At 52.1% G+C, this 241,187-nt stretch overlaps 14 protein-coding genes across 18 annotated transcripts; 10 read left to right on the top strand and 4 right to left on the bottom strand.

Moving 5' to 3' along the window:
* Nucleotides 1-1,844: 1,844 nt before the first annotated feature.
* On the top strand, nt 1,845-12,498 carry LOC119946069 (cytochrome P450 2B4-like). The gene is made up of 9 exons (XM_038767454.1): nt 1,845-2,033; nt 4,967-5,129; nt 5,812-5,961; nt 6,414-6,574; nt 6,850-7,026; nt 8,175-8,316; nt 10,129-10,316; nt 10,444-10,585; nt 11,824-12,498. The coding sequence occupies exons 1-9, from the start codon at nt 1,857-1,859 to the stop codon at nt 12,003-12,005; spliced, it is 1,482 nt and encodes a 493-aa protein (XP_038623382.1). The 5' UTR covers nt 1,845-1,856; the 3' UTR covers nt 12,006-12,498.
* An 11,547-nt stretch (nt 12,499-24,045) lies between these two features.
* Nucleotides 24,046-32,105, top strand: LOC119946070 (cytochrome P450 2G1-like). The gene is made up of 9 exons (XM_038767456.1): nt 24,046-24,222; nt 24,635-24,797; nt 25,123-25,272; nt 25,613-25,773; nt 26,652-26,828; nt 27,450-27,591; nt 29,537-29,724; nt 30,948-31,089; nt 31,820-32,105. The coding sequence occupies exons 1-9, from the start codon at nt 24,046-24,048 to the stop codon at nt 31,999-32,001; spliced, it is 1,482 nt and encodes a 493-aa protein (XP_038623384.1). The 3' UTR covers nt 32,002-32,105.
* A 9,756-nt stretch (nt 32,106-41,861) lies between these two features.
* Nucleotides 41,862-60,079, top strand: LOC119945683 (cytochrome P450 2A13-like). Its single transcript, XM_038766803.1, has 9 exons — nt 41,862-42,041; nt 42,619-42,781; nt 43,294-43,443; nt 43,814-43,974; nt 44,785-44,961; nt 48,403-48,544; nt 51,639-51,826; nt 53,367-53,508; nt 59,873-60,079. The coding sequence occupies exons 1-9, from the start codon at nt 41,862-41,864 to the stop codon at nt 60,052-60,054; spliced, it is 1,485 nt and encodes a 494-aa protein (XP_038622731.1). The 3' UTR covers nt 60,055-60,079.
* Nucleotides 60,080-68,423: 8,344 nt separating this feature from the next.
* LOC119945682 (cytochrome P450 2C27-like) lies at nt 68,424-76,929 on the top strand. Its single transcript, XM_038766801.1, has 9 exons — nt 68,424-68,615; nt 69,310-69,472; nt 70,659-70,808; nt 71,633-71,793; nt 73,081-73,257; nt 73,616-73,757; nt 75,108-75,295; nt 76,359-76,500; nt 76,617-76,929. Exons 1-9 carry the CDS (start codon nt 68,436-68,438, stop codon nt 76,796-76,798), a joined length of 1,485 nt encoding a protein of 494 aa, XP_038622729.1. The 5' UTR covers nt 68,424-68,435; the 3' UTR covers nt 76,799-76,929.
* Nucleotides 76,930-80,734: 3,805 nt separating this feature from the next.
* On the top strand, nt 80,735-89,588 carry LOC119945684 (cytochrome P450 2C27-like). Of its 2 annotated transcripts, none has more exons than XM_038766805.1 (9): nt 80,735-80,941; nt 81,657-81,696; nt 83,052-83,201; nt 84,302-84,462; nt 85,791-85,967; nt 86,326-86,467; nt 87,773-87,960; nt 89,042-89,183; nt 89,298-89,588. In XM_038766805.1, exons 1-9 carry the CDS (start codon nt 80,762-80,764, stop codon nt 89,477-89,479), a joined length of 1,362 nt encoding a protein of 453 aa, XP_038622733.1. In that variant the 5' UTR covers nt 80,735-80,761; the 3' UTR covers nt 89,480-89,588. The 2 variants fall into 2 exon arrangements, with proteins under 2 accessions (XP_038622733.1, XP_038622732.1); XM_038766804.1 differs by having other exon boundaries at nt 81,657-81,819.
* Nucleotides 89,589-92,392: 2,804 nt separating this feature from the next.
* On the top strand, nt 92,393-101,689 carry LOC119945680 (cytochrome P450 2C27-like). Its single transcript, XM_038766799.1, has 9 exons — nt 92,393-92,588; nt 93,041-93,203; nt 94,318-94,467; nt 95,346-95,506; nt 96,829-97,005; nt 97,350-97,491; nt 99,102-99,289; nt 101,133-101,274; nt 101,389-101,689. Exons 1-9 carry the CDS (start codon nt 92,409-92,411, stop codon nt 101,568-101,570), a joined length of 1,485 nt encoding a protein of 494 aa, XP_038622727.1. The 5' UTR covers nt 92,393-92,408; the 3' UTR covers nt 101,571-101,689.
* A 4,430-nt stretch (nt 101,690-106,119) lies between these two features.
* On the top strand, nt 106,120-115,411 carry LOC119945681 (cytochrome P450 2F5-like). Its single transcript, XM_038766800.1, has 9 exons — nt 106,120-106,318; nt 107,280-107,442; nt 108,537-108,686; nt 109,648-109,808; nt 111,128-111,304; nt 111,645-111,786; nt 113,409-113,596; nt 114,851-114,992; nt 115,107-115,411. The coding sequence occupies exons 1-9, from the start codon at nt 106,139-106,141 to the stop codon at nt 115,286-115,288; spliced, it is 1,485 nt and encodes a 494-aa protein (XP_038622728.1). The 5' UTR covers nt 106,120-106,138; the 3' UTR covers nt 115,289-115,411.
* Nucleotides 115,412-116,747: 1,336 nt separating this feature from the next.
* On the top strand, nt 116,748-126,552 carry LOC119945969 (cytochrome P450 2F3-like). Its single transcript, XM_038767296.1, has 9 exons — nt 116,748-116,952; nt 118,100-118,262; nt 119,251-119,400; nt 119,693-119,853; nt 122,196-122,372; nt 123,257-123,398; nt 123,529-123,716; nt 123,813-123,954; nt 125,791-126,552. Exons 1-9 carry the CDS (start codon nt 116,776-116,778, stop codon nt 125,970-125,972), a joined length of 1,482 nt encoding a protein of 493 aa, XP_038623224.1. The 5' UTR covers nt 116,748-116,775; the 3' UTR covers nt 125,973-126,552.
* Nucleotides 126,553-141,141: 14,589 nt separating this feature from the next.
* Nucleotides 141,142-159,035, top strand: LOC119946053 (cytochrome P450 2F2-like). Of its 3 annotated transcripts, none has more exons than XM_038767431.1 (9): nt 141,142-141,354; nt 142,955-143,117; nt 145,279-145,428; nt 145,786-145,946; nt 149,909-150,085; nt 152,159-152,300; nt 154,191-154,246; nt 156,816-156,957; nt 158,689-159,035. In XM_038767431.1, exons 1-9 carry the CDS (start codon nt 141,175-141,177, stop codon nt 158,868-158,870), a joined length of 1,353 nt encoding a protein of 450 aa, XP_038623359.1. In that variant the 5' UTR covers nt 141,142-141,174; the 3' UTR covers nt 158,871-159,035. The 3 variants fall into 3 exon arrangements, with proteins under 3 accessions (XP_038623359.1, XP_038623357.1, XP_038623356.1); XM_038767429.1 differs by having other exon boundaries at nt 154,059-154,246; nt 158,750-159,035; XM_038767428.1 differs by having other exon boundaries at nt 154,059-154,246.
* Nucleotides 159,036-159,109: 74 nt separating this feature from the next.
* Nucleotides 159,110-183,848, bottom strand: EGLN2 (egl-9 family hypoxia inducible factor 2). 2 transcript variants are annotated; one of them, XM_038767432.1, is made up of 6 exons: nt 183,770-183,848; nt 181,620-182,580; nt 162,987-163,106; nt 161,052-161,188; nt 159,846-159,913; nt 159,110-159,719 (listed from the first exon to the last, which is right to left on the bottom strand). In XM_038767432.1, exons 2-6 carry the CDS (start codon nt 182,379-182,381, stop codon nt 159,664-159,666), a joined length of 1,143 nt encoding a protein of 380 aa, XP_038623360.1. In that variant the 5' UTR covers nt 182,382-182,580; nt 183,770-183,848; the 3' UTR covers nt 159,110-159,663. The 2 variants fall into 2 exon arrangements, with proteins under 2 accessions (XP_038623360.1, XP_038623361.1); XM_038767433.1 differs by having other exon boundaries at nt 161,052-161,114.
* Nucleotides 183,849-188,873: 5,025 nt separating this feature from the next.
* RAB4B (RAB4B, member RAS oncogene family) lies at nt 188,874-201,770 on the bottom strand. The gene is made up of 8 exons (XM_038767212.1): nt 201,697-201,770; nt 196,979-197,059; nt 195,039-195,153; nt 194,211-194,273; nt 193,830-193,984; nt 191,167-191,262; nt 190,665-190,791; nt 188,874-189,754 (listed from the first exon to the last, which is right to left on the bottom strand). The coding sequence occupies exons 1-7, from the start codon at nt 201,710-201,712 to the stop codon at nt 190,676-190,678; spliced, it is 642 nt and encodes a 213-aa protein (XP_038623140.1). The 5' UTR covers nt 201,713-201,770; the 3' UTR covers nt 188,874-189,754; nt 190,665-190,675.
* Nucleotides 201,771-204,084: 2,314 nt separating this feature from the next.
* On the bottom strand, nt 204,085-205,906 carry MIA (MIA SH3 domain containing). The gene is made up of 4 exons (XM_038767468.1): nt 205,626-205,906; nt 205,301-205,434; nt 204,764-204,874; nt 204,085-204,290 (listed from the first exon to the last, which is right to left on the bottom strand). Exons 1-4 carry the CDS (start codon nt 205,747-205,749, stop codon nt 204,270-204,272), a joined length of 390 nt encoding a protein of 129 aa, XP_038623396.1. The 5' UTR covers nt 205,750-205,906; the 3' UTR covers nt 204,085-204,269.
* Nucleotides 205,907-213,199: 7,293 nt separating this feature from the next.
* Nucleotides 213,200-221,894, bottom strand: SNRPA (small nuclear ribonucleoprotein polypeptide A). Its single transcript, XM_038767306.1, has 7 exons — nt 221,838-221,894; nt 219,468-219,558; nt 215,592-215,764; nt 214,480-214,656; nt 214,001-214,174; nt 213,803-213,891; nt 213,200-213,661 (listed from the first exon to the last, which is right to left on the bottom strand). Exons 2-7 carry the CDS (start codon nt 219,538-219,540, stop codon nt 213,502-213,504), a joined length of 846 nt encoding a protein of 281 aa, XP_038623234.1. The 5' UTR covers nt 219,541-219,558; nt 221,838-221,894; the 3' UTR covers nt 213,200-213,501.
* A 257-nt stretch (nt 221,895-222,151) lies between these two features.
* C26H19orf54 (chromosome 26 C19orf54 homolog) lies at nt 222,152-229,628 on the top strand. Its single transcript, XM_038767487.1, has 6 exons — nt 222,152-222,638; nt 227,394-227,462; nt 228,313-228,437; nt 228,538-228,667; nt 228,751-228,821; nt 229,067-229,628. Exons 1-6 carry the CDS (start codon nt 222,370-222,372, stop codon nt 229,387-229,389), a joined length of 987 nt encoding a protein of 328 aa, XP_038623415.1. The 5' UTR covers nt 222,152-222,369; the 3' UTR covers nt 229,390-229,628.
* Nucleotides 229,629-241,187: the final 11,559 nt, after the last annotated feature.

Raw genomic sequence — 241,187 nt, 5'->3', positions numbered from 1 at the left:
GGCCAGCCTCCTCGGATACCCCGGCTGACCACTTCCTCCGGGTGGTGGGCAAAGGCCGGCCCAGGCTCTGCCTGCGTTCATCGACGATGGGTGACCGCAGGACATGGTGGACTTTGCTGACCTGGGAGTAGTTTGTGTAGGTCATCCCGGTGCTCTCTGACCCGGGGGACCCACCCACATGAACCTTGACAACATCTCCCTGGGGGGGCGGGGAGGGGAGGGGCAGGGGGCTTTTCCTGACAGTGACCCTGTTTCCCCTTTCCACCATCCCCCTGCACCCTCGATGACCCTGACTGTCTGCCCCTTAGGCACTTTGATTGTCACCCCAGCCCACAGCACTTATGGCCATACCCTTATTCTCACCTATTTCCCCTACCCTTAGTCTTCTTTAATGTCGGTCTCCCCCATGGACTGCAACTTCTACCAATTCTGTTGTATTATACTTTCCCAAGTGCCTCAATAAATACCATCGATTGATTGATTGGGTGATTTGGGGGGTGTGGGGGAAGGGGGAGAATGCTTTCGCAGGGGTTGGGGAGGAAGAGGAAGAGGAGGAGACTGGAGAATGAAGAGGAGAAATAGGAAGAGAGGAGAGGGGAAGGAGCCGGCTTTGTGAGCCCACTGTTGGGTAGGGACCGTCTCTATATGTTGCCAGCTTGTACTTCCCAAGCGCTTAGTACAGTGCTGTGCACACAGTAAGCACTCAATAAATACGATTGAATGAATGAATGAATGAATGAATGACTTCCCCTGCACCAGTGAGTGGCAGCTCCTTGAACCTGGTCCCATGGCCCGGCGGCTCTTGGCCCGATCAGGGTGGCCCGAGTCTTCCCCTCTTCCTGCTGTCCCCACCCCTCCCAGCCAGGAGTCATTAAGAAGCCATCTCATCTATCCCCTTGTCCCCCCCACCCAGTGATCAGAACTTTCTGATGACCGTGTCTTTCTGCTCTCACCTTTGCCCCCATGATCCCCCTGACTCCGACATCAGGGGGTTGTAATCTCTGTCCAGCCTTGATCCCTCCCACTATGGTGTTGATCCGTTTCTCCTTATCCTGGGCTCGGGAATGAGTCAGCAAATCCCCCCCTGCCCCCTGACTCCTGGTGTCCCCATTACCCTTCCCCTCAGCCCCCGGGATCCTTCTTGAGGAGAATGCACCGAACCCCTGGATTTCTCAGTGGCTTCATCCAGGACCAGAGGCACGCAGGGATGAGAAAATAGCGCTTGGTACGGTGCTCTGCACACAGTAAGCGCTCAATAAATACGATTGATTGAGTAATTGTGGACTTCGTTAAGTATTTACTATGTGGAGGCCCTGAGATAAAAGTTCAGGTAGATTCAAGATCATCAGGTTGGACAGAGCCCCTGACTCCCATGGAGCCCATAGTGTAAAGGGGAAGAAGAACGGGTGTCTTAAATCCATTTTACAGTGGACATCCCGGGAGAGCGGATGCTGGGGAGATTTGGGGGGCCAGTCAGGAGTAGCCAGGTCTGGGGGTCTGCAGGAGGGAGGGGGAGTGGGGCTGCGCTGCCTGTCATTTTAAAGGGACTTCCCAATACTCACATCAGGCCCCCTCAAAGCCCAACACCTGGCTATGATTACCTCCACCTTCTCCCTCCCTCCAGTCCCTCTCCAAAGGAGCCAAAGGGGTGGGGACAAGAGAAGAATCTGGATGGGTCAGACCTGGGCTGGACCTGAGAGCCTGGGGTGGAGACAGCAAGGTTATGTAACGGGAATGGGAAGGGGAGGGGAGGAGAGGAGGAGAACAGGGGGAGGAGCAGACTCTGACCCCCAAAGTATAAAAACCCGGGGGGTTCCAAGCCGCCCTGCACCTTCTCCAGGGTACCGGGAGCCAGGATGGAGCTCAGCGGCTTGGGGCTGCTCCTGCTCGTGGTCCTCTCAGGCCTCCTGCTCCTCTTCGCCCGGAGCCGATCAGCCCCCCGTGGCCGCCTGCCCCCGGGCCCCCGGCCCCTGCCCATCCTGGGCAACATGCTGCAGATGGACCGGCGGGGCCTGCTGAAGTCCTTCCTGGCAGTGAGCGAGGGGGGCCAGGGGTTGAGGGTCAGGGGTTGGGGTCTGGGGACCCGGGGGCGTTGAGGCGGCAGGTTGGGGGCAGGCCACCTGGCTCCACCCCTGACTAGGCAACCTTAATCCTGGGAACTGGTTTATGCATCCAAACCGGCTGACGTGGTCCCTCCCTATTGTCGGCAAACAGTGCCCAGGAAACGGGTCTGCCTGGTGCCCGAGCCAGTGCCAGCTAGTCACAGGAACACCTGTTTACTCAGATTGCAGCCCAAGGACCGAGACCTTGGTGTCCAGAGGTTGGAGGGAAGGTGGACGGAGAAGGATGGGGGCAGCGAATTGACCTCCCAAGGCCGGAGCATCACGGTCCACGCCGCCTGAGAAGCAGCGTGGACTAATGGCTAGAACCCTGGCCTGGGTTCTAATCCCAGCTCTGCCACCTGCCTGCCGGTTGACCTTGGGCAAGTTATTTCGCTTCTCTGGGTCTCAGTTATCTCATCTACAAAATGGGATTTAAGATTTTGAGCCTCTGGTGGGACATGGACTGTGTCCAACCTGATTTGCTCGTATCTACTCCAATGCTTAGTACAGGGCCTGACACATAGGGAGTACTTAACATATGTCATTTTAAAAAAGATGGAGATGGGCTTTTAATAAGGCTTTGAAGGTGGGGAGAGAGAGCTTCTGTTGGATGTGAAGAGAGAAGGCATTTCAGGTCAGAGGTAGGATGTGGGTGAGAGGTGGGCATTGAGATAGAAGAGTTCAGAGTATGGTGAGAAGGTTGGAGTCAGAGGAGCAAAGTGTACATGAATAGTAGGAAAGCAGAGAGATAAGGCAGGAAGGGTCAAGGTGATTGAATGCCTTCAGCGCTTAGAACAGTGCTCAGCACTTAGAGCAGTGCTCTGCACATAATAAGTGCTTAATAAATGCCATTATTTTTATTATTATTAGAGCTGATGATAAGGATTTTCGGTGTGATGCTGAGGTGGATGGGCAACCACTGGAGGGTCTTTGGATGTGCGGAAACATGGGATGAACATTTCTGTAGAAAATGATCTGGGCAGCAGAGTGAAGTATGGGCTGAAGTGGGGAGAGACAGGAGGCAGGGAGGTCAACAAGGAGGCTAATGCAGTAATCAAGGCAGGATAGGATGAGTGATTGGATTAATGTGGTTGCTTTTCGGATGGAGAGGGAAGGGTGGATTTTACCGGTGATGCAAATTTTAAACAGAAACAAATTGAATATGTGGGATGAATGAGAGAGATGAATCTAGGCTTGTGAGACAGGGAGCATGGTGGTGCTGTCTACAGCGATGGGAAAGTCACGGGGAGGAAAGAGTTTTGGAGGGAAGATAATGAGTTCTGTTTTGGACATGTTAAGTTTGAGATGTCAGAGAAACAACCACGTAGGGATGTCCTGAAGGCAGGAGGAAATGTGACATTGCAGGGGAAGGAGGGAGATCAGGGCTGGAGATGGAGAGTTGAGAATCATCCGCATAGAGATGGTAGTTGAAGCCGTGGGAGCAAACGAGTTCTCCAAGGGAGTCGGTGAAGATGGAAAATAGAAGAGGACCCAGAACTGAGCCTTGAGGGACCCTCACAGTTAGAGGGTGGGAGGCAGAGGAGGAGCCTGTGAAAGAGATTGAGACTGGGCAGCCAGAGAGATAGGATTAGAACCAGGTGTCAGAGAGCCAAGGTCGGGTAATGCTTCCAGGAGAAGGGGGTGGTCGACAGTGTGGGAGGCAGCTGAGAGGTTGAGGAGGGTCAGGATGGAGTAGAGGCCATTGGATTCCCAGAGGCAGAATCCAGGCAGGTCATCTGTCTCAGCACATGGGATTGAGTCTAGACATTCGGAATTGTGGTACGTGTTGAGCACTTACTAATATGTTGAGCATTCTACTAAGCACTGAGATAGGTACAAGATAATCAGGTTAGACTTAGACTCCGTCCTATATGAGGCTCATGGGCTAGGCAGGAGGGAGAACAGGTATTTAATCTGCACTTTATGGATTAGAAAAGTGAGGCATAGGGAAGTGAAGTGACTTGCCCGAGGTCACACGGCAGGCAGGAGGGCCGAGAAAGGCTTCCTGGTGGTTAGAGCTTGGGAGAGGAGAGCCCTCACTCCTCCAGCCCCCTCCCATCCAATCTCTTTGTCTGAGAAAGGCCAGTGGCCACCGGACGGCACTTCCAGCCAGTTCGTATTTATTGAGCGCTTAGTCTGTGCTGAGCACTGTGCTAAGCACTTGGGAGAGTACAATAGAACAATAAACAGGCACATTCCCTGCCCTCGACGAGCTTGCAGTCTGGAGAGGGAGACAGACATTAATCATCATCATCATCATAATGATGATGATATTTTTGAAGCACTTACTATGTGTCAAGCACTGTTCTAAGCGCTGGGGTAGCTACAGGGTGACCACACTGTCCCACGTGAAGCTCACAGTCTTAATCCCCATTTTAAAGAGGAGACAACTGAGGCACAGAGAAGTGAAGTGACTTGCCCAAGATCACAGAGCAGACAAGTGGCGGAGCCGGAATTAGAACCCACGACCTCTGACTCCCAAGCCCGGGCTCTTTCCGCCGAGCCACGCTGCTTCACTTCAAGCAGCAGCATTTCGGCTTGGTGACCAGGGGAGAGACACGCTGCTTCTCGTTACGTTAATGTAGATAAAGAAATTGTAGATCTCATCACAAGTGCTGTGGGACTGGAGGCCTGGATGCCTCTATTCCAGCTCCATCCAATGATCCCTCCCACCCCAGGGCAGCCAGAAGCAGGTGGGCAGCTCGATGCCAGCATTTCCCGCCCCCTCACATGCTCCCAGTCCCACTCCAAGTGACCTGAATGCTGTCCCACGAAGCCCGGGACCCTTCCTCCCACCCCCAGGGCCCTGGGGAAGCCTTCCTCAGGGGCTAGGGAAGTGGTGACAGCAGAGGTTTGTTTCAAAGCTGCGAGACAAGTACGGGCCCGTCTACACCGTGTACCTGGGGTCCCGGCCAGTGGTGGTGCTCTGCGGCCTCGACGCGGTCAAGGAGGCGTTGGTGGATAAGGCAGAGGAGTTCAGCGGGCGTGGCAAGATCTCCATCATCGACAAAGTCTTCCAGGGATACGGTGAGGGGAAGCGGGAGGGGGAGGAGGAGGGGGCCGGGACAGAGAAGGAGAGAGGGAGGGGGTGGGAGGTGGTAAGCCATTTGTGAACAAGAGGATCGGGGAGACAACGACACTTAGGCTTGGTGACCAGAGGAGAGATGGATATTGGGGGAAATGGCAGAAGGGAGTCAGGGAGAGGGACATTAAGAGAGACAGGGAAGAGGAGAGAGACATTAGCAGAAACAGGGAAGGGGAGAGAGACACTAGCAGAGGCAGAGAGGAGAGAGGTGTTAGGAGAAGCAGGGAAAGAGATGCTAGAGGAGATGGAGGAAGGGAGAGAGACATTAGAAGAGGAAGAGAGGCATTAGGAGAGACAGAAGGGAGAGAGATTGGAAGAGACAGAAGAAGGGAGGGAAAGATAGTAGGGGAGAAAGGGAGGAGTTACAGTGTGAGGGGGGCAAGGAGACACACTAGGGAGATAGAAACTCAGCCAGGGGACCCTCAGAAGAGAGGGGAGGGGTCTGTGGGTGGGGCCGAGGCACATCATTATCATCATCATCATCATCGATGGTATTTATCGAACACTGTGTGCAGAGCACTGTACTAAGCACTTGGGGGAGTACAGAATAACAGAATAGGTAGGCCCGTTCCCCGGCCGCCCAGAGCTCACCCTGGGGTCCCCCCCTCGGGGTCCGCTTCACAGGGGTTGTGTTCGCCAATGGGGAGCGCTGGAGAACTCTGCGCCGCTTCTCGCTGACGACGCTGCGTGACTTTGGCATGGGCAAGCGCAGCATCGAGGAGCGCATCCAGGAGGAGGCCCAGTGCCTGGTGGGAGAAATCCACAAATCCAAGGGTGAGCGGCTCCGGGGCCCGGGACAGGGCCCGGTGGAGACCAGAAGGCTGACCCAGGTGGCCCAGGGCTCAGGCTCTGACTCCAGGATGAGCGGCAGAGCCGCCAGAATTGACACCTGGAGCCCGACCTGTAGCCGTTCCGAAGCCTGAGCCCCCATCCGTGCACACCCACCAGCCTCACGGCTGGTGGCTCAGCCATTTCCTTGCAGGGGGTGGTGGGCAGGCGACTGAGGCCAGGGGGTGGGGGTAGAAGATGGGGGGCAAGGGGAGGGTGCCCTCAGTCACCTGACCAAGCAGTTCCTTCCAACAAGCCTCTGCGCGAGGCCCAGGAGGGGACTGAGAGAGCCATGGGGAAAATAGCGGCATTCGCTCACTATCACCTGCGTCCGGACTGATGTGCCGCCTCCTGGGACGCCCTTCCCTTTCCCTCTGACCTCCTCGTTCCCTCTTCAGGGGAGCTCATCGATCCCACCTTCTTCTTCAACTCCATCACGGCCAACATCATCTGCTCCATCGTCTTCGGGAACCGCTTCGACTACCAGGACAAGATATTCCTCAGCTTACTGCACATGTTCAATGAGACCTTCGCCCTCATGAGCTCACCCTGGGGGCAGGTGGCATTCAGCTGGGCGTGCCCCGGGGGGGCGGGAGGGGAGGGGCAGTGGGGAGCGGGGCCCTCGGCCCTCTGCCCTGCTCTGGGGGTCCCTCCTCACCGTCTGGAAAGTCAGGGAGGGGGCTGCCCTAGGCCTGATTGCCCGCCCCCCGTCTGGTGCTTTCAAGAGCACTGCCTCCCCCCTGTCTGCCCTTGATCCCTTTTGGGCACGGGGTGGGTCTCGGCTGGGCACCCGGGTTAATGGGGCTGACATGGGCTGGGCCCGGTTCCCGCCAGCTGTTTGAGCTGTTCTCTGGCGTGATGAAGTACCTCCCCGGAGTCCACCATCGTGTCCACAGCAACCTGGAGTACGTGAACTCCTTCATCGCCCAGCGCATCGAGAGCAACAAGAAGTCCTTGGACCCCAACTCCCCTCGGGACTTCATCGACTGCTTCCTCACCCGCATGGACAAGGTACCGCGCGACCCTGTGAACCGTCTTGTATTCTGGGGAACCCAGATTCCCAGAGACCTGGAGAGAATAATGATAATAATAACAGTAATAATAATGGTATTTGTTAAGTGCTTACTATGCACCAGGCACTGTTCTAAGCCAGGGATAGAAATAAGCATATTGGGTTCATTCATTCATTCATTCATTCATTCATTCAACTGTATTTATTGAGTGCTTACTGTGTGCACAGCACTGTACTAAGCGCTTGAGAAGTACAAGTTGGGAACATATAGAGACGGTCCCTACCCAACAGCGGGCTCACAGTCTAGAAGGGGGAGACAGACAATAAAACAAAACATGTGGACAGGTGTGAAGTCATCAGAATAAATAAAATTAAAGCTAAATGCACATCATTAACAAAATAAATAGAATAGTAAATATGTACAAGTAAAATAAATAGAGTAATAAATCTGTAGAAACATATTTACAGGTGCTGTGGGGAGGGGAAGGAGGTAGGGTGGGGGGGGATGGGGAGGAGGAGAGGGGAAAGTGGGCTCAGTCTGGGAAAAGGGGGCTCAGGGTTGGACACATTCCCTGTCCTACATGGGGCTCACAATCTTAATCCCCATTTTATAGGTGAAGTAGCTGAGACACAGTGAAGCTAAGTGACTTGCCCAAGGTCACACAGCAGGCAAGTGGCAGAGCCGGGATTAGACCCCAGATTCTTCTGAATCCAAGGCCTGTGCTCTATCCACTAGGCACTCTCAGGCCATGCTGCACAGAAAGCAATATTGTCTAGCGGATAGAGTGTGGGCCTGGGATTCTTATCCTGGATCTGCCACTTATCTGCTGTGTGATCTCAGGCAAAGCGACTTAACTTCTCTGGGCCTCCATTACCTCATCTGGAAAATGGGGACAAAGACTGTGAGCCCCACATGGGACAGGGACTTGGTCCAACCTGATTGGCTTGTATCTATCAAAGCGCTTAGTACAGTGTCTGGCACAAAGTAAGCACTTAACAGACACCACTGGGGAAAAAAAAGAGAAATGGGGACATGTCCAGAGATGGGGAGGGGAGGTGGGATATGGGGAAGTCAAATGGGAAGCTGCCACGGCACGTGGCCCAGGACAGGGTGCCCGGCTGACCTGGTCCCCTCTGGTCCCTGCAGGAGAAGGAAATCATGGGCACTGAGTTTCACCGGCGCAACCTGGTGCTGACCACCCTGTCCCTCTTCTTCGCGGGCACCGAGACCTCCAGCACCACCTTACGCTACGGCTTCCTGCTGCTGCTCAAGTACCCTCAGGTGTTAGGTGCGAGGGCACTGGGCCGAGAAGGAGGCCGGGGAGCGGTGATGGGGGGCACCCCAGGAAGGAGGAGGGGATACCAAGGTGGCTTCTTTCCCTGAGACCAGGGCGGTTAGGATGGCCCTCCAATCAGGAGCAAGTTTTTCAGATTCCTGCCCGTCCTACTCATCCATCTTGAAAAGCAATGCGGCTTAGTGGAAAGGGCCCGGGCCTGGGAATCAGAGGACCTGGGTTCTAATTTCAGTTCTGCCACTTCTCTGCTATGTGACCTTAGTCAAGTCATTTAACTTCTCTGGGTCTCAGTTTCCTCAACCGCGGATAATAATAATAATGTTGGTATTTGTTAAGCGCTTACTATGTGCAAAGCCCTGTTCTAAGCCCTGGGGGGGATACAAGGTGATCAGGTTGTCTAATGTGGGGCTCACAGTCTTAATCCCCATTTTACAGATGAGGTAACTGAGGCCCAGAGAAGTGAAGTGACTTTCCCAAGGTCACACAGCAGACAAGTGGCAGAGTGGGATTAGAACCCATGAGCCCCACATAAGAATAATAATAATAATGATGGCATTTATTAAGCACTTACTATGTGCAAAGAACAGTTCTAAGCGCTGGGGAGGTAACAAGGTGATCCGGTTGTCCCACGTGAGGCTCACAGTCTTCATCCCCATTTTACAGATGAGGTAGCTGAGGCTCAGAGAAGTGAAGTGACTTGTCCAAAGTCACACAGCTGACAATTAGCAGAGGCGGGATTTGAACCCATGAACTCTGACTCCAAAGCCCGGGCTTTTTCCACGAGGCCCCGATGCTTTCATTCATTCATTCATTCAATCGTATTTATTGAGCACTTACAGTGTGCAGAGCACTGTACTAAGCACTTGGGAAGCCACTGAGCCATGCTGTGAGCCCCATGTGGGACAGGGACTGTGTTCAATTGACTGTGTTTGTCTACCCCAGTGCTTACACAATCGACACATAGTAAGAGCTTAAGAAAAAATATTTAAAAAAAAAATTCTTTTGAATTGGTGAAATCCAGGGAACTTTCTCCTGATTGGTGGCAGCCAGGAGATCTCATTCTCATCCTGCTGCTGGGTCAAAGACCAAGACCGTTTTTCTGAGCAAGGAAGAGAGAGAAGCAGCATAGACTAGTGGAAAGAGCATGGGCCCAGGAGTCAGAAGGTCCTGGGTTCTAATCCCAACCCTGCCACACGTCTGCTGTGTGTCCTTGTGCAAATCACTTCTCTTCTTGGCACCTCAGTTCTCTCATCAGCAAAATGGGGTTCAATACCTGTCCTCTCTCCTACTTAGATGGTTAGAGTCATGCGGGACCTGATGATCTTGTATCTACTCCAGCACTTAGTACGGTGCCTGGGATGTAGTAAGCACTTAAGGAAAACCACAGTTTATTATTATTCCGAGCGGTGGTTGGTGCAGATATCTATTCCAAGTTCCCTTGGATCTATCAAAGATGGGTTCATGAGTGATTGGAGAGAGTTTCCCGCAGGCCACTCCTGACTTGGGGGAAACCACGCAATCTTCTGATTGGGCAGGACGGGGAAGTGGGGGGATCTGGTCCCCCCGAGGGAGAGGTAGATGGCAAGGCGCCCCTCCCCTCTTCTGTCTGGAGGCACAGTGGCTCTTCTTCTTAATCAATCAACTGATTGTATTGATTGAGTGCCGGTCAGTCAATCGAATTTATTGAGCGCTTACTATGTGCAGAGCAGTGCACTAAATGCTTAGGAGAGAACAATACAACAGAGTTGGGAGACGCATCCTCCTCCTCCCCCCTCTCCTCCTTCTCCTCCTCCACTGGGCCCCCAGAGAAAGTCCTGAAGGAAATTGACGAGGTGATCGGGCAGAACCGCCCCCCAGGGCTGGAGGACCGGGCCCAGATGCCGTACACGGACGCCGTGATCCACGAGATCCAGAGGTTCAGCGACCTGATCCCGCTGGGCGTACCCCACATCGTCACACAGGACACCCACTTCCGCGGCTACCTCCTCCCCAAGGTGAGCCGGGACCGGCCGGGACTCGGGGCCACTGTCCTGTCGGTCCACCTTGCACGGGATGTCCGACCACTCTGCACCCCTGGGCCCGACCCTAACAGCCTCCACATGAGCCCTGCTCTTCTCCCAGGGCACAGACGTGTACCCCCTCCTGAGCTCCGTGCTGCACGACCCCCAACACTTTAAGAAACCGGACACCTTCGACCCCGGCCACTTCCTGGATGCCCAGGGCAACTTCAAGAAGAGCGAGGCATTTCTGCCCTTCTCCATAGGTACCTTTGCCCATGCTACTCTGCCCGGTCCGGGGCATGGGATGGACCCCCGAGAAGGTGGGGTCTGATAGCCTGGGAGGTCAGGCTCAGGGGCAGGAGCTACCAGGCCTAAGCGGGTCACTGCCTCGATGGGTCCAGCCAGCCCACACTTTCCTCCTGGAAAGGTCTGGCTGTTGGTCCGGGGGAGGGTGGGGATGCTGAAGGGTCGCCCAGATAGGTGGGCGGACAAGCGGACGGACAAAAAGACAGACAGACAGCGGGGGTGGAGCTGCGGGGAGGGGGTTTAGAGACAAAGATCAACTCTCAGTAGAGTCAGGGAAGTCCGTCAGCGCTGGGCCAGTGTGTGGGGGTAGGGTGAGGAGCTGGTCCATCCAGGACTGGGGGCATCAGGGAGGGCATGTTTGGGAGGGAAGCCAACGCTCACGGTCTCCCCCAGTGCCTGGTGCCACTGCCAAGAGACAGAGTCCAGGGCTGGTGGAGCTGTGAGGCTGACCCCACTAGCCAGTCCGCTAGTTGATGAGGCCCCACAAACCTCATCCAAGACTCCCCCTCGGTTACGTGACTGGGCAAGGGTGCCCGGGATGCAAATGAGAAGCAGCTCAGTGGAAAGAGCCCGGGCTTTGGAGTCAGAGGTCATGGATTCAAATCCCGACTCCGTCAATTGTCAGCTGTGTGACTTTGGGCAAGTCACTTAACTTCTCTGTGCCTCTGTTCCCTCATCTGTAAAATGGGGATTAAGACTGTGAGCCCCACATGAGACAACCTGATCACCTTGTATTCCCCCAGCGCTTAGAACAGTGCCTTGCACATAGTATACATTTAACAAACACCATCATTATTATTATTAAATGAGAAGCAGTGAGGCCTACTGGAAAGATCCCGGGCCTGGGAATCAGAGGACCTGGGTTCTAATCCCAGTTCTGCCAATTGCTTGCTGGGTGACCCTGGGCAAGTCACTTCACTTCTCTGGGTCTCAGTTTCCTCAACTGTAAAATGAGGATTCAATACCTGTTCTTCCTCTTCCCAAGGGGGAACAGGACCGTGTCCATTCTGATTAACTCATGTCAACCCCAGGGCTTACAACTGTGCTTGACACAGGCTAAGCACTTAACAAATACCACAATAAGGATAATATACTTTTCATGCAAACAAATACCCCTCTGCACCCTGGAGCCCGGGCAAATGCGGCCTGGGCTGACCACAGGTGCTAGCCCGGTCACCCCCTGTGCCCTGTGCAGGGAAGCGGATCTGCCTGGGCGAGGGCATTGCCCGCATGGAGCTGTTCCTCTTCTTCACCACGGTGCTGCAGAACTTCTCCCTGGCCTCGCCCGTGGCCCCCGAGGACATCGACCTCACCCCCCGGGAGAGTGGCATCGGCACCGTGCCCCCCCCGTACCAGCTGCGCTTCCTCCCCCGATAATGGCTGGGGGGATGGCGGGGCCTCAGGGCTCTGAGACTCCACTCACTCCCTCCCTGGCCCATTCCCCCCTGCATCCTTTTCTCCGACACTGTGTTTCCTTCCATCCTAGGCCGGATTCCTCTCTTGACCCTCTCGGTGCCCCTGGGAGGGAGGCGGACTGGCTCTCGGTCAGACCCAGAGGCCTCCCGCCGGCCTCTCTGCCTCGGGTTCAGCTACCCACTGGGCCCCCTTGGGTCATGGGAGCGGAGGAGAGAAGGTCTCGGGCATTAACAGTGCGAACAGGGCTAAGATCTCCATGTTCTTTGCTAGCCAGGCACCCAGGGAACCCCAAAACTACGCTGCCTCCTCGTAGAGATCTGGGGAGCAGAGATGGGCGGCATCGGGGTAGAGCAGCCCCCAGCGGGAGCAGTATCTGTGCCTGCTTTTTGTTATATTGTACTCTTCCAAGCGCTTAGTACAGTGTTCCGCACACAGTAAACGCTCAAAAAATATAGGTGACTGACTGACTATGGAAGCCCCTCCCAACGGTCTGGTGCCGCGGCTGGGGGAACATCTGTGCTGGGGGGGGGGCCGACCCTGGGCTCACCCATCTTTGTACTTGGAAAGAAAGATCAGCTTTCATCCTCCAATCTCCTCATCCAACTCTGGGTTCCCGATGGCCGGCAGGGAAACCCGTGTCGGTGTGGAGATGCGTGCGCAGGCGTGAATCTTTGTGGACGGTGCACATGTTTGTGTCTGGGTGGAGGGTTGTGTGTCCGTGTGTGTTGCAGGGGGGTGACTGTGGTGAGTTTGTGCATCACACAGATACAACCACTGTGAGAGGCTTTATGGGCTGGCAATCCAGAGACCTAACTTGTTGTGAACAGAGAACGTATCTACCAACTCTGTTGTATCGTAGATTCTCAGGCACTTATTACAGTGCTCTGCACAAGGTAAGCGCTCAGTGAATACTACTGACTGATTATAATCCCTGCCCACACCCTGCTGTGTTTCCACTGACAAGTTCCTTAACCTCTCTGGGCCTCATCTTCCACATGCACCTCAGTGAGGTTAGTACAAAGCTTCTCCCGACCTGCCCCGGGAGATGTGAGAACAGACAGAAGAATGATAGGAAAGCACTGGCTGCCCACTCTGGATATTATTGAGTGCGTGTCTTTAGGGGAAGGGCCGTGGGTGGGTGGGGTTACTGTGAGGGTAGGGAAAGTGGCGGTAATAGTATCTATTAAATGTTTACTGTATGCAGAGCGCTGTACTACGCCCTGGGAAACAGTATGCAAGCAGGAATTATACACGGTCCCTGACTCTCAGAGGCTCACCTGAATATTAGCATCACACTGTTTCTTCCATGTGGGCATGGTCCCTTTGAACGGTCTGCTCCCCGGGCACACAGGCCTTCTCAGATGTGGAACGGTGCCCGCATGTGCCCACTGGACAGTCCGCTTCCAGGCACCGATCCCCTCTCGGGTACAGAGCGACCCCCAAGATGAGTGCTGGGACCCGCCCTCTGAAGCGTCGCAGAAATTCCCGCCTTCCTCTTCCCCACCACCACCCTCTGACGGAAGATCGGGAGACCTAGTCATTTAAACTGGGAAGAGGTGGGTCAGGAGTCGTTGTAAACCACTCTGTTATCAGATCATCCAACCCGATTTGCTTGTTTCTATCCCTGTGCTTAGAACACTGCCTGGTACATAGTAAGCACATAACAAATACCATTATTATCATCTCCGATTAAGGTGTCATAGTGAAAAATGCATCAATCCATCGTGGAACCCCCAAACTTTGACTTGAACAGAACTCCTTATCTCACCCCCCAAAACCAGTCCTCCCCCTGACTTTCCGATCTCAGAATCTTCCCTGTCTCACGAGCCTCTAACTTTGGCATTATCCTCAAATACTCCTCTCTCATTCAAAACCCCACATCCAATCCATCACTAAATCCTGTCTATTCGACCTTCACATCATATCTTAAATCCACCCTTTCCTCTCCATCCAAACTGCTACTCCACTGATAATTCCAGGGCTACTTGGAAGGCTCCGGGCCGTGCCGGACCTAAACCGGCCGGAGGCTGGGGGTCCTCGTTTGGCCTCCTCTGACTAGTGTCCACCTCCAACTCCCCCCATCAGCCCTGCCCTGTCCTCCCCCGTCCAGCACCTGCCTGCCACATGTGGAGGAGAAAGACATCGATGAAATCGCGGGGCTCAGCAGGGTAGAGCGAGGCCTTGTGCTCCATGACGATCTGGGCCCATCCACCTCCGCATTAAGCAGAAATGCCTCGCCATCAGCTTTAAGGAACCCCATCAGCTTGCCCCCTCTTACCTTTCATTCATTTATTCAATTGTATTTATTGAGCTCTTACCGTGTATAGAGCACTGTACTAAGCACTTGGGAGAGTGCAGTACGACAATAAACATACGCATTCCCTGCCCACAATGAGCTTACAGTCTGGAAGGGGGGAGACAGACTTCAGTACAAATAAATAAATTACGGATATGGACATAAGTGTCGTGGGGCTGGGGAGGGGGGGGAAAGAGCAAAGGAAGCAAATCAGGGTGATGCAGAAGGAAGGGGGAGAAGAGGAAGGGGGGGCTTAGTCTGGGAAGGCCTCTTGAAGGAGATGGGCCTTCAATAAGGGTTTGAAGTGGGAGAGAGTAATTGTCATTCAGATTTAAGGAGGGAGGGTGGTCCAGGCCAGAGGCAGGAGATGGGTAAGGGGGTCTCACCTAACTGCTCTCCCAACCCAGCCCGCATGCTTTGCTCCTCTAAAGCCAACTTATTCACTCGACTTCATCTATCTCTCTGCCGACCTCATGCCCACCTCTGGCCTGGAGTGCCCTCCTTCCTCTTATCTGACAAACTATCACTCTCCCCACTTTCAAAGTCTGATTAAAGGCACATCTCCAAGAAGCCTTCCCTGACTGGGCCCTAGTTTCCTCTTGTCCTTCTCCCTTCTGCGTCATCCTTGCTCTTGTATTTGCATCCTTTTTCCTACCCTTCCCTCAGCCCCACAGCATTTACGTACCTATCCATAAATTCATTTATTTATATTAGTGTCTGTCTTCCCTTCTAGCTCACTGTGGGCCAGGAACATGTCTATCATCTCTGTTATATTGTGCAAGATCCTTCTGGGCAGGGATTGTGTCTACTAACTCTGTTGTATTTTCCCAAGCACTTGATAAATGCAATTTCTTGATTGATTGATCAGGAGGGAGGAGGGAGGGGGAGGGTGTTTTCTGGGAGGGGAGGAGGAAGAGGAGAATGGAGGAAAAGGAGGAGAAATAGGAGGAGGGCTTCTCCTACTGGGGGACCCCTCGTGGCCCCCCAACTCTGAGGTCAGGGGACTGTACTCTCCATCCAGCCTTGATCCCTCCCGCTACATTTTCTTCTTGTCTGGGGCTCAGAACTGAGTCAGAAATTCCCCCCGCCTTCTGGTGTCCACAGCCCCACCCAGTTATTTTCCCCCTAAACCCCTGGGACCCTCCTAGGGGAGAACCCACCGGGCCCCTGAATTTCTCAGCAGCTTCACCGAGGTCCAGGGGAGTCCAGGAATAGAAGAGTATGAATAACTGTGGACTTTGTAAAGTGCTTACTATGTGCAGGTCCTGTGCTAAATGCTGAGGTAGATGACAACAATAATCGTGATATTTGTTAAGCGCTTACTATGTGTCTAGCACTATACTAAACGCTGGGGTAGATACAAGTTAATCAGGTTCCACATGGGGCTCACAGTCTAACTGAGAAGACCAGATATCAAATCCCCACTTAGCAGGTGAGGGAACTGAGCTCCAAAAGAGTTAAGGGACTTGCCCAAGGTCACACAGGAGATTCAAGATCATCAGGTTGGACGCCAGAACCTGACCCCCATGTGGCCCGAGTGAAAAGGGGAAGGAGAACAGTTCCTTAAACCCATTTCACAGATGAGGACTCCATCCGGTGGGCATCCCTGGAGAGAGGATGCTGGGGAGATATGGGGGGCTGGTCAGGAATAGCCAGGCCTAGAAGACTGTGGGAGGGAAGGAGGAGGAATGGGGCTGGGCTGTCTGTCACTTTAAAGGAGCCCCCCAACCCCTATGTCAGGCCCCCTCAAAACCTGACACTTGGCTATGATTACCTCCGCTTTCTCCCTCCCTCCGGTCCGGTCCGTTCCGGTGCAGTTTCAAAGAAGCCAAAGGGGCAGGGAAAAGAGTAGAAACTGGATATGTCAGAATTGGACTGGATCTGAGAGCCTAGGGTGGGGATTTAGCAAAGTTTTGTAACGTTAACGCACAGGGGTGGAGAGGAGAGGAATGGGAGGGGACAAGAGGAAGGGGAGGGGAGGAGAGAAAGCGAAGGAGAGGAGAAGCTATAAGAATCAAGCAAAAACTCCTCACTCTCAGCTTCAAGGCTGTCCATCCCCTCGCCTCCTCCTACCTCAACTCCCTTCTCTCCTTCTCCAGCCCAGCCCGCACCCTCCGCTCCTCTGCCACTAACCTCCTCACTGGGCCTCGTTCTCATCTGTCCCGCCGTCGACCCCCGGCCCACGTCCTCCCCCTGGCCTGGAATGCCCTCCCTCCGCACATCCGCCACGCTAGCTCTCTTCCTCCCTTCAAAGCCCTACTGAGAGCTTACCTCCTCCAGGAGGCCTTCCCAGACTGAGCCCCCTTTTCCCTCTCCTCCTCCCCATCCCCCCCCGCCCTACCTCTTTCCCCTCCCCACAGCACTTGTATATATTTGTACGGATTTATTACTCTATTTATTTTACTTGTACATATTTACTATTCTATTTATTTTGCTAATGATGTGCATATAGCTATAATTCTATTTGTTCTGACGATTTTGACACCTGTCTACATGTTTGGTTTTGTTGTCTGTCTCCCCCTTCTAGACTGTGAGCCCGTTGCTGGGTAAGGACCATCTCTATATGTCGCCGACTTGTACTTCCCAAGCGCTCAGTACAGTGCTCTGCACACAGTAAGTGCTCAATAAATACGATTGAATGAATGAACGAATAAGAAGCCAGGAGGCTCCAAGCAGCCCTGCACCTTACCCAGGGTACCTCAGGGTACAAGGAGCCAGGATGGAGCTCAGTGGCTTGGGGCTGCTGCTGCTCGGGGTCATCTCAGGCCTCCTGCTCCTCTTCGCCCGGAGCCAGGCAGTCCCCTTGGCCACCTGCCCCCGGGCCCCCAGCCCCTGCCTGTACTGGGCAACGTGCTGCAGATGGACTGGCATGGCCTGCTGAAGTCCTTCCTGGTAGTGAGCAAGGGGGGGCAGGGGTTGGGGGTCAGGGGTTGGGGACCCGGGAGCATTGAGGGAGCAGGCCACCTGGCTCCACCCCTGACTAGGCAACCTCAACCCTGGGAACTGGTTTATGCATCCACACTGGCCGACGTGGGTCCCTCCCTATTGTCGGCAAACAGTGCCCAGGAAACGGGTCTGCCCGGTGCCCGAGCCAGTGTCAGCTAGTCACAGGGACACCTGTCCCCACCACAAAGCCTGGGAACCTCCCACCCACCCCCAGAGCAAGGTTACCTCTAGGCTGAGGGAGGAGAGCTTTATAACAAAGCTGCGGGACAAGTACGGGTCCGTCTACACCGTGTACCTGGAGCCCCGGTCAGTGGTGGTGTTCTGAGGCCTCGATGGGGTCTAGGAGATGCTGGTGGACCAGGCCAAGGAGTTCAGTGGGCGCGGCAAGATCCAACTTGTCGACATAGTCAACGCAGCTAGCTTTGTGCTAGATGTGCAGCTAGATTTAGTCTATTTATTCTGATGACTTAACACCTGTCCACATGCTTTGTTTTGTTGCCTGTCTCCCCCTTCTAGACTGTGAGCCCGTTGTTGGGTAGGGACCATCTCTATACGTTGCCAACCTGTACTTCCCAAGCGCTTAGTACAGTGCTTTGCACACAGTAAGCGCTCAATGAATACGATTGAATGAATGAATGAATAGTCTTCCAGGGATATGGTGAGGGGGAGGAGGATGGAGAGAAGGAGGAGGGGGCCAAGAGAGGTAAGGGGGTTGGGGAAGCAAAACGCCAACTGTGAACAAGGAGATGGGGGAACAGCAAGATTGAGGCTCGGTGACCAGAGGAGAGACAGATATCGGGGGAGATGGCAGAAGGGAGGAGGAGAGAGAGACATAAAGAGAGATGGGGGGAGGAGAGACATCAGCAGACATGGGGAAGGGGAGAGAGACACTAGCTGAGATAGAAGCAGCGTGGCTTAGTGGAAAGAGCACTGGCTTGGGAGTCAGAGGTCATGGGTTCTAATCCCAGCTCTGCCACTCATCAGCCGTGTGACTTTGGGCAAGTCACTTCACTTCTCTGTGCCTCAGTTCCCTCATCCATGAAATGGGGATTAAGACTGTGAGCGAGCCCCACGTTAGGAAACATTAGGAGACAAGGAAGGGGAGAGAGAGAGACATTAGGGGAAGCAGTGGAAGGGAGAAGCAGAGAGATGTTAGAGGAGACCGAGGAAGGGACATAAGAGAGACATCAGGAAAGACAGAGGAAGGGAAGGAGACATGAGACAGAGGAAAGGAGGGAGAATCATTAGGGGAGACAGGGAAGGGTCAGAAAGGGGCAGGGAGGCATGTTAGGGGATATGGAGTGGAAAAGGAAAAAGTCAGTCAGGATCAGGTCACCTATGGACAATGGGCTTGGGAGAGTGCCCCATCCAGGAAGGAAAGTGAGGTCATTGGGCAGAGATGGGTACATCATTATCATCATCAATGGCATTTATTCATTCATTCATTCAATCGTATTTATTGAGCACTTACTGTGTGCAGAGCACTGTACTAAGTGCTTGGGAAGTACAAGTTGGCAACATTGAGTGCTCACTATATACAGAGCACTATAGTAAGCTCTTGGGTGAGTATGGCATAACAGAGTAGGTAGGCCCATTCCCCAGCCGTTCAGAGCTCACCCTGAGGTCCCCCCTCAGGCTCCGCACTGCAGGGGTCATGTTCGCCAATGGGGAGCACTGGAAAACCCTGCACCGCTTCTCGCTGATGACGTTGCGTGACCAGTCTTGGCTACGGGAGGGAGAGTCAAGCAGAGGCCTACTCTGCACTCAGTAAGCGCTCAATAAATACAATTGAATGAATACCAATTCCGTTCCTAGGTTGGCCAGTGGCTAGCGAGTGGCAGGCAATCGGCTACAAAGTCAAAACTCACCCACGCTGGGCAGCAGCGGCGTGGGAGAGAATCAAGGTCAGAGACTCAAGTTTACTGTGCAGAAGGAGGCAATGGTAAACCATTTCTGGATTTTTACCAAGAAAACTCTATGGCTACACTACCAGAACGATCGCAGTTGAAGAGCGGGGCGTTCTGGGAGCGATGTGTCCATGGAGTCGCTATGTGTTGGAAACGACTTGATGGCATGACAAGAATGGCCCTCTGCAGCACGTCAACTATGCACTCAGATTTGTCCCTCTTAAGCACTTAATAATAATCATAATCACTGTGGTATTTGTTATGCACTGACTATGGGCCAGGAACCTGTACTAAGTGCAGGTGGTAGATACAGGCTAATCAGGTTGTGCGAAGTCCCCATCATTCATTCATTCATTCAATCGTATTTATTGCGCGCTTCCTGTGTGCAGAGCACTGTACTAAGCGCTTGGGAAGTGCAAGTTGGCAACATATAGAGACGGTCCCTACCCAACAGCGGGCTCCATCACACATGGGGCTCACAGTCTTAATCTCCATTTTACAGATGAGGGAACTGAGGACCAGAGAAGTGAAGTGACCTGCCCAATGTCCCACAGCAGACAAGTGGCAGAGCTGGGATTAGAACCCATGACCTTCTGACTCCTAAGCCTAAGATCTACCCATTAACTGCACTGCGGAAAAGAGCCCGGCCCTGCGATCATGAGAAGCCCTCTCCCCCGCCCTTCCTCTTCCCCAGCTGGTCCCCAGGATGTCCTCCCTATCCCCTCTCCTCAGTCACTTCTGTTGCTCGGGAAACCCACTAATAATAATTATTATTATTATAATGGCATTTATTAAGCGCTTACTATGTGCAAAGCACTTTCTAAGCACTGGGGAGGTTCCAAGGTGATCAGGTTGTCCCACCGGGGGCTCACAGTCTTCATCCCCATTTTCCAGATGAGGTCACTGAGGCACGGAGAAGTGAAGTGACTTGCCCAAGGTCACGCCGCTGACGATTGGCAGAGCCGGGATTTGATCCCATGACCTCTGACTCCAAAGCCCATGCTCTTGCCACTGAGCCACGCTGCAGAGATGGTCCCTACCCAGCATGGGCCTGGGAGTTGGAAAGTCATGGGTTCCAATGCCTGTTCAGCCACCTCTCTGCTGTGGGGCCTTGGGCAACTCACTTCACTTCTCTAGGCCTCAGTTCTCTCATCTGTAAAATGGGGATTGAGACTGGGAGCCCCATGTGGGATAGGGACTGTGTCCAACCCAATTTGCTTGGTACAGTGTGTGGTACATAGTAAGTGTTTAATAAATACCATAATTAATAAATGCCATAATTAGGGTAGGGGCAGGTTGGGGGACAGGGGCAGGTTGGGAGGTGAGGGAAGAGTTGCAGAGGTTGGGAGCAGAGAAGCAACATGGAGGGCAGGGGCGGGGGGACTGCTTGGGTGGCGGCAGGCTGGGAGAGGAGGGGGGAAGGTGGAGGCGGGCAGGGGGGATGGACCCAGACTGTTTTCCAAGGACACCATGTCCTGCTGCTCTCTTTCAATCTGTTTGTCCGCGCCCAGATGTCCCGCTGGCAGCACAGACATAGGGCTGGACCCGTCCCACCCTCCCTTCCTCCCAGTAGGGCAGAAGTTTTGGGTTTCTAGCATGCCCAGGCCCGGGGTTCTGGGGAGAGGAAGGGTGGCAAGACGCTCCACTGGCCGGTGTCTCTGGACAAGAGGCCCCCCTTCTGCGGCCCACTCTCCCTAACCTTAACCCTGCCCTCACCTTCGGCCTCCACTGAGTCCCCAAATGTCAGGGCCCTGCCACCCCTGAGAGCCCAGAACGCACCTTCTCCCCGGCCCATTTTGGGGGTGACTTGCCGGGAGCGTGGCGCTGGTCCAGAGCTAGGTGCGCTGCCCAGTCCAGGGGTGCCCATCTTGGGAGCTGGGGTCACGGATCGGCCGGGACCCCTCAAGTAGGCCAACCTGAACCTGTGGGTGTTCGGTTTCCGGGGAGAGGCAGCAGGCCCCAGCCCTCCTAACAGCTCCCCCTTCCCCTCTCTCTCCATCTTCAGCCCCCCATCCCGGCCCTGCTAACAGGGGGTACAGCCCCAGAGGCAGGGGGGCAACAGGCAGTCTCCCAATTCTGCTCTCCACGTTGCGGCTGAGATTGGAGCTGGGAGCTGCCATAAGAGACAGGCAGACAGCACGAGGGTCAGATGGAGCAGGCAGTGCTTGCCCATCCAAGCGATATAATAATGATGGCATTTATTAAGCATTTACTATGTGCAAAGCACTGTGAAGAGCCGGTTCGGTGGGCACCTCCCACCCAGGAGCCTTCCCACACCCCCTCCTTCCCTTCCCTCACCCCGTATCCTTCCCAAACCGGCAATCCATCCATCTCCACCTCTCCCGCCCCTCCGGCCCCACCTCGGGAGTCGGGTTTCCGTTATATAACAGTCTCCCCGCCCCCCTCAGCCTCCCCACACCCTCACCCTTACCCCCATTCTCCTAGACAAAGCAGCAGGAGGAAGTTGGGGGTGGAGAGTGGTTTCGGGCACCCGGCCCTTCCCTGGGAGTTTTCCCCTCTTCCAACCCGTGACCATAGGGAGGAATGGAGCCAGCCTCCCCTGCTCCCTGACTTTATGACCTCAGTGCTGGAAAGTTGGTTTGTGAGTCTAACCCCAATCCCTCTCACTTTGACAGCAGCCTCTACTCTCCTGCCTCAGGCTCAAGTCCTTCTCTGATGCTCCCCTCCTGTCCCCTCCCCAGGCCATCTCTTGGGGGGGGGGGGGGTCCCAATTGAGGACCCCTGCCACCCCCAAGCCCTCTCCCCGGGCCCATGGGGAGAGGCCCAAGATCCCATCACCCAGGCAAGAGCAGAGCCAATGTTGGGGGCACAAGGGGCAGGGGGCTGGGGTGAGAGGGACTGAGCCCTTGGGGGGGACTTCTGATTGACTCCTGGGAGAGGCTGGCACCTTTTTTTTTAATGGTATCTGTTCATTAATTCAATCATATTTATTGAGCGCTTACTGTGTGCAGAGCACACAGTACTCAGCAATAGAGACAATCCCTGCCTACAACAGGCTTACAGTCTAGAGGGGGGAGATGGACATCAAAACAAGTAAACAGGCATCCCAATAAATAGAATTATAGATATAAACAGATATACATCGCTTAGTATAGTTCTTGGCACCCAGTATGCCCTGAAGAAATACCAAAACGAAGAAGAAAAACTCTGCTATGGAAGTCTCTGCTAAGTGCTTATTAATAATTATGGTACTTCTTAATAATTACAGTAATAATAATTATGGTGCTTTTAAAGTGCTTAGAGCGCGGGCTTGGGAGTCCGAGGTCATGGGTTCAAATCCCGACTCAGCCACCTGTCAGCTGTGTGACCTTGGGCAAGCCACTTAACTTCTCTGTGCCTCAGTAGCCTCATCTGTAAAATGGGGATTAAGACTGTGAGCCCCACATGGGCCAACCTGATCAACTTGTATCCTCCCCAGTGCTTAGAACAGTGCTTTGCACATAGTAAGCGCTTAACAAATGCCATTATTATTATTATTATTATGTGCCAGTGTACTAAGCACTAAGGAAGGTACAGGTTAATCAGGCTGGACACCGTCCGTGTCCCACTTGGGATTTACAATCTTCATCCCCATTTTACAGGTTAGGTAACTGAGGTATAGAGAAATGAAGCGATTCACCCAAAGTCACACAGCAGACAAGTGGCAGAAACAGAATTAGAACCCAGGTCCTTCCGACTCCCGGGCCTGTGCTCTATCCAGTAGACCACACTGTTTCCTTTCCCTGCCCAGTTTGCCCAGTCAGATGCTGCTGCTGCTGCCGCCGGCAGCCGGCCACCTCATCGGGAACGCTGCTCTGAGGCACTGCCAGTTGGCTGGGAGGTTGGGTCAGAGGGCAGCGTAGGACAAAAGGGAACCAGAGGGAACTGGATAATTGATAAGCTGAATCATTGATAAGCTGACTGGGCCACAACAAACTCAAGGCCCCGTGGGGGTTTTGGGAGGAGGAAAGGAGCAGGGGCACCCCCCTGGCCCTCTAGACTGGAAGCTCATTTTCCAGTTGAAGAGGCAAGGCCGGAGCTTGGCGATCCCTCTCCGAAGGTCTCGGCCCGGAGGAGGGGTAAAAGCCCCTACCTTCCCACCTCACCATCCCCTCACTCCTCTACACGCTGTCCATTTCCGTCAAGGGCAGCAGGAGGGATTGGGCTGAAACTGGTGAGAAACAACGTGGCCTAGGGGCTAGAGCACGGGTTTGGGAGTCTGAAGGACCTGGGTTCTAGTTCTGGCTCCACCACTGGTCTGCTGGGTGACCTTGGGAAAGTCACTTCACTTTTCTGGGCCTCAGTTCCCTCATCTGTCAAATGGGGACTAAGACTGTGAGCCCCATGTGGGATATGGATTCTGTCCAACCTGGTCAGCTTGTATCTATGGTCAGCTTGTATCTACCTCAGTGCTTAGTACAGTACCTGGCACATAATACATGCTTAATAAGTACAAAAAAAAACTGCAGCAGGAGGGATAGGGAGCAGTTAGTCAAGGACTGAGAGGGCAAGGGTCACTGGGACCATCCAGGACTTTTCCCTCCCCCCAGGAAAGCTCTCTCTGTTGGGAATGGAGGCAGGGGATGGGACGGGTTGGCTTTGGGCAAACAAGAGGCATGGTATTCCTCGCTCACCTCACCCCAAGGAGATAATCTGGGAAGGGGAAAGAGTCCACCAGAACAATAAACCGGTTATATAAGACCCAGGTGCTAAGCTCACCTTGTCCCCTACTCACGCTGACCTGACCCGTGCAGGGAGATAGCCGGGGGTAGATTAGAGCTGGCCGCTGATTGGACGGAGCCCCGGTCCCTATATAGGTGGGGAAGTGCCCACTACCTGCCCACCTGGAGTCATGGAGTCCGGGGTGGCCACCACAGTCGGCCTGGCCCTGTGCCTCTCCTGTCTCGCTCTCCTGGTCTGGAAGCGGGTGCGTCGGGAAGGGAAGCTGCCCCCTGGTCCCTTCCCTCTGCCCTTCCTCGGGAACCTGTTCCACATCCGCACCGATGCCACTTTCCAGTCCTTCATGGAGGTGAGCCCCCCCGGCACGTCTGCCCATCCGCCATCCCACCTCCGCCTGATGGAGGCCCAGAGACTGGGGACAACTGGCACCCAGCAATTCCCGGAGTCCGTCCTGGGGCGGACTCCAGGACTTTAGAGGGCTTGGGATGCCCCTCTGGTGTCGGCCCCACCCCTGCTGCCTTGGGTAGGAGCCGGGAGGGGTGGGGGTCACCCTCTCTGGTCCCCAGAGGCTAAGATTCCCTGCAGGTCTCAGGGGGCAAAAGCCAATCACTGGTCCCTGCTGGGAAGGCCCATCCTGGCTTACCTAAACTGCCTGAGCTGTGAGAGGTATTCAAGTCGCTTCCGTCCCCATCCCCATCGTCCCGGACCCCGCTGGCCTTGTCTCAAGCTCCCCACTCTCTCTCCCACCCCATTCCCCGCAGCTGAAGAAGAAATACGGGCCGGTGTTCACCGTGTACCTGGGGCCGCGGCCAGTTGTGGTGCTGTGCGGCCATGAGGCGGTCAAAGAGGCGCTGGTGGACAAGGCCGAGGAGTTCAGTGGGCGCGGGGAGCTGGCCTCCATCGACCGGAACTTCCAAGGCCACGGTGAGGCCCGGAATGTCCCTCGTGTCCCATCTCCGGTCTGGGAAAAGCCAAAACGTCCTGCCCATCACGCCCCCCTGCTCCTTCCCCTGGACCTCAGCCCAGGGAGAGGCCTAAGGTGCACAGGGTCGGGGATGGGGGAGATTGTGAGCTCGCTGTGGGCAGGGTAGGTGTCTGTGGTTGCAGTGTACTCGCCCAAGTGCTTAGTACAGTGCTCTGCACGCAGCAAGCCCTCAATAAATACAACTGAATGAATGAATGAAAGTGCCCTGCGCCAGGTGGGCTCTGAATGGCAATGGTGGTGGGATCGGGGGGTGGGCTCCCGCAGGTGTGGTTTTTGCCAACGGAGAACGCTGGCGCGTGCTCAGACGCTTCTCGCTGATGACGCTGCGCAACTTCGGCATGGGCAAGCGCAGCATCGAGGAGCGCATCCAAGAGGAGGCCCAGTGGCTGCTGGGAGAGTTCCACAAAACCCAAGGTGAGCGTGGGCCAGACAGCTGTCAGCATCTGCTGCCGGAGGGTCCCTGAGGGCTGGGGATCGGGGGTTCCTCCCCTGCCTCCGGGAAGAGCCCCCAAAACCCAGCTCCAGAAGAAGGCCAGGGGTGGGTTTCTCTCATGTTCTGAGGACGTAGGGGGAGGAAGACGATGGAACCCGCCTAGGCTCACACACACACCAGTCCCCCAGGGCCTCGTCCATATGTACACACACGTGAACCTGCTCAAAGTGAGCACCGTCCCTCGTCCGGTGCACACAAGGGTGTGCATCGGGGTGGGGCCTGCCTCAATAACCACCCTCCGTCGGCCGGGCTCCCCCGCAGCTGCCCCCTTCGACCCTACGTTCTTCCTGAGCCGCACCGTGTCCAACGTCATCAGCTCTGTGGTGTTCGGCCACCGCTTCGACTACGAGGACAAGCAGTTCCTCTCGCTGCTGCAAATGATCAATGAGAGTTTCATCCAGATGAGCACCCCTTGGGCCCAGGTCTTCATCCCCACCTCAGAATCCCGCCCCGCTCCCCTGGCATGCAGCCCCAGCCTCTCTCCCCACAGCACCCCGGTTTCCTTCCCCTCTCCTCTTGTCCTCGGCTCCTGTCCTCTGCTCCCACATTGCTCCTAGCCTCTGCTTCTCTCCCCTGGTATTTGGCCCCTAACCTCTGACCTCCCACAGTCCTTCTGGCCCCTGCCCCCCTCCTCCAGCTCTGTAATCCCTCTCTCTCCCCCGCAGTGCCCCCAGATCCCGGCATTCAGCCCCTATCTTCTTTACCCATAGTGACCTTGGTCCTGCCCCTCTCCCCTGGCCCTCGGCCCCTGCCCTCTCTACCTATAATGCCCCGGCCCCCACTCCTCTTCCCTGGCTTTCAGCTCTTATCCTCTTTCCTCACAGTGGTCCTAGCACTCAGCCCCTAACCCCTCTACCCTGATGGCCCAGCTCCCACCCGTCTCCCCAGTTCCTCTCCCCTCTCCCCATTCCTCCCTCAGAGTGGTCCCAGCTCCCGTCCTTCTCCCCTGGCCCTTGGCCCCTATCCTCTTTACCCTTAGTGCCTTGGTCCCTGCCGCTCTCCCCCAGCCCTGTAATCCCTATCTCTCCCATGCAGTGCCCCCAGACCCTGGGATGTGGCCCCTATCCTCTCTACCAACAATGCCCCAGCCCTGCCCCTCTCCCCAGGCACTCAGCCCCTATCCTCTCTTCCTAGAATGCTCTTGGTCCCTATCCATCTCTGCTGGCCCACACTCCCTGTCCTTCCCCTGCAGAGCCCCCTGCCTCATCCTCTGTTGCCCCCAGGGGATCCGCACAACCCCCCTGCCCCCCGACTGAGCCCTCTCTGGCCCTTCCCCTTCCCCCAATCCCGCTATCCCTAGCTCTATGACATGTACTCAAGCATCATGCAGTATCTGCCCGGGCCCCACAATCGGATCTACAACCTGATCGAGGAGCTGAAGGACTTCATCGCTGAGCAGGTCAAGGGGAACCGGGAGAGCCTGGACACCAACAACCCCCGCGACTTCATTGACTGCTTCCTCATCAAGATGGAGCAGGTGCGGGGGGCCGAGGGCGGGGGCAGTTAGGGAAGAGGGCGGCAGGGGCCGGCCCCCTCCCACGTCCCCCCAGGAACTCCTCCCGGGATTCCCACCCCAGCAACGACTAGCAGTCTGTACGGACAGCCTGACTCCGTGACAGAGGGCTCAGAGGGGAGGGCCCTCACGAGAGAAGCAGGGTGGTCTAGTGGATAGAGCCCAAGCCTGGGAGTCGGAGGACCTGTGTTCTAATCCTGACTCTACCACTTGTCTGCTGGGTGACTTTGGCCGAGTCACTTCGCTTCTCTGGGCCTCAGTTCCCTCAACTGCAAAATGGAGATTGACTGTGGCCCATGTGGGGCAGGGACCAGGTCCAACCCAACGCTTACTACAGTGCCTGGCACTTAGTAAGTGCTTAACGAATACCATTAAAAAACTGAAAAAGGGAGACCTCACTGGGGGATTGAACAATGAGTAAGCCCCCTCTCTGGGCCAACGGTGGTCCCCAGACTGGGCAGGAACCCCTGTGCCCCCGTCTCCCTCCGGACCTCTGGGTTCAGGTGCCTCTGCGCTGGCCCTCTGGGGCCCCGCAGGAGTCCGAGCGGTGAAGGATGGCGAGGCCCGCCGCTCTCGTCTCCCCAGGAGAAGAATGACCCTCTGTCTGAGTTCAACCTGAAGAACCTGGTCCTGACGGCCCTGAACCTCTTCTTCGCCGGCACGGAGACGGTCAGCACCACCCTGCGCTACGGTTTCCTGCTGCTCATGAAGCATCCGGAAGTAGAAGGTGATGGGGCCGGTCTCCGCCGCGGCCAGGAAATCGACTCCCTCCCGGCCCACGTTGGGGATGGGAGACGGGAGAGGCTGAGGCCGGGGACAATTGGGAAGAGAGGCAGGGGGACACCAGGACACCCTGCACACACAAAGCAGTGTGGCCTAGTGGAAAGAGCATGGAAGAGACAGGAAGCACCTTGTGGGCAGGGAATGTGTCTGTTTATTATTAATAATAATAATAATGGCATTTATTAAGCGCTTACTATGTGCAAAGCACTGTTCTAAGCACTGGGAAGGTTGCAAGGTGAACAGGTTGTCCCACGGGGGGCTCACAGTCTTAATCCCTATTTTGCAGATGAGGTAACTGAGGCACAGAGAAGTTAAGTGACTTGCCCAAAGTCACACGGCTGACAAGTGGCGGAGCCGGGCTCGAACCCATGACCTCTGACTCCAAAGCCCGTGCTCCTTCCACTGAGCCAAGCTGTTTATTGTTATATTGTACTCTCCCAAGCGCTTAGTACAGTTCTCTGCACACAGTACTCAGTAAATACTTCTTCTAGACTGTGAGCCCACTGTTGGGTAGGGACTGCCTCTATGCGTTGCCGACTTGTACTTCCCAAGAGCTTAGTACAGTGCTCTGCACACAGTAAGCGCTCAATAAATACGATTGATTGATTGATTGATTGATAAATACGATTGAATGAATGAGAACGGGCCCGGGAGGACCTGGGTTCTCATCCCAACGCCGCCACTTATCTGCTGCTGTGTGGGCAAGTCACTTCCTCACTTCCATTTCTCTGGGCCTCAGTTACCCTATCTGTGAAATGGGGTTTAAGACTGTGAGCCCTATGTGGGACAGGGACTGTGTCCAACCAGATTAACTCGTATGCACTCTAGCGCTTAGAACAGTGTTTGGCTAGTAAGCGCTTAACAAGTACCGTAATTATAATTCACTCAATCATATTTATTGAGCACTTACTGTGTGCAGAGCACTGTACTAAGCACTTAACACTGTACTAATAATTATCATCATTATTATTCAAAGATTCCACAGGACTGAATTCCCGCCTTTTCATCCGCTCCCCTGCTGTAGCAGTATCCCACCCTGCCCTGGGAGAGATTCAATTCCCTTTCCTCTGAATCAAGGCCACAGGGACCCCCTCCACCCTGGAATCCTAGGAAGGCAGCGTGGCTTAGTGGAAAGAGCATGGGCTTGGGAGTCAGAGGTAGTGGGTTCTAATCCTGCCTCTGCCACTTGTCAGCTGTGTGACTTTGGGCAAGTCACTTAGCTTCTCAGTGCCTCAGTTACCTCATCTATAAAATGGGGATTAAGACTGGGAGTCCCAGGTGGGACAGCCTGATAACCTTGTATGTACCCCAGCGCTTACAACAGTGCTTGGCACATGGTAAGTGCCTAACAAATACCATCAACATTATTATTATTATTATTGATTCCCTCTAGATTGCGAGCTCACTGTGGGCAGGGAAAGTGTCTGTTTGTTCATCATCAATCGTATTTATTGAGCGCTTACTATGTGCAGAGCACTGTACTAAGCGCTTGGGAAGTACAAATTATTTGTTGCTTGTTGTTGTATTGGACTCTCCCAAGTGCTTAGTACACTGCTTTGCACACAGTAACCCTCATTAAATACAACTGAATGAATGACTGAATGAATGTGAGACAGGAACTGTGTCCAATCTGATTAGCTAGTATCTATTCCAGAGCTCAGTACAGTTCCTGGCATATGATATGTACTTAATAAATACCATTTAAAAAAAACCCAATCCAAACAATCCAAACACTCCTCACCCCATCAATCTCCTCTTCCTCAGCCCAGGATGTACTGGCTGCCCTCATTGTCTCACTGCCTAACTCTGCGGCAGTGTGGGACACTCTGCCCCCTGATTCCGGCCCATCCCCCCAGCCTCTGAACCCTATCCCTCTTCCCCACCTTCAGCCAAGGTCCACGAGGAGATCGACCGGGTGATCGGGCGGGAACGGACCCCGAGCATCGAGGATCGGATGGGAATGCCGTACACGGACGCCGTGATCCACGAGATCCAGAGAGTCACAGACATCGTGCCCATGGGCTTGCCCCATGCCGTCACCCGAGACACTCACTTCCGTGGCTACATCCTCCCGAAGGTGCCCTCCCCCCTGCCACAAGTTTGGGATGTTGAGAAGCAACATGGCCTAAGGGCCTGGGGCCTGGGAATCAGAAGGTTATGGGTTCTAGTCCCGGCTCCGCCACTTGTCTGCTGTGTGGCCTCGGGCGAGTCACTTCACTTCTCTGTGCCTCAGTTCCCTCACCTGTAAAATGGGGATTAAGACTATGAGCCTTGGGTGGGGCAACATTGTCCAATATTGTATCTTGTATCATTATTATTATTCTAATACCGACTCCACCACCCTCCTGCTCTGTGACTATGGACAAGTCATTTTGCTTCTCTGGGCCTCAGTTCCCTCATCTGCAAAATGGATACTCAATCTTTGTTCTCCCTCCTGCTTAGACTGTGAGCCCCATGTGGGACCTGATTATCTTATATCTACCCCAGCACTCAGCACAGTGCTTGACACATTGTGTCTGTTTTTTCTTTACGGTTTTTGCTATGTACTCTATTAAGCCCTGGGGTAGATGCCAGCTAATTGGGTTGGACAAAGTCCCTGTCCCACCTACGGTTCACGGTCTTAATCCCCATTTTACAGATGAGAGAGCTGAGGCACAAAGAAGTGAAGCGACCTGCCCAAGGTCATACAGCAGACACATGGCAGAGGCAGGATTAGAACACAGGTCTTTCTGCCTCCAAAGCTAGCCAATAGGCCATGCTGCTTCCCTTAACAAATGCCACAATTATCATTATCATTATTATTATTCTCCCCTGATCCGGCATGAGAAGCAGCGTGAGAAGCAGCTTGAGAAGCAGCTTGAGAAGCAGCTTGAGAAGCAGCATGGCTCAGTGGAAAGAGCCCGGGCTTTGGAGTCAGAGGTCACGGGTTCAAATCCCAGCTCTGTCAACTGTCAGCTGTGTGACTTTGGGCAAGTCACTTAAGTTCTCTGGGCCTCGATTGCCTCATCTGTAAAATGGGGATTAAGACTGTGAGCCCCCCGTGGGACAATCTGAACACCTTATAACCTCCCCAGTGCTTAGAACAGTGCTTTGCACATAGTAAGCACTTAATAAATGCCATTATTATTATTATTATTATTATTATTATTATTATAATTATTATTATTACCCAGGCCCCTAGTCTCTGTCGGTGCTCTGGCTCTGCCCCTCTTCCCTCCCACGTTGATGCCCCTGCCTCTCTTTCCCCGCACAAGTCCGTGCACGATGGACCTGCATCCTTTCTTTCCCTCCTCTCCCCAGGGCACAGATGTTTTCCCTTTGCTGGGCTCCGCCCTCCGGGACCCCAAATACTTCAGCTGCCCCGATGGCTTCAACCCCGGCCACTTCCTGGACGACAAGGGGTGCTTCAAGAAGAATGAGGCCTTTGTGCCCTTTGCTTCAGGTATCTGCCTCACCCTGGCCTCGGGCTGCCCGTTCTGGTGGGCATCAGAAGGGGCCAGCCTCTATCTTAATGCCAACCTTCTGCCCACATCCTGCCTCTGGCCTGAAACGCCCACCTCCTCGGATCCACCAGACCGCCACTCTCTCCCCACTTCAAAGCCTTATTGCAAGCACATCTCCAAGAGGCCTTCCCGGACTAAACCCTCCTTTCCTCTTCTCCCACTTCCTTCGGCATCGTGCCCAATTGCTCCCTTTATTCATCCCCCCTCCCAGCCCCACACAGCTAACACCCTTATCCGTCATTTATTTATTTATATTAACGTCTGCTCATTGTGGGGAGGGAATGCGTCTGTTTACTGTTCATTCATTCGATCGCATTTAGCGAGCAGTTACTGTGTGCAAAGCACTGTACTAAGCCCTTGAGAGAGTACAATAGAACAATAATAGACATATTATTGACATTATTATATATAATAATATACATTATTATAGACATATTCCCTGGCCACAGTGAGCTCCCAGGAACTTAGGAAAGTGCCTGCGCACTGTAAGGACTCAATAAATACGATGGAATGACTGACAGACTGAATTCCGCCCCGGCCCCCTCCTCGTTCTGGACTTGGGTGGGGAGGCAGGGGGTGGGGAAGGGGAGGATGGGGTTAGCCTAACTCCAGGCTGGCTGCCCACCTGGCCCCAGGTAAACCCCTGCTCATCTTTCCCTGGGTCTGCAGGGAAGCGCGTTTGCCTGGGAGAGGCCATGGCCCGAATGGAGCTGTTCCTCTACTTCACCAATGTCCTCCAGAAATTCTCCCTGCGCTCTCTCATTCCGCCCAAGGACATCGACATCTCGCCGCAGGTCAGCGGTTTCGGCAACGTCCCCCCGGCCTACAAGTTCTGTGTCATCCCCCGCTGAGCCCCCACATGCCGCCGCCCAGTCCCCCGGGGAAGGAATGGGCTGGGAAGGATCTGGGGGCTCCCTTCCCTCCAGTCCTCAATAAACGGATCAGTTCTGCCATTCCCCATTTCTGGCCACGCTGTAGCGGGAGGGACCGGAGAAAGGGCTTCCTCCTCCCTGCCGGTCAAGATAGAAGAAAGCGCACCCGGTTCCTTTCCAGGGCCTCGGTGGGAATGAGGGAAGCAGGGACGGATTTCTCCGCAGTTCCTCTGGGGTGATGGGGCCCAGAGAGGTTGAGGACTCACCTGGGATCACCCAGCATGTTGGAGGCCAAGCCAGGGAAGGGCCCCAGAGAACGAAGCCCTGGCTGTGGTGTCTCGATGTTGCCAACTTGTACTTCCCAAGCTCTTAGTACAGTGCTCTGCACAAAGTAAGCGCTCAATAAATACGATTGATTGATTGAGACAAGGGGCTGTGGGAAGTTGGCAGGTGGTGGGAGAGAGGAGAATGATGATAATAATAATAATAATAATGGCATTTATTAAGTACTTACTATGTGCAAAGCACTGTTCTAAGTGCTAGAGAGGTTACAAGGTGATCAGGTTGTCCCACGGGGGGCTCACAGTCTTAATCCCATTTCACAGATGAGGTAACTGAGGCCCAGAGAAGTGAAGTGACTTGCCCAAAGTCACACGGCTGACAATTGGCGGAGCCGGGATTTGAGGCCTAATGGGGTTGGGGAGGGGGGTCGGCCCACCTCCTCAATACCTTCTACTGGTGACGGATTCTCCTGTGTCACGGTGGGGTCCATCTGCGGTTTGTGCATCCACTCACCCACCTCCTCCCCGGCCCCCCTGGCCGCCTGGCTCGCACGGGGACTCTTTGATGACAGGATCAAAGGCCTCAAGATTGACTTCTGGACTTCATGCTGGACCGCATAGGTCAGCATAGGTCAGATTCTGTAGACACTCATCTTGGCCTCCCCTGCTCCCCCCTCCACCCCTGGATTCTGAAGTCCTTGCCAGCTCCCTCCCTAGCCCTGGACCAATCCAATCCTCTCCCAGCCCTGCAGGCTCTGGAGAGGGATCTCTTAAGAGTACATGCAATCTTTTCTACTTCCCCTTCTCCCTGGCCTTCCCTTCCTCACTGGTCTCTCTATTTTCCCTGGTCTCCCCCTTCTCACTAGCCTTCCACTTTCACCATCAGGAAATCCATCCTTAAATCAATCAATCAATTAATCATATTTATGGAGCGCTTCCTGTGTGCAGAGCACTTTACTAAACACCTGAGAGAATATGATAGAATCAGTAGGCACAGTCCCTGCCCAGAAGGAGCTTAGGGGCCAGAGGGGGAGACAGACATTTAAAAAATCACCAACAGGGATGATGGTGGAATGTAAGGATATCAACTGATCGATCAATCAATCAGTTGAATATGCTGAGCGCTTACCGTGTGCAGAGAGTTGGCGGACATGTTCCCTGCCCACAACAAACTTAGTATAGGGAGGGAGAACATATGGACATAAGTGGACATAACATATGGACATAAAGATATAGGCATAAGTGCTGTGGAGCTGAAGGTGGAGTGAATAATAATAATAATAATGGTATTTGTTAAGCACTTACTATGTGCAAAGCACTGTTCTAAGCCCTGGGAAGGTTACAAGGTGATCAGATTGTCCCACGGGGGGCTCACAGTTTTAATCCCTATTTTTACAGATGAGGGAACTGAGGTCCAGAGAAGTTAAGTGACTTGCCCAAGGTCATCCAGCTGACAGTTGACGGAGTCGGGATTTGAACCCATGACCTCTGACTCCAAAGCCCGGGCTTTTTCCACTGAGCCATGCTGCTTCTACCAAACAGTTAAGGGGCAAATGACCGAGTGTATAGGAAACACAGAGGAGAGGGTGGGAGGGGAAATGAGAGCTTAGTCAGGGAAGGCTTCTGGGAGGAGATGTGATTTTAGAGTGGCTTTGAAGGTGGGGAGAGCAATGGCCTGTTGAACAGAGAAGCATGTGGTCTAATAATAATGATAATGATGGCATTTATTAAGCGCTTAGTATGTGCAAAGCACTGTTGCTGTGCAGGCGATGCTGTGCAGGTGAGACCAGCAGTCTTTGGTGACTAATTTGATATCTGGGGTGGAGTCAGGGATGATACCAAGGTTGGGGGCTTGTGAGGTGGGAAGGATGGTAGTGCTGCCCACAGTGATGGGAAAGTCAGGGAGAGAACAGGATTTGGGAGGGAAGATAAGGAGCTTTGTCTTGGACATGCTGAGTTTTAGGTGGTTGGAGGACATCCAGGTGGAGATATCCTGAAGGCAGGAGAAGATGCGAGCCTGGACGGAGGGAGAGAGAACAGGGGAGGAGATATAGATTGGGGTATCATCCATGTAGAGATGGGAGTTGAAGCCGTGGGAGCGAATGAGTTCACCGAGAGAATGAGTGTAGATGGAGAATAGAAGGGGACCAAGAACTGATCCTTTAGGTAGCCCTACAGTTAGGGGACGGGAGGGGGAGAAGAAGCCCTCGAAGGAGACTGAGAATGAATGGCCAGAGAGATAAGAGCTCATTGTGGGTAAGGAATATGTCTGTTACATTGTTCTATTGTACTCTCCCAAGCTCTTAGTCCAGCGCTCTGCACACAATAAGCATTTGATAAATATGACTGATTGGTTAACTGACTGAGATCGGACACAGTCTCTCTCCTGCGTGGGGCTCACGGTCTAAGTAGGAGGGCAAGTGATTATTTTCCTTTTAAAGCTGAGGAAACTGAAGCCCAGAGAAGTGAAGTGACTTGCCCAAAGTCACATAGCTGGCAATTGGGGAGCTGGGATTTGAACCCATGACCTCTGACTCCTCTTTCCATTGAGACACGCTGCTTCTCAGCACAACCCACCCCTTCGAGAATGACCCATCCCCCCCCCCCACACACACACACAAACATGCAAACAACCGCCTCCACTGTCTTGAGGCCTGACTCATAAACCTTTTCTCAGATCTAGCCTCAATCCCTCCTACTTCAATTACTGAAGCTCACCATCTCCCTTACCAGCCTGGGGCAGGGTGAAAGAAGTCTTTCCTGCCATTTCATTTTTAACCCTTCTTCCTTCCCTTCCTCCTTCCCTCCTTCCCTCCCTCCCTCTTTCCCTTGCTCCTCCCTCCTCCCTTCCCTTTCTGTCCTTCCTTCCTCCCTCTTTCCCTTGCCTGTCTTCCCTCCCCAGGCAAGCGGTACTGCTTTGGGGAGAGGCTGGCCCCCACGGAGCTCTTCCTCTTCCTCACCACCATCCTGCAGAATTTCCATTTCAAGTCTCCCCTGCGGACAGAGGACATCGACATCTCTCCCGAACTGGTCGTCTTCGCCTCCATCCCCCACAACTACGAGATCAGCTTCCTGCCCTGCTGAGCGGGTGGGGGTAGGCTGCGGGGACATGGGGGCATGGGGTGGGGGGACAGTCAGTCTAAGGTGTGAGGGGGACAGGACCCCAAATCCAACGTCACACTCAATCAATAAACACCAATGGCTCACTGGGAGTCCCCCAAATAACTCAGCTTCCTTGAACTGGAGTTTCTTCTGAATCTACAGGGGTCACACCACCAGACGGGGATGCCGCCAGAGTGGGGTGAAAACAACACCGTGGGTCTGGTCCTGAAACCAACCGAGCTATGATCTCAGTCACTCAGTCAGTCAATCACAAACAGACACATAATAGACAAATAATAAGCATAATAAACAGACACAGTTCCTGATGATGGCGATGATGATGACAATGATGGCATTTGTTAAGTGCTTACTATGTGCGAAGCACTGTTCTAAGCACTGGCGGGGATACAAGGTAATCAGGTTGTTCCACATGGGGCTCACAGTCTCCATCCCCGTTTTACAGCTGAGGGAACTGAGGCCCAGAGAAGTGAAGTGACTTGCCCAAAGTCACACAGCTGACAAGTGGTAGGGCCAGGATTAGAACCCATGACCTCTGACTCCCAAGCCCGTGCTCTTTCCATTGAGCCACGCTGCTTCTCTACAGCTTACAGTCTACAGGGGGAGAAAGGCATCAATATAAATAAATTTCAGATCTGTACATAAGTTCTGTGGGACTGGGAGAGGGGGATGAAGCAGCTTGAAGCAGCTTTGCTCAGTGGAAAGAGCCCGGGCTTTGGAGTCAGAGGTCATGGGTTCAAATCCCGGCTCCGCCACTTGTTAGCTGTGTGACTTTGGGCAAGTCACTTCACTTCTCTGTGCCTCAGTTCCCTCATCTGTAAAATGGGGATTAAGACTGTGAGCCCCACGTGGGACAACCTGATCACCCTGTATCCTCCCCAGCGCTTAGAACAGTGCTTTGCACATAGTAAGCGCTTAACAAATGCCAATTATTATTATTATTATTATGAATAAGGGGAGCAAATCAGGTCAATACAGAAGGGAGTGAGAGAAGAGGAAAGAGGGACTTAGTCAAGGAAGACCTCTTGGAGGAGATGTGCCTTCAGTAAGGGTTTGAAGTGGTGGGGGAGAGTCATTGTCTGTCGGATATGAGGGGGGAGGGCTTTCCAGGCCAGAGGCAGGATGTGGGCGAGGGGTCGGGGGTGAGACGGAGGAGATCAAGGAACAGTGAGAAGGTTAGCGTTAAGAGGAGTGAAGTGTGTGAGCTGGGTGATGGTAGGAGTGTAGCTAGGTGAGGTAGAAGGGGGCAAAGTGATTGAGTGCTCTGAAGCCAGTGGTGAGGAGTTTAAGTTTGATGAGGAGGTGGATGGGCAACCACTGGAGTTGGACGCATTCCCTTCCCACAGGGAGCTCATGGTCCACAGCAAGAGACAGACATTAAAATAAACAATGAATATAATAATAATAATGGCATTTATTAAGCGCTTACTATGTGCAAAGCACTGTTCTAAGCTCTGGGGAGCTTACAAGGGGATCAGGTTGTCCCCCGGGGGGCTCACAGTCTTAATCCCCATTTTACAGATGAGGGAACTGAGGCACAGAGAAGTTAAGTGACTTGCCCAAAGTCACACAGCTGACAACTGGCGGAGCGGGGATTTGAACCTCTGACCTCTGACTCCAAAGCTTGTGCTCTTTCCACTGAGCTACACTGATTCTCTAATATGGCTATAAAGGTTATGGGGCTGAGGGTGGGGTGAAGATATATATATATATATATATCTTTGCACAGATTTATTAGTCTATTTATTTTACTTGTAAATATTTACTATTTATTTTGTTAATGATGTGCATATAGCCTAAATTCTATTTGTTCTGACAATTTTGACACCTGTCTTTCTCGACTGTGAGCCCGTTGTTGGGTAGGGACCGTCTCTATATGTTGCCGACTTGTACTTCCCAAGCACTTAGTACCGTGCTCTGCACACATTAAGCGCTCAATAAATACGATTGAATGAATGAATGAATAAATGAATGAAGAAAGTGGTCAATCCTCAGCTTCTCAGCCCTCTCCTTCAGGCAGCTGAGTTCAGGGGACCCCTTGTCATCCCCATCCCTTCCGCTCCGTGGCCCACAATCCCGAGTCTGGAATGAGAAGTTCTGATGTGTTGAAAAAGCCCAGCCCAGAGGAGTTGAGCTAGGAAACAGGACACCAGTAGGAGCCAGGTGTGGGAGCCCAGGAAAATTGTTTCCTCCTGATTAGGGGATAAATCTTGTTTCCTTTCTCAGACAACCTCCCTCACCCTTCTCAAGATCAACACTAAACCTCCCTGTTTTGTTCACCCTGGGAGAAGCAGCATAGCTCAGTGGAAAGAGCCCGGGCTTTGGAGTCAGAGGTCATGGGTTCAAATCCCAGCTCCACCAACTGTCAGCTGTGTGACTTTGGGCATGTCACTTAACTTCTCTTGGCCTCAGTTACCTCGTCTGTAAAATGGGGATTAAGACCGTGAGCCCCCCATGGAACAACCTGATCACCTTGTAACCTCCCCAGCACTTAGAACAGTACTTTGCACATAATAACTGCTGAACAAATATTATTATTATTATTATTATTATTATTATTATTATTATTATTATTATTATTATTATTATTACCCTGCCTGGCCCAGGGGCTCATTTCACCCTGGTCTACCTGTAGGAAGCTTTGCAGCCTAGTGGAAAGACCACAGGCCTGGCAGTCAGAGGTCGTGGGTTTTTAATTCCGCCTCTGCCCTGTACTTACTGCGTGACCTCGGGCAAGTCATTTCACGTCTCTGTGCCTCGGTTCCCTCATCTGCACAATGGGGATTCGATACCTGTTCTCCCTCTTACTTAGACTGTGAGCTCGTGCTCTGGCTACTAGGTCAAACTGCCTCTATCTTTCCTTCTACAGAGTGGGGAGACACGATCCTTTCCCACAAGGAACTCAAAGTCTACAGGGGGAGACAGACATTAAAATAAATTCAGAGAGGTGAATAGTAGAGAGCCAGGATATTTACATATGTGCAGTGGGGCTAGGGTGAGTATTCAAACACTTTTGGGGTCCACAGGTAAGTGCATAATCACTGCAGAGGGGTGGCCAGATAGGAGAAATGAGGCTTTAGTCTGGGGAGGTTTCTTGGAGGAGATGGGATTTTAGGAAGGTTTTGAAGTGGGGGAGGGTGCTGGTCTATCCTAAAAAAACCCTCCCTTAACCGCTCCAGTTATTGTCCCATCTCCCACTTACCATTCTTTGCCAAACTCCTTGAGCAATATGTTTACCCATGTTGTCTCCAATTCCTCTCCTCCGATTCTCTCCTTGACCCCCTCCAATCTGGATTTTGCCCGCTTCACTCCAGAGAAACTGCCCTCTCAAAGCTCACAAATGATCTTCTTGCCAAATCAAACAGCCTCTACCCACTCCTAATCCTCCTCAACCTCTCAGCTGCTTTCAACATCGTGGACCATCCCCTTCTCCTGGAAACATATCCAACCTCAGCTTCCGTGAAACTGTTTCTGCTGGTTCTTCTCTTACTTCTCTGGCTGCTCATTCTCAGTCTCTTTTGCAGGCTTTTCCTCTGCCTCCCACCTCCTAACTCTGAGTGTCCCTCAAAATTCAGTTCTGGGTCCCCTTCTCCCTCTACACCCACTCCCTTTGCTCCCATGGTTTCAATTATGATCTCAACACAGATGATTCACAAATCTCCAGCGCTGATCTCTCTCCTTCTCTGCAGTCTCGTGTTTCCTCCTGTCTTCAGAATGTCTCTTCTTGCCTGTCCCACCGACACCTCAAAATTCACATGCCCAAAACAGAACTCTCTATCTTCCTACCCCAATCCTGGACTCCCTGTGACTTTCCCATCACTGTAGTTGGCACCATCATCTTTCCTGTCTCACAAGCTGTAACTCCGACCTTATACTCGACTCATCTCTTTCATTCAACCCACTTATTCAATCGGTCACTAAATCCTGTCAGGTCAACCGCTTCAGCATCGCTAAAATCCACCTGTTCATTTCCATCCAAGCTACTACCACATTAATCCAAGGATTTATCCTACCCATCGTGATTATTGCATCAATCTCCTTGCTGACCTCTCTGCCTCCTGTCTCTCCCCACTACGGTCCATACTTCACTCTGTTGCCTGGATCATTTTTCAACAAAATCATTCAGTCCACGTTTCCCAGCTCTTTCTTGAGAACCTCCAGTGATTGCCCATCCACTTCCGCATCAAACAGAAATTCCTTACCATCGGCTTTAAAGCACTCAATCTCCTTGTCTCCTCCTACCTCACCTCGCTACTCTCCTACTAAAACCCAGCTTTCACTCCTCTAATAATAATAATAATAATAATAATGGCATTTATTAAGCACTTACTAGCACTGTTCTAAGTGCTGGGGATGTTACAAGGTGATCGGGTTGTCCCACACGGAGCTCATATTCTTAATCCCCATTTTGCAGAGGAGGTAACTGAGGCCCAGAGAAGTTAAGTGTCTTGCCCAAAGTCACACAGCTGACAATTGATGGAGCTGGAATTTGAACCCATGACCTCTGACTCCAAAGCTTGGGCTCTTTCCACTGAGCCACACTGCTTCTCTGATGCCAACCTACTCATTGTACCTCAATCTCATCTGTCTTGCCACCGACCTCTCACCCACAACCCACCTCTGGCCTGAAAAGCCCTCCCCCTTCATAGCTGACAGACCATCACTCTCCCCACCTTCATCATCATCATCATCATCATCAATCGTATTTATTGAGCACTTACTGTGTGCAGAGCACTGTACTAAGCGCTTGGGAAGTACAAGTTGGCAACATATAGAGACAGTCCCTACCCAACAGTGGGCTCAAAGCTTTATTGAAGGCACATCGCCTCCAGGAGGCCTTCCCTGACTAGACCTTAATCTCCTCTTCTCCTGCTCCCGACTGTGAGCCCCACGTGGGACAACCTGATCACCTGGTAACCTCCCCAGCGCTTAGAACAGTGCTTTGCACATAGTAAGCACTTAATAAATGCCATTATTATTATTATTATTATTATTATTATTGCCCTTGTACTTTAATCGGCACCTTTTATTCACCCCTCCTTCAACCCCACAGTATTTATGAACATATCTGTGATTTATTTATTTATATCCACATCTGTCTCCCCCTCCAGATTGTAAGCTCATTGTAAACAGGGAACATGTCTACCATTTCTGTTGGATCATCATTCCAAGTAAAGAAGATGTTCCATTCCATTCCAAGTAATGAAGTAAAAAAAGTGTTAAGTATTCCAAGTAATGGGTCAGGTTGGGTCAGCCGTCTATTCATTTTGTTGCAATAAAAGGTCAGTGGCTGTTTGGTAGCCAAAAGACCAAGAACTGAGGATGAGCCCATTCTTATATTTCCCGCGGGTCCCGCTTCCCTAAGTGATGTACCACCAAGTCCCTCAAGTCCTATTTGTTCGTACGCTGGACTGGCACATCATGTGCCACTCCGTCCCTGTTTGTTGTCTTCATTAGCCTCTCATTATACACCAAGCTCCTTCATTATCAGCTTTGGGTCATCGGGCGGACACTCTGTGGCTGAAGAAGTCTTCAGCAAACGTAGGTCTTGGGTTTCAAGACTATGGGCTGTGGCCAGTAATTTATTGCTGCTAGGGTTTGCTGATAATTTGGGGCCCCAGAACTACTGGTGGTGGTTGGCGATTGTTTAGATCAGTGCTTTGCACATAGTAAGCAATTAATAAATGCTATTATTATTATTATTATTAGTTGTTGTTGTTGTTGTTGCTAAGGGTGCTAATAAGGTAGATCACAGTCTTGCCAGTCACTGATTTCCTCGGTGGAACTCAGCACAGTTAATAAGTATACGTATTCAGTGACAGTAATGCATATACAAGAGCTAATCAGTATACGTATTCAGTGACAGTAATGTTAATAATAATAATAATAATGGTGGTATTTGCTAAGAACTTTATATACATGAGCAGGGTTAAGTCTTGACCACAATCCATACAACCGATTGAATACTTACTGGGCACAGAGCACTGTACTAAATGCCTGGGAGAGTACATCCAATGGAGTTGGTAGATTCGTTCCCTGCCTTTAACGAGCTGACCGTCCAGAGGATTATACTCTACTGTACTCTTCCAAGCACCTAGTACAGTGCTCTGCACTCAGTAGGCTCCTCGCAAATGCCATCAATTGAGTTTAGATTGGGAGCCCCCAGGAGGGCTGTACCTGGTGCCCAGATGGACACCCTGGAATCCCTTCTGCGGAGTGCCACATTCAAGGGCCTTAATAAATGGCAGTGATCGGTCCATTTCCAGAGTGCAGAGCTCCAAGGCAGGGTTGGCTCAACTCCACAGGGAGTCACAGAAGGGCAGACAGCTCCGATAACATATTGTGTAACTCAGGGCACATTCCCAACCTCCGTCCCCGGGAGGGGTATAAAGGAGCAGTCCGGCCAGCCACGGGTAATACTCTTCTGAGAGGGCCAAGATGTTGGCCTCTGTCTTCATGGCCGCACTTCTGCTGGTCTGCATCTCTGTCCTGGTCCTGCTGTCCGTCCGGCGGCAGTGGAAGGACCGGAGCAAGATGCCCCCCGGCCCCACGCCCCTCCCTTTCATCGGAAACTTCCTGCGTCTGGACACCAATCAGATAACCAACTCACTCCTGAAGGTAGCCTCCCTGGCAGAGGAGGAAGGCAGGGAGACACTGAGGGTGGGTTTTAGGTGGGGGGGTCCCTGGGAACCCAGGATAGGCCCCCAGCCCAGAGTCCAACTGGGTGTTTAGTAAGGTAGAAGGCAGGGTTGGGGGGCTCGTATTGCCACACTGTTGGTCTCTTAGCCAGAGGGACAAAGATGCAGCTCAGAGCCAAGTCCCTTCCTCTGTCTCCTAGACCCCCAGAGACCCACTGTCAGAGGCGGTGGGAGTCCAGCCTCTTTCCCTTCGCTCTGCCCCCGGGCGGAAAGGCAGGACAGACAGTCTCCCCTCGGGCAGGGGGAAATCCCCGGGGACACGGGACAGACCCCCTACCAGCAGCCCAAGTCCAACCCTGCCACCTGGCCAGGTGCAGAGAAGGGGAGGGAGAAGCTCCTGAATTCTCACATGGGGATGTGTGGGTGGGCAGTGGACAGACATGGTAAGGGATGGGTGGTGATCAGGATATGGCCCCCATTCATGGGGACTGGGCTAGGCATAGGAAAGTTGTGGACGGAAGTGACCCCGGCCGAGGCCGGCCGTCTTTCTCCCCCAGATGAGACAGAAATACGGGCCGGTGTTCACCGTGTACCTGGGGCCGCGGCCGGTGGTGGTCCTGTGTGGCTACCAGGCGGTCAAGGAGGCTCTGCTGGACCAGGCTGAGGAGTTCAGCGGGCGCGGGGAGCAGGCCACATTCGACTGGATCTTCGAGGGTTTTGGTAAGCTTCCCTACCCGGTCTGCCAGGGCCCCGTCCTGGGACCAAGATGGGGTGGTTGGGGTGGGGGGTTCAGACACCCTCAGGGGCACTGGGGATTAGGGAGGTGGCCCTAGGCCTGAGGTAAGCTCTCTGCACAGTCCGCCTGCCCATGGGGAGACTGTCTGTCCTGTCCTAGAGCTTACAGTCCAGACAGGGAGAAAGACATTGATACCAATAAATAAATTACAGATATGTAAGTAACTGCTGTGGGGCTGGGAAGAGGGGAATGAATGAAGGGAGTGAGTCAGGATGACACAGAAGGAGAAGGGAGAAGAGGAATGGAGGGATTAGTCTGGAAAGGCCTCTTGGAGGAGATGGGCCTTCAATAAGGCTTTGAAGGGGAGAGAGTAATTGTCTGTTGGATTTGAAGAGGGAGGACATTCCAGGTCAGAAGAAGGAAGTGGACGAGAGGTTGCCGTGACTTAGAAGAGATCAAGGTACAGTGACCTCGCTGTCCATGGCTTGTGGGTCAGGTGTGTCCTTCAGCCAAGGCGAGCGAGCCAAGCAGCTGAGGCGTTTCTCCATCACGACTCTGAGGGACTTCGGCATGGGCAAGCGGGGCATCGAGGAGCGCATCCAGGAGGAGGCCCAGTACCTCGTCGAGTCCTTTCGGGACACTAAAGGTGGGCAGAGGGACACCGGGGCACAGGCTCCCAAGCTCTGACTCACCTCCTCCGGCCCAGGCCACGAAGCTCGCGTCCCAGAGGGCGAATCCGGGATGAAGCGGGGCTGGGAGCCACGTCAGTCGGCCAGTCAATCGATCAGTTGTATTTACTGAGCGCTTACTGTATGCAGAGCACTGTACTAAGCACTAGGTAAAGTGCAATAGAACTATAAGCAGACACATTCCCTGCCCACAAAGAGTTCACAGCCTAGAGACGGGGAGGATTCAGATCTTAATATGGTTATTAATTGCGGAGGAGGACGGGGGAGGGGAGGTCCAATCGGGCCGATCTGGATTTCCCTCCCCTTCTCTCTCCCCGGGACCTCCAGGCACCCCCATCAGCCCCATCTTCTTCCTGAGCCGGGCGGTCTCCAACGTCATCAGCTCCATCGTGTTTGGGGATCGATTTGACTACAAGGACAAAGAGTTCCTGTCTCTGCTGCAAATGATAAACTCAAGCTTCCAGTTCACGTCCTCGTCCACTGGACAGGTACCAGGCCCCGGGTCTCCTGGAGGGAGTCTCCAGCCAAACATGACCAGAGCTCGTTGTGGGCAGGGATTGTCTCTCCATATTGCTGTATTGTACTTTCCCAAGTGTTTAGTACAGTGCTCTGCACACAATAAGCGCTCAGTAAATATGACTGAGTGAATGGATGACCACTGGGAGCCGGGGCCGGACCCCCAGTTTTACCCCTGGGCTGGTTCCATCTGCCCCCCCCGGCAGATGGGGGGGGCAGGGCGGGGGACGGATGAAGCAGAGTGGGGTAGCGGATGGAGCACAGGCCTGATAGTAAGAAAGTCATGGGTTCTAATCCCTGCTCCGCCACTTCACTGCTGTGTGACCTCAGGAAAGTCACTTCATTCTCTGGGCCTCCGTTACCTCATCTGGAAAATGGGGTTAGGAGTGTGAACCCCAGGCGGGACAGGGACTGTGCCCAACCTGATTACCTTGTATCTCCCCCAATGCTTAGAATGGTGCCTGGCACATAGCACTTAACAAATACCACAGTTATCATTATAACAGAGAAGCGGCTTGGCTTAGTGGAAAGAGCGTGGCCTTTGGAGTCAGAGGTCATGGGTTCAAATCCCAGCTCCACCGATTGTCAGCTGTGTGACTTTGGGCAAGTCACTTAACTTCTCTGGGCCTCAGTGACCTCATCTGTAAAATGTGGAAGAAGACTGTGATCTCCCCGTGGGACAACCTGATCACCTTGTAAACTCCCCAGCGCTTAGAACACTGCTTTGCACATAGTAAGCGCTTACTAAATGCTATTATTATTATTATTATCATAATTCTCAGATCTTCGACATGTTCCACTGTGTGATGAAATACCTTCCGGGACCCCAGCAGCAGGCTTACAAGGAGCTGCAGGGTCTGGAGAAGTTCATAGTCAAGAAGGTGCAGGAGAACCAACAGACCCTGGACCCCAACTCCCCCCGCAACTTCATCGACTCCTTCCTCATCAAGATGCAGGAGGTACATGTCCGGGGGCCCCGGGCTGGGGGTGGGGTTGTGGGGGCACAGCCCCCAGAACTGTGGAGTTGGTAAACCGGTTACTATATGATAAGCGCTGAACTAGTCACTGGAGTAGATACAAGTCCCAACCTAAATAGATGGGAGTGCAGGTATTCATTCATTCATTCATTTGATCGTATTTCTTGAGCTCTTACTGTGTGCACAGCACTGCACTAAGCGCTTGGGAAGTACAAGTCGTCAACATCTAGAGACGGTCCCTACCCAACAATGGGCTCACAGTCTAGAAGGTATGGAATCCCAGTTTGGTGAATGAAGGAACTGAGGTACAGAGAAGTGAAGTGACTTGTCCAAGGTCACCCAGCAGATGAGTAAAAGAGCTGGGATTAGAAGCCGGGACCTCTGACTCCCCAGGCCTGGGTTCTTTCCATGAGGCAATGTTGCTTCCCTCTTTGGTGGCTTTGCCAGAAAGCAGCAGGGGCATCTCGCGCTGAGAAGAAATCACGCCGATACTCCCACCTCTTAACTGTGGAGGTCCATCAAGGTTCAGTTTGGGGCCCCCTTCTACTCTCCATCTTCACCCACTCCCTTGGAGAACCCATTCGCTCCCATGGCTTCAACTATCACCTCTATGCCGATGAGACCCAAATGTACACATCCAGCCCTGTTCTCTCTCCCTTCTCTGCAGTCTCACATTTCCTCCTGCCTTTAAGACGTCTCTATTTGGATGTCCTCCCATCACCTCAAACTGAATATGTCTAAAACAGAATTTATCTTCCCATGTGAACTCTATCCTCTCCCTCACTTTCCCATCACTGTAGATGGCCCCACCATCCTTCCTGTCTCACAAGCTCTCGTAACCGATATACTTGACTCTTCCCTTCCATTCAACCCACCTATTCAACCCATTACTAAATCCTGTTGGTTCCACCTTCACAGCATCGCTAAAATCCACCCTCTCCTCGCCATCCAAACTGCTACCGTGCTAATCCAGGCACTCAATCTATCCCGCCTGGATCACTGTATCAGACTCCTTGCTGACCTCCCGGCCTCCTGTCTCTCCCCACTCCAGTCCAACTTTCATTATGCTGCCCAGATCATTCTTCTACAAAAGCATTCAGGATGTCGGCTTAATGACAGGAGGTCTCTTGGAAGAGATATGCTTTTAGGAAGGCTTTGAATTGGGGAAGAGTGGTGGTCTGTCACATATTAAGAGGATAGGGAGTCCCAGGCCAGAGGCTGCATGTGGGTGAGAGACTGGCGCCTTGAACCTTCGGCCCCTTAGTCTGTTAGCCCCACGGCAGACAGGGACCCTATCCGACCACTCCTCAAGAACCTCCAGTAGTTGCCATCGACCTCCACATCAAACAGAAACTCCTCACCACTGGCTCTAAAGCAATCACCTTGCACCTTCCTACCTAACTTCACAACACTCATACTACAACCCAGCCACTGCACTTAAATCGTCTAACGCCAACCTTCTCACTGTACCGCGATCTCGTCCATCTTGCCATCAACCTCTTCCCCCACATCCCGCCTCTGGCCTGGAATGTCCTCCCTCCTCTTATCCACCAGACAATTACTTTCTGCCCCCTTCAAAGTCTTACCGAAGGCACCTCTCCTTCAGGAGGCCTTCTCTAACTATGCCCCCAATCAACCAATCAGTCAGTAATATTTACTGAGCACTTACTGTATGCTGAGCACTGTACAAAATGCTGGGGAGAGTATAGCAGGGCTGGTAGATGGGTTCCCCGCTGATGTGGAGTTCACAGTCTAGAGGGGGAGACGAGCGTTCAAATAAATTACGGGCCTCAGAGTCAGGGGGACCTGGGTTCTAATTCTGGCTCTGCCACTTTGCTGTGTGACCTTAAGCAAGTCACTCCACTTCTCTGGGCCTCAGTTACCTCATCTGTATAATGAGGATGAAGACTGTGAGCCCCTTATGGGACAGAGACTGTACCCAATCTGAATAACTTGGATCTACCCCAGTGCTTAGTACAGTGCTTGACACAAAGTAAGCACTTAATGAATGCCATAAGAATACATGGTTCAAGCTTATTTTTGGATCAGAGTATTGATTTATATACCAAATCTGGTCAAGCCTCATCAATAAATCAATCAATTGTATTTATTGGGCCCTTGCTGTGTGGTGGGCACTGTACTAGCCACTTGGGAAGTAGTGTGGCTCAGTGGAAAGAGCCCGGGCTTTGGAGTCAGAGGTCAGGGGTTCAAATCCCGGCCCCGCCACTCGTCAGCTGTGTGACTTTGGACAAGTCACTTAACTTCTCTGTGCCTCAATAACCTCATCTGTAAAATGGGGATTAATACTGTGAGCCCCTCGTGGGACAACATGATTACCTTGTAACCTCCCCAGTGCTAAGAACAGTGCTTTGCACATAATAAGCACTTAATAAATGCCATCATCATCATTATTATTATTATTGGGAGAGTCCAGTATAACAGAGTTGGTAGACACATTCCCTGCTCACAGAGAGCTTCAATCTAAACGAGGAAACGGACATGAATAGAAACAAATAAATTACAGATAAGCGCTGGGGGTCTCTGAAGGTGGAGTGAATCAAGGGTACAAATCCCAGGGGAAGGGCAACATAGAAGGGAGAAGGAGTAGGGGAAATGAGGGCTTAATGAGAGGAGGTCTCTTGGAAGAGATGTGCCTTTAAGAAGGCTTTGAAGGGGGGAAGAGTGGTGGTCTGTCACATATTAAGAGGATAGGGAGTCCCAGGCGAGAGGCCGCATGTGGGTGAGAGACTGGCGCCTTGAACCTTCGGCCCCTTAGTCTGTTAGCCCCACAGCAGACAGGGACCCTACCCAACCTAATTAAACTGTATCTATCCCACAACAGTGGCAGCATGGCTCAGTGGGAAAGAGTACGGGCTTTGGAGTCAGAGGTCATGGGTTCAAATCCTGCCTCCGCCAACTGTCGGCTGTGTGACTTTGGGCAAGTCACTTCACTTCTCTGGGCCTCAGTTCCCTCATCTGTAAAATGGGGATGAAGACTGTGAGCCCCCGGTGGGACAACCTGCTCACCTTGTAACCTCCCCAGCACTTAGAACAGTGCTTTGCACATAGTGAGCACTTAATAAGTGCCATCGTCATCACCTGTATATATGTACATATGTTTGTACGTATTTATTACTCTATCTTTTAGACTGTGAGCCCACTGTTGGGTAGGGACTGTATATGTTGCCAACTTGTACTTCCCAAGCACTCTGCACACAGTAAGCGCTCAATAAATACGATTGATGATGATGATGAACAGTGCTTAACACACAGTACCACAATACCACAGTGATAAAGTCAGGGTTTCCCGGAGCCACAGGCCTGTGCTGGGGCTGAATGGGAATTCTGGGCCAGGCTGGGTATGACGGCACCCAGGGTCCGTGCTGACCCGCACCCCCCCCTGCCCCCGAACTCCGACGACAGGAAAAGGACAACCCCAACACGGAGTTCTTCCAGAAGAACATGGTCTTGACAACCCTGGCCCTCTTCTTCGCCGGCACCGAGACGGTCAGCACCACCCTGCGCTACGGCTTCCTGCTGCTCATGAAGTACCCAGAAGTGGAAGGTGACCGGGCAAAGAGGGGGACCCCTGCCCCCACGGAATCCACCCCACTGAGTGGGGAGCCATTGGGTGGCTGTATGGGCAAGGCGGAGGGCTGGTTTCCTCGTCCCTGATCCGGGTGACGGGGGGCCGGGAGCTGGGAGCGGAGACAAGATGGCAGCTCCGTTTTCATTCATTTATTCATTCATTCAGTCGCATTTATCGGGCGCTTACTATGTGCAGAGCACTGTACTAAGTGCTTGGGAAGTACAAGTTGGCAACAACTTCTCCATCGGCTCCTCAGCCATCAGGCTGAGGCCTCCTTAGGGGGCTCTACTTGCCCCTGCTGAGCAACGGGGCCAGTCCAGGGGCTCCTCTCACCAAAGGGTTCCCCCACCCGGGCCTGCGGCAGGGCTCCTCCCGCGCACGGTCCGGCCCCAGGACCCTGGCGGTGGCTCTGAAGGTGAGGTAGGGGCTCCATGTTTTTCTTTTAATGGTATTTGTTAAGCGCTTACTATGTGTAAAACACTGTACTAAGCACTAGGCTAGACACAAGATAATCAATCAATCAATTAATCGTATTAATTGAGCGCTTACTGTGTGCAGAGCACCGTACTAAGAGCTTGGGAAGTACAAGTTGGCAACATATAGAGACAGTCCCTACCCAACAGTGGGCTCACAGTCTAGAAGGGGGAGACAGAGAACAAAACCAAACATACTAACAAAATAAAATAAATAGAATAGATAGGTACAAGTAAAATAAATAAATAAATAAATAGAGTAATAAATATGTACAAACATATATACAGGGGCTGTGGGGAAGGGAAGGAGGTAAGATGGGGGGGATGGAGAGGGGGACGAGGGAGAGAGGAAGGAAGGGGCTCAGTCTGGGAAGGCCTCCTGGAGGAGGTGAGCTCTCAGTAGGGCCTTGAAGGGAGGAAGAGAGCTAGCTTGGCGGATGGGCAGAGGGAGGGCATTAGAGAAGCAGTTGTGGCTCCGTGGAAAGAGCCCGGGCTTTGGAGTCAGAGGTCATGGGTTCAAATCCCGGTTCCACCACTTGTCAGCTGTGTGACTTTGGGCAAGTTACTTGACTTCTCTGTGCCTCAGTTCTCTCATCTGTAAAATGGGGATTAAGTCTGTGAGCCCCACGTGGGACAACCTAATCACTTTGTATCCTCCCCAGCGCTTAGAACAGTGCTTTGCACATAGGAAGTGCTTAATAAATGCCATTATTATTATTCCAGGCCCGGGGGATGACGTGGGCCGGGGGCCGATGGCCAAGCTGGAACACAGTCCACGTCCCACATGAGACTCACGGACTTGAGAAGAATAATAACAATAATAATGCTGCTGCTGCTGATGCTATCTGTTAAGCGCTTACTATGTGTCAAGCACTGTTCTAAACGCTGGGGTAGATACAAGATAATCGGGATGGACACAGTCCACATCCCACATGAGGCTCAGAGGCTTAACCCCCCCTTTTACAGATGCCTAGAGAAGTGAAGTGACTTGCCCAAGGTCGTACAGCAGACAGGGGACGAGGCAGGATTAGAACCTAGGTCCTCTGACTCTGACTCTGACGATTGAATGAATGAATGAATGAATGAATGAATGAATGAATGACTCCCAGGCTCGAGCTCTTTCCACTAGGTGGCGCTGCTTCTGCACCCACCAGGTTCGGCTTCATTCATTCAATCGTATTTATTGAGCACTTACTGTGTGCAGAGCACTGTACTTATCATCATCATCAATCACATTTATTGAGCTCTTACTGTGTGCAGAGCACTGTACTAAGCGCTTGGGAAGTACAAATTGGCAACATATAGAGACAGTCCCTACCCAACAGTGGGCTCACAGTCTAGAAGGGGGAGACAGAGAACAAAACCAAACATACTAACAAAATAAAATAAATAGAATAGATATGTACAAGTAAAAGAAATAAATAAATAAATAGAGTAATAAATATGTACAAACATATATATATATATATATTACTGTACTTACTATGTACAGAGCGCTTGGGAAGTACAAGTCGACAACATATAGAGACGGTCCCTACGCAACAACGGGCTCACAGTCGAGAGCAGCTGCCCCTGGGGACCTGGGCAGAGGAGGCTCTTCCCCCTTGAAGACCTGTTTCAAAAAGCAGCGGGGCCTAGTGGAGACAGCCCCGGCCTGAGAGTCAGAAGGACCTAAATTCTAATCCTGCCTCTGCCAGGTGCTTGCTTTGGGACTTTGGGCAAGTCACTTCACTTCTCTGGGCCTCAGTTTCCTCAACTTTATAAAGGGAATACTGTTCTCCCTCCTACTTAGGCTGTGAGCCCCATGTGGGACGGGGACTGTATCCGACCTCAGTCACTCGGTCAATCATATCTGTTGAGCATTTACTGCGTGCAGAGCACTATACTAAGCGTTTGAGAGAGGACAACATAACAACATAACAGACACATACCCTGCCCACAGCCAGCTTGCCGTACTAAGCACTTGGGAGAGTACACTATAACAACAAAACACATTCCCTGCCTACATTGTGCTTATCCTACTAAGTGTTTGGGAGAGTCCAATATAACAATAAACAGACATATTCCCTGCCCACAATAACCTTATAGTCCAGAGAAGCAGCTTGGCTCAGTGGCAAGAGCCCGGGCTTGGGAGTCAGAGGTCAAGGGTTCAAACCCTGCCTCCACCACTTGTCAGCTGTGTGACTTTGGGCGAGTCACTTCACTTCTCTGTGCCTCAGTTCCCTCATCTGTAAAATGGAGATTAAGACTGTGAGACCCTCGTGGGACAACTTTGATTACCTTGTATCCCCCCCCAGCGCTTAGAACAGTGCTTGACACATAGTAAGCGCTTAACAAATACCAACATTATTATTATTATTATTTTTATTACTAGAGATGAGTTTACCGTCTTAGATGACACATTGTAAGTGCTTAACAAATACCGTTAAAATAAAAAATTTCCCTGTGGAAATGGGCACCGGCCCATGCCCCCTCCCTGCACCCCGGTCCCCCCAGCCCCTGCTCCCAAAGCCCTTTTCCCTTTTTCCCTCTGGGCCCAGGCCCACCCTCCAACTGCCCACCCCAGGGCTCCTGACTTCCACCTCCCCCTCCTCCAGCCAAGGTGCACAAGGAGATAGAGCAGGTCATCGGCCACAACCGTCCCCCAAGATTCGAGGACCGTGTGCAGATGCCCTACACCGAGGCCGTGATCCACGAGATCCAGAGATTCGGCGACATGATTCCCATGGGTGTCGCCCGCCGCGTGGTGAAGGACACCAAGTTCCGGGGATACCTGATCCCCAAGGTAGCCCTCTTCCTTGCCCTTCCCCAGGGTCTCTTTCATCAAGGCTGCGGAGTCAATCAATCAGTCGGTCAGTCAATTGTATTTATTGAGCGCTTACCGTGGGCAGAGCACTGTACTAAACACTTGGGAGAGGGCAATATAACAAGCTAACGGACACATTCCCTGCCCAAATGAGTGTACAGTCTAGAAGGGGAGACAGATTTCAATCTAAATAAGTAAATGGCAGATAGGGACATAAGCGCTGTGGGACTGGGAGGGGCGATGAATCGAGGGAGCAAGTCAAGGTGACGCAGAACCGGGAGGGAGAAGAGGAAAGGAGGGTTAAGTCAGGGAAGGCCTCTTGGAGGAGATGGGCCTTCAGGGAGGCTTTGAAGGGTGAGGGGAGAATCAGTGTCTCCTGGGGGTCCGTGGGAGGGAGGGAGGGGGCAGATTGGACTTGGAGGAGCTGAAATACAGAGGGAAGATGGTGAAGAAGAGGTGTGGCTTATTGGAGAGAGCCCGGGGCCTGGGAGACAGAAGGAGCCAGGTTCTAATCCTGACTCTGACACTTGTCTGCTTTGTGACCTTGGGCAAATCACTTTGCTTCTCTGGGCCTCAGTTACATCACCTGGGGAGGAAGACTGTATGGGACGTGGACTGTGTCCAACATGATTAGCTTGTATCTATCCAAGGGCTTAATGTAGTTCCTGGCACATAAGTTCTTAACGAATAACATTTAAAAAAGAAAAAAATTAACTGTCCCCCCACCCCATGCAGGCCCAGGGAAAAAAAAAATAATAATAATAATAATGATTTTGGCATTTGTTAAGCACTTACTATGTGCCAGATCCCATTCTAAGCACTGGAGTAGATACAAGCAAATCGGGTTGGACACAGCCCCTGTCCCATAAGGGTCTCAAAGGCATAATCCCCATTTTACAGATGAGGGAACTGAGGTACAGAGAAGTGAAGTGACTTACCCAAGTTCATTCATTCAGTCATTCATTCAATCGTATTTATTGAGCGCTTATTGTATGACTGTACTAAGCACTTGGGAAAGTACAATACAGCAATAGAGACAATCCTTGCCCACAACGAGCTCACAGTCTAGAGGCGAGGAGACTGCCGTCAGTACAACTCAGGTCCTTCTGCTGCCCAGGCCTGTGTTCTACCCACTGTGCCATGCTGCTTCTCTAAAATCCCATTGATGGATATTCATTCATTCATTCATTCAATCGTATTTATTGAGCGCTTACTGTGTGCACAGCACTGTGCTAAGCGCTTGGGAAGTACAAGTTGGCAACATATAGAGATGGTCCCTACCCAACAGCGGGCTCACAGTCTAGAATATCAATGTTATTGTCTGGGTACAGGCTGGGGGAAATGAGTGAGGTGGGAGGAGTTGGGTCAACAAGGAATGTTTCACCTTAGAAGGGACGCTAGTCACCTGGATAAAAGAGACTCCATGAGGAGATGGAGGGAGGGAAGCGTGGGGAATCCCTCTGCCGAGATCCTGTTGTCTCATCCCCCAAGCCACCCCTGCCCCTTTCCTCTCTCCCAGGGTACGGAGGTGTTCCCTATGCTTGGCTCCGTGCTTAGAGATCCCCAGTTCTTCTCTGCCCCTGAGGTCTTCGACCCCGGCCACTTTTTGGACGTGAAGGGCCAGTTCAAGAAGAGTGATGCCTTTATGCCCTTCTCGGTTGGTAAGTGAACAGGCCAGGAGTTCCTGCTCCATGCTATGGGATCCTGTAGGGTGCTGGGAGAAGGTCAGGGGCAATTCCAGCTCCAGGCTACGGGATCCTGCGGGGCGATGGCTGGGGGGCTTGCTCCAGGCTATGTGTTCCTGTGGGGTGTTGGGGGGGCCGTGCTCCCATCCCCTGTGCCCACGGACCCTGGCCCAGTATAGACCCACAAAAAAGACAACCTTTTGGCCTAAAGGCTGGAACCTTGACTGCAATCAATCAATCAATTAATCATATTTATTGAGCACACCAATTGTGGAGAGCACTATGGTAAGCATCAGGAGAGTACACTTCAACAGAGCTAGCCTCTGTGTTCCCTGCCCACAACAAGCACCTGGTCTAGAGGGTGATACAGACATTTATAAAATACACAAATTACAATCAATCAATCAGTTGTATTTATTGCGTGCTTACTGTGTGCACAGCACTGTTCTAAGTGCTTCTGAGAGTACAATGTAACAGAGGTGGTAGATACAATCCCTGCCCACAGTGACCTTAAAGTTTAGAGGGGAAGACAGACATTCATTCATTCATTCATTCAATCGTATTTATTTATAACTTACTGTGTGCAGAGCATTGTACTAAGCACTTGGGAAGTCCAAGTCAGCAACATATAGAGACGGTACCTACCCAACAACGGGCTCACAGTCTAGAAGGGGGAGACAGACAACAAAGCAAAACATGTAGACAGGTGTCAAAATTGTCAGAACAAATAGAATTAAAACTATATGGACATCATTAACAAAATAAATAGTAAATATGTACAAGTAAAATAAATAGAATAATTAATCTGTACAAATATATATACAGTTGCTGAGGGGAAGGGAAGAAGGTAGGGTGGGGGGATGGGGGAGGAAGAGAAGAAAAAGGGGGCTCAGTCTGGGAAGGCCTCCTGGAGGAGGTGAGCTCTCAGTAGAGCTTTGAAGGGAGGAAGAGAGCATGAATATACATAATTAAAGGACGGATATGGAAATAAGTGTTCTGGGGCAGAATGGGGGTGGATAAAAGGTACAAAACCTAATGCAAGGGAGACGCAGAAGGGACTGGGAGAAGAGGTAAGGAGGGCTTAGTCAAGGAAGGCCTCTGGGAGGAGATGGGCCTTCAATAAGTCTTTGAAGGTGGGGAGAGTGATCATCTGTCGGATATGAAGAGGGAGGGTGTTCAAATCATTCATTCACTCAAGCCTATTTATTGAGCGCTTACTGTCTGCAGAGCACTGTACTAACCGCTTGGAAAGTACAATTAGGCAACAGAGACAATCCCTACCCAACAACGGGCTTACAGTCCAGAAGCGGGGAGATGGGCAACAAAGCAAAAGAAGTAAACAGGCATCAATAGCATCAAAATAAAGAAATAGAATTATAGATATATACCCATCATTAATAAAATAAATAGAATAATAAATACGTACAAATATACACAAGGGCTGTGGGGTGGGGAGGCGAGTAGAGCAGAGGAAAAAGGAGGCTCAATCTGGAAAGACTCCTGGAGGAGATGAGCTTTCAGTAGGGCTTTGAAGGGGGGAAGAGAGCTAGTTTGAGGGTTGTAAGGAAGGAGGGCATTCCAGGCCAGAGGTGGGGTCGACAGCAGGACAGGTGAGAACGAAGCAAGAATGAGTGAGAAGGTTAGTGGCAGAGAAGTGGAGTGTGTGGGCTGGGCTGTAGAAGGAGAGATAGAGGTGAAGAAGGAAGGGGCAAGGTGATGGAGAGCTTTGACGCCAATAGTGAGGAGGTTTTGCTTCATATGAAGCTTGATAACCACTGGAGATTTTCGAGAAGGGAGTTGACAAGTCCAGAGCTTTTCTGTAGAAAGATAATCCAGGCAGCAGAGTGAGGTATAGACTGAAGTGGGGAGAGACAGAAGGTGGGGAGACCAGAAAGGGTGCTGATACAGTAATCCAGTCGTGATATGATGAGTGATTGTACCAGCAACGTAGCTAAGGTGAGACTGGCAGGTTTTGGTGATGGATTGGATATCTGGGGTGAATAAGAGTGGAGTCAAGGATGACACCAAGGTTCTGGGCTTGTGAGAAAGGAATGATGGTAGTGTCATCCACAGTGATGGGAACGTCAGGAAGGGGACCGGGTTTGGGAGGGACGATAAGGAGCTCAGTCTTAGACATGTTGAGTTTTAGGTGGCTGGCAGACATCCAGGTGGAGATGTCCTGAAGGCAGGAGGAGATACTAACCTTAGGGGAGGGAGAGAGAGCAGGGGCAGAGATGTAGATTTGGGTGTCATCTGTGTAGAGATGATAGTTGAAGCCGTGGGAGCAAATGAGTTCACCAAGTGAGTGAGTATAAATGGAGAACAGAAGGGGATCAAGAACTGACCCATGAGGAACCTCTATAGTTAGGGAATGGGAGGAGGAGCCCGTGAAGGAGACAGAGAATGAATGGCCAGAGAGATAAGAGGAGAACCAGGAGAGGATGGAGTCCATGAAGCCAAGGTTGGATAACGTGTTGAGGAGAAGGGGATGGTCGACAGTGTCACAGGCAGCTGAAAGGTCGAGGAGGATGAGGATGGAGCGGGAGCCAATGGATTTGGCAAGAAGGAGGTGATTGAGAAGGCAGTTCCTGTGGAGTGGAGGGAACGGAAGCCAGATTGGAGGGGGTCCAGGAGAGAGTTGGAGTTGAGGAATTCGAGGCAGCGAGTGTAGACGACTCATTCAAGGAGTTTGGAAAGGAAGGATAGAAGGGAGATGGGGTGATAACTGGAGGGGGCAGTGGGGTCAAGGAAGGGGTTTTTTTTTAGGATGAAGGAGATGTGGGCACGTTTGAAGGCAGAGGGGAAGAAGCCATTGGAAAGTGAGCAGCTGAAGATGGAAGTTAAGGAGGGAAGGAAGGAAGGAATGAGAGTCTTTATAAAGTGAGAGGAAATGGGGTCAGAAGCACAGGTGGAGGGGGTGGCACTTGAGAGGAGGGGGGAGATCTCCTCTGAAGATACTGCTGGGAAGGATGGGAAAGTAGAGGAGGGGGTCGAGGCGGGGGAGGAGAAGAGGGAGGGGTGACTTTGGGGACCTGCTGGTGGTAATTTTCCCAATGAAGTAGGAAAATCAATCAATCAATCATATTTATTGAGCGCTTACTGTGTGCAGAGCACTGTACTAAGCGCTTGGGAAGTACAAGTTGGCAACATATAGAGACAGTCCCTACCCAACAGTAGGCTCACAGTCTAGAAGGGGGAAACAGAGAAGAAAACCAAGCATATTAACAAAATAAAATAAATAGAATAGATATGTACAAGTAAAATAAATAAATAAATAAATAGAGGAATAAATATGTACAAACATATATACATATATACAGGTGCTGTGGGGAAGGGAAGGAGGTAAGACGAGGAGGATGGAGAGGGGGACGAGGGGGAGAGGAAGAAGGGGGCTCAGTCTGGGAAGGCCTCCTGGAGGAGGTGAGCTCTCAGTAGGGCCTTGAAGGGAGGAAGAGAGCGAGCTTGGCGGATGGGCAGAGGGAGGGCATTCCGGGCCAGGGGGATGACGTGGGCCGGGGGTCGATGGCGGGACAGGCGAGAACGAGGCCTGGTGAGGAGATTAGTGGCGGCAGAGGAGCGGAGGGTGCAGGCTGGGCTGGAGAAGGAGAGAAGGGAGGTGAGGTAGGAGGGGGCAAGGTGATGGACAGCCTTGAAGCTGAGGGTGAGGAGTTTCTGCCTGATGCGCAGATTGATCGGTAGCCACTGGAGATTTTTGAGGAGGGGAGTAACATGCCCAGAGCGTTTCTGGACAAAGACAATCCGGGCGGCAGCATGAAGTATGGATTGAAGTGGGGAGAGACACGAGGATGGGAGATCAGAGAGAAGGCTGATGCAGTAGTCCAGACGGGATAGGATGAGAGCTTGAACAAGCAGGGTAGCAGTTTGGATGGAGAGGAAAGGGCGGATCTTGACAATGTTGCAGAGCTGAGACCGGCAGCTTTTGGTGACGGCTTGGATGTGAGGGGTGAACGAGAGAGCAGAGTCGAGGATGACACCAAGTTTGCGGGCTTGTGAGACGGGAAGGATGGTAGTGCCGTCAACAGAGATGGGAAAGTCAGGGAGAGGGCAGGGTTTGGGAGGGAAGACAAGGAGTTCAGTCTTGGACATGTTGAGTTTTAGGTGGCGGGCAGACATCCAGATGGAGATGTCCTGAACGCAGGAGGAGATGCGAGCCTGGAGGGAGGGGGAGAGAGCAGGGGCAGAGATGGAGATCTGAGTGTCATCAGCGTAGAGATGATAGTTGAAGCCGTGGGAGTGAATGAGGTCACCAAGGGAGTGAGTGTAGATCAAGAACAGAAGGGGACCAAGAACTGAACCTTGGGGAACCCCCACAGTAAGGGGAGGGGAGGGGGAGGAGGAGACTGCAAAAGAGACTGAGAATAAATGACCGGAGAGATAAGAGGAGAACCAGGAGAGGACGGAGTCTGTGAAGCCAAGGTTGTATAGGAAAATGAAGTTGGGGGTGAGGGACGGGGGAGGAGGAGGAACAGGAAGCCTGAGGAGGGAGTTAAATGTCCGGAACAGCAGACGGGGGTGTTGGGCATATGTGTCAATAAGGGAATAGAAATAGTTTTGCCTGGCAGAGGAGAGGGCAGAGTTAAGGCAAGAAAGGATACACTTCAGGTGAACAAGGTTGGTCTGGTGTTCAGACTTCCGCCAGCAGCGTTCAGCAGCTCGAGCATAAGAGTGAAGGAGGCAGACAGTGGCAGTGATCCAGGGCTGTGGGTTTGTGGTGTGAGAGCGACAAAGGGATAGGGGAGCGAGTGAGTTGAGTAGAGAGGGTGGAGTTGAAAGCATATGTTTGGTCATCAAGAGTGGGTAGAGTGGATAGTGGTGGGATGAATATGCACTGAGAGAGATGGATGGGGTCGAGAGAGAGCGGAGGTCTCTGTAGGAGTAATACAGATTTACGGGGAGGGGGACTGTGAGAGAAGGGGCAGGTGAGAAGTTTATGGTCAGAGAGAGGGATTTCAGAGTCGGTGAGGGTGGAGATAGTGCAGCGGTTAGAGATGATGAGATCGAGGGTGTGACCAAGTGGAGCAGGGGGTTGGAGGAGTCAAGGAGAGATGGAAGGTGGGTGGCAGATGAGTCGCCGGGTACATCCATGTGGATGTTGAAGTCTCTGAGGATCAGAGTGGGCCTGGAAAAAGAAAGAAGGAAGGTGGTAAAGGGGTCAGAATGGTTAAAGAAGTTGGAGGTGGGGCCAGGGGGGCGGTAGATGATGGCTACAAAAATCTGCAGGGGGTGGTAGAGGCGGATGAGGAGGGGAAGGAGGGGAAGGAAAGGGAAGGGAAAGGAGAGATGGTTTGAAAGTGGCTTTGGGGTGCAAGAAGGAAGCCTACACCTCCTCCTTTCCCAGTGAGTCCTCCTTTCCCAACCTCGCTCAGAATCAGGCTTCTTTAATCCCATTCCCTCCCGGGAGAGTTTAATATACAACCAAGGCTGATGGCACTGAGCGGTTCCGGTTACTATGTTCGGGCGTCTTTCACGAGGTGGTTTCTAACACATCACTGCATTTGAATGAGCCCACTCCAAACTGTCAAATGCAGATGACCTTGTCTCTCACGAAGGTGCACCCAAAAGGGTAAACCCTTATTAGTCCCCGCTCTATCCATAGGGTTCCTTCTGGGAGTTGAAGTGTGATGGTCATTCTAGACAGGGTTCACCTCTTCATAGTGAACTACCAGAAGCAGCATGGCTCAGTGGAAAGAGCCTGGGCTTTGGAGTCAGAGGTCATGCGTTCAAATCCTGGCTCCACCAATAGTCAGCTTTGTGACTTTGGCAAGTCACTTAACTTCTCTGTGCCTAAGTTATCTCATCTGTAAAATGGGGATTAAGACTGTTACCCTCCCCATGGGACAACCTGATCACCTTGTAACCTCCCCAGTGCTTACAACAGTGCTTTGCACATAGTAAGCACTTAATAAATGCTATTATTACTATTATTAATTATTGTTATTACCACTCCCATCATGGTCCATGGCAGGGCCCTTCACCATGTCTGGACCTGTCGTGAGGGAGACTGAGCCCCCTTTTTCCCAGACTGAGCCCCCTTTTTCCTCTCCTCCTCCCCATCCCCCCCGCCCTACGTCCTTCCCCTCCCCACAGCACCTGTACATATGTTTGTACAGACATATTAATAATAATAATTAATCCTTTCTCAGATCAGGCCTCAATCCCTCCTACTTCAACTGAAACTCACCACCTCCCCAGCCAGCCTGGGGCAGGGTGGAAGAAGTTTTTCCTGCCAACTGATTTTTGACCCTCTTCCCTCCCTCCCTTCCTCTCTTCCTCTCACCTCCCTCCCTCCCTCTTTCCCTTCCCTGTCTTCCCTCCCTAGGCAAGCGGTACTGCTTTGGGGAGAGGCTGGCCCGCACGGAGCTCTTCCTCTTCCTCACCACCATCCTGCAGAATTTCCGTCTCAAGTCTCCCCTGAGGACCGAGGACATCGACATCTCTCCCAAACTGGTCGGCTTCGCCACCATCCCCCGCGACTACGAGATCAGCTTCCTGCCCTGCTGAGCTGGTGGGGGTGGGCTGCGGGGAAATGGGGGCATGGGGGCATGGGGTGAGAGGTGGGGGCGGGCATGCAGTTTAAAGTGTGAGGGGGACAAGCCCCTAAAACCACAGCCACACAAGCCAAATAAACGACGACGGCTCATTGGGAGCCCCCCAGGTAACCCAGCTTCCTTGGCCAGAGTTTTTTCACCACCAGATTGGGGCATCACCGGCGGGGCGGTGAATATAGACCATAGCACCACCCCTCTGGTTCTGCTGTGTGACCTCGGGCAAGTCACTTAACTTCTCTGAGCCTCAGTTACCTCATCTGTAAAATGGGGATTAAGATTGTGAGCCCCACGTGGTGTCCCACCTGATCACCTTGTATCTCCCCCAGCGCTTAGAACAGTGCTTTGTACATTGTAAGCACTTAACAAATGCCATTATACAAAAAAAAAACTGAGCTATGGTCTGTCAGTCAGTCAATTGTATTTATTGAGCACCTACTGTGTGCAGAGCACTGGACTAAGCACTTGGGAGAGGAGACTATAACAATGAACAGACACATTCCCTGCCCACAACAAGCTTATAGTCTAGAGAGGGAGAGAGACATTAATATAAATGAATAAAGATGTGTACATAAGTGGTGCGGGGCTGAAAGGGGGGATGAATAAAGGGAGATAGTCAGGGTTACGCAGAAGGGAGTGGGAGAAAAGGAAAGGAGGGCTTAGTCAGGGAAGGCCTCTTGGAGACGATGTGCCTTCAATAGGTTTTGAACCAGAGGAGAGTGATTGTCATCCATGTCATTATCACTGATGGTATTTGCTGTGTGCAGGGTACTGTGCTAAGCGCTTGGGAGAGTACCCCGATGCAACCACCGCCTTTGGCTTGGAGCTCAGGGTCAGCGGCTGGACCTTGGGCCAGGGGACTGGGGAGAGATCCAGGGACCAGAAACGGGAACTCTGCTGGCTGTGGAGAAGGCAGCCCCGATATAGACCTTGGGCTGTGTCTGGGTGACCTTGGGCAAGTCACTTCACTTCTCTGGGCCTCAGTTCCCTCACTTGTAAAAGGGGATTAAGATGGTGAGCACCATGCAGGGCCCGATTTGCTTGTATCCCCCCCACCTCTTAGTACAGTGCCCTTTCATTCATTCATTCATTTAATCATATTTATTATGTCTTTGGGCAAGTCACTTAACTTCTCTGTGCCTCAGTTACCTCATCTGTAAAATGGGGATGAAGACTGTGAGCCCCCCGTGGGACAACCTGATAACCTTGTAACCTCCCCAGCGCTTAGAACAGTGCACTGCACATAGTAAGTGCTTAATAAATGTCATTATTATTATTATTTATTGTGTTTACTGTGTGCAGAGCACAGTACTAAGCACTTGGGAAAGTACAGTACAGCTTATAAAGAGTGACAATCCCTACCCACAGTGAGATCACCGTCTAGAGGGAGGGAGAGAGACATCAATACAAATAAACAGACAGCAATATAAATCAATAAAATTACAGATATATACATAAGTACTGCGGGGCAAGGAGAGGGGGAAGAGCAAAGGGACTGATTCAGAGCCATGCAGAAGGGATTGGGAGATGAGAAAAAATAGGGTTTAGTCTGGGAAGGCTTCTTGGAGGAGATGCGCCTTCAGTAAGGCTTATTTTGTGTCCTGCACCTAATAAGGGTTTAACAAATATTATTATTATTATTATTATTATCAGTCTCTTGATAATGATAATCAAAAATCTCCAGTGGCTACCAATCAACCTACGCATCAGGCAGAAACTCCTCACCCTCGGCTTCAAGGCTGTCCATCACCTCGCCCCCTCTTACCTCACCTCCCTTCTTTCCTTCTACAGCCCAGCCTGCACCCTCCGCTCCTCCGCCGCTAATCTCCTCACCGTGCCTCGTTCTCGCCTGTCCCGCCATCGACCCCCGGCCCACATCATCCCCCTGGCCTGGAATGCCCTCCCTCCCCACATCCGCCAAGCTAGCTCTCTTCCTCCCTTCAAAGCCCTACTGAGAGCTCACCTCCTCCAGGAGGCCTTCCCAGACTGAGCCCCCTCCTTCCTTTCCCCCTCCTCCCCACTCCATGCCCCCCGCCTTACCTCCTTCCCCTTCCCACAGCACCTGTATATACGTATATATGTTTGTACGTATTTATTACTCTATTTATTTTACTTGTACATATTTATTCTATTTATTTTATTTTGTTAATATGTTTCGTTTTGTTCTCTGTCTCCCCCTTCTAGACTGTGAGCCCACTGTTGGGTAGGGACCGTCTCTATATGTTGCCAACTTGTACTTCCCAAGCGCTTAGTACAGTGCTCTGCACACAGTAAGTGCTCAATAAATACGATCGAATGAATGAATGGATGATAATGGGACAGGGACTGTGTCCAACCTGATTATCTTGTATCTACCCCAGTGCTTAGAACAGTGCCTGGCACATAGTAAGCGCTTAAAAGATACCACAGTTATTATTATTATTTATTATCATTATTCTTCCTGGTTGTAGGGGAGGGGTAAATCCTGGAATGGAGCAGTGGGGTGGGGGGCGACTTGGGGACCACTCATTATCATCGGGGACCCCTGCCCCTCCTAGTTGGCAACCGGTGATGTCACCCGTGCTCGAGCCTGTGAGTGGCTGTTCTTCCCCCATAAGTGGAAACAGAGAACAGCCGGCAAGGTACAGGAGTTACACTGGAGAGCCCCTTTCTCTGGACCCCTTGAGGTTTCGGGCTTCGGCCGAGCTACGGAGCCGGGCCCGTACCGGCCTAAGTCCCGTTCCTCCAGCCCATGCGGCACAAACTCCTTTACTCTGGTCCCCAGAAACAGGAGGATGGCCAGAATGACCCCACAAACATCTGTCCCACTCAAGGGGTCATAATGCGGTATGACTAGGAACATGACAATAATAATAATGATAATAATTGTATTGGTTCAAAACAAACTTTGTGCCAAGCTCTGTACAAGCTCTGGGGTTGATATAGGATACTCAAGTTGGATACAGTCCCTGTCCCTCATGGGGCTCACAGTCTAAGTTAGAGGGATTGAATCCCCATTTTACAGATGAGGAAACTGAGGCACAAAGAAGCTAAGTGACTTACCCAAGGTCACCCAGCAGGAGAGTGGCAGAGCCAGGATGCCTGTCTAGTGCTATAGATGCCTGTCTCTTTGTTCTGTTTGGTTGTCTGTCTCCCCCCTTCTAGACTGTGAGCCCCTTGTTGGGTAGGGATTGTCTCTATCTGTTGCCGAATTGTACTTTCCAAGCACTTAGTACAGTGCTCTGCACACAGTAAGCGCTCAATACATACGATTGAATGAATTGAATGAATGCTGTTCACATCGTGAGTGCTCAATAAACATGACTGAGTGAATGAATGATGAGCACACCCGTCTCCGACTTCCAGGCCCCGGGTTCTCACCACTAATTCAATTCAATTCAATCATATTTATTGAGCACTTACGGTGTGCAGAGCACTATACTAAGTGCTTGGGAGCATGCAATACACCAATGAACAGCCACATTCCCTGCCCACAGCGAGATTACAGTCTAGAGGACTAATAATGATGGTATCTGTTAAGCACTGACTATGAGCCAGGCACTGCACTAAGCGCTGGGATTGATATAAGCAAATCGAATTGGACACAGTCCCCATGCCAGGTGGAGCTCGCAGTCTCAATCCCCCTTTTCCTGATGAGGTAAATGAGGCACATAGAAGCAAAATGACTTACCCAACAGCACATAAAATGCTCTTCTACCATCTTGGATCCTGGTGAGGCCTCCTGGGAGAAGGATTTCAAGACAGTAAAATGTCTGGAAGACTATGGTCCAAGGTCATTTTTGCAGGCTACAAACGTGGTCTCCGAAACCAGGGGGAGCACACTGCTTTTCTGAAAATTGAAGGTGTCTGTGCTCGAGATGAAACTGAATTCTATTTAGGCAAGAGATGTGCCTATGTCTACAAAGCAAAGAACCCAGCCCGCACCCTCCGCTCCTCTGCCGTCGCTAACCTCCTCACTGAGCCCAGTTCTTGCCTGTCCCGCCTTCGACCCCCAGCCCATGTCCTCCCCCTGGCCCAGAATGCCCTCCCTCCGCACATCCGCCAAGCTAGCTCTCTTTCTCCCTTCAAAGCCTTACTGAGAGCTCACCTCCTCCAGGAGGTCTTCCCAGACTGAGCCCCCTTTTTCCTCTCCACCTCCCCATCCCTCCTGCCCTACCTCCTTCACCTCCCCACAGCACCTGTATATATGTATATATGTTTGTCCATATTTATTACTCTATTTTTTTTATTTTACTTGTACATGTTTATTCTACTTATTTTATTTTGTTAATATGTTTTGTTTTGTTGCCTGTCTCCACCTTCTAGACTGTGAGCCCACTGTTGGGAAGGGAATCCTCTATATGTTGCCAACTTGTATTTCCCAAGCGCTTAGTGTGCTCTGCACACAGTAAGTGCTCAATAAACAATATTGAATGAATGAATGAATAAGTGGCTGAGCAGGGATTAGAACCAATGACCCTCTAACTCCCAGGCCCCAGCTCTAGTCACTCCTCTGTGCTGTTTCCCCTAGATTAATTAATTCATTCATTCATTCAATCATATTTATTGAGCGCTTACTGTGTGCAGAGCACTGTACTAAGCACTTGGGAAGTACAAGTTGACAATCAATCAATCAATCATATTTCTTGAGCGCTTACTGTGTGCAGAGCACTGTACTAAGCGCTTGGGAAGTACAAGTTGACAACATATAGAGACAGTCCCTACCCAACAGTGGGCTCACAGTCTAAAAGGGGGAGACAGAGAACAAAACCAAACATACTAACAAAATAAAATAAATAGAATAGATAGGTACAAGTAAAATAAATAAATAGAGTAAAAATATGTACAAACATATATACATATATACAGGTGCTGTGGGGAAGGGAAGGAGGTAAGGCGGGGGGGGATGGGGAGGGGGAGGAAGGGGAGAGGAAGCAGGGGGCTCAGTCTGGGAAAACTTCCTGGAGGAGGTGAGCTCTCAGTAGGGCTTTGAAGGGAGGAAGAGAGCTAGCTTGGCGGATGGGCAGAGGGAGGGCATTCCAGGCCAGGGGGATGATGTGGGCTGGGGGTCGACGGCGGGACAGGCGAGAACGAGGCCTAACGGTGAGGAAATTAGTGGCAGAGGAGCGGAGGGTGCGGGCTGGGCTGGAGAAGGACAGAAGGGAGGTGAGGGAGGAGGGGGCGAGGTGATGGACAGCCTTGAAGCCAAGGGTGAGGAGTTTTGGCCTGATGCATCGGTTGACTGGTAGCCACTGGAGATTTTTGAGGAGGGGAGTAACATGCCCAGAGCGTTTCTGCACAAAGACGATCTGGGCAGCGCCGTGAAGTATGGATTGAAGTGGGGAGAGACAGGAGGATGGGAGATCGGAGAGGAGGCTGATGCAGCAACCCAGTCGGGATAGGATGAGAGATTGAACGAGCAGGGTAGCGGTTTGGATGGAGAGGAAAGGGCGGATCTTGGCAATGTTGTGGAGGTGAGACCAGCAGGTTTTGGTGACAGATTGGATGAGGGGAGTAATGAGAGAGCAGAGTCGAGGATGACACCAAGGTTGCGGGCTTGTGAGATGGGAAGGATGGTAATGCCATCAACAGTGATGGGAAAGTCAGGGAGAGGGCAGGGCTTGGGAGGGAAGATAAGGAGTTCAGTCTTGGACATATTGAGTTTTAGATGGCAGGCAGACATCCAGATGGAGATGTCCTGAAGGCAGGAGGAGATGCGAGCCTGGAGGAAAGAAGAGAGAGCAGGGGCAGAGATGTAGATTTGGGTGTCATCAGTGTAGAGATGATAGTTGAAGCCGTAGGAGCAAATGAGTTCACCAAGGGAGTGTAGATCGAGAACAGAAGGGGACCAAGAACTGACCCTTGAGGAGCCCCTACAGTAAGGGGATGGGAGGGGGAGGAGGAGCCCACAAAAGAGACTGAGAATGAACGGCCAGAGAGATAAGAGGAGAACCAGGAGAGGACAGAGTCTGTGAAGCCAAGGTTGGTAAGCGTGTTGAGGAGAAGAGGTGGTCCATAGTGTCGAAGGCAGCTGAGAGGTCGAGGAGGATTGAGATAGAGTATGAGCCATTGGATTTGGCAAGCAGGAGGTCATTGGTGACCTTTGAGAGGGCAGTTTCCATGGAATGTAGGGGACAGAAGCCAGATTGGAGGGGGTCGAGGAGAGAGTTGGCATTGAGGAATTCGAGGCAGCGCATGTAGACGACTCATTCAAGGAGTTTGGAAAGGAATGGTAGGAGGGAGATAAGGTGATAACTAGAAGGTGAGGTGGGGTCAAGAGAAGGTTTTTTTAGGATGGGAGAGACATGGGCATGTTTGAAGGCAGAGGGGAAGGAACCAGTGGAGAGTGAGCGGTTGAAGATGGAAGTTAAGGAAGGGAGAAGAGACCGAGCAAGAGATTTCATAGGATGAGAGGGAATGGGTCAGAAGCACAGGTGGCCAGAGTAGCACTTGAGAGGAGGGAGGAGATCTCCTCTGAGGATACTGCCGGGAAGGATGGGAGAGTAGCAGAGAGCGTTGAGAGCCGGGGAGTTGGAGAAGCGGGGGTGTGACTTTGGGGAGCTCAGACCTGATGGATTTAATTTTATCAATGAAGTAGGAGCCCAGATCGTTGGGGGTGAGGGAAGGAGGAGGGGGAAGAACCGGGGGGCCTGAGAAGGGAGTTAAATGTACAGAAGAGCTGACGGGAATGATGGGCATGGGTGTCAATAAGGGAGGACACCCCCATGCCAGCCCTTGGTATGTATTGGACCAATGGTCCCTGTGGAGAGGGAGGCAATTGGATGCGAACCCTTTGGGCTTTTGATCATTCATCCTACCCTCTGTGCCTAAACTAATTAGCTCCTATCTACCCCAGCACTTAGAACAGTGCCCGACACATACTTTCCACCCCGTCATCCAAAGCCTTACTGAAGGCACATCTCCTCCAGGAAGCTTTCTCTGACTAAGGCCTCCTTTCCTCTTCTCCCACTCCCTTCTGCTCACCCTGACTTGTTCCCTTTATTCATCCCTCTCCCGGCCCCACAGCACTTATATTATATACATATCTGTAATTGATTTATTTATATTAGTGTCTTTCTCCCCCTCTAGACTCTAAGCTCCTCGTGGGGAAGAAATGTGTCCGTTCGATTGTTATACTGTCCTCTCCCATCCCAGTTAGTAGATTTGGTCCCCACCCACAGAGTGGCCCAGTGGATAGATCACGGGGCTGGGAGTCAGAAGGACCTGGGTCCTAGCCCTGGCTCCACCACTTGTCAGCTGTGTGACCTTGGGCAAGTCATCTCATTTCTCCGTGCCTCTGTTACCTCATCTGTAAAATGGAGATTAAGACCGTGAGCCCCATGTGGGGCAGGGACTGTGTACAACCTGATTACTTTGTATCCACCTCAGCGCTTTGAACAGAGCCTGGCACATGGTAAGCACTTAACGAATACCACAATTATTATTAGTAGTAGCAGTAAGCACTCAATAAATACAAATGATCAATTACCTCAGTTACCTCATCTCTCAAATGGGGATTAAGACTGTGAGCTCCATGTGGGACATGAACTCTGTCCAACCTGATTAGCTTGTACCCAGCCTCAGTGCTCAGTACAGTGCCTGGCACATAGAAAGCACATAACAAATGCAATTATTTGTTATAATAACAATAAATACCATTGCAAAAAGTTTCTCTACCAGGCAGTCTACCTCCCCATCTTCCTCCCCGAGAGAGTTCTCTGTGGCTGGGTGGGGTCTGGCAATGAGGTGGGCCTTTGGGTAAGGGGTCGCATGGCAGGGGAATACCCCCAAAGGGGTGCGGGGCAGCCCCCAATTGTGCTGGCTCATCGGGAGGCTAGATCCCGCAGCCTTCCAAGCTTTATCCAAGGCCCATCTCCCCCAAGAGGCCTTCCCTGACTAAGCCCTCCTTTCCTGTTCTCCCGTTCCTCTCTGCGTCATCCTGACTTGCTCCCTTTATTCATCCCCCCTCCCAGCCCCACACCACTTATGTCCACTTCTGTCATTTATTTCCTGCCCCTCTGGACTTTAAGCCCCTTGTGGGCAGGGAATGTGTCTGTTCTATTGTACTCTCTCAAGCGTTCAGTCCCATGCTCGGCACATAGTAAGTGTTCAAGAGCTCAATAAATACGATTGATTGATTGATTGATTGTTCAATAAATATGACTGACTGAAACATACCAAATCTGTTTTCTCCAGTTAGCTCATCATGATCCTCTTGCCAGAGGGGTCATGTGATGGTCCCTGGTGCTTATCTCTCCATTGGGTGACCATTGATTGGTTCTGGGAAGCCCATCCCAGATCCGAAGGTGGGGTTGGGGACCTGTGCCCGGGCACAGGGCAGATCCAAGCAGAGGCAGCATGGCAGCAGTGGGCACCGTGGGGCTGCTGCTGGCGGCCTGCATCTGCATCTTGTTTTTTCTCCTGATCCGCGGGAGGAGGCAGGGGGCCGGGAAGCTGCCCCCTGGACCCTTCCCTCTCCCTGTCCTAGGCAACCTCCTCCAGATGGATACCAAGGACCTGGCCAATTCCATCCAGGCGGTGAGAAGGGTCAAGTGAGGGAGAGAGGAACGTTGGGGCCGGAGGGAGGGAGAAAAGGGGAGAATGGGAGATGATGGGGAGGAAAGAGAAAGATGGGGAGAGAGGGGCTGAAGGAGGGGGAGAATGAAAGAAGACAAAGGAGGGACTTGTTGGTTCTCCAAAGACCTCTTATTGGGTGTGGAGTGGGTGCGTTGTGACATTAAGCCAGAAGGATACCAAGGATCTGGCCAATTCCATCCAGGTGATGAGAAGGGTCAAGGGAGGGAGAGAGGAACGTTGGAGCTGAAGGGAGGGAAAAAAGAGGTGAATGGGAGACAAAGGGGAGGAAAGAGAAAGATAGGGAGAGAGGAGCTGAGGGAGGGGGAGAATGAAAGAAGAGAAAAGAGGGACTTGTGGGGGGGAGTTTCTCCAAAGACCTCTTATTGGGTGTGGAGTGGGTGGGTTGTGACATTAGCCACACTAATCAATCAGAAGGGGCTGCCCAGGGGAGGAGGCCTGGCCGGTGGAAAGTCCAAGGACCTTGCCCCTGTGGCCGACTGGACTGGCAAATGGGGAGTGGCAGGGGGGTGACCAACTACACTGCACTGGTGGGTGGGCGGCCCACCCTGTGCCCCTCGATTCCCCGCCGGCCCCTGGATCCTGGCGGGCGGCCCGAAGGAGGCGGCTTCAGGACGGCAGGGTTATGTGTTGGCAGCTTCGGGCCCGCTATGGGCCGGTGTTCTCGGTGCACTTCGGCAAGGAGCGGGCCGTCGTGGTCCTGGGCTACGAGGCAGTGCGGGAGATGCTGTTGGAGCGCGGAGACGAGTTCCTGGCCCGGGGCAGCTTCCCCTCTGCGGACCGCACCAACCGGGGCCTAGGTGCGGGAGAGGCAGGGGACGGAAGGGGACACCCAACACGGGAGGGGAATCCAAGCCCCCTTGACACCAGAGAAACCATCCGCCAATCAGTAGCATTTATGGAGCACGCACCATGTGCAGAACACTACACTAGGCTCTTGGGAGAGTACAACTTGTCCGCTGTGTGACCTTCGGCAAGTCACTTCACTTCTCTGTGCCTCAGTTCCCTCATCTGTAAAATGGGGATTGAGACTGGGAGCCCCACCAGGGACAGGGACTGTGGCCGACCTGATTTGCTTGTATCCACCCCAGTGCTTAGTATGGTGCCTGGCACATAGTAAGCGCTTAACAGATACCATAATTTTTATTATTATTACAACAGAGTTGGCAATCAATCAATGATATTCAATGAACGCTTACTATGTGCAGAGCACTGCACTAAGCGCTTCGGAGGGTATAATACAACAGAGATGGAGATTAATCAGTGGTATTTATTGAGTGCTTATTGTGTGCAGAGCACCGTACAAAGCTCTTGGGAGAGTTCAGTATAACAGAGTTGGCATCAATCAATGGTATTTACAAAGCACTCACTATGTGCAGAGCACTGTACTAAGTGCTAATACAACAGAATTAGTAGACCCATTCCCTGGCCCTAACGTGCTTACAATCTAGAGGGGAAGACAGACATTAACATGAATAAGCAATTCGTAACATATGATTTAAAGAAATGTCCCTAGAAGTGCTGTGGGATTGGGGGGGCGGGACAAATATTCAATGTCCAGAGGTCACAGATTCATTCATTCTTTCATTCACTCAGTCGTATTTATCGAGCACTTTCTGTGTGCAGAACACTGTACTAAGCGCTTGGGAAAGTACAATACAACAATAAACAGTGCCGTTCCCTGCCCACAATGAGCTCACAGTCCAGAGAAAGGAAGACAGACAACAATACAAATAAATAAAATGACAGATGTGGACATAAGTGCTTTGGGGCTGGGAGAGGGGAAGAGCAAAGGGATAAATAAAATTACCCAGATCCAAGTGCGTGGACGATGCGGGATGGAGAGGAAGCAGGAGGAAAGGGGACTTCTGCGGGGAAGCCGGAGAAACTCTGGGGGGCCTCGCTTGGGTCCCCTCTCCTCCCGCCAGTCCTCCCCCTGTGTCCCCCTTCCTCCCTAACAAGGACGGTCTGCCCTTCTATCCCCAGGGATCATCATGAGTAAAGGGGAGCGGTGGAGGGATTTACGCCGCTTCTCCCTCAGCGCCCTGCGTGACTGGGGGATGGGCAAGCGCGGCCTAGAGGAGCGTGTCCAGGACGAAGCCCAGTACCTGCTGGAAGAATTCCGCAAAACCCAGGGTGAGCGGCCCCACCCCCTATCGCCTGTCCAGCCTCAGTTTACCCCCGGGCCACAGGCCGGGAGTCAGAGGACCTGGGTTCTAATTCCAGCTCCACCACTTGTCTGCTGGGTGATAAGAATAATAACTGTGGCACTTGTTAAGCGCTCACTCTGTGCCAGGCACTGTACTAACCGCTGGAGCGGGTACAAGTAAATCGGGTCCATGTCCTGCATAGGGCTCACAGCCTTAATCCCCATTTTACAGATGAGGGAACTGAGGCCCAGAGAAGTGAGGTGACTTAGCCAAGGCCACACAACAGACAAGCGGCAGAGCCGGGATATGAACCCATGATCTTCTGACTCCCAGGACCGCGGTCTACCCACTATGCCATGCTGCTTCACTTCACGTCTCTGGGCCTCAGTTCCCTCATCTGCAAAATGGGGATTCGATCCCTGTTCTCCCTCCGACTTAGAATGTTGTATTATACTCTTACAATACTTAATACTTGCAATACAATACTCTTACTGTTACTTACACTTAACAGATTGCTCCACACGAAGTAAGTCAGACTTGGATTGAGAGCCCCATGTGGGACTCAATTATCTTGTACCTACCCCTGCACTTAGTACAGGGCTTGGCACACGGTTAGCACTTAACAAATACTATTATTATTATTGTTATTATTATCCTCATCAGTGTATTTATTGAGCACTTTCAATGTGCAGAGCACTCCATTAAGCGCTTGGGAGAATCGGGAAGGATCCCAACGTTACACATTTAGCAGGGATGGGGGACGGAGACGGTAATGTTGCCAACTTTCGTGTCGCCACACCACCTGCCCAGGCCAGCCCTTCGACCCCACGTTCCTCCTGGCCAGAGCGACCGCCAACGTCATCTGCCAGGTGGTGTTCGGACAGCGGTTCTCCTACACCGACGACGACTTCCTCACCCTCGTGCGGCTACTTAACGAGAGCACCCAGCTGGAGAGCTCCATGTCCGGGCAGGTGCGTGCCAACAGGGTCCCGGGGGGAATGGGTGGAGAGCGGGGCTGGGGGCACTGTGGGGATGGCAGCCTCAGTCTGACCTGAGACAACTGGGTCCTGGGCAGGCGGGAGGGACAGAGGGTGGAAGGGGACCCGTCTCTATCCTCGAGGGGCTGCTAGTCTGCTGGGACACACACAAACTCTACAGGGGGAGGGACAGACAGAGGAAGGGCATAGGGTCCCTATCAATCAATCAATCAATCATATTGAGCGATTACTGTGTGCAGAGCAAGCAGCGTCACTTAGTGGATAGAGCACGGTTCTGGGAGTCAGGAGGACCTGGGCTCTAATCCTGGCTCTGCCACTTGTCTGCTGTGTGACCCTGGAACTCCTCGGGGCCTCAGTTACCTCATCTGTAAAATGGGTGTAGGCGTGTGAGCCCCATGGGGGACAGGGACCGTGTCCAACTGGATTAAATTGTAGCCAGTGCTTAGAACAGTGCTGGGCACATAGCGCTTAACAAGCACCGTACTTATTATTAGTATTACTAAGCACTTGAGAGGGTCTGATAGAACAATGTAGCGGGATACATTCCTTGCCCCCAGTGAGCTTACAGTCCAGAGGGGTAGACTGACATGAATGTAAATAAATAAAATGAAAGATAGGGACCTAAGCGAAGTGGGGCTGGGAATGGGGGATGAATAAAGGGAGGAAATCAGGGTGACCCTGAAGGGTGTGGGAAGAGGCAGGGACTATATGCCTCCTCATCTCTCTGTTTCTTCCTGTGTGTGTATGTGTGAGTGTATCCTGTCTCCTCCACCCCCACACCCCCACCCCCCGGCCATCACACTGGCAGCTCTTAGACTGTAAGCTTGTTGTGGTCAGGGAACGTATCTACCACCTCTGGGAGAGTACGATAGAATAAAGATGGTAGACACGTTCCCTGCCCACAGTGAGCTTACAGTCTGTGGGGGGAAGATGGACATAGATGCAAATAAATATTGTACTCTCCCAAGCGCTTAGCACAGTGCTCCGCACACAGTAAGCGCTCAATAAATATGACTGACTGACACGAGGGAGACAGAACTCCCACACAAAGAGGATATCCACCACATCACTGATGGAAGTGGAGCCCGGGACAGCCAAACCCGTGGCCACAGAAATCCACAGAAGGGCCGAGTGTATGAGGGAGGCCCCGGGAGCGGCGGAGAAGAACTTGGTTGGGGGGAGGAGGGGTGCCCCGTTTCCTGCCCCCTCACCCGCCGAGGTCTGAAAGCCCTCCCTCCCTCTCTCACCACTCCCCCACAGATCTACAACATCATCCCGTCCATCATGGACTATCTGCCGGGCCCTCACCAGCTGTTCTTCTCCAACATCCGCCGGATCCAGAACTTCGGGGCCTCGTGGGTGGACAAGCACCGAGAGACCCTGGAGCCCAGCGCCCCCCGAGACTACATCGACAGCTTCCTCCTCAAGATGCAGCGGGTAGCCCCGGCCCCAGCCCCACCTGCCCTTCCCCACAGCAGTCCAGCAACCAGCCATGTTGCCAGAACGCCGGTCCTGTTGGATACAGTCCCTGTCTCACGTGGGGCTCATGGTCCTAATCCCCATTTTACAGACTAGGGAACTGAGGCCCAGAGAAACGAGGTGACTTGCCCAAGGTCACATAGCCAACAAGAGGCAGGGCAGGGATTAGAACCCATGACATTGTGACTCCCAGGCTGCTCTATCTACCATGCCCTGCTGCTTCTCTGGGTGACCCGGAGAGGCGGGGCTTCTAGTTTGGTGGGGGATCAGGGTGGGCGCAGCTTCCCACATCCCCCTCCTGTCCCACTGTCCCCAGGAGCAGCAGCAGCCAAACAGCGAGTTCACGCTGGAGAACCTGAAGATGTGTGTCCACGATCTCATCGTGGCTGGCACCGAGACAAGCAGCATCACCCTACGCTACGCCTTCCTCATCCTGCTCAAGTACCCGGCCGTGGCAGGTGATGTGGCAGAAGCCACCACCACTAACAATAATAAGAATAATTGCAGTACTACTACTTCTAGTAATAATAATTGTGATATTCGTTCTTGCTGAGTTTGTTTAATGATTTCTGTTAAGCGCTTACTAGGTGCCAGGCACTGTATTAAGTGCTGGGATAGATACAAGTTAATCAGGTTGGACACAGTCCCTGTCCCACATGGAGCTCACAGTCTTAACCCCCATTTTACGGATGAGGGAACTGAGGCCCAGAGAAGTGAAGTGACTTGCCCAAGGTCACACAGCAGACAAGTGGCGGAGTTGGGAGTGGAACTCCGGTCCTTCTGATTCCCAGGCCCATGCTTTATATACAGGCAACACTATTTCTCTATTTGTTAAGTAAGCATTTACTAGAAGTCAAGAAATACACTGAAGATTAATTCATGTTAGGGAAATTTACCTACGAAGAGCATGGCAAAAATCATGAAATGCGCTGATATAACAATTGCCACAAAAATACAAACCGCCAATTCTTTGGTGCTTCCAGTGACAGAGTATGGATCTGAAAGCTGGACAGTGAAGAAACGGGATAGAAAGAGCATCGACTCTTTTGAAATGTGATGTTGGAAAAGGCTTTGGCGAATACCACAGACTGCCCGAAAAAAATAAGGGGTTTTGGAGCCAATTAAACCAAGGTTGTCTTTGCAAGGCCAAATGACTCGACTTGGATTAGCATATTTTGGACACATCATCAGAAGGATTGATTCTCTGGCAAAGACACTAATTCTAGGAAAAGTCCAGGGAAAAACGTGGAAGAGGAAGACCAACAGTTAGATGAGTAGAAATTATAACGATCAGGGAAGAATCATTAACAAGATTACAGATCATGGCAGAAGATAGGACATTCTGGAAAATAGATCCATAGAGTCACCGTGAATCAGAAAACTACTCCACGGCACTTGATAATTGATAACAATAAAGGTGTCGAGCACAGTACTAAGCTTTGGAGTGATAATTTAGTTATAACTATGGTACTTCTTAGGTGCTTACTGTGTGCCAAGCACTGATCTAAGCACAGGGGTTGATTTATGATAATCAGGTCAGGCGCAGTCCCTGTTCCAAATGGAACTCAAACTCTTGATCTTCATTTTACGACAAGGGAACTGAGGCGCAGAGAAGTGAAGTGACTGGCCCAAAATCACTGAGCAAGCAGAGCGGGTTAGAACCCATATCCTCTGATCCGCAGGACCGTGCTCTTTGCACTGGGGCCATGTGCAGGAGCAGGGAGGGTTTGGGGGGGGTCAAATGGCACTTGGGGGGCTAGGGAATCTGACATGTCGCTATCCCCCGATGTTTTCCCCCCTACCCCTAGACAAGATCTATGAGGAAATCCACCAGGTGATCGGGCAGGAGCGGGCTCCGGCTGTCAAGGACAGGGTCCTGATGCCCTACACGGATGCCACCATCCACGAGATCCAGCGCCACCTCAATCTTCTCCCCCTCAGCCTGCCCCGTGCCACCGTCCGAGACATCCTTTTCCGTGGCTTCTTCATCCCCAAGGTACCCTGAGCCCCGTGCTCCCCTCCCTGCCCTCCCCCACCCGGGGTCCTCTAACCTCCCCTAACCCAGCCAGGGTCATAGGGGTCAGACCGTGGCCTGGAAAGGATTAAGGAAGTCGTACACCAGGTCCCTCACCCACCAGCCTAGGACCAGAAGAAACACATGTGGCCTGGCAGGTTCATGCATTCATTCAATCGTGTTTACTGACCGTTTACTGTGTGCAGAGCACTGTACCAAGGGCTTGGGAGAGTACAGTGTGCTTGGGCAGCAGGGAAGCAGCATGGCAAAGTGGATAGAGCACAGGAGTCAGGTCATGGGTTCTCATCCTGGCTCCACCTCTTGTCTGCTGTGTCACCTCATTTCTCTGTGCCTCAGTTACCTCATCTGAAAAATGGGGATTGAGACTGTGAACCCCACGTGGGACAGGGACTGTGTGTAACCCAATTTGCCTGTATCCACCCCAGTGCTTGGCAAATAGTAAACACTTAACAATACCACTATCATTATTATTAAGACAATGAATTATTATTATTATTATAACACAATAAAAAGACACTTTCCCTGCCCACAACGAGCTTACAGTTTAGAGGGCTCTCTGAAAGCTGGTGCAGATGGCGGGTGGAGTGGGAAAAGGAGTTGAAAGTCCGGGCCCTGGTTTCCCACTCCCCGTGTCCGACTCAGGATTTACGGTCCTGCCCCCTGCCCCACATGCACACACTCTTCCGAATCCTCTGCCCCTCCCCTCTCGGGATCCCCTTTCTCCTCAGAAACGTCCAGTGGTTACCCAGACCTCTCAATTTCATCCAAGAACCCCTCAACATGAGTTTTGAGGCCTTCAGTCAGCTCTCTTCCCACTTTTCACCCACTCTCTTCTCCCACTGCACCCCAGCGTGCACTCTTCACTCCTCTCCAGCTGACCTGCCCAGTACATCAGTCTTGGCTATCCTGCTGCTGATTTCTTGCTCGTGTCCCCCTGGAAACCAGGCAGGACCAGACCAGGTGCCAGCCCTCCTAACCCCCCCTCCCCGCCACCATCCCGACTCCAACTCCCGAACTCTTCCAGGGCACGACGGTCTACCCAGGCCTGGGCTCCGTCCTCAATGACCCACAGCAGTTCCCAGAGCCTGAACGCTTTGCCCCAGAACACTTCCTGGATGAGAAGGGAGCCTTTAAGAAGAGCGGAGCCTTCGTGGTCTTCTCTGCAGGTGCTGGGCATGGGGTTTGGCGGGGCGGAGGAGGGCAGCGGGCACCCGGCTTCGGGCCGAGACGTGGGGCAGGGAGGAGTGCAGGTGGGAGTCGTGCCCCTCTTCTGCCCACCCAGGAAAGCGGAACTGTGCCGGTGAGGGCATCGCCCGCATGGAGCTCTTCATCTTCCTCACCACGCTGCTGCAGAGCCTCCGGCTGAGCCCACCCCCGGGGGTCCAGGCTGTGGATGTGCAACCCGGGATCTGCGGTGTGGCCAACCTGCCACGCCCCTTCCAGATCTGCGTCACCCCGCACTGACCTACATGGGACCAGTCCTCATAGGGGCCTCCTCCATTGACGATTGGAGGAAATAATAATAACAATAATAATAATAATAATGATCATGCTGTAGTAAACACTAGATACAATAAATCAGGTTAGACACAGTCCCTGGCCCACGTGGGGCTCACAGTCATGACTCCTATTTCACACATAAGGTAACTGAGGCTGAGAGAAGTGAAGTGACTTGCCCAAGATCACACGGCAATCAAGTGGAGGAGCCGGGATAAGAACCCAGGTCCTCGCGACTCTCAGGCCCTCTGACTGGGAGGCTGTGATGTCACCGGGACACCCCTTTTCTCCCTAAGAGTGAGGGACCCAGGTTTCTGAGTGGGCTGTGTCTGTTATGTTGTTGTGCTGTACTCTCCCAAACACTCAGTAAATAGCACCGATGATGACTTCGATGATGATTTGTAGGGCCAGCGCCTGGTCCCCATGCCCTGCTTCTCCAACTGTCACCCGGGGCTCTGCTTTTTTTCTTTTTACATAACATTTGATGATGTTATTTGTTAAGCGCTTACTATGTGCCAAGCACTGTTCTAAGCCCTGAGGTAGATACAAGGTTATCAGGTTGTCCCACACGGGGCTCACAGTCTCTAATCCCTATTTTACATATAAATTAACTGAGTCACAGAAACGTTAAGTGACTTGCCCTGAGTCAAACGGTTGACAAGTGGTGGAGCTGGGATTAGAACCCACGACCTCTGACTCCCAAGCCCGGTCTCTTGCCACTGAGCCACGCTGCTTCTTCGTTAAGTGCTTATTATGTGCTAGCTACTGTACTAAGCGCTGGGATAGAAACAAGGTTGCCAGGTTGGACACAGTACCTGTCCTGCTTGGGGCTCACACACGTAATCCCCATTTTACAGATGAGGCAGCTGAGGCCCAGAAAAGTTAAGTGATTTACCCAAGCTCACACGGCAGACATTTGGTAGAGCTGGGATTAGATCCCAAGTCCTTCTGACTCCCAGGCCGGTTCTCTATCTACTAAGCCATACGGTACCACAAAAAAAGAAAAAAAAGCAGCAGCATCAGTATTTTGGTATTTGTTAAGCACTTACTATGCGACGGGCTCTGTACTAAGCGCTGGGGAGGCGGGGGAATACAAATGAATCAAATCGGACACAGTCCCCATCCCAGGTGGAGATCACAGTCTCAATCCCCCTTTTCCAGATGAGGTAACTGAGGCACAGAGAAGCAAAATGACTCATCCAATGCCACAGAGCAGACAAGTGGCAGAGCGGGGATTAGAACCCATGACCTTCTGACTCCGTGGCCCCAGCTCTATTCACTCTGCCGTGCTGTTTCCCCAGTCCACGCTGCTTCCCCTAGTTGACACCCCCATACGAGCCCTTGGTATGAATTGGACCAATGGTCCCTGTGGAGAGGGAGGCAATTGGATGCGAGCCCTTTAGGCTTTTGATCATTCATCCTACTCTCTGTGCCTAACCTAATTAGCTCCTATGTACCCCAGCGCTTAGAACAGCGTCTGGCACATACTTGCCACCCCATCATCCAAAGCCTTATTGAAGGCACATCTCCTCCAGGAAGCTTTCCCTGGCTAAGGCCTCCTTTCCTCTTCTCCCGCTCCCTTCTGCTCACCCTGACTTGCTCCCTTTATTCACTCATTCATTCATTCATTCAATCATATTAATTGAGAGCTTACTGTGTGTAGAGCACTGTACTAAATGCTTGGGAAGTCCAAGTTGGTAACATATAGAGAAGGTCCCTACCCAACAAGGGGCTCACAGTCCAGAAGGGAGAGACAGACAACAAAACAAAACATATTAACAAAATAAAATAAATAGAATAGTAAATATGTACAAGTAAAATAGAGTAATAGATCTGTACAAACGTATATACAGGTGCGGTGGGGAGGGGAAGGAGATAGGGTGGTGGGGATGGGGAGGGGGAGAGGAAAGAGGGGACTCAGTCTGGGAAGGCCTCCTGGAGGAGGTGAGCTCTCAGTAGGGCTTTGAAGGGAGAAAGAGAGCTAGCTTGGCGGATGTACGGAGGAAGGGCATTCAAGGCCAGGGGGAGGACGTGGGCCGGGGGTTGACGGCGGGACAGGCAAGAATGAGGCACAGTGAGGAGGTTAGCGGCAGAGGAGTGGAGGGTGCGGTCTGGGCTGGAGAAGGAGAGAAGGGAGGTGAGGTAGGCGGGGGCAAGGTGATGGACAGCCTTGAAGCCAAGAGTGAGGAGTTTTTGCCTGATGCGTAGGTTGACTGGTAACCACTGGAGATTTTTGAGGAGGGGAGTAACATGCCCAGAGCGTTTCTGCACAAAGATGATCTGGGCAGCAGCGTGAAGTATAGACTGAAGAGGGGAGAGATGGGGGATGGGAGATCAGAGAGGAGGCTGATGCAGTAAATCCAGTCAGGATAGGATGAGAGATTGAACCAGCAGGGTAGCAGTTTGGATGGAGAGGAAAAGGCGGATCTTGGCAATGTTGAGGAGGTGAGACCGGCAGGTTTTGGTGACGGATTGGATGTGAGGGGTGAACAAGAAAGCAGAGTCGAGGATGACACCAAGGTTGCGGGCTTGTGAGACGGGAAGGATGGTAGTGCTGTCTACCGTGATGGGAAAGTCAGGGAGAGGGCAGGATTTGGGAGGGAAGATAAGGAGTTCAGTCTTGGACATATTGAGTCTCTCTCCCAGCCCCACAGCACTTATATACATACCTGTAATTGATTTATTTATATTAGTGTCTTTCTCCCCTTCTAGACTCTAAGCTCCTCACAGGGAGGGAATGTGTCCATTGGATTGTTATATTGTCCTCCCCTGTCCCAGTTAGTAGATTTGATCCCCACCCACAGAGTGGCCCAGTGGATAGATCACCGGGCTGGGAGTCAGAAGGACCTGGGTTCTAGCCCTGGCTCCGTCACTTGTCTGCTGTGTGACCTTGGGCAAGTCACCTTACTTATCCGTGCCTCAGTTACCTCATCTGTAAAATGCGGATTAAGACTGTGAGCCCCATGTGGGACAGGGCCTGAATACAACCTGATTACTTTGTATCCACCCCACCCCAGAATCCAGCACATGGTAAGCACTTAACAAATACCACAGTTATTATTAGTAGTAGCAGTAAGCACTCAATAAATATGAATGATCAATGGCCTCTATTACCTTATCTCTCAAATGGGAATTAAGCTCCATGTGGGACATGGACTCTGTCCAACCTGATTAGCTTGTACCCGGCCTCAGTGCTTAGTACAGTTCCTGGCACATAGTAAGCACTTAATAAATGCAATTATTTGTTATAATAACAACAAATACCATTTTTAAAAGTTTCTCTATCAGACAGTCTGCCTCCCCATCCTCTTCCCCAAGAGAGTTCTATGTGGATTGGGTGGGATCTGGCAATAAGGTGGGCCTTTGGGTAAGGGGTCCCATGTCAGGGGAGTACCCCCGAAGGGGTCCGGAGCAGTCCCCAATTGTGCTGGCTCATTGGGAGGCCAGGCGCCGCAGCCTTCCAAGCCTTCCTGAAGGCCCATCTCCTCCAAGAGGCCTTCCTTAAGCCCTCCTTTCCTCTTCTCCCGTTCCCTTCTGCATAGGCCTGACTTGCTCCCTTTATTCATCCCCCCTCCCAGCCCCACACCACTTATGTCCACCTCTGTCATTTATTTCCTGCCCTCTGAACTGTAAGCCCCTTGTAGGCAGGGAATGTGTCTGTTCTATTGTACTCCCTCAAGCGTTCAGTCCAATGCTTTGCACATAGTAAGTGCTCAATAAATATGACTGACTGACAGAGTGAAACATACCAAATCTGTTTTCCCCAGTTAGGTCATCACGATCCTCTTGCCAGAAGGATCACGTGACGGTCCCTGGTGTTTATCTCTCCATCGGGTGACCATTGATTGAGTTCTGGGAAGCCCATCCCAGATCCGAAGGTGGGGTTGGGGACCTGTGCCCGGGCCGGGGGCAAATCTAAGCGGAGGCAGCATGGCAGCAGTGGGCACCGCGGGGCTGCTCCTGGTGGCCTGCGTCTGCATCTTGTTCTTTCTCCTGACCCGTGGGAGGAGGCGGAGGGCCGGGAAGCTGCCCCCCGGACCCTTCCCTCTCCCTGTCCTAGGCAACCTCCTCCAGATGGATACCAAGGACCTGGCCAATTCCATCCAGGCGGTGAGAGGGGTCAAGTGAGGGAGTGAGGAACGTTGGGGCCGGGGGGAGGGAGAAAAGGGGAGAATGGGAGATGATGGGGAGGAAAGAGAAAGATGGGGAGAGAGGGGCTGAGGGAGGGGGAGAATGAAAGAAGGCAAAGGAGGGACTTATTGCTGGGGGCGGGGGGGGGGGGCGGTCTCCAAAGACCTCTTACTGGGTGTGGAGTGGGTGCGTTCTGCCATTAAGGCAGATGGATACCAAGGACCTGGCCAATTCCATCCAGGTGTTGAGGAGGGTCAAGGGAGGGAGAGAGGAATGTTGGAACAAGGGGGAGGGAGAAAAGAGGAGAATGGGAGATGATGGGAAGGAAAGAGAAAGATGGAGAGAGAGGGGCTGAGGGAGGGGGAGAACAAAAGAAGAGAAAGGAGGGACTTGTGGCGGGATGGTTCTCCAAAGACCTCTTATTGGGTGTTGAAAGAGGGGGTTATGACGTTGGCCACACTAATCAATCAGAAGGGGCTGCCTGGGGGAGGAGGCCTGGTTGGTGGAAAGTCCAAGGTCCTTGCCCCCGTGGCCGACTGGACTGGCAAATGGGAAGTGGCGGGGGGGTGACCAGCTGCACTCCACTGGCGCATGGGCGGTCCACCCTGGGCCCCTCGATTCTCCGCCGGCCCCTGGATCCGGGTGGGCGGCCCGGAGGCGGCGGCTCCTGGATGGCAGGGTTGTGTGTTGGCAGCTGCGGGCCCGCTACGGGCCGGTGTTCTCAGTGCACTTCGGTGAGGAGCGGGCCGTCATGGTCCTCGGCTACGAGGCGGTGCGGGAGGTGTTGTTGGAGCGTGGAGACGAGTTCCTGGCCCGGGGCAGCTTCCCCTCTTTGGATCGCACCAACCGGGGCCTAGGTGCGGGAGAGGAAGGGGGCGGGAGGGGACACCCAACACGGGAGGGGTGTCCAAGCCCCTTTGACACCAGAGAATCCATCTGTCAATCAGTAGCATTTAGGGAGCACGTACCATGTGCAGAGCACTGCACTAAGCTCTTGGGACCACGTGTCTGCTGTGTGACCTTGGGCAAGTCACTTCACTTCTCTGTGCCTCAATTCCCTCATCTGTAAAATGGGGACTGAGACTGGGAGCCCCACCGGGGACAGGGACTGTGGCCAACCTGATTTGCTTGAATCCACCCCAGGGCTTAGGACAGTGCCTGGCACATAGTAAGTGCTTAGCAGATACCATAACTATTATTATTATTATTATTACAACAGAGTTGGCAATCAATCGATGGTATTTAAGGAGTGCTTACTATATGCAGAGCACTGCAGTAAGCGCTTGGGAGAGTGCAATACAACAGAGTTGGCAATCAATCAATGGTAATTATAGAGCGCTATGTGCAGAGTACTGCATTAAGCACTTGGGAGAGTACAATATAACAGAATTAATAGACACATTTCCTGCCCCTAAAGTGCTCACTTTCAAGAAGGGAAGACAGACATTAATATGAATAAGTAATTCATAGTCAATAATTTAAAGAAATGCCCCTAAAAGTGCTGTGTGGTTGGAGGAAGGAAGAATATCCAATGTCCAAAGGTCACAGATTCATTCATTCTTTCATTCACTCAATCGTATTTATCGAGCACTTTCTGTGTGCAGAACACCGTACTAAGCACTTGGGAGAGTACAATATAACAATAAACAGTGCCATTCCCAGCTCACAATGAGCTCACAGTCTAGAGAGGAGGAGGCAGACAACAATACAAATAAATAAAATGACAGATGTGGATATAAGTGCTTTGGGGCTAGGAGAGGGGAAGAGCAAAGGGATAAATCATCATCATCATCAATCGTATTTATTGAGCGCTATGTGCAGAGCACTGTACTAAGCGCTTGGGAAGTACAAATTGGCAACATATAGAGACAGTCCCTACCCAACAGTGGGCTCACAGTCTAAAAATAAAATTACCCAGATCCAAGTGTGTGGACGATGCGGGATGGAGAGGAAGCAGGGGGAAAGGGGACTTCTGCGGGGAAGCCGGAGAAACTCTGGAGGGCCTCGCTTGGGTCCCCTCTCCCCCGGCCAGTCCTCCCCCTGTGTCCCCTGCCTCCCTAACAAAGATGGTCTGTCCCTCTATCCCCAGGGATCATCATGAGTAAAGGCGAGCGGTGGAGGGATTTACGCCGCTTCTCCCTCAGCGCCCTGCGTGACTGGGGGATGGGCAAGCGCGGCCTAGAGGAGCGTGTCCAGGACGAAGCCCAGAGTCTGCTGGAAGAATTCCGCAAAACCCAGGGTGAGCGGCCCCACCCCCTATCGCCTCTCCAGCCTCAGTTTACCCCCAGGCCACGGGCCAGGGAGTTGGAGGACCTGGGTTCTAATTTTGGCTCCACCGCTTGTCTGCTGGGTGACTAAAAATAATAGTGGTACTTGTTAAGCGCTCACTCTGTGCCAGGCACTGTACTAAGTGCTGGAGTGGGTACAGGTAACAACAACAATTGGCATTTGTTAAGCGCTTACTATGTACACAGCACTGTTCTAAGCGCTGGGGAGGATACAAGGTGATCAGGTTGTCCCACACGGGGCTCACAGTCTTAATCCCCATTTTACAGATGAGGTAACTGAGGCCCAGAGAAGTTAAATGACTTGCCCAAGATCACACAGCTGACATGTGGCGGAGTCAGGATTCTAACCCATGACCTCTGACTCCAAAGCCCGTGCTCTTTCCACTGAGCCACGCTGCTTCGGGTCCCTGTCCTGCAATAGGCTCACAGTCTTAATCCCCATTTTACAGATGAGGGAACTGAGGCCCAGAGAAGTGAGGTGACTTGCCCGAGGTCACACAGCTGACAGGCGGCAGAGCCGAGATATGAACCCATGATCTTCCAACTGCCAGGCCCATGGTCTATCCACCACACCACACTGCCATGCTTCATTTCTCTGGGCCTCTGCTCCCTCATCTGCAAAACGGGGGTTTGATCCCTGGTCTCCTGCTGACTTAGAATGTTCATTCAATTGTATTTATTGAACACTTACTGTGTGCAGAGCACTGTACTAAGCGCTTGGTTCTGGAATGTTCTATTTTACTTTCTGGAGCACTTAACAGAGTGCTCCGAACAAAGTAAGTTTGACCTGAATTGAGATCCCCATGTGGGTTCCGATTACCCGGCACTTAGTACAAGGCTTGGCACACAGTTAGCACTTAACAAATACTATTATTATTGTTATTATTATTATTATTATCGATGTCTCTACTGAGCACTTACAATGTGCAGAACACTCCATTAAGCGCTTGGGAGAATCAGGGAAGACGTCAATGTTGCACATTTAGCCGGGGGGTAGGGGAACAGAGACGATAATATTGCCAGCTTTCGTGTCACCACGCCACCTGCCCAGGCCAGCCCTTCGACCCCAGGTTCCTCCTGGGCAGCGCGACCGCCAACGTCATCTGCCAAGTGGTGTTCGGACAGCGGTTCTCCTACACCGACGATGACTTCCTCACCCTCATGCGGCTTCTTAACGAGAGCAGCCAGCTGCAAAACTCCTTGTCCGGGCAGGTGCATGCCAACAGGGTCCCGGGGGGAGTGGCTGGAGAGTGGGACTGGGGACACTGTTTGGGCGGCAGCCCCAGTCTGACCTGAGTGGGCAGGGCCCTGGGAAGTTGGGAGGGACAGAGGGTGGAGGGGGACCCATCTCTTTCCTCGAGGGGCTTCTAGCCTGCTGGGACACCCACACACAAACTCTGCAGGGGGAGGGACAGACAGAGGAAGGGCATAGGGTCCCTATCAATCAATCCATCAATCATATTGAGTGAGTACTGTGTGCAGATCAAGCAGTGTTACTTAGTGGATAGAGCAAGGGTTTGGCAGTCAGAAGGACCTGGGTTCTAATCCCACCTCCGCCACCCTGTCTGCTGTGTGACCCTGGGCAAGTCACTCCTCGGGGCCTCAGTTACCTCACCTGTAAAATGGAGATGAGTGTGAGCCCCATGTGGGACAGGGACCGTGTCCAACTGGATTAAATTGTAGCCAGTTCTTAGAACAGTGCTTGGCATATAGTAAGCGCTTAACAAGTACTGTAATTATTATTATTACTAAGCGCTTGAGAGGGTCTGATAGAACAATCTAGCGGGACGCATTCCCTTCCCACAGTGAGCATACAGTCCAGAGGGGGAGACTTACATGAATGTAAATAAATAAAATGACAGACAGGGACGTAAGTGCCGTGGAAAGGAAGGGGGGATGAATAAAGGGAAGAAATCAGGGCGATGCAGAAGGGAGTGGGAGAAGCTGCCATCAGATTGGCAGCTTCTAGAGGGCAGGGACTATATGCCTCCTCCTTTCTGTGTTTCTTTCCATGTGTGTATGTGTGAGTGTATACTGTCTCTGTCCCCCCCCCCGCCCCCATCAGACTGTAAGCTCACTGTGGGCAGGGAACGTGTCTACAGCCTCTGGGAGAGTACGTTAGAATAAAGATGGTAGGCATCTAGACGGTAAACACGTTCCCTGCCCACAGTGAGCTTACAGTCTGTGGGGGGAGAGACGGACATAGATACAAATAAATATTGTACTCTTTCAAGCACTTAGCACAGTGCTCCGCACAGAGTAGGCACTCAATAAATATGACTGACTGACGTGGGGGAGACAGAACTCCCACACAAAGAGGAGACCCACCACATCAGTGACAGACGTGGAGCCCGGGACAGCCAAACCCGTGGTCACAGACATCCACAGAAGGGTAGGGTGGCTGAGGGAGGCCCCAGGAGTGGCAGAGAAGACCTGGGGTTGGGGGGGGGGGGTGTACCCCTTTTTCTGCCCCCGCCCACCAAGATCTGAAAGCCCTCCCTCCCTCTCTCACCACTCCCCCTCTCACCACTCCCCCACAGATCTACAACATGATCCCGTCCATCATGGACTACCTGCCCGGCCCTCACCAGAGAATCTTCACCAACATCCGCCGGATCCAGGACTTCGGGGCCTCGTGGGTGGACAAGCACCGAGAGACCCTGGAGCCCAGCGCCCCCCGAGACTACATCGACAGCTTCCTCCTCAAGATGCAGCAGGTAGCCCCGGCCCCAGCCCCACCAGCCCCTCCCCATATCAGTCCAGCAACCAGTCATGTTGCAGGAGCGCCAGTCGGGTTGGACACGGTCCCTGTCTCACGTGGGGCTCACAGTCGTAATCCCCATTTTACAGATGAGGGAACTAAGGCCCAGAGAAACGAGGTGACTTGCCCAAGGTCACATAGCCGACAAGGGGCAGGGCAGGGATTAGAACTCATGACATTGTGACTCCCAGGCTGCTCTATCTACTAGGCCCCGCTGCTTCTCTGGGTGACCTGGAGAGGTGGGGCTTCTAGTATGGTGGGGGTTCAGGGTGGGAGCAGCTTCCCACGTCCCCCTCCTGTCCCACCGTCCCCAGGAGCGGCAGCAGCCGGACAGCGAGTTCACACTGGAGAACCTGAAGATGTGTGTCCACGATCTCTTCATCGCTGGCACCGAGACGGTCACCATCACCCTGCGCTACGCCCTCCTCATCCTGCTCAAGTACCCGGCCGTGGCAGGTGATGTGCTGGACACTACCACCACTAATAATAATAATTAGAATAAGAATTGCGGTACTACTACTACTACTACTAATAATAATTGTGGTATTTATTTTTATTGAGTTTGTTTAATGATAATTGTTAATCAGGTTGGACACAGTCCCTGTCCCACATGGAGCTCACAGTCTTAACCCCCATTTTATGGATGAGGGAACTGAGGCCCAGAGAAGTGAAGTGACTTGCCCAAGGTCACACAGCAGAAAAGTGGCGGAGCTGGGAGTGGAACTCAGGTCCTTCTGACTCCCAGCCCCATGCTTTATCCACAGGCAACACTATTTCTCTATTTGTTAAGTGTTTACTAGAACTAGAAGTCAAGAAATATGCCAAAGATTAATTTTAGGGAAATTTACCCATGAGGAGCCTGAAAAAAACTATGAAATGTGCCGATATAACAATTGCCACAAAAATACAAACCGCCAATTCTTTGGTGTTTCCAGTGACAGTGTATGGATCTGAAAGCTGGACAGTGAAGAAACGGGATAGAAAGAACATCAACTCTTTTGAAATGTGATGTTGGCTTTGGCGAATACCACAGACTGCCTGAAAAACATACTTATGGGTTTTGGAGCCAATTAAACCAAGGTGGTCTTTGGAAGGCCAAATGACTCGACTTGGATTAGCATATTTGGGACACATCATCAGGAGGATTGATTCTCTGGCAAAGACACTAATGCTAGGAAAAGTCCAGGGAAAAACGTGGAAGAGGAAGACCAGCAGTTAGATGCGTAGAAACCATAACAACAATCAGGGAAGAATCGTTAGCAAGATTACGGATTACGGCAGAAGATAGGACATTCTGGAGAAAATAGATCCATAAAGTCACCATGAATCAGAAACTACTCCACAGCACTTGATAATTGATAACAATAAAGGTGTCAAGCACAGTACTAAGCTCTGCGGTGATAATAATTTAGTGATAACTATGGTACTTCTTAGGTGCTTACTGTGTGCCAAGCACTGTTCTAAGCACAGGGGTTGATTTATGATAATCAGGTCAGGCGCAATCCCTATCCCACATGGAGCTCACACTCGATCTCCATTTTACGACGAGGGAACTGAGGCGCAGAGATATGAAATGATCGGCCCAAGGTCTCCGAGCAAGCAGAGTGGATTAGAACCCAGATCCTCAGACCCACAGAACCGTGCTCTTTGCACTGGGGCCACGTGCAGGAGCAGGGAGGGTGGGGTGGGGTGAGATGGCACTTGGGGGGCTAGGGAAGCTGACATGTCTCTATCCCCCGGTGTTGTCCCTCCAACCCCCAGACAAGATCTACGAGGAAATCCACCAGGTGATCGGGCAGGAGCGGGCCCCGGCGGTCAAGGACAGGGCCCTGATGCCCTACACAGATGCCACCATCCACGAGATCCAGCGCCACCTCAATCTGCTCCCCCTCGGCTTCCCCCGTGCCACCGTCCGAGACATCCTTTTCCACGGCTTCGTCATCCCCAAGGTACCCTGAGCCTCGTGCTCCCCTCCCTGCCCCCCCCCACCCGGGGTCCTCTAACCTCCCCTAACCCAGCCAGGGTCATAGGGGTCAGACCGTGGCCTGGAAAGGATTAAGGAAGCCGTACACCAGGTCCCTCACCCACCAGCCTAGGACCAGAAGAAACACATGTGGCCTGGCAGGTTCATGCATTCATTCAATCGTGTTAACTGACCGTTTACTGTGTGCAGAGCACTGTACTAAGGGCTTGGGAGAGTACAGTGTACTTGGGCAGCAGGGAAGCAGCATGGCAAAGTGGATAGAGCACAGGACTGGGAGTCAGAAGGTCATGGGTTCTCATCCTGGCTCCACCTCTTGTCTGCTGTGTCACTTCATTTCTCTGTGCCTCAGTTACCTCATCTGAAAAATGGGGATTGAGACTGTGAACCCCATGTGGGACAGGGACTGTGTGTAACCCAATTTGCCTGTATCCACCCCAGTGCTTGGCAAATAGTAAATGCTTAACAATACCACCATTATTATTATTAAGACAATGAATTCTTATTATTATTATTATTATAACACAACAATAAACAGACACTTTCCCTGCCCACAATGAGCTTACAGTCTAGAGGGTTCTCTGAAAGCTGGTGCAGACAGAGGGTGGAGTGGGAAGAGGAGTTGAAAGTCCGGGCCCTGGTTTCTCTCTCCCCAGGTCCAACTCAGGACTTATGGTCCTGCTCCCCCTCAAACACACACACACTCTTCCAAATCCTCCACCCCTCTCTTCCCGGGAACCCCATTCTCCTCAGAAACTTCCAGTGGATACCCAGACCTCTCCATTTCAACCAGGAACTCCTCAACATGAGCTTTGAGGCCTTCAGTCAGCTCTCTCCCCAATTTTCACCCACTCTCTTCTCCCACTACACCCCAGCGCACACTCTTCACTCCTCTCCAGCTGACTTGCCCAGCACATCAGTCTCGGCTATCCTGCTGCCGATTTCCTGCTCGTGTCCCCCGGGAAACCAGGCAGGACCAGACCAGGTAACAGCCCTCCTAACACCCCCTCTCCGCCACCATCCCGACTCCAACTCCCGCACTCTTCCAGGGCACAACGGTCTACCCAGTCCTGGGCTCCGTCCTCAATGACCCACAGCAGTTCCCAGAGCCCGAAAGCTTTGCCCCAGAACACTTCCTGGATGAAAAGGGAGCCTTTAAGAAGAGTGGAGCCTTCGTGGTCTTTGCTGCAGGTGCTGGGCACAGGGTTGAGGGGTGGAGGAGGGCAAAGGGCACCTGGCTTCGGGCTGAGATGAGGGGCGAGGAGGAGTGCAGGTGGGAGCCGTGCCCCACTTCTGCCCACCCAGGCAAGCGGAACTGTGTTGGCGAGGGCATCGCCCGTATGGAGCTCTTCCTCTTCCTCACCACGCTGCTGCAGAGCCTCCGGTTTAGCCAACCCTCAGGAGTCGAGGCTGTGGACGTGCAACCCGGGATCCGCGGTGTGGCCAACCTGCCACGCCCCTTCCAGATCTGCGTCACCCCACGCTGACCCGCTCGGGACCAGTCCTCATAGGGGCCTCCTCCATTGACGATTGGAGGAAATAATAATAATAATGATGTACTAAGCACTAGGTACAATAAATCGGGTTGGACACAGTCCCTGTCCCACGTGGGGCTCACAGTCTCGATCCCTATTTTACACATAAGGTAACTGAGGTCGAGAGAAGTTAAGTGACTTGCCCAAGATCACACAGCAATCAAGTGGAGGAGCCGGGATTAAAACCCAGGTCCTCGTGACTCTCAGGCCCTCTGACTGGGAAGCTGTAATGTCACCGGGACACCCCTTTTCTCCCTAAGAGTGAGGGACCCAGGTTTCTGAGTGGACTGTGTCCGTTATATTGTTGTGCTGCACTCTCCCAAACACTCAGTAAATAGCACCAATGATGACGTCGATGATGATTTATAGGGCCAGCACCTGGTCCCCATGCCCCGCTTCTGCAACTGTCACCCGGGGCTCTGTTTTTTTTTTTTTTACATAACATTTGATGATGTTATTTGTTAAGCACTTATTAGGTGCCATGCACTGTTCTAAGATCTGGGATAGATACAAGGTTATCAGGTTGTCCCACATGGGGCTCACAGTCTTTAATCCCTATTTTACACATAAGGGAACTGAGTCACAGAGACGTTAAGTGACTTGCCCAGAGTCACACGGTTGACAAGTGGTGGAGCTGGGGTTAGAACTCACGACCTCTGACTCCCAAGCCCGGGCTCTTGCCACTGAGCCACGCTGCTTCTTTGTTAAGTGCTTATTATGTGCCAGCCACTGTACTGAGCGCTGGGATAGATAAAAGGTTGTCAGGTTGGACACAGTCCCTGTCCCGCATGGAGCTCACACTCGTAATCCCCATTTGACAGATGATGCAGCTGAGGCCCAGAGAAGTTAAGTGACTTACCCAAACTCACACGGTAGACATTTGGCAGAGTCGGGATCAGATCCCAAGTCCTTCTGACTCCCAGGCCGGTTCTCTATCTACTAAGCCATACGGTACCACAAAAAAAGAAAAAAAAGCAGCAGCAGCATTATTGTGGTATTTGTAAAGCACTTACTATGCGACGGGCTCTGTACTAAGCACTGCGGGGGTGGGGGAATACAAGCGAATCGAATTGGACACAGTCTCCATCCCGGGTGGAGCTCACAGTCTCAATCCCCCTTTTCCAGATGAGGTAACTGAGGCACAGAGAAGCAAAATGACTCATCCAAGGCCATAGAGCAGACAAGTGGCAGAGTGGGGATTAGAACCCATGACCTTCTGACTCCGTGGTCCCAGCTCTATTCACTCTGCCGTGCTGTTTCCCCAGTCCATGCTGCTTCCCCTAGTTGATGCCCCCATACCAGCCCTTGGTATGAACTGGACCAATGGTCCCTGTGGAGAGGGAGGCAATTGGATGCGAGCCCTTTAGGCTTTTGATCATTCATGCTACCCTCTGTGCCTAACCTAATTAGCTCCTATCTACCCCAGCGCTTAGAACAGTGCCTGACACATACTTTCCACCCCGTCATCCAAAGCCTTATTGAAAGCACATCTCCTCCAGGAAGCCTTCCCTGACTACGGCCTCCTTTCCTCTTCTCCCGCCCGCTCCCTTCAGCTCACCCCGACGTGCTCCCTTTATTCATCCCTCTCCCGGCCCCACAGCACTTATATACATATCTGTAATTGATTTATTTATATTAGTGTCTTTCTCCCCTTCTAGACTCTACGCTCCTCACGGGGAGGGAATGTGTCCATTGGATAGTTATATTGTCCTCCCCTGTCCCAGTTAGTAGATTTGATCCCCACCCACAGAGTGGCCCAGTGGATAGATCACGGGTCTGGGAGTCAGAAGGACCTGGGTTCTAGCCCTGGCTCCGTCACTTGTCTGCTGTGTGACCTTGGGCAAGTCACCTTACTTATCTGTGCCTCAGTTACCTCATCTGTAAAATGGGGATTAAGACTGTGAGCCCCATTTGGGACAGGGACTGAGTACAACCTGATTACTTTGTATCCACCCCAGAGCTTGGAACAGAGCCTGGCACATAGTAAGCCCTTAACAAATACAATTATTAGTAGTAGTAGCAGTAAGCACTCAATAAATACGAATGATCGATTACCTCAATTACCTCATCTCTCAAATGGGGATTAAGACTGTGAGCTCCATGTGGGACATAGACTCTGTCCAACCTGACTAGCTTGTACCCTGCCTCAGTGCTTAGTACAGTGCTTGGCACATAGTAAGCACATAACAAATGTAACCATTTGTTATAATAACAAATACCATTTTAAAAAGTTTCTCCGTCAGGCATTCTGCCTCCACATCCTCTTCCCCGAGAGAGTTCTCTGTGGATTGGGTGGGGTCTGGCAATAAGGTGGGCCTTTGGGTAAGGGGTCCCATGGCAGGGGAATACCCCCGAAGGGGTCCGGGCAGCCCCCAATTGTGCTGGCTCATTGGGAGGCCAGGCACCGCAGCCTTTAAAGCCTTACTGAAGGCCCATCTCCCCCAAGAGGCCTTCCCTGACTAAGCCCTCCTTTCCTCTTCTCCCATTCCCTTCTGCATCGCCCTGACTTGCTCCCTTTATTCATCCCCCCTCCCAGCCCCACACCACTTATGTCCACCTCTGTCATTTATTTCCTGCCCCGCTGGACTGTAAGCCCCTTGTGGGCAGGGAATGTGTCTGTTCTATTGTACTCTCTCAAGCGTTCAGTCCAATGCTCTGCATATAGTAAGTGCTCAATAAATATGACTGACTGACAGACTCCAATTCTGTTTTCCCCAGTTAGCTCCTCATGATCCTCTTGCCAGAGGGATCACAAGACGGTCCCTGGTGTTTATCTCTCCAACAGGTGACCACTGATTGAGTTCTGGGAAGCCCGTCCCAGATCCGAAGGTGGGGTTGGGGACATATGCCCAGGCATAGAGCAGATCCAAGCGGAGGCAGCATGGCAGCAGTGGGCACCACGGGGCTGCTGCTGGCGGCCTGTGTCTGCCTCTTGTGTTTTCTACTGACCCGCGGGAGAAGGCGGGGAGCCAGGAAGCTTCCCCCTGGACCCTTCCCTCTCCCTTTCCTAGGCAACCTCCTCCAGATGGATACCAAGGACCTGGCCAATTCCATCCAGGCGGTGAGAAGGGTCAAGGGAGGGAGAGAGGAACGTTGGGACGGAGGGGAGGGAGAGAAGGGGTGAATGGGAGACGATGGGGAGGAAAGAGAAAGATGGGGAGAGAGGGGCTGAGGGAGGGGGAGAATGAAAGAAGAGATGGGGGGACTTGTGGAGGGGTGGTTCTCCAAAGACCTCTTATTGGGTTTGGAGTGGGTGGGTTGTGACATTCGCCACAGTAATCAATCTGAGGGGCTGCCTGGGGCAGGAGGCCCGGCCGGTGGAAAGTCCAAGGTCCTTGCCCCTGTGGCCGACTGGACTGGCAAATGGGGAGTGGCGGGGGGGGGGGTGACCAACTGCACTCCACTGGCGCGTGGGCGGTCCACCCTGGGCCCCTCGATTCCCCGCCGGCCCCTGGATCCTGGCGGGCGGCCTGGAGGAGGTGGCTCCTGGACGGCAGGGTTGTGTGTTGGCAGCTGCGGGCCCGCTACGGGCCGGTGTTTTCGGTGCACTTCGGCAAGGAGCGGGCCGTCATGGTCTTCGGCTACGAGGCGGTGCGGGAAGTGCTGTTGGAGCGTGGAGACGAGTTCCTGGCCCGGGGCAGCTTCCCCACTTTGGATCGCACCAACCGAGGCCTAGGTGCGGGAGAGGAAGGGGGCGGGAGGGGGCACCCAACACGGGAGGGGAGTCCAAACCCCTTCAACACCAGAGAATCCATCCGCCAATCAGTAGCATTTATGGAGCACGCACCATGTGCAGAGCACTACACTAAGCTCTTGGGAGAGTACAACTTTTCCACTCTGTGACCTTGGGCAAGTCACTTCACTTCCCTGTGCCTCAGTTCCCTCATCTGTAAAATGGGGATTGAGACTGGGAGCCCCACCGGGGACAGGGACTGTGGCCAACCTGATTTGCTTGTATCCACCTCTACGCTTCGTACAGTGCCAGGCACATAGTAAGTGCTTAACAGAGACCATAATTATCATTGTCATTATTATTACAACAGAGTTGGCAATCAATCAATGGTATTTAAGGAGCACTTACTATATGCAGAGCACTGCACTAAGCACTTGCGAGAGTGCAATACAACAGAGTTGGCAATCAATCAATGGTATTTATAGAGCGTTTACTATGTGCAGAGCACTGCATTAAGAACTTGAGAGAATACAATACAAGAGAATTAATAGACACAGTTCCTGCCCCTAAAGTGCTCACTGTCTAGAAGGGAAGACAGACATTAACACGAATAAGTAATTCATAGTCTATAATTTAAAGAAATGTCCCTAGAAGTGCTGCGGGGTTGGGGGGAAGGACGATTATCCAATGCCCAAAGGTAACAGATTCATTCATTCTTTCATTCACTCATTTGTATTTATCGAGCACTTTCGGTGTGCAGAGCACTGTACTAAGCACTTGGGAAAGTACAATACAACAATAAAGAGTGCCATTCCCGGCTCACAATGAGCTCACAGTCTAGAGAGGGGGAGACATACAACAATACAAATAAATAAAATGACAGATGTGGACATAAGTGCTTTGGGGCTGGAGAGGGGAAGAGCAAAGGGATAAATAAAATTACCCAGATCCAAGTGCGTGGACGATGCGGGATGGAGAGGAAGCGGGGGAAAGGGGACTTCTGTGGGGAAGCCGGAGAAACTCTGGAGGGCCTCGCTTGGGTCCCCTCTCCCCCCGCCAGTCCTCCCCCTGTGTCCCCTGCCTCCCTAACAAAGATGGTCCGTCCCTCTATCCCCAGGGATCGTCATGAGTAAAGGGGAGCGCTGGAGGAATTTACGCCGCTTCTCCCTCAGCGTCCTGCGTGACTTGGGGATGGGCAAGCGCGGCCTAGAGGAGCGTGTCCAGGACGAAGCCCAGTGCCTGCTGGAAGAATTCCGCAAAACCCAGGGTGAGCGGCCCCACCCCCTATCGCCTCTCCAGCCTCAGTTTACCCCCAGGCCACGGGCCAGGGTGTTGGAGGACCTGGGTTCTAATTTCGGCTCTGCCACTTGTCTGCTGGGTGACTAATAATAATAATAGTAGTGGTACTTGCTAAGCACTCACTCTGAGCCAGGTACTGTACTAAGCGCTAGAGTGGGTACAGGTAAATCGGGTCCCTGTTCGACATAGGGCTCACACTCTTAATCCCCATTTTACAGATGAGGGAACTGAGGCCCAGAGAAGTGAGGTGACTTGCCCGAGGTCACACAGCAGACGAGCGGCAGAGCCGAGATACGAACCCATGATCTTCCGACTCCCAGGCCCGTGGTCTATCCACCACGCCACGCTGCTATGCTTCATTTCTCTGGGCCTCTGTTCCCTCATCTGCAAAATGGGGATTCGATCCCTGTTCTCCCACCAACTTAGAATGTTCATTCAATTGTATTTATTGAGCGCTTACTGTGTGCAGAGCACCGGACTAAGCACTTGGTTCTAGAATGTTCTGTTGTACTTTCCGGAGCACTTAACAGAGTGCTCCGCACAAAGTACGTCTGACCTGAATTGAGAACCCCACGCGGGACCCTATTATCTTATACCTATCCCGGCACTTAGTACAGGGCTTGGCACGTAGTTAGCACTTAACAAACGCTATTATTATTATTATTGTTATTATTATCATTATTATCGATGTATTTACTAGGCACTTACAGTGTGCACAGCACTCCATTAAGCGCTTGGGAGAATCGAGGAAGACCCCAATGTTGCACATTTAGCCGGGGAGGGACGGGATAGGGGAACAGAGACGATAATGTTGCCAACTTTTGTGTCGCCACGCCACCTGCCCAGGCCAGCCCTTCGACCCCAAGTTCCTCCTGGGCAGAGCGACCGCCAACGTCATCTGCCAAGTTGTGTTTGGACAGCGGTTCCCCTACACCGACGACAACTTCAACACCCTCATGCGGCTACTTAATGAGAGCACCGAGCTGCACAGCTCCTTGTCTGGGCAGGTGCGTGCCAAGAGGGTCCCGGGGGGAGTGGCCGGAGAGTGGGAATGGGGGCACAGTGTGGGCGGCAGCCCCAGTCTGACCTGAGTGGGCAGGGCCCTGGGAAGTGGGGAGGGACAGAGGGTGGAAGGGGACCCATCTCTTTCCTCGAGGGGCTTCTAACCTGCTGGGACACCCACACACAAACTCTGCAGGGGGAGGGACAGACAGAGGAAGGGCATAGGGTCCCTATCAATCAATCCATCAATCATATCGAGTGATTACCGTGTGCAGAGCAAGCGGCGTCGCTTAGTGGATAGAGCAAGGGTTTGGCAGTCAGAAGGATCTGGGTTCTAATCTCAGCTCTGCCATCTGTCTGCTGTGTGACCCTGGGCAAGTCACTCCTCGGGGCCTCAGTTACCTCACCTGTCAAATGGGGATAAGAGTGGGAGTCCCATGTGGGACAGGGATCGTGTCCAACCGGATTAAATTGTAGCCAGTTCTTAGAACAGTGCTTGGCACATAGTAAGCGCTTAACAAGTACTGTAATTATTATTATTACTAAGCGCTTGAGAGGGTCCGATAGAACAATATAGCGGGACGCATTCCTTGCCCGCAGTGAGCTTACAGTCTAGAGGGGGAGACTGCCATGAATGTAAATAAATAAAATGACAGATAGGGACGTAAGTGCCGTGGAAAGGAAAGGGGATGAATAAAGGGAAGAAATCAGGGTGATGCAGAAAGGAGTGGGAGAAGCTGCCATCAGATTGGTAGCTTCTAGAGGGCAGGGGCTATATGCCTCCTTCTTTCTGTGTTTCTTCCCGTGTGTGTATGTGTGAGTGTATACTGTCTCCCCCCCCCCCCCCCCCCCCCCGATCAGACTGGAAGCTCTTAGACTGTAAGCTTGCTGTGGGCAGCGAACATGTCTACCAACTCTGGGAGAGTACGTTAGAATAAAGATGGTAGGCATCTAGATGGTTCTCTGCCCACAACAAGCTTACAGTCTGTGGGGGGGAGACGGACATAGATACAAATAAATATTGTACCCTCCCAAGCACTTAGCACAGTGCTCCGCACGGAGTAGGCATTCAATAAATATGACTGACTGACACGGGGGAGACAGAACTCCCACATAAAGAGGAGACCCACCATGTCAGTGACGGAAGTGGAGCCCGGGACAGCTAAACCCGTGGTCACAGAAATCCACAGAAGGGCCGAGTGGCCGAGGGAGGCCCCAGGAGCGGCGGAGAAGAATTTGGAGGGGGGGAGGAGGGGTGCCCCGTTTCCTGCCCCCTGCCCGCCAGGGTCTGAAAGCCCTTCCTCCCTCTCTCGCCATTCCCTCACAGATCTACAACCTCATCCCGTCCGTCATGGACTACCTGCCCGGCCCTCACCAGCGAATCTTCTCCAACACCCGCCACATCCAGGACTTCGTGGCCTCGTGGGTGGACAAGCACCGAGAGACCCTGGAGCCCAGCGCCCCCCAAGACTACATCGACAGCTTCCTCCTCAAGATGCAGCAGGTAGCCCCGGCCCCAGCCCCACCTGCCCCTCCCCACAGCAGTCTCCAGCAACCAGCCATGTTGCCAGAGCGCCGGTCGGGTTAGACACGGTCTCTGTCTCACATGGGGCTCACAGCTTTAATCCCCATTTTACAGACGAGAGAACTGAGGCCCAGAGAAGCGAGGTGACTTGCCCAAGGTCACGCAGCCGGGATTAGAACCCATGACTTTGTGACTCCCGGGCTGCTCTATCTACTAGGCCCCGCTGTTTCTCTGGGTGACCCAGAGAGGCGGGGCCTCTAGTTTGGCGGGGGTTCAGGGTGGCCGCCGCTTCCCACGTCCCCCTCCTGCCCCACCGTCCCCAGGAGCAGCAGCAGCCAGACAGCGAGTTCACGCTGGAGAACCTGAAAATTTGTGTCCAAGACCTCTTCGTGGCTGGCACCGAGACGGTCACCATCACGCTGTGCTACGCCCTCCTCATCCTGCTCAAGTACCCGGCCGTGGCAGGTGATGTGGCAGGCGCCACCGCCACTAATAATAATAAGAATAATTGCAGTACTACTACTAGTAGTAATAATAATTGTGGTATTTGTTTTTGTTGAGATTGTTTAATGATATTTGTTAAGTGCTTGCTAGGTGCCAGGCACTGTAGTAAGTGCTGGGATAGATACAAGGTAATCAGGTTGGACATAACCCCTGTCCCACGTGGGACTCACAGTCTTAACCCCCATTTCAGAATGAAGGAACTGAGGCCCAGAGAAGTGACTTGCCCAAGGTCACACGGCAGACAAGTGGCAGAGTTGGGAGTAGGACTCAGGTCCTTCTGATTCCCAGGCCCAAGCTTTATCCACAGGCAACACTATTTCTCTATTTGGTTAAACGTTAAATAGAACTAGAAGTCAAGAAGTATGCCGAAAATTAATATTAGGAAAATTTGCTACGAGGAGCCTGGAAAAAAGTCGTGAAATGTGCTGATGTAACAGTTGCCACAAAAATACAAACTGTCAATTCTATGGTGTTTCCAGTGACAGTGTATGGATCTGAAAGCTGGACAGTGAAGAAACGGGACAGAAAGAGCAACGACTCTTTTAAAATGGGATGTTGGAAAGGGCTTTGGCAAATCCTTCTGAGAAGCAGCATGGCTCAGTGGAAAGAGCATGGGCTTGGGAGTCAGAGATGATGGGTTCAAATCCCGGCTCCACCACTTGTCAGCTGTGTGACCTTGGGCAAGCCACTTAACTTCTCTGCGCGTCAGTTCCCTCATCTGTAAAATGGGGATTAAGACTGTGAGCCCCATGTGGGACAACCCGATCTCCTTGTATTCCTCCCCCAGTGCTTAGAACAGTGCTTCACGCATAGTAAACGCTTAAGAACATTATTATTATTATTACTACAGACTGCCCAAAAAGCATACGAATGGCTTTTGGAGCCAGTTAAACGAAGGTGGTCTTTGGAAGGCCAAATGACTCAACTTGAATTAGCATATTTTGGACGCATCATCAGGAGAATTGATTCTCTGGCAAAGACACTAATGCTAGGAAAAGTCCAGAGGAAAACGGGGAAGAGGAAGACCAGCAGTTGGATGGATAGAAACTGTAACAACGATCAGGGAAGAATTGTTAGCAAGATTACAGATCATGGCAGAAGATAGGACATTCTGGAGAAAATATATCCATAGGGTCACCGTGAATCGAAAACTACTCCAGGGCACTTGATAATTGATAACAATAAAGGTGTCGAGCACAGTACTAAGCTCTGGGGTGATAATTTAGTGATAACTATGGAACTTCTTTGGTGCTTACTGTGTGCCAAGCAGTGTTCTAAGCACAGGGATTAATTTCTGATAATCAGGTCAGGCGCAGTCCCTGGCCCATATGGAGCTCACACTCTTGATCTCCATTTTCAGATGAGGGAACTGAGGTCCAGAGAAGTGAAGTGACTTACCCAAGGTCACTGAGCAGGCACAGCGGGTTTGAACTCAGGCCCCCAGGACCACACTCTTTGCCCTGGGGCCACGTGCAGGAGTGGGGATGGTAGGGGGTGGGGAGGATGGCAGTTGGGAGGCTAGGGAAACTGACATCTCTCTGCCCCCCGATCTTTTCCCTGCTCCCCCCCAGACAAGATCTGTGAGGAAATCCACCGGGTGATCGGGCAGGAGCGGGCCCCGGCCATCAAGGACAGGGCCCTGATGCCATACACGGATGCCACCATCCACGAGATTCAGCGCCACCTCAATCTGCTCCCCATCGGCCTCCCCCGTGCCACCGTCCGAGACACCCTTTTCCACGGCTTCGTCATCCCCAAGGTACCCTGAGCCCACACCCCACCCCCGCCAGGATCGCAGGGGTCAGACCGTGGCCGGGAAAGGATTAATGAAGCCATAGGCCTAGTCCTTCACCCACCAGCCTAGGCCCAGAAGAAACACGTGTGGGCTGGCAGATTAATTCAATCATATTTACTGACCGTTTATACTGTGTGCAGAGTGCAGTACTTAGCGCTTGGGAGAGTACAGTGTGCTCGGGCAGCAGGGAAGCAGCATGGCACAGTGGATAGAGCACGGGACTGGGAGTCGGAAGGTCATGGCTTCTAATGCTAGATCCGCCACTTGTCTGCTGTGTGGCCTTAGGCAAATCACTTCACTTCCCTGCGCCTCAGTTCCCTCATCTGTAAAATGGGGATTGAGACTGTGAACCCCCCGTGGGACGGGGACTGTGTCCAATCCGATTTGCCTGTATCCACCCCAGTGCTTGGCACATAGTAAGCACTTAACAAAAAGCACTATTATTTTAATATTATGAAATTATTAATGATTTATTACAGCACAACAATAAACTGACACTTTCCCTGCCCACAACAAGCTTACAGTCTGGACTCATCCTATCCAGTCTGGACTACTGCACTAGCCTTCTCTCTGATCTCCCATCCTCGTGTCTCTCTCCACTTCAATCCATACTTCATGCTGCTGCCCGGATTATCTTTGTCCAGAAACGCTCTGGACATATTACTCCCCTCCTCAAAAACCTCCAATGGCTACCGATCAATCTGCGCATCAAGCAGAAACTCCTCACCCTGGGCTTCAAGGCTCTCCATCACCTCGCCCCCTCCTACCTCACCTCCCTTCTCTCCTTCTACTGCCCAGCCCGCACCCTCCGCTCCTCCACCACTAATCTCCTCACTGTACCTCGCTCTCGCCTGTCCCGCCATCGACCCCCGGCCCACGTCATCCCCCGGGCCTGGAATGCCCTCCCTCTGCCCATCCGCCGCGCTAGCTCTCTTCCTCCCTTCAAGGCCCTGCTGAGAGCTCACCTCCTCCAGGAGGCCTTCCCAGACTGAGCCCCTTCTTTCCTCTCCCCCTCGTCCCCCTCTCCATCCCCCCGTCTTACCTCCTTCCCTTCCCCACAGCACCTGTATATATGTATATATGGTTGTACATATTTATTACTCTATTTATTTATTTATTTATTTATTTTACTTGTACATTTCTATCCTACTTATTTTATTTTGTTGGTATGTTTGGTTCTGTTCTCTGTCTCCCCCTTTTAGACTGTGAGCCCACTGTTGGGTAGGGACTGTCTCTATGTGATGCCAATTTGTACTTCCCAAGCGCTTAGTACAGTGCTCTGCACATAGTAAGCGCTCAATAAATACGATTGATTGATTGATTGATTGATTGAGGGTTCTCTGCAAGCTGATGCAGATGGCGGGTGGGGTGGGAAGAGGTGTTGAAAGTCCGGGCCCTGGTTTCCCACTCCCCGTCTCCAGCTCAGTATTTATGGTACTGCCCCTCTACATGCATGCACACACTCTTCCGAATCCTCCACCCCTCTCCTCCCGGGATCCCCCTTCTGCTCAGAAACCTCCAGTGGATACCCAGACCTCTCCATTTCAACCAGAAACTCCTCAACATGAGCTTTGAGGCCTTCAATCAGCTCTCTCCCCACTTCTCACCCACTCTCTTCTCCCACTACATCCAGCGCGAGCTCTTCACTCCTCTCCAGCTGACCTGCCCAGCACATCAATCTCGGCTCTCCCACTGCTGATTTCTTGCTCATGTCCCCCTGGCACCCAGGCAGGACCAGCCCAGGTGCCAGCCCTCCTAAACCCCCTTCCCCGCCACCCCCCCGACTCCAACTCCCGCACTCTTCCAGGGCACAACGGTCTACCCAGGCCTGGGCTCCGTCCTCAATGACTCACAGCAGTTCCCAGAGCCCGAATGCTTTGCCCCAGAACACTTCTTGGACTCGAAGGGAGCCTTTAAGAAGAGCGGAGCCTTCGTGGTCTTCTCTGCAGGTGCTGGGCACAGAGTTAGGGGGTGGAGGAGGGCAAGAGGCACCCGGCTTCGGGCTGAGACGGGGGGCGGGGAAGAGTGCAGATGGGAGCCATGCCCCTCTTCTGCCCACCCAGGCAAGCGGAACTGTATCGGCGAGAGCATCGCCCACGTGGAGCTCTTCCTCTTCCTCACCACGCTGCTGCAGAGCCTCCGGCTGAGCCGACCCCCGGGGGTCCAGGCTGTGGATGTGCAACCCGGGATCCGCGGTGTGGCCAACCTGCCACGCCCCTTCCAGATCTGCGTCACCCCGCACTGACCCGCTCGGGACCAGTCCTCAGAGGGGCCTCCTCCATTGACGATTGGAGGAAATAATAATAACAATAATGATAATAATAATAATAACGCTGTAGTAAACACTGGATACAATAAATCAGGTTGGACACAGTCCCTGTCCTACGTGGGGCTCACAGTCTTGATCCCTATCTCACACATAAGGTAACTGAGGCTGAGAGAAGTGAAGTGACTTGCCCAAGATCACACAGCAATCAAGTAGAGGAGCTGGGATTAGAATCCAGGTCCTCGTGACTCTCAGGCCCTCTGACTGGGAAGCTGTGATGTCACCGGGACAACCCTTTTCTCCCTAAGAGTGAGGGACCCAGGTTTCTGAGTGGACTGTGTCTGTTACATTGTTGTGCTGCAATCCCCCAAACACTCAGTAAATAGCACCGATGATGACGTCGATGATGATTTGTAGGACCACTGCCTGGTCCCCATGCTCCACTTCTCCAACTGTCACCCGGGGCTCTGCTTTTTTTTATTTTACATAACATTTGATGATGTTATTTGTTAAGTGCTTACTACGTGCCAAGCACTGTTCTAAGCCCTGGGATAGATACAAGGTTATCAGGTTGTCCCACATGGGGCTCACAGTCTTTAATCCCTATTTTACATATAAGGAAACTGAGTCACAGAGACGTTAAGTGACTTGCCCAGGGTCACACGGTTGACAAGTGGTGGAGCTGGGATTAGAACCCGCGACCTCTGACTCCCAAGCCTGGGCTCTTGCCACTGAGCCACGCTGCTTCTTTGTTAAGCGCTTATTATGTGCCAGCCACTGTACTAAGCGCTGGAATAGATACAAGGTTGTCAGGTTTGACACAGTCCCTGTCCCGCGTGGGGCTCACACTCATAATCCCCATTTGACAGATGAGGTAGCTGAGGCCCAGAGAAGTTAAGTGACTTACCCAAACTCACACAGCAGACATTTGGCAGAGTCAGGATTAGATCCCGAGTCCTTCTGACTCCCAAGCCCGTTCTCTATCTACTAAGCCATACGGTACCACAAAAAATAGAAAATAAAAGCAGCAGCAGCATTATTGTGGTATTTGTTAAGCCCTTACTATGTGACAGGCTCTGTACTAAGCGCTGGGGTGGATACAAGTGAATCGAATTGGACACAGTCCCCATCCCAGGGGGAGCTCACAGTCTCAATTCCCCTTTTCCAGATGAGGTAACTGAGGCCCAGAAAAGCAAAATGACTTATCCAAGGCCATACAGCAGACAAGTGGCAGAGCGGGGATTAGAACCCATGACCTTCTGACTCCGTGGCCCCAACTCTATTCACTCTGCCGTGCTGTTTCCCCAGTCCGTGCTGCTTCCCCTAGATGATAACCCCATGCCATCCCTTGGTATGTAATGGACCAATGGTCCCTGTAGAGAGGAACTTGTACTTCCCAAGCGCTTCGTACAGTGCTCTGCACACAGTAAGCACTCAATAAATACGATTGAATGAATGAATGAGAGGGAGGCAATTGGATGCGAGCCCTCTGTGCCTAACCTAATTAGCTCCTATCTACCCCAGCGCTTAGAACAGTGCCTGACACATCCTTTCCACCCCATCATCCAAAGCCTTATTGAAGTCCTCCAGGAAGCCTTCCCTGACTATGGCCTCCTTTCCTCTTCTCCCGCTCCCTTCTGCTCACCCCGACTTGCTCCCTTTATTCATCCCTCTCCCGGCCCCACAGCATTTATATACATATCTGTAATTGATTTATTTATATTAGGGTCTTTCTCCCCCTCTAGATTCTAAGCTCCTCGTGGCAAGGGAATGTGTCCGTTGGATTGTTGTATTGTCCTCTCCCATCCCAGTTAGTAGATTTGATCCCTACCCACGGAGTGGCCCAGTGGATAGATCAAGGGGCTGGAAGTCAGAAGGACCTGGGTTCTAGCCCTGGCTCCGTCACTTGTCTGCTGTGTGATCTTGGGCAAGTCACCTCACTTCTCTGTGCCTCAGTTACCTCATCTGTAAAACAGGGATTAAGACTGCGAGCCCCATTTGGGCCAGGGACTGAGTACAACCTGATTACTTTGTATTTACCCCAGAGCTTGGAACAGAGCCTGGCACATGGTAAGCACTTAACAAATACCACAATTATTATTATTAGTAGTAGTAGTAAGCACTCAATAAATATGAATGATCGATTGCCTCAATTACCTCATCTCTCAAATGGGGATTAAGACTGTGAGCTCCATCTGGGACATGGACTCTGTCCAACCTGATTAGCTTGTACCCTGCCTCAGTGCTTAGTACAGTGCCTGGCACATAGTAAGCACTTAACAAATGCAATTATTTGTTATAATAACAATAAATACCATTTTAAAAACTTTCTCCATCAGGCATTCTGCCTCCCCATCCTCCTCTCCGAGAGAGTTCTCTGTGGATTGGGTGGGGTCTGGCAATAAGGTGAGCCTTTGGGTAAGGGGTCCCATGGCAGGGGAATACCCCCGAAGGGGTCCAGGCAGCCCCAAATTGTGCTCGCTCAACAACTCTCTCCTCGACCCCCTCCAGTCTGGCTTCCGTCCCCTTCATTCCACGGAAACTGCGCTCTCAAAGGTCACCAATGACCTCCTGCTTGCCAAATCCAACGGCTCATACTCTGTCCTAATCCTCCTCGACCTCTCAGCTGCCTTTGACACTGTGGACCACCCCCTTCTCCTCCACACGTTATCTGACCTTGGCTTCACAGACTCCGTCCTCTCCTGGTTCTCCTCTTATCTCTCCGGTCGTTCTTTCTCAGTCTCTTTTGCAGGCTCCTCCTCCCCCTCCCATTCTCTTACGGTGGGGGTTCCCCAAGGTTCAGTGCTTGGTCCCCTTCTGTTCTCAATCTACACTCACTCCCTTGGTGACCTCATTCGCTCCCACGGCTTCAACTATCATCTCTACGCTGATGACACCCAGATCTACATCTCTGCCCCTGCTCTCTCCCCCTCCCTCCAGGCTCGCATCTCCTCCTGCCTTCAGGACATCTCCATCTGGATGTCCGCCCGCCACCTAAAGCTCAACATGTCGAAGACTGAGCTCCTTGTCTTCCCTCCCAAACCTTGTCCTCTCCCTGACTTTCCCATCTCTGTTGACGGCACTACCATCCTTCCCGTCTCACAAGCCCGCAACCTTGGTGTCATCCTCGACTCTGCTCTCTCATTCACCCCTCACATCCAAGCCGTCACCAAAACCTGCCGGTCTCAGCTCCGCAACATTGCCAAGATCCGCCCTTTCCTCTCCATCCAAACTGCTACCCTGCTCATTCAAGCTCTCATCCTATCCCGTCTGGACTACTGCACTAGCCTTCTCTCTGATCTCCCATCCTCGTGTCTCTCTCCACTTCAATCCATACTTCATGCTGCTGCCCGGATTATCTTTGTCCAGAAACGCTCTGGACATATTACTCCCCTCCTCAAAAACCTCCAATGGCTACCGATCAATCTGCGCATCAGGCAGAAACTCCTCACCCTGGGCTTCAAGGCTCTCCATCACCTCGCCCCCTCCTACCTCACCTCCCTTCTCTCCTTCTACTGCCCAGCCCGCACCCTCCGCTCCTCCACCACTAATCTCCTCACTGTACCTCGCTCTCGCCTGTCCCGCCATCGACCCCCGGCCCACGTCATCCCCCGGGCCTGGAACGCCCTCCCTCTGCCCATCCGCCAAGCTAGCTCTCTTCCTCCCTTCAAGGCCCTGCTGAGAGCTCGCCTCCTCCAGGAGGCCTTCCCAGACTGAGCCCCTTCTTTCCTCTCCCCCTCGTCCCCCTCTCCATCCCCCCGTCTTACCTCCTTCCCTTCCCCACAGCACCTGTATATATGTATATATGGTTGTACATATTTATTACTCTATTTATTTATTTATTTATTTTACTTGTACATTTCTATCCTACTTATTTTATTTTGTTGGTATGTTTGGTTCTGTTCTCTGTCTCCCCCTTTTAGACTGTGAGCCCACTGTTGGGTAGGGACTGTCTCTATGTGATGCCAATTTGTACTTCCCAAGCGCTTAGTACAGTGCTCTGCACATAGTAAGCACTCAATAAATACGATTGATTGATTGATTGATTGATTGATTGGGAGGCCAGGCACCGCAGCCTTCCAAGCCTTACTGAAGGCCCATCTCCCCCAAGAGGCCTTCCCTGACTAAGCCCCCCTTTCCTCTTCTCCCATTCCCTTCTGTGTCACCCTGACTTGCTCCCTTTATTCATCCCCCCTCCCAGCCCCACACCATTTATGTCCACCTCTGTCATTTATTTCCTGCCCCTCTGGACTGTAAGCCCCTTGTGGGCAGGGAATGTGTCTGTTCTATTGTACTCTCTCAAGCGTTCAGTCCAATGCTCGGCACATAGTAAGTGCTCAGTAAATATGACTACTGACAAACATACCAAATCTGTTTTCCCCAGTTAGCTCATCACGATCCTCTTGCCAGAGGGATCACATGATGGTCCCTGGTGTTTATCTCTCCAACAGGTGATCATTGGTTGATTTCTGGGAAGCCCATCCCAGATCCGAACGTGGGGTTGGGGACCTGTGCCCGGGCACAGGGCAGATCCAAGCGGAGGCAGCATGGCAGCAGTGGGCACCACGGGGCTGCTGCTGGTGGCCTGCATCTGCATCTTGTTCTTTCTCCTGACCCGCGGGAGGAGGCGGGGAGCCGGGAAGCTGCCCCCTGGTCCCTTCCCTCTCCCTGTCCTAGGCAACCTCCTCCACATGGATACCAAGGACCTGGCCAATTCCATCCAGGCGGTGAGAAGGGTCAAGGGAGGGAGAGAGGAATGTTGGGATGGGGGGGAGGGAGATAAGGGGTGAATGGGAGATGATGGGGAGGAAATAGAAAGATGGGGAGAGAGGGGCTGAGGGAGGGGGAGAATGAAAGAAGACAAAGGAGGGACTTGTTGCGGGGGGGGGGGTCTCCAAAGACCTCTTATTGGGTGTGGAATGGGTGCGTTGTGCCATTAAGGCAGATGGATACCAAGGACCTGGCCAATTCCATCCAGGCGGTGAGAAGGGTCAAGGGAGGGAGAGAGGAACGTTGGGGCCAGGGGGAGGGAGAAAAGGGGAGAATGGGAGACGATGGGGAGGAAATAGAAAGATGGGGAGAGAGGGGCTGAGGGAGGGGGAGAATGAAAGAAGACAGAGGAGGGACTTGTTGGGGGGGGGGGTCTCCAAAGACCTCTTATTGGGTGTGGAATGGGTGCGTTGTGCCATTAAGGCAGATGGATACCAAGGACCTGGCCAATTCCATCCAGGAGGTGAGAAGGGTCAAGGGAGGGAAAGAGGAACGTTGGGACAGGGGGAGGGAGAAAAGGGGTGAATGGGAGACGATGGGGAGGAAAGAGAAAGATGGGGAGAGAGGGGCTGAGGGAGGGGGAGAACAAAAGAAGAGAAAGGAGGGACTTGTCGGGGGGTGGTTCTCCAAAGACCGCTTATTGGGTGTGGAGTGGGCGGGTTGTGACATTGGCCACATTAATCAATCAGAAGGGGCTGCCTGGGGGAGGAAGCCTGGCCGGTGGAAAGTCCAAGGTCCTTGCCCCTGTGACCGACTAAACTGGCAAATGGGGAGTGGTGGGGGGGGGGGGGTGACCAACTGCACTCCACTGGCATGTGGGCGGTCCACCCTGGGCCCCTCGATTCCCCGCCAGGGCCTGGATCAAGGCTGGCGGCCCGGAGGAGACGGCTCCTGGATGGCACGGTTGTGTGTTGGCAGCTGTGGGCCCGCTACGGGCCGGTGGTTTCGGTGCACTTCGGCGAGGAGCGGGCCGTCATGGTCCTCGGCTACGAGGCGGTGCGGGAGGTGCTGTTGGAGCGCGGAGAAGAGTTCCTGGCCCGGGGCAGCTTCCCCTCTTTGGATCGGACCAACCGGGGCCTAGGTGCGGGAGAGGAAGGGGGCGGGAGGGGACACCCAACACCAGCCCCTTCGACACCAGAGAAACTATTTGCCAATCAGTAGCATTTAGGGAGCACGTACCATGTGCAAAGCACTGCACTAAGCTCTTGGGATCACATGTCTGCTGTGTGACCTTGGGCAAGTCACTTCACTTCTCTGTGCCTCAGTTCCCTCATCTGTAAAATGGGGATTGAGACTGGGAACCCCACTGGGGACAGGGACTGTGGCCAACCCGATTTGCTTGTATCCACCCCAGGGCTTAGGACAGTGCCTCGCACATAGTAAGCGCTTAACAGATACCATTATTATTATTATTATTATTATTATTATTACTACAACAGAGTTGGCAATCAATCGATGGTATTTAAGGAGTGCTTACTATATGCAGAGCACAGCACTAAGCACTTGGGAGAGTGCAATACAACAGAGTTGGCAATCAATCAATGGTATTTATAGAGCGCTTACTATGTGCAGAGCACTGCATTACGCACTTGGGAGAGTACAATACAAGAGAATTAATAAACACAGTTCCTACCCCTAAAGTGCTCACTGTCTAGAAGGGAAGACAGACATTAATACGAATAAGTAATTCATAGTCTAGAATTTAAAGAAATGTCTCTATAAGTGCTGTGGGGTTGAGGGGAAGGACGAATATCCAATGCTCAAAGGTCACAGATTCATTCATTCTTCCATTCACTCAATAGTATTTATCGAGCACTTTTTGTGTGCAGAGCACTGCACTAAGCACTTGGGAAAGTACAATAAAACAGTAAACAGTGCCATTCCCGGCTCACCGTGAGCTCACAGTCTATTGAGGGGGAGACAGACAACAGTACAAATAAATAAAATGACAGATGTGGACATAAGTGCTTTGGGGCTAGGAGAGGGGAAGGGCAAAGGGATAAATAAAATTACCCACGCACCAAAAGTGCGTGGACGATGCGGGATGGAGAGGGAGCAGGGGGAAAGGGGACATCTGCGGGGAAGCCGGAGAAACTCTGGGGGGCCTCGCTTGGGGACCGACCCCCTTCCCCTCCGGTCCTCCCTAACGAGGATGGTCCGCCCTTCTATCCCCAGGGATCATCATGAGTAATGGGGAGCGCTGGAGGGATTTACGCCGCTTCTCCCTCAGTGTCCTGCGTGACTTGGGGATGGGCAAGCGCGGCCTAGAGGAGCGTGTCCAGGACGAAGCCCAGTGCCTGCTGGAAGAATTCCGCAAAACCCAGGGTGAGGGGCCCCACCCCCTATCGCCTCTCCAGCCTCAGTTTACCCCCAGGCCACCGTCCAGGGAGTTGGAGGACCTGGGTTCTAATTCTGGCTCTGCCACTTGTCTGCTGGGTGACTAATAATAATAATAATGATGTCATTTATTAAGCACTTACTATGTGCAAAGCACTGTACTAAGTGCAGGGGAATTTACAAGGTGATCAGGTTGTCCCACGGGGAATGATAATAATAATACTGGTACTTGTTAAATGCTCACTCTGTGCCAGGCACTGTACTAAGCACTGGAGCGGGTACAGGTAAATCGGGTCCCTGTCCTGCATTGGGCTCACAGTCTTAATCACCATTTTACAGATGAGGGAGCTGAGGCCCAGAGAAGTGAGGCGACTAGCCCGAGGTCAAACAGCAGACAAGTGGCAGGGCCGAGATATGAACCCATGATCTTCCAACTCCCAGGCCCGCGGTCTATCCACCGCGCCACGCTGCTACGCTTCATTTCCCCGGGCCTCTGTTCCCTCATCTGCAACATGGGGATTCGATCCCTGTTCTCCTGCCGACTTAGAATGTTCATTCAATTGTATTTATTAAGCGCTTACTGTGTGCACAGCACTGTACTAAGCGCTTGGTTCTAGAATGTTATATTGTACTTTCCGGAGCACTTAGAGTGCTCCGCACAAAGTAAGTCTGACCTGAATTGAGATCCCCATGTGGGACCCGATTATCTTGTACCTATCCCGGCACTTACTACAGGGCTTAGCATATAGTCAGCACTTAACAAATACTATTATTATTATTGTTATTATTATTATCGATGTATTTACTGAGCACTTACAATGTGCAGAGCACTCCATTAAACGCTTGGGAGAATCGAGGAAGACCCCAATGTTGCACATTTAGCCAGGAGAGGTAGAGGAACAGAGATGATAATGTTGCCAACTTTTGTGTCGCCACGCCACCCGCCCAGGCCAGCCCTTCGACCCCAGGCTCCTCCTGGGCAGAGCGACCGCCAACGTCATCTGCCAAGTGGTGTTAGGACAGCGGTTCTCCTACACCGACGACGACTTCCTCACCCTCGTGCGGCTACTTAACAAGACCACCGAGCTGCAGAGCTCCTTGTCCGGGCAGGTGCGTGCCAACAGGGTCCCGGGGGGAGTGGCCGGAGAGTGGGAATGGGGGCACTGTGTGGGCGGCAGCCCCAGTCTGACCTGAGTGGGCAGGGCCCTGGGAAGGGGGGAAGGACAGAGGGTGGAAGGTGACTCGTCTCTTTCTTCGAAGGGCTTCTAGCCTGCTGGGACACCCACACACAAACTCTGCAGGGGGAGGGACCGACAGAGGAAGGGCATGGGGTCCCTATCAATCAATCGATCAATCACATCAAGTGATTACTGTGTGCACAGCAAGCAGCGTCGCTTAGTGGATAGATCACAGATCCGGGAGTCAGAAGGATCTGGGTTCTAATCCCACCTCCGCCACCCTGTCTGCCGTATGACCCTGGGCAAGTCACTCCTTGGGGCCTCAGTTACCTCACCTGTAAAATAGGGATAAGGGTGTGAGCCCCATGGGGGACAGGGACCGTGTCCAACTGGATTCAATTGTAGCCAGTTCTTAGAACAGTGCTTGGCACATAGTAAGTGCTTAACAATACCGTAATTATTATTATTACTTAACGCTTGAGAGGGTCCGATAGAACAATATAGCGGGACGCATTCCCTGCCCACAGTGAGCAGAGGGGGAGACTGCCATGAATGTAAATTAAAAAAATGACAGATAGGGACGTAAGTGCCGTGGAGAGGAAGGGGGATGAATAAAGGGAAGAAATCAGGGTGATGCAGAAAGGAGTGGGAGAAGCTGCTATCAGATTGGCAGCTTCTAGAGGGCAGGGGCTATATGCCTCCTTCTTTCTGTGTTTCTTCCCGTGTGTGTATGTGTGAGTGTAAACTGTCTCCGTCCCCCACCCCCAATCAGGCTGGAAGCTCTTAGACTGTAAGCTCGTTGTGGGCAGCAAACGTGTCTACCAGCTCTGGGAGAGTACGTTAGAATAAAGATGTTAGGCATCTAGATGGCTCCCTGCCCACAACAAGCTTACAGTCTGCGGGGGCTGGGGGGTGGGGGGGAGATGGACATAGATACAAATAAATATTGTACTCTCCCAAGCACTTAGCACAGTGCTCTGCGCAGAGTAGGCACTCAATAATTATGACTCACTGACACAGGGGAGACAGAACTCCCACACAAAGGGGAGACCCACCACGTCAGTGATGGAAGTGGAGCCCGGGACAGCCGAACCCGCAGTCACAGAAATCCACAGAAGGGCCCAGTGGCCGAGGGAGGCCCAGGAGCGGCGGAGAAGAACTTGGAGGGGGGGAGGAGGGGTACCCCGTTTCCTGCCCCCAGCCCGCCAAGGTCTGAAAGCCCTCCCTCCCTCTCTCACCACTCCCTCACAGATCTACAACATCATCCCTTCAATCATGAACTACCTGCCCGGCCCTCACCAGCAGATCTTCTCCAACATCCGCCGGACCCAGGACTTCGCGTCCTCGTGGGTGGACAAGCACCGAGAGACCCTGGAGCCCAACGCCCCCCGAGATTACATCGACAGCTTCCTCCTCAAGATGCAGCAGGTAGCCCCGGCCTCAGCCCCACCTGCCCCTCCCCACAGCAGTCCCCAGCAACCAGCCATGTTGCCAGAGCGCCGGTCCGGTTGGACACGGTCTCTGTCTCACGTGGGGCTCACAGCTTTAATCCCCATTTTACAGACGAGAGAACTGAGGCCCAGAGAAAAGAGGTGACTTGCCCAAGGTCACACAGCTGGAATTAGAACTCATGACTTTGTGACTCCCGGGCTGCTCTACTAGGCCCCGCTGCTTCTCTGGGTGACCCGGAGAGGTGGGGCCTCTAGTTTGGTGGGGGTTCAGGGTGGGCGCCGCTTCCCACGTCCCCCTCCTATCCCACCATCCCCAGGAGCAGAAGCAGCCGGACAGCGAGTTCACACTGGAGAACCTGAAGATGTGTGTCCATGATCTCTTCGTGGCTGGCACCGAGACAAGCAGCATCACCCTGTGCTACGCCTTCCTCGTCCTGCTCAAGTACCCGGCCGTGGCAGGTGATGTGGTGGACACTACCACCGCTAATAATAATAAGAATTGCAGTACTACTACTACTAATAATAATAATTGTGGTATTTGTTTTTGTTGAGTTTGTTTAATGATAATTGTTAAGCGCTTACTAGGTGCCAAGCACTGTATTAAGTGCTGGGATAGATACAAGTTAATCAGGTTGGACACAATCCCTGTCCCACATGGAGCTCACAGTCTTAACCCCCATTTTACGGAGGAGGAAACTGAGGCCCAGAGAAGTGACTTGCCCAAGGTCACACAGCAGACAAGTGGTGGAGTTGGGAGTAGAACTCAGGTCCTCTGACTCCCAGGGCCATGCTCTAGCCATAGGCAACAATATTTCTCTATTTGGTTAAGCATTAACTAGAACTAGAAGGCAAGAAATATGCCAAAAATAAATATTTGAAAAATTTGGTAGGAGGAGCCTGGAAAAAAATCAGGAAATGTGCTGATGTAACAATTGCCAGAAAAATACAAACTGTCAATTCTATGGTGTTTCCAGTGACAGTGTATGGATCTGAAAGCTGGACAGTGAAGAAACCGGATAGAAAGAGCAACGACTCTTGAAATGGGATGTTGGAAAGGGCTTTGGTGAATCCTTAAGAGAAGCAGCACGGCTTAGTGGAAAGAGCACGGGCTTGGGAGTCAGAGGTCATGGGTTCGAATCCCACTCCACCACTTGTCAGCTGTGTGACCTTGGGCAAGCCACTTAACTTCTCTGTGCCTCAGTTCCTTCATCTGTAAAATGGGGATTAAGATGGTGAGCCCCACATGGGACAACCCGATCTCCTTGTATTCCCCCCCAGCACTTGGAACAGTGCTTCACACATAGTAAACGCTTAACAAATACCATTAGTATTATTATTATTATTATTATTATTACCACGGACTGCTCGAAAAGCATACGAATGGCTTTTGGAGCCAGTTAAACCAAGATGGTCTTTGGAAGGCCAAATGACTCAATTTGGATTAGCATATTTTGGACACATCATCAGGAGGATTAATTCTCTGGCAAAGACACTGATGCTAGGAAAAGTCCAGGGAAAAACGTGGAAGAGGAAGACCAGCAGTTGGATGGATAGAAACCGTAACAGCGATAAGGGAAGAATCATTAGCAAGATTACTGATCGTGGCAGAAGATAGGACTTTCTGGACAAAATATATCCATAGAGTCACCGTGAATCAGAAACTACTCCACTGCACTTGATAGTTGATAACAATAAAGGTGTCCAGCACAGTACTTAGCTCTGGGGTGATAATTTAGTGATAACTATGGTACTTCTTTGGTGCTCACTGTGTGCCGAGCATTGTTCTAAGCACAGGGGTTGATTTACGATAATCAGGTCAGGCGCAGTCCCTGGCCCACATGGAGCTCACACTCTTGATCTCCATTTTAAGATGAGGGAACTGAGGCCCAGAGAAGTGAAGTGACTGGCACAAGGTTACCGAGCAGGCGCAGCGGGTTAGAACTCAGGCCCCCAGGATCACACACTCTTTGCCCTGGGGCCACGTGCAGGAGTGGGGATGGTGGGGGGTGGGTGGGATGGCAGTTGGGAGGCTAGGGAAGCTGACATCTCTCTGCCCCCCGATCTTTTCCCCGCCCCCCCAGACAAGATCTACAAGGAAATCCACCAGGTGATCGGGCAGGAGCGGGCCCCGGCCATCAAGGACAGGGCCCTGATGCCCTACACGGATGCCACCATCCACGAGATTCAGCGCCACCTCAATCTGGTCCCCCTCGGCCTCCCCCGTGCCACTGTCCGAGACACCCTTTTCCACGGCTTCGTCATCCCCAAGGTAACCTGAGCCCACATCCCAACCCAGCCAGGATGTCAGGGGTCAGACTGTGGCCGGGAAAGGATTAATGAAGACATAGGCCTAGTCCCTCGCCCACCAGCCTAGGCCCGGAAGAAACACGTGTGGGCTGCCAGATTCATTCATTCAATTGTATTTACTGACCATTTATACTGGGTGCAGAGTGCAGTACTAAGCGCTTGGGAAAGTACAGTGTGCTCGGGCAGCAGGGAAGCAGCATGGCACAGTGGATAGAGCACGGGACTGGAAGTCGGAAGGTCATGGGTTCTAATGCTAGATCCACCACTTGTCTGCTGTGTGGCCTTAGGCAAATCACTTCACTTCTCTGCGCCTCAGTTCCCTCATATGTAAAAAGGGGATTATTTATTTTACTTGTACATATCTATTCTATTTATTTTATTTTGTTAGTATGTTTGGTTTTGTTGTCTGTCTCCACCTTTTAGACTGTGAGCCCACTGCTGGGTAGGGACTGTCTCTATATGTTACCAACTTGTACTTCCCAAGTGCTTAGTACAGTGCTCTGCACACAGTAAGCGTTCAATAAATACGATTGATGATGATGATGATGATTGAGACTGTGAACCCCACGTGGGACGGCAACTGTGTTCAACCTGATTTGTCTGTATCCACCCCAGTGCTTGGCACATAGTAAGCGCTTAACAAATACCACTATTATTTTATTATGAAATTATTAATAATTTATTACAACACAATAGTAAACTGACACTTTCCCCTCCCACAATGAGCTTACAGTCTAGAGGGTTCTCTGCAAGCTGATGCAGACGGCGGGTGGTGTGGGAAGAGGTGTTGAAAGTCCGGGCCCTGGTTTCCCACTCCCCGTCTCCAGCTCAGTATTTATGGTCCTGCCCCCCTCCATGCACGCTCACACTCTTCCAAATCCTCCGCCCCTCTCTTCCCGGGATCCCCTTTCTCCTCAGAAACCTCCAGTGGATACCCAGACCTCTCCATTTCAACCAGGAACTCCTCAACATGAGCTTTGAGGCCTTCAGTCAGCTCTCTCCCCACTTTTCACCCACTCTCTTCTCCCACTACACCCCAGCGCGCACTCTTCACTCCTCTCCAGCTGACCTGCCCAGCACATCAATCTCGGCTCTCCTGCTGCCGATTTCTTGCTCGTGTCCCCCTGGCACCCAGGCAGGACCAGACCAGGTTCCAGGCCTCCTAACCTCCCCTCCCTGCCACCCACTCCCGATTCCAACTCCCGCACTCTTCCAGGGCACAACGGTCTACCCAGTCCTGGGCTCCGTCCTCAATGACCCACAGCAGTTCCCAGAGCCCGAACGCTTTGCCCCAGAACACTTCCTGGATGAGAAGGGAGCCTTTAAGAAGAGCGGAGCCTTTGTGGTCTTCGCTGCAGGTGCCGGGCGCGGGGTTGTGGGGTGGAGGAGGGCAAGGGGCATCTGGCTTTGGGTTGAGACGGGGGACAGGGAGGAGTGCAGGTGGGAGCCGTGCCCCTCTTCTGCCCACCCAGGCAAGCGGAACTGTGCCGGCGAGGGCATCGCCCGTATGGAGCTCTTCCTCTTCCTCACCACGCTGCTGCAGAGCCTCCGGTTTAGCCCACCCCCAGGAGTCGAGACCGTGGACTTGCAACCCGGGATCCGTGGTGTGGCCAACCTGCCACGCCCCTTCCAGATCTGCGTCACCCCGCACTGACCCGCTCCGGACCAGTCCTCATAGGGGCCTCCTCCACTGAGGATCGGAGGAAATAATAACAGTGATAATTATAATAATAATGCTGTACTAATCACTGGATACAATAAATCAGATTGGACACAGTCCCTGTCCCACGTGGGGCTCACAGTCTTGATCCCTATTTTATACATAAGGTAACTGAGTCACTGAGAAGTTAAGTGACTTGCCCAGTGTCACACGGTTGACAAGTTGTGGAGCTGGGATTAGAACCCACGACCTCTGACTCCCAAGCCCAGGCTCTTGCCACTAAGCCACCCTGCTTCTTTGTTAAGTGCTTATTCTGTGCCAGCCACTGTACCAAGCTCCGGGATAGATACAAGGTTATCAGGTTGGACACAGACCCTGTCCCGCGTGGGGCTCACACTCATAATCCCCATTTTACAGATGAGGTAGCTGAGGCCCAGAGAAGTTAAGTGACTTGCCCAAGCTCACAAGGCAGACATTTGGCAGAGTCGGGATTAGATCCCAAGTCCTTCTGACTCTCAGGCCCATTCTCTGTCTACTAAGCCATACGGTACCACAAAAAAAAAAGACAAAAGCAGCATCATTATTGTGGTATTTGTTAAGTGCTTATTACATGACAGGCCCTATACTAAGCGCTGAGGTGGATACAAGCAAATCAGGTTGGACACAGTATGGCAGAGTGGATAGAGCATAGTCCTGGGAGTCAGGTGGTCATGAGTTCTAATTCCCGCTCTGCCACCTGTCTGCTGTGTGACCTTGGGCAAGTCACTTCGCATCTCTGGGCCTCAGTTCTCTCATCCGTAAAATGAGGATTAAGACTGTGAGCCCCATGTGGGACAGGGACTAGGTCCAACCCGATTTGCTGGTAACCACCCCAGAGCCTGGCTCATAGTAAGCACTTACTAAATACCATAATTTTTTTTTTTAAAGGGATCAAGTTGGGAACCCGGTCCCTTCCATGGCGGGAGCCTGCCCTGGCTCATCCTCCTGCCTCCCGTCCCCTAAATGACAAGGCCACTGCCTTGTTTGTGCAGCTGCGGGTCAATAGTCATCAGGTCACTGTGGGAGTGGGGGCAGGTGACCGGGCCCCTGTGCCACCCAAAGGGGAGATGTCCACGGCTGAGAACCACCCAATTCTCCCCCGTGGGGGGTCCCGGCTGGGTGGGGAGGGAGCTAGAGGGGGTAGAGGAGGATGGGAGGGGAGAGCAGAGCTCCCACCATGTCTGTCCATCCGTGCCAGGGTGACTACCAGCCGGGAGGTGGGTGCCAGGCCCGAGACTGAGGGAGGGGAAATGGGGGAGTGCTGAGATGGGGGCAGGGCTCTGGGGGGAGGAAATGGGGGGAGCCTGGCACCCTCAGGGCCAGCATTGGCCAGAGGCAGCCCACGACCCCGGACGTTGACCTGGGCCTGACGCAAGAGACTGAAGAGATTAAAGAGTGGGAGCCTAGGTGGGGTGGTGGGAGAGCCCAGCTCCGTGCCCACCATGGACTTAGGAGTGGCTCTCGGCCTGGCTCTGGCCCTAGCCCTGTCCTGCCTGCTGCTGCTGGTCACCCTTTGGCGCCACCGCTTTTCGGGGCTGCCCCCCGGCCCCCCTCCGCTGCCCTGGGTGGGCAACATGCTCAAGGTGGACGTGGCAGACCTGCTGCGGTCCCTCCGTCAGGTGAGGAGTCCGTGCCAGGCCCGGCGCCACTGTCAGAAGGCGGGGGGGATGAGGTCAGGGAAGAGCTGTGTACCTGGCCGGACTGGCACTCACTGCCACGGCCCCTGCCCACCTATTAATGTGTATAATAATAATTATGGCATTTGTTAAGCGCTTACTATGTGCAAAGCACTGTTCTAAGCGCTGGGGAGGCTACAAGGTGATGAGGTTGTCCCATGGGGGGGCTCACAAAAACACTGTTCTAAGCGCTGGAGAGGTTACAAGGTGACCAGGTTGTCCCACTGGGGGCTCACAGTCTTCATCCCCATTTTGCAGAGGAGGTAACTGAGGCCCAGAGAAGTTAAGTGACTTGCCTAAAGTCACACAGCTGGCAAATGGCGGAGCCGGGATTTGAACCCATGACCTCTGACTCCAAAGCCCGGGCTCTTTCCACTGAGCCACGCTGCTACTTCCCCCTCTAGACTCATGGTGGGCAGGGAACGTGTCTGCCAACTCTACTGTATTCTCCCAAGTGCTTGATATAGCACTCTGCGTATAATAAGTGGTCACTAAATAACACTGATGATGATGATGGGACATGGTACTGGACCTGGGGTCTAGGTTTGGGGGCTGGAGTCTGGCATCTGGGGGTGAGGGGCTGGGCATAGGGCCCAGAGTCTGAGGCAAGAGACGGGCTAGGCTCGGGCTCAGGGGCTGAGGTTCAATCAATCATATTTATTGAGCGCTTACTATGTGCAGAGCACTGTACTAAGCGCTTGGGAAGTACAAATTGGCAACATATACAGACAGCCCCTACCCAACAGTGGGCTCACAGTCTAAGAGGGGGAGACAGAGAACAAAACCAAACATACTAACAAAATAAAATAAATAGAATAGATATGTACAAGTAAAATAAAGAGAGTAATAAATATGTACAAACATATATACATACATACAGGAGCTGTGGGGAAGGGAAGGAGGTAAGATGGGGGGGATGGAAAGGGGGACGAGGGGGAGAGGAAGGAAGGGGCTCAGTCTGGGAAGGCCTCCTGGAGGAGGTGAGCTCTCAGCAGGGCCTTGAAGGGAGGAAGAGAGCTAGCTTGGCGGATGGGCAGAGGGAGGGCAACCAGCTCTAACCAGCTGCCTGGGCTACTCTCTCCCCTGCCAGCTGAGCCACGAGTACGGGCCCATCTACACCTTCCACCTGGGCTCCCGCCCCTGCATCGTCCTTTCCGGCTTCCAGGTGCTCAAGGAGGCCCTCATCGATCGGGCGGAGGAGTTCGGGGGGCGCGGGGATTTTCCTGCGGTGCAAATGTGGAGCCACGGGGATGGTGAGGCGGGCACGGGGTGGGTGGAGAGGCCGGAAGGACGGCAGGTACTCCCGACTGCCAAGCTGGTCCGTCAGAATGGACGGTGCCCAGCCAAGGGCCACACTTAAGGGGAGGGGGCACCAGGCTGGGAAGTGGGGGGGGTCTCTCTCTGGCCTGGTCTGGGGGCAAGGCTGGCAGGGAAACAGGGTGACACCCCCCCCCCCCCCAACCATTCTCTCCTCGCATTGCTGAGGTGTGGGTTTCTGGTGCAGTGGATAGATCACGGGCTTGGAGTCAGAAGGTTATCGTCATCAATCAATTGTATTTATTGAGCGCTTACTGTGTGCAGAGCACTGTACTAAGCGCTTGGGAAGCACAAATTGGCAACATATAGAGACAGTCCCTACCCAACAGTGGGCTCACAGTCTAAAAGGGGGAGACAAAATCAAACATACTAACAAAATAAAATAGAATAGATATGTACAAGTAAAATAAATAGAGTAATAAATATGTACAAACATATATACATATATACAGGTGCTGTGGGGAAGGGAAGGAGGTAAAATGGGGGGATGGAGAAGGGGATGAAGGGGAGAGGAAGGAAGGGGCTCAGTCCGGGAAGGCCTCCTGGAGGAGGTGAGCTCTCAGTAGGGCCTTGATCCTCGCTCCACCACTTGTCTGCTGTGTGACCTTAGGCAAGTCACTTGACTTCTCTGTGCCTCAGTTCCCTCATCTGTAAAATGGGGTTTGAGGCTGTGAGCCCCACCTGGGACAGGGACTGTGTCGAACCCTATTTGCTTGTATCCACCCCAGTGCTTAGTAAAGTGCCTGGAACATAGTAAGCGCTTAACAAATACCATTATTATATGCCACTGATGATGATGGTGATGGAGCTCACTGTGTGCAGAACACTGTGCAATGCAATAGAGGTGGTAGACACTCACGAGGAGCTTACCGTGTGCAGGAGGGCTGGAGGCAGGGGGATGGATGGGTCGGCCTTCTTCCCCAGGGATCGTGTACGGCTCCGGGGAACGCTGGAAACAGCTGCGCCGATTCGCCATCACCACGCTGAAGAACTTGGGCATGGGCAAGCGCAGCATGGAGCAGCGGATCCAGGAGGAGGCCCAGTATCTCCTGGAAGAATTTCACAAAACCGGAGGTGAGGGTCCCCCCGGGGTCCCCTGCCCCCAGCCCCCTCGTTCCTTGCTCATCTGGGGCCTGTTCAAACAGGGTGCACTGGTTGGCAGGGGGCTGCTTTGGAGAAGTCTCTCACACCCGCAGGAGAGTGCCAGGAAGATGTAAGGCCCAGCTCTGTTCCCTGCCTCAGTTTCCCCATCCCGTAGGAAGTGTGGTCTTAAGGGGCTTCAGAGTCATCAAAAGTTGGGGGGGAAGGGGTATGAGGGGATGGCGTGGGTGGGACGGCCCGGTCTCACCAGCCCAGGGCGGCCCAGGCCAGCCCTTTGACCCCACCTTCTTCCTGAGCTGCGCGGGCTCCAACATCATCTGCTCCTTGGTGTTCGGGGATCGCTTCCCCTACGACGACCAGCGCTTCCTCACCCTCATGAACCTGATCAACAGCAACTGGAGGCTCATGAGCTCTACCTGGGGACAGGTGAGGGCTGGGGGCGGGGCCAGGCCGTCTCACCCAGTTGCCTGGTGAAAACCTTTCAGTTGATCAATGATATTTATTAAGCGCTTACTCTGTGCAGAGCACTGGACTAAGTGCTTGGGAGGGTAGAATCCAAGTCAATCAACAACGGTATTTATTGAGTGCTTATTATGTGCAGACCACTCGACAAAGCACTTGGGAAAGTCATTCATTCAACTGTATTTATTGAGTGCTTACTGTGTGCAAAGCACTGTATTAAGCGCTTGGAAAGTACAGTTCGGCAACAAATAGAGACAATCCCTACCCAACAATGGGCTCACAATCCAATTCAAGGGAAGCAGCGTGGCTCAGAGAGGCAGTATGGCTCAGTGGAGAGAGTCCGGGCACTGGAGTCAGAGGTCATGGGTTCTAATTTCTGCCCCGCCACTTGTCAGCTGTGTGACTTTGGGCAAGTCACTTCACTTCTCTGGGCTTCAGTTCCCTCATTTATAGAGAAGCAGCATGGCTCAGTGGAAAAGAGCCCGGGCTTTGGAGTCAGAGGTCATGGGTTCAAATCCCAGCTCCACCAATTATCAGCTGTGTGACTTTGGGTAAGTCACTTAACTTCTCTGTGCCTCAGTTCCCTCATCTGTAAAATGGGGATTAAGACTGTGAATCCCCCGGGGGACAACCTGATCATCTTGTAACCTCTCCAGCGCTTAGAACAGTGCTTTGCACATAGTAAGCGCTTAATAAATGCCATTATTATTATTAAAAGGGAGATTAAGACTGTGAGCCCCCAGTGGGACAACCTGATCACCTTGAACCTCCTCAGCGCTTAGAACAGTGCTTTGTACATAGTAAGCTCTTAATAAATGCCATCATTAAATTCAACACAACAGGATTAGCAGTCCCATTCCTTGCCCATAAGGAGCTTTCAGTCTAGAGAGGGAGGCAGGCATTAGTATAAATACATTTTTAATGGTATGTCCTATGTGCCGGGCATTGTCCTAAGCCCTAGGGTAGATACAAGCCAAACATCATCATCCTCATCAATCGTATTTATTGAGCGCTTACTGTGTGCAGAGCACTGTACTAAGCGCTTGGGAAGTACAAGTTGGCAACATATAGAGACAGTCCCTACCCAACAGTGGGCTCACAGTCTAAAAGGGGGAGACAGAGAACAAAACCAAACATACTAACAAAATAAAATAAATAGAATAGATATGGACAAGTAAAATAAATAAATAAAAAGATTAATAAATATGTACAAAAATATATACATATATATACAGGTGCTGTGGGGAAGGGAAGGAGGTAAGATGGGGGGATGGAGAGGGGACGAGGGGGAGAGGAACATGTTGGACACAATCAATCAATCAATCAATCAATCAATCAATCGTATTTATTGAGCGCTTACTATGTGCAGAGCACTGTACTAAGCGCTTGGGAAGTACAAATTGGCATCACATAGAGACAGTCCCTACCCAACAGTGGGCTCACAGTCTAAAAGGGGGAGACAGAGAACAGAACCAAACATACCAACAAAATAAAATAAGTAGGATAGAAATGTACAAGTAAAATAAATAAATAAATAAATAAATAGAGTAATAAATATGTACAACCATATATACATATATCCATATCTCAATTGCGACTCACTATGTGTAATAATATAACACGAGAAGCAACATGGCCTAATGGATAGAGCATGGATCTGCGAGTCAGAAAGGCCTGGGTTCTAATCCCGACTCCATCACAGGTCTGCAGTGTGACCTTGGACAAGTCACTTCACTTCTCTGGGCCTCATTTACCTCATCTGTCAAATGGGGGTTAAGGGTGTGAGCCCCACGTGGGAAGGGGACTCTGTCCAACCTGATTAACATGTACCTATCCCAGTACTTAGAACAATCCTTGGCACATAGTAAGCACTCAACAAGTACCATAATTATAATTATTATTATATAATATAATGTGATTGTGATGTAATGTGATATAACATTGTAATATATGTATAATCTGTTTAATAAATGTATAACTTAAATGTATAAATTATGATTAATATGTTGTAATATAATACATGATATATACTGCAATGAATGGTATGTAATTTAATATGATTATTATATAATAAGTTATACATAATTTAAAGATATGTCCGTAAATGCGGTGGGCTGGGGGTGGGACTAATAGCCAATGTCCGCAGGTCACAGTTCCAGGTGCGTAGAGGACACAGAAGGGGGTGACGCAGATAAGAGCCAGTGGCCATAGGGCTGAGTGGGGGTTTGGGGGTCCGGTCCGGGCCAGCGCTGGCATCCTGTCTGGTGGCCCCCTCCCACCGTTCGCCCTCCTGCATCTTTCCCCAGCTCCTCTTCACCTTCCCCAAAATCATGCGCCACGTGCCGGGCCCACACCGTCAGATCTTCAGGAACTACCTGCAGCTGGAGGCCTTTGTGGCCACCCGCGTGGCCCTGAACAAGGCCTCACTGGACCCCAGCCAACCCCGGGACTATATCGACTACTTCCTCCTCAAGATGGACCAGGTGACGTCCCACCCCTACTCAATCAATCAATGTCAATCAGTCATATTTATTGAGCACTTACTGTTCGCAGAGTGCCATACTAGGCACTTCAGAGACTATCCTATATACTCCTCCCTCTTTCTTATGGTATTAGTTAAGTTTTTATTAATTAATTAATGATGGCATTTGTTAAGCGCTTACTCTGTGCCAAGCACTGTTCTAAACACTAAAGGGGATACCAGGTAATCAGGTTGTCCCACGTGGGGCTCACAGCCTTAATCCCCATTTTACGGATGAGGTATCTGAGGCCCAGAGAAGTTAAATGACTTGCCCAAAGTCACACAGCTGACAAGTGGTGGAGCCGGGGTTAGAACCCACGTTCCCTGACTCCCAAGCCTGGGCTCTTTCCACTGAGTCACACTGCTTCTCTATGTGCCAGGCACTGTACTAAGCACTGGGGCAGGTAGATGCATGCTAATCAGGTTGGACACAGTCCCATTTTACAGATCAGGTAACTGAGGTACTCTCCCAAGTGCTTAGTACAGTGCTCTGCACAGTAAGTGCTCAAAAAACAAGATTGAATGATTGAATGAATGAGGCACAGAGAATCAATCAATCAATCGTATTTATTGAGCGTTTACTGTGTGCAGAGCACTGTACTAAGCGCTTGGGAAGTACAAGTTGGCGACATCTAGAGATGGTCCCTACCCAACAGTGGGCTCACAGTCTAGAAGGGGGAGACAGAGAACAAAACAAAACGGGACAATAAACAGACACATTCCCTGCCCGTGAGTGCAAGGGCGACGCAGGAGAGAGAAGGAGTAGGGGAGATGAGGGCTTAGTCATGGAGGGCCTCCAGGAGGAGGTGTGCTTTTAGTAAAGCCTTGGTCCCCCCACCCCGTCAGGAGAAGGACAACCCCAAAAGCCACTTCAACGAGCAGACGCTGTCCAAGACGACCGTGAACCTGTTCTTCGCCGGCACCGAGACCGTCAGCTCCACGTTGCGCTACGGCCTCCGCATCCTCCTCCGCCACCCCGAGGTGGAGGGTGCGTGGGGGCTAGAACCCACTCCCCTAAGGCCCAGTGTGACTGCCCGAGGGTGGAAGAGGCCCCAGGAGGTGGGAGGGTGCAGGCCACGGGATGCCATGCCCACGCTGCGCCCGCTGGTGCCCGGCAGCCCGGATCCACGCGGAGATCGACGAGGTGATCGGGCCGAGCCGCCAGCCCTGCATGGAGGACCGGGCCCGGATGCCGTACACGGATGCGGTGATCCACGAGATCCAGCGCTTCGCCGACATCGTGCCCATGGCCGTGCCCCACACCGTCACCCGCCCCATCTCCTTCCGCGGGTACTCGCTGCCCAAGGTGAGCGTTTTGAATCTGCCAAACTCCCGGCGGCCTGCCCCCCATCCCTTCCGCCCCCATCTGCCCTGCTCTGACCGGCTCTCCTGTCCGGCCCAGGACTTGAACGTCATCCCGCTGCTCTGCACTTCCCACTTCGACCCATCCCAGTTTGAGAACCCCACCTCCTTCGACCCTGGACACTTTCTGGACGCCACCGGCCACTTCAAGAGGAACGAGGCCTTCCTGGCCTTCTCCGCAGGTGGGACTGGGCCCCCATGCCAGCCCCGGCACCGGGCAAGGGTACATATCCCTCCCACATGTCGAGCGGGCCCTGAGCAGGAGGACACAGCCGAGACACCAACAGGGGACAGTGGGAAGGGACTACTTCCAAAGGGACAGCATGGAAAAGAAACACACGCACGTGCTCACCGATAATGGGAGACCCAGACACACATTCACGTATACCCACTGACCCATAATAATAATAATGGTATTATTTTAAGTGCTTCTTATGGGCCAGGCACAACTCTAAGCACTGGGGTAGATACGAGCTAATCCAGTTGGACGCAGTCCCTGTCCCACATAGGGCTCACAGTCCTAATTCCCATTTTACAGATGAGGGAAATGAGGCCCAGAGAATTGAAGTGACTTGCCCAAGGTTCAGATAGCAGACAGGTGGCAGAGCCGGGATTAGAACCCAGGTCCTTATGACTTCCAGGACCGAACCCTATCCACTAGGGCACACTGCTTTTCATGTTTCTAGATGCATTTGCACAAACGCACATGCTGACACTGACGCGCTCGCAGATAGATCCATGTGGATACAGACACAGTGACACAGGCACACACACAATAACATCATCATGAACATACTGACAAACACAAACAGGTACAAACACCATGTACGTTTGGACCCAGACATGCAAACCCTGTCACAAACGTGCCAAAACACAAGGTTCCCTCCCCTCCATCACCCACACATATGGATACAGATCCACAGGCACAGACAAACACACACCATGACACACATCTACACCCAGATACCACAGAATTGACACACACAGCCACACAGGGATACCATGCCCACAGACACTGGCACCATCCCACAGATTTAGAGGCTGACAGGTGGCCAAGCCCACACTCTGACCCACCTCCCTTACTGACCACACATGCACACACACACACACACACACACACACACACGCACTCTCTCTCTCTCTCTCTCTCTCTCTCTCTCTCTCTCTCACTCTCTCTCTCTCACTCACTCATACCCAGCAGCTGGCTGCCATCTCTCATCAATCAATCTTATTTATTGAGTGCTTACTGTGTGCAGAGCACTGTACTAAGCACTTGGGAAGTACAAGTTGGCAACATATAGAGACGGTCCCTACCCAACAGTGGGCTCACAGTCTCGAAGGGGGAGACAGACAACAAAACCAAACATACTAACAAAATAAAATAAATAGAATAGATATGCACAAGTAAAATAAATAAATAAATAGAGTAATAAATATGTACAAACATATATGCATATATACATGATCACCTTGTATCCCCCCCCCCAGTGCTTAGAACAGTGCTTGGCACATAGTAAGCACTTAACAAATGCCATTATTATTATTATTATTATTATTATCTCTCAGATGGAAACTCATGCGAGGTCTCCAGCTCTGCCCCCATCTCTATCTCCATCCCTTCTCTAACCCCAATGCTATTGCTGTCCTTGTCTCTGACTCTGATGCTGTCTCTGTCCCTTTCTCTGTCTCTAACCCTGATGGTGTCTTTGTCTCTGAGCCTGATGTTGTTTCTGTCCCTGCCTCTGACCCTGACAGCCTGTCTCTGACCCTGATGCTGCCTCTGCCCCTGAAGCCATCTCAGTCCCTGTCTCTGATCCTGACACTGTCTCTCTCTGACCCTGCTGCTATCTCTGCCCCTGTCTCTGCCCTTGAAGCCATCTCATTCCCTGTCTCTGCCCCTGACACTGTCTCTGTCCTTGTCTCCGCCCCTGGTGCCGTCTCTGTGGCTCTCTGCCACTGTCTCCATCTCTGAGGGGTCGGTGTGTGTTTCTCTGCCCCTGTGTGCGTGTGCGGTGCAGGGAAGCGCCTGTGCCTGGGCGAGAGCCTGGCCGTGATGGAGCTCTTCCTGTTCCTGACGTCGCTGCTGCAGCGCTTCCGCCTCGGGACCCTGGAGGACCGGGCCTCCATCGACCTCAGCCCCCAATCCACCGGCCTCGGCAGCCTCCCCCGTCTCTACCGGCTCTACCTGCTGCCCCGCTGAGCTCCACGGGCCCACTAGCCCCCTCCCCGATCTGCCCTGCCCCGACCCCAATATCTGCCCCAGACACACCCCGGCCCTGCCCTCACCAAGGTCTGCCTAGGCCCCACCCTAGCCCTGCCCCAGTCCCACCCCAATAAAGACCCCCCAAGGCCTGGTCTTCTCAGTAGTGTGTTGATGGAGGGGAGGGGGCTCATTTTCTGTGCCCAGTCTGGGGCAGACACAGTTCTGGGCCCCTCTAGGTGCAGGATCTGGATTTCCAGCTGTGGGGTTCCCTCCACCTCGGCTCCCTCCTCCTTGTCTCCTGCCCCTGAGTTCCATGGCCCGGCAGCAGCCCCCATGCTCCTGGAGATTGGGTTGCTGGAAAAGTCAGGGAGAGGAAGAGTACCCCCCTGGAGATCCACAGTACGTTGGGGTGAACTAGGCCCTGGTACCCACACAATGCCACAGAGCTGCACCCACACTGTGATAAGCCTATACTCTCTCCACAGAGACAATGCAGCTTGTTTTGGAGGACTATCAAGGGTCATCTCAACCATCCCCTGCACCATTCCCCATAGATTCCCCACACCACAAATCTCTGTCAATCCAACAGCGCTCTCCATCCCCCTTGGCATTTAGCTACTTACATCCATCAGCCCGGCTGTTGGTCCAGTAATAATAATAGGGACAAGGAGAGACAAAGAGGAAGAGAAAAAGAGGACAGAGAAAGAGAGAGAGAGAGAAAGAAAGAGGAGAAGGAGGAGGAGAAGGGGAAAGAAGGAGGAGGAGGAGGAGGAGAGGAAGAAGAAGAAGAAGAAGAAGAAGAAGAAGAAGAAGAAGAAGAAGAAAGAAGGAGAAGAAGGAGGAGGAAAAGAAGAGGAAGAAGTAGAGGAGGAGGTGGAGGATCAGGAGGATCAAGCGCTTAGTACAGTGCTCTGCACAAAGTGCTCAATAAATACGATTGATTGATCAGGAGGAGGCGGAGGATCAGGAGGAGGAGGAGAAGGAGGAAAAAAAGAAGAAAAGAAAAAAAAAGAAGAAGAGAAGAAGAGAAGAAGAAAAGTAGAAGAAAAAGACTATGCTTGTTATGGGAAGGGAACTTGTCTGCTAATTCTGTTGTATTGCATTTTCCCAAGCATTTAGTACAGTCTTCTGCACATAGTAAGTGCTCAATAAATACCATGGATAATAATAAGTGCTTACTATGCTAAACACTGTATCGGGTTAGCTATAGAATAATAATGAGAAGCAGCATGGCCTCATGCATAGAGCCTGGGCTTGGGAGTCAGAGGGACTTTCATTCATTCAATCATATTTATTGAGTGCTTACTGTGTGCAGAGCACTGTACTAAGCACTTGGGAAGTACAAGTTGGCAACATATAGAGACGGTCCCTACCCAACAACGGACGCACAGGCTAGAAGAGACTTGGATTCTAATCCCAGCTTGGCCACTTTGCTGCATGACCTTGAACAAGTCACTTAACTTCTCTGTGCCACAGTTTCTTCATCTGTAAAATGGGGATTAAGACTGTGAGCCCCCCGGGGGACAAGGATTAATATCTGTATCTACTCCAGCACTTAGTACAGTGCCTGGTACATAGTAAGCACTCTAGAAATGTCATCAAAAAAAATCTAGACTCCATCCCTCCCGCTCCCAGGGCAACCCCTCCCTCACTCTTATCTTCCTGCTCTGGCACCTCTACTCCTCTCCATTCTCTAGACCCCCATTCCAGCCCCATCCCCATCCCCGGAGCCAGGATAGAGTCCCAGTGGGAGTCGGAGGGTGGGGGGCGGAATGAGGGGCAGAGGTGGAGTGAAAGGAGAGAGGGAAGGAAGTTGGGTCCGGAACAGTCAGGCCTGGGAAGAGAAGGCCGAGGGTTGGGTCATGAGATGGAGGTTAGTATAGTGCTGTGCACAAGGTAAGCGCTCAATAAATACCATCGATTGGTGGGGATCTCTGCAAGGTCGTGGCTCAGAGGAGGGGTAATCTGCTGTTTTTCAGCCACCTCAAGGGTCAGAGCAAGAGGAAGTCAAATAATCAGTGGTACCTTCTGAGCACTTACCGTGTGCAGAGCACTGTACTAAGCGCTCAGGAGAGTACAACAGAATTAGCAGACATGTTTCCTGCCCACAATGAGCTTACAGTCTAAGGGAATTCATTCAGTCAATCGCATTTATTGAGGGCTTTGTGCAGAGTACTGTACTAAGCTCTTGGGAGAATACAATACAACAACAAACGGACACATTCCCAACCCACAATTTGACTACAGTTGGGGCTGGGTACAGGCTGGGGCTGCAGCAGGAGGGATGAGGGTTAGATTGTGGGAATTGCTCAGTCATAGTTTTGGAGCGCTTGAGTGTAGAACACTGTACTCAGCACTTGGGAGAGTACGACAGAGTCGGTTGACACATTCCCTGCCCACAACGAGCTTACAGTCTAAAGAGGGAGACAGATAATAACATAAAGAAATTGTGGAGATGGACATAAGTGCTGTAGGGCTGAGGGAGGGGTGAATTAGGAGTGGGAAGAATTGCCAGTCACAGGAGCCCCTGACTGTGAACCCACTGTTGGGTAGGGACTGTCTCTATATGTTGCCAATTTGCACTTCCCAAGCACTTAGTACAGTGCTCTGCACATAGTAAGCGCTCAATAAATACGATTGATGAGGAGGAGGAAGGGTCCTCTTAGGCCCAGGTGGCTCTGGGAGCTTGCATTTTGACCCTTTGGGTTTTGCAATTCATCATGTGGGCAGAACTCAAAGAGTGGAGTCAACCGGGTTCATCGAGCCCCTCCCTCTGCCTCTGTGCTGGGCAGCCCCTCCCGTGACCTGGGACAGTGGGGGAACCCTCTCCCACCCTGACCTTCTTCACTTCTTCCTCATGCCCCTCGCACCCACCACTCCAACCCACCCTCCTGCCCCGGCTCCAGCTGAGGCTGACCGAGATCAGTCTGGGGCCGGGGGAGCCCGGGGACAGGCTGGGGGCCGGGTTCAGAAAAGGCGGGGGCCAATTCGGGGTCCGGGTTCAGGCAAGTCCAAGGCCGTTGCAGGCTGGCAGGAGAACAGAGCGGGCCGGAGGAAGCGGGGACAGGTCGGGGTCTGGGTTCGGGCAAGGCCAGGGCCGGTGCAGGCTGGCGGGAGAACAAAGCAGGCCAAGGGCCAGTTAAGGCAGGGGCCGGCTGGGGGAGACCGGAGAGGCCGAGGTGCGGGTTCAGGCATGATCGGGGCCGGGGGAGAGACTGGAGAGTCTGGGGTCTGGGATCAGCAAGGCTGAGGCCAGTGCGGGCCGGGGGAGGCTGAAAAATGGGGATTAATAGCGGCCGTTGTGCCCAGGGCAGGATGCCAGGCCCAGCTGGCCAGGCCGGGGAGGGAGGTGGTAGGATCAGGTAACAGGCAGGGCCAGGAGTGACTCAGCAACCTCTCGCCCCCCACCCCCCTAGCATTCCTCTAGTGGGGCGGGTAGGGCGGGAACAGGCCCGATGCCCTGTGCCCTCTGCCACCCCTACCAACTCCTGAGTCGTCCCCCCCTTGCCCCAGGAGCAGAAAGCCACTTCCATCCAGTGGCACGACATCAGCCCACAACCTAATAATAATAATTAGGGTATTTGTTAAGCACTTCCTATGTGTGTCTGTTTACTGTTGTACTCTCCCAAGCGCTTAGTACAGTGCTCTGCACACAGTAAGCGCTCAATAAATACAATTGAATGAACGAAAAGCACTCAATAAATACAACTGAATGAATGAATGTCAAAAGCGCTGTACTACTACTACTAATAATAATAATGATGGCATTTATTAAGCGCTTACTATGTGCAAAGCACTGTTCTAAGCACTGGGGAGGTTATAAGAAGATCAGGTTGTCCCACGGAGGGCTCACAGTCTTACTCCCCATTGTACAGATGAGGTAACTGAGGCCCAGAGAAGTTAAGTGACTTGCCCAAAGTCACACAGCTGACAATCGGCGGAGCCGGGATTTGAACCTATGACCCCTGACTCCAAAGCTCGGGCTCTTTCCACTGAGCCACGCTGCTTCTGCTGCTGCTTCACGCTGCTACTAAGCCCTGAAGTAGATACAGGCTAATCAGGTTGGACCCAATCCCTGTCCCACATGGGGCTCACAGTCTTAATCCCCATTTTACAGATGAGGGAAATGAAGCCCAGAGAAGTGAAGTGACTTGTCCAAGGCCACACAGTAGAGAAGTGGTAGAACTGGGACTAGCACCCATTTTCTTTCGTTTGTCATAATTGATTTTTTTTTAAAGTGGTATTTGTTAGGCACTTTGTGCACCTATACCAAGCACTGGGATAGAATCAAGGTCATCAGGTTGGAACGAGTCCCTGTCCCATATAGGGTGCACATTCTTAAACCCCATTTTATAGGAGAGACAACAGGCCCAGAGAAGTGAAGTGACTTACCCAAGGCACGCAGCAGACAAATGACAGAGCTGAAATTAGAACCCATTTTCTTTGGTTTGTTATTTTTTGTTTTTAAAAAAAACAAAAAAAGGTATGTTCAGTGCTTTTATATGCCAAATACTGTACTAAGCACTAAGGTAAATGTGAGGTCATCAGGTTGGGTGCCATGTCCCACCTGAAGCTCACAATCTAAATCAGAGGGAAGATTGAATCCCCATTTTTCAGATAAGGGAACTGACACAGAGAAGTGAAGTAACCTGCCCAAAGTCACCCAGCAGACAAGTGGTGAAACCAGGATTAGAACCCAGATGATAATAAACACTGTGGTTTTTGTTAAGCGCTTTCTATGTGCCAGGCATTGTACTAAGCGCTGAGGTGGGTACAGCAAACGGGGTTGGGAACAGTCCCTGTCCGACATAGAGCTCACAGTCTCAACTCCCATTTTACAGATGAGGTAAAGGCACAGAGAAGTTAAGTGACTTGCCCAAGGTTACACATCAGATGAGTGGAGGAGCCGGAATTAGAACCCAAAACCTTTTGACTCCAAGACCTAGGCTCTATCCACTATATTGGGTCCTTTTGACTCCCGGGCCTGTGCTCTATCTACTAAACCGTGGTGCTTCTGCTTATCCAAAAATTATACATTTTCTATATTACACCAAAATATAATAAAACATAATATGCTAATGTATGTTATATTAGATATGTCTAGAATATGCTATATTATACAATCCCTCTAGACTGTAAGCTCCTTGTGACCAGGGAATAATAATAATAAGAAGAAGAATGTTATTTGTTAAGCACTTACTCTGTGCCAAGCACTGTTCTAAGCACTGGGGTAGATACACAGTAAACAAGTGGTCCCACATGGGGCTCAAAGTTTTAATATCCATCTTACAGATGAGGTAACTGAGGCACAAAGAAGTTAAATGACTTGCCCAAGGTCACACAGCTAAGTGTCGGAGCCGGGATTAGAACCTAAACCCTTTGACTCCCAAGCCCGGGCTCTTTCCACTAAGCCACGCTGCTTTGCAATTACCACCTCTATTGAACTTTACTCTCCCAAGCGATTAGTACAGTGTTCTGCACCCAATAAGGGCTTACTAAATACCACCAATGATGATGATGATGATGTTATATTGAGAGAAAATCTATGTTCACTTGGGTGACAATGATACATCCTGGGGGAAGCAGCCGCCTCCATTCCCTTCCCCCATTTCCCCCTGGAAGGGCTGGGGTAAAGATCAGCCCGGACCCTCAGATCCCTCCTGGGGACCCCAAGGTGGGAGTTTGGAGACTAACAAACACCACAATTATTATTGTTGTTGTTTTTATTCCTATTGTTAGAGAAGCAGCGTGGTGTAATGGAGAGAGCATGGGCTTGAGAGTCATAAGGTCACAGGTTCTGATCCCAGCTCCGCCACTTGTCTGCTGTGTGACCTTGGACAAGTCACTTCACTTCCCTTTACCTCAGTTACCTCATCCGAAAATGGGGATTGAGACTGCGAGCCCTACATGGGATAGGGACTGTGTCCAACCAAATCAATCAATCAATCAATCGTATTTATTGAGCGCTTACTGTGTGCAGAGCACTGTACTAAGTGCTGGGGAAGAACAAGTTGGCAACATATAGAGACAGTCCCTACCCAACAGTGGGCTCACAGTCTAGAACAAAACCAAACATCCTAACAAAATAAAATAAATAGAATAGATATGTACAAGTAAAATAAATAAATAAATAAATAGAGTAATAAATATGTACAAACATATATACATATATACAGATGCTGTGGGGAAGGGAAGGAGGTAAGATGGGGGGATTTGCTCCTATCCACCCCAGAGCTTAGTGCAGTGCCTGGCCCAGAGTAAGCGCTTAACGAATACTGTGGGCCCGTTGTTCATTCATTCATTCATTCAATCGTGCTTACTGTGTGCGGAGCACTGTACTAAGCGCTTGGGAAGTATAAGTCGGCAACATAGAGAGACGGTCCCTACCCAACAACGGGCTCACAGTCTAGAAGGGGGAGACAGCCAACAAAACATGTAGACAGGTGTCAAAGTCGTCAGAACAAATAGAATTAAAACTAAATGCACATCACTAACAAAATAAATAGAATAGGAAATATGTACAAGTAAAATAAATAGAGTAATAAATCTGTCCAAAGATATATACAAGTGCTGTGGGGAGGGGAAGGAGGTAGGGCGGAGGAGAGGAAAAAGGGGGTGTTGGGTAGGGACCGTCTCTATATGTTGCCGACTTGTACTTCCCAAACGCTTAGCACAGTGCTCTGCACACAGTAAGCGCTCAATAAATGCGATTGAATGAAAGAATGAATGAAATACCACAATTATGATTATTCTGATTATAATCAGCCGCCGAACGCGGAGCTCAGCCAGCCCAGCAGCGCCACCTGCCGGCCCCGAGAGAAATTCCTCATGAGAATGAACTGAATTTCCCACCCATCTGAAAGGCAGGGTGGTTTGGTTTGGTTTTCATGGTATTTGTTCATAATAATAATAATAATAATGGCATTTGTTAAGCGCTTACGATGTGCGAAGCACGGTTCTAAGCCCTGGGGGGGATACAAGGTGATCAGGTTGTCCCACGTGGGGCTCACAGTCTTCATCCCCATTTACAGATGAGGTAACTGAGGCACAGAGAATAATAATAATAATGATGATGGTATTTGTTAAGCGCTTACTATGTGCAAAGCACTGTTCTAAGCGCTGGGGAGGTTACAAGGTGATCAGGTTGTCCCACGGGGGGCTCACAGTCTTAATCCCCATTTTACAGATGAGGTAACTGAGGCACAGAGAATAATAATAATAATGGTATTTGTTAAGCGCTTACTATATAAAAGCACTATTATAAGCGCTAGGGAGGTTACAAGGTGATCAGGTTGTCCCACGGGGGGCTCACAGTCTTAATCCCCATTTTACAGATGAGGGAACTGGGGCACAGAGAAGTGAAGTGACTTGCCCAAAGTCACACAGCTGACCAGCGGCGGAGGCGGAATTCGAACCCAGGACCTCTGACTCACAAGCCCGGGCTCTAGCCACTGAGCCACGCTGCTTCTCAAGTAAGTTAAGTAGAAGCAGCGTGGCTCAGTGGAAAGAACACAGGCTTTGGAGTCAGAGGTCATGGGTTCGAATCCCGGCTCCGCCACACGTCTGCTGTGTGACCTTGGGCAAGTCACTTAACTTCTCAGAGCCTCAGTTACCTCATCTGTAAAAGGAGGATTAAGACTGTGAGCCCCACGTGGGACAACCTGGTTACCTTGTATCCCCCCAGCGCTTAGAACAGTGCTTTGCACATAGTAAGCGCTTAACAAATGCCATCATTATTAAGCGCTTACTATGGGCCAGGCACTTTACTAAGCGCTGGGGTAGACACAGGCTATTCAAGTTGAACACAGTCCTGGTCCCACATGGGGCTCACGGTATTAATCCCCATTTTCCAGCTGAGGGAACAGGTACAGGGAAGTGAAGGGGTTTTTTGGTTTGTTTTTCCAACGGTATTTGTTAAGCCCTTACTACGCGTCAGGTGCTGTGGCACGTGGCCGAGCCGGGATTAGAACCCAGGCACTCTAACTCCCAGGCTGGGGCTCTTTCCACTAGGCCACACTGCTTCTCGACTGATTGACTGAAGAGCGGTCCAGGTGGGCGACCAGCACACAGTTCCTAGGAGGGTCCCGGAGCTGTCTTCAGACACACATCCCGAGCCCAGTGAATCATGGGGATGAGCCGATGGACTTATAGGGAGGAAGGCAGAGATGGAAAGAGAGAGACAGAGAGCGATGGGGAGAAGGGAGAGAGAAAGAGGAAGTCAGACAGAGACAGAGAAAGAGAAGCAACATGGTCTAGAGAGAAAGACAGACAGAGAGAGGAAAAGAGAGGCAGATACATAGAGAGAGAGAAGCAGCATGGACTGCCGCTAACCTCTCTGTACCTCGTTCTCGCCTGTCCCGCCGTTGACCCCCGGCCCACGTCCTTCCCCTGGCCTGGAATGCCCCCAATCCCTCCGCATATCAGCCAAGCTAGCTCTCTTCTTCCCTTCAGAGCCCTGCTCATGTACTCCAAGACGCCTTCCCAGACTGAGCCCCCTTTTTCCTCTCCTCCTCCCCATCTCCCCCACCCTGCCTCCTTCCTCTCCCCACTGCACCTGTACAGATTTATTACCCTATTTATTTTACTTGTACATATTTACTATTCTATTTATTTTGTTAATGATGGGCATCTAGCTTTACTTCTATTTATTCTGATGACTTGACACCTGTCCACATGTTTTGTTTCGTTGTCTGTCTCCCCCTTCTAGACTGTGAGCCCATTGTTGGGTAGGGACAGTCTATGCTGCCGACTTGTTCTTCCCAAGCACTTAGTACAGTGCTCTGCACACCGTAAGCGCTCAATAAATACGATTGAATGAACGAATGAATGAGAGGGAGAGAAAAAGAGGAAGTCTTTACTATTTTAGTAAAGACTTCTTTTAAAGTCTTATTTTTAAAGACTTTATAATAATAATTTTATTATTTTTAAAGACTTATTTTAGTTTCCCCCTTCTAGACGGTGAGCCTATTGTTGGGTAGGGACCGTCTCTATATGTTGCCAACTTGTACTTCCCAAGTGCTTAGTACAGTGCTCTGCACACAGTGAGCGCTCAATAAATATGATTGAATGAATGAAGTCAGAGACAGAGAAAGAGAAGCAACATGGTCTAGAGAGAAAGACAGAGACAGAGACAAAGAGAGGAAAAGAGACAGATACAGAGAGAGAGAAGCAGCATGGAACTAGAAAGACTGAGACAGAGTGAGAGAAGTAGCATGGTCTAGAGAGAAAGACAGAGACAGAGAGGAAAAGAGACTGATGCAGACTGTATATATGTATATATGTTTGTACATATTTATTACTCTACTTATTTATTTATTTTACTTGTACATATCTATTCTATTTATTTTATTTTGTTAGTATGTTTGGTTTTGTTCTCTGTCTCCCCCTTTTAGACTGTGAGCCCACTGTTGGATAGGGACTGTCTCTATATGTTGCCAATTTGTAGTTCCCAAGAGCTTAGTACAGTGCTCTGCACATAGTAAGCGCTCAATAAATACGATCGATGATGATACAGAGAGAGAGAAGCAGCATGGACTAGAGAGAAAGACAGAGACAGAGAGTAAAAGAAGTAGCATGGTCTAGAGAGAAAGACAGAGACAGAGAGAAGACAGAGACAGAGAGTAAGAGAAGTAGCATGGTCCAGAGAGAGACAGAGAGAGGAAGAGAGATTCTGATACAAAGAGAGAGAAGCAACAGGTTCGAGAGAGAAAGACAGAGAGAGACAAACAGTGTGGCCTAGTGGATAAAGCCCAGGCCTGGGAGTTGAGTTCTAATCACAGCTCCGCCACTTTTCTGCTCTGTGATCTCGGGCAAGTTACTTCGCCTCTCTGGGCCTCAATTCCCTCACCTGTAAAATGGGGACTAGGAATGAGAGACCCATGTAGGATAATAATCATAATAATAATGGCATTTATTAAGCGCTTACTATGTGCCAAGCACTGTTCTAAGCGCTGGAGAGGTTACAAGGTGATCAGGTTGTCCCACGGGGGGCTCACAGTCTTCATCCCCATTTTACAGATGAGGTAACTGAGGCACAAAGAAGTGAAGTGACTTGCCCAAAGTCACACAGCTGACAGTCGGCTGAGCTGGGATTTGAACCCATGACCTCTGACTCCAAAACCCGTGCTCTTTCCACTGAGCCACGCTGCTTCTCAATCAATCAATCAATTGTATTTATTGAGCGCTTTCTGTGTGCAGAGCACTGTACTAAGCGCTTGGGAAGTACAAGTTGGCCACGTAGAGAGACGGTTCCTACCCAACAGTGGGCTCACAGTCTAAAAGGGGGAGACAGAGAACAAAACCAAACATACTAACAAAATAAAATAAATAGAATAGATATGTACAAGTAAAATAAATAGAGTAATGAATATGTACAAACATATATACAGGTGCTGTGGGGAAGGGAAGGAGGTAAGAGGGGGGGATGGAGAGGGGGACGAGGGGGAGAGGAAGGAAGGGGCTCAGTCTGGGAAGGCCTCCTGGAGGAGGTGAGCTCTCCTAATGTGAACTGTGAACTGCGTCCAATCTGACCTTAGAAACAGTCTAAGGGTAGCGTTACCCAAATACCACAAAAAAGAGAGACTCTTTTGCCTTGAGCGTGCCCATCTCTGCTCCCCGAAAAGGGGGCCCGTTAGGCTGGGCCCCTGGCGTCCAGCCCAGTCCCGCTCCCGCTGCCTGGGGGAGGAGGCATTCCGCTGTCCAGAGCACAGCCATGAGCGTTCATCAGCCTGACGGATGGAGCCTACCCCCAACCTTCCCGTCCTCCCTCCCTCCTTCCTTCCCTCCTCCAGGGGCCAGGGGTTAAAGGGAGGGAGAGACACCCGTACTAGTGGATAGAGCCCGGGACTGGGAGCCAGAAGGTCATGGGTTCTAATCCTGACTCCACCACTGCGTGGCTCAGTGGAAAGAGCACGGGAGTCAGAGGTCATGGGTTCAAATCCCGGCTCAGCCAACTGTCAGCTGTGTAACTTTGGGCAAGCCACTTCACTTCTCTTGAAGCAGCGTGGCTCAGTGGAAAGAGCACGGGCTTTCGAGTCAGAGGTCATGGGTTCAAATCCCAGCTCTGACAATTGTCAGCTGTGTGACTTTGGGCAAGCCACTTCACTTCTCTTGAAGCAGCGTGGCTCAGTAAAAAGAGCATGGGCTTTGGAGTCAGAGGTCATGGGTTCAAATCCCGGCTCTGACAATTGTCAGCTGTGAGACTTTGGGCAAGCCACTTCACTTCTCATGAAGCAGCGTGGCTCAGTGGAAAGAGCATGGGCTTTGGAGTCAGAGGTCATGGGTTCAAATCCCGGCTCTGACAGTTGTCAGCTGTGAGACTTTGGGCAAGCCACTTCACTTCTCTTGAAGCAGCGTGGCTCAGTGGAAAGAGCATGGGCTTTAGAGTCAGAGGTCATGGGTTCAAATCCCAGCTCAGCCAACTGTCAGCTGTGTGACTTTGGGCAAGTCACTTCACTTCTCTGTGCCTCAGTTACCTCATCTGCAAAATGGGGATTAAAACTGTGAGCCCCCCGAGGGACAACCTGATCACCTTGTAACCTTCCCAGCGCTTAGAACAGTGCTTTGCACATAGTAAGTGCTTAACAAATACCATTATTCTCTGGGCCTCAGTTGCCTCATCTGGAAAATGGGGATTAAGACTGTGAGCCCCACGTGGGACAACCTGATCACCTTGTATCCCCCAGCGCTTAGAACAGTGCTTTGCACATAGTAAGCACTTAACAAATACCATCATTATTATTATTATTACAGAGCTCTGCACACAGTAAGCGCTCAATAAATACAATTGAATGAATGGTCTGCAGTGTGACCTTGGGCCAGTCATTTCACTTAGAGAAGCAGCATGAGCTAGTGGACAGAGCCCAGGCCTGGGAATCAGAAGGCTATGGGTTCTCATCCCGGCTCTGCCACTTAATAATAATAATGATGATGGTATTTATTAAGCGCTTACAATGTGCAAAGCACTGTTCTAAGCGCTGGGGAGGTTACAAGGTGATCAGGTTGTCCCACAGGGAGGGTAACAGTCTTAATCCCCATTTTCCAGATGAGGTAACTGAGGCACAGAGAAGTTAAGTGACTTGCCAAAGTCACACAGCTGACTGTTGGCAGAGCCAGGATTTGAACCCATGACCTCTGACTCCAAAGCCCTTGCTCTTTCCACTGAGCCACGCTGCTTCTTGTGTCCTTGGGCAAGTCACTTCACTGCTCTGTGCCTCAGTTCCCTCATCTGGAAAATGGGGATCAAGACTGTGAGCCCCATGTAGGACAGGGACTGTGTCCAACCTAATTAAATTCTATCTACCCCAGAACTTACAACAGTGCTTGGCACATAGTAAGCACTCAACAAGTACCATAATTATTCATTATTATTATCTCCCAGAGCTGGAGCCATTCCATCCAGTTGTATTTATGGAGTGCTTACTGTGTGCAGAGCACTGTAGTAAGCGCTTGGAAAAGTACAATACAATAACAGACACATTCCCTGCCCACCATGACCTGTCTCACCAGCCTTCCTCTCCTCTTGGAGCCTGCCCTCAGGCCTGCTCCTAGCCCCCAGTCAATCAATGGTATTTACTAAGCGCTTACTATGTGCAGAGCACTGTACTAAGTGCTCAGTAACGTAAGCGCTTAACATATACCACAATAATTATTATTGTTATTGTTAGTTTCTTCCCTGTGCCAGGACAAGGGCAGTAAGAATAATTGTAATAATTGTGGCAGGGAATGTGACTACCAACTCTGTTGAATTGTTCTGTTGAGAAGCAGCGTGGCTCAGTGGAAAGAGCATGGGCTTTGGAGGCAGAGGTCATGGGTTCGAATTCCGACTCTGCCACATCTGCTGTGTGACCTTGGGCAAGTCACTTAACTTCTCTGAGCCTCAGTTACCTCATCTGTAAAATGGGGATTAAGACTGTGAACCCCACATGGGACAACCTGATCACTTTTTATCCCCCCCCAGCGCTTAGAACAGTGCTTTGCACGTAGTAAGCGCTTAACAAATGCCAACATTATTATTATTATTATTATTATTCTCTCCCAAGCACTCAGAACAGTTCTCTGCACACAGTAAGCACTCAATAAATACCACTGGTCAATTGGTATCTGTTTTTCGCTTACTATGTGTTAGGCACTGTACTAAGATCGGGGGTCAGTACAAAATAATTGGGTCCCACAAGGGGTTCCCAATGTAAGTAGGAGGGAGACCAGGTATCGAATCCCCATTCTGCAGATGAGGGAACTGAGGCACAGAAGAGTGAAGTGTCTTGGCCAAGGTCATGCGGCGGACAAGTGGCAGAGATGGGATTATTTATTTATTTATTATTTATTATGATTTATTATGATTTATTTATTATTTATTACTCTATTTATTTATTTATTTTACTTGTACATATCTATTCTATTTATTTTATTTTGTTAGTATGTTTGGTTTTGTTCTCTGTCTCCCCCTTTTAGACTGTGAGCCCACTGTTGGGTAGGGACTGTCTCTGTTGCCAACTTGTACTTCCCAAGCGCTTAGTACAGTGCTCTGCGCACAGTAAGCACTCAATAAATACGATTGATTGATTGATTGATTAGAACCCAGGTCCTCTGCCCCCCAGGCGGGGGGTTCTTTCCACGTGGTCTCGCTGCTAGCAGGCATCGGAGAGTCAGGGGCTCAGGTGTGAAGAGGTCGAGGGAAAGGGAGGTCATAGGATGTCAGAGTTAGGCTTGGAGATGGAAAGGGAAAAAGGACATACATGTGGCCAGAAAAGCAGCGTGGCCTAGTGGGTAGAGCACATGTGGCCAGAAAAGCAACGTAGCCTAGTGGGTAGAGCTTGGGCCTGGGATAGTAGTCCTATCCCGTCTGGACTACTGCACCAGCCTTCTCTCTGATCTCCCATCCTCGTGTCTCTCTCCACTTCAATCCATACTTCATGCTGCTGCCCGGATTATCTTTGTCCAAAAACGCTCTGGGCATATTACTCCCCCCTCAAAAATCTCCAGTGGCTACCAATCAATCTGCACATCAGGCAGAAACTCCTCACCCTGGGCTTCAAGGCTCTCCATCCCCTCGCCCCCTCCTACCTCACCTCCCTTCTCTCCTTCTACTGCCCAGCCCGCAACCTCCGCTCCTCCACCGCTAATCTCCTCACTGTACCTCGTTCTCGCCTGTCCCGCCATCGACCCCCGGCCCACGTCATCCCCCGGGCCTGGAATGCCCTCCCTCTGCCCCTCCGCCAAGCTAGCTCTCTTCCTCCCTTCAAGGCCCTGCTGAGAGCTCACCTCCTCCAGGAGGCCTTCCCAGACTGAGCCCCTTCCTTCCTCTCCCCCTCGTCCCCCTCTCCATCCCCCCATCTTACCTCCTTCCCTTCCCCACAGCACCTGTATATATGTATATATGGCTGTACATATTTATTACTCTATTTATTTATTTATTTATTTAATTATTTTACTTGTACATTTCTATCCTATTTATTTTATTTTGTTGTTATGTCTGGTTCTGTTCTCTGTCTCCCCCTTTTAGACTGTGAGCCCACTGTTGGGTAGGGACTGTCTCTATGTGTTGCCAATTTGTACTTCCCAAGCGCTTAGTACAGTGCTCTGCACATAGTAAGCGCTCAATAAATACGATTGATTGATTGATTGATTGACTCAGAGGGACTTGGGTTCTCATCCCGGCTCTGCCGTTGGTCTGCTGAGAGACCTTGGGTAAGTCACTTCGCTTCTCTGGGCCTCAGGTCCCTCGTCTGTAAAATGGCGATTCAGACTGCGAGCCCCTGGGACAGCGTCTGTGTGAACCTAATCAGCTCGTATCTACCCCAGCACTTAGTACAGTGCCTGGCCCATAGTAAGCACTTAATACATACCCCAATTATTAATTATTATTATGACGACGGCGATGATGATCCCTGCTCTCGAGGAGCTCACGGTTTAACGACAGATGAGGATGTACACCTTAAAAAAAAAAAAGAGGGGGACATGAAGTGCCAGGGGTATGGGGGTGCGGAAGAGGAGGTATCCCCTCAGGTCCAGACCATGTAAGCTCCCTGGGTATGTGGTGGAGGAAGAGGAGGAAAAGGCAGGGCCCCTGAAATTCCAGGAAGGGGAAACCCCCCCGCCCTGCCCAGCCCCTCTGGGGCCCTCCCTGCTTAGAGTCAAAAACAGCCATCTCCCCCGACTGCTATAAAAGGTGCCCAGACAGTGCCCAGTGGGCATCTGGATGGAGATGGAGTCTGCAACGCTGCTGCTGCTGCTGATGATGATGATGATGGCACTTCTGGGGTGGGGTCTGCGGGGCCGAGGGGGTCCTGATGGCCTGCCCCCGGGCCCGCTGCCCCTGCCCCTCCTGGGGAATCTGCTGCAGCTGGACCCCACCCGCCTCTACCAATCTCTGATTAAGGTGAGGAGGCAGCGGGCGGGGGTCCGCAGACCCGGCTCTAATAGTGGTGGTGGTATTTGTTAAGCGCTTACTATGTGCCAGGCACTGTACTAAGCGCCGGGGTGGATACAAGCAAATCGGATGGGACACAGTCCCTGTCCCACATGGGGCTCACAGTCTTAATCCTCATTTTCCAGAGGAGGGAACTGAGGCCTAGGGAAGGGAAGTGACTCTCCCAGGGTCACACAGCAGACAAGGGGCAGAGCCGGGGTTAGAACCCAGGTCCTTGTGACTCCAGGCCTGTGCTCTATAATAATAATAATAATAATAATAATAATAATAATAGTTCTTGTTAAGTGCTTACTATCTGCCAAGCACTTTTCTAAGCGCTAGGGTGGATACAAGATAATCAGGTCAGACACAGTCCCTGTTTCAGCAGCATGGCTCGGTGAAAAGAGCCCGGGCTTTGGAGTCAGAGCTCAGGGGTTCAAATCCCGGCTCCGCCAGTTGTCAGCTGTGTGACTTTGGGCAAGTCACTTAACTTCTCTGTGCCTCAGTTACCTCTTCTGGAAAATGGGGATTAAGACTGTGAGCCCCGCCGTGGGACAACCTGATCACCGTGTAACCTCCCCGGCACTTAGAACAGTGCTTTGCCCGTAGTAAGTGCTTAATAAAAATGCCATTATTAATTATTATTATCCCTATTTTACAGATGAAATAACTGAGGCACAAAGAAGTGAAGTGACTTAGCCAAGGGTCACAGAACAGACTAGGGGCAGAACCAGGATTAGAACCCAGGTCCTTCTGACTCCCAAGCCCAGGTTTGATCCACTAGGTCGAGCTGCCTAGAGGGGCTGGATGCCAGGTGGCTGTGGGGGGGCACTTGACTTTGATTCTTCATCCAGTGCTCTGCCTGCTGTGTGACTTTGAGCAAGTCACTTTACTTCTCTGGGCCTCAGTTCCCTCATCTGTAAAATGGGGATTGAGACTATGAGCCCCCCACATGAGACAGGGACTGCGTCCAACCCAAGTTGTTTGTATTCACCTCAGCCCTTAGCACAGTGCTTAACACGTGGACGTGCTTAACAGATACCAAAATTATTATTATTTATTATTATTAAGCGCTCAATAAGGTAGGGAACACGTCTGGTGCATTGTACTCGCCCAAACACTTAGTCCAGTGCTCTGCACACATTCATTCATCCATTCAATCGTGTTTATTGAGTGCTTACTGTGTGCAAAGCACTATGGCTCAGTGGAAAGAGCCCGGGCTTTGGAGTCGGAGGACATGGGTTCGAATGCCGGCTCTGCCAATTGTCAGCTGTGTGACTTTGGGCAAGTCACTGAACTTCTCTGGGCCTCAGTTACCTCATCTGTAAAATGGGGATGAAGACTGTGAGCCCCACGTGGGACAACCTGATCACCTCGTATCCCCCCCAGCGCTTAGAACAGTGCTTTGCACATAGTAAGCGCTTAATAAATGCCATTATTATTATTATTATACTAAACGTTTAAGCACAGTCAGCACCTAATAAATATGACTGGATGAAAGAATAAATCTGATTGATCGATAGACTGATTGACTTATTGATTGCTTCTCCCCGGCTTGGCGCCGGCCCAGCTGGGCAACCAGTTTGGGCCCGTGTTCACCGTGTACCTGGGGCCCCGGCCCTGCGTCGTACTGAACGGCTACGAGGCTGTGAGAGACGCCCTGGTGCTGCAAGGAGACCAGTTCAGTGGCCGCGGGGACCTGCCCGTCTTCAACCGCTTCACCCGGGGAAACGGTGAGCACTGGCTACCTTGGGCGGCTACCTCATCCCCCCGCCGCGCCCCCTCTCCCTCCAATCCTGTGCCCACCTCCCCTCTTCAGGAATGTGTCCGTTGTTATACTATACTCTCCCAAGCGCCTAGTACAGTGCTCTGCACTCTTCGCCAGCCTCCAACCCGCTAGGACAATGCCATATTCATTCACTCACTCAATCGGATTAAAACTGGGAGCCCCACGAGGGACAACCTGATCACCTTGTAACCTCCCTGGTGCTTAGAACAGTGCTTTGCACATAGTAAGTGCTTAAAAAATGCCATTATTAATTAATTAATTAATCCAGTTGGACTGAATCCCTCTCCCATGTGGGGCTCACAGTCTTAATCGGCATGTCTGAAGCAGCATGGCGTAGTGGACAAAGCCCCAGCCTGGGAGTCAGAGGCTGTGGGTTCTAATCCCGGCTCCGTCACTTGTCTGCTGTGTGACCTTGGGCAAATCGCTTCACTTCTCCATGCCTCAGTTCCCTCATCTGTAAAACGGGGATTAAATTCTACTCCCTCCTCTTACTTCAACTGTGAGCCCCACCTGGGACGGGGATGATGTTGTATCTGCACGAGGGCTTAGTGCAGTGCTTGGCACAGAGTAAGCGCTTTACAAGAACCATAATTAGTAGTATTTCATCATCATCATTATATTATTACTAATAATAATTATGATCTGCTCAGTTATTTATAGAGCTGAAAATATTTCTGTTTTCTCCCCCATTAGAGTGTAACCTCCCTGTAGGCAGGGAATGAATCACTCACGACTCTGTACTTTCTAATTCTCTAACACAGAGTACCACACCAAGTAGACATTCAATAAATGCTGCTGCTACTACTACTAACTGTGGCATTTGTTAATGCCACAAATGCTAACAAATGCCAGCAATTTGTTGTTAATGCCAACAAATCAGGTTGGACACAGACCCCGTCCCATGTGGGCTCACTGTCTTGATCCCCATTTAACAGATGAGATAACTGAGGCACGGAGAAGTGAAGTGACTTGCCCAAGATCCCACAGGAGAAAAGCGGTGGACCTGGGATTAGAACCCAGGTTCTTCTGACAACCAGTCTCATGTTCTGTCTGCTTATTATTATTATTACTGCTGGGTAGGGACTGTCTCTATATGTTGCCAATTTGTACTTCCCAAGCGCTTAATACAGTGCTCTGCACACAGTAAGCACTCAATAAATACGGTTGAAAGAATGAATGAATTTTGAAGAAAGCACAAGACAAAGGCCTAGAAATATATACAAATATTTTCATATTTATATTCATGTCTGTCTCCCTCTCTGTACTCTAGGCTCATTACGGGCAGGGAACTTGTCTGCTAATTCTGCTTAATTCATTTTTAACTGTGAGCCCACTGTTGGGTAGGGACTGTCTCTATATGTTGCCGACTTGTACTTCCCAAGCACTTAGTACAGTGCTCTGCACACAGAAAGCGCTCAATAAATACGATTGATTGATTGATTTCATAGCATTTATTGAGCGCTTACTGTGTGCAGAGCACTGTACTACATATTGTACTCTCCCACGTGCTTAGTTCAGTGCTAGGCGCATAGTAAGCACTCAAAAAATATCATCGACTGATTGAGAGCAGGGAACACATTTATCGACCCTTTTATAGTGTACTCTTCCAAGCACTTAGTACAGTGCTCTTCAAGCAGTAAGCACTTAGTAAACACCATTAATTGATGATTGATTGGAATAGAACAATTCTGCTGCTTCCTACCACCCCCAACCTCTGCCCAATGGTCAGTCAATCGTATTTATCGAGCGTGCTTCCTGTGTGCAGAACGCTTGGGAGAATACAATCTAATGGACACATTCCTAGCCCACAACGAGCTTACTATCTAGAGGGGAAGATGGACAGTAGTAAAAATATGTAAATAAAGTCTCTAAGCGGCCCCTCCTCTCCACGCTCTCCCACCTCCCCAGCCCTGATTCCAGTCTTCCCATGGACCCATTGTGCCACTCTCAGGTTGGCATCCCTGGGTTCCGCTCCGCTCCTCTCCTGCTGTGTCCTCTGACTCTCTCCAAGTCCCACTCCTTGGGGTCCCCTCTCCCCTTCCCCCCACCACCCCGCCGCCCCCGGCCCCTGCTTTCCCCTCCCCTGCCCTCTCTGCCCACCTCAGGCATCGCCTTTTCCAATGGGGAGAAGTGGCGGGTGTTGCGCTCCTTCGCCCTGATGTCCCTGAAGAACTTCGGGCTGGGCCAGCGGAGCATCGAGGCCCGGATCCAAGAGGAGGCCAGCTGCCTCGGGCAGGAGCTGGCCAAGACGGACGGTGAGAGGGGTCCGCACACCAGCCCCACCCGCCTAACCCTGGGCCCACACGTCCCTGCCTCATGGCTCAAACTGGGCCCAAACACGGCATCTCATAGCTCACCATGGACACATACATCCCCGCCTCACGGCTCACCCCAGACACACACGCCTGCTTCTTGACCAGGTCTCCCGCCTACCTATTCGGGCCCCCAAGTTGCCCGTTCTCGCTCCACACTATTAACCCTGCCCTGCCACCACCTCACGGCCGATCTCGGGCAGCCCTGCCTCCACCTCGCAGCCGGTCCCCGGAGCCCTCAGAGCCTCACGCTGCCTCCCTCCCCGCCCCCCAATTCCCACCCCCCGACCTGCGGCCCAGGCGCTCCCTTCGACCCCCAGGACCTGATCTGCAATGCCGTCTCCAACATCATCTGCGCCGTGGTGTTCGGTCAGCGCTACGGCTACGACGACAGCGACTTCCTCACCCTCCTGGGCTTGTTCAACGACAACTTTCGCCTCATGAGCTCCCGCTGTGGAGAGGTGAGGGGAGGTGGGCACGGGGGGCTGGGGGGGCTGCCAAAGAAACATCACGGCCTAGGGGAGAGAGTCCGGGCCTGGAAATCGGAAGGACCGGGGTTCAAATCTCCGCTCCGCCTCTTGTCTGCTGCGTGACCTTGGGGAAATCACTTCACTTCTCCGGGCCTCAGTTCCCTCATCTGGAAAGTGGGGATTAAGAATAGGAACCCCACTTGGGACGTGGATTGTGTCCGACTTGATTAGCTTTTATCTACCCCATTACTTAGTTCAGGGCCTGGCACATAGTAAGCACTTGACACAAATACCATTTTAAAACAAACAAACGCCCAGCTTCCCTAGGGGTAGAGGGAGCATTCCGGGCCGGGAATGCATTCCGATGGGTAGAGGGAGCATTCCGGGCCTGGAATGCATTCCGATGGGTAGAGGGAGCATTCCGGGCCACCGATGGGCATCAATCATTCAATCAATCATACTCATTGAGCATTTCCTGTGTGCAAGACCACTGTACCAAGCGCTTGGGAGTGTATACTCTAACAATATAACGGACGCGGTCTCTGCCCACGTGGAGCTTAGTCTAGAGGGGAAGAGAGACATTAACAGAAATAAATTACAGGCACAGACTAGAAGGGGTGGATGAATAAATATGTACATATTTATTACTCTATTTATTTATTTATTTTATTTGTGCATATCTATTCTATTTATTTTATTTTCTTAGTATGTTTGGTTTTGTTCTCTGTCTCCCCCTTTTAGACTGTGAGCCCACTGTTGGGTAGGGACTGTCTCTATATGTTGGCAATTTGTACTTCCCAAGCGCTTAGTACAGTGCTCTGCACATAGTAAGCGCTCAATAAATATGATTGATGATGATGATGATAAAGGGAGCAAATCAGGGAGACACAGGAGTGGGAGACAAAAGGAGGGCTTAGTCAGGGAAGGCCTCTTGGAGGAGGTGTGCCTCCAATAAGGCTGTGAAGGTGGGGAAAGTGGTGGTCTGTCAGACATGAAGAGGGAGCAGAAGTAGCAAGGTGCAGTGAATAGAACAAGGGACTGGGAGCCAGAAGGTCACGGGTTCTAATCCCAGCTCTGCCACTTATCTGCTGTGTGACCTTGGACGAGTCACTTTACCTCTGTCCCTCGGTTAACTCGTCTGTAAAATGGGGATTGAGACTGTGAGCCCTATATGGGACAGGGACTCTGTCCAACCCGATTTGCTTGTATCCACCCCAGGGCTTAGTACAGTGCCTGGAACATAGTAAGTGCTTAACAAATATTTTTATTCTGATTTCTAGACCGTGAGCCCGCTGTTGGGTAGGGACCGTCTCTATATGTTGCCAATTTGTACTTCCCAAGCGCTTAGTACAGTGCTCTGCACACAGTAAGCGCTCAATAAATACGATTGAATGAACCAATGAATGTTTTTGACACCTGTCTACTTGTCTTGTTGTCTGTCTCCCCCTTCTAGACTGTGAGCCCGTTGTCGGGTAGGGACCGTCTCTATACGTTACCAACTTATACTTCCCAAGCGTTTATTATGGTGCTCTTGAGAAGCAGCATGGCTCAGTGGAAAGAGCCCGGGCTTTGGAATCAGAGGTCATGGGTTCAAATCCCGGCTCTACAGATTGTCAGCTGTGTAACTTTGGGCAAGTCACTTAACTTCTCTGTGCCTCAGGTACCTCATCTGTAAAATGGGGATTAAGACTGTGAGCCCCCTGTGGGACAAAACCTGATCACCCTGTAGCCTCCTCAGTGCTTCGAACAGTGCTTTGCACATAGTAAGCGCTTAATAAATACCATCACAGTAAGCGCTCAATAAATACAATTGAATGACTGAATGAATGAACAAACACCATCATTATCATTATTATTACGGTGGGATAGGGCATGGACGAGAGGGCATGCAGGTTGCTTTGGAGAAGCAGCGTGGCTCAGTGGAAAGAGCACGGGCTTTGGAGTCAGAGGTCAGGGGTTCGAATCCCGGCCCCGCCACAGGTCTGCTGTCTACATCTCTGCCCCTGCTCTCTCCCCCTCCCTCCAGGCTCGCATCTCCTCCTGCCTTCAGGACATCTCCATCTGGATGTCCGCCCGCCACCTAAAGCTCAACATGTCGAAGACTGAGCTCCTTGTCTTCCCTCCCAAACCTTGTCCTCTCCCTGACTTTCCCATCTCTGTTGACGGCACTACCATCCTTCCCGTCTCACAAGCCCGCAACCTTGGTGTCATCCTCGACTCCGCTCTCTCATTCACCCCTCACATCCAAGCCGTCACCAAAACCTGCCGGTCTCAGCTCCGCAACATTGCCAAGATCCGCCCTTTCCTCTCCATCCAAACTGCTACCCTGCTCATTCAAGCTCTCATCCTATCCCGTCTGGACTACTGCACCAGCCTTCTCTCTGATCTCCCATCCTCGTGTCTCTCTCCACTTCAATCCATACTTCATGCTGCTGCCCGGATTATCTTTGTCCAGAAACGCTCTGAGCATATTACTCCCCTCCTCAAAAATCTCCAGTGGCTACCAATCAATCTGCGCATCAGGCAGAAACTCCTCACCCTGGGCTTCAAGGCTGTCCATCCCCTCGCCCCCTCCTACCTCCCCTCCCTTCTCTCCTTCTACTGCCCAGCCCGCAACCTCCGCTCCTCCACTGCTAATCTCCTCACTGTACCTCGTTCTCGCCTGTCCCGCCGTCGACCCCCGGCCCACGTCATCCCCCGGGCCTGGAATGCCCTCCCTCTGCCCCTCCGCCAAGCTAGCTCTCTTCCTCCCTTCAAGGCCCTGCTGAGAGCTCACCTCCTCCAGGAGGCCTTCCCACACTGAGCCCCTTCCTTCCTCTCCCCCTCGTCCCCCTCTCCATCCCCCCATCTTACCTCCTTCCCTTCCCCACAGCACCTGTATATATGGTTGTACATATTTATTACTCTATTTATTTATTTATTTATTTTACTTGTACATTTCTTTCCTATTTATTTTATTTTGTTGGTATGTTTGGTTCTGTTCTCTGTCTCCCCCTTTTAGACTGTGAGCCCACTGTTGGGTAGGGACTGTCTCTATGTGTTGCCAATTTGTACTTCCCAAGCGCTTAGTACAGTGCTCTGCACATAGTAAGCGCTCAATAAATACGATTGATTGATTGATTGATTGATTGATTGCTGTGTGACCTTGGGCAAGTCACTTAACTTCTCTGAGCCTCAGTTACCTCACCTGGAAAACGGGGATTAAATCCGTGAGCCCCACGAGGGACAACCTGATCACCTTGTAACCTCCCCAGCGCTTAGAACAGTGCTTTGCACATAGTAAGCGCTTAATAAATGCCATTATTATTATTATTATTCTCTGAGCCTCAGTTACCTCATCTGTAAAATGGGGATTGACTGTGAGCCCCACGTGGGACAACTTAATCGCCTTGTATCCTCCCCAGCGCTTAGAACAGTGCTCTGCACATAGTAAGCACTTAGCAAATGCCCTCATTATTATTATTATTTGGGCACAGGATGGTTGCCCAGGGCCAGAGCAGCATTAGAGGGGCCTCCTCCAGGAGGCCTTCCCAGACTGAGCCCCTTCCTTCCTCTCCCCCTCGTCCCCCTCTCCATCCCCCCATCTTACCTCCTTCCCTTCCCCACAGCACCTGTATATATGTATATATGGTTGTACATATTTATTACTCTTTATTTATTTATTTTACTTGTACATTTCTATCCTATTTTATTTTGTTGGTATGTTTGGTTCTGTTCTCTGTCTCCCCCTTTTAGACTGTGAGCCCACTGTTTGGGTAGGGACTGTCTCTATGTGTTGCCAATCTGTACTTCCCAAGCGCTTAGTACAGTGCTCTGCACATAGTAAGCGCTCAATAAATACGATTGATTGATTGATTGATTGATTAGAGGGACTTGTGCCCCCGGGCACTCCCTCTGCCACCACCCACACCTGTATTACAGGCCCGTAACACCCCTGCCCCCTCACTATCCAGCTGTACAACATCTTCCCGGACCTGATGGACCTGCTCCCCGGCCCCCACCGGCGCATCTTCTCCAACTTCGAGAAGTTGAGGGTCTTCATCTCCGAGAGGGTCCGGCAGCACCGGGAGACCCGGCAGCCCGGACAGCCCCGCGACTTCATCGACTGCTTCCTCGACCAGATGGACAAGGTCTGGCTTGGTGACCTCCTCAGCCACCACACCCCGCCTCCCCAGGGTGCAGAGGGGTGGCAAAAGGGGTCCCTGGGGGTCCCACCCCCTCCCACCACCCTCGGGGGCACAAACCAAGTTGATGATGACGATAATCGTATTTGTTAAGCGCTTACTCTGTGCCGAGCACTGTTCTAAGCACCGGGAGGGACACAAGGTAACGCGGTTGTCCCACATGGGGCAGGTGAGGTCACTGAGGCACAGAGAAGTGAAGCGTGCCCAAAGTCACACGGCTGATAAGTGGCGGAGTCGGGATCACGAGAAGCAGCGTGGCTCAGTGGAAAGAGCCCGGGCTTTGGAGTCAGAGGTCATGGGTTCTAATCCCGACTCTGCCACATGTCTGCTGTGTGATCTTGGGCAAGTCACTTAACTTCTCTGGGCCTAAGTTACCTCATCTGTAAAATGGGGATGAAGACTGTGAGCCCCACGTGGGACAACCTGATCACCCTGTATCCTCCTCAGCGCTTAGAACAGTGCTTTGCACATAGTAAGCGCTCAACAAATGCCAATTATTATTATTATTATTATTACTTGCCAACTTGTACTTCCCAAGGGCTTAGTACAGTGCTCTGCACACAGTAAGCACTCAATAAATATGATTGATTGATTGATTGATTAGAACCCACGACCTCTGACTCCCAAGCCCGGGCTCTTGCCACTCAGCCACGCTGCTCCTCTATAATGATGGGATTTGTTAAGCGCTTACTATGTGCCAGGCACTGTTCTAAGCGCTGGGGCAGATGCGAGGTAGTCAGGTTGTCCCACATGGGGTTTACGGTCTTAATCCTCATTTTACAGATGAGGTAACTGGGGCCCAGAGAAGTGAAGTGACTTGCCCAAGCTCACATAGCAGATAAGTGGTGGAGCCGGGATTAGAACCCGTGACCTTCTGACTCCCAGGCTCTATCCACTAGGCCATGCTGCTTCCCTTATCTGCTGTGTGACCTTAGGCAAGTCACTTCACTTATCTGGGCCTCAATTCCCTCATCTGGAAAATGGGGATTGAGACCGTGAACCCCATGTGGGACAGGGACTGTGTCCAACCCGATTTACTTTTATACACCCTAGCCCTTATTACAGTGCCTGGCACATAGTAAGTGCTTAATAAATACCATAATTACATCATAATACCTGTTCTCCCTCCTACTTACTGTGAGCCTCATGTGGAACCTGATAACCTTGTACTTCCCAAGCGCTTAGTACAGTGCTCTGCATACAGTAAGTGCTCAATAAATATTACTGAATGAATAATCTTAGAGAAGCAGTGTGGCTCAGTGGATAGAGCCCGAGCTTTGGAGCCAGAGGTCATGGGTTCAAATCCCAGCTCCACCCCTTGTCAGCTGTGTGACTTTGGGCAAGTCACTGAACTTCTCTGTGCCTCAGTTACCTCATCTGTAAAATGAGGATTAAGATTGTGAGCCCCACATAGGACAACCTGATCACCTTGTATCCTCCCCAGTGCTTAGAACAGTGCTTGGCACATAGTAAGCACTTAACAAATGCCATCACTATTATTATTATTAATAATAATAATAATGACAATTATTATTAATCTTGCATCCGGCCCTTCTAGACTGTGAGCCCACTGTTGGGTAGGGACTGTCTCTATATGTTGCCAACTTGTACTTCCCAAGCGCTTAGTGCAGTTTTCTGCACACAGTAAGCGCTCAATAAATACGATTGATTGATTGATTAGGAAACCGTTTGCCCCACAATCAACCGAACAAACACCGCAGTTATCATCATGATCACGGCTCAGTGGAAAGAGCCCGGGCTTTGGAGTCAGAGGTCATGGGTTCAAATCCCCACTCCGCCACTTGTCAGCTGTGTGACTTTGGGCAAGTCACCTCACTTTGTGCCTCAGTTGCCTCATCTGTAAAATGGGGATTGTGAGCCCCCCCCCGTGGGACAACCAGATCACCTTGTAACCTCCCCAGTGCTTAGAACAGTGCTCTGCACATAGCTAGCGCTTAATAAATGCCATCATTATTATTATTATTCTCGTTGCTGTTGTTACTCTTATTATTCTTCCAGGAGAAGGAGGACCCGCTGACCAACTTCCACTCGGAGACGCTGGTCATGACCACGCACAACCTGTTCTTCGGGGGCACGGAGACCACCAGTACCACCCTACGCTACACCCTGCTGATCCTCCTCAAGTACCCGGATGTGGCAGGTGCGGGCCTGGGGCGGTGCCAGGGTGGGAGGGTGGGGGGTCATTCATTCATTCAATCGTATTTATTGAGCGCTTACTGTGTGCAGAGCACTGTACTAAGCGCTTGGGAAGTCCAAGTCGGCAACATATTGAGACGGTCCCTACCCAACAGCAGGCTCACAGTCTAGAAGGGGGAGACAGGCAACAAAACTAAACATATAAACTAAATAAAATAAACAGAATAAATATGTACAAGTAAAATAATAATAAAGGCATTTATTAAGCTCTTACTATGTGCAAAGCACTGTTCTAAGCGCTGGGGAGGTTACAAGGTGATCAGGTTGTCCCACGGGGGGGGCTCACTGTCTTCATCCCCATTTTACAGATGAGGTAACTGAGGCCCAGAGAAGTCAAGTGACTTGCCCAAAGTCACCCAGCTGACAATTGGCGGAGCCGGGATTAGAACCCGTGACCTCTGACTCCAAAGCCCGGGCTCTTTTCCACTGAGCCACGCTGCTTCTCTAAGTACAAGCTCCGCCACTTGCCAACCGTGTGACCCTGGGCAAGTCGCCTCACTTCTCTGTGCCTGTTACCTCATCTGTAAAATGGGGATTAAGATTGTGAGCCCCACATGGGACAACCTGATCACCTTGTATCCTCCCCAGCGCTTAGAACAGTGCTTTGCACATAGTAAGCGCTTCACAAATACCAAAATTATTATTATTACAAGTAAACTAGAGTAATAAATATGTACAAACATATATATGTATATATATGCTTTGTTGTCCGTCTCCCCCTTCTAGACTGTGAGCCCGCTGTTGGGTAGGGACCATCTCTGTATGTTGCCAACTTGGACTTCCCAAGCGCTTAGTACAGTGCTCTGCACACAGTAATTATTCAGTCACAGAATTATTCATTCAATCGTATTTATTGAGCACTTACTGTGTGCAGAGCACTGTACAAAGCGCTTGGAAAGTCCAAGTTGGCAACATATAGAGACGGACCCTACCCAACAGTGGGCTCACGGTCTAGAAGGGGGAGACAGAGAGGAAAACAAAACATATTAACAGAATAAAATAAATATGTACAAATAAAATAGAGTAATAAATACGTACAAACATATATACAGGTGCTGTGGGGAAGGGAAGGAGGTAAGGCGGGGGGGATGAAGAGGGGGAGGAGGGGGAGAGGAAGGAGGGGGCTGAGTGTGGGAAGGCCTCCTGGAGGAGGTGAGCTCTCAGTAGGGCTTTGAAGGGAGGAAGAGAGCTAGCTTGGTGGATGGGCAGAGGGAGGGCATTCCATATATATATACAGATATATATAGGTGCTGTGGGGATGGCTTAGGCCTTCCCAGACTGAGCCCCTTCCTTCCTCTCCCCCTCGTCCCCCTCTCCATCCCCCCATCTTACCTCCTTCCCTTCCCCACAGCACCTGCATATATGTATATATGTTTGCACATATTTATTACTCTATTTATTTATTTATTTATTTTACTTGTACCTATCTATTCTATTTATTTTATTTTGTTAGTATGTTTGGTTTTGTTCTCTGTCTCCCCCTCCTAGACTGTGAGCCCACTGTTGGGTAGGGACTGTCTCTATATGTTGCCAGCTTGTACTTCCCAAGCGCTTAGTCCAGTGCCCTGCACACAGTAAGCGCTCAATAAATACGACTGAATGAATGAATGTATGATGGGGAGGGGGCTCAGCCTGGGTCGGAAGGGACGGGGGCATCCGGACCCAGCTTTTAAAGGACTGGCACGCGGGTTCCCGGGGGCAGAGCGGGTGTACGCGGAGATCGACGAGGTGATGGGGCGCAGCGGGGCTCCGTGCCTGGCCCATCGCGTCCGGATGCCCTACACCAACGCCGTCCTACACGAAGCCCAACGCTTCATCACCGTCCTGCCCACAGGCCTGCCCCGCGCCGTCACCCAAGACACCCGCTTCCGCGGCTACCTCCTGCCCAAGGTGCCCAGGGCCGCCCCCTCCACCCTCCCTGCCGGGCTCTCATTGGGATAATAATAATAATGTTGCTATTTATTAAGCGCTTCCTATGTGCCAAGCACTGTTCTAAGCACTGGGGTAGATACAAGGTGATCAGGTTGTCCCACGTGGGGCTCCCAGTCTTCCTTCCCGTTTTACAGAGGAAGGAACTGAGGCCCAGAGAAGTGAAGCGACTTGCCCGAAGTCGCACAGCTGACAAGTGGCAGAAGTCGGGATTTGAACCCATGACCTCTGACTCCAAAGCCCGGGCTCTTTCCACTGAGCCACGCTGCTACCCCGTGGCTCAGTGGATGGACCTCCGCTCTGATTGGCTGCGGCTCTGGCGGGCTCGGGCTGGCGAGCTCTGATTGGCTGAGGCTCTGGCGGGCTCGGGCTGGCGAGCTCTGATTGGCTGAGGCTCTGGCGGGCTCGGGCTGGCGAGCTCTGATTGGCTGAGGCAGAGCCCGGCGGGCTCTGATGGGCTGCCGCTCTCATTGGCTGCAACGCCGGCTCGAGCGGACTGGGATTGGCTAATGCTCTGGCGGGCTCCGGCTCTGATTGGCTGTGACTCTGGCGGCGGCTCTAACCAGCTCTGATTGGCTGAGGCTCTGATTGGCTAATGCTCTGGCGGGCTCTGATTGGCTGTGACTCTGGAGGGATCTGGCATTGGCTCTAACCAGCTCTGATTGGCTGAGGCTCCTCTCTGGGGGGGCCAATAATAATGATGATGGCATTTATTAAGCGATTCCTACGTGCAAAGCACTGTTCTAAGCGTTGGGGAGGTTACTACCCCAGCGCTTAGAACAGTGCTTTGCACGTAGTAAGCGCTTAACAAATGCCATCATTATTATTATTATCATTATTACAAGGTGATCAGGTTGTCCCACAAGGGGGGCTCACAGTCTTAATCCCCATTTGACAGAGGAGGGAACTGAGGCCCAGAGAAGAGAAGTGACTCACCCAAAGTCACACAGCTGACAATTGGCGGAGTCGGGATTTGAACCCATGACCCCTGACTCCAAAGCCCGGGCTCTTGCCACTGAGCCACGCTACTTGCAGTTCTAAGCAAGTTAATCAGGTTGGACACAGACCCTGTCCCCCTTGGGGCTCACTCTTCATCCCCATTTTCCAGATGAGGGAACTGAGGCCCAGAGAAGTGACTTCGCTAAGGTCGCAAAACAGGTAGCGGGGTCGGAATTAGAACCCAGATCCTCTGGCTCCTGGGCCCGGATGCTTTCCATTAGACCACACTGCTTTTAGACTGTGAGCCCACTGTTGGGTAGGGACTGTCTCTATATGTTGCCAATTTGTACTTCCCAAGCGCTTAGTACAGTGCTCTGCACATAGTAAGCGCTCAATAAATACGATTGATGATGATGATGATGCCCAAGGTGCCCGGTGGCTACCAATTACCTGTGGCTCTGATTGGCTACGAAGATTTTGCGGGGGGAGGCGGGGAGCAAAGCAGGGGACACCAGTCCTGGGTTTCAAACAGGTCCAATCCCACAGATGCTCCTTCTCAGCCCCCATCTTGTGGTGACCATCCCCGCCCTCACATCACGTTGCCGACTTGTACTTCCCAAGCGCTTAGTACAGTGCTCTGCACACAGTAAGTGCTCAATAAATACGATTGAATGAGTGAATTAATGACATCACATCACATACGTTGCCGACTTGTACTTCCCAAACACTTAATCCAGTGCTTTGCACACAGTAAGCGCTCAATAAATATGATTGAATATCACATCACATATGTTGCCAACTTGTACTTCCCAAGCGCTTAGTACAGTGCTCTGCACACAGTAAGTGCTCAGTAAATACGATTGATTGAATTAATTAATGTCACATCACATACGTTGCCAACTTGTACTTCCCAAGCACTTAATCCAGTGCTCTGCACACAGTAAGCGCTCAGTAAATATGATTGAATATCACATCACATATATGTTGCCAACTTGTACTTCCCAAGCGCTTAGTACAGTGCTCTGCACACAGTAAGCACTCAATAAATACGATTGATTGAATTAATTAATGTCACATTACATACGTTGCCGACTTGCACTTCCCAAGCACTTAATCCAGTGCTCTGCACACAGTAAGCGCTCAATAAATACGATTGAATATCACATCACATATATGTTGCCAACTAGTACTTCCCAAGCACTTAGTACAGTGCTCTACACACCGGAAGTGCTCAATAAATACGACTGAATATCACATCACATATACGTTGCCAACTTGTACTTCCCAAGCGCTTAGTACAGTGCTCTACACACCGTAGGTGCTCAATAAATACGATCGACTGAATCACGTGAGTTCTAGGACGGGTTCTAATCCCGGCTCCTCCATATGTCTGCTTGCGACACTGGGCAAGTCACTTAACTTCTCTGAGCCTCAGTGACCTCATCTGTAAAATGGGGATAAAGACCGTGAGCCCCACGTGGGACAATCTGATCACCTTGTATCCCCCAAGCGCTTAGAACAGTGCTTGGCACATAGTAAGCACTTAACAAATGCCAAATTGTGCCCCCCCACAACCCTCACCCATCCTTAGGGCACCAACGTGATCCCGCTGCTGGTCTCCGTCCATCGGGATCCGACCCAGTTCAAGGATCCCGACGCGTTCAACCCGGAAAACTTCCTGGACGAGAAGGGCGCCTTCCGCAACAGCGACGCCTTCATGCCCTTTGCGCCAGGTGGGCCTGGGGGGAAGGGGCGGCGGGGGCAAAACAGGATAATAATAATAATAATAATAACGATGGTATTTGTTAAGTCCTTACCACGTGCCAAGCACTGCGGTAGACACAAGGTAATCAGGTTCTCCCACATGGGACTCACACTCAATCCTCATTTTACAGGCGAGGCAACTGAGGCACAGAGAAGCGAAGCAGCTTGCCCAAGGTCACACAGTCGATAAGCGGCGGAGCCACGATTAGAACCCACGTCCTCTGACTCCCAAGCCCGGGCTCTTGCCACTTAAGCCACGCTGCTTCTCTGAGAATTGTGGTATTTGTTAAGCGCTTACTATGTGCCAGGCGCTATTCTAAGCCCTGGGGTGGACACAACGAAATCAGGTTGGACCCAGCCCCTGCCCCATGTGGATCCCAGTCTCAATCCCCATTTTACAAATGAGGAAACTGAGGGCCGGGGAAGTGACTCAGAGAAGCAGTGTGGCTCAGTGGAAAGAGCACCGGCTTTGGAGTCAGAGGTCAGGGGTTCAAATCCCGGCGCTGCCAATTGTCAGCTGTGTGGCTTTGGGCAAGTCACTTCACTTCTCTGGGCCTCAGTTACCTCATCTGTAAAATGGGGGTTAAGATTGTGAGCCCCCTGTGGGACAACCTGATCCCCTTGTAACCTCCCCAGTGCTTAGAACAGTGCTTTGGACGTAGTAAGCGCTTAATAAATGCCATCGTTATGATTATCCAAAGTCACACAGCAGACGTGTCAGAGGCAGGATTAAAACCCACGACCTGTGACTGGCAGGTCTGTGCTCTGCTCACTACGCCATGCTGCTTCGAGCTACGCCCTGAGCCCATCCCTTGCCCTCGCCTCAACAGCACGAGGAAGGCGGGACTGCTTACTGGGGGCCCCCCCGGGGAAGATCGAGAAGCAGTGGAAAGAGCCCGGGCTTGGGGATCAGAGGTCATGGGTTCTAATCCCAGCTCCGCCACATCATCATCATCATCATCAATCGTATTTATTGAGCGCTTACTGTGTGCAGAGCACTGTACTAAGCGCTTGGGAAGTACAAATTGGCAACATATAGAGACAGTCCCTGCCCAACAGTGGGCTCACAGTCTAAAAGGGGAGTCTAAAAGGGGGTTTAGTCTAAAAGGGCCACATGTCTGCTGTGCGACCTTGGGCAAGTCACTTCACTTCTCTGAGCCTCAGTTCCCTCATCTGTCAAATGGGGATTAAGACTGTGAGCCCCACGTGGGGCAACCTGATCACTTTGTAACCCCCAGCGCTTAGAACAGTGCTCTGCACATAGTAAGCGCTTAACAAATGCCATTCATCAATCGTATTTATTGAGCGCTTACTGTGTGCAGGGCACTGTACTAAGCACTTGGGAAGGACAAGTTGGCAACATATAGAGACAGTCCCTACCCAACAGTGGGCTCACAGTCTAAAAGGGGAGTTTAAAAGGGGGTTTAGTCTAAAAGGGCCACATGTCTGCTGTGCGACCTTGGGCAAGTCACTTCACTTCTCTGAGCCTCAGTTCCCTCATCTGTCAAATGGGGATTAAGCCTGTGAGCCCCACGTGGGGCAACCTGATCACTTTGTATCCCCCAGCGCTTAGAATAGTGCTCTGCACACAGTAAGCGCTTAACAAATGCCATTATTATTATTATGTGGGGTGAGGCAGGGGAGGGGAGACAGGCTGGACCAAACGCCTGGCATCTAAATGCCCATTGTCTGGCCCACAGGGAAGCGCATCTGTCTCGGGGCAGGCCTGGCCCGCATGGAGGTTTTTCTCTTCTTTACCAGCATCCTGCAACGCTTTCGCCTGTGCCCCCTGGTCCCCCCCGACGCCATCGACCTCACCCCGCGGTACACGGGGCTGGGCAACGTGCCCCCACCCTACAAGCTGCGCGTGCTGGCCCGCTGAACCCTTGGCCCGCGCTACCTTGTCCTTGCTTCCACCTCTCACACGGCAAATTCAACATTAATTCACCCGACAGCCCCTGTCCTCCCCTGCTGCTACTTCCCGTGCCCGTGCCGGGACGGGCATCGTGCCTCCCGTTACTAATAAACCCACCGGAATGCAGCCAGAGTCCAGGGTGCCCCCCTCTGAGCCGGGGCGGGGGTCAGTGCCAGGGTGGAGGGGGGGCAGAGAGGCCACGTTACTCCATGAGGTAAACTTTTAATTCCACGGCAGGCCGTCCATGCACATTCCGGGCCCGCCTTCCGTGGAGGGGGGCACGGTTCAGTCGGGGCGACGGGTCACTTCACATTCCAGGCTGGAGGAGTGGGGGTGCTGCCCCCCACTTTGCCAGCAAGAGGCCATGACCCGCCCGACCCTGAGGCTTCCAGTCCCGCCCCCCCGGAGAAGCGCCGGACCCCGCCGTCCCACCCGGGGGACATGTCGGCCTATACCCTGGCACCGGCCTGAGGGGATGGAGGGAGAGACCGAGCAGGACCCCTCCCTTCTAGATGTCTGTCTTCACCTTCCTCCCACTCCCTTCAGTTCCAAAAAGGGTTAGGGTCCCTTCCCCGCCGGCGGCGAGCTCCCGCTTCTCCTGGCCCTTGTCTCTCCACGGTGGGCAGAGGCGGGTGCGGCCCGGGTGAAAGAGGAGGCAGAGGAGGCGGTGGCACCGGTCCGAGCCGCACGGCCAGGTAGCGGCCCAGGAGGCGGGGGGCGAGGAAGAAGGGGGTGACATCTGTCCATCCGTCTGTCTACGTTAGATGGGCTGGCTTGGCTGGGACACGGCCACCTGGACGCCCTTTTGGCCCGAGGCTGGAGGGGGTCGGGGAGAAAACGGGTGAATCCAGGAGGGAAGACCTCCCCCGCAACCCCCACCGGGCCCTTCGGCCCCTTCCTCCCCGTCCCGGCCCACGCCTGGATCCACGGGGGTGGCGGTACCTAGCTGGTACTTGTCTTTGGCCGCGGCCCGCTCCTTGGCGTCGAAATACCAGACGGTGATGGCGTACCTGTGGCAGGGAGAGAGGGGGAGAAGAGGCGGCGCCTGGATTTCGGGGCGGCATTGGAACGACCGTCTGTTACTGCCTTTCGCCTTGAGGAGGGAGTCGGGGTGAAAAGCGGGTTGAAATGTCAAAAACTGGTCCGGGGGGGGGGACACATAGATTGTAGCTTTTCCGCTTCAGGTGCCCAAGTGACCCAAGTCGGGGGTGGGGAAGGGATCGGGGGAGGTTTCTCTAGTCTTGCCCCAACTTTCCGGTAGTCACTAGTGGAGAAAGGCGGAAGAAATGCTCACCGCCCCTGCGCCCAGTGACACTGAGACCACCGACTGATTAGGGGAGTGAGGACCCCAGCCCAACCCCTGTGATCGCCAATGCGGGTTTGGTAAAGGACGGGTCTGACTGGAGCATGGAGGCTGTAAACAAGTTACCCACAAGAGAGGCGCACATTGATCAGGATGATAATCTGAGAAACAGCGTGGCTCAGTGAAAAGAGCCCGGGCTTGGGAGTCAGAGGTCATGGGTTCTAATCCCGGCTCCGCCGCTTGTCAGCTGTGTGACTCAGGGCAAGTCACGTAACTTCTCTGTGCCTCAGTTCCCTCATCTGTAAAACGGGGATTAAGACTGTGAGCCCCACGTGGGACAACCTGATCACCTTGTATCCCCCCCCAGGGTTTGGCACATAGTAAGCGCTTAACAATATATATATATGTATTATATATAAACTATAATATAATAATCATCATCATTATAATCAGAGGCATCTGCCAAGGTTCTGAGGAAACTCCAGGCTCTTTCCAGCATTAAGAGGGGAATTCCACACACATCCCCGCCCACACCCAGGGGAAAAAAGTGTTTCCGATGCATTCGAAATGACCAAACCTTCCAGCCACTCGATTCCACGGACCACAACGGAGGTATTTATTGCTAACTCGATACACGTAAAATCAACTCCGCTGGGTGGTTTTAGAAATCGACGGCTGTGGATTTGGGTCTTGAGGGTGGTAAGAAAAAGCTTGAAAATCTGGGTGTTCGACCCTATCGTTAAAAAAATAGAAAAAAAAAGAGAGAAGACCGAGGGTGGGGGCAGAAGTTGGGTCGGAGGGGGCCGAACTGAGACAATCCGGACTGGTGGTGGGGAAGGGGGTACCTGGTGGCGTAGGCGGGCTTGACCTCGTGTGGGTTGCGCCTGTCGGACCAGAAGACGAGCAACCTGTCAAACAACGGCTCAATGTTAGCGACCACCGGCCGCCCTTCTGGGAAGATCTGCAGCAAACCTCCGTGGGCCTGCGGGAGACAGGGGAGAGACTCTGTCAGAGATAGCTCAGCACGGAGGTGGGGTGGGGGGAGATCTCCCCGCCTTACACCAGCCTGCGGCTGCCCGGGGCGGCCGCCAGGGGGCGCGCCCCTCGCCGGCTCTTCCCGGGGCGGCCGCCAGGGGGCGCGGCCTCCCAGGCTCTTCCCAGGGAGGCCGCCAGGGGGCGCGGCCTCTCCGGCTCAGCCCAGGGCGGCCGCCAGGGGGCGCGGCCTATCCGGCTCTTCCCGCGGCGGCCGCCAGGGGGCGAGACCTCTCCGGCTCTTCCCGGGGCGGCCGCCAGGGGGCGCGCCCCTCTCCGGCTCTTCCCGGGGCGGCCGCCAGGGGGCGCGGCCTCTCCGGCTCTTCCCGCGGCGGCCGCCAGGGGGCGCGGCCTCTCCGGCTCAGCCCGGGGCGGCCGCCAGGGGGCGCGGCCTATCCGGCTCTTCCCGCGGCGGCCGCCAGGGGGCGAGACCTCTCCGGCTCTTCCCGGGGCGGCCGCCAGGGGGCGCGCCCCTCCCGGCTCTTCCCGGGGCGGCCGCCAGGGGGCGCGGCCTCTCCGGTTCCGCCCGGGGCGGCCGCCAGGGGGCGCGGCCTCTCCGGCTCAGCCCGGGGTGGCCGCCAGGGGGCGCGGCCTCTCCGGCTCTTCCCGCGGCGGCCGCCAGGGGGCGAGACCTCTCCGGCTCTTCCCGGGGCGGCCGCCAGGGGACAAGGCCTCTCCGGTTCTTTCCGGGGCGGCCGCCAGGGGGCGCGGCCTCTCCGGCTCAGCCCGGGGCGGCCGCCAGGGGGCGAGACCTCTCCGGCTCTTCCCGGAGAGGCCGCCAGGGGGCGCGGCCTCTCCGACTCTTCCCGGGGCGGCCGCCAGGGGGCGCGGCCCCTCCGGCTCTTCCCGCGGCGGCCGCCAGGGGTCGCGGCCCCTCCGGCTCAGCCCGGGGCGGCCGCCAGGGGGCCACGCCCCCTCCTGGTATGGCATCCCTCAGGGATGTCATCTTAGAGCGTTGCCATGGAGACGCTCAGGAAACTCCACAAGACAGGAAGCGAGGGGGGGGGATGTTTGTTCCCGAGACAAGGGGAGGGAGGCTGTACCACTCTCACGAAGCGGGGGGAGGGCTGGACTGGGCCATTTCATTCAATCGCATTTATTGAGCGCTTACTGTGTGCAGAGCACTGGACTAAGCGCTTGGGAGAGGAGAATTAGGTCACATTTCCACCAGGTCCTGCGGTAAAGCCCTGTCCATGCCATTTTCACCCGTGGGGGCTGACCATTTCCCTCCCCCAAACCCCACATTCTGAGGGGAGGGGAATTTGGGGGCCATGGTAGGGTGGTTACAGGGGGCTGGGCCCTCCATCATCATCAATCGTATTTATTGAGCGCTTACTGTGTGCAGAGCACTGTACTAAGCGCTTGGGAAGTCCAAGTTGGCAACACATAGAGACAGTCCCTACCCAACAGTGGGCTCACAGCCTAAAAGGGGGAGACAGAGAACAAAACCAAACATACTAACAAAATAAAATAAATAGAATAGATATGTACAAGTAAAATAAATAGAGTAATAAATATGTACAAACATATATACAGGTGCTGTGGGGAAGGGAAGGAGGTAAGATGGGGGGATGGAGAGGGGGACGAGGGGGAGAGGAAGGAAGGGGCTCAGTCTGGGAAGGCCTCCTGGCTGGAATCCCCTTCTGCTGGCACTCTAGCTGTGCCCATTGTCCTCTGGGCAGAGCTGGAGGGGGAGAAGGCAGGAGACTCCGCCCCCCACTCCCCACCCCCCCCCACTGCCCCCTTACCTTAATGTCCCAGTTCTGGTTCAGGTAATAAATACAGGTGATGCAGCGCCCATCCCCATGCGGGTTGTCCACATGCCGCACATAGCCCAGTCCGTTGCCCGGGTAACACGCCACCATGGCCTGTGGGTGACAGAGGAGGGGAGGCGGGTCAGCAGGGTGCCCGCAGGCTGCCAGCATAGACGCAGCCCAGCCGGGCCAAGGAGGACTGGCAGGCACCTCTGTCCAGGGCCACTTCACCTGCCCCCTCCCACCTTTAAATAACAATAATGATGGTATTTGTTAAGCGCTTACTCTGTGCCAAGCGCTGGGGTAGATAGGAGATGATCAGGTTATCCCCTCCTCCTCTGCCCATCTCCTGGGTTTTTATCAATCTTCCCAGCATTGGCATCCATCCTCCCCGTGTTAATGGCTGTAATTAATTGATTGATTCATTGGCTCCCACTGCGATCTCTCTTTCAAAGAGCTCTCTCCTTTGGGGAGATCTCCCTGCTGATAGCCAGGTTCCCTTCTGGAGGCCCCCACCTTTTTCTGGGGGGATGGCATATGGTAAATGCTTACTATGTGCCAGGCACTGTTCTAAACACTGGGGTGGATACAAGATAATCGGGTTGGACAGAGTCCTTGACCCACATGGGGCTCATTAATCTTAATTCCCATTTTACAGAGGAGAGAACTGACACACAGAGAAGTGAAGTGACTTCTTTTTTAGACTTTTTTTTAGTGACTTTTTTTTTAGACTGTGAGCCCACTGTTGGGTAGGGACTGTCTCTATATGTTGCCAACTTGTACTTCCCAAGCGCTTAGTACAGTGCTCTGCACACAGTAAGCGCTCAATAAATATGATTGATTGATTGACTTGCCCAAGGTCACACACAGTAGACCAGTGGTGGAGCCAGGATTAGAACCCAGGTCCTTCTGACTCCTGGGCTCTATCCACTAGACCAAACAGCTTTTCACATTCTCCCTGCTGATAGCCAGGTCTAAACCTGTCTAATGTTTCGTTTTGTTCTCTGTCACCCCTTCTAGACTGTGAGCCCGTTGTTGGGTAGGGAACGTCTCTAGATGTTACCGACTTGTACTTCCCAATCGCTTAGTACAGTGCTCTGCACACAGTAAGCGTTCAATAAGTACGATTGAATGAATGAATGAATGAATGCATGGCTCCCTCCAGGAGCTCCCATGCCATTAGAGTGACACTGTCTTTTTTGTTTTTTTAATTGTATTTCCTAAGCGCTTACTACATGTCAGGCACTGTACTAAGCACTGAGGTAGATATAAGCTAATCAAGTTGGACAGTCCCTGTCCCACACGGGGCTCACGATCTTAATCCCCATTTTACAGATTCATTCATTCATTCAATCTTATTTATTGAGCGCTTACTGTGTGCAGAGCACTGTACAAAGCACTTGGGAAATCAATCAATCAATCAATCGTATTTATTGAGCGCTTACTGTGTGCAGAGCACTGTACTAAGCGCTTGGGAAGTACAAGCTGGCAACATATAGAGACAGTCCCTACCCAACAGTGGGCTCACAGTCTAGAAGGGGGAGACAGAGAACAAAACCAAACATACCAACAAAATAAAATAAATAGAATAGATAGGTACAAGTAAAATAGAGTAATAAATATGTACAAACATATATACATATATACAGGTGCTGTGGGGAAGGGAAGGAGATAAGATGCAAGTTGGCAACAATATAGAGACGGTCCCTACCCAACAACGGGCTCACAGTCTAGAAGGGAGAGACAGACTACAGAATAAAACATGTAGACGGGTGTCAAAATCCTCAGAACAAACAGAACTAAAGCTATATGCACATCATTAACAAAATAAATAGAATAGTAGGTATGTACAAGTAAAATAAATAGAGTAATAAATCTGAACAAATACATAAGTGTTGTGGGGAGGGGGAGGAGGTTGCGGGGAGGAGAGGAAAAAGGGGATAACTGAGGCACAGAGAAGTTAAGTGACTTGTCCAAGGTCACACAACAGACCAGTGACAGATCTGGATTAGAACTCATGACCTTCTGGCACCCAGGCTCGTGCTCTATCCACCAGGCCACACTGCTTCTCCAGAGAAGTGGAAAGCACGCGGGCTTGGGAGTCAGAGGTTGTGGGTTGTAATCCCAACTGCTTCTCTCAGTTCCCTCCTCTGTAAAATGGGGGTGAGGACTGTGGGCCCCCCATGGGGCAGCCTCATCTCCTTGTGACCTCCCCGGTGCTTGGAGCAGTGCTTTGCACATGGTGAGCGCTTGATGGATGCCATCATTATTATTATTATATTTGTATCAAATAATTATCACCTGTCCACATGTTTTTTTTTGTTGTCTGTCTCCCCCTTCTAGACTGTGAGCCCGTCATTGGGTAGGGACCATCTCTCTATGTGGCCAACTTGTATTTCCCAAGCGCTTAGTACAGTGCTCTGCACACAGTAAGCACTCAATAAATACAATTGAATGAATGAATGAATGAATTGCTATTAGAGCCCAAAGGGTCTGGTTTCTTTTCTTTTATTAAAGCAGCGTGGCTCAGCGGAAAGAGCCCGGGCTTTGGAGTCAGAAGTCATCGGTTCAAATCCCAATTCCACCACTTAGCTGTGTGACTTTGAGCAAGTCACAACTTCTCTGGGCCTCAGTTACCTCATCTGTAAACTGGAGATTAAGACTGTGAGCCCCACGTGGGACAACCTGATCACCTTGTAAACTCCCCAGCACTCAGTGCTTAGCACAAAGTAAGCGCTTAATAAATGCTATTATTATTATTATTATTATTATTATTATTATTATTATTAACAGCATGGCATAGTAGATAAAGCATGGACCTGATAATCAGAGGGTTACGGGTTCTAACTACACTCTACCACTTGTCTGCTTTGTGACATTGGGCAAGTACTTCACTTCTCTGTGCCTCAGTTACTGCATCTGTAAAATGGGGATTGAGACTGTGAGTCCCACGTGGGACAGGGACTGTGCCCAACCCAATTTGCTTGTACCCTCCCCGGCGTTTAGCACAGTGCCTGGCACACAGTAGGCCCGTAACAAATGTCACAATTATTAAATACCATTAATAAAAACAATACCCAGAGATGTTAATCAATTAAATCAATGGTATTTATTGAGTGCTTACTATGGGCAGAGCACTGTAGAAAGCACTTGGGAAAGTACAATACAACAGAATTAGCATAAGCATTCCCTGCTTATAATGAGCTTAGTCTAGAGGAAAGTACCTCGCCCAAGGTCACACAGGAGGTAACGTAATAATAATGGCATTTGTTAAGCACTTACTATGTGCCAAGCACTGTTCTAAGCGCTGGGGGGGATACAAGGTGATCAGGTTGTCCCATGTGGGGCTCACAGTCGTAATCCCCATTTTTCAGATGAGGTAACTGAGGCCCAGAGAAGTGACTTGCCCAAAGTCACACAGCTGACAAGTGGCGGAGCCAGGATTAGAACCCACGACCTCTGACTCCCAAGCCTGTGCACTTTCCACTGGGCCACGCAGCTTCACAAGGTAAGTGGCGGAGCTGGAATTCGAACCCAGGTCCTTGACTCCCAGGCCCATGCTCTTTCCATTAGGCCACACTGCTTCCCAAATAACAATAATTATTATTATTATTACTATTTATAACATTATACCATTTATACTATTATTTACTATGTTCCAGACACTCGACTAAGCACTGGGGTGGATACAAGCAAATTGGGTTGGACACAGTCCCTGTCCCATGTGGGGCTCAGTCTCGCTCCCCATTTTATAGATGAGGGAACTGAGGCCCAGTGAAGTGACTTGCCCAAAGTCACACAGCAGACAATAATAATGGCATTTGTTAAGCACTTACTATGTGCAAAGCTCTAAGCGCTGGGGGGGATACAAGGTGATTAGGTTGTCCCACGTGGGGGGGGGTCACAGTCTTAATCCCCATTTTACAGATGCGGTAACTGAGGCTCAGAGAAGTTAAGTGGCTTGCCCAAGGTCACACAGCAGACGTGGCGGAGCTGGAATTCGAACCCACGACCTCTGACTCCAAAGCCCGTGCTCTTTCCACTGAGCCACGCTGCTTCTCTCACAACCTTTATCCCAACGCCCATGCCTCCAGAGCTGCCTTCTCCTTCTTTTCCATTTCCTGGATCCCACCCCCTCCCTGGCCTTTCCCAGCTAGGCCGCTGGAATTCTCTCAGCCATCCAGGCTGGCATGCACTCCTCCTCACCCCCACCCCCACCCCCACCCGGTGCCTATTGTGTATTCATTCATTCATTCATTCAATGAATTCATTATTCACTGTGCCATTCATCTCCAAGACTGGACTGATGCTATGTGTCTTTTCCACCCCATCTGAAGAGCAAACTCCCTCGGAACTTCGGGACAGGGAATTTGTACCACATATAACAACAACTGTGGTATTTGTTAAGCGCTTACCATGCGCCAGACACTGTACTAAGCCTATTGTATGCAGGGTTGTATGCAGTCCCTCTCCCACCCGGGGCTCACAATCTTAATCCCCATTTTCCAAATGAGAGCCTATCCTAAACCGTCCTCTTTTCCTCTTCTCCCACTCCCTTCTGCGTCTCCCCGATTTTCTCCCTTTATTAATAATAATGGTATTAGTTAAGCGCTTACTATGTGCAAAGCACTGTTCTTCCCTTTATTCATCCCCCCTTCCCAGCCCCACAACACTTAGGTCCATATCTGTCATTTCTTTTAAGGTCTATTAATAGAAATGTAATACTATTACTATTAATGTCTGTCTCCTCCTCTAGATGGTAAGCTCATTGTGTGCTGGGAATGTCCTGTTGCACTGTACTATCCCAAGTGTTTAGTAAAGTGTTCTGCACACAGTAAGCACTCAATAAATACCACTAATTGAATAAAAGGAGCAAGTCAGAGAAATGCATATCCCTCCAAAAAGGGAAGAGGGAGGAAATGGAGATTCCTGCCTCCCAGAGCGCCAGGAGGGAAGGGGAGGAAAAGGCTGGGCTTGGTGTCAATCACTCGTATTTATTGAGCACTTCCTCTGTGCAGTGCACTGTACTAAGCGCTTGGGAAAGTACTACACAACACAGTTGGTAGACATGTTCCCTGCCCACAGCGAGCTCGCAGACTAGAGGGGGAGACAGACGTAAATAGAAATAAATCAATGATGGATATGCACATAAATCCAAACCCAAAGAGGTGACACAGAATGGAGTGGAAGAGGAAATGAGGGTTTAGTGGGGAAAGACCTCTTGGAGATGTGCTGATAAGGCTTTGAAGTGCTCTTGCACTTGGCTATGCATCCTTTATTGACCCCTTCCTCAGCCACTCACCACTTATGAACATAACCACAATTTATGTTCATATTAATATCTGCCTCCCCTGCTAGGCAGTAAACTCATTGTGGGCAGGGAACGTATGGATCAATTCTGTTATACTATACTCTCCTAAGCACTCTGTACGGTCCTCTGCACACAGAAAACACTCAGTAATAATAATAGTAATAGCTGCGATATTGGTTATGTGTTCACTATGTGCCAAACATTGTACTAAGTGCTGGGGTAGATACAAGATAATCAGGTCCCACATGGGGCTCACATTCTAAGAAAGAGGGGGCACAGGTATTGAATCCCCATTTTGCAGATGAAGGAACTGAGGCACACAAGTGACTTGCCCAAGGTCATCCAGCAGCCAAATGGTGGAGCCGGGATTAGAACCCAGGTCCTGTGACTCTCAGGCCCGTGCTCTTTCCACTAGACCACTTTGCTTTTATAAATATTATTGACTGAGAAAGTCTGTCCGCTGCCCGGATCATCTTTCTACAAAACGTTCAGGACATGTCACCACCCCCCCCAAAAAAAAATCTCCAGTGGTTGCCTATCCACCTCCGCATCAAACAAAAACTCATCACCACTGGCTTTAAAGCAGTCCATCACCTTTCCCCCTCCTACCTCACCTCGCTTCTCTCCTTCTTCAGCCCAGCCCGCACACTCCAATCAATCAATCAATCAATCGTATTTATTGAGCGCTTACTGTGTGCAGAGCACTGGACTAAGCGCTTGGGAAGTACAAGTTAGCAACATATAGAGACAGTCCCTACCCAACAGTGGGCTCACAGTCTAAAAGGGGGAGACAGAGAACAAAACCAAACATACAAACAAAATAAAATAAATAGAATAGATATGTACAAGTAAAATAGAGTAATAAATATGTGCAAACATATATACATTTATACAGGTGCTGTGGGGACGCCACTCCTCTGGTGCCGCTAACCTTCTCACTGGGCCTCCATGTCGCCTGTCTCGCCGCCAACCAGTCCTGGAACACCCTCCCTCCTCAAATCCGCCAGACAACCTCTCCCCTCCTTCAAAGCCTTACTGAAGGCCCATCTCCTCCAAGAGGCCTTCCCAGACTAAGCCCCACTTTTCATTCATTCATTCATTCAATCGTATTTATTTTCATCTCCCACTCCCTTCTGCATCGCCCTGACTTGCTCCCTTTGCTCTTCCCCGCCCCCAGCCCCAAAGCACTTCTGTATAGATCTGTAATTTTATTTATTTGTATTGATGTCTGTCTCCCCCCTCTAGACTGTGAGCTCCCTGTGGACAGGGACTGTCATTGTTTACTGTTGTAGTGCTCTTTCCCGAGCGCTTAGAACAGTGCTTGGCACATAGTAAGCGTTTAACAAATGCCATTATTATTATTACGAAGAGAAGGGCGCCTTGCATCATGTTCATGCGGAGATTTGAGATCTCACTGAGAATCTACCCCAAAATGGGGCTTGGCAGCCAAGCCGCCCACTACATTCCTGCCACATTCTCCCCGCGGCCTTGTTTTCTGCCAAGACCTTCGGGAGGGGTGGGAGTTGCCATTCCACTGCGCCTGCAGGGGACAGGGAGGGTCCTTCATCACAACAGTAAATCTCCACAACCCAACCCTTCCCCCGGGGAGTGGAGAAAGAGGCCCCCTCCCCAACCCCCAGCCCACAACCAGCCCAGCCTGCTGCCGGGCCTATCAGTGGTATTTATTGAGTGCTTACTGTGTGCAGAGCACTGTACTGCGCACTTGGGAGAAGATAACATAATAATAATGATGGCATTTATTAAGCACTTACTATATGCAAAGCACTGGGGAGGTTACAAGGTGATCAGGTTATCCCACTGGGGGCTCACAGTCTTAATCCCCATTTTACAGATGAAGTAACTGAGGCTCCCTCTCCATCCCCCCCATTTTACCTCCTTCCCTTCCCCACAGCACCTGTATATATGTATATATATTTGTACATATTTATTACTCTATTTATTTATTTATTTTACTTGTACATATCTATCCTATTTATTTTATTTTGTTAGTATGTTTGGTTTTGTTCTCTGTCTCCCCCTTTTAGACTGTGAGCCCACTGTTGGGTAGGGACTGTCTCTATATGTTGCCAATTTGTACTTCCCAAGCGCTTAGTACAGTGCTCTGCACATAGTAAGCGCTCAATAAATACGATTGATTGATTGATTGAGGCCAAGAGAAGTTAAGTGACTTGCCCAAAGTCACACGGCTGACAATTGGCTTCTAGACTGTGAGCCCACTGTTGGGTAGGGACCGTCTCTACATGTTGCCAACTTGTACTTCCCAAGCGCTTAATACAGTGCTCTGCACACCGTAAGCGCTCAATAAATACGACTGAATGAATGAATGAATTGGCGGAGCCCGGATTTGAACCCATGACCTCTGACTCCAAAGCCCATGCTCTTTACCACTGAGCCACGCTGCTTCTCATATAACACAGTTGGTAGGGGATGGGCACTGGGCCAAGTAAAATCCTCCTCTCCGATCTCCCATCCTCCTGTCTCTCCACACTTCAATCCATACTTCACGCCACTGCCCGGATTGTCTTTGTGCAGAAACACTCTGGGCATGTTACTCCCCTCCTCAAAAATCTCCAGTGGCTACCAATCAATCTGTGCATCAGGCAGAAACTCCTCACCCTGGGCTTCAAGGCTGTCCATCCATCCCCTCGCCCCCTCCTACCTCACCTCCCTTCTCTCCTTCTCCAGCCCAGCCCACACCCTCCACTCCTCTGCCGCTAACCTCCTCACTGGGCCTCGTTCTCGCCTGTCCCGCCATCGACCCCCGGCCCACATCATCCCCCGGGCCTGGAATGCCCTCCCTCCCCACATCCACCAAGCTAGCCCTCTTCTTCCCTTCAAAGCCCTACTGAGAGCTCACCTCCTCCAGGAGGCCTTCCCAGACTGAGTCCTCTCCTTCCTCTCCCCCTACTCCCCCTCCCCATCCCCCCACTCCCCCTCCCCATCCCCCCACCTTACCTCCTTCCGCTCCCCACAGCACCTGTATATACGTTTGTACATATTTATTACTCTATTTTACTTGTACATATTTACTATTCTATTTATTTTATTTTGTTAATATGTCTTATTTTGTTGTCTGTCTCCCCCTTCTAGCCTGTGAGCCCGCTGTTGGGTAGGGACTGTCTCTAGATGTTGCCAACTTGTACTTCCCAAGCGCTTAGTACAGTGCTCTGCACACAGTAAGCGCTCAATAAATACGATTGAATGAGTGAATGAATCCGCTGGGGTCTCTCTGATGCCAAGGTGGGGGAACTAGAGAAGCAGTGTAGCCTTCACTCAATTCCCTCGCCCCCTCCTACCTCACCTTGCTAGTTTCCTCCTACAAATCAGCCCGCACACTTCGTTCCTCTAATGCCAACCTTCTCACTGTCCCTCCATCTCGCCTATCCCGCCGCCAACCTCTCTCCCATGTCCTGCTCTGGCCTGGGATGCCCTCCCTCCTCATATCGGACAGATATGAGGACTCTTCCCACTTTCAAAACCTTTTTGAAGGCACATCTCCTCCAAGAGACCTTCCCTGACTTAAGCCCTCATTTCCTTTTCTCCCACTCCCTTCTGTGTTGCCCTGACTTGCTCCCTTTATTCACCTCCCCCTTCCAGCTCCACGGAATTTACATAATAATAATAATGGCATTTATTAAGCACTTACTATGTGCAAAGCCCTGTTCTAAGCGCAGCAGAGGTTACAAGGTGATCAGGTTGTCCTATGGGGGGCTTACAGTCTTAATCCCCATTTTACAGACGAGGGAACCGAGGAACAGAGAAGTTAAGTGACTTGCCCAAAGTCACACAGCTGACAATTGGCGGAACTGGGATTTGAACCCATGACCTCTGACTCCAAAGTCCGGGCTCCTTCCACTGAGCCACACTGCTTCTCTGTACATATCTGTAATTTATTTGTTTAGATTAACTTCTGTCTCCCCCCCCCCACCTCAGATTGTAAACTCATTGTGGGCAGGTTTATTGTTATTTTGTACTCTCCCAAGCACTTAATACAGTGCTGTACACACAGTAAATACAGTTGACTGTCTGCCTCAGTTACCTCATTTATCAAATGCAGATTGAGACTGTGAGCCCCATATGGAACAGGGACTGTGTCCAACCCGATTATCTTGTATATACCCCAGAGTTTAGTACAGTATCTGGCAATCGGTAAGCACTTCACAAATATTAAAAAAAAAAACAAAAAACTACAGGCAGGCCCACACTCTGTCACCCCTTCGCCTTATCCTTGGCTTTAAAGCAGTCAATCACCTTGCCCCCTCCTACCTCGCCTTGCTGCTCTCCTACTACAACCCAGCCTAAATACTTCATTCCTCTAACGCTAACCATCTCACTGTACCTCGATCTTTTCTATCTAGCTGCCAACCTCTTGCCCAAGTCCTGCCTCTGACCTGGAATGCCCTCCCTCCTCATATTCCAAAGGCGATTCTTCTCCCCACCTTCAAAGGCTTATTAAAGGCACATCTCTCCCAGGAGGACTTCCCCAAGCCCTCCTTTCCTCTTCCTTCAAAGGCTTATTAAAGGCACATCTCTCCCAGGAGGACTTCCCTAAGCCCTCCTTTCCTCTTCTCCCTCTCCCTTCTGCATCACCCCGACTTGCTCCCTTTATTCGTCCCCCTTCCCAGCCCCACAGCACTTAAGTCCATATCTGTAATTTTATTTATTTGTATTATTATGTGTTTCCCCCCCTAGACTGTAAGCTCCTTGTGGGCAGGGAATGCGTCTGTTATATTCTACTTCCCAATCTCACAGTAAGTGCCTTGAGCAGGTCACTTCACTGGGCCTCAGTTCCCTCATCTGTAAAATGGGGATTGAGACCGTGAGCCCCATCTGGGTTTGTACAACCTGATTTGCTAGTATTCATCCCAGTGCTTAGTACGGTGTCTGGCACACACTAAGTGCTTAGCAAATACTTTCAATAGTAGTAGTAGTAGTAGTAGTAGTATTAATAAATACGGTTGATTGACTGATTCTCACCTCACCTTGGCCTTCCTCCCATTTGGCTCTCATTTCCATTCCCCAGAAGGGGGGATGGGAGCGGATAACAAAGTAGGAGGTGAGAGCCTTAGGCCTCATTCATTCAATTGTACTTATTGAGTACTTACTGTGGGCAGAGCACTGTACTAAGCACTTGGGAAAGTATAATATAACAATAAACAGACACAATCCCTGCCCACAATGAGCTTTCCGTCTAGAGGTGGGAGTCTAGAGACAAACATCAATACAAATAAATAAATGACAGATATGGACATAAGTGCTATGGGGCCGGGAGGGGAAAGAACCGACTTGGACTTCCCAAGCGCTTAGTACTCAACAAATACGACTGAATGAATGAATGAATGAACAGAGGGATCAAGGCAAGCAATACAGTAGGGAACGGGAGAAGAGGAAAGGTGGGAGGCTTAGTCAAGGAAGGCCTCCTGGAGGAGATGTGCCTTCAATCAGGCTTTGAAGGCGGGGAGAGTAATTGTCGGATTTGAGGAGGGAGGGTGTTCCTGGCCAGGGGCAGGATGTGGGCGAGGGGTCCGTGGTGAGATAGGCAAGACAGAGACAGAGTGAAAGGCACAGTAAGCCATCCTATGGTGACCAGGAGGGAGAGAAAAAGAGAGAGAGAAAGAGAGAGAGAGAGAGAGAGAGAGAGAGAAAGAGAGAGAGAAAGAGAGAGAGGAAGAGAGAAAGAAAGAAAAAGAAAGAAAGAAGGAAAGAAGGAAAGAAAGAAGGAAAGAAGGAAAGAAAGAAAGAAGAAAGAAAGAAAGGAAGGAAGGAAGGAAGGAAGGAAGGAAGGAAGGAAGGAAAGGAAGGAAAGGAAGGAAAGGAAGGAAAGGAAGGAAAGGAAGGAAAGAAAGGAAAGAAAGGAAAGAAAGGAAAGAAAGAAAGAAAGAAAGAAAGAAAGAAAGAGAGAGCACCTTCACAATTGTTATTTCCCCAGGCCAAGCTGCAGGGCCTTTCACTCAACCAACTCAGACCTGTCCAAGAAAACAAAGAGAGCTCCGTGGTCCAATCCCACTCTCATCCCCAAACCAAACAGAGGACCCAGGGGTCCCTCACTGGCAGAAAGGAGTTAAAGACTTCTTGGAGAAAAAAAACTGCAGGCAGTCAAAGGCTCTCCCCTGGAGTTCCACAAATCACAAACCAAAATGCGTCAGAGGCCAAGGGCGGGTCACAGCCAATGACAGCGGCCACGGCAGGCCGGCCGGTCTTAAATGGGCAACACACAGGGCCCTCAGCTCCTAACGCTGACCCTCACCTCTCCCCTCCTCCTGCTTCTGGGCTCAGCTCAATGGCGAGAGCCCGGGCTTGGGAGTCAGAGGTCCTGGGTTCGAATCCCAGCTCCGCCGCTGGTCAGCTGCGTGACTTTAGGCAAGTCACTTCACTTCTCTGTGCCCCAGTTCCCTCATCTGTAAAATGGGGATTAAGACTGTGAGCCCCCCGTGGGACAACCTGATCACCGTGTAACCTCCCCAGCGCTTAGAACAGTGCTTTGCACATAGTAAGCGCTTAACAAATACCATCATCATTATTATTATTATTCTCTGTGCCTCAGTTACCTCATCTGTAAAATGGGGATGAAGACTGTGAGCCCCACGTGGGACAACCTGATTACCTTGCATCCCCCCCAGCGCTTAGAATGTGCTTCGCACATCGTAAACGCTTAACAAATGCCATTATTATTAGAGAAGCAGCTTGGCTCAGTGGAAAGAGCACAGGGCTTTGGAGTCAGAGGTCATGGGTTCAAATCCCTGCTCCGCCACTTGTCAGCTGTGTGACTTTGGGCAAGTCACTTCACTTCTCTGTGCCTCAGTTACCTCATCCGTAAAATGGGGATGAAGACTGTGAGCCCCATGTGGGACAACCCGATCACCTTGTAACCTCCCCAGCGCTTAGAACACTGCTTTGCACATAGAAAGTGCTTAATAAATGCCATCATTATTATTATTATTATAATGGTATTTGTTAAGCGCTTACTATGTGTCAACCACTTGTTTTAAGCTCTGGGGTGGATACAAACTAATCAGGTTGGACACAGGCCATGTCCCACATGGGGCTCACAGTCTTCATCCCCATTTTACAGATGAGAGAATTGAGGCTCAGAGAAGCGAGGTGACTTACCCAAGGACACCCTGCAGGCAAGTGGCAGAGCCGGGATTAGAACCCAGGTCCTTCTGACTCCGGGGCCCGGGCTCTATCCACTAAGCCGCACTGCTTCAGTCAGGAGGCGGCCTGGACACAGAGCCCCGGATCTCAGGCGAATGACTCAGCACCCGGGCAATGCCAAGAGCCGGTCTCTCCTTTCTATGGGGGCAGGGGTGCCCTCCCAAAGCAATGCCAAGGCAGGGCCGTTGTCTTGAGTGGCCGGGGACCGGAGGAAGGTGCCAGCCAAGCCAAGGATGGGGTCGGGTCAGGTTACGGAGCCCTCTGAGGGCTTGGGTTTCGCGGTCAGCGGCAGGTTCCCAGCAAACGTGCAGGGAAGCAGGCCAGGTAGAAGGGAAGACTGCCCACACCAAACCTGGCCTGTCTCTCCAGGCTGCCCTCTTTTTTTTTTTTAACGGTATTTCTTAAGCACTTACTATGTGCCAGGCACTGTACTAAGTGCTGGGGTAGAATCAAGCTAATCGGTTTGGACAGGAGTCCAAGTTCCACATGGGGCTCACTGTCTCAATCCCCATTTTACAGAAGTGGGAACCGAGGCATGGAGACGGGAGTAGCCCAAGGTCACGCAGCACACGAGGGGCCGGGATTAGAACCCAGGCCCTCCGACTCCCAGGCCTGGGCTCTATCCATACTGCCCGACTGTTCCTTGCATGGCGCAATGTATAGAGCCCGGGCCTGCGAGTCAGAAGGTTCTAATCCCGGCTCTGCCACTTTTCTGCTGTGTGACCTTGGACAAGTCACTTCACTTTTCTGTGCCTCAGTTACCTCTTCTGTAAAATGCAGGTGGAGACTGTGAGCCCCATGTGGGGCAGGAACTGTGTCCAACCCAATGTGTTTATACGTTGCCAACTTGTACTTCCCAAGCGCTTAGTACAGTACTCTGCACACAGTAAGCGCTCAATAAATACGATTGAATGAATGAATATCCACCCCAGTGCTAATACAGTGCCGGGCACATAGTAAGAGCTTAACAAATATCAGAATTATTATTATTATTGCTTTCTGCATTTGCCCCCAGTCAGCCCCCTCCCCCACCAACAAAGCTCAGGAAACAGACTCTGGTCCTTGGGCACACTGCCCACTCTACCCCTTTAGGGAGTGCCACACACAGGAGAGTAAATAGGGAGAACACTCCCCACATAATAATTGTGGTATTTGTTAAGTGCTTACAATGTGCCAAGCACTGTACTAAGTGCTGGGGTGGACAGAAGAGCATCATGTCTACTGAGAGCTCACCTCCTCCAGGAGGCCTTCCCAGACTGAGCCCCTTCCTTCCTCTCCCCCTCGTCCCCCTCTCCATCCCCCCCATCTTACCTCCTTCCCTTCCCCACAGCACCTGTATATATGTATATATGTTTGTACATATTTATTACTCTATTTATTTATTTTACTTGTACATATCTATTCTATTTATTTTATTTCGTTAGTATGTTTGGTTTTGTCTCCCCATTTTAGACTGTGAGCCCACTGTTGGGTAGGGACTGTCTCTATATGTTGCCAATTTGTACTTCCCATGCGCTTAGTACAGTGCTCTGCACACAGTAAGCGCTCAATAAATACGATTGATGATGATCATGTCCCACATGGGGTTCACGGTCTAAGTAGGAGGGACCACAGGTATTGACTCCCCATTTTGCAAATGAAGGACCTGAGGCCCAGAGAGGTTAACTGTTTGCCCAACATCACACAGCAGACCAGTGGCAGAGCCGGGGATTAGAACCCAGGTCCTCTGACTCCTAGGCACGGGCTCTATCTACTAGGCCACACTGCCTCCCACTGCCTTCAGCCTCCTGCCCCCTCCCTCCAACTGTTGCCCTTTTAAGCCAGGCTAGCAGCCCGAATTGTTGTCTCAAGGAGTGGGGTGACAGCCCCTTCCAGAGGGATCCCAAAGCACCCCCCCAAAACACTCTCTCGCATGCTCTCTCTCTCTCATTACCCCTCCCCTGGCCCTCTGCTTCAACAGCTGGGGGCAACTGAGGCCAGGGGAACCAGCAAGCCTCTCTCTAGTCAATCAGCCAGTCAATCATATTTATTGATTACTTAACTGCGCAGACCATTCAAGGCGACACAGAGGAAAATGGGAGAAGGGACTAGACTGTAAACTCGTGTGGACAGGGAATATTTTTGTGTTATATTTTTGTGTGGTCCTCTCTCAAGCATTTAGAAGAGGTGCCCTGCACACAGTGGATAGAGCACGGGCCTGAGAGTCAGAAGGACCTGGATTCTAATCCCACCCCACCACGTGTCTGCTGTGTGACCTTGGGCTTCTCTGGGCCTCAATACCCTCACTCATAAAATGGGGATTAAGGCTGTGATCCCCATGGGAGACAGGGACTGTGTCCAACCTGATTAGATCAGTGCTTGGCACATAGTAAGTGCTTAACAAGTACCATAATTATTACGGTTATTATTAAATATGATTGATTGCCTCCAGCCTTGGGCCGCTCAAACCCTTCCAGTGAGGCACTAGTTTGGGATATAGCCCCCGCCCCTGCCTCTACTTCCCCCCGGGGGAGTCGGTGATGAGAAGCCCCCCTACCCACCTGCCCCCCAGGTCCCCTTCCCCGATGGAGGGGCAGTCGAGATCCTGGCTCTGCCAGCCCGTTCCTGCTTGGCCCAAGGCCTGGGGTCCCCAGGGGAGACTAAATAATAATAATAATAATGGTATTTGTTAAGCACTTACTATGTGCAAAGCACTGTTCTAAGCACTGGGGAAGATACAAGGTTATCAGGTTGTCCCACATGGGGCTCACAGTCTTAGTCCCCATTTTACAGATGAGGGAACTGAGGCCCAGAGAAGTGAAGTGACTTGCCCAAAGTCACACAGCTGACAAGTGGCAGAGCTGGAATTCGAACCCATGACCTCTGACTCCAAAGCCCATGATCTTTCCACTAAGCCACAGCTGCTTCTTCTGCTTCTAAAGATCCGGCAGACCGGAAAGCAGGGAAAGGGACTGTGGGATGGGTGAGAAATTGGGGTCACCGGAAAGCCCGCCCAACTGCTCCCCCATTCCCCACCCCTTTCCCTCAGCATTTCCCAGTTTCCGGGCTGTTTGGTTGCCCGGGACGGCCCTCCGTGCCCCCACTTCCCCGGGACGGGCCAAGGAGAGGAAAATCTGGCTGGCTCAAGGGAATCAATCAATCAATCGTATTTATTGAGCGCTTACTGTGTGCAGAGCACTGTACTAAGCGCTTGGGAAGTACAAGTTGGCAACATATAGAGACAAGGGAACTCCAGGCCACGGCCGGGTCAGGGGAAAGCCAGGGTGTGGCCTGGCCCACTGGGTGCCAGAACACCTGGCTCCAACCTGCCCTTCCTCAGAGGGGAGGGTGAGGCCCCGCTAATCCCCCATTTCCTTCTCCTGGCAGGGAAACCCTGCAGGACACCCCAGCCAGGTTGGAGGAAGGGATAATAATAATAATAATGGCATTTATTAAGCGCTTACTATGAGCAAAGCACTGTTCTAAGCACTGGGGAGGTTACAAAGTGATAAGGTTCTCTGGGCCTCAGTTCCCTCATCTGGTAAATGGGGATGAAGACTGTGAGCCCCACGTGGGACAACCTGATTACCTTGTATCTACCCCGCGCTTAGAACAGTGCTTTGCACATAGTAAGCGCTTAATACCAACATTATTATAAGGTTGTCCCATGGGGGGCTCACAGTCTTAATCCGCATTTTACAGATGAGGTAACTGAGGCCCAGAGAAGTGAAGTGACTTGCCCAAAGTCACACAGCTGACAATTGGCAGAGGCGGCATTTGAACCCATGACCTCTGACTCCAAACCCGGGCTCTTTCCACTGAGCCACGCTGCTTCCCAATCAGGTTGGACACCGTCCGTGTCCCACGTCAGGCTCACGGTCTTAAGCCCCATTTTACCGATGAGTTAACTGAGGCACAGAGAAGTTAAGTGACTTGGCCAAGATCACACAGCAGACAAGTGGTGAGGCCGGGATCTGAACCCAGCCTCTCCAGACTCTAAAATCGTTGGGGGCAAGGAATGTGTCTGTTTTACTGTTGTGAAGTACTCTCCCTAGAGCTCGTGTGGGCAGGCAACATGTTACACTGTACTCTCCCAAGCGCTTAGTACAGTGCTCTGCACACAACACATGCTCAATAAATACCGCTGATTGAATATGTTAAGCGCTTACTATGTGCACCCTTTATTCACACCCTCTCACCTCTCCTCACAGCACTTATGTCCATATCCATAATTTATTCATTTACATTAAGTCCGCCTCCCCCTCTAGACGTCAGCTGGCCAAATTGTTGTAGGCAGGGAACATGTCCACCAACTCTGTTATGTTGTACTCTCCCAAGCGCTTAGTACAGTGCTCCGCACAAGGTAAGTGCTCAATACCTACCATGGGTCAATGGTTTGATTGATTGAATATATACGGTTGATTGACCCAGGCCTCCAACAGATCGCTGACGTACTGGAGGAAACACAGGCCTGGGATTCAGGAGGTCATGGGTTCTAATTCCGCTCCACCACTTGCCTGCTGTGTGGCCTTGGGCAAATCACTTCACTTCTCTGGGCCTCAGTTCCCTCAACTGTGAAATGGGGATTAAGGCCAGGAGCCCTTGGGGGACAGAGACTGTGTCCAACCTGATTTGCTTGTCTAGACCCCAACGCTCAGTACAGTGCTCGGCCCATAGTAAGTGCTTAACAAATACCACGATTATTATGAATTATTATTATTCGCTTCTCTAGGCCTCGGGTCTCTCATCTGTAAAATGGGGGTAAAGACCGGAAGCCCTACGGGGGACAGGGACTGGGTCGTGGCTTAGCGGTAAGAGCTCGGGCTTGGGAGTCGGAGGTCGTGGGTTCGAATCCCATCTCTGCCACTTGTCTGCTGTGTGACTTTGGACATGTCACTTCACTGGGCCTCAGCAACCCCATCTGTAAAATGGGGATGAAGACCATGAGCCCACAAGGTTGTATCTACCCCAGCACTCAGAACAGCCCTCGGCTCGTAATAAGTGCTTAACAGATACCATTACTTGGTTGTCTCGACCCCAGCGCTCAGTACAGAGAAGTAGCGTGGCTCAGTGGCAAGAGACTGGGCTTGGGAGTCAGAGGTCATGGGTTCTAATCCCAGATCCGCCACTTGTCTGCTGGGTGGCTTTGGGCAAGCCACTTCACTTCTCTGTGAAAATCTGGAAAATGAGGATGAAGACTGGGAGCCCCACATGGGACAACCTGATGACCTTATATTCCCCCGGCCCCCCACCAGTGCTTAGAACAGTGCTTGGCACATTGTAAGCGCTTAACAAATCATCATTATTAGAGAAGCAGCATGGCTCAGTGGAAAGAGCCCGGGCTTTGGAATCAGAGGTCATGGGTTCAAACCTGGGCTCCGCCACTTGTCAGCTGTGTGACTTTGGGCAAGTCACTTAACTTCCCTGTGCCACAGCTCCCTCATCTGTGAAATGGGGATTAAGACTGTGAGCCCCCACCGTGGGACAACCTGATCACCTTGTAACTTCCCCCGCGTTTAGAACAGTGCTTTGCACATAGTAAGCGCTTAATACATGCCACCATTATTATTATTATGGGGTTCTAATCCCAGGTCCGCCACTTGTCTACTGGGTGGCCTTGGGCAAGTCACTTCTCTGTGAAAATCTGTAAAATGGGGGGAAAGACCGTGAGGTCCAAGTGGGACAACCTTATGACCTTGCATCCCCTCCCAGCGCTTAGAACAGTGCTCGGCACAGAGTAAGAGCTTAACAAATCATCATCAATCGCATTTATTGAGCGCTTACTATGTGCAGAGCACTGTACTAAGCGCTTGGGAAGTACAAATTGGCAACATATCGAGACAGTCCCTACCCAGCAGTGGGCTCACAGTCTAAAAGTCTTAACAAATGCCATCATCACTGTTGTTATTATTATCATTACAGAGCGCGGGAAGAGGTTGGCAATGATGAGGATCATTATCAAATTGGCAACATATAGAGACAGTCCCTACCCAACAGTGGGCTCACAGTCTAAAAGGCTTAACAAATGCCATCATCACTGTTGTTATTATTATCATTACAGAGCGCGGGAAGAGGTTGGCAATGATGAGGATCATTATCGGTCCCCCCACCCACCCCAGACCCCCCCCTGCCCCCCCAGGGGGGCCCGGAGAGCTCCTGACCTTGGTCCTGCCGTTGATGACGTAGCCTCCGAGGCGTCCAGCGCAGTGCAGGATGACCTCGTCCACCCGGGCCATGAGGGCACCGATGCCCTGGCAGCCGGGCTCGTGCCCCTCGACCCAGGCTATCTGGTCCCCGCGGATGCTCCGGGAGGGGATGGCCCTCTGGTTGACCAGCTGGCCGTCTCGGAAGCGGCCCTGTCGGTTGAGGGCCTCCACTTCGCGCAGGACCTGCGTGCCCAGGGCCGCCCCCAGGAAGCCCTCCTTCACGCAGATGCCATAGTACCTCAAGCAGGGCACGATGTAGTCCGCGGCCAGCCGCTCGGCCGGGGTGGGCCCGGCCTGGCACCTCTTGGCCTGGGTGCCCTGTCCCTGGGCATCACCGCCGTCCGACCGCCTCCTCTTGGGGCCCTCCGGCCGGCTGCCCCGACATGCCAACAGCGGGCACTCCTTGGCGACCAGCACTGCGGCTCCCTCGCTCTGCAGCGGGCACAGGTGCCCTCCGCTCTGCCCACCGCGCCCCTCCCGCATGGGGCTGGCAGCGGAGGAGGGGGCGAAGCCCCCGGCCCCGGGGGGCACCGACCCGCCCCCGCTGGTGCCCGCCGCCGCCTCGCAGGGCCCGGGCAGTAGGTGGGGAGGCTGCGGGGGGCAGGAGGAGTAGCCCTCCACCCCCATCCTGGCACCTCCGTGCCCCCCGGGCTCTGTGCTGGGCGGCTGCGGGAGCAGGCCCCGGCTCAGGGGGTCTGTTCGGGCCGGGCCGTCCATGGCGGTGCGTTCATCCCCCGGGCACGGAGGGCACTGCCCGGGCCCATGGTGCCAGCCTGTCTCTCCTCCTCCTCCTCCTCTTCTCGGGGGCGGCAGCGGGGCTACGCGGGCCCGGGAGAGCCTGGCATGGCCTCGGGGCCCTCCTTCGCCCTCCCTCGGGCCCGGGGGCGGGGGGAGCCGCTCGGGAAAACGGGATCACCTGGAAAAAGGAGGAGGAGGGAAAGAAGGAAGGAAGGAAGCAGAAAGGAGAGGAGGGCGAGGCGGGGGGCACAGGAGGGGGGAGAGGCATGGGAACCGGACGAGGGGAAAGGACGGGACCAGAGGGAAAGTGGGGAGAGGAAGGAGGGAATGGAGAGGAGAGAGAGGCAGTTTAGAGGAAGGAAAGAAGGAAGGAGAGGAGGGCAAGGCGGTGGGCACAGGAGGGGGGGAGAGGCATGGGCACCAGACAAGAGGAAAGGACCGGACCAGGGGAGAAGTGGGAAGAGGAAGGAGGGAATGGAGAGGAGGGGGAGGCAGTTTAGAGGAGGGAAGGAAGGAAGGAAGGAGACAGGAGAGGAGGACAAGGCGGTGGGCACAGGACGAGGGAGAGGCATGGGCACCAGACAAGAGGAAAGGACCGGACCAGGGGAGAAGTGGGAAGAGGAAGGAGGGAATGGAGAGGAGGGGGAGGCAGTTTAGAGGAGGGAGGGAAGGAAGGAAGGCGACAGGAGAGGAGGGCAAGGCGGTGGGCACAGGACGAGGGAGAGGCATGGGCACCAGACAAGAGGAAAGGACCGGACCAGGGGAAATGGAAGGGGAAGTGGGAAGAGGAAGGAGGGAATGGAGAGGAGGGGGAGGCAGTTTAGAGGAGGGAAGGAAGGAGGCAGAATGGAGAGGAGGGCAAGGCGGTGGGCACAGGATGGGGGAGAGACATGGACACGAGACAAGAGGGAAGGACCGGACCAGGGGAGAAGGAGGGGGAAGCGGGAAGAGGAAGGGGAGAATGGAGGGGAGGGGGAGCCAGTTTAGAGGCGGAAAAGAAGGAAGGAAGGAAGGAAGGAAGCAGAGAGGAGGGCAAGGCGGTGGGCACAGGAGGGGGGAGAAGCATGGGCACCAGACAAGAGGCAAGGACCGGACCAGGGGGAAAGGAAGGGGAAGCGGGAAGAGGAAGGAGGGAATGGAGGGGAGGGGGAGCCAGTTTAGAGTCTCTTTCCGCGCCCTCCCCTCCCCTCCGGGACCCCCCCACCCTCATCCCCCGACCCCCCAGGCCAGTCCTGCTCTGCCCACCCGAAGGCCCTCGATTCCCCCCCGTCAATCTGCGGGCAGGCCCCAGCCAGGACGGTCCCAGGGGGGCGGGGGGATTAGACGGCCCCCTCGGCTTCCCCAGCGCCCCCCGCCCAGCCCCTCACCGGCTGGGGGCTTTCCTCCGGCCCCGGCGCCGCCGCTGCTGCCACCCGCCCCGTGCCGTGCCGCCGGCCATGCCCCCTCCCCCCACCGGGCCCGTCACCGGGGACCGCCCCCCGACACGTGACCGGCCGCCCACCCGGGGGAGGGGCGACCACCGAGCTCCGCCACCAGCCCCGGGCCTCCCCACCCACCGGGCCACCCGGCGTCAAGGGGGACGGAGCCCGAGGTCACCCGTCCTGGGCTGGAGGGGAGGGAGACTGTGAGCCCACTGTTGGGTAGGGACTGTCTCTATATGTTGCCAACTTGTACTTCCCAAGCGCTTAGTACAGTGCTCTGCACACAGTAAGCACTCAATAAATACGATTGACTGATTGAGAGAGGATGACCCCTCCCCACCTTTGCTGCAGCCTTCTTTCCGAACCCTTGAAAGGAAAACCACCCCACCCCAATCCACCCGCCCTGCTTGCCCTGGCACGGAGATTCCCCCCAAGCAAAGCACGAGAAGCAGCGTGGTGCAGTGGAAAGAGCCCGGGCTTTGGAGTCAGAGGTCATGGGTTCAAGTCCCGGCTCCGCCACTTGCCAGCTGGGTCACTTCACTTCTCTGGGCCTCAGTTACCCCATCTGGAAAATGGGGAAGAAGACTGTGAGCCCCACGTGGGACAACCTGACCACCTTGTAACCTCCCCAGCGCTTAGAACAGTGCTTTGCACCTAGTAAGCGTTTAATAAATGCTACTATTATTATTATTATTAAAGGGTAGCGTTTCTGGCCCGCCGTGGGATCGCACTGGGGCCTGCTGGGCCTAAGAGGGAGGTGGGAAGGGGGCCAAGGAACAGGGGGCACAGGATGCAGGGGCTGCCAGCCGAGCACCAGCTGGAGCAGGCCTCATTCATTCAGTCATTCAATCATATTTATTGAGCGCTTACTGTGTGCAGAGCACTGTACTAAGCGCTTGGGAAGTACAATTTGGCAACATATGGAGACAGTCCCTACCCAACAGTGGGCTCACAGTCTAGAAGAGGCCTCGAGAACAGGCCTCCAGAGGAGCATGCTCAGCTATGCCAATGGGCCCTGGCATTGTGCCCTCCCCCCAGGAAGGGGGGCTCCCTCGTCTACCGAGCGTGACCCCTGAACCCTAGGGGACCGTGAGGAGGAACTGGGAGCCAAAAGCCACCACCCCAATCTCTCGGACATCATCCCTTCCCACCACCACCAGGCCCGGGGCCTGCAGGGAGAAGTGGGCAGGGGCCGGGGGCGAGCCAGCCGGTCGCTACGAGGCCGGAAGCCCCCTCAGAGTCAGCACCCTCCTGGTGGCACAACCCGCTCTGGCCCTCCAAATAATGGGGATGGGGGAAAAGGGAGGGGACAGCTGCCACCCCAACAACACCCCGCAGCTGCTCCCGGAGGAGGAGAAGGAGGCGGGTTTGAGAGGAAGTCTCTTTCCAAGAGCCGGTCCTGCCAGCTAAAAATAGGAGATAAGGCGGCTGCCGAAGGCTGAAGTGGGTGAGGTGAGGACGATGGGCCTCCACCGGGCCGGACCAGGGGCGAGGGCTTGGGGAGGCCGGGCTGATCCGGGCAGGGACTCCGAGGACAGGGAGGACGCGGGTGGAGGATAGAGAGGGGCGAGTGGCAAGGGATTAATAATAATAATTATGGTACTTGTTAATAATAATAATGGATGGCATTTGTTAAGCACTTACTATACTGTTCTAAGTGCTGGAGAGGACATAAGGTGACCAGGTTGTCCCAATTGGGGCTCACAGTTTCAATCCCCATTTTACAGATGAGGGAACTGAAGCCCAGAGAAGTTAAGCGACTTGCCCAAAGTCACACAGCTGACAAGCAGCGGAGCAGCGATTTGAACCCATGACCTCTGACTCCCAAGCCCCAGGCTCTTCCCACTGAACCACGCTGCTTCTCTTGTTAAGCGCTTACTATGTGCAAAGCACTGGTCTAAGCGCTGGGGGAGGTCTGAGTTAATAATAATGATGGCATTTGTTAAGCGCTTACTATGTGCACAGCACTGGTCTAAGCGCTGGGGAGGATACAAGGTAATCAGATTGTCCCAGGTGGGGCTCACAGTCTTAATCCCCATTTTACAGATGAGGTAACTGAGGCCCAGAGAACTGACTTGCCCAAAGTCACACAGCTGACAATTGGTGGAGCAGGGGTTTGAACCCATGACCTCTGATTTTCAAGCCCGTGCTCTTTCCACTGAGCCAAGCTGCTTCTCTGTTGAACACGGTCCCTGTCCCACATTGGGCTCACAGTCTTCAATCAATCAATCAATCGTATTTATTGAGCGCTTACTGTGTGCAGAGCACTGTACTAAGCGCTTGGGAAGTCCAAGTTGGCAACATATAGAGACGGTCCCTACCCAACAGTGGGCTCATAGTCTAGAAGTCTATTTATTATAGAAGTCTAGAAGTCACAGTCCATTTTATTTTGTTAGTATGTTTGGTTTTGTTCTGTCTCCCCCTTCTAGACTGTGAGCCCACTGTTGGGTAGGGACTGTCTCTATATGTTGCCAACTTGGACTTCCCAAGCGCTTAGTACAGTGCTCTGCACACAGTAAGCGCTCAATAAATACGATTGATTGATTGATTGATTGATAGAAGAAACCCATGTTTTACAGATAACTGAGGCACAGAGAAGTTAAGGAACTGGCCCAAAGTCACACAGCGGACGTGTGGCAGAGCCGGGATAAAGGCTCCGTGCGGCTCCCTCGTCCTCCTAGCTTGGCTTAATGCGGCCTTGGTCATCTGCCGTGGTGGGGAGGGGGGTGCAGGGGGCAGTGAGGGCGAGGGGGGATGAATTTTGGAAGGATTCTTGCAGCCAGATCCGGAGGGAAGGGGTGGAGGGGGCCGGGGGAGGACACAGCAATGAGTTGGCTATCGGGGGGCGTGAGGGTAGCGGGGTGGTAGAGGTCCATCCATTCGCCACCCGCGACCCCACCTACAAGTTCGCGTCCTCCTCCCTGCCCGCCCCGGGCATATTCTAGATAGTAGCAAGTGCCGCAAGGCACGTAGTAGGGACAGGTGGAAGGGTTGGTGGGGGCTAGCCGGCTGTGCAGGATGAGGCCAGGAGGCTATTAAGAGCAGAGATAATACTAATAATTGTGAAATTTGTTACGCACTTACTGTGTGCCTAAGCACTGTTCTCAGCCCTGGGGTAGATACGCGGTAATCGGGTGGACGCAGCCGTTGGCCCGCGTGGGGCTCGCCATCTTGATCCCCATTTTCCTGATGAGGTAACCGAGGCCCAGAGAAGTCCGTGAAGCAGCGTGGCTCAGTGGAAAGAGCCCAGGCTTTGGAGGCAGAGGTCACGGGTTCAAATCCCTGCTCCGCCGTCAGCTGTGCAGCTTTGGGCAAGTCACTTCACTTCTCTGGGCCTCAGTTACTTCATCTGTAAGATGGGGATTAAGACCGTGAGCCCCCCGTGGGACAACCTGATCACCTTGTAACCTCCCCAGCGCTTAGAACAGTGCTTTGCGCGTAGTAAGCGCTTAACAAATACCACCATCATTATTATTATTATTCTCCATGCCTCAGTTACCTCATCTGTAAAATGGGGATTAAGACCGTGAGCCCCACGTGGGACAACCTGATCACCTTGTAACCTCCCCAGCGCTTAGAACAGTGCTTTGCGCGTAGTAAGCGCTTAACAAATACCACCATCATTATTATTATTATTCTCCATGCCTCAGTTACCTCATCTGTAAAATGGGGATTAAGACCGTGAGCCCCACGTGGGACAACCTGATCACCTTGTAACCTCCCCAGCGCTTAGAACAGTGCTTTGCGCGTAGTAAGCGCTTAACAAATACCACCATCATTATTATTATTATTCTCCATGCCTCAGTTACCTCATCTGTAAAATGGGGATTAAGACCGTGAGCCCCACGTGGGACAACCTGATCACCTTGTAACCTCCCCAGCGCTTAGAACAGTGCTTTGCACATAGTAAGCGCTTAATAAATGCCATTATTATTATTATTATTATTAAGTGATGACTTGCCCAAGGTCACACAGCAGACACGTGGCAGAGCTGGGGCAAGAACCCATGACCTTTGACTTCTAGGCCCGAGCTCTTTCCTGTAGGCCACGCAGCAGCGTGGCTCAGTGGAAAGAGCACGGGCTTTGGAGTCAGAGGTCATGAGTTCAAATCCCAGGCTCTGCCAACTGTCAGCTGTGTGACTTTGGGCAAGTCACTTAACTTCTCTGTGCCTCAATTACTCCATCCTTAAAATTAAAACTGTGAGCCCCCCGTGGGACAACCTGATGACCTTGTAACCTCCCCAGCGCTTAGAACAGTGCTTTGCACATAGTAAGCGCTTAACAAATACCATCATTATTTATTATTCTTTGGGGGGCACGCTCCTAGGACCGCTGGGTGAGGAAACGGTGGCGCTGGGGGGAGCAGGGCCGAGAGGCCTGCACCTCCACAGCAGCAGCAGCAGCAGCTGCAGGGCCTGGGGCTGCCTCAGTGGAAGTTCGCCGCTTGCCCGGCCTGTGACCCAGGATGGCGTGTTCCCTGGCGGGCAGCGGCGGCTGCCCCTGCCCCCCGCCAGCCCCCCACCCCGAGGCCCCGCAGCAGGTGTGAGAGGCCGGGGTTTCCAAGAACTGGGCGACCCGAAACCCACAGCCCCACGTCCGTCCCGTGGGCTATGCCCGCGGGAGGGACACCGTGTGCCCCACACCGTCCCCATCTCCAAGCACTTGAGGGGGCGGAGAGGCCAAGGGCAAGGCCGTGCCCCCGCTCCCCAAAGTGGAGCTGCCACAGACACCCCCCGGCAGGGCACGTGTCTTTCCTCCCCCGGCTCGGCCATGTGCTTTCCCCATCGAGAAGCTGATGGGCCCTTTGCGTGAGAACCGGGGGGTCGGGCTCCCCTGGTCCCCCCTCGTCCGCTCCGGAAGGAGAGGAAGCCAGACTGGGCTGGGCCCTCTGCCCCAGGGGCCGGCCCCTCCCGGTCCACCCGCCCCACAGCTTTTGTTTAGCGGAAAGCCACGCTCCGCCCACCCCCAGCCCTCCTCGTGTCCCCAAAATGGGGTGGGGGGGGGGAGAGAATCGGGGGCTCCCTGAATGAAGAGGAGCTGGAGTCAGGGCTGGAAAACAAAACTGCTTTATGGGGAGAGGGATGGTGTGAGGGGATGTGCGTACAGCAGAGAGCTGGTCGGGGGAGGCGGGGGACAAATGGGGGCTTGGCGCCCCTCAAAACCCCCTCCCTCCCACCAAGCCCCCGGAGGGCAGAGCGCTCGCCCTGCAACATAATAAATAACATATACAAAACACAGGGGGCAAAGGAGCGGGAGAACCGGTCAACCTCAGGGTGGGGCGCCCCCAGACCCATCCTCTCGACCGCAAGGACACCTGATCCCGAGGGATGGTTGACTGGCACCAACCCCGGTGCCAAGTGGGCGCAAGCCCCTCCCCGGGCCCAGAGGGATCGCTGGGCCCGGGCCACGGTAGGGCAAGGCCAAGACACTGAAAGCAGCAGCAATTGGTGCCCGTGCTGAAGAGCTAGGGCAAGAAGGGCAAGATGCCCAGAGGCAGGCGATGGGGGCGGGGCATGGGGGTGCCAGCCCCTCCTCACTGCAGTGAAAAGAGACCGTCTGTACAGGTAATGCCCGCTGCAGTGGGCCGGGGGGGACGGGGGTGTGGGGGACGGTGCCCAGGGGAAGGGCTTGTACCAGTTGCCCTTCCAGGAGAGGGGAGGAGGGCCCTTTTCCACCCCCTCGCCCCCAAACCCGATGGTAAGTCCCAGATCGTGGCACACAGCATCTTGAGAGTATGGGGGTAGGAGGGGAGGGAAAGGGGCTGGGATGAGATTGGGGCAGACCCCCTCCCAGTGGCCCCTAACCGTTGTGCCATCTCCATGAGAATGAATTGGAAGGAGGGGTGGAGGGGGTGTGTCCGGGATGGGGAGGGAGGAAGTACGGTTTTGGGGGGCCAAGAGGCTGGTCCACGGGGCTGCTGGAGTCTGTACTCTGAAAAGAAAGGAGAAGGGCGAGGATGAGGTGTGACCTTGGGCAAGTAACATAACTTCTCTGGGCCTCAGTTACCTCACCCTTAAAATGGAGATTGAGACCGTGGCCCCTATCTGGGAGGGGGGCTGTGCCCAACCTGATTAGCTTGGATCTACCCCAGTGCTTCGTATGACTGTGAGCCCACTGTTGGGTAGGGACTGTCTCTATATGTTGCCAACTTGTACTTCCCAAGCGCTTAGTACAGTGCTCTGCACACAGTAAGCGCTCAATAAATACGATTGATTGATTGACACACAGCGCTTAACAAATATTTTTTTTAAAAATGAGGTGGGGGAGTGAAGGGCTCACATCCCGGAACCTCTTCACCCCCCAGGGCCGCGCCTTCAGGCCTCCCTAAGGCCACCCCACTAGCCCCCATGAAACTCCCTCAGCGCCTGACCTTCCCCCCAACCCTAGCCGGTGGGCCAGTGGTAGACCAGCCAGTCTCAGCCCCCACCAGCCTGCCTGCTCTTGGTACCCGCTCCCTGTGATGAAAATAATAATAATAATAATTGCGGTATTTCCCAGCGCTTAGAACAGTGCTTTGCACAGAGTAAGTGCTTAATAAATGCCACCATCATTATTATTATTATTATTGTTAAGCGCTTCCTGTGCGCTAGGCACTGTACTAGTCGTTGGGATGGACACAAGCAAATCGGGTTGGACACAGTCCCTTCTCCCACGTGGGGCTCACGGTCTCAATCCCCATTTTACAGACGAGGTAACCTTGGCACAGAGGAAGTGACTTGCCCATGGTCACACAGCAGACAAGCGGCAGACCTGGCATTAGAACCCATGACCTTCTGGCTCCCGGGCCCAGGCTCTAGCCCCTAGGCCATGCTGCTTCTCACGCGTTACCCGCCCCCTGTACCCGCTTTGTCCTCAGCAGTTGCACTGCTGCCTTGTCTCGGCCTGGGCTCCTCGAGGCTGGCGCAGCTGGCGCAGGGAGGCATCGCCGTACTGGATCCCCGAACCCATCCTCTCCGGATCCAGCTCTCCTGGTGGGGTGGAAAAAAAGCGGGCAGGGGGCTGGGGCCCTTCGGCGGGCAGCGTTCCCCCTCCGCCCTCATGTTTCAAACCACACCCAGGGAGTAATAATAATAATAATGATAGCATTTATTAAGCGCTCACTATGTGCAAAGCACAGTTCTAAGCGCTGGGGAGGTTACAAGATGATCAGGTTGCCCCACCTGGGGCTCACAGTCTTAATCCCCATTTTACAGATGAGGCCACTGAGGCCCAGAGAAGTGAAGTGACTTGCCCAAAGTCACACAGCTGACAATTGGCGGACTCTGACTCCGAAGCCCGGGCTCTTTCCGCTGAGCCACGAAGGGCCCCCGCCTCCACCCGCCCGCCGGGCACCGGGGGCTCACCCGAGTCGATCTTGTTGAGGATGGTGCGGGCGCACTTGAGGAACGCCTCCTCCACGTTCTCCCCCGTCAGGGCGCTGGTCTCCAGGAACATCAACTCTGGGAGGGCGGGAGGAGAGGGCAGAGGATGGCACCAAAGTGGGCATGGAGGGGATGGGCATGGGCCCGGCTGGTGGGCCTGCGTATGCGGGATCCTGGCTAGGAGGGGCCTGTGGTGGTTTCCAGGCTCCCCCGGCTGGGCAGGGCCCTCCGGCTCCATCCCAGACTGGCACGGGGTTAAAGGTCTGATTTTGCGGGGAGGGGAGGAGGGGAACAGGGGGGTGTGAAAGGGCTTGGCAGGACGGCCTCCCCCACCCCAAGGCAGGGAATTAGCCTTCCACCTCGCCTAGTGGAAAAAACACAGGCCTCGGAGTCAGGAGGATCTGGGTTCTAATTCCAGCTCCAGCTCTTGTCTGCAACCTGGGGAAAGTCACTTCTCTGCGCCTCAGTTACCGCATCTATAAAATGGTGATTAAAACGGTGAGCCCCATATGAGATATGGACCGTGTACAACCTGAGTAACTTGTATAATAATGATGGCATTTGTTAAGCGCTTACTATCAATCAATCAATCGTATTTATTGAGCGCTTACTGTGTGCACAGCACTGGACTAAGCGCTTGGGAAGTACAAGCTGGCAACATATAGAGACAGTCCCTACCCAACAGTGGGCTCACAGTCTAAGAGGGGGCGACTGTGAACAAAACCAAACATACTAACAAAATAAAATAAATAGAATAGATATGTACAAGTAAAATAAATAAATAAGTAAATAGAGTAATAAATATGTACAAACATATATACATATATACAGGTGCTGTGGGGAAGGGAAGGAGGTAAGATGGGGGGGATGGAGGGGGAACGAGGGGGTGAGGAAGCACTGTTACTAGGTATGAAGCACTGTTCTAAGCACTGGGGGGGGCGGGGAGGAATACAAGGTGATAATCAATCAATCAATCAATCAATCAATCGTATTTATTGAGCGCTTACTATGTGCAGAGCACTGTACTAAGCGCTTGGGAAGTACAAATTGGCATCACATAGAGACAGTCCCTACCCAACAGTGGGCTCACAGTCTAAAAGGGGGAGACAGAGAACAGAACCAAACATACCAACAGAATAAAATAAGAAGGATAGAAATGTACAAGTAAAATAAATAAATAAATAAATAAATAGAGTAATAAATATGTACAACCATATATACATATATACAGGTGCTGTGGGGAAGGGAAGGAGGTAAGACGGGGGGATGGAGAGGGGGACGAGGGGGAGAGGAAAGAAGGGGCTCAGTCTGGGAAGGCCTCCTGGAGGAGGTGAGCTCTCAGCAGGGCCTTGAAGGGAGGAAGAGAGCTAGCTTGGCGGATGGGCAGAGGGAGGGGCATTCCAGGCCCGGGGGGATGACGTGGGCCGGGGGTTGATGGCGGGACAGGCGAGAGCGAGGTACAGTGAGGAGATTAGTGGTGGAGGAGCGGAGGGTGCGGGCTGGGCAGTAGAAGGAGAGAAGGGAGGTGAGGTAGGAGGGGGCGAGATGATGGACAGCCTTGAAGCCCAGGGTGAGGAGTTTCTGCCTGATGCGCAGATTGATCGGTAGCCATTGGAGGTTTTTGAGGAGGGGAGTAATATGTCCAGAGCGTTTCTGGACAAAGATAATCCGGGCAGCAGCATGAAGTATGGATTGAAGTGGAGAGAGACACGAGGATGGGAGATCAGAGAGAAGGCTAGTGCAGTAGTCCAGACGGGATAGGATGAGAGCTTGAATTAGTAGGGTAGCGGTTTGGATGGAGAGGAAAGGGTGGATCTTGGCAATGTTGCGGAGCTGAGACCGGCAGGTTTTGGTGACGGCTTGGATGTGAGGGGTAAATGAGAGAGCGGAGTCGAGGATGACACCAAGGTTGCGGGCTTGTGAGACGGGAAGGATGGTAGTGCCGTCAACAGAGATGGGAAAGTCAGGGAGAGGACAAGGTTTGGGAGGGAAGACAAGGAGGTTGTTCCATGTTTATAAGGTTGATAAGGTTGTTCCATGTTTATCCCCATTTTACAGATGAGGTAACTGAGGCACAGAGAAGTGAAGTGACTTGCCCAAAGTCACACAGCTGACAAGTGGCGGAGTAGGAATTCAAACCTATGACCTCTGTCTCCCAAGCCCAGGCTCTTTCCACTGAGCCATGCTGCTTCTCTACCCCAGTGCTTAGTATAATAATAATAAATAATAACAATAACGGCATTTGTTAAGCACTTTCTAAGTGCCAAGCACTGTTCTAAGCACTGGGGGGATACAAGGTGATCAGGTTGTCCCACGTGGGGCTCACAGGCTTAATGCCCATTTTATAGATGAGGGAACTGAGGCTCAGAGAAGCGAAGTGACTTGCCCAGGGTCACAGAGCAGACATGTGGCAGAGCTGGGATTCGAACCCAGGACCTCTGACTCCCAAGTCCGGGCTTTTCCCACTGAGCCACGCTGCTTCTCTGTGCCTGGTACAGTATAGTGCCTGGCACAGAGTGAGTGCTTAACAAATACCATAAAAAAAAAAAAAATCCATCCAGTCACTCGCCTTTACCCAACTCACATTAGCCTGGAGGAAGGGCCAGGACGGCGGGGAGCAGGCGGGGGGCTTTGGGGGCCCTCACCGTTCTCCTGGGCGAAGCGTGAGGCCTCCAGGAAAGTGACCTCCCGGTCGGCATCCAAATCCTTCTTGTTCCCGCAGAGGATGACGACGATGTTGAGGCTGGCGAGGGTGCGGGCATCCGTCAGCCAGTGGGTGAGGGCATTGTACGTCTCCCGGCTGCAGAGGCGAGGCGTCGAGAGTGGTGGGGCCGGGACCCCAGGGTCTGCCCTCGCCCTCCTCGCCGTCGCCCCCCGTCCACGGTGGAGGGGGGCAGGGGGCCCCGGGAGAGGGTGAAGAGAAGGGTGGGGGGAGAGCCACCGGGCAAAGCCGGGCACCGGGCCGACCGAGGCCTCGCTGGCTGTTGAGACCCCTCCCCTCCCCGCCTCCGGCTCTCAGCACCCACCTGGTGATGTCGTACACCAACAAGGCCCCAGCTGCTCCCCGGTAATAGCTCCGCGTCACCGACCTGCGGGGCGGACGAGGAGACGGGGGCAGCTAGGATCCCGGCACCCTCTCACCAAGCCAGGGTGAGGATCTGCATCAGGTTTCTGCATCAGGCAGAAACTCCTCACCCTGGGCTTCCAGGCTGTCCATCCCCTGGCCCCCTCCTACCTCACCTCCCTTCTCTCCTTCTCCAGCCCAGCCCGCACCCTCCGCTCCTCTGCCGCTGATCTCCTTACCGTACCTCGTTCTCGCCTGTCCCGCCATCGACCCCCTGCCCACGTCATCCCCCGGGCCTGGAATGCCCTCCCTCTGCCCATCCGCCAAGCTAGCTCTCTTCCTCCCTTCAAGGCCCTACTGAGAGCTCACCTCCTCCAGGAGGCCTTCCCAGACTGAGCCCCTTCCTTCCTCTCCCCCTCGTCCCCCTCTCCATCCCCCCCATCTTATCTCCTTCCCTTCCCCAAAGCCCCTGTATATATGTATATATGCTTGTACATATTTATTACTCTATTTATTTATTTTACTTGTACATATCTATTCTATTTATTTTATTTTATTAGTATGTTTGGTTTTGTTCTCTGTCTCCCCCTTCTAGTCTGTGAGCCCACTGTTGGGTAGGGACTGTCTCTGTATGTTGCCAATTTGGACTTCCCAAGCGCTTAGTACAGTGCTCTGCACACAGTAAGCGCTCAATAAATACGATTGATTGATTGATTGATTGATTGCTTGACAGAGGAGGGGCTCTCCCGGACTGAGCTGGCCGCCCCTCCCCACGGGGCCCAACCCCTACCTAAACCGCTCCTGTCCGGCTGTATCCCAGATTTGCAGTTTGACCGTCTTGCCGCCGACGTTGACCACCTTCGAGCCGAACTCGACGCCGATCGTGTGATTGGAGTCTTGTTTGACTGCGGGGAAAGGACGGGGTGAGGAAGGGGCTCTAGGCGGTTCGCTCCCCCAGCACCTCACAGCGGCCCCTCCTCTGCCACCTCCCTACGGCACTTTGGTGTCCCCCTCTGGTCTGGAAGCTCGTTGAGGGCAGGGAATGAGTCTGTCCTATCGTTAGATTGTTCTCTCCCAAGTGCTTAGTCCAGTGCTCTGCACACGGTAAGCGCTCAATAAGTACAACTGACTAGCTCGGACACAGTCATTCATTCCATCCCCCCATCTTACCTCCTTCCCTTCCCCACAGCACCTGTATATATGTATATATGTTTGTACATATTTATTACTCTATTTATTTATTTTACTTGTACATATCTATTCTATTTATTTTATTTTGTTAGTATGTTTGGTTTTGTTCTCTGTCTCCCCCTTTTAGACTGTGAGCCCACTGTTGGGTAGGGACTGTCTCTATGTGTTGCCAATTTGTACTTCCCAAGCGCTTAGTACAGTGCTCTGCACACAGTAAGCGCTCAATAAATACGATTGATGATGATGATGATGATTCAATCAGGCATTCATTCATATTTATTGAGCACTTACTATGTGCACTTGTACTAAGCGCTTGGAAAGTACAATTCGGCAACAGAGACAATCCCTACCCAACAACGGGCTCACAGTCTAGAAAGGGGGAGACAGACAACAAAACAAGTAGACAGGCATCAATTGCATCAAAATAAACAGAATTATATATACACATCATTAATAATAGTTAATTAATAATTAATAATTGCCCTAGCCTTCCTTCCTCTCCCCCTCGTCCCCGTCTCCATCCCCCTCATCTTACCTCCTTCCCTTCCCCACAGCACCTGTATATATGTATATATGTTTGTACATATTTATTACTCTATTTATTTATTTATTTTACTTGCACATATCTATTCTATTTATTTTATTTTGTTAGTATGTTTGGTTTTGTTCTCTGTCTCCCCCTTTAAGACTGTGAGCCCACTGCTGGGTAGGGACTGTCTCTATATGTTGCCAACTTGGACTTCCCAAGCGCTCAGTACAGTGCTCTGCACACAGTAAGCGCTCAATAAATACAATTGATTGATTGATTGATTATCCTGTTGCTTTATTACCTGTGCTTTCATTTGATGCCTGTTTCCCCCGCTAGCTGGTAAGATCCTTGAGGGCAGGGGTCACCTCTACCTACTCTACTGAACTCTCCCAAGCGCTTGATAATAATAATAATAACAATGATGGCATTTATTAAGCACCTACTATGGGCAAAGCACTGTTCTAAGCGCTGGGGAGGTTACAAGGTGATCAGGTTGTCCCACGGGGGGCTCACAATCTTAATCCCCATTTTACAGATGAGGGAACTGAGGCACAGAGAAGTTAAGTAGAATGCCCTTTATCTTTTTTCTTTTCTGGGGGTATTTGTTAAGTGTTTATTATGGTCCGGGCACAGGAGCGGATACAAACTAAACAGGTTGGACACAGTCCCTGTCCCACATGGGGCTCACAGTCTTCATCCCCGTTTTACAGATGAGGGAACCGAGGCACAGAGAAGTTAAGTGACTTTCCTCAGTCAATGGTATTGAGTGTTTATTAGGTGTAGAACGCTGTATTGACCACTTCAGACTCGTTCCCTGCCCATAGAGACGAGCTCAATACCAATGTCGGACTGCCCACGTCCCTGGGGGGGCTCCTGAGGCACAGAGTGGTTGTCCAGCACCGCAAAGGTCACACAGCGGAAGGAGCCCCCAGGGCTCTGGTCCCTCCCCCTGCTTGGATTTCGTCCCTGATTTCCCCCACCCCAACCCCACGACACCCTCAGGGACTCACACTTGTTCTCGATAAATTGATGCAGGAGACAAGATTTTCCCGTGCCGGCACTGCCAATAACCAGGAATTTGAAGAGGAAATCTAGGGAGAGAGAGAGAGGGAAAGAGCGAGGGAGAGAGAGAGAGAGAGAGAGAGAGAGGTTCCCTTGAGGTAAGATAGACTGTGACTTTTAGACTGTGAGCCCACTGTTGGGTAGGGACTGTCTCTATATGTTGCCAACTTGGACTTCCCAAGCGCTTAGTACAGTGCTCTGCACACAGTAAGCGCTCAATAAATACGATTGATTGACTGATTGATTGATTGAGGGCCCGGGCTAGGATCCTACTTCCTAAAACTGTGCCCCTTCACCTCCCATTTTTGATAAAGAAGGCCGGTCGGTTCCTTTCCAGCCCTTTCTATAATAATCATAATAATAATGATGGCATTTATTAAGCGCTTACTATGCGCAGAGCACTGTTCTGAGCGCTGGGGGGATACAAGGTAATCAAGTTGTCCCACGTGGGGCTCACAGTCTTAATCCCCATTTTACAGATGAGGTAACTGAGGCTCAGAGAAGTTAAGTGACTTGCCTAAGGTCACACAGCAGACATGTGGTGGAGTCGGGATTCGAACCCACGACCTCTGACTCCAAAGCCCGTGCTCTTTCCACTGAGCCACGCTGCTTTCTACCCCAGTTAGGGGTTGCCTGGGCTCTTTGGTGGGCACCACCCTTCCCTCCGAGGGTCAGTCGATCGTATTGAGCACTTACTGTATGCAGAGCACTGTACTAAGCGCTTGGGAGAGAACAATAAGCTTGTTGTGGGCAGGGACTGTTTCTGTTGCTTGTTAATAATAATAATTGTGGTATTTGTTAAGCGCTTACTGTGTGTCAGGCACTGTACTAAGCACTGGGGTGGAGTCAAGCAAACCGGGTTGGACACAGTCCCTGTCCAACACAGGGCTCCCAGTCTCAATTCTCATTTTGCAGATGAGGTGACTGAGGCACAGAGACGTCAAGTGACTTGCCTAAGGTCACACAGCAGACAAGTGGCAGAGCCGGGATTAGAACCCAGGACCTCCTGACTCCCAGGCTTGTGCTCTATCCACTACGCCGTGGTACTCTCCCAAGCACTTAGTACAGTGCTTGCACGCAGTGAGCGCTCAAAAGATACCATCAACTGATTGATAGAACAATAAACAGACACGCTCCCTACCCACAACGAGCTTACAGTCTAGATGGGGAGACAGACATTACAATAAATAAATAAATGACAGTTATGAACATAAGTGGTTTGGGGTTGGAGATGAATAAAAGGAGCGAGTCAATAAAAGCTGTGATTTGATTTCCGGGACCAGGGGGAGGGGAGGATAATAATAATAATAATAATAATAATAATAATAATAATAAATAATAATAAATAATAATAATAATAATGCATTTATTAAGCGCTTACTATGTGCAAAGCACTGTTCTAAGCGCTGGGGGGATACAAGGTGATGAGGGAGACGCTAGTTGGACGGCATATGGCCGCACGGCCTAATTGAAACAGGATGGCCCGGTGGGTAGAGCACGGGCCTAGGAGTCGAAAAGTCATGGGTTCTAATCCCTGCTCCGCCACATAATAATAATAATAATAATAATGGTATTTATTAAGGCGCTTACTATGTGCAAATCACTGTTCTAAGCGCTGGGGAGGTCACAAGGTAGTCAGGTTGTCCCATGTGGAGCTCACAGTCTTCATCCCCATTTTACAGATGAGGGAACCGAGGCCCAAGAAGTGAAGTGACCTGCCCAAAGTCACCCAGCTGACACTTGGTGGAGCCGGGATTTGAACCCATGACCTCTGACTCCAAAGCCCGCGCTCTTTCCACCGAGCCACGCTGCTTCTCATGCTTCTCACGCTGCTTCTCATGCCTCACATGTCCGCTGTGTGTTCTTGGGCAAGTCACTTGCCGTCTCTGAGCCTCAGTTCCCTCATCTGCCAAATGGGGATGAAGTGGGGCCAAACCTCGTGCCCACAGGGGAGTCGGCACAGGGCACAGGGAGAGCCAGTCTGGGGGTTTCATTCATTCATTCATTCATTCAGTTGTATTTATTCAGCGCTTACTGTGTGCAGAGCACTGTACTAAGCGCTTGGGAAAGCGTGGCTTAGAGGAAAGAGCACAGGCTCAGGATGTGGGTTCTAATCCCGGCTCTGCCACTTGTCTGCTGAGTGACCCTGGGAAAGCCACTTCACTTCTCTGGGCCTCAGTTCCCTCATCTGTAAAATGGGGATTATTTATTCAATCGTATTTACTGAGCACTTACTGTGTACAGAGTCCTGTACCAAGCGCTCGGAAAGTGCAGTTCCGCAACAGAGAGACAATCCCTGCCCTCAGCGGGCTCACCGTCTAGAAGGACACGGTCTCTGTCCTACATAGGACTCCCAGTCTTAATCCCCATTCTACAGATGAGGGAACTGAGGCCCCAGAGAAGTCAAGTGACCTGCCAGGCACTTGATTAAGACTGTGAGCCCCAAAAGGGACAACCCGATTACCTTGTATCCACCCCAGCACATAGAACAGTGCTTGGCACATAGTAAGCGCTTAACGCTGTTGTTGGGCAGGGATTGTCTCTGTCGCTGAATTGCACTTTCCAAGCGCTTAGTACAGCGCTCTGCACACAGTAAGCGCTCAATGAATATGACTGAATAAATGAATGAATGAATTATTACTATTATCATCATCATTATCATCATCAATCGTATTTATTGAGCGCTTACTATGGGCAGAGCACTGTACTAAGCGCTTGGGAAGTACAAACTGGCAACATATAGAGACAGTCCCTACCCAACAGTGGGCTCACAGTCTAACACACCAATCAAGAGTAGCAGCATGGCCGGGTGGCAAGAGCCCAGGCTTGTGAGTCAGAAGTCTTGGGTTCTAATCCCGCCTCCGCCACTTGTCTGCTGGGTGACCTTGGGCAAGTCCCTTCACTCCTCTGCCCCTCAGTTCCCTCATCTGTAAAATGGGGATGGAGACCGTGAGCCCCACGTGGGACAACCTGATCACCTTGTATTCATTCAATCGTATTTATTGAGCATTTACTGTGTGCAGAGCACTGTACTAAGCGCTTGGGAAGTATAGGTTGGAAACATATAGAGACGGTCCCTACCCAACAACGGGCTCACAGTCTCCCCCCCAGTGCTTAGAACAGTGCTTGGCACAGAGTAAGCGCTTAGCAAACACTATTATTATTATTACTATAGAGAAGCAGCGTGGCTCAGTGGAAAGAGTACGGGCTTTGGAGTAAGAGGTCATGGGTTCAAATCCCAGCTCCACCAATTGTCAGCTGTGTGACTTCCCTGTGCCTCAGTTACCTCATCTGTAAAATGGGGATTAAGACTGTGAGCCCCACATGGGACAACCTGATCACTCTGTATCCTCCCCAGCGCTTAGAACAGTGCTTTGCACATAGTAAGCACATAACAAATGCCAATTATTATTATTATTATTAATAGAAGACCTGATGACCTTGCATGAATGTTGCCAACTTGGACTTCCCAAGCGCTTAGTCCAGTGCTCTGCAGACAGTAAGTGCTCAATAAATATGATTGAATGAATGAATGAATAGAAGACCTGATGACCTCCTATGAATGTTGCCAATTTGGACTTCCCAAGCGCTTAGTCCAGTGCTCTGCACACAGTAAGCGCTCCATAAATGCGACTGAATGAATGAATGAACAGAAGACCTGATGACCTCTTATGAATGTTGCCAACTTGGACTTCCCAAGCGCTTAGTCCAGTGCTCTGCACACAGTGAGCGCTCCATAACTACGATTGAATGAATGAATGAATAGAAGACCTGATGACCTCCTATGAATGCTGCCAACTTGTACTTCCCAAGCGCTTAGTCCAGTGCTCTGCACACAGTAAGCACTCAATAAATACGACTGAATGAATGAATAAATGAATAGAAGACCTGATGACCTTCTATGAATGTTGCCAACTTGGACTTTTTAGACTGTGAGCCCACTGCTGGGTAGGGACTGTCTCTATATATTGCCAATTTGTACTTCCCCAGCGCTTAGTACAGTCCTCTGCACACAGTAAGCGCTCAATAAATATGATTGATGCTGATGATGATGACTTCCCAAGCGCTTAGTCCAGTGCTCTGCACACAGTACGCGCTCAATAAATACGATTGAATGAATGAATGAAGACCTGATGACCTCCTATGAATGTTGCCAACTTGGACTTTCCAAGCGCTTAGTCCATCATCATCATCATCAATCGTATTGATTGAGCGCTTACTGTGTGCAGAGCACTGGACTAAGCGCTTGGGAAGTACAAATTGGCAACCTAGAGAGACGGTCCCTACCCAACAGTGGGCTCACAGTCTAAAAGGGGGAGTCCAGTGCTTTGCACACAGTAAGCGCTCAATAACTACGAATGAATGAATGAATGACTAGAAGACCTGATGACCTTGCATCTACCCCAGCGCTTAGAACAGCGCTTAACAAATACCATTATTATTATTATTATTATTATTATTATTATTATTATTATTATCAGTGCAGGGGTCCGGAGCGGCCCCTCCCCCGTCCGTCCGCCCGCCGGGCCGTACCAACTGCGGCCGCGCGGGGGCGGTGTGGGGGAGGAAGGATCCGGCTGGAGGGCCCCCGGAGGGCCCCAGCGCTTCCGGTTGCCCCCCCCCCGGCCCCGGGAGACCCCCCCAAGGCCTCCCCCGGCCCGCTCACCGTAGGTCTCAGCCATGTCTGGCCGCTGCCGCTCGGGCTCCGGCGACGGTTTCCTCCTCGCCGGGCCCCGGCGCCCACACTTCCGCCCCCTCCCCTCCCCGGCTGCGGGGCCCCAGGACACGCCCCCCTGGGGCGGGGCTACGTCAGGGGGCGGAGCCTGGGGTGGAGGCCTGCCCTCTGATTGGGGCAGGGACGTGAATTGGAATAGGGGCGTGGCCTCTCCTGTCGAGGGACACCCCCGCGGAAGCGGGGCGAAGTCCGGGGGCGGGGCCTGGGCTGGAGGCCTGCCCTCTGATTGGAGCAGGGACATGAATTGGAATAGGGGCGTGGCCTCTCCTGTCGAGGGACCCGAGGACACGCCCCCAGGGGCGGGGAGAAGTACGGGGGCGGGGCCTGGGCTGGAGGCCTGCTCTCTGATTGGAGCAGGGACATGCATTTGAATAGGGACGTGGCCTCTCCTATCGAGGGACCCGAGGACACGCCCCCAGGGGCGGAGAGAAGTCCGGGGGCGGAGCCTGGGCTGGAGGCTTGCCCTCTGATTGGGGCAGGGATTGGAGACCTGCCCTCTGATTGGAGGAGCAGGGACATAAATTTGAATAGGGGCGTGGCCTCTCCTGTCGAGGGACCCGAGGACACGCCCCCGGAGCGGGGCGAAGTCCGGGGGCGGAGCCTGGGTTGGAGGCCTGCCCTCTGATTGGGGCAGGGATTGGAGGCCTGCCCTCTAATTGGAACAGAGCCATGAATTTGAATAGGGGCGTGGCCTCTCCTATTGAGGGACCCGAGGACACGCACCCCAGGGGCGGGGAGAAGTCCGGGGGCGGGGCCTGGGCTGGAGGCCTGCCCTCTGATTGGAGCAGGGATTGGAGGCCTGCCCTCCGATTGGAGCAGGGACAGGAATTTGAATAGGGGCGTGGCCTCTCCTATCGAGGGACCCCCTCCCAGAGGACACGCCCCCCAGGCGCGGATCGAAGTCCGGGGGCGGAGCCTGGGCTGGAGGCCTGCCCTGTGATTGGGGCAGGGACTGGAAGCCTGCCCTCTGATTAGGGCAGGGACAGGAATTTGAATAAGGGCGTGGCGGGCCCTGTGAGGGTCCTAAGCCACGCCCCCATGAGGCGTGGCTTTGTCTGGGGGCGGGGCCTAGAGCCGGAATCCTGATTGGACCAGACTCCTACAGGGGGGCGGGCGGAGAGGTTGGAGGCCTGCCCTGGGATTGGGGCAGAGACTGGACTCCGGTTGGGGGCGTGGCCGAAATCTAGGCTTCCGATTGGTGCAGGTCCTGGCACAATTGAGGGCAAGCCCCGGGATTGGAGCAGGAGCTGGGCGGTGGATGGGGGGGGCGGGACCGAAATCAGGGCTCCTGATTGGGGCGGGGCCTGACGATGACGTCACGTGTGGGTGGGCCCAGAACGTGACGTCAGTGGAAGGGGCGGGGCTATCGTGGGGAAGCCCTCCGCTGGAGCAGGAGGTGGGGCCTTAATTGAGGATTCATTCATAATAATAATAATAATAATAATGATGGCATTTATTAAGCACTTACTATGTGCAAAGCGCTGTTTTAAGCGCTGGGGAGGTTACAAGGTGATAATAATAATAATGGCATTTATTAAGCGCTTACTATGTGCAAAGCACTGTTCTAAGCGTTGGGGAGGGGCTACAAGGTGATCAGGTTGTCCCACGGGGGGCTCACAGTCTTCATCCCCATTTTACAGCTGAGAGAACTGAGGCCCAGAGAAGTGAAGTGACTTGCCCAAAGTCACACAGCCGACAAGTGGCAGAGCCGGGATTTGAACCCAAGACCTCTGACTCCAAAGCCCATGCTCTTTCCACTGAGCCACGCTGCTTCTCTGAGTTCACTTGAGGAGCAGCGTGGCTCAGTGGAAAGAGCCCGGGCTCTGGAGTCAGAGGCCATGGGTTCAAATCCCAGCTCCGCCAGTTGTCAGCTGTGTGACTTTGGGCAAGTCACTTCACCTCTCTCAGTTCCCTCATCTGTAAAATGGGAATGAAGACTGTGAGCCCCCCGTGGGACAACCTGATCACCTTGTAACCTCCCCTGCGCTTAGAACAGTGCTTTGCACATAGTAAGTGCTTAATAAATGCCATCATTATGATTATTATTATTAAGCAAGATGGTAATGAGACAGTCAAGTGGGTCTAGAAGCAAAACAGCTTCAGAGGGGATGGTCTGAAGAGAGGCAAATGCAAGGCCCAGATCACTGTGTTTCATTCATTTAATCGCATTTATTGAGCGCTTACTGGGTGCAGAGCACTGTACTAAGCGCTTGGGAGAGTATAATAGAACGCTAAATAGACACATTCCCTGCCCACAGAGAGCCTCCACATTAGCATTCCTCCCCACAATCCACCCTGGCCCTACAAAACACCACACAGTTCAATGACATAAGCGCTTTAATATTTGCAAAGCATCAATCCTCGGGTCCCTAGACCTGGCCCCAGGAGGGCAGGAAGAGAGATCATCGTCGGACTGGTCGGCGGCTTCCCAAGCGCTTAGTACAGTGCTCTGCACACGGTAAGCGCTCAAATACGATTGATGATGATGATGATGACCCGTCTCACTAGCAGAAGAAGTCCCATTGCTGAAAGGGAGACAGAAATGGGAGTTGGCAAAGCCCCAAACCTTGGCTTTTCCAGGCTGAGCCAGACTCACTCCACGGGCAGGGAAGTGGCTGGTAAATTAAACGCAAATCACCAGCAAATGGAGAAGCAACGTGCCTTAGTCGTAAGAACACGGGAGTCAGAGGTCGTGGGTTCTAATCCCCCCTCCACCACTTGTCAGCTGGGTGGCTTTGGGCAAATCATTTAACTTCTCTGTGCCTCAGTTACCTCCTCTGTAAAATGGGGATTAAGACTGTGAGCCCCACGTGTGAGCCTGATAACCTTGTATCTACCCCCCAGGACTGAACAGTGCTTGGCACATAGTAAGCGCTTAACAAATACCATCATCATCATTAAATTGAAAATGTTCTTTCCAGATGGTGAGAGGGGAATCAGCACAACCCCACCAGGACTTCCCCCCTAAATTCCCGGATCCCGCCTCCATGAGACTCACGTCCGTTTTCACCGTGACCTTCCCCGGTTTGAGAGGCTGGGTCTCCCGGACGACGCTGCTGGGGAAATAGCCGAGCCGGGCGGCCTGGTCTCCATAGTAGGCCCCTTGCACCTAATAATAATAACAACTGTGGTCCTTGCTAAGCACTTACTATGTGCCAGGCACTGTAAAAATAATAATAATAATAATTGTGGTATTTGTTAAGAGCTTATTATGTGCCAGGCACTGTATTAAGCTAAGCACTTACTATATGCCAGGCACTGTAAAAATAATAATAATAATAATAATTGCGGTATTTGTTAAGAGCTTATTATGTGCCAGGCACTGTATTAAGCTAAGCACCGGGGTGGATACAAGCAAACCGGGTTGGACACAGTCCCTGTCCTGTGTGGGGCTCACAGTCTCAATCCCCACTCTTCAGATGAGGTAACGGAGGCACAGAGAAGTTAACTGACTTGCCCCAGGTCACACAGCAGACGAGTGGCGGAGCCGGGATGTCCTTCCACCCCCGCCCACCCAGCACCTTCACGGACTTACGCTGCCCCCCCAGAAGAGCCGCCCCCGGCCCCGGAGCTTGGAGAAGACGTAGATGACCTGTCCCTGTTGGAAGGACAGGAAGCGGCAGTCAGGCCCCACGTAGTCCTGGAGAGCCACGGCCATGGAGATGGGGTCTGGGGAGGAGGTGAGAGTTTGTCTGGGCTGCCCGGGACCGCCGCCCACCCGCCCACCCTGGGCACAGCGGGCCAGCTCTTTCCCGGGCTGCCAGCTGCTTGCCCACCCCACCCCAGGAGCCCCCGCACCCCTATAGACCGAATGCCCCCCAACCAGCCTGCGAGCCATCTCCCCAATCCCCAGATCTCACAGCTGCACTCCTCGTCCGCGCACAGCTTCCTGTCTGCCAGTGTGGGCATAGGGCGGGCGGCGGGGCCGGGCCGCGGGAGGCCACAGAGCAGGGCCACGGCGAGGAGCAGCTGGCCTCGGCCCATCTCGGGAGGATAACGGTGGGGTGGTTCAGCTCCGGTCTGGAAGCGTGGCACGGGGGTGGGGGGTGGACGGGGGGCACCTCCTGCCGCTCCTCCTCCTCCTCCCCACGCTCCTGCGATTCCGGTGAACACTCTGCGTCTTTCCCAGGCTCAGCGGGAGCCGGACGGAAGAGGTAGGAGCACAGAGGTGTCTTCTGCCACCTGCCAAGAGATCAGTCAGCCGGTCCATCTAATTAATCATCATCATCAATATCGTATTTATTGAGCGCTTACTGTGTGCAGAGCACTGTACTAAGCGCTTGGGAAGTACAAGTTGGCAACATATAGAGACAGTCCCTACCCAACGGTGGGCTCACAGTCTAAAAGGGGGAGACAGAGAACAAAACCAAACATACTAACAAAATAAAATAAATAGAATAGATATGTACAAGTAAAATAAATAGAGTAACAAATATGTACAAACATATATACATATATACAGGTGCTGTGGGGAAGGGAAGGAGGCAAGATGGGGGGGTGGAGAGGGGGACGAGGGGGAGAGGAAGGAAGGGGCTCAGCCTGGGAAGGCCTCCCGGAGGAGGTGAGCTCTCAGTAGGGCCTTGAAGGGAGGAAGAGAGCTAGCTTGGCGGATGGGCAGAGGGATTGGGGGCATTCCAGGCCCCGGGGGATGACGTGGGCAGGGGGTCGATGGCGGGACAGGCGAGAATGAGGCACGGTGAGGAGATTAGCGGCAGAGGAGCGGAGGATGCCGGGTGGGCTGCAGAAGGAGAGAAGGGAGGTGAGGCAGGAGGGGGCGAGGTGATGGACAGACCCGAAGTCCAAGGTGAGGAGTTTCTGTGTGTAGAGCACTGTACTAAGCGCTTGGGAGAGGATGATATAAAACTAAACAGACACATTCCCTGCCCACAATGAGCTTATAGTCTAGAGGGGGTGACAGACAGCAATAAAAATAACTAGGGGGGCCAGGCTGAACCAGACCAGGGGAAGGGGTGACCGCCAGGGTCCCTGACTGCCCGGCTGGGTCTGGGAGAGGATAATAATAATAATAATTATGGTATTTGTTAAGCGCTTACTATGTGCCAAACACTGTTCTAAGTGCAGGGGTACATACAAAGTAATCAGGTTGGACACAGACCCTGTCCCACATGGGACTCGCAGTCTTGATCCCCGTCTTACAGATCAATCAATCAATCAATCGTATGTATTGAGCACTTACAGATGAGGCCCAGAGATGTGAAGTGACTTGCCAGAGCCAGGATTAGAGCCCACATCCTCTGACTCCCAAACCCATTCTCTTGCCACTAAGTCATGCTGCTTCCCATTCACTCAGTCGTATTTATTGAGCACTGTACTAAGCGCTTGGGAAGTACAAATCGGCAACACACAGGGACGGTCCTCATTCAACAACGGGCTCCCGGTCTAGAAGCGGGGTTACGGGGAAGCCCCCGGTCCCTGTTTCTCAGGAAGGGTTCGGCTGCCAGATACCTTCAGGCCCTGGTCCCGGTGGGCAAAGGGGGCTACCAACATTGTGCAGGGACCATGCATTTGTGAGTGGATGTTGGCTGAGATCTGAGGAGCCCCCATCCCTTTGAAGGAGAGGTGACCCTAGACCTCTCCTTGCCGAGGTGGGCCCGGAATCCGCGTCCCCTCCGGGGCGGCAGGGAAGGGTGGGAAAGGAGGAGCCCGGATGCCCAAATCCCAGTTTTGCCCTCCGGCCTGGCTTACCGGCCTCGCCACACACCCCACAGCCAGAAGAGCGTCCGGCCAGGTCCACGGAGGGAGCTGAAATTATGCGGAGCATTTCCTGTGCGGAGGGGCCCTCGGCAGAGGGAAGGGGGTGGCTCAGGCTGAGGGCGGGGGCCGGGGCCGGGGAAAGGGAAGACCACCGCCAGAACCCCACCCGCCCCATCGTCCACCTGGCTCGCCGCTCCGGACCCCGGGCGGAGGCGGACGGGGAGACCCGGCCCTCCTGCTCCCACAAACCTGGCCGGACCGAGCCACCGGCCAGAGTTGAAAAGCAGTGGCGATTTTAAAAATGATATTTATTAAGCGCTTACTATGTTCCAGGCACTGTACTGAGTGCTAAGATACACACTAATCAGGTTGGACACGGTCCCTGTCCCACGTGGGGCTCCCAATCCCCATTTTACAGATGAGGGAACTGAGGCCGAGAGAATCAATCAATCAATCATATTTATTGAGCGCTTACTGTGTGCAGAGCACTGTACTAAGTGCTTGGGAAGTACAAGTCGGCAATACATCATCATCACCAATCGTATTTATTGAGCGCTTACTGTGTGCAGAGCACTGTACTAAGCGCTTGGGAAGTACAAGTTGGCAACACATAGAGACAGTCCCTACCCAGCAGTGGGCTCACAGTCTAGAAGGGGGAGACAGAGAACAAAACCGAACACGCTAACAAAATAAAATAAATAGAATAGATATGTACAAGATAAATAGAGTAATAAATATGAGAGAAGTGACGTGACTTACCCAAGGTCACGCAGCAAAAAAGCGGCAGAGCTGGGATTAGGACATAGCTCCTTCTGGCTCCCGGGCCCGTACTCTATCCACTAGGCCACACTGCTTCTCCAGGCCCTTAGTAAGTGCTTGATGATGATGGCATTTGTTAAGCGCTTACTATGCGCAAAGCACTGTTCTAAGCACAGGAGGATGCAAGGTGATCAGATTGTCCCACATGGGGCTCTCAGTCTTCATCCCCATTTTACAGATGAGGTAACTGAGGCACAGAGAAGTGAAGTGACTCGCCCAAAGTCACACAATCCTGTGTGACACAATCCTATGTGCAGAGCACTGTACTAAGCGCTTGGGAAGTACAAGTTGGTAACATATAGAGCCAGTCCCTACCCAACAGTGGGCTTACAGTCTAAAAGGGGGAGACAGAGAACAAAACCAAACATACTAACACAACTGACAATTGGCAGAGCTGGGATTTGAACCCATGACCTCTGATTCCCAAGCCCGTGCTCTTTCCATTGAGCCACGCTGCAGGCACTTTATTAAGTTCTTATTATATCCAGAGCACTGTGTTAAGTGCCCGGAAAAGTACACAGGTGAAAATTAGACTCAGCACTGGCCCTCAAGGAGTTCCCAACCTGGGAACGAGGAAGGGCAGAAGGGACAAGCTAAGCGCTCAATAAATACGATTGAATGAATGACAAGCGACAGACACAAGACACATAGAGAAGGATGAAACAATAAAAACAAAAACAGTAAAAGAGACAAGGCCCGTAATAGATGACAAGGGATCCGAGCACTGTGGCTAGAGGAGCAGAGTTTCGGTTCTTCTTTCTTTTATGGCATTTATTAAGCGCTTACTATGTGCAAAGCACTGTTCTAAGCGCTTCTTCAAGCTTACTACAGTGCTCTGCGAATAGTAAGTGCTCAATAAATACCATTCATCATCATCATCAATCGTATTTATTGAGCACTTACTGTGTGCAGAGCACTGTACTAAGCGCTTGGGAAGTACAAGTTGGCGACATATAGAGACAGTCCCTACCCAACAGTGGGCTCACAGTCTAAAAGGGGGAGACAGAGAACAAAACCAAACATACTAACAAAATAAAATAGATATGTACAAGTAAAATAAATAGAGTAACAAATATGTACAAACATATATATACATATATGCAGGTGCAGTGGGGAAGGGAAGGAGGTAAGATGGGGGGATGGAGAGGGGGACGAGGGGGAGAGGAAGGAAGGGGATTGTTTCTTCATGGCTCAGAGTTCATCAGTCAGTTACTAGTATTTATTGAGCGCTTACTGAGTGCAGAGCACTGTGCTAAGGGCTTGGGAGATTACAATAAAACAATAAACAGACACATTCCCTGCCCACAATGAGTTTGAAGTCTAGATGGGGAGAGTTCATCAGTTTGTCTCACTCTCGAGACTGCGAGTTAACTGATTTGTCAACTCTACTCTTCATTCCCAAGAGTCCACTACAGTGCCCGGGAGAGTAAGTGCTCAATAAATACCACCGATTGATCAATCCATCGATTGATGAGACACAGCAGCAGCCGCAGCCTCCCTGTGATTCTGAAAACTGAGACCACTTCATGCCACCACTGCCTCCTCATCCTTCTGGCTGGAGAACGATCAATTAATCGGTGGTATTTATTAAGTGCCTACTGTGTGCAGAGCACTGTTCTTGGGAGAGTGCAAGAGAGTTGGTAGACCTGTTATCTGCCCACGAGGACTTTACAAGTCTGGAAGACAGAATTAAAATCACTTCGCTTCTCTGTGCCTCAGTTACCTCATCTGTAAAACGGGGATTGAGATTGTGAGTCCCATGTTGGACAGGAATTTTTGTCCAACCCAAGTTGCTTGTATTCACCCCAGCGTTTAGTACAGTGCGTAGCACATAGTAAGTGCTTAATAAATACCTTAACACTAATAACTTATTCATTCATTCAATTGTATTTATTGAGCACTTAGTGTGTGCAGAGCACTGTACTAAGCACTTGGGAAGTGCAAGTTAGCAACACATAGAGACGGTCCCTACCCAAAACAGACTCACAGTTTAGATGGAGGAGACAGACAACAAGACAAAACATGTGGACAGGTGTCAAGTCATCAGAACAAGTAGAATTAAAGCTAGAGGTACATCATTAACAAAATAAATAGAATAGTAAATATGTACAGTTAATAATAGTAAAATAAATGATGCGTATGAATACAAGTGCTTCTAGACCGTGAGCCGGTTGTTGGGTAGGGATCGTCTCTATATGTTGCCAATTTGTACTTCCCAAGTGCTTAGTACAGTGCTCTGCATACAGTAAGCGCTCAATAAATACGGTTGAATGAATTGAATAGCAAATGTTTAAAGGGGATGGATTCAGTGCGTAGGTAATGTAGATTATAATGATGGCATTTATTAAGCGCTTACTATGTGCAAAGCACTGTTCTAAGCGCTGGGGAGGTTACAAGGTGATCAGGTTGTCCCATGGGGGGGCTCAGTCTTAATCCCCATTTTACAGATGAGGTAACTGGCACAGAGAAGTTAAGCGACTTGCCCAAAGTCACACAGCTGACAATTGGCGGAGCCAGGATTTGAACCCATGACCTCTGACTCCAAAGTCCGGGCTCTTTCCACTGAGCCATGCTGCTTCTAGATGGGAGGAAGAAAAATGAGAGCCCCTACGGAAGCAGTGTGGCCCAGTGGGTGAAGCACAGGCCTTTGAGTCAGGTCATGGGTTCTAATCCCAGCTCCGCCACTTGTCTTGCGTGACCTTGGGCAAATCATTTAACTTCAGTTCCCTCATCTCTGAAATAGAGATTAAAGACAGCGAAATTTAGTGGGACAGGGACTGTCCCCAAACGATTAATTTGTACCTACCCCAGTTCTCAGTACAGTGCCTAGTACGTAGTGATTAAAAAAATGCTTGGCACGTAATAATAATGATGGCATTTATTTAGCACTTATGTGCAAAGCACTGTGCTAAGCACTGGGGAGTTTACAAGGTGATCAGGTTGTCCCACAGGGGGGCTCATAGTCTTAATCCTCACTTTACAGATGAGGTAACAGGCGCAGGGAAGTTAAGTGCCCCCCCCTTCCTTCCTCTCCCCCTCGTCCCCCTCTCCATCCCCCCCATCTTACCTCCTTCCCTTCCCCACAGCACCTGTACATATGTATATACGTTTGTACATATTTATTACTCTATTTACTTATTTATTTTACTTGTACATATCTATTCTATTTATTTTATTTTGTTAGTATGTTTGGTTTTGTTCTCTGTCTCCCCCTTTTAGACTGTGAGCCCACTGTTGGGTAGGGACTGTCTCTAGATGTTGCCAATTTGTACTTCCCAAGCGCTTAGTACAGTGCTCTGCACATAGCAAGCGCTCAATAAATACGATTGATGATGATGATGATGAAGTGACTAGCCCAAAGTCACACAGCTGACAATTGGCGGAGTGGGGATCTGAACCCATGACCTGACTTCAAAGTCCGTGCTCTTTCCACTAAGCCACGCTGCTTCTGCTAGACAAGTGATGGAGCGGCGATTAGAACCCATGACCTTCGGACTCCCAGGGCCATGCTCTATCCACTGCACCGTGCTGTTTTGATAAAGCAGATTGGCAGGGGGTAAAGTTTAAGGAGAAGGCCGAAGCGACCCGGCCAACCGCTTCAGCGATTAACCAATTCACCAGGGCTCCCTAGCTAGATTGGGGGCTCCTGCAGTGATTGTGTCTACCCCCCAAGGGTTCAGATGGGTGCCCTGCCCACAGCAAGTGCTCAATAAATCCCCTCCATGGTTGACAACTCTTTCCCGGGCAGGGGGAGGATTCCCTGCTGCCTTCCCGCTCGTTTCCAGGACACAAGCAAACTTGCTCCAATCAACCAATCAATTTATTGAGCGCTTACTGTGTGCAGAGCACTGTACTAAGCGCTTGGGAAGTACAAGTCGGCAACACCTCCACACAAGCAGGGCTTTGACCATTTGAAGCGCAAGCCCACTGGGACTTCTCCAGCCAGGAAGTAGCAACAGTGAGAACCCCCAGCTGGATGCTTAAGCTGGAACCCCCGTATCCTCCCCTCCTCCAGCTGTTCTTGCATTTTTAATAGTAATTACAGTAGTTATAGTAATTATTATGTACCAGGCACTGGTACAACCCCAAGTCCTCAATTCCACAGGTGCTCAACTGATGAGGACTAAGACTGGCCTTTGCTGGACTCCAAGTCCCAAAATGCCGCAAAGCAACTATTCTGTGCATGCTAGAGTGTGTGTATGTGTGTCTGTCTGTCTGGCCTGCTCTTATCTGGACCGCAGAGCAGATCAGCGCCTGGCAGGCCTCACTCGGCTTACCCCAAGCCAGGACGAGGCTCTGAGATGGGGGGCAAAGAGAAGAAGTCCCACCCAGAGTGGCGAGATTGTCGCCCACAATCTTCTCCTTCTGCCCATCTCAAGACCCCAAACAATGAGGGTGATGGCCCCTGCCGTTTTCAAGCCTTGAGATCCAGGTGTGCCCACCCCAGGTCTCCGAGAAGACCTGGGTATCGCAAAATGGTGGCTGGATGACCTCTGAGCTCTCTCCCCAACTGCTAAGAGGGGAGAAAGGGTCAGGGTGGGCGATGAAGATGGGGGGGGGTGTCAGAGAAAGGGTCCCCGGTGGCTAAATGAGAGGGGGCTGGAGTTGGGTTTGACCAAGCCGAGGCAGTGGTGAGGAGCGAGGATGGGGCAGGAGGGAAGGCCCGGGCCAGTCAAGGCAGTGGCATCAGGCCGCAGCCCGGCCTTGCCCTCCGTCCCCAGCTGCCGGGTCGACTGCAGAGGGTGGGCGCTGACCTCCGCCCTGTGGGCCACTCCAAGGGTCCGGGCCAGGATCCTCCACCGAGCCTGGTAGGGCAGCGGGCCGCCGAGGGAAGCCCACCACCCCACCTGGCCTCGCGGCCCCGACGCCTCAAGGACGGAGCGGCACGTAGACACAGCGGGGAAGACGACGTTGGACACTTTATTAGGCTCCTCAGCCCCAGGTGCAATGCCTGCCATGCAGACCCTGGGTACAAGGCTGAAGACCGGCAGCTCACATCCAAACACCCACCCCCACACACACACTCAAAAAAAACCCCCAAACCACCAGAAGTTACAAAGGCAGAGGGTAGGGAAGAGGGGACAGTTGAGGCCTGGCCCCCCACCCCCAGATGGGACTTACCTTTGGGGCCTGGTGGCCCCAAGCTGAGGATGGGGGGCAGGCCAGGAATGGGGGGGGGGGGGGGAGGGAGGGAGGGAGTGACTATTTCTTGGCAAAGGAGATCTTCATGGCATTGTTCTGGGTGATCTTGAAGCCCTGCAGGGCGTCCCGAGCGGCTCCGGCCTGCACCTCGTTGTCAAACTCCACAAAGGCGATGTCGTGGCGGCCGGGGACCAGGCGGACTTCCTTGAAGCCAGGGAACCTGGACGGGGTGAAGGGGAGTCCAGGTGAGGATGGGGGGCACCATGATGGCGGCCAGAAGCTGTCCCGGGGTGCTCGTCCCCCTTCCCCTCCCCACAACCCGCCGCGACCCCACCAGAGCACAGAGGGACGGAGGACTCACTGGTTGAACAGCATGGACAGCATGAGCTCGTTGGTCTCCTCGGGTAGGTTGGTGAGGAACAGGATGTGGTTGGGTGGGTTCTCCGACAGCTGGGCACAAAGAGGGGTGGGGGTGAGGGCAGCCCCAGCTGCACCCTCCAACGCCAACCCGGCCATCGCTGCCCCCGCCACCCGAGAGGGTCGGGGACAGGGTACTCACCGGCTGGGCAGGTGGCATCTGGCCGGCCATCATCTGCTGCGGGGGCATGGCTCCTGGGGGGATCTGGCCGGGGGTCATGCCAGGGGGCGGGATCATGCCCGGAGGTGGCATGTACGGTGGCTGGCCTGGCAGGTGATGCATCATGCGAGGGGTCTGGCTCATGGGGGGCATCCCCTGCGCACAGAGAAGAGGGGCGGTGGGGGAGGGAGATGAGAGATTCAGTTGCCCCTCTTGCCATGCCAGGGCTTCAATCTCTGCCTGACCTCAACCCCATCCGCAGCCCGGTCAGGCGGGCTCCGCCTCCAAGCTCTCGGGGCGGAAAAGTCATTGGAAGAGAGGGGGATCCCGGCACCCTCTGCCTCCTGCCAGAGGCAGGAGAGGAAAAATGGCATGCAACTGCAAAACAACAGATGGGGACCACACGCCCGCCCGCCCACTCCAACCAGGGTCTTGACTGTCTGGGGTTGGGGGGCACTTACCGGGACGGGACCCTGCACGGCGGGCACCACGGGGGTAGCCGCCCCGGCCACCGCCTTCTTGGTGGCCGGCGCCTCCTGGCTCTTGGGCTTTCGCTTCTCCCGCTTGCGGTCCCGCTCCACATACGTGCCCTTCATCTTGGAGATGATGTCAGAGTCCGACTTGGCGTACTGGATTCTCTGCGGCCAAAGGGAACGGGTCGGCTTCTGCCTCCCGGCTCATCCGCGGAGCCAGCCGGGAGACCCGAGGGGCGGAGCGGGACTCGGGGGATGCCCGGAACCACGGCCGGGGCTCCAAAGCACCCAACTGGCGCCACCAGAACCAACCATCAGTCAATTGTATTTACTGAGTGCTTATTGTGTGCACAGCACTGTACTGAACACTTAGGAGAGGATGCTATAACAATAGAATAGACCCATTTCCTCACTCACAACAGGCTAACAGTCTAGAGGGGGCTGAACCTTGGTTCGGACGAGAACAGAAGTACACGTGGCCCAGGGGTCCTCAGTCCAACCTGCTGGGGGTCTCCCTGCCCACTTCGCCAGGGGACCCTTCAAGGGAAGGACCAAAGGGAGAAGTGGGGGGAGACCAGCCCCCAGATCTTCTCCTGTACCCCAGGGGAATAAAGGGCATCAGCGAGAGCTTAAATGAAGCAGCATGGCTCAATCAATCAATCAATCGTATTTATTGAGCGCTTACTGTGTGCACAGCACTGTACTAAGCGCTTGGGAAACACAAGTCGGCAACACATAGAGACGGTCCCTACCCAACAGTGGGCTCACAGTCTAGAAGGCTCAATGGAAAGAGCCCAGGCTTGGGAGCCAGAGGTCATGGGTTCTAGTCACAGCTCCGCCACTCGTCAGCTGTATGTCTTTGAGCAAGTCACTTCATTTCTCTATGCCTCAGTTCCCTCATCTGTAAAATGGGGATTAAGACTGTGAGCCCCACATGGGACAACCTGATTGCCTTGTATCCCCCACCAGGGCTTAGAGCAGTGCTTGGCACAGAGTAAGCGCTTAAATACCACCATTATTATGATGAACTCATTCCCCCGGCCGATGGGGGTGGGGGACGGGACAGACTCCTCTGACCTTTCCTCAACCCGGCCACTTACCATGGGCTTATCGTAGAAGGGGAAGCCCTGCATGGAGCGCAACGCATTGGTAGCGCTGTTGACCTCCTTGAAGATGACAAAGGCCTGACCCCGCATCTTCAGGCTCCGGGACACCAGGATGTCCAGGATCTGGCCGAACTGGGAGAAGATGGCGTACAGGGATTTCTTCAACTCTGGAAGAGAGGGAAGAAGGGCAGACAGGAGGTTGAGTGTGAGAGAAAGACAGAGTGCCTGTCTAATTCCGGCTCCATCACCTGCCTGCCGTGTGACCGCGGTTCCATCGCATGACTTCTCTGGGCTTGTCTGGGTAGGAGGGAGAACAGATTTTGAATCCCCTTTTGACAGATGAGGAACCTGTGAGCCCCTTGAGGACAGAGTCCACGCCTGAACTGATTCTGCTTAACCACTGGCACAATATTGTTATTATTAATAACCCTCCCTCTCCCCGCTGCTCAGCAAAACAGCAGGTTTGCAAAGGTGTCCTTTTCCAGCCAGACTCATGAAACTGAGGGAGGGTTTTCCACGGGTTTCAGGCACCGACTGAATAGATCGCATCCTCCCCTAAGGCTCCAGCACACTCTAAAAACAGCAAGTCCGAATGATATTAAGTGCTTACTACATGCAAAACAGTGTACTAAGTACTAGGAAAGAATAAACAGGTGGGATTGAGTCATGGTCCCTGGCCCTCAAAAATAAGAGCATCTGAAAATTTCAAAAGCGGGAGGACTGGAGACGGTCACATCAATCAATCAATCGTATTTATTGAGCGTTTACTGTGTGCAGAGCACTGTACTAAGCACTTGGGAAGTACAAGTTGGCAATGACACTACACAACACTAAGCAGCACTGCACAGTGGATAGAGCCGGTGCCTGACAGTCAGAATCCTGGCTCTGCCACTTGCCTATGTGACTTTGGGCAAATCACTTCACTTCTCTGGGCCTCAGTTACCTCATCTGTAAAATGGGGATTGAGCCCGTGAGCCCCACGTGGGACAAGGGACCATGCCCAAACCAATCTGCTTGTCTCCATCCCAGAGTTTAGTACGGTGTCTGGCACATGGTAAGCGCTTAAATACCGTTATTATTATTTGAAAGGACAACCACCCAAAATACAAACAACCATCAGTAGGATGATGTGGCTAGAAGAGCAGAATTTCAGGCTCCCTGGGGCTCAGAGTCCACTGCACCCCTGCAGCTGGAGGTCTTCCTGAGGTTTTCTGGAAACCTCATGCTACGGGCGCTGTTTTCTTTTCCATCTGGGTGGTGGGTTGGGACTCTGAACCACTCACTCACCTTGCCCCCTCCTACCTCACCTCGCTGCTCTCCTATTACAACCCAGCTCGCACACTTCGCTCCTCTAATGATAATCTCCTCACTGTACCTCGATCTCGTCTATCTCTCCGTCGACCTCTCACCCACGTCCCACCTCTAGCCTGGAACGCCCTCCCTCCTCATATCCGACAATTACTCTCCTCCCCTCTGAAGTCTTATTGCAGGTATGTCTCCTCCAGGAAGGAGGCCTTCCCTGACTAAACAAACCCTCCTCTCCTCTTCTCCCACTCCCTTCTGCGTCACACTGGTTTGCTCCCTTTGCTCTTCCCCCCACCAAGCCGCAAAGCACTGATGTACATCTCTGTCTTTTATTTTATTTATATTGATGTCTGTCTCCCCTGTGTCTAGAGACTGAGTTCACTGTTCACTGAGTTCACCTGTATATATGTTTGTACATATTTATTACTCTATTTATTTATTTTGCTTGTACATATCTATTCTATTTATTTTATTTTGTTAGTATGTTTGTTTTGTTCTCTGTCTCCCCCTTTTAGACTGTGAGCCCACTGTTGGGTAGGGACTGTCTCTATATGTTGCCAATTTGTACTTCCCAAGCGCTTAGTACAGTGCTCTGCACATAGTAAGCGCTCAATAAATACGATTGATGATGATGATGATGACGACTGTGGGGAAGGAATGTGCCTACCAACTCTGTTGTACTGAACTCATCCAAGCACTCAACACAGTAAACGCTCATTAAATGCAACTGACTGACTGTGACTACTCTAAAAGAACTCCTTTCTGTTTCTTTTTTGGGGGCGGGGGGAAGGAATGGGACACCCGCAGAGGATAAGTCATGCCTCCTATTGTACTTTCCCTAGTCCGTAATACAATGTACTGTCCACAATAGGCACGTGACAAACATCATGGATTGAGTAATTTGGTTAAGTAGCCCCATAAAAAAAGGGCAACATACCCAGCATGATCCAGACTGCAGCAAATGACTGGAATCCATCAGTCGTATTTACTGAGCATCTACTGTACACAGAGCACCATTCTAAACGCTTGAGAGTTGGAATCCATGATCCTGCCCCCAAGGAGCTTTCAATCTAGTAGCAGAAGATACACACCATAATGAATTCCCCGATCCCTGCCTACGCCTGAGCAGGGAATCTCTGTGGCGACTCTTTCAAAGTAAGCCAAACGGGACTTTGCTCAGGACACCAACCCTGCATCTTCCACAGCCACCGTTAAGGAAGGAGAAGCGTGGAGGTTAGATAGCTCAACACCTGGAACTACAAATCCCAAAATGCTGCTGAGGCCCCGGGATCTAATCCCTACTCTGCCACGTACCTGCTTGGTGACCTTGGTCAAGTCACCTGGCTTCTCTGTGCCTCACTCCTATCATCTGCAAAATGGGGATTCAATATTTGCTCTCTCTCCTACTTAGAGTACGAACCCCATGAGGAACGTGATTACCTTGTAGCACTTAAATACCACAATCATCATCAATCTAGCTAGGGTATCCCAATAGACAGGCTATTTGGAGAGCTACCTGTCACCAGGAGGCTTGTACTTTCCAAGCGCTTAGTACAGTGCTTTGCACACAGTAAGCGCTCAATAAATACAACTGAATGAATGAAATGAGGCACTGCTCAAGTCTCAGGGAGAGCTAGGCCCATGTTTTTTATGGTGCTTGTTAAGTGCCTACTATGAGCCAATCAACCATATTTACAAAGCGATTACTGTGCACAGAGCACTGTACTAAGTGCTTCGGAGAGCACAATATAACAGACACAATCCCTGCCCACAAGTTTACTGTCTATCCCAAGCACTGTACTAAACTCTGGGGTAGAAACAAGTTAATCAGGTTGGACCCAGTCCATGTCCAACATGGGGCTCAGTCTTAACCCCCATTTTACAGAGGAGGGAACTGAGTCGCAGAGAAAGGTCACAGAACAATAGCAGCGCTGAGATTAGAACCCAGGTCCTCTGACTTCCAGGTTCAAACTCTTTAATAATAATTCTGGTACTTGTTAAGCACTTAGTATGCACCAAGCACTGGAGTAAATGCGAGGTAATCAGGTTGGACACAGTCCCTGTCCCACATGGGGCTCACAGTCTCCACCCCTATTTTACAGATGAGGGAACTGAGGCCCAGAGAAGTGAAGTGACTTGCCCAAGGTCACACAGCGGACAAATGGCGGACTCGGAATTAGAATCCACGACGTTCTGATTCCCAGGCCCCAGTTCTATCCACTGCATCATACTGGTTCTTTCCATTAGGCCACACTGCTTCCCTCCAAAGCCACCCTGGTTCCCAGGGCAGGCCCAGGCCTTATGTATGGTTGTACATATTTATTACTCTATTTATTTATTTATTTTACTTGTACATTTCTATCCTATTTATTTTGTTGGTATGTTTGGTTCTGTTCTCTGTCTCCCCCTTTTAGACTGCGAGCCCACTGTTGGGTAGGGACCGTCTCTATGTGTTGCCAATTTGTACTTCCCAAGCGCTTAGTACAGTGCTCTGCACATAGTAAGCGCTCAATAAATACGATTGATTGATTGACTGATTGACCCCTCGGAGAGCAACCGACTCACCATCTTTCTTGATCTTCTCATTGAGGTTGTTGATATAGATGGTGTGATTCGGACGAGTCTCGGGCACAGCCATGGCTGAACTGTTGAGAACCTGTAAAGAACGAGGTGAGAAAGGTCGCTTCTAATTCCCCTTCGACCTCCAGCTCCCCTAGCCACCACTGTAACCCTCTGGACCAGAAGGAGTGTACAGACCTGTAATTTATAATTGCGGTATTTGTTAAGCACTTACAGAGAAGCAACGTGGCTCAGTGGAAAGAGCCCGGGGTTAGGGGTCAGAGGTCACGGGTTCTAATCCCAGCTCCACCACCTGTCTGCTGTGTGACCTTGGGCAAGTCACTTCACTTCTTTGAGCCTCAGTTCCCTCATCTGTAAAATGGGGATTAAGACTGTAAACCCCATGTGGGACGTGATCACCTTGTATCCGCCCCAGAGCTTAGAACAGTGTCTTGCACATAGTAAGCGCTTAACAAATACCATTATTATTATTACTAAGCGTCAGGCAATGTACTAAACACTGAGGTGAATACAAGCAAATCGGGTTGGACAAAGTCCCTGTCCCACGTGGAGCTCACAGTCTTAACCCCCAATTTATAGATGAGGGAACTGAGGCCCACAGAAATGAAGTAATTTGCCCCAGGTCACAGATTAGACAAGTGGTGAAGTTGGAATGAGAACCCGTCTCTCCCTCCACCCTGTAAACTCTTTGTTTGCAGAAAACGTGTCTGTTCATTGTTACACTGTACTCTCCCAAGGGTTTAGTACAGTGCTCTGCACCCAGTAAGTGCTCAGTTAATACCACTGATTGAATGGGTCCCGACATAATACCAGTAATGATGGTATTTGTTAAGCACTTATTATTGACAAGCAGCATGGCTCGGTGGAAAGAGCACGGGCTTTAGGAGAAGCAGCGTGGCTCAGTGGAAAGAGCCCGGGCTTTGGAGTCAGAGGTCATGGGTTCAAATCTCAGCTCTGCCAATTGTCAGCTGTGTGACTTTGGGCAAGTCACTTCACTTCTCTGGGCCTGTTACCTCATCTGTAAAATGGGGATGAAGTTTGTAAGCCCCCCCGTGGGATAACCCCATCACCTTGTAACCTCCCCAGCGCTTAGAACAGTGCTTTGCACATAGTAAGCGCTTAATAAATGCCATTATTATTATTTGGAGTCAGAGGTCATGGGTTCAAATCCCGGCTCCGCCAACTGTCAGCTGTGCGACTTTGAGCAAGTCACTTAACTTCTCTGGACCTCGGTTCCCTCATCTGTAAAATGGGGATTAAGACTGTGGGATAACCGGATCACTCTGTAACCTCCCCAGCGCTTAGAACTGTGCAAGCGCTTAATAGATGCCATCATTATTATTATTACTACGTTGCAAGCACGGGCGGTAGTGTAGGCTGCACCCCCAGAATTATCATCATCATCATCAATCGTATTTATTGAGCGCTTACTTTGTGCAGAGCACTGTACTAAGCGCTTGGGAAGTACAAGTTGGCAACAAATAGAGACGGTCCCTGCCTAAACCAGACCGATGGGCTGCAGGGTCCCCCCCTCCTTTTTGAGGTCGCCATCAATTAGCCCAGTGCTCTGCACACAGTAAGCGCTCAATAAATACGATTGATTGATTGATCATCATCATCATCACCATCACCATCAATCGTATTTATTGAGCGCTTACTGTGTGCAGAGCACTGTACTAAGCGCTTGGGAAGTACAAGTTGGCAACATATTGAGACACTCCCTGCCTAAACCAGACCGATGGGCTGCAGGATCCCCCCTCCTTTTTGAGGTCGCCATCAATTAGTCCAGTGCTCTGCACACAGTAAGCGCTCAATAAATACGATTGATTGATCATCATCATCATCATCAATCGTATTTATTGAGCGCTTACTGTGTGCAGAGCACTGGACTAAGCGCTTGGGAAGTACAAATTGGCAACATATAGAGACAGTCCCTACCCAACAGTGGGCTCACAGTCTAAAAGGGGGAGACAGAGAACAAAATCAAACATACTAACAAAATGAAATAAATAGAATAGGTATGTACAAGTAAAATAAATAAATAAATAAATATGTACAAACATATATACAGTGCTGTGGGGAAGGGAAGGAGGTAAGATGAGGGGGATGGAGAGGGGGACGAGGGGGAGAGGAAGGAAGGGGCTCAGTCTGGGAAGGCCTCCTGGAGGAGGTGAGCTCTCAGTAGGGTTTGATTGATTGATTGATTGGGAGCTCCGGTGTCATCATCAATCGGCCCGGACGGGAGGAGGCGCCCGTAGCTTCGGGGACCGGAGAGCCTGAAAATTCCCGTCCCGAGAGGAAGGCCGACCCCCTGGGAGCCCACCGCACCACCCGCCCCGCACCACCTGATCTCACCTCCAACGGATGGCCACCGATTGACCCCTCCGCTCCCGCCGCCAACGACTGCTCGCTCCTCCGCGGCCGCTTCCGGTTACGGCCCCGCCCACCCCCGGCCGGGCCCAATCCCCGCGAAGAGCGGCCGCCCCGCTCGCCCGTCGCCCAATCAGATCGCAGATCGTGCTCCCGCCCTCGGCGCGCCTTCCTCGCCCCGCCCCCCGCGGCACGTGACCTACATCCGGGCATCGCGGGGGAGGGGCGGGTCACGTGATTTGGAGGCGTGGGGAGGGCGAGGGACGCCGGCGTCACGTGGTCGCAGCCGGCGTGGGGACCAGGCAAGAGCGACGCCATTTTGAGGGGCGGGGAGGTTGCCCTTTGTCCCCTCTGACTGCCACACCCGTAACCTTTGACCTTCTCTCCTAACCTATAACCTTCTCTCCTAACCTTTGACCTTCTCTCCTAACCTTTGACCTTCTCTCCTAACCTTTGACCTTGCCCACTCAGGGCTTTTGGCTTGCCTAACGTTCCCTCGTGCTCGAGGCCCTCAGGGATGGTGGCCCCTCCTGCCCTCTCCTCCCCCTGTCCACTCCCAAGCCCTCAGGTTCCTCCCCCACCACCCCCGCCCTCAGCCCCCCAGGATGCCCCTCTAAGCCCCCCAAGCCCCCCGTGCCCTCCTCCTCCTCCCCCTGGGCCACCGGTTGCCCCCCTGGTCTTCGGGGTGGCGAAGAGCCATCTCCTGCAGGAGGCCCTGAGGAGGGCAGGCCCCACCCCGGGGGCCCACGACGACATCAAGCGGCTCCTCACCCTCCACAAGGACCGGTAGGGTCCCTACACGATGCCCCCCATTCAGATCCTCCAGTCCAGAGCAAGACCCCCAGTGGGCGAGGGAGGTGGGCGAGGGAGACCCAGAGGGGCATGAAGGCCCCGGTCATCATCATCAATCGTATTTATTGAGCGCTTACTATGTGCAGAGCACTGGACTAAGCGCTTGGGAAGTACAAATTGGCAACATATAGAGACAGTCCCTACCCAACAGTGGGCTCACAGTCTAAAAAGACCTATCCCCTTTTCCAGATGGTTCTTCCCCACGTGGCTGGCAAGAAACCAATCAGTCAATCAATCAATTGTATTTATTGAGCGCTTACTGTGGGCAGAGCACTGTACTAAGCGCTTGGGAAGTACAAGCTGGCAACATATAGAGACAGTCCCTACCCAACAGTGGGCTTACAGTCTAGAAGGGAGCGCTTATTAATAATAAAGATGGTATGGCTTAAGCGCCTGCCATGTGCCCAGCAGTGTTCCAAGCACTGGTGCAGATACAAGGTTATCAGGTTGTCCCACATGGGGCTCTCAGTCGTAATCTCCATTGGGTAACTGAGGCATAAAGCAGCAAAGTGATTATATGTTACCAACTTGTACTTCCCAAGCACTTTGTACAGTGCTCTGCACACAGTAAGCGCTCAATAAATACGATTGATGGTGATTTGCCAATAATAATAATAATGATGGCATTTATTAAGTGCTTACTAATATGTTATGTTGCCAACTTGTACTTCCCAAGCGCTTAGTACAGTGCTCTGCACACAGTAAGTGCTCAATAAATACAATTGATTGATTAATAGTAATAATAATAATAATGTTGGCATTTGTTAAGTGCTTACTATGTGCAAAGCACTGTTCTAAGCGCTAGGGGGTTACGAAGTGATCAGGTTGTCCCATGTGGGGTTCACAGTCTTAATCCCCATTTTACAGATGAGGTAACTGAGGCTCAGAGAAGTTAAGTGACTTGCCCAAGGTCACACAGCAGACATGTGGCGGAGTCGGGATTTGAACCCATGACCTCTGACTCCAAAGCCCGTGCTCTTTCCACTGAGCCACACTGAGCCACTATGTGCAAAGCACTGTTCTAAGCGCTGGGGAGGTTACAAGGTGATCAGGTTGTCCCATGGGGGCTCACAGTCTTAACCCCCATTTTAGTAATAATAATGATGGCATTTATTAAGCGCTTAGAATGTGCAAAGCACTGTTCTAAGCATTGGGGAGGTTACAAGGTGATCAGGTTGTCCCACGGGGGGCTCACAGTCTTTATCCCCATTTTAGTAATAATAATGATGGCATTTAATAAGCATTTACAATGTGCAAAGCACTGTTCTAAGCGTTGGGGAGGTTACAAGGTGATCAAGTTGTCCCACGGGGGGCTCACGGTCTTAATCCCCATTTTACAGATGAGGCAACTGAGGCCCAGAGAAGTTAAAGTGACTTGCCCAAAATCAAACAGCTCACAATTGGCGGAGCTGGGATTTGAAACCTTGAACTCTGACTCCAAAGCCCGTGCTTTTCCACTGAGCCACGCTGCCAAGGTCACATAGGAGACAAGTGGCAGAGTTGAGATTAATAATAGTAATTATGATGTTATTTGTTAAGCGCTGACTATGGGCGAAGTACTGTTCCAAGCGCTGAGGGGATACAAGGTGATCAGGGTGTCCCATTTGGTGCTCACAGTCTTAATCCCCATTTTACGGATGAGGTGACTGAAGCGCAGAGAAGCAAAGTGACTTGCCCAAAGTCACCCAGCTGACAAGCGGAGGAGCTGGGATTAGAACCCATGACCTCTGACTCCCAAGCCCGTACTCTTTCCACTGAGTCGAACCCAAGTCGTTCTGACTCCCAGTCCCGTGCTCTATCCACTATGCCATGCGACTTTTATTGAGTGCAGAGCACTGTACTAAGCACTTGGATGCAATATAGCAGCCAGTTTACGGTCTAGCATGCGAGAAATCAGTGCAGAATGTGCGCTGTTCTGGATTTTTAAGAGAAAATCAACTGTTCCGCAACTGCATTCCCTCTCTCCTCGTTTACTCAGTCCATTCAGTAATATTTATTGAGCGCTTACTGTGTGCAGAGCACTATACTAAGCGCTTGGGAAAATACAATATAACAATATAAAGGCACATTACCTGCCACAGCGAGTTTACAGTCTGGAGACAACGAGCCTTCTGTCAGGCTGCCACTGCATCACTCACCCCTGCCTGTCAGCTCTGTATCCAAGGAGGAGAAGGAGGAAGATGAGGGGACAGTGAGGGAGGTGATAACAGTAATAATTAAGTACTTACACTGTGCCAAGCACCCTACTAAGCGCTGAGGTAGATACAAGATAATCAATGGTATATATTGAGTGCTTACTATGTGCAGACCACTGTATCAAATGCCTGAGAAAGCACAATATAACAGAATTAGCAGACACATTCCCTGCCCATAAAAAGTTTACCGTCTAAAGGGTAAGACAAACATTGCTATGAATAAATCAATAATTTTAAAGATATATACATAAATACTATGGGGTTGGGGTGAATATCAAATACCCAAAAGTCACAGATCCAGGTACATAGGTGACGCAGAAGGGAGACCGAGCTGGGGAAAAAAGGGCTTAATGAGGGAAGGTCTTTTGGAGATGTGACCCGTTTTGAAGGTGGAGAGAGTGGTGGTCAGGCATAGATGCGTGACAAGGTAAGACAGTTACTTTCCTACATGGGGCTAGCAGACTAAGTAGGAGGGAAGCTAGGTATAAAATTCCCATTTTACAGATGAGGAAACTGAGGAACAGAGAAGTGAAATGACTTGCCATAGATTACTCTATTTGTACATATTTATTCTATTTATTTTATTTTGTTAATATGTTTTGTTTTGTTCTCTGTTTCCCCCTTCTAGACTGTGAGCCTAGATGTATGTATATATTATATTATATACATATATTATATGTATATGTTTGTACATATTTGTTACTCTATTTATTATGATTATTATTCATTTATTTGTTTATTTTACTTGTACATATCTATTCTATTTATTTTATTTTGTTAGTATGTTTGGTTTTGTTCTCTGTCTCCCCCTTCTAGACTGTGAGCCTAGATGTATGTATATATTATATACATATATTATATATATATATGTTTGTACATATTTGTTACTCTATTTATTATTATTAATTATTATTAATAATTTATTTATTTATTTAACTTGTACATATCTATTCTATTTTATTTTGTTAGTATGTTTGGTTTTGTTCTCTGTCTCCCCCTTTTAGACTGTGAGCCCACTGTTGGGTAGGGACTGTCTCTATATGTTGCCAACTTGTACTTACCAAGTGCTTAGTACAGTGCTCTGCACACAGTAAGCGCTCAATAAATACAATTGATGATGATGATGAGCCCAATGTTGGGTAGGGACCGTCTCTAGATGTTGCCAACTTGTACTTCCCAAGCGCTTAGTACAGTGCTCTGCACACAGTAAGCGCTCAGTAAATACGATTGAATGAATGAACATGGCAGGTAAATGGCAGGGATGAGATTAGAACCCAGGTCTTCTGACTCCCGAGCCTAAACTCTTTCCATTAGGCCGTTCTGGCACGTAGCTCCCAAAAACCCGTCCCTGGGTTTGCCAGTCAGGGCACTCTGGTGGCCGAGGTCTCAGCCGGGCCTGTAGTTTCTTTGCAGAGCCTTTAAATTACTTTGGAGGTGGACTTGCCCAAGGTCACACAGCAGGCTAGTGACAGATCCAGGTCCTCTTGGCTCCCAGACTGTACTCTGTCCTCTACCCCAGGAACAGTATGGAGCCAGGGCAAGGCTGCAGGCCCAGGGAATAAAGAAAAATAAATAATTGCAATGGGTAATATGAGAAAATATCCTTTGAAAATGAACATTAAGGGGTTTTTTATTATGATTTTTGTACAAAGTTAGGACATTCCTGTTATTTGGAGAACGTTCAATAAAATCCACTGGCCCCAGCAGACAGTATGTCTCCTCCCTCTGGTCTTCCCCCAGCCTGGGAATGAGTCCAGACCTTATGGGGCCCAGATGTTTGGCCTCTGCCGTGCTTCACTGTTCGTGACTGACCAGGAAATCTGAAGAAGGGACAGAAATGTACCCTCACTCTCCAGGCCCAGGCCGCGTGAACGTGGATCCGTTCCCTCGCTGCACTCGGTGTTCACCCCACCCTCAGCCCTTAACAAACTTAACCGTAATTGATTTTAAAGACCATCACCCACTCTGAGCTTCTTGTGGGTACCACCTCTGTCGTACTCTCCCAAGCACTCAGTACAGTGCCCTGCACATAGTAAGCGCTCAGAAAATTCCATCGATCGATGGGGCCCTGGACTCTGTGACTCTGTGGACCCCCTCTCCATTCCCCCTCTCCATCCCCCCCATCTTACCTCCTTCCCTTCCCCACAGCACCTGTATATATGTATATATGTTTGTACATATTTTTTACTCTATTTATTTTATTTGTACATATCTATTCTATTTATTTTATTTTGTTAGTATGTTTGGTTTTGTTCTCTGTCTCCCCCTTTTAGACTGTGAGCCCACTGTTGGGTAGGGACTGTCTCTAGATGTTGCCAATTTGTACTTCCCAAGCGCTTAGTACAGTGCTCTGCACATAGTAAGCGCTCAATAAATACGATTGATGATGATGATGATGATGACCTGATGAGAACCTCGCCCGTTTTAGGATGCCGCTGTATTTCTCAGAAAAGACTGGAGGAGAGGGAAGAAACCTGATGCTGTTTTGTTTCAGTTTCAGGAGTGACCTGCAGTGGCTTCTCTTCTGTGCAGACTTGCCTTCCCTCATCCAGGAAGGACCCCAGTGAGTTGAGCATGGCTTCCCTTCCTCTCCTGTCCCACCCTTCTCCTTCCCTCAGGGGAAGGATCCTGTGGATCCTGTGGATCGGATGGGCGGCCCTGCCTGAAACCAAGAAGCCCGAAGACAGGGTGGAGTGCCAGGGTCAAAGCAGTGAGCCTCCCTTTCTTGACCTCCAAACCCAGAGCAGGAGGGAACAGGCTATTTGAAGAGGTTAGGAGTGACAGGTGGGGGAGGAATCTCTCAGATTTTATGGGTCTCCAGGTCAGGAGGGCCTCGGACCCCCCATCTTTCCGGGCTTGGCAGGATGGACTTGTTCTGAGGCTTCCCCACGTGAAGGCATAGGAGCTTGTCTGTGCCCTTGCCGCAAAGGAACCGCGGGTGGCAGATGGCGCGTGGGGTGGGGGCGAGGCGGCGGGAACAGTGATTCAGAAGCAAAATTTGCTCTCCCTCCCCCAGCCCCTGGCCTGCAACTGGGTCGGTTCCCCGGGCCTTACCCACCCACCCTCAGGGAGAAGGAGACCCGGAGCGGAGCCACGGGAAAGGGAGAGGCAGGCAGAGGGCCCGAACTGCAGTCGTAAGAATGGGCATACGCTGACCCAAGCAGGCAACCACAGCTTGGGCCACCTTCTTGGCTAGCTATGAGTGCCCAGAATAAGTCCCTGCCCCCCGGGGAGCCCCATCCCAGGGCCCAGCTCTCTTCCCCTGCCTCAGGTCCGTCCCTTTGCCGAGTCTGGGATTTGCTCCGTGCTCCGGGCAGCAGGGCCGCAGCCAAGACGCGAGAACATCCGCCCCGCGGGACGGAGGAAGGCCACAGCGTCTGCCCTGACCTCGGTCTTTCCTCCCCGACCCCCAGGTGCGGGCTGGTGGCCCTGTGGATGGCAGGGTCCTTGCTGGCCCCTCCCGCCAGCGTGCCCCTGGAGAGGATCGTGGCCACGGCCATGGAGCGGGGTTACACGGCACAGGGCGAGATGTTCTCAGGTCAGCGGAGGGGAGCGGGGGTGGAGACCACCAACCGGTCCGGTAGATCTTGGGTCCCGGGATGGCCGCCGCCACCCCACCCCGGCTCCTCCTGTTGCAGCTGCTGACATGGCCAAGCTGGCCCAGGAAGTGTACGGCTGCCGGGCAGAGCTCCTTGTGGGCGGCTTGGGGGGGCACAACCGCCAGCGCGTCCTACGGCACATCACTGCCGGGCACCCCCTGCTCGTCCCGTGTCCTTGATTTCACCACGAGGGGAGGGAGCGGAGGGAGGGGCACCTCATTCCGTCCAGAAGCCTTAACTTCCACCCTTCAGCTACGACGAGGACTGTAACCACGAGCCCTGCCAGCGGCAGGGACACAAGGCCCACTGGGCGGTCAGTGCAGGTAGGTCTGGGGGGCATCACAGTGGGCATCTGGACATTGTCCAGCTCCCAGGAAAGCAGAGGCGGGTGAGCGGGGACCTGGGTGGGTTTGGTCTCTGCCCTGGTCTCCCCTAGCCAACCAGGGCTTCAGCCTCAAGCAGGGCAACTGCCAAGAAAGGAGCCCGCTCCACAGTTCCCCTCACAACTCCCAGCCTCCCCTCCCCTCAGCCCCCTGTGCCAACCGGCAGCCCCCAACTTCCACCCAAGGTGTCCTGCTGGGGGTGCGGGACCCCCCACCACCCAACGCCTTCCACGAGGACCCGGACCTCGCCGGCCTCTTCCACCCGCACCACCGGTCGGCCGCCTACCCCAAGGTGCCCGTGGCCGTCCACGTCCTGGCCAAGCAGGGCAAGAGCTGCCTCTACCAGCTGTGGGACTACGAGCAGCTGTGCCAGAGCAACCTGCAGCTCACAGACTTCTCCCCGGCCCGGGCAGCCGACGGAAAGACTTACGTGGTGCCCACGGGGGGAGTGAAGGCGGGGCTGTGTGGCCAGGCTTTGCTGCTGCACCCGGGCCCCCACTGTGACTGAGATCCCCCCCCCCGACCCCCCGCCGCAGGAGACGTAGGGGTCGCGTGAAGTTGGGCCCAGGGGAGTGATGGCTCCGAAAGCGGAGGAAGAAAACGTCAGCTCCGTTGCACCCGGCCTAGGAGGGAATGGACACAGAGACGCGTAGTCCGCCTCACGGGGCTTTTATTGGGGCGGCGGTGGGGAAGCCCAGGCGCCCCTATCCAGTCTCTGTCCGTGTTTATAAATAAGTAAAAAGGTTAGGATTAGAAAAGGCTCCGTGGCTGCTTTGTGAGGGGCTGGGGCCTGGCCTGCCCCAGGCAGGGTGAGGGAGGGGGGCACCCCAACCCCACCCCTTTAAGCCAACACCCCCCCAGCTAAAAAAAAAGGCCGGCTTTCTTCTCAGTGGCCGGGGACCGAGGAAGTGCGGGCCCAGGGGTAGGGCCCCGGGAATTCCGGCAGCTTTGGTAACGGCTGGGTTGTGGGGGGCTGGGCCTGGCCCACCCCCCTTCCCTGAGTCGGTTCCCAGGAGCGCCCGGTGAAAAGACAGCTGGGGGCAGTGGCTTACAGTATTCCCCCCCCAAATCGCCGCCCGGCTCAAACCTGGGGCATTTGTGGAGGGGAGCCTGGCCCCCAACTTGGGCCAAAGAGGTGTTTGCAGGGGCCCCCCGAGCGGAAGGAAGGGACTCACAGTGGTGGCACCGGCCCAAGCCCAGTGACTCTCAAAGGGCAAGGCCGGGCCAGTGGAGGAGGAGGTGGGCCCTAGCCGTGCCCCCTGCGGGGTCAGGGGAAGCCAGGGCTTTGGCTGGTGGCCGGCCGAGAGGGAGGCCCTGCCGAGCCCCTGCCTCTGGAGGCTGCCCCAGGCCCAGCTCTGTCCTGAGGAGGAGGAAGGGGCAGAGGGAGCACCAGGAGGAGGTTGGCTCCCAGGAGTTCCCCGAAGAGCTCAACTGTTATGGTCATGTTCACATCCAGCTGGATATGGAGACACACAACCCCTCCCTGCCAGCAGCTTCTCCACACCTGTGCCCCTTTGGGGGCAGAGAGGAAGGGAGCGCACAGTCCCGTTGCCCGTCTTCCTGCTCCCAGGCTCCCTCAGGGGCAGAGATACCTCAGAGTCTGTGCCCCCTCAACTTCCTCTTCACAAAGCGTAGGGGTGAGGCCGGTCCTTGGCCAACGACAGTGCCAGAGGCCACGGTGGGATACCAACACCTCGGCCGATAAATAAATCTGGAGCATGAGCGGGGCACGTGGGGAGGGGGGCCACGGGGTGTGGGGACGGACGGGGACTCAGGCCCGAGCCAGCGCGCCCAGGATGCCGATAATGTTGTCCAGTCCCCACAGGTAGCCATCCTCACGGTTCCCTTCAGTCCAGGGCAGGCGGTGGCTCAGCGTCTGAGAGGCGGGAAGCGGCACCGTCTTGCCGAAGTCGATCATCCAAACCCTGGCCAGGCCCGTGTGGTCGTGGACGAAGAGCAGCGAACTGCCGACGACCTGGAGGGGGACGGGACAGGGGGACGGAGTGATGGGACGGGGGCTGGAGCCCGGCCGGGCCTTACTGACTACCAGGGCCACGGTGTGCTGGGCGTCGATTCTGGCTCTTGTCTGGGGCAGACAGAGATGGGTGCCGGGGCGTTCATCCCGTGCCCTCGGAAGACAGGCTAAACTTAAGTTCAGAGCACCGTCTCGACTGTAATCTCGGTGTGGGCAGGGAATGTGATCGTTTATTGTTCTATTGTACCCACTACTCTCCCAAGCACTTGGTACAGTGCTGTGCACACAGTAAGCGCTCAGTAAATAGGATTGAGATGACGAGCAGTATGGCCTAGTGGATAGATCCCGGGCTTGGGAGTCAGAGGATGTGGGTTCTTATCCCAGCTCCGCTCCTTGTCTGCTGTGTGACCTCGGGCAAGCCACCTAACTTCTCTGGGCTTCAGTGACCTCATCTGTAAAATGGGACTGGGAGTCCCACGTGGGACAACCTGGTTACCTTGTATCTACCCTAGCGCTTAGAACAGTGCTTGGCACATAGTAAGCCCTTAACGAAAATCACCATCATCATCGACCGACTGCGCTCTCCCAGGCTGCTTTGCACACAGCAAGCACTTGATAAAGCGCTTAGTACAGTGCTCTGCACATAGTAAGCGCTCAATAAATACGATTGATGATGATAAACACCACGGATTGACGGGTCGATTGATTCAGAGTTGGGTGGGACTGGGCACTGGGGCAGTGGGCAGATCCAGAAGAGACAGGACTAGGGTGGGCTGGGCTCTGAGGCCCACTGATCCCACAACTGGGCAATGACATAACAGTGCTTACTATGTGCCACGTACTGTACTAAGCTCTCGAGCAGGTACAAGATAATCAGGTCAAACACGGTCCCTTCCCAATTTGGGGATTTGCAATCTAATAATAATTGTGGTATTCGTTAAGTGCTTACTATATGCCAAGCACTGTACTAAGCGTTGGGGTAGATAAAAGCAAATTGGGTTGGACACAATCCCTGTCCCACATAAGGCACACAGTCTCAATCCCCATTTTACCGATAATAATAATAATGCTGGTATTTGTTAAGCGCTTACTATGTGCAAAGCACTGTTCTAAGCGCTGGGGAGGATACAAGGTGATCAGGTGGTCCCACGTGGGGCTCACAGTCTTAATCCCCATTTTACAGATGAGGTAACTGAGGCACAGAGAAGCTAAGTGGCTTGCTCAAGGTCACACAGCAGACATGTGGCTGAGCAGGGATTCGAACCCATGACCTCTGACTCCCAAGCCCGCGCTCTTTTCACTGAGCCACGCTGCTTCACCATAATAATAATGATGGCATTTATTAAGCGCTTACTACGTGCAGATCACGGTTCTAAGTGCTGGGGAGGTTACAAGGTGATCAGGTTGTCCCATGGGGGGCTCACAGTCTTAATCCCCATTTTCCAGATGAGGGAACTGAGGCCCAGAGAAGTGAAGTGACTTGCCCAAAGTCACACAGCTGACAATTGGTGGAGCCGGGATTTGAACCCATGACCTCTGACTCCAAAGCTCGTGCCCTTTCCGCTGAGCCACATGCTCAGTTACCGATGAGGTAACTGAGGCACGGAGAGACGTTAAGTGACTTGCCTGCGGTCACGCAGCAGACACGCGGCAGAGCCGGGATTAGAACCCTGGACGGTGCCCTAGCCACGACGTCATGCTGCTTCTCCAAGTCGGAGGGACTGAGTCCCTATTTTACAGATGAGGAAACTGAGGCACAGGCAGCCGAACTGACTTGCCCGAGGACACGGAGCAGGCAAGTGGCGGAGCTGGGATGGGGAGCTGTGTGCTTTCCACCGGCTCACGCTGCTTCTTAGCAAAACCAGCCTCCGCTAGGCCCGGGGGCTGCACAATCCCCTACCCCCCGCCCCAGCCCCCCTCAGGACCCCCGCCCAATCCCCTACCCCCCGCCCCAGCCCCCCTCAGGACCCCCGCCCACCGGTTGTGAGATGGGGAGGCAGAAAAGCAGGGCTGGGGGGAGCTCCGAGACCGGACAGGAGGGAGATGCAGAGCCTGAGCTACCCTCCTCTGTGAAGGGCAGGATGTGTTGGTTCCCCAAGAGCGGGAGCGCATTTTGGGGGGCGGGGGACCCTCACCTCATGGGTCCTGAAGAAGTGTGATCTCTCCAAGGCAGCCTGCAGCTCCTTCAGGCACACCAGGTACTTTCTCTGAGGACAGAGCGGCACAGAAAGTCAGAGAGACGGGGAGGCCACGTGCTTGGCATCTAGTAAGCGCTTAACAAGTACCATAATTATTATTATTATCAGGGGGACCGGTGCTAGAGCCCCCCCCCTTTACGACCCAACCCCCACCCAAGTCCCCAGGACTGGGTTAAGATGGGGAGGACCCCTAGACTGTCAACCTAGGGGTTGGAGAAGCAGCGTGGCTCAGTGGAAAGAGCACGGGCTTGGGAGCCAGAGGTCATGGCTTTGAATCCCGGCTCCACCACGTGTCTGCTGTGTGATCTTGGGCAAGTCACTTAACTTCTCTGGGCCTCAGTTCCCTCATCTGTAAAATGGGGATTAAGACTGTGAGCCCCACGTGGGACAACCTGATCACCCTGTATTCTCCCCAGCGCTTAGAACAGTGCTTTGCACATAGTAAGCGCTTAACAAATGCAAAAAAAAAAACAACACTTCTAGACTGTGAGCCCACTGTTGGGTAGGGACCGGCTCTAGATGTTGCCAACTTGTACTTCCCAAGCGCTTAGTACAGTGCTCTGCACACAGTAAGCGCTCAATAAATACAACTGAATGAATGAATGAATGAACTCATTTTGTTCAGGGAACCTGTCTTCTAACTTCATTGTATCATCCTCTCCCAAGCGCTTCACAGAGTGTTCTGCGCAGAATAAGCGCTCAATAAATTCAATCATATTTCTTGAGCGCTTACGCTTACATATTTATTGAGAAGCAGCGTGGCTCAGTGGAAAGAGCTCGGGCTTTGGAGTCAGAGATCATAGGTTCGAATCCTGACTCCGCCACGTCTGCTGTGTGACCTTGGGTAAGGCACTTAACTTCTCTGAGCCTCAGTTACCTCATCTGTAAAATGGGGATTACGACTGTGAGCCCCACATGAGACAACCTCATTACCTGGTTTCCCCTGCCCAGCGCTTAGAACAGTGCTTTGCACATAGTAAGCGCTTAACAAATGCCATTATTATTATTATCATTATTACGGTGTGCAGAGCACTGTACTAAACGCTTGGGAAGTACAAGTTGGCAACATAGAGAGACGGTCCCTACCCAACAACGGGTTCACAGCCTAGAAGGGGGAGGCGGACAACAAAACAGGAGGACAGGTGTCATCAGAATAAATAGAATAGTAAATATGTACACGTAAATACAGTAATCTGTACAAACATATATACAGGTGCTGTGGGGAGGGGAAGGAGGTAAATCATCATCATCAATCGTATTTATTGAGCGCTTACTGTGTGCAGAGCACTGTACTAAGCGCTTGGGAAGTACAAATTGGCAACATATAGAGACAGTCCCTACCCAACAGTGGGCTCACAGTCTAAAAGACTAAATATCACTGACCTAGCGAGGGGGAAGAGGGAATTCTCACCAGGACGGTCCGGTCGCCATCAGCAAAATCCTCCAGGACCCTGGTCACCTGCTCCGTCCCCCGAGTGGTCTTGAAGTTGGTGTCGCAGGTCCCGTCGGCTTTCTGGGTGGGCGTTGGGGGTGGGAGGCGTCAGGAGGCGGCCCCCCGACTGGAGCGGAGCCCACCGCCCCCCGTCGTCAGCCCAGCCCACCCTCGCCCAGCCCCTCTCACCCTGACGCCCTCGATCCGGAAGCCCAAGGTGGCGGTGGAGCTGAGGGTCTCGCGCCACTGCATGTAGCGGGGCTTGGTGACGGCCCCCTGGGCGTGCTCCTGGGCCGTGGGGGCGCCGGGGTCCACGGCCACCATCTTCTCGTACATGTCCTGGCGCAGCCGCGGTTTCTCCCGGGCCTTCTCCAGCTCCTCCTCCAAGTAGGTCCTGCGGGAGTGGGAGCCGGTCGGGGGGCACGCCGGGCGAGGGGGCCGCCCGCCCGCCCCCCGGGGCCCCAGCATCACCTACCTGCTGCCCATCTTGCAGTCCATGATGGAGGGGCCGTCGAAGGCCGCCAGCAGGTCCTCCATCTGGTTGAAGACCTCGCCGTCCCGCTCCACCACTCCGTAGTAGGCGGGCACGAAGGGGCGCAGGGCATCCCCCATCAGCAGCTCCAGGCTCTGCTGCTCCCAGCTACAAAAGCGCTTCAGGATGCGCCCCTCCTCCCCCGCCTGGAAGTTCCCTGGGGGTGAAATGGGAGGGTGGCAGAGGGTAATCAATCAATCAATCAATCGGATCGAAGAGAAGCAGCAGCGCGGCTCGGTGGAAAACAGCCCGGGCTTCGGAGTCAGAGGTCATGGGTTCCAATCCCAGCTCCGCCACTTGTCAGCTGGGTGACTCTGGGCAAGTCACTTCTCTGGGCCTCAGTTCCCTCATCTGGAAAATGGGGATGAAGACCGGGAGCCCCACGTGGGACAACCTCATGATCTTGTATCCCTCCCCGGCGCTTAGAACAGTGCTTTGCACATAGTAAGCGCTTAATAAAAAAAATGCCATTATTATTATTATTATTGGTCGGACGCGAGAAGCGGCGTGACTCGGTGGAAAGAGCACGGGTTTGGGAGTCAGAGGTCGTGGGTTCTAATCCCGGCTCCGCCGCTTGTCAGCTGGGTGACTTTGGGCAAGTCACTTCACTTTTAGACTGTGAGCCCACTGTTGGGTAGGGACTGTCTCTATATGTTGCCAACCTGTACTGCCCAAGTGCTTAGTACAGTGTTCTGCACACAGTAAGCGCTCAATAAATACGATTGATTGATTAACTTCTCTGGGCCTCAGTTACCTCATCTGTAAAACGGGGATTAAGGCCGTGAGCCCCACGTGGGACAACCTGATCACCTTGTATCCCTCCCCAGCACTTAGAACAGTGCTTTGCACATAGTAAGCGCTTAACAAATACCATTATTATTATTATTATTAAGTGCTCACTGGGGGCAGGCCCCTGTACTAAGCACTTTTAGACTGTGAGCCCACTGTTGGGTAGGGACTGTCTCTATATGTTGCCAACTTGTACTTCCCAAGCGCTTAGTACAGTGCTCTGCACACAGCGCTCAATAAATACAATTGATTGATTGATTGATAGTAGTAATAATTACTGTATTTGTAATTTGCCAGGCAATGTACTAAGACCCGGGGTGGATACCAGCAAATTGAGTTGGACACAGTCCCTGTCCCACATGGGGCTCACAGACTCAACCCCCATTTTACAGATATGTTAACTGAGGCCTGGAGAAGAGAAGTGACTTGCCCAAGGTCACACAGCAGGCAAGAGGTGGATCTGGAATTAGAACCACTTACGTCCACAGTCATCATTTATTTCTATTCATATCTGTCTCCCCCTCTAGACTGCAAGCTCACTGTGGGCAGGGAACGTGTCTGTCAAATTGTTATATTTTGTACTCTCCCAAGTGCTTAGTACAGTGCTCTGCACCCGGTTCTCAATAAATACGACTACATAAAGTCTGCTGTTTGACCTTGGGCAGATCACTTCTCTGGACCTCAGCTGCCTCACCCGTTAAATGGGGATTGAGACTGTGAGCCCCACAGTGCTTTGCACACAGTAAGAACTCAGTAAATCATCATCATCATCAATCGTATTTATTGAGCGCTTACTATGTGCACAGCACTGTACTAAGCGCTTGGGAAGTACAAATTGGCAACATATAGAGACAGTCCCTACCCAACAGTGGGCTCACAGGCTAAAAGGGGGAGACAGAGAACAAAACCAAACAGACTAACAAAATAAAATAAATAGAATAGCTATGTACAGGTAAAATAAATAAATAAATGAATAAATAAATAAATAACAATCGAATTGAACGAATGACTGAAAGGGACTGTGGCCAACTCAATTTGCTGGTATCCACCCCAGTGTTTAGTACGGGGCCTGGTGCATAGTAAGCACTTAAATACCAGAAGCAGCGTGGCTTAGTGGAAAGAGCATGCGCTTGGGAGTCAGAGGTCATGGGTTCTAATCCCCGCTCCGCCACTTGTCAGCTGTGTGACTTTGGGCAAGTCACCTCACTGCTCCGGGCCTCAATTCCCTCATCCGTAAAATGGGGATTAAGACTGTGAGCCCCACATGGGACAACTTCGATTACCCTGTATCCCCGCCAGTGCTTAAAACATTGCTTGGCACATAGTAAGTGCTCAACACTACCATCATTATTATTATTATTCTCTGTGCCTCAGTTACCTCATCTGTAAAATGGGGATTAAGACTGTGAGCCCCACATGGGACAACCTGACCATCTTGTATCTACCCCAGCGCTCAGAACAGTGCTTGGCACATAGTAAGTGCTTACAAATACCACTATAATAATAATAATTCTCTATGCCTCAGTTGCCTCATCTGTAAAATGGGGATTAAGGCTGGGAGCCCCACGTGGGACAACCTGACTACCCTGTATCTACCCCAGCGTTTAGAACAGTGTTTGGCACATAGAAAGTGCTTAACAAATACCATCATTGTTATTATTATTATTCTTCATTCATTCATTCATTCAATCTTATTTATTGAGCATTTACTGTGTGCAGAGCACTGTACTAAGCGCTTGGGAAGTACAAGTCGGCAACACATAGAGACGGTCCCAGTCCCTACCCAACAAAGGGCTCACAGTCTAGAAAAAAGAGAAACAGCGTGGCTCAGTGGAAAGAACCCGGGCTTTGGAGTCAGAGGTCATGGGTTCGAATCCCGGCTCCGCCACTTGTCTGCTGTGTGATATTGGGCAAGTCACTTAACTTCTCTGAGCCTCAGTTCCCCCATCTGTAAAATGGGGATTAAAGACTGTGAGCCCCACGTGGGACAACCTGATCACCTTGCATTCCCCCAGGGCTTAGAACAGTGCTTTGTACATAGTAAGCGCTTAACAAATGCCATCATTATTATTATTATTATTATTCTGTGGGCCTCAGTTATCTCATCTGTAAAACGGAGATTAAGACTGTGAGCCCCACATGCGACAACCCGATCACCTTGTATCCCCCCCAGCGCTTAGCACATAGTAAGCGCTTAACAAATGCCATCATTATTATTATTATTACTATTACTGTTAATGAACCCCGCGATGGTCCCTCTTGGGGTCTCCCACCGGCCACCCCTCCGAGCCTCGGCTCTATGGACTGTCCCTTGGGACATCGAGGGAGGTGGGAGAATCCATTTGGAGGAGACGGGGAGGGACGGGACCGTCCTGGGACCCTAAACGGATAGATCCAATGCGCCAAAGCGCGCACGGGGGGCACAGGTGGGTGTCTCCCTCTGATAAAGATACCCAGGAAGGAGTAGAGCGCTTTGTAATTTTTCCATTCATTCATTCAATCGTATTTAATAATAATAATAATAATGATAATAATAATAAAAAAATGTCCCGCCTTCGACCCCCAGCCCACATCATCCCCTGGGCCCGGAATGCCCTCCCTCTGCCCATCCGCCAAGCTAGCTCTCTTCCTCCCTTCAAGGCCCTACTGCGAGCCCACCTCCTCCAGGAGGCCTTCCCACACTAAGCCCCTTCCTTCCTCTCCCCCTCGTCCCCCTCTCCATCCCCCCATCTTACCTCCTTCCCTTCCCCACAGCACCTGTATATATGTATATATGTTTGTACATACTTATTACTCTATTAATTTATTTATTTTACCTGTACGTATCTATTCTATTTATTTTATTTTGTCAGTATGTTTGGTTTTGTTCTCTGTCTCCCCCTTTTAGACTGTGAGCTCACTGTTGGGTAGGGACTGTCTCTATATGTTGCCAACTTGTACTTCCCAAGTGCTTAGTACAGTGCTCTGCACACAGTTAGCACTCAATAAATACGATTGATTGATTGATTAAGCGCTTACTATGTGCAAAGCACTTATTGAGCACTTACTGCGTGCAGAGCACCGTACTGAGCGCTTGGGAAGGACAAGTCGGCAACATATAGAGAAGCAGCATGGCTCAGTGGAAAGAGCACGGGCTTGGGAGTCAGAGGTCATGGGTTCAAATCCCGGCTCTGCCGCTTGTCAGCTGTGTGACTCTGGGCAAGTCACTTAACTTCTCTGTGCCTCAGTTACCTCATCTGTAAAATGGGGTTTAAGATTGTGAGTCCCACATGGGACAACCTGATCACCTTGTATCCTCCCCAGCGCTTAGAACAGTGCTTTGCACATAGCTCTTAAGAAATACCACAATTATTATTATTATAGAGATGGGGTGCCCCCCACCCCCATCCTCACCCCCCCGTCCCTTGTTCCCCGCAATTCCTCCTACCCGCATGGCCCGCCAGCTGGATCCAGGGATAAAGCTTGCGGAAGGACACGACGAAAGGAGACCACTGCACCATGGTCTTCAGCTTCTTCCAAGATTTGTTCTGCCCGGGAGAGGAGGAGAAAGAGGGGGGATGGGTTAGAGGAGGAGCAGGAGGGCGAGGGGTTTTTGGGGGGGTTTTTTCGGTGGGGAGTCGATGGAGCAAGAGGGATCGAGGTCAGACTCTCTGAGGAGCCGAGGGCGGGGTGATGGGACGGGAGAGGAGAGCGATGGCGTCCACGGAGGACAGGCGGGAAGGCCCAACACACAGACCAAGGCTTGGGGAAAGGCATGGAAACTGGAGGCCCCAGGCGTCCAGGCCGCCCAGCGCCTGTCCGGCTGGAAGTCCCTCTCGGCCACTCGGCCAGCCCCCGGACCTCACCTCTCCGCCCTCCCCATGCTTGGGCTTCTGGCCCTGCCTGCCCATTTGTTTTGTTTTGTTGTCTGTCTCCCCCCTTCTAGACCGAGAGCCCGTTGTTGGGTAGGGGATGGTCTCTATTTGTTGCCGAATTGTACTTTCCAAGCGCTTAGTCCAGTGCTCTGCACACGGTAAACGTCCAATAAATACGATTGAATGAATGAATGAAAGACAGGCGAACCCCGAGCTCCACCCAAGCAGCGAGCTTGCGCTACTCCCCTTCGTGAGAGATTGCGGGGGGGAAAGCACGGAGGGGTGAGCGGAGGAGGGGGCGAGGAAATGGCAGGGCCCGCCCCTCCGGCTGTCACTGAGAGGAGTCACCCCCGTACCCCCAGGCGGGCCCTGCTCCTTGCGACCAGCCCGACTGCATACCTGTCATCATCATCATCAATCGTATTTATTGAGCGCTTACTGTGTGCAGAGCACTGTACTAAGCACTTGGGAAGTACAAGTTGGTAACATATAGAGACAGTCCCTACCCAGCAGTGGGCTCACAGTCTAAAAGGCGGAGACAGAGAACAAAACCAAACATACTAACAAAATAAAATAAATAGAATAGATATGTACAAGTAAAATAGAGTAATAAATATGTATAAACATATATACGTATATACAGGTGCTGTGGGGAAGGGAAGGAGGTAAGATGGGGGGGATGGAGAGGGGGACGAGGGGGAGAGGAAGGAAGGGGCTCAGTCTGGGAAGGCCTCCTGGAGGAGGTGAGCTCTCAGTAGGGCCTTGAAGGGAGGACTACCTGTGCGCTGAGCCGACATCCCCAACTCAAGCTAAAACCAGCAAAGAGCTTCCCCCAGTCCCCTGCTCTGGGGGGACCCCGGCATCCCCCCTCCCCAGCCTCACTCGGACGCCCCGCCTGCTCCAAAGCGGGCACCAGTGCGCAGCCATCGCCAGACGATGCTGGGGACAACGGGCGCGGGAAGCCTGGTGTCCTGGAACCCGGCCTGCCTTCGCCTGACTCTTCCTCCCCGGGGCCCGCTCTGTACACACCGGAGGGTCTGGGGGAGTCTCCAGCCTCACCCCAGGGAGACGCCACAAGGATGTCTGTCTCCGCCCCGGGAGGGTCCCAGCCTGGGCCCAAAAGGCTCCCCTGGGTGTGAGCTTGGAAAAGTGGCTCTTCTTCTATAGGCCTGGGCTCTCTCCCTCCCTCACAGGCACTGGATCTGAACTCTGATTTCCTCTTTCATCAGCTCCCAACCCCTTGCCTCACCATTAGGGAAGAGGGAAGCCCCAGGCTGGACAGGGTAGGGAGAAGGCAGAAAGACACCTGCCCCGTCCCGAGCCACGACCAGGCCCCAGCCTCCCCACTCCTGGGGATACCCAGGGCATCTCTGCATCAGGAGAAGCAGCGTGGCCCAGTGGAAAGAGCACGAGCTTTGGAGTCAGAGGTCATGAGTTCAAATCGAGGCTCCAATTGTCAGCTGTGCGACTTTGGGCAAGTCACTTCGCTTCTCTGGGCCTCAGTTACCTCATCTGTAAAAAATGGG

The sequence above is a fragment of the Tachyglossus aculeatus genome, chromosome 26 (genome assembly GCF_015852505.1).
Source record: "Tachyglossus aculeatus isolate mTacAcu1 chromosome 26, mTacAcu1.pri, whole genome shotgun sequence".
In the NCBI taxonomy this organism is placed as follows: Eukaryota; Metazoa; Chordata; class Mammalia; order Monotremata; family Tachyglossidae; genus Tachyglossus; species Tachyglossus aculeatus.
This window is presented reverse-complemented; position numbering and strand designations above follow the sequence as displayed.

What these genes read in the sequence shown, in the direction of transcription:
- EGLN2 (XM_038767432.1), bottom strand. Translation starts at nt 182,381, where the DNA reads ATGGACGGCCCGGCCCGAACAGACCCCCTGAGCCGGGGCCTGCTCCCG. An exon ending in ACCAGAACTGGGACATTAAG is followed by an intron (nt 161,189 to 162,986) that starts GTAAGGGGGCAG and finishes TGTCTCCCGCAG; the next exon opens with GCCCACGGAGGTTTGCTGCA. An exon ending in CAAAGACAAGTACCAGCTAG is followed by an intron (nt 159,720 to 159,845) that starts GTACCGCCACCC and finishes GACCCCCTCCAG; the next exon opens with CCTCGGGCCAAAAGGGCGTC.
- LOC119945969 (XM_038767296.1), top strand. Translation starts at nt 116,776, where the DNA reads ATGGACTTAGGAGTGGCTCTCGGCCTGGCTCTGGCCCTAGCCCTGTCC. An exon ending in TGAGCTCTACCTGGGGACAG is followed by an intron (nt 119,854 to 122,195) that starts GTGAGGGCTGGG and finishes ATCTTTCCCCAG; the next exon opens with CTCCTCTTCACCTTCCCCAA. An exon ending in GCGGGTACTCGCTGCCCAAG is followed by an intron (nt 123,717 to 123,812) that starts GTGAGCGTTTTG and finishes TGTCCGGCCCAG; the next exon opens with GACTTGAACGTCATCCCGCT.
- LOC119945683 (XM_038766803.1), top strand. Translation starts at nt 41,862, where the DNA reads ATGTTGGCCTCTGTCTTCATGGCCGCACTTCTGCTGGTCTGCATCTCT. An exon ending in CGTCCTCGTCCACTGGACAG is followed by an intron (nt 43,975 to 44,784) that starts GTACCAGGCCCC and finishes CATAATTCTCAG; the next exon opens with ATCTTCGACATGTTCCACTG. An exon ending in GAAGTACCCAGAAGTGGAAG is followed by an intron (nt 48,545 to 51,638) that starts GTGACCGGGCAA and finishes CCCCTCCTCCAG; the next exon opens with CCAAGGTGCACAAGGAGATA.
- LOC119946069 (XM_038767454.1), top strand. Translation starts at nt 1,857, where the DNA reads ATGGAGCTCAGCGGCTTGGGGCTGCTCCTGCTCGTGGTCCTCTCAGGC. An exon ending in TGAGCTCACCCTGGGGGCAG is followed by an intron (nt 6,575 to 6,849) that starts GTGGCATTCAGC and finishes GGTTCCCGCCAG; the next exon opens with CTGTTTGAGCTGTTCTCTGG. An exon ending in ATTTCTGCCCTTCTCCATAG is followed by an intron (nt 10,586 to 11,823) that starts GTACCTTTGCCC and finishes TGCCCTGTGCAG; the next exon opens with GGAAGCGGATCTGCCTGGGC.
- MIA (XM_038767468.1), bottom strand. Translation starts at nt 205,749, where the DNA reads ATGGGCCGAGGCCAGCTGCTCCTCGCCGTGGCCCTGCTCTGTGGCCTC. An exon ending in CGCGGACGAGGAGTGCAGCT is followed by an intron (nt 205,435 to 205,625) that starts GTGAGATCTGGG and finishes CCTCCTCCCCAG; the next exon opens with ACCCCATCTCCATGGCCGTG. An exon ending in GGCTCTTCTGGGGGGGCAGC is followed by an intron (nt 204,875 to 205,300) that starts GTAAGTCCGTGA and finishes TATTATTATTAG; the next exon opens with GTGCAAGGGGCCTACTATGG.
- LOC119945680 (XM_038766799.1), top strand. Translation starts at nt 92,409, where the DNA reads ATGGCAGCAGTGGGCACCACGGGGCTGCTGCTGGCGGCCTGTGTCTGC. An exon ending in ACAGCTCCTTGTCTGGGCAG is followed by an intron (nt 95,507 to 96,828) that starts GTGCGTGCCAAG and finishes ATTCCCTCACAG; the next exon opens with ATCTACAACCTCATCCCGTC. An exon ending in ACGGCTTCGTCATCCCCAAG is followed by an intron (nt 99,290 to 101,132) that starts GTACCCTGAGCC and finishes GCACTCTTCCAG; the next exon opens with GGCACAACGGTCTACCCAGG.
- LOC119946070 (XM_038767456.1), top strand. Translation starts at nt 24,046, where the DNA reads ATGGAGTCCGGGGTGGCCACCACAGTCGGCCTGGCCCTGTGCCTCTCC. An exon ending in CTTTCCAGTCCTTCATGGAG is followed by an intron (nt 24,223 to 24,634) that starts GTGAGCCCCCCC and finishes CATTCCCCGCAG; the next exon opens with CTGAAGAAGAAATACGGGCC. An exon ending in TCCTCATCAAGATGGAGCAG is followed by an intron (nt 26,829 to 27,449) that starts GTGCGGGGGGCC and finishes TCGTCTCCCCAG; the next exon opens with GAGAAGAATGACCCTCTGTC.
- RAB4B (XM_038767212.1), bottom strand. An exon ending in GCCGGACAGGAGCGGTTTAG is followed by an intron (nt 194,274 to 195,038) that starts GTAGGGGTTGGG and finishes TCCGCCCCGCAG; the next exon opens with GTCGGTGACGCGGAGCTATT. An exon ending in CCTCAACAAGATCGACTCGG is followed by an intron (nt 190,792 to 191,166) that starts GTGAGCCCCCGG and finishes CCACCCCACCAG; the next exon opens with GAGAGCTGGATCCGGAGAGG.
- C26H19orf54 (XM_038767487.1), top strand. Translation starts at nt 222,370, where the DNA reads ATGGTGGCCCCTCCTGCCCTCTCCTCCCCCTGTCCACTCCCAAGCCCT. An exon ending in GGGCACCCCCTGCTCGTCCC is followed by an intron (nt 228,668 to 228,750) that starts GTGTCCTTGATT and finishes TCCACCCTTCAG; the next exon opens with CTACGACGAGGACTGTAACC. An exon ending in CCACTGGGCGGTCAGTGCAG is followed by an intron (nt 228,822 to 229,066) that starts GTAGGTCTGGGG and finishes CTTCCACCCAAG; the next exon opens with GTGTCCTGCTGGGGGTGCGG.
- LOC119945682 (XM_038766801.1), top strand. Translation starts at nt 68,436, where the DNA reads ATGGCAGCAGTGGGCACCGTGGGGCTGCTGCTGGCGGCCTGCATCTGC. An exon ending in TCCTCCTCAAGATGCAGCGG is followed by an intron (nt 73,258 to 73,615) that starts GTAGCCCCGGCC and finishes CACTGTCCCCAG; the next exon opens with GAGCAGCAGCAGCCAAACAG. An exon ending in GTGGCTTCTTCATCCCCAAG is followed by an intron (nt 75,296 to 76,358) that starts GTACCCTGAGCC and finishes GAACTCTTCCAG; the next exon opens with GGCACGACGGTCTACCCAGG.
- LOC119946053 (XM_038767429.1), top strand. Translation starts at nt 141,175, where the DNA reads ATGGAGATGGAGTCTGCAACGCTGCTGCTGCTGCTGATGATGATGATG. An exon ending in TCTACCAATCTCTGATTAAG is followed by an intron (nt 141,355 to 142,954) that starts GTGAGGAGGCAG and finishes GCGCCGGCCCAG; the next exon opens with CTGGGCAACCAGTTTGGGCC. An exon ending in CCGCTTCACCCGGGGAAACG is followed by an intron (nt 143,118 to 145,278) that starts GTGAGCACTGGC and finishes TGCCCACCTCAG; the next exon opens with GCATCGCCTTTTCCAATGGG.
- LOC119945684 (XM_038766804.1), top strand. Translation starts at nt 80,762, where the DNA reads ATGGCAGCAGTGGGCACCGCGGGGCTGCTCCTGGTGGCCTGCGTCTGC. An exon ending in AGAATTCCGCAAAACCCAGG is followed by an intron (nt 83,202 to 84,301) that starts GTGAGCGGCCCC and finishes CCACCTGCCCAG; the next exon opens with GCCAGCCCTTCGACCCCAGG. An exon ending in AAAACTCCTTGTCCGGGCAG is followed by an intron (nt 84,463 to 85,790) that starts GTGCATGCCAAC and finishes ACTCCCCCACAG; the next exon opens with ATCTACAACATGATCCCGTC.
- SNRPA (XM_038767306.1), bottom strand. Translation starts at nt 219,540, where the DNA reads ATGGCTGTGCCCGAGACTCGTCCGAATCACACCATCTATATCAACAAC. An exon ending in TGAGAAGATCAAGAAAGATG is followed by an intron (nt 215,765 to 219,467) that starts GTGAGTCGGTTG and finishes CCTCTCTTCCAG; the next exon opens with AGTTGAAGAAATCCCTGTAC. An exon ending in CCGTGCAGGGTCCCGTCCCG is followed by an intron (nt 214,175 to 214,479) that starts GTAAGTGCCCCC and finishes CTCTGTGCGCAG; the next exon opens with GGGATGCCCCCCATGAGCCA.
- LOC119945681 (XM_038766800.1), top strand. Translation starts at nt 106,139, where the DNA reads ATGGCAGCAGTGGGCACCACGGGGCTGCTGCTGGTGGCCTGCATCTGC. An exon ending in AGAATTCCGCAAAACCCAGG is followed by an intron (nt 108,687 to 109,647) that starts GTGAGGGGCCCC and finishes CCACCCGCCCAG; the next exon opens with GCCAGCCCTTCGACCCCAGG. An exon ending in ACGGCTTCGTCATCCCCAAG is followed by an intron (nt 113,597 to 114,850) that starts GTAACCTGAGCC and finishes GCACTCTTCCAG; the next exon opens with GGCACAACGGTCTACCCAGT.